This window comes from Rhodamnia argentea, chromosome 8 (assembly GCF_020921035.1).
Source record: "Rhodamnia argentea isolate NSW1041297 chromosome 8, ASM2092103v1, whole genome shotgun sequence".
Lineage (NCBI taxonomy): Eukaryota > Viridiplantae > Streptophyta > Magnoliopsida > Myrtales > Myrtaceae > Rhodamnia > Rhodamnia argentea.
In genome coordinates this window covers 10,612,169-10,892,867 of record NC_063157.1, presented here as the reverse complement: position 1 = coordinate 10,892,867, position 280,699 = coordinate 10,612,169, and the positions used below count along the sequence as shown (strand labels likewise).

Below are 280,699 nucleotides of genomic sequence, written 5' to 3'. Positions count from 1 at the left end.
AAAATCGATGTGGGGTAACCCCAACAGAGCTTGAGGCTGTCGATGGCATCATGATATAGCCTACAGAGAGAGATTTGATGGCACAAATGACGAGATGATTTCCAATTTCTTTTGCAGTTTCAATTCCACTTCGTGTTACGCCATCTCATTGCTTCTCTAAACCTACACAACAACGCTCCATTGGCGACTCTGATAAGCTTTCCTTACAGTGACATCAAGCTCACGTCATTATGAAGCGGCAGGTGTAAAAATCACCAAACTCCTCCTCAACGGCTTCACTGGAGCGACTCCGATTAGTTTGGAAATGAAGCTCACGTCTTTAGGTGTTGCGGGAATACCAATTTACTATTGGGAAAATTGTCAAAAAAGTCTAAAATTATTACACATTTGTCAATTAAATTCTAAACCTTTTACATTTGTGCCAATTCAGTCCAGAGCTTTTTTTGTTTAACCAATTTATTCTTAAACTTTTTACTTTTGTGTCAATTCAGTCCTTCCAACCAATTTTGATCGGCCAATGTTAACGTGTACAATTTTTGATAATATGTAGTATTATATAAAGTTATTTATTTTTTTTTTCCTTGGCCCGAGCACCAACGAGACTTGTCCTTGCCGGCCCCAGCCTGCGGCCGGTCGGCGGCGGCGATGACCTGCTGGAGGAAGAAGAAAGGAAAAGAAAAAGGGGAAAAAAAAAAAAAAAAAAATTCTATAAAAAACTAAAATATTATTAAAAATTATCCATATCAGTGCTGGCTGATCAAAGTTGGTTGGAAGAACTGAATTGGCACAAATGCAAAATGTTTAGGACTAAATTGATATAAATGTAAAATTTTTAAGACCGAATTGACAAAGTAAAAATGTTTAGAAATAAATTGGCAAAAGTATAATAGATTTATGAATTTTTTGAAAATTTTCCATTTCCCACCAAAGGTCCATGGACTTGTACGAGGAAGATTGCCTAAACCCTATCTTGATCGATTTGGCTAAGCTCGATTTCAACATAGTGCAATCGTTTCATAGAAAAGAAGTCAGCAAATTAGCCACGTGCTTAGTCTTGAAGCACGTGCACTTAGATGCCCGCAGTTTTTGGCCAACTCCAATTTCGATTTTCTTATAATAAATCAAGTCAAACTGACCCGATTTCTACGGCGGGTTAGCACAAATGACTCGATTTGTATAGCCCTAAAAACCCAATGGCAGACAAATTACGTAAAGGTGGGCCTTGTAAATGAAGATTTTACAGGTCTTCCTCAGTCTACGGAGCCCAACAGGTCCCTTTCAATCACAAAGGCAACCTTCAAGAAAATAACTTTAATTTCACCCAAGGTATTTCCATAAATTGCATCAAGCCCGTCCTTTGAGCAATCATGCATTAACAGCCTTAATAGTTAAAGTTAGCATGTCCTTATCATGTGATCTTCAAACTCTTCGGGTGGTGTGTGAATTTAGGGTCGAACAAGATGGATTTCTGCTGGGATAGACTAATAGAACATCGCTTATGGAATGCTCTAATGGTTTGTGAACTGCAATTTGGAGCTTTTAGAGAGATGAGCACCAAGGTCACAGCGAAATTCATTTTTAGGTTTTTGTGCGATATTATCCCTATTTTCTTGAGATTTTATGTATAAACAAGTAGCAAGTATTTCGAAGCCGCTTCTTGCAAAATTCAATTGAAGTTGAAAAGTATTTTGATAAAGAAGTCAGTTTGTTGTAGTTTGATAAAGAAGAAGGAGAAGACTTCAGTGTACGGCCGAAACATGTTTGGCATATGCGGTTGAAGAGACCGCTGTTGAGGTTTGCGAGACAACTTGGTTGCTGTTTAGGTTTCACTTTCAGGTTTTGCTTCTGATCATAAGCATTGATTTACTATCTTCATGTGCAAAAGGAATTAAGGGTTTTGCTGATTGATCCAATCACGGCAGAATGTGAAGACTCTGTTGAAACTTTCAATAGCGATGCCACGAATGAGATGAATGGAAAGGTAAACCTTTCTGGCTCCTTTTTTCTATACTGGTTTTACTTTAATGAGTTGATAGATCTGGGTCTTCTACTGGGTATTTGCCTGTGGTGGAGTTGTTGACATTCTTGAGTTTCGCCTCAAGAACAACAAGAAGAACAAAAATCGTGCATGGAAGATGAGTCTCAGCCATCTTGGGGCTACTGTAACATGGGCCAAGCAAGTGGCTGGACAAGGTGAATAATTTTGAAATTAGTCTTCTTTGTTTGCTTTCGGGCTATCCTCTTTGTAATAATACTTTCTTCTCTCTTTTTTTTTTTTTTTTCAATTCAAATAAGCATGGTGAACTCTAGGATTAATTCATATACTACCCTATGTTACGAAAACCCTATACGTCAACTTTGTCGGAAAAAATAATTGCCTTATGATTTTGCAGGACTTTTCTTGTGAAAGTTGTAACCCTAGCTAATTGTGCAGGCTTCCTAAGAGCCATTGAGGAGATTATCCCAACTTGTGTTGTTTGTGCAAGCGAGTTCCTTCTTGCATCAAAGAGGGTATTCTCGGGCCAAAAATGTCGGATCAAGAACAACTCAAATGTTCCTTTCATGTGTATTGCTAAAGATCATTGGCTTGGAACTGTGGGCAGCCGTTATTATGGCATTGCAAGGATAGGGATTCTCAATCATGAGTTAATGCCTGGAGATCATATTGACGTGCCAAGTATTCCTTACAAAAGCTTAGTATTCTATTCAAAGATCCTAATTTACCCGAGGATAGCTAGAGAGTATCCATTTGATATGTATGGATTTAGCGAACGCTAAATTGTCTATCCCAAGAGTTAAGGCTATGGATGTAGCAGGAACCATATACTATTCGAACTTGGGGCCATATGAGGTCTCACTTGTTGGAATGTGATTTTTTGCGTGCATGTATGACAAGAATGGGCTTTTGTGATCGCTGGGTCTTTTTGGTGAAACAATGTATTTCCACTATTACATTTAGTGTCAAAGTTAATGGGGAACCCCTTTAAGCATTCAAGCCCACTCGAGGTATCAGGCAAGGAGATCCTCTCTCTCCTTATTTATTTATTATTATGGCTAATGTGCTCTTCTCACTCATGCACAAGATGCTAGGGGACGGAAGTGTGAAAGGCATCAAACTAAATACATTCTGTCCGACGCTCTTGTATTTATTATTCGCCGATGATGCGATTTTCTTCCTAGATGGAACTATCATAGAATGCCAAAACTTGGCAAACCTCCTGAACCAATATCGCTTCGCATCAGGACAAGCTATTAACTTAAACAAGTCTAGAATTTATTTCAATAGTGGATGCCCACAGCAGTTGAGGAGCAACATGGCAGAAATGGTCAGAGTCCCGGTTATCGAAAAAATTGGGAAATATCTCGGAATCCTGTTGGATTGGGGACAATCAAAGAAAGAAATGTTCTCTTGGATCCTTGCGAGGGTGAATATGAAACTCAAGGGGTGGAAGGAGAACATCATGTCAAAGGAAGGAAAGGAAATTCTCATCAAAACAGTGCCACAATATGCAATGTCCATATTTAAGATTCCTGTTTCGATTTGTAGAACAATTGAGAGAAAGATTGCAAATTTATGGTAGAACCAAAGCAATGAAAAAACTGAAATTCACTGGAAGAAGTGGGAGCTACTTAAAACTAGGAAAGATAGTGGGGGCTTGGGATTCAAGGACCTTGTTAATTTCAATAAGGCAATGCTAGGGAAGTAGGCATGGAGACTCATACAAACCCCTTCAGCCCTTTGGGGCCAATTTTTAAGAGGTATATATTTCCCTACGGAGAATTTCTGGTGCGCTAAAAAAGGCTATAGACCATCCTGGGTTGGCAGAGCTTCCTGATGGGCAGGGAGATGTTAGACCAAGAAGTAAGGTGGTCAGTGGGAGATGGCATTAAGATTAGATTGAGAGAAGATAGGCGGCTTCATAGAGGAAGGATTGGAGGACCAACAAAACAAGGAGACCCTCTGTTTGTTGCTGATGTGATCAACCAAGATACTAAGCAATGGGATGTGCAAAAGCTGTCAATGCTTTTCGATGAGAATTTAGTGAATGAAATTCTTGTGGTCCCACTTAGCCCTATCATGGGAACTGACAAGGTCATTTGGACTGGGAATAAATCTGGTTCTTAGTCGGTCAAGAGTGGGCACAACAGAGTTCACACAGCAGACAAGCACAGCAACAACACCCAGCCATCATCATCATACCAGCCTCCCAAATCCTTATGGAACTTGATTTGGCAATGTTACACCCACCCCAAGATCAATTTTTTCTTATGGAATATATGTTCCAATGCGCTTCCCACAAAGGAAAATCTATATAGGAGGAAAATGCTACCTGATCCAATATGCCCGATATGTCATCAAGCGCCGGAAACACTGAAACATTTGTTTATACTATGTGGCTGGACAAAAGAGATTTGGTCGGCCCCTGAACTAAGCGTAGACCCATCTCCTCATAAGCTCACCAAAATCCACAAATGGTTTCTCGACATCCTAACCTCAAACAACACCGTGCCATTGTTGGAGCTGCTCGCCGGGACTCTGTGGCAGATCTGGAAAGAGCACAACTCCATCGTCTTCCAAGGCGGAAGATCAAGACTTCACAAAATCGTGGACCGAGTAGCTGCAGGACTTCAGATCCTCAATAAATGGAACCCAGGAGGAAGAAAGCGAGGAAAAAGGGAACCGATGCCACCTGCTCGCTGGGTTCCTCCGAAAAAAAGGGACTTGAAGTATAACATAGATGGCTCATGGACCGGCGAATCCTTGGTGGGAGCTGTCGCCAGAATTTGTAGAAACTCCGACGGAGTCATTACCGAAGGTTTCGCCTTGAAGATCCACGCTGATTCCGCTCTTAACATTGAAACCCTTGCTCTTCGGGAGGTTCTGTCGAGGTTGGTGAAGACAAAGGAACTGAAGACTTCAGTTTCATCTGATTTGTGCGTGAACGTGGAAGTGAAAACTGACTGCTTATCAGTAGTGGAATGCTTATCAGATCGTTCGGTAAGCCCATGGCCCGTGAAGGTAATTGTTGAAGATTATAAGACTGTGTTAGCCCAACTTAAAGGTGTTGCCGTATCCTACATGCCCCGAGAAGCCAACATGATTGCAGACTCGGTAAAAAAATGTTATGTACCAAAATACTATGCATAACTACTCTCAGAAAAAAAAAAATTGCACCATCATAGCCAATCCTCCCGTGAGTTATAAAAAAAGTATATTATCCTGCGTACTAATAGTTAGATTAGAAGTCCAAGGCTTGTCTCATCCTATATTGTTGCTAAAATATTATAATGTACAGAAGAGAACATAGTCATTTACATGACCGTTGTAACATATTTTATGTGCAAACATCCTCACTTGAGCATGTCATGAGAGCACTTTTACGAATTTTCTAATATTTGACCCTAAAAATTCAAGTTTACGAAGTATCTTTGTCACTCTTTAGGCTATGATTCTTCACTTGTCATTGTGAAATGTGCTATCACCATACATTGAAGTCTGCCACATAACTAGTGGTACATTAATATAATTATCAGTTCTTGAGTTCATTTAAGATTTTCAATTCCCTTTTGAAAATTGTGTATGGCATAGCACGGATGCTAAAATAAGGTTTGTTTTGCAGGCTGTCTTATTTGTCTTGTCGGGCATTGAGCCGTTTTTGTGAAAGGGTCACAGAAAATATTAAGGTTTACAATAAATCATCAAGAAGGGACATGTGGCAATGGGGCCCATCCTTTTGCGTCCTCGAACACCGAGACTCCCCTCTCTCTTCTGCAACTCCACCTCTTCCCCTTCCCCCAAAATTTCCTCCTCTCCTCTGTGCAAATCCGGCGCGATCTCGATTAACCCTTCCCCTCGGTCCTTACGTGCCATTCCACGAAGAAGCACTCGCAGTACTTTGCTTGAAGCGAGCCCACCATCGGCATGAGAAGAATCCCGCCCGAGCTCCAGGCTCTTTTCGCCGGCTCCTACCCTACTTTCTTCGGCTACGGCGGAGTCTTCCGGCTTCCAGACTCGTTGGGCCGCGCCGAGGCGGCGGAGGGAGAGCAGGGAGACGGCGGATGAAAATTCGCAGGAAGTAGAGGAGGATCAGGGCGTAGAAGGCGAAGGTGGTCGAGAACAGGGGGTGGGCGGAGAGCGCCGATGGAGAAGCTCGTGACGTCGGTGGTGGGTTTCATCGCCGTCCATGAATTTGGCGAAGAAGAGAGAAGGGCATTCGAGGGGTGAGAAAATCGTTGCAGGAACGGGAAGTCGCGGGGAGTTGCATAAGAGAGGGACAGGAGGAGGAGTCGGGGTTCGACGCAAAAGGATTGGCTCCATTGCCACGTGTCCTCACCGTAATGGTTTATTGCTGATCCTACGTGGCATGTTGATACCAGTGGTCAACGTAATTAATAGAACATTTATTTGCAAAGACACATATAAGACAAAAAGAAGAAGGCAATATATATATATAGACACACACATATTGAAAGCTCCAAATTGATCTTATGGATGATGGGATTCAAACTTCACAGATGATATATAAATACTAACTCAAAATCTTACATTTTGAGCGGTGCGAAATTGATGGCCATCATTAAAGGATATTAACTTTAGATTGGAAAGTAAATACTATTTATCCAGAAAACACGCTCACCGAACAAAAATGTACAAAATTGAAAGAAGCAAGCTCAAACAATTAGGGATATGCAACCGAACCAAGTTTACCAAGTATCCGGATCGGCGCATCCAAAAAACAGGGTCGGGAATACGTTCCCGACCCTATTTCCGTCGCCGGCCATGGCTATAGTCGGTGACTAGCCATAGGCGAGTGAGGCCAAGCCTCGCCGGCAACAAGCTACGTGAGGCTTCGCCGGCGAGCTTGAACTCTCATTTAAGCGGTTGCTGATGACCAACAAAAGAGGTGAAAAGAAAAATATATATTTTAAAAAATAAAATTTTGATTTTTTAAAAAATAAAAGATAAAATAAAAATAAAGAATTATTAAAATGAGTGCCCGGAGGAAAATCAAATCCCATTTTTCATACCAAACGGTGGAAAATATTTTATAGTTCATTTTCAAATTTTAGTCAAACACTGAAAAATATTGTTATTTTCCTGAAAAACAACTTGCTGGAAAACATTATTAAGAAATGCCACATTTCTAATGAGATCGCATACCACAATAAGATCCATTAATAAAGTCCCCGACTCAAAATGCCCCAAAATTATTCCAAAAATCAATGAGATAGACAGTCCACCTTGACATTCTTTCTCGCCAAGTAGGTGAAAATTCCTAGAAATTATAGAAATTGATTTGATTTTAGCAGCCCTATACTGTTCCATGATAAAAAGTCATGTTCCGTAATTGCACAAATTTTGCATAGGAGATCATTAGCCGATATTTGGCAAATAAATGGTATTAAAGGTTTATTTGAAAACTTAGGTATCGCTTCATGTGTAAATGAAAATTAATAATTCAACTAAATAAATTTAAGCAAATAAAAAAAAAACCCCATAATTACATAATTTTTATAAGGGAAAACAATTTCCCATATGATAGATGGAAAATTATAAATAACTCGGAACGAGAAGACTTTTTGATAAATATGTAAGATAATTACACATTAACAATCATGTAAAACAAAATTAAGGGTTCTTTACTCTAAATTTTGAAATATTCAGGGAAATAAATCACCAAAGACAATTTCTATTGTAATTCACAAAGATAACTCCTATTTTATATCTCATGATTAAACGTAGTCTTTATTTGTCCTTTGCCCAAGGCTGAGTTATCACCTCGCTTGTTGTGGAGAGAGTTGATCGCAACTTGAAGTAAACGATTCTGATATTTGTTTGACCTAATAAAATTGCAGCAAAATCCTATACTCTCTGCAGATGCTGATATTTTGGATCATATCATGAAAAAGTTTTCGCGGGGTCAAACTGCAAAGTTAAAAGTACGACAAACTTCAAAAGAGAAAGAGAGGAGAGAAAACCCACATGCAGTATGCTATAGTAACCAGTTCAAAAATTAAACTTATGATTGTAATTGCATTATATGATAATGATTCATTTTACCACTAGGAATTTCCATTCGTTTGTGCGGGGAATCAAACCGCTACACCCGGAGAAAAACCTCCCATTTGTTTATGTTAGATAATTAAACGCATAATCTATTTTCATGAAACCCTAGAAAGCTACCGGTGCTTGACTGTAAGTGCGACAAAAGTGCTAAAGAGAAATGTCGAAATTTTTATCTTCAACTCATTCTCAAATATCTCTAGATATAATTTTGACTTTAACAGTTTTGAAAAATTAATTAGAAATAACTACACTGAAATAGTCACGAAAGTATAATTAATTCTTAAAATTTATAAAAAGTGCAATTAATTTTTTTATTTGAAATACTGAAAAAAGGTAGAAGATGAAATGCAACCCGCGTTCGACCAACAAAAAAAAAAAAAATTTGCAACCTGCGCAGCCTCTCGGGTGCAAGCTGTCCCCGGCGAAAGGGAAAAAAAAAATGCTTTTTATTCTTGTTATTTTTGTCGTTATATGAAAGGATTGTCATGTTCGTGAAGACAAAAAAGAGAAGAAAGGGAACATGTTGCAGGAAAAGGACGTGTTCATGCAGCTGTAGCGTAGGTGAGGAGAGAGATTTCAGAATAAAGGACAAAAAAAATTAAAATTAAAATCTTCGTACCGATATTCTCCACCTGTCCACCTCCTTACAAACTATTTTTGCCTTCCCCTCCTTTCTTCGTTAAATAGAGGATTCTCCTCCAAGAAAAAACCCTGCGCCTCCTCCTCCTCTCCTTCCCTCGATGTCTACCATTTCGTCTGCCTTGGCTGAAAAGAAGGAGGTGGAGAAGAAACTTGAAGATCTGGAGACAGAGTTGGATGACCTTTGGATCCACTTTGCTCAATTGACAAGCATGTTCATCGCCGGGCACGCTCTCGTCCTGGCGCTCGACAAAACTTGGGAGCTTAGCTACAAGGTCGTCCGGTTTGCGAGCCTCCTAGTTGCTTTTGTGGCGGCAGGTCACTTTGTTAGCTTCCTGAGGTTGGTGTTGAACATCAAAGACAGTTACGTGAAGCTGTGGGAGTTGGAAGACCAGTTGAAGCAGGCGACAACGGGCCACCCGAGCAGTGGCCTCGCGAGGAAAATTTGGCAATTCCCTATTTACGTCATGGCAGCCCTTGTGTATTTGAAACTCTTCACTTTTGGGATGGCTTTTGTTCTTGCCCTACTCATGGGGTTTGATGCAAGGAAGCTTATGAGGAACAAAAGCCACCCCAAAAGTGAAGAGTATGAAATACACAAGGGCTGCCATGGCGTAAACAAGGAATGGCCAAATTTTCCTCGCAAGGCCACCGCCGGGCTGGCCCATCGTCACCTGCTTCAACCGGTCCTCCAGCTCCCACGGCTTCACGTAATCGTCTTTGATGTTCAACACCAACCTCGTGAAGCTAACAAAGTGACCTCGCGCCACAAAAGCAACTAGGGGGCTCGCAAAACTGACGACCTTGTAGCTAAGCTCCCAAGTTTTGTCGAGCGCCAGGACGAGAGCGAGCCCGGCGATGAACATGCTTGTCAACCGGGCAAAGTGGATCCAAAGGTCATCCAACTCCGTCTCCGGATCTTCAAGTTTCTTCTCCACCTCCTTCTTTTCAGCCAGGGCAGACGAAATGGTAGACATCGAGGGAAGGAGAGGAGGAGGAGGCGCAGGGTTTTTTCTTGGAGGAGAATCCTCTATTTAACGAAGAAAGGAGGGGAAGGCAAAAATAGTTGGGAAGGAGGTGGACAGGTGGAGGATATCGGTACGAAGATTTTAATTTTGATTTTTTTTGTCCTTTATTCTGAAATCTCTCTCCTCACCTACGCTACAGCTGCATGAACACGTCCTTTTCCCGCAACATGTTCCCTTTCTTTTCTTTTTTGTCTTCGCGAACATGACAATCCTTTCATATAACGACAAAAATAACAAGAATAAAAATCTTTTTTTTTTGCCTTTCGCCGGGGACAGCTTGCGCTCGAGAGGTTGCGCAGCCCTTGTGTATTTCATACTCTTCACTTTTGGGGTGGCTTTTGTTCCTCATAAGCTTCCTGTATCAAACCCCATGAATAGGGCAAACCCTAGCAACGTTTTTTATGTTTGGACTAGTGGGGTGGAACTTCTTTTCTTTTTTTATCCTTTTTTTCTTTCTGTCTGTCGGGGTGGGACTTGTTGTTGGGGTTCTTACGTATTCGCTTTTAATGAACTAGCTTTTGAAATTTTATCCTTCACATCATATGCTTGGGGCTCTTTTAGAGTATGATCTCTTTCTGATGAATGTTCCTGTTTTGCTTATGTTTGTGTTCCCGTGCTTTCTGTCTGCGAAAGTGGTCAACTTCTTTTTGTGAACCATTTTCTTGCCGACATTGGATACCTTGGGTTACATTTAGCATGTCATCTGATGCGGTATATCGTTGTCGTGACCCGGATCTCGTCGGCGGGAGATCGTGGGCTAATGGGTCGCCCTTCCGGCCCGGTTGCGTGTGGACCTTCGGACACGGGCCTCTCCTAAGGCCCATTACCCGAATTGCAACGGAAGATAAAATCGAGTCGACCTTTCGGTGCGGTATAGTGACATGTGCTACGTGTGCATGCCAAAGAGTCGCCACCAATCGTTTCGTGGAAGGTACGATTGGAAACCCTATCGAATAGTTGGGAGCTTCTATTCGATTCTACGAGAACTAGATAAATGGGATCGGAGACTTAGTTACGCCAACTATCAGAGTTGACGCCCTTTCAGCACCTAAGTTGACTGAATTTTCTAACCTCGGATTTAATGCGGATGAGTGGGGAATCCTAAATCTAGGAGTTCATGCAAATGGGAATGACTATCCTAGCAATCACAATCAATCAAAGTAAATGCGCAAATCAAGGAATCCATAACGTGCGGATAAATCGCATCAAATCGGCGTGGCATTCCTAGTATAGCCTTATCAGCTTAGGGAAGGGACATTCAAAGCATAAGAAGAGGTCTGTAGTGATTTGGAAATGATTCGCCCATGAGGGGTAAAATCGTAATTTTGAGAAAATTTGGGGACGATTTGCCAAAAAGGGCAAAATCTTCATTTCAGAAAAGATCCGGAGTGAAAAGTGTTGAAAATAGGATTGACCACCTAAACTGACCCATTTCCTAATTTTCGATATTTTTTAGAATTTTCCGAAATTTTCCGGAGACAAATTACCCCTAAAGGGTAAACATGGCATTTTGGAAAGATTGGGAAAAGAAATCTCAAAAATAGGATTGGCCAATTGATTGTGGCCATTCCTCAATTTTTGAGAATTTCTGGAATTTTTTAGGAATTTTCTACAATTTTTTCCTATTTTTTTGGATTTTCTATGATTTTTCCAATTTTTTTGGATTTTAAAAATCATTTTTCGAATTTTTTTTATTAAAAGAAAAAAAATATTTTCTGGGCCGGATCAGGTGACCCGGCCCACACCTCACGGACGGCCGGCCCGGCCCACGTGGGTTCGGATCTGCCTAACGGAAACGGCGCCACTTTTGGAATTTTTTTTTTTTTTTAAATTTCGGTATTTTTTATTCATTTTTTCAAAAATTCCCGCCGAAAAAATAAATGTGAGTCTTAGATTGCGCCACGTGGCAATTTTTGGACGCTCCGATCAGGGGAAGAATCTAAGGTCTCAAATGGGCCACATGGCTAATCCACGGCCCTCAGATCTAGAGATCAAATCTATGGTCAGGATCGGACGACGTGGCTAATCCACAACCGTCCGATCGGCGCTATTTTTTTTATTCCGAAAATGATTATTTTTTTATTTATTATCTGAAATTCAAAGATTGATCCAACGATTAGAATAGTGACACGCGGCCAAACCTGGACCGCGCGATCACAAAATCTTTTTTTTTTTTAGGAAATCAGAATATTTCGAAAAATTATTTTTATTTTCCGAAAAAATAGATCGCGACACGTGGCGCTATTTCAGCCGTCGGATCGATTTTGTTTTTTTGTTATTCGGTTATAACAAACCGCGCTGACGTGGCCGCCACGTGTGTACCACGTGGCGCCACGTCAGCGCCACGTAGTCGTTGACCAGGTCAACATGTATTGACTGGTCAACGTCTCATCGGGGAAGACGATCGGCACCGGCGATTCTCGCCGGAGCCCTGCCGGAAACCTGGTTCCGCCGTCGAAACAGCATGGAAAGGCCACGATTTTCACAGCAATCAACTCCTCATCCCTTCCTTGTCGACATATCTCAGCCATACGTCTAAAACTATCTTAGAGCTACCTGAATCCGAGCCAGCCGAACACCTACGTCCGGCGAACATCATTCAAGCCATTTATACTATAAACAAGCCATTTCATCCATCGATCAGCATATATGAAGAATAAGGAGACTTACCTGCACCTTCACCGGGTTAGGTTTAGCGCGAAATGAGCTCGGGAGCTCGAGATGCGTTTTCGGGTTCGTGGTGGATTCGATGGTTTTCATGCAAAAACGGCACAAATAAAGCATGGAAACAGGATCAGAAGTACGCTAGGAGTAATCTGGATTCAAAAACGCGAAGAACAATACTCGGTGTCTTGAGATGCCATTAACGAAGTTCAAGGCAAGCAGAGGCGGGGCTTACCTTCTTCGGCCGCGAGATGAGACGCCGCAAGGGAAGGGACGATCCTTGAGTTGACTCGGAGTTCCTGGACCCGCTTGAAGACTTGACGGCGCTGGGATCGTCCGAGAAGCCGATTCGAAGCTCTCGGCCTCCAGACCCTTCAATGGTGGACCCCTGTTGCAGAGAGCCCTCCCCTCCTTTTTTCTCTATCTGCTCTCTCGTTCTCTTTCTAACTCTCTGATCTCCCTCTCGTTGTGAGTTTTTCCCCCTTTTTTTTTTATTTGCGAGCCCCCTTTTTATCCCCTTTTCTGTTATGCCCTGGTCGTTGGAGTCCCTCCTTGTTCTGTTAACTCCACCCGAAGACCAATCTGTGTTCATCCGAGCGACGGCGACGATGATCCGTCCTCTTGATCTCTGTCTCGTATTTCCTTTCTCGATGAAGTTCTCGAGTGAAAGTCCGTGAAGGACCTCTGATGAATGTCCATGGTCTCCGTGCTCTCCTCGTGTGTCTCACCAAACGGAGTCTCCCCTCGAGCTCGATGAAGCTCTCCTTGAATCTTCTCCCCCAAGATCTTTTGATTTGAAGTTCCTCGCCTCAAATCTGTTACGAGAGCTCCAGTCCAGGGTGTCTTCACGTGCGCGCCATGTGCTCGCACCAGTTGGAACGTACCGGACGGAAATGGGCGATCCGCTAGAAAAAGATCGATGGATGGGCATGACTCAAAGGTCTTCAATTTGGTCTCTCCTTTGCATCTTCTCTGGACGTTGTGAAGCTTTCTGGGTGTGCATTGGAAGAACCTGCAGAATAGATTCTGTGCGTGCACTTTTCCTTGGATGATTTGGTCAACAAAGTCAATGGGTTGACCGGATTGGTCAACCCCACGTCATTTCAAGTTTTTGGTCTAATTCACTGTCCATTTGGCCAGTTCGCATGAAATTAATGTCAAAATTGAACCTTACAACATGGATACCATCTAGGAATGTCAACTTTGAATCAAATTGGTTCAATTGTGTGCAAAAGCCCCAAATTTCGAATTTATCCCCGAATGCAAAATGTGTTCCATTAGGGCTCTTCAGGATCGATTCGTGTCAATTTGACTTCACCAATGTGTTTAGAATGCTGAAAAACCTATGGGTCAAGGTTTACATGTGCATGAGTTCACTTTTAAAATGACCAATTTGACCCTAATTGAAAATCGCGGATTACACTGGAAATGCCAATAAGCACAATTTGCAATCTGCTCAAAAATTGAAATCGATTGGACTAAAATGCAATTAAAGGTGTAAGAATCAAATGTCATAACTGACTCAAAGTAAGAAAAACAAAAGAAAGACCTCAAATGATTTTTTTGCTCAATTTGGGTCCACATTTGCGAAGGCTCATGTGACCCCAAGTTGAATTTTCCAATATTTCAATGGCCAAAATGAAGAGGGAATTAAAATAAAAATATTGGATATTTTCCCACATTTTTTAGGCCAAAAATGCTATTTTTTGTAATTTTTTGGGTATTTTTCTAATATAGGAAAAATACTAAAAAATGTGAAAAAAATCGAAAAATATTTTTTGTTCAAAGATGGATCCTTAAGCTTGGCCAAGGCTTCCAAAATTGATTTTTTTGATTTTATGAATTTTTATGAATTTTTAAAGATTTTTTCAAAAGAAAAAGCGATCAAAAATCGGGTGTCAACAATCGTATGAAAATCCGTATGAAATTGACATGAACTATCGCTGGTTACAGGCCATCAACGTTTGCACAAGCTGCAAAGCTTAGAAAGATTGGCAACTGCTAAAGAGAAGGAACTGGCAAAAAGTATGTTATATAATGTGAGACTTAATATTGCGATTGTTCTGCTTTCCAGAGTTTTTCAAAAACTAGTTTTAGTCACCGGGGCTCCACATGGGGCAACCACGAAGCTTTGAGGATCCGATTTCCAAGGATTCATGACCGTCGAATAACGAAAGAGCAAATCTTAGTCGTTTGTTCATCGAGGATCTGATTTGTGGGCAACGCACTGATAGGAAAGTAGGGTTATACGTAGCTACATACAGGTCATTTCGTGAGACGTGGGTACTACCTGATGGGAGGAGATAACCAGCTTATTTGGTAACACTTGTTGTCCAATTTCTTACCAGGTCGTATGTAATATACTAAGTCACAGACAACAACACACGAGAGAGAGAGAGAGAGATGATAATGATGATAAGGATGTCACCTTCATTGCTACAACTGAAGATGAGAAATTGATATGTTCTCGCCGAGTGATTGCATTGCTCACCCGCCATTGTTGATGAGGAGGGCCATGCCAAGCTTTGGGTTTGGCACAGTATATAAAACTAAAATCTGGGTTGTGCCTATTGAATGCGATTGGGCCTAGTTGATTTGTTGAGGGTGGTGATTGGTAGGAGTGAGCAAAACGAACGATCGGAAGCCGCCCGGAGTCCTGAAATATCGTGGCCGGTTCCATCTAAATGCATTGTCAATATGCAGTTTTTTGTTTTTTTTTTTTTATGAATTCCAGGTTGCATGATCATAAGACAATTGTTTTCTACAACATTTGACATGTTGGCTTTTCAACATACGGTTGCAGATGAATGAAAGGGTAGACTGCAAAAGGAAAAAAAAAAAAAAGGAAAAATTGATGCAGTAAAAAGTGGTGGTAAAAACGACTTTTTGTTTTTTCATGCATCAATTACCAGGCTTATCTCAACCGATAGAAACATGAAAGAATTACAAAGAGGACAGTATGAAAAGCAAACAAATAAACTTACTCTTAAAAATTTGGAAAAAATTCAAATAAGAGTCCAAAATGTCCTCAAAAATAGACTTAAAGTAGATCTTATTTTAAAAAAGTGCATGAGGTGACCACATCGTTTCAAAAAAGTGTCTGACCAAAGATATTTTCGACATTTTTTTTTAAAATTTTTTTCCTTTTCTCCTTTTTTACCGTAGCTTCTCGTCGGCCACGCCTTGCCCTTGCCTAGGTGAGGCAAGGGCTGCCCTCACCGGTCAGATCTGGCAAGGGCGTGGGCTACCCTCGTCGCCCTTGCCCTCATCGGCCCGATCCGACAAGGGCGAGGGCAGCCCTCACCTTGCCCAAGCAAGGTTACGCTCGAGGCTTGCGAGGGCCTTGCCCGAGCCGGATCCGGCCCGCGAGGGCTGTCGCCGGCCTGGGCAGGGCAGCCCTCACCGGTGGCCGGTGCTAGGGCAAAAAAAAAGGAGAAAAGAAAAAAAGAAAGGGAATAAAGAAAAGAAAAAAAAAAGAGCAAAAAAAGGGAAAAAGGACACCATAAATCCGTCACCAGCGTAATGTTGGATTTGCTCGGGTGGGGGTGAAGCAGATTGTCAAATTTAAATGCCTTGCGACATTCAACAACGTAAGGCTTGACCTTTTTGACGAAAGTAATGTATGCATGCAACTGCTATTTTGATCCACTTTTTCGGCCACACCTTTGGGAGAGTTGCCACTTCAGAACTATACTTGAGGTGGGACTACATGTAAATCTCTCGAGTCGACTTTTCAATGAGAAGAAAAGACTACTTTGTCAAGACAAGTAAATCGAAATGTCATCTTCGATTATAACACTTACGATATTGGTGAACAAGATTCATTTTCATTGTTAAACATGTTTATAGCTCGACGCAAAACTCAGACAAAGAAACCAAAGACTAGTTATGCATGAACTAAGTTTTTAACTCCCTTTCAATGCAATTGTACGTGCTCTTTCATTTTCATAATCCGCTCTGGTATCTCTCTCTGCATACCTGGATCTACGGTCTGAATCACGCCTGTCCCGTTCTCGATCACGATCCCTCAATCTCCCCTTTACTTCTCTCTCTATCTCGATCCCGATATGTATCACTTGCAAGATCCCTGTCCCTACCTCTTTCTCGTTCTCGTGCCCTTTTCACGATCTCGATCACGGTCATGGTTGCGATCCCTCTCCCTTTCTCGATCGCGTTCACTACAGTGTTTCTCTCTATCGAGATCCCGATCTCGGTCCCTATCCAATTGTGCGTCCCTCTCCGGACACTCTCCAAGCGCCAAAGAGGTCGGCGACGGTGACATCACGAATGTCAGGCCGTGGCCACTCGTGGTGCCGGCGAGCGGGGTGAGCACGGCAAAGATAGAGGTGGTGGCGAAGGAGAGGACGATATTGGTGTTGCCGTTGGACATGCGAAAATAGAGTCTTGTAGCAGCCATCTTTTTGCTTCTGTTCCGTTTCTGGTTTGGAGCCCTGGGATTAACCACTAGTTTTCTTTGCTTCATGTTCTGTTGTACGCCTAAGGCCATATTTACACATCTTGAAGAATAAAAAGAAAAACTCCATTGAAACTTATCTTGCTTGCACATACTCGCCCATTATTGAGTCCCAACTGATAACCTTCCCTCTTGGGGACACCATCAGAAACCATTCTTTCTTCTCTCACTTTTTTCCCAGACTTCGTCAGTAAATTTACCAACGAACCCCCGCAACTTTTTCTTAATTATTCTTTTCCTCTGCATTAAAAATTTGAAATATGATTCCACATCTTGCGACTCTACTCTCTCCAATTGTATGGTCGGTCCCATTGTTAAGTCGAGTTAATCACATGAAGAAATTGGTTGGAAAATATAGAGCGAGGGCAAATAGATAAAAATTCAAAAAGTTTATACGTTAAAAGTTATGCAGAAAAGACACCAGCAATAGTCCTACCTAACCATAAATTAAAAAAAAAAAAATCCAAGTTTCACCCGGACAAAACCAAAAGAAAAAAAAAAGATCTCACCCCAATAATCGAAACATGTCCGGCGACGAACGCCCAGTAGGCACACTCTTTTTTCTATCTGAGGCCATGCCATTCTAACTACTTGTTTTTTTGGAGCTACTTTAAATTTTTTCGGCATGCCACACGTCTCTGTATACTTCTCCTTCAATTTATATACAAGCTTTGAAAAGCTCATGAAGTGGCTAATGGCCACAAAAGTTACAATCACGTCGCTGACCTAGAAGACTGAGCAGCTCACCTTGGATGGGCAGATGATGGAGAAAATCAGTGCCTTTATTCCTACGAACATAGTTACCTTGCTGAAGTGCATCCACATCGCATTAAGTTTTGATTCCGGCTTCAATCGCCTCTTTTTCAAAGAAATTCTTTCAGCCGTGGGGCCTGCCGGATCTTCCGCTTGAGTTGCTGCAGTAATCTCGTCAGTAGCCATCGGAGAGCAATAAATGGAACAGAGGTAGGAGGTGGAGATAATTTTGGCGATGGGACTTGTCCTTAAAGAAAAAAGGTTAGCGCCTTGGAAATGATTACCAAGCAAGGGAGCAGCGTACCCCAGCACGAGCCTCCAAGCGCCACCAAATACAGGATCAAGGCTTGGACAATGTGAAGCCATTCCTCATCGATCGAAGAACTCAAATTGGAAATCTAGTTTTCGAGCTCCCGTCTGCTCATGGCCATGAAGAGAGAGTAAGGGGAATGAGAAGAACTTTGATGAAGAAGAAGGTGAGGAGGACAATTTAAATACAAAGCACCGGGCATTGGCCAGGGACTAGTACTTATGTAATTTTCAGTACGTAAACAAAACGTGTGATTTAGTTCCATACGCCTGAAGAATAAGTATTATGGTTGTTAATCACGATCACAGAAATCACATATTCGCCTGCTCCTTCGTCCTCGTTCTTTCCTCCCAACCGCCGCCCCCAACGACCTCCATCGGCCGCCCTTACCCATCAACGGCTGTCACCAACCCCCGTTGCTACCTGTCGAAGCAACCACCGCTACCTGTTGCCGCTGCAACCACGGCTATAGCCAACATTGTCGGCTACCGCCACTCATCGTCATGACCACCATCGGCCACTTGCCAACCGCCGACCTCGCGCCGTCGCCAACCACCGCCCTCCATCAACCTCCGCGGCCTCTCGTCAGCTGTCGCCATCCACCGTTGCCAACCACGGCCCTCTGTCGTGACCACCACCAATCCAACCACCAATGACCACCACCCCCTGCCACACCACGGGTCGCCGCCACCCACCATCTGCGGCCGTTGTCCACCGACCACCGCCCACCGTAGGTCATCGCCACCCTCGGTGGGCACCTGCCCACGGCCACCCTCTATCGGCCACTGCCAACGTCGAAATAAAAAATAAATAATAATTTTTAAATATTAAACAATATTTTCTAATAATAAATTTATTTTTTTTAAACAAATGAAGTAGAAATTTTTTGTAGAAGATTTTGCATTAATAATATTCCAAAAATAGAAATTTTCAACCATCACCAAACGAACGTCTATTTTAGGAACAAAAATTTTATGTCGTTATCAAACGTACTTTTTTGCTCAAAAAATCATCCAAAAATTGATTCTAGAAATAGAATGGCTATCATGCGCGCCCTAACCCGTCCCTTCTCATAGAGTGACTGTGCCATTTTCTTTGCATTTCTCATTTGAAAAATTAACCTTGCCTTAATCACTTGTTCTAAACCTTAAAAGCAAGAAAAAAGAAGAAGAACATAACTAGCACGATAACAAGGATTGATTCACTCCATGATGCCATATACTTTAACGTTGATTTCTAGTTAGGTATGTACCTTAGTAAAATGGATCGGCCATTAACTGGTGGTCGGACGAGGGTATTATGATCCTGATAAGCAGCATGCTCTGCAGTGCTAGCTGTTCTTGTAGCTTCAGGTAAACGTATATCGTGCTTCTCCTTCTTAAGAAGTCATATTACAGTTATCTATTTGGTCACAACGACAAGTTGCACAGCAATCGATAGAATGCTCATGTTTTCACATTTCAAAGTGCTTTGCAAAATCCTACTTCATTGCGCTTGCACGTGCTAACAAAAATAAAGCTCCGTCATTGACCAATGCTATCCGAGTCTCCCAAGATTACCCTCCAACTTTCATTTTATATCTCGATTGTCTTCTTCACAAATACTTCAATTCCGCTGCCAAATAGGCTTATGATTGTGGAGGCCTAGACAATTGAAGAATGGAGGTAGTGGGAGAAAATTTCAGTCCCCATGGATCCCATGCTTTCAGTTATTTTGAAACAGTGGTCAAATTGAACGAGGAAAAAGGGCATTTCTTCGAAAAGGTGGTGGGTGATATCGTGGCTAAGCAAAAAGAAAAGAAAAATTGTTCCCTCCGACAGGAAAGAAATTGACTACAACAACAGTCCAATCGCTACGAGGAAGAAGAAACAAGGATGGTGTGGCCTGTCTCGCTCGGAATGTTCCTGTCAATACAGGAAAAATTAACAGGGGTGTACTTTCTCCTCTCAAACCAAAAAGAAGAAAATAAAATGTTGATCCCTCCTACCAAATTGTCTTCTAGAAACATTGTCTCAGCGCACCATAGTATGGACGAGATTTAATTAGATACGAAATCTAATTATTTTTAACGAAATCAAACTGCAAGCATTCCGTTTTAAGGAAGATCCAACACGTCACCCGATTTCGAAGAAAGATATGGAAAGAAGGAATCAAAACTTGGAAAGCGGAATAGACATTGTGTGGCAACATTTCAGTCAAAGTGGCAAGTCTGTACGTGGGCATGCTCGCCCTTGTGCCGTGGCTTGCGAAATCGTCTGAGCTAAACTGCTCGGCCGCGTGGGTTAGGGACGTCGCCAATTCACGCAACAGAACGGTCTAGTTCAGAAGGCTTGGCGAGTGATAGCACAAGCGCGAGCACACCCATATAGAAACTAGTGACATTTGTTGAATATTGTCCCAGACTATCTATTCTGCTTTCAAGTCTTGCATCTTTTGTGCCGGATCTTTCTTTATAGCCAAGAGGAGAAGAACGTGAAACTTGGCACGTGACGCCATTGAATCAGTCGTTGGATGGAGTGAATGACCAATTCAAGTTCAACACAAATTATTGGGAACTTCATGTTTCGAATATCATGGAGTCAAAATCTGAAAAAAGCAAGAAGCAAAAAAGGCTCCTGCGGATTTGTCTTTATCCTAAACGTCACCGGTCCGTCCCTCCAATTTCCCTCTTCGTGAAATCTGTGTCCCTTCCTGCTCTTTTACTCCCACCGCGCGGGGTTTCCCCTCCCTCTCTCTCTCTACTGCTTATCCAAAGTACTCCCTGCTCTTTACACTCTTTACTGCTATCTTTCTCTCTGACAGAGATTGCAGGACCCAAAGAAATGAATCGCTGTTGTCCTTTCCAGTTTCCACGCCGGAAAAGCAACTCCAGCAGTCCTCAGCTCCATTTAATTTTTACCCCGACAGAATTTAAATGCATTCTAAATGCCTGTCAAGATGCAGTTTTTTTGGCCAATACAAAAAAAAAAAAAAACTCAATTTTGACACTTATCCTAATTATATCCAAAAGAATTTATCTCATAAAAAATCTTCAATTTTTATTTTTGTCAAAATTCTATTGGTTTGACACAAAAAAAAAAAATCATCAACTTTTACTTTTATCTCAATTTTACTAACATAATACTTTACCTTTTGTTCCAATTATATTCAAAACTTTTTTTGTCTCATAAAAAATTTTCAACTTTTACTTTTGTTCCAATTGTACCATTGTTAACCTTCCACAATTACAGTCAGTTAATTCTACGTAGCATTTCCACATTGTTAATAAATTACATTTTAACAAAGTTGACATGAAAATACACCAAACTTCTATTTTGTTGTATGCTTTTCCCGCACATTATCGGGAGATCCAAAGCCACTCAAGATGGTACGTTTCGAATTTTCCCCGGCACTAAATGGCCCAAAGAACGGCTAGAGATGGAGATATGATTATTTAGATGAACGATCTCAAATCTCGTCGTCCATGAAACATATCAATTACCACCTAATATGTTGGATACTAAATTTTGCGCAAATGGAATTTGAATGATAAAGATATTATCTTAAAAGATTGATCGCGAGAGGCCAACGAGGTATCACCCGAGGTTGGTGAGGGCTGGCGACTTTCGCCGATCCTTATTATGTGTCAAATTTCAGTCAAAATAGTTTAGTTCATCCTTCAGTAATGTAAAAGTATATGGCATCATGGAGTGAATCGATCCTTGCTATGTGTTCATCTAGTTAGACTTCTTAATTAGAGTATCGTGTTAGTTATTTTCTTCTTCTTTTTTCTTCCTTTTGAGGTTTAGACCAATTGATTAAGGCAAGGTTAATTTTTCAAATGAGAAATGCGTAAGTATAGCCACTTTAAGAAAAGTTACTCTTGACTACAAAATCTTTCCTTAGGACGGTTTGCATTGAATGACCTTCTTTAAAGCACCATTGAGATTGTTATTTACCAAAGATTACGCATTATCAACACCCCCCCGCCCCCCAAAAAAAAAAACATTTGTCCTACCGTGAGTTAAAAAGAAAGAACTATCCTGCATACTATTAGTTTAGATTAGAATTGCAAGGCTTGTCTCGTATTATATTGTTGCTAAAACATCATAATATGTAGAAAACAACATAATCATTTACATGACTATTGTAACATATTTTATGTGCAAATATCCTCACTTGAGCCTGTCAAAAAGTGTGGGAACAAATTGGAAAATATGAAAAGGAGCGACGGTTTGATTCGCAAACCTCAAAAATGGCGTCCCTTGAACCGTAGAGGTCAAACATGTTGCTGACTAAACAATGGGCTAATCCTCGTGGTCGAGTCTCTTCTGCTTCTTCTCTTCCCCATATATCTTGTAGTGCCCTGAGAGAAACAGAAATATTTACAAGATATATCCGTTTTTTAACCTGGATCCAAGATAAGGTTGAGTACTGGAGACCTATTCCAATTTTGAAATTTTTTTGAAATTCGGTGTTTACAGGATACAGGCTAAATCCTACCCTGAAATCTCACGGCCTTTTCATTTAAGCGTTTTGATAAACAATCAATACTAAATTTGCAAAGTCTAAAACAGAAAAAGAAGATGCATGCCAAAAATGGTAATTATCTTTTTTGGTGAAGCAAAACCTAGACACGTTTTTTTTTTATAACTTTTTTGAAGTGATAATTAACTTTTTTCCCCCTTTTTTGATATATAAATTATGATTATCGACCAAAGTATATTTGATCGTGAGAATTATCTCAAGACTTATAGAGATCCATTGTACACCTAAGCACCTTAAAAAAAACTAAATCCAAAGACTATCATAATCCTTAATTTAAGTTTATCCTCACCAATTATAAAAGTAATAGGAATTATCTTTGTGAATAACGATAGAAATTATCTTCGTCGATTTATTTCCCTGAATATTTCAAAATCGAGTTAAAGGATACTTAATTTTGTTTTACATGATTGTGAACGAGCAATTTTCTCAAAATACATATTAAAAAGCTATCTCGTTCGGAGTTATCTACATTTATGCCTTTATCATATGCGAGGCTGTTTTCGTATTAGCTTAAATTTATTCCGAATGAGTTTTTAATATTCATTCACACGTAAAGCGAAACCTAACTTTTCAGATAATCCTTTAATGTCATTTGTCAGTCAAATATCGGCTAATAATCTTATATGCAAAATATGTGCAATTACGGAACATAACGCTCTATCATGGAAAAGCATAGGGCTTAAAATCAAACCCACTTCTATAATATTCAGGAATTTTCGCCTACATGGCAAGAAAGACTGCCAAGGTGGACTGTCTGTTTTGTTGACTTGTGGATTAGTTTTTGGAGATTTGAGTCGTCGACTTCATTATTGGATAATTCCCGTACTGTGGTATGCAATCTTATTAGATTGTTTTATGGTCAGAGATCTTATTGTATTTGATAAGGTCGAAGATCTTCCCCTACATTTGATAAGGGACCATTACTTCAAATTTTGAAATGTTCGGTGAAATAAATTATCTAAGATGATTGGTATCGTAGTTGCCAAAGATAATTGCTATTACCTATAATAATCTTTTGAATTAGCTCTTTAAGGAGTCTTCAGTGTAAAATGGATCTCTGTAAGTCTTGAAAAAATTATGACAATCAAGTATGCTACAGCCAATATTCATAATTTATATATATAGAAAAACAACAAAAAGGTAACTACCGTTTTAGGAAGAAGCAATGAAAGAAAAACAAGGGTCTAGGTTTTGCTTCATCAAAGAAAATGAGATATATAAGTATCTTATGGACACATAACGATTCCAAAAAGTCTTCTGGGCATGCATCTTTGTTTTCTCAGTTCGAAAGTCAGTATTGATTGTTAATCAAAACGCTTAATCAGAAAAGGCCGTGCATATCATGCGATCACCAAATTTGAATATTTCGAAAATTGGAACGGTTATCCTCCAGAAACCAACCTGATCTTGGATCGAGGTTCCAAATCCGATATATCTGGTAGATATTTAGATTTCTCTCAGGGCACTACAACTACAAGAGAAGAAGGAGAAGACGGCCAGCAAGAGCACAACAAGAAGAACGACAACAACAACGACAACAACTCTTCAAGGAAGAGGGTCATAATCGTCTTAGGGCTATTATAATGCAGGCCAAGCAAGGAAATGGTTTTTTGGGACCAGGTTTATTTGTTTTGCAATGTGTGATGTCCTCTTTGTTATTCTTTTTTTTTTTCCTCATTGTATCAGTTGAGATAAAGACAGTAATATTAATAGGTAATATGACAGCCGGTACCCTCCCCCCCTAGTAAACTGACGCTGGCAAAAGTATCGACAAAGCAAGTCTGCACCAAATATTTGGCACAGAGACAATAAGACAAAAGGAGAAGGGTGTAAAGAGAGGAAGTGAGATAGCTAAGAGAGAGCCTTGAAGGTGGAGGTGCACGGCACCTAAGGATTCTAATGCTCAAACTAAGGCTGCACCAAATATTTGGTACAGACGATGAGCGGTCAGGAGTGCTGGAATTGCTTTTCCTGGATGGAAAGGACAAGAGGCTTGAAACAATTTGTACGAGACCGCAGGCCAGTCCCTCGCGAGGGCGTGATGGCTCTCGCCCATGGCCGACAAGGCCTTATCTGTTCAATTGATCAAATATATTGAGAATAATTTTCTTATTCGTTCTCGAATTAATTGTAATAAGTAATACAGTTATGAGAATGGAAATTGGAGCATGCGCGTGAGGAGAAGCATCCGCAAATTCACAGCCACAGACCGATGGTGCAAACCTCGACTGCAGTCTCCTTGGTCCTCGATTTCTCTTTCCACCACACACAACACCACCCCCCCTCTCTCTCTCGCAATTCTCTCTCTTTGCACGAATTGTCTGTCAGTTACGAATTCTCTTTAATTTGTCGTTAGTGAGCCTTTCTTTATATGTACGCTCCTCTTAATCTATGTGCCTAGTCAATCTCTCTTCTCATTCTCACCGGTTACCTCAACCCTCTTTGCTCATCTCCTCCTCCTCCTCAGCCTCTTCTTCTCTCAGTTTTCACTCCATGTCGAGTCTGTTGACAGCAGCGACTGTAGCATCTCCTTCCGAAAGGGAGGAGCTCAAACTCTCAGTTTTCACTCCATGTCGAGTCTGTTGACAGCAGCGACTGTAGCACCTCCTTCCGAAAGGGAGGAGCTCAAACTGAAGGTCGGCGTTCTCAAGACGTCGATCGATAGGTACTGGCAATGGCTCGGTCGTCCTATCAGTTTCCACATATCAACAATTGCATGTGTCATTCTTGACTGTGGTGGCTGTGCTGAGTGTGTTTGACCAACGCTTGTCGATCCACCAACAAAACACACAAATAGAAATCGTGAACGCCAGAAAAAACAATAAGCCACCTGCAGCACATAAGAGCTGGAAGCCACCCCAGTCGACGAATAGAATAGGTTTTTATATGTTTTTTCTGTGTTTGTTTGAACCAAACGAGGCTCCTGAATCTTGCTTAAGATTTTTAGATTTTTTTTTCATGTTTGAATCAAACGGGGCTCCCGACCCATGTTTATGTTATATTTTGATTTTCAATGAAAGAGCGTTGCTTTATCCTCTCCCTCTTCTCTTCCTCTCTCTCATTAACGCCATGGCTGCGAGTCTCGAACTCGGCTAAAATGTGCCTTTGGAAATAATTCACATTAAATCCAAATTTTAGGGTTTATATGTGAATCCCAAATAATACAGCCGAAAAAGAGGATTCGTCGGTGGTGGTGCAATCGGTGTCCCGGTGGTGCACCCTTTCCTAGGCCATCGACACCTTCCGCTGCCGCTTTCACGACCTCGATGACCACCTCCGTTCCATTCGCCTCGCCATCTTCCCTCGTGATAACAAGCTGGGTGCGGCAATGATGAATGAATTTTAACCAATTGAAAAGAAGAAAAAGGTTAATATCTCTTACGGTTCCTGTTCACTTAACAGTCGAGCTAGGGCTAGCTATAGAAGCCCCAGCCCTGAAGACGACGCCGAGAGAGCGGAATTCAAGGGGGATGGCGAGAAAAGAAAAAAAAAAAAAACCAATAGTCCACCCTTTTTTCAGTATTTCAAATCAAAACTGAGAAAAGTTAAATTTAAATGAAATGATACTAAATCATAAGCGACATTCAAGCTAACATGTATTATAGATGAAACAGTTTTTTTTTATTATTTCTAAACAGTCAAAGCGCGTTATAAAATAATAAAATGGTTAATTCACACTAGATATGTTGTTATTCATCATGATTAATCTTATATCCATTTTAGCACGGGTAATGTACGTTTTGTCGTGGGGTTGTGTATGAAAGTACAAGTCCTGGATTAGGGTAAATGAGATTTATCTAAAAAAATATATGACAATCCTCATAATGCTCAAGTGAGGGCTGTTAGAGGTAAAGAATCAAAACATAATAGTTAAAGGATGAAATTGAACAAACAAATAAAGTTTAAAAGGTGTGTTTGGTTTTGCAGAAAACGAATAATTTGGAAAAGAATTTCCTAAAAACGATCATTTGTACCGAGTACAAAAATGAATGAACAAAAGATATTTTTATCTTTCACGAAAATCGATATACGTAAATTCTTATAATTGGAAAAAAAAATTCATTGGCTTATTATTTTAAGTGCAAATATTTTTCAAATTATTCATCTTTTTCGAAACAAACAGGGCCCAAAAAAGAATTTTGTGAAAATTTTAATGGAAGGACCATAGTGAAATTTTTTTAAGATCTTTAAGGACAGCATTGAACATAAAATAATTCGAGGGATAATATTGCATAATGAGCAAAAGTTAAACATTTGTTGTTGTTGTTAACCAAAAAGAATGCATTATATTGATGTATTGGTATCTATATAAAAGAAAAGCAATTGTCATATTATTTACAGAAAAAAAAAGCGGGTGCAACACAGACTTTTTTGCTAGCAATTACCTAGTCTCTTTCACGAAAAATGGATATTAAAAATTACAAACCTCCGCTCAAATGGGACTGACAATCCATGGAAAACCTCTGCGCACATTCCCATTCGAAGCCAGCCGTCCAGGAAATGTCGATTGACCAGGACCCCGTCGAAAGAAAAAATGAAGGAAAAAGAGCGCCAGTTTGAGCGTGCTGGTGCGACCAAAATTATCTGAATCCTTAACTGATTGCCACGTGGCGACGTACATGAGTTAATATTTTAGCTTAGATTGTAAAGATAAAATGTCTTGAGTTCTTCTTTTCATATAACACATGTTATTTTGAATGTAGCTTACGAGTTAGTATTATTTCATTTATATTGAAGTCTTCTCGTTCTTGATTCCAAATAACGTGTGTTATGTGAAAATGGTGGACGATGAAAGGCATAAGAAACTAAAAGAAGGGTGGAGTGTAGGTTAGAAGGATAATACAATGCCAAAGGTCTTAGCTCTATCTATCATTTACTTTTCACGTTATTACTGTCTAGGTTTTTTCTTAAAGAAATTAAACAGTAATGGAGCCTCCAATCCACCTTAGTGCTCTAAAAATGATGTACGTATTTTTCGATAGAGATTTATTTGATTGTAATTATATCGCCCTAGAATTCTCAGAAGGACTTATCATAAATATAATATATATTTGCAATATCTAATCTAACATATCTCAAATGGCCATTATGGGTGCCGCCAAATGATATGGGTTCATGCGATCAAAGGGTGATACTAAATTTTGCGCAAATGGATTTTGAATAATGAAGATATTATCTCATAAGATTCATCGTGTGGGGCCGACAAGGTCTCCCACGTGGTTGGTGAGGGCCGACGACGTCCGGCGATGGGCGCATCCGCGAGGCCCAGCCCTGCCCCTTTTTTTCAGTTTTAGCTTTAGAAATTAGATTTTAGCCTTTTTTTAGTATTTTAATATATTTTAAATAAGATTGGAAAAAATAAAAAAAAATGCCACTTATGAGAGAGAAATACAAAAATGCCGGGCATCATATTAATTTTTTGAAAATATATCTTGAGTTTGAGATCGAAACGAAAATTTGAAAGGTGCGCGCAATCTTCTTTTGGCTTTTGGAGTTGATCAAGAAAATTTAATATGGAAGTGGGTTGACCGAATTTAAATTCTACATTGGATAAGATTTGTTTTATATCACACGGAAATCTATCCTTGCTGGAATCGGTGTCCTATTTTTCATAGGTTTCCCAATCCTAGTTGGAGAAGGTTTTCCTATTTTGGATTCAACCATTGCCTATAAATTAGAAGCGGATCTTATGCTAATAGAATTCAGTCGAGTATTCAATTGTCAAAGCTTATTAAATCAAGTGGTAAGATTTTTATTAATTCCTCTGTGAGATTAAGAGATTATTTTTTGAGGAATTGTGGAGCTAAACACTTGTGAATTATTGGATGTACTTGGAGTGGGGAAACAGTGAGAATGTTTGAGTGACTCGAGTGTGATCTATAATCTCCATCGGATCACTTGTTCTATAGTGAAATTTGTTTCTGCTCTCCCCAAAACGTAGGTCTCTATAACCGAACCACGTAAATCGGGTATCTGATTTATTTTCATGTTCTGTCTATTTATTGTTCAATCTCTTGCTTCCGCGCAACAAAATTAATAGTGTTAATGAAAGCACTCGATTGCACAAATTTGACAAGTTTTGGGAATTCATTGCATTTTATAAAAATTTTATAACTCAGCTACACTTTTGTGACAAGTTTTAAGACTTCTAATGTTCTTATCCCTAATTATAATGAGGATTTAGAAATAATAGAAAAGGTCCCATTAAAATTGGATAGACATATCGACAAAAATCAAAGGGAATTTGAGCGAGACTTATACAGTCCTTAACCTTACGGGTCAATACACATAAATCGTACTACGGGCAAGCATGGATTAAATTCCGATTAAAATAGTTCAATTCATCCTTCGCTAATGTAAACTTATGTAGCATCATGGAATAAATTGATCCTTGTTATGTGTTCATCTAGTTAGACTCCTTAATTAGATTATCATGTTAGATAATTTCTTCTTTTTCTTATTTTTAAGGTTTGGATCAATTCGTTAGGGTGAGGTTAATTTTTCAAAAGAGAAAGAAAACGGTGCGGTTACTTTATGGAAAGTGACAGTTTACTCTTGACAACAAAATAGTTATCTGGGAAGGTTTCCATGGAATGGCAACCTGTAAAGCACCATTTCGAATGTTAGATACCAATTTACCAAATACTATGCATAACTACAACCCCCCACCAAAAAAAAAAAAAAAAACATTTGCTCTGTCATAGCCAATCCTCCCGTGAGTTAAAAAAATATATTATACTGCTTAGTATTAGTTAGTTTAGAATTCCAAGGCTTGTCTCATCTGATATAGTTGCTAAAACATAAAAGTATATAGAAGACAACATAATCATTTACATGACTACTGTAACATATTTTATCTGCAAATATCATCACTTGAGCCTATCCCCCGAGCCTTTCTATGAATTTTCTAATATTTGATCCTAAAAGTTCCAATTTACGAAATATCTTTGTCTCTCTTTAGGCTATGATTTTTTCATTTGTCATTGCGAGGTGTACTGTCACTATACATTTGAAGTCTGTCACATAACTAGTGATAACTCTATAAAAATAGAGTCATTTTACCTATTTTAGGCAACAAATAATATGACTTCTTTGAGAAAATATTTGTATTTGTTTCTATTTATTCAAATTTTCATTGTCTATGTAGGATAATGAGATATGGAGAAGATAAGGAAAAAAAATGAGGAAATCAAGGCGCCACCCACAGAATCGTTAGAAGATATAAACTAAATCGTTAGAAGATTGCATTGTTTTTAGGAAGTTATCTTTAGGGATTTATTTGTTTTTAGGAGTTTTGGATGTTATCTTATAAATAGGATAACATTGAGAGCTTGGAAGACAGCTTGATTTTTACTTTCACATTGTTCTTTTATTGTTTTGTTAGAGTTTCAAGTATTTTGAAGACATTCTCGTTCTTTGATTCAAGATGTTTGGTTTAATTCATATTTTCGTTTCTTCTTTATTATGTTCTAATTTCCTTTCGTTAGGGCTATGATGTAGCCTAATCACGATGATATGGATTTCGTGATGTTTATGTTCTGCAAGTGATATATATTATTGTGCTCAATGCTTTTAAGTGATTGGCCACCATTTGAATGATATGATGTGTATGTTTGAGACTGAGAAGTGGTAATATGTAACTGCTTCTTATAATAAATAACCATAAATTAAATGTGGATAGAAATATGACATGTCATTTGTGTGGCTTTTGATGATAAGGTGATCCAAAGGATTCATTGTAGACCAAAAATATTCACATATTTTATGCACTTATGTTTATTTAAATTCACATAGAGAGTGAATTGATAAACTAAGTAGGTTTCTATATCGTTCTTGTATGCATAAAGATCTGAAATTCATATGTAGTGGTGGTAGTGAAATTGGATGCTCTAAGTATTTATTCGATTGATTTATCGCATCTAGTTCCGAACTTTTACTTTTAAGATTGTCAATTTTATTTTATTTTCAATTCTATTTTGATCCGTTGTATAAATTTTAGAATTAGTCCATTTTTAGTATTTAATTAGTTTCTTAATCATCAATCTCTATGGAACGATATCTTTTATCATCATTATGTTACTTTTTCGACACTTTCGTTGACACGTTCATTCGCATTGAGAATTTTACGAACAACTAGCAATACACTAATATCATTATTAGTTCTTAATTCAATTAAGATTTTCAATTCCTTTTCGGAAATTGTGCATGACATTTTACCAATTAATCTGAGCACAAAGCACGAAACCTAAAATAAATGTGAAACATATGAAATGCGGGGTCTTACGTTATCTTCCAGTAGCCAAAATGAGTACAGCTAGCATAAACATCATTAATATGAGATTTGTGGCCACAAAAGCACCGTGACAAACTGTGATGCTCTCTGCACTCGTTTATTATTAACCACCTAGTTCTGGGCAAGTAATGCTTAGAACTGCATAAAAAACACTGAAAGCAGATCTTTCACAAATGGGAAATAGCTAGAATACTTGGAAAACAAAACCAAAACATCACCTAAGCAGCTGCTATGTTCCACTTGAATCTAAAATAGTGTCCGGAGAAACTGATATTTTACCAGGGTAAGGATCCCCACGCTCGTGCTCTCGCAACCGTATAAGTAGAACTGAGCAAAATTATCATGATCAAGAGAAATCCGTTGGACTCGTAGTACAAAAGAAGATAGTTTCGTCGAGAGATCGATCCTCAAATAACTAGAGATAACACCTCATTCGCTTTTGTAAGCATAACTTAGGAATTGATCTACATGTGCTAGACTAGAAGGCTGCATTCTTTTACTTTAACAATCCAGGATTTATCTGATGTTGGCATCTTTTTCCCACATGTTTACATTAGAAATAATAAAACTTATCATCAAAGTGCAATTGAATTCTAAAACTTGTCAAATTGATGCAATTGCACCCTTCCGTTAACTCTGTCTAACTTGGTTAACGGAAAATGCCGCTTTGACCTTTTCTAATAGTTTCTCTCTCCTATGTGGCTATGATGTGACTGAAATGACGTTGTTTCAGTCAATATCTTATTTTTAACACAAATAATAAAATTTTTAAATTTTGAAATAAGATAAATTAACACAAAAGAAGAAAAGGGTTGAGATGGGAGGTGAGGGCTTGCCCAGCTTAAGCCGCTCCCGCTGTCCCACCATCGCTAGTGGCCAGCGACCCTCCCCTACGGCAGACGAGGACTTGGAGGCCCTCCCCCAGGGTGGCCGAGGGCCACCACTGGTGGGGGTCTTAACCATCACCAAGGGCGGCCCTCAGTCAACTTGGGCGAGGGCCGAAAACCCTTGTCTGATCCGGGTGAACAGTTGAAATGCATATATTATAAACGCCAGTGCATGTAAATTCAGAAATTCCTTGTGACTCGACCAACAAGATAATGATTTTGAATCAAAGCAAGACCTTGCACTCTTTAAACGCCTGTGGAGGTAAATTCAGAAATTCCAAGTTGTAGATGATAGATCAGCGCAAGTGAAGGTTGAACATTTTATTTCGTGAAATGTTAATGGCTAACTTTTGGTCTACTTTACTGTTCAGTCCTCTTTCTTTTTTTTTTCTTTTTTTTCTCTACAGAACCAGCAAATGCTGCGATCATCGCTCAGAGTGGCGTGATCCCTCTCAATATTCAATATTCAATGTCTCTGCGAGGAATACGGTGCGTGGAGAACCTGCCTTTCTGTGAATGCTTTAACTCTTCAGCCACAATAGAGTAAATGTCATTACCAGTTACATGGAAATGCAACCCAAAACATTAACTGCCCTGAGGCCTCGTACAAATGGTTTACCATCTCAATGAGCAAGCCTCCTCTTTGTCCTTTCCACCAAGGAAAAGCAAGTCCAGCACTCCTGGCCGCTCATAGTGTGTACCAAACGTTTGGTGCAGGCTTACTTTGAGCATTAGAATCCTGGTTGCTATACACCTCAACCTTCCAGCCTGTTCATAAAAAAAAACGTAAGGAGGGAGAGGCTTTGAATGTCTCCATAAGGAGCTATCTGACTTCTTCTCTCTGCACTCTTCTTCTCTTGTCTTGTTCTCTTTTTCAGCTTATGCGATATTTGTTTTACGGTAAGGCTGTGCCAAATGTTCGGTGCACGCTTACTTTCCCGACGGGCACGGTTTTGCCAGCGTGGGTTTACTGAGGAGGGACGGTACCGGTTGTCATATTACCTAGTTTTGAAATGTACTAAGTAAATCCTAACTCGTTAGCAAACTAAATGCACCTATCCTCGTTGGAGGTGAGAGATAGAGTTAGACATGGCGAGAAAACAGGTAGAAAAGGACAAGCTGCAGGTTGAGTTAAAGATAGGAAACGTGAGGGAAAGAGAGAAAAAGAGTAACGGAGAGATCTGGGTTGATTTAGCATGGTGGAAGGCAAAAAACCGGCAGAAACTTCAAGAGACAGGCAAATCTTTATATGCCATTCCAATTATTATTGCATTGTGAAATGTAAAATATAGTCCTAGTTTACTATCAAAACGTCGCATCCATAATGATGTACAATAAAACTGCATCTTTATGCAAACAACGGGCTCTCTCCTCGTTAGATTAGAGGTGTTGGAAAATTTAGCGAAAATGGAATGAACAACAGAATCGGATTTTGAAGCGTGATAACACTCTCTTTAAGGATGCTAATGATTTTCGGCAAATATCCTTCTGGATATAATAAAGTCTCGATGAGAATAACATATAGCAATTATGATAATTCTTCAGGATCTCTAAAGGGAAACAATTGAAAACAGTAGCTGTATTTTTCGTTAAAAAAAAAAAAAGACAAATGGAAGAAGAAGTTGTAAATATTCAACAAAAATGTTGTATATAGACTAGTGAAAACCTTTGTGAACAAACACATTATTCTGAGAAGAACAGAACTCTTCGTATCTGAATCGATACGACCTTCTAAAGTTGCATCCCTTTGTAATAACCACTAAAGAGTAACCATCGAAGTGAGAGAAGACACCTCTTCGTTTGTTTTACAAACAAACTACCAATAATTTTCCAATTTATTTGTAAAACAAAATTTCAAAATAAAATTTCTCAAAAAATTCAGCCAAAATATGAGGTTAATATACATAAATGAAGGTCTCTTTCGGTTAAACCTTTATTTAGTGCAAGTATCTCAAAATGCTATAAAAATGACAAATAGCTGATGTCTTTAAATTTGCTACTCTATATAATAGAATTGGACAACCGCACATATACAAATCCCTTATTTCAATAAGAAGTTCATATTTATTTAGCATTATTATGGCTTTGTGCTTATACTTATTTCATAAGCTTTTTAGAAAACAATCCTAACTTTTGTAAGAAGCAATACCACTCCTAGACCCGTATAGCTGAAGTATTTACTACGTGTTTCTGTTACTAATAAACACTTGACTAAATAGTATTATATTTCATTAAGAATATAATTCAATTTATAAACATAACAGACAATATTGATTTCTCATGATCATACTAGTGTCAACATCAAATAATCACTTTCAGTAGCTTGTTTTTACCCATTAAACTTTATAACTAGTGATATGCTAGTATTAGATTTGATTACCATTACTGGTGATTTTAAATAAAGGGTTTCATGCCCATTTCTTTTTGGTCATTTTTACCATCTCTCTTGGTATAGTCTTTGTTAAGGGATTGGCCAGAATCTTGCTTGACCACATGCAAACAATTATTATGATACCATCTCGAATCAATTGTTTTACATACTCATACCTTATGCTAATATATCTAGATTTTCTATTGCAAGTGCAGTAGGTGACAAACATGTTGCAGATTTACCTCGAGTAATCCTCGTCGTCAATTGTCTTTTCCTACTCCTCTAAGTCCTCTTCCATATATCTCTCTTAGTGCCACTTATCCCGAGCTATCCTCGTCCTCGATTGTCTTTTCCTACTCCTCTCCCATATATCTCTTGTAGTGCCCTGAGAAAAATAGAAATATTTAGGGATATGTTTCGGTTCCGGAGGTCCTCGCTTCCTCAAGGTGGAACCAATATTTGGGCAGTTCGGTTTCTCGTTCTGAGGGGGAACGGGTCCGATGGACCGCCCATCCGGGCCAACAAATTTTTAATATTTCTTTAAATACACACTTTTCTGAATTTCTGATCACAAAAAAAAAAAAAAAAACCTAATATTCCAGAATTGAAGTGCTCGCTTTCTTGAGTCCTGAGCTAAATCTAATCCCAAAATTAGCGATTGCTGTCATCTTCGTTTTCAAATTAACATGACATCTTTATGCTATCACTTAAAAAGTTCTTCTCGTACCTGAACAGCATTCGTTTGATTTGTTGGGACAAGCCTTGCACTTATCCTCATGGATGAGAGGACAGCGGAACAAGTCAATTGGATTAATCAGTATGCTTTTCTTTTTTCTTTTTTTTTCATTTTATCAGTTTCATTGAATCGCTCAAGAACCACGGTCCGGTCCGGTCAGGTTTGATCTAGTTCTTGGGACATCCGATCCAATCCCCGATTTCGAAAATTGAAAACTAAGACCATATGTCTGGTCCCCGGTTCTTGAGGGATGATCAGTCCTAATCACGAGGCGTGGTCGAGGATGCCCGCCTAGATCTTGGCGAGGTCTCCTCTCCCGGGCCATGTCGGCCACAAGTGAAGGCAGCCATGGCCTCGCCCACTACGAATGGGGCCACCTTTACCCAGTGGCTGGCGAGCTCTGGCGACCCTTGCCGACCATATCTAGTGGGCCACAAGGAGAAAAAAACCAAAAGAACGAGAAAGAAAAAAAATAAAATAATAATTTTGAAATTTTATTTAAAAACTACCACCTCAATGCTCGGGAAGCTACCTTAGCGCCAGCCAGTCAAATGAACTAAATTGTTACAATTTTAAAATATTTAGAACTGACTTGACATAATTGCAATAGGTTTAGGACTTTTTTGGTAATTTTTTTTTCATTTTCACGGCCTTTTTGTCAGTTTGACATGAAGGAAGAAACCGTATGAACTTCTGGTCAGAAATAAATTTGAATTAAAAAAAATATGTGAGAGGTTTAAGGGATTTGCATCGTCAATTTATCCGTTATTACAAAGGGACAAATGATTGGGTATCAAATATAGTACGGTAATTTCGTCGAAACTATGGGACAATACATATCCAATCGAAAAGGGAAATCCAATGGGATCCAACAATGAAGTGGACGACACAAAATCCCCGTAAATTATTCTAACAATCAGCGAAACCAGACAGTTCACCTTGGCATTCTTTCTCGCCAAATTGGCCAAATTTCCTGCAGATTATAGAGATTGATTTCACTTTGGCCCCCTAATTTTTTTTTTCATGATAAAGAGTTTGATGAATTCATGATTATTAGCCGGTTTTGATGAATTCACGATACTAAAAGATTATTTGAAAAAATTAGGCATCGTTGTATGACTAAATGAATATAAAAAAACTCAATCAGAATAAATATTAGCAAATACAAAAGCCAATATCACATAATTTTATAAAGGAAAACAATTTCTCATTTTTCTTAAGCTTCATAAATAGATATAACTAAATACATAGTTGTTAGTAACTCATATGATAAACGCATAAGTATAGATAACTCTTGACGAGATAGCCTTTAATTTAATATTTTAGATAATCACTTGTTAACAACTATGTAAAACAAAATTAAGGGCCCGTTACTTTAAAAATATCCGGTGAAATAATTGCTATGACTTCGACCATTTTGAATTAGCTTTTTAAGGTGTTGACGAAAAAAAAAAGGCCTTTTAAGGAGTTTCAGTGTAAAATGGATCTCCATCAGTCTTCAAAACGTTATCACAATCAGGTATACTTTAGTCGACATTCATAATTTTATAAAATAAAACCAACAAAAAAGTAACTACCATTTCAAACGAGTTATATATATATATTGGCATACGTCTTCATTTTTTTAAGTTGGAAAGCTATAATTGATTGCTAATGAAAAGGATTAAACAAAAAGACCGTGCATATCCTATGAAATCAATTTTAAATTTTTGAAAATCGGAACAAGTCTCCTCCAATAATCAACCGGATCTTGGATTCAAGTTCCAAATCATAAATATTTGGGATATGTTTATTAGAAGTCCTAAAATTTATCGGGAAAATCCAGATGACTCATAGAACTTATAAAAAGTCTAATCGAATCATAAAAATTGTCAAATTGATGAAATCAAGCACTTCCGTTAATTATGTCTAGCTTGGCAATGATGTAGCTAAAGCGACAGTGGGTTTGGTCTAACTCTGATTTTTAATATAATTGTTATTTCAAATAATTTGAAAAATAAGGAAAAAAAATTAGAAGCATGGATGTATCTGTGTCTCTCTTCCTTAAATCTTTTATATTCTTGTTTGGGGGAAATCCAAACCCGAGCATTTCTTTATTGGATTAATACCACGAAAATCTTAGACTAATAAATAAACTTACCCCAAATTATTTTTTTTATCACAAAAAATCCTAAACTATTACATATATAATAGATTTACCATAAAATAATTTTTTGGCTACAGAAAATGCTAAAATTATACACTTATAACAAATTTACCCTCCGTTAAATTGGATTAATACCATGAAAAATTTCAAACCAATACATATGTGACAAATGGATGGTTTAAATTAAAATCGGTACACTCGTCAACTGTCAAGTGTCATCTAAATCAGTAATTTAACGGTTAGACTTAACGAAAACTAACGGAAAATAAATTTATCACAAATGTACCGGTTTGTGATAAATTTGTCATAAATATATCAATTTAGAGTTTTTTATGATCAAAAAAATAATTTAAAATAAATTCATATTAATTTAAAATTTTTCGTGGTATTAATCTTTCTTTGTTTCTTGTATGGTCATATCTTTCATAGAAACCATTGACATCCATGGTGCTGCACGGGCGCAGCTGATACTGTGCCTTCTTCGGGTTCACATGTGGTTTTCTGAAATGGAGCAAAATCAACTTGGTAGACCTTCATTAAAAAAAAAAAAAAACATGGTAGACCTTTGACCAAAAAAGGAAACTTGGTAGACCTATGTATGCCCAACAGTTAAGTCTAAGTTGGTAGACCCGTGATACCTAGGCGTTCACGATACTTTCCAGGTATGCAGTATCAGATTTGCTTTATTGGGGAACGTGGACTCGGGGAGTTGTCGCAGAGAATCATCATTATTGCCGGAACGATTCAGTATTCTGGATGGCTGATGGATATTCAGTGGAAGGGCCGCAATTGATGGGTAGAAAACGAAAAGTGCACCAGAAGCTTTGCCTGTTTTAACTTTTAACCTGTTGTGCCCCCGTGAATGTGAAGAAGTCAATATCTTCGTCTCGTCTGTCTCGCTTCTTTCCTTCTTGGTGCTTGAACAGTATGCGGCAAAAGAAAAGGAAGAAGTGATGAGACTGGGAAGAGGACGAGGTTCTGTTGGAAAAAAAAAAACATGCATTAGTTGGAAAAAGGGTAGCGTGCGGTTTCAAGAAGTGACGTCAGGATGTGTCGACTTTGAAGACTCTCTTTTGTAATGAGCAAATATAATAATAATAGTTGCGATGATACTGGAGTTTTCACCTTCTTCCAGTCAGATGATAATAAATTAAACTCGAATTGGTGAGTGTAAATTTACAACATTGAGTTAGCTGTATAATATGCAGAGCATTTGTATCGAAAATAATGACATGATATAAAGACAACGATTTTATAAAAGTGAACGAAGAAAAAATATTTTCGATGAAATATATTGTTTTTGATAATGAAAACGAGTCAACATGATATAAAGACAGCCACTCAGAAAAATAAATTCGAATCATTCGTTTTCTCAAAAATAAGTATGCCCAGGTTACATTGGACATTGGGGGCGATTACAGGGACTGGCCTGAGGCGAAACTGATGAAAAAGCACTCGCACGAAACGGGAAAAGATCGGAGACCGGGCAAAAACATTTGATTTCTCCGTATTCACGGGCATTGCAGAACAGGTTTAAAATAAGCCAAGCTTGTGGTGCAGCTTTTGTTCTGTCCCCCTATCAGTTGCTATTCTTCCGTTGAAATACAGAGCAGTATTGAATCGATTCAGCAAAGGCGATGCTCTGCAGCACCATGGACATCGATGGCTTTCATGAAAATAGATATACCATGCAAGTGCAGAAAGAAAAGCTCGGGTTTAGATATACCATTGCAAGCAACATTTACAGTGAGCACCAGAGTTAAAGAACAAGCTTTTTCTTTGTATATATATTGGTAACAATTAAGCAAATCATAAAAAGCACACGCAAAATAATACCTCGTGATATTTTAAATAGACAAGTCACGTTATCAGAAATCTCCACCTCCTCCGCTCCTTCAAGCATCTTCGTATTCTTCATCTCTTTCACTCATTTCTCCAATAGTTTGCCTTGTAGTAGCTTACTGGGCTTTTTTATGTTTCGATTAGTGGGATGGGACTTCTTTTTTTTTTTTTTTTTTTTTGTGTTCGGGTGGGACTTGAAGTTGCTGGGATCTTTTATGTATCGGCTTTTAGCTAATTGACTTTTGAATTTTTACAGTGAGCATCGGACTGGAAAAATCTTTTTCTTTACGTGTGTGTATATATATGTATATACCCAAGCTTATTCATATATACATATATATAATATATTTGGATTTTGAATGGTAACAAACTAACAATTGACAAATCATAAAAAGCAGACGCAAAAACTATTTTACCCGTATGTCTAGCAGGTCTGTTTCAGCTTTCCTGACTCCGAAATGATACCGTATCATGATATTTCCTCTTGTTTCGAAACCCTTCTTCACATTTGTTAATTTTAGCTCAGGCAAGTCCCAATAATCGACTCCAATGTCCAATTTAACCTGGATATAATTTGTTTTAGAGAAAACGTTGGCGCCCAACACCATTCGTTGAAGCTGCACGCCACTCTTTTTCTCCAATTAATATACCATAGACCGTCGGTGCACGAAACGGGGAAAGATGCAGACAGACAAAAGTACTTGATTTTTCATACATTCATGATCCCCAGAGCAGGTTAAAATTCTCCACCGCCGCCTCTCCTTGTCTGAACATCTCCACATTCTTCATCTTTTCACGATCTTTCTTCTCACGGCCCGGCGCACCACCCCTTCTTCATTCACAGCCAATCACCTTTTACTCCCTCAATCACTCACCTACACAGTACACACACATTACATTCGCAATACACAAGCCGCAATACATAGTCGCTCTCTCTCTTTCTTATTCTCTTCACCTATCTTGGACCCTCTTGATACACCTCTTCCTCCTTTCCTCCTCAGCTTATTCTACTGAAGCATTCTTCCGACAGACAAGAACTCCAAACGAAAATCGGCATTTTGGAGATTTTGATAGATCGTTTCTAGTAACGGTCGGCCGTCTAGTGAGTTTTCATATCGCCACGCTCGGATGCGTGCTTGCTTGAGACGATATGAAAAGTCATCAGACGGCCGAGCCGTTGCCAGGAACAGTCTATCGAAGTCTCTAAAATGTGAGTAATTTGAAGAAGGAGAAGAAGCTGAGGAGGAAATGAGGAGAGGGCCGGAGGTAGGTGGAGAATATAAGAAGAGAGAGTGACTTTGAGCAGGAGGACAAGAATAATGACATGGTCTGGTCTTTTCCTTTATTTTATTGAATATTTTGGTATAGAGTCTCGCTTTATTTGCGATCCATCAAATCATTTTCTTAGTGGTTGGCTTTCAGCTACATTGGCGGTCGTTGTGTTGCAGCATCTGTCGACGCTTTCAGTTGTTACAGGATAAAGTTTCGTTCGTGTGCCCCCTTTCGCTTTTCGCTTTGATCGATTGTTTCGTGCCTTGCTAATTGATTTTCTTCTTTGCAAGTCAACGAATGATGTCTCAGGCTATAACACACGTGCTGATCAGCAACTTGATTTATCATGCTTTTAACTTCTCCATCATTGCTTATTGGGTATTTTCCTACTCGCATCTCCTGCTTAGAAAGACTAGTTTCATGCTTTTAAACATTTATAACTTTTGAACTAGATCATTGATGTGACTACTAATGGGAGGGATCCCACCGTTCTGGGTAGGAAAGACCCAAAAAAAAAAAAATGTGAATCTAGAAAAAGTCGAACTTGAGTCAAATTCTGTCATTTGGCTAAAGTCAAGTCTAAGGTTTACACTTGATGGTCTAAGATACGGCTGACAAGAAGTCCTGATGAGAAGTCCTGACCCAGAACGATGGATTGAAGGCGGCCCGTGGCTTGGACACTTACATGATAATTCCCTACGGTTTATGCTAAATATCAATTCAATCTGTTACGTACTATGTATCTAAAATCTATATGCAATATTGAACTTATATTGATTGTTCCATATTCACATCCGTGATATACGGTCAAGAGCCATGACATCCCAGTATGCGTACCAGCAAAACATGAGTGCAAATCAGTGAATCCTTTTGAGATAATGCAATATGCTATTGAACCGGAGGGATGCTTCCGTGTAGCGCCATGGAAGGTAGCTAGAGACCGACAAGGTTGAACAAAACGGTCACTTCACACGTGCGGAGAATCATTAAGCAATGGTGACAATCTTAACAAGTTACTCCGATGCAACAAGGAACATAATCCTGCATCAGAAGATAATGATATATGAGGAAGTAGGAAGGAAGCTCATCTTGTTTACTTTAAACTTCCCAAGATTTGTTGCCACATCTTAGAACCATGGGTACAGGCACATAAGCATCAACATGGAAAATCCTTAAACCAGTAAGACATGGCATTCATGTTCTGTCTTGAGAGAACTGCAAAGAACCTGTTCAAGTGACCTCATAAAGTTGCAATGAACAGCCACAACATTCTCGAAGCAATGACCATAAAAAAGGCATGTCACGAAACTGTACAGCTCAATACTCAGAAAGATTATCAGAACCAAAGAACAGGTAATGCCCTTCCACCTTTCCCATCAGATATCTACTCCTTAGGATTTGATGCAAAGTCAAATGTCCCCGAGATGCAGATTTAAGACACTACTATGCAGTGTCTAAATGATATACTTTAATCCAATTGTCACAGCTTATAATCATAAATAACATAAACATAGCACTATGGAAATAATGTTTTAGGGTTTGTGACAAACAAAGCATAAACTAAACAAAGTGAAAAGCACACTCAGGTGAACTTCTGGCAATTTGTGATCCCTGTGGGGCTAAGAAAATCGTGCACACGTGTCTCAATGGCGTGTGTAAGCATTCTGACTATGCTCGTTTAATTTTCCTTCATCTTGGTAGCCATAGAGAGCAACCAGTTTCTTGGAAACAAAAAACAAAAAAATAACTAGAGATAACACATCATTGACTCTTGTAAGCATAACTTAGGAATTGATATGCATGTGCTGGACTAGAAGGCTGCAATTCTTTTACTTTGACAATCCAAGATTTATGTAATGTTGGCATCTTTTTTCGCACATGCTTACATTAAAGATATGACTCGAAATGGTTGCCAAAAATCTTAAGTCACGGTTATTTGGATGGCTTATTTAAATGTCTATCTAAATATGCCAAAGGAATTTCATTGTAGTGTGTCATTTGTCATTTAGGGTTCTATTGGTATTGCGAAAAATATTTTTATGATCGACAACAATTTATGTCTAATTATTCGATGGACCATATAAATATTTTTTATTTTGGTAAATGATACAAGTAATCATTTATACGATTTTTTTTTTGTTCGATCATTCATTTTTCAAAAAACGAAATCAAAACTGCATGGCTCCCGTCGCGGTAGACATGTTGTAAATCAGCACTAAATGTCCAGTGGGCCTTTCTAGACGGACAAGTGGCAAGCAGCAAGATGCTTAATTGACGGAGGTTATTTACGGGATAATTGCAGAAGCGCAAAAAAGAAAAAGAAAAAGAAAAAGAAAAACCCAGATAATTCTAGTATTTTGATATTGGTCATCTTCCTCCTCATTGTTTCGGTGGTGGTGGTGGTGTTATTCTTTGTCACGGTTATGATGATCATGATGATAGAGTTCAGCTATCTCCACGGCACAAAAGAACGTTAATAACCTGTCCGAATTGGCTTCCGGAAACATTGGCTTCCGGAGAAAGTTCCCTCAACCAAAAAGGAAGAAAACAAAAATGTTGATCCTTCCTACCAAATTGGCTTCCGGAAACATTGTCTCGTCCGAGCGCACAAATGAGATTTAATTAGATGTAAAATTTACATTATTTTTTAACGAAATCGAACAGTAAGCATTCCGTCCTAAGAAAGATCCAGCACGTCGCTGGATTTTAAAGAAAAGGTCTGGAGAGAAAGAGCAGGAACTAAGAAACTAAAATAGATCGGCTATGGAAGCACTTCAGCAAGGTGACAAGTTTCTGCATGGATGTGCTCACCGTCACTCACGAAGCCGTCCCCAACCCACACGGCGGATCAGCTTAGCTTGGAACGGGCTTGACGAGTGAGGGCACAAGCGTGAGCCAGTCACATAAAGACTTGTTACTTTGCTGAATGTTTCCACAGCGACGGTCTTTTCAAGTTTTCAAGTTTTCGCGTTCTTTCTCCAAATCTTTCTTTATAGCCAAAACGGCGTGCTGGATTTTGCTCGGGACGGAGTGCTCCGTCTCCTGCAGTAGCATCTGAAGAAACGCAGCGAAAAAACATAAGAAGAATATGAGGAAGCTCGGAAGGAGGAGAGGAGGAGGAGGAGGACGACGACGACGAGGCAGAGATTTTAGAGGATGGGAGTTGTCTATTTAACGGAGGTGAGGAGTGAGTTGTCATGCAAAGAAAACAATGAGGAGGGGCAGTGAGACAAAGAAGAGAACCAGATACTCTGGAATTACTTTCGAAAGATAATATCGCCAAATGGGCTAAAGTACGTTACAAGTATCAAAACTTATGTACGGCACTCACTTTAGTGCCAAAAATTTTAAAACGGTCACTTAAAAGTCACAATTTTTTTTAAAAACGCTCAATTTAGTACCAACTCCGATTTCAGCTAACATGGCTCACCGGAAATATGACATGACCTATTTTTTTATTAATATTTGAGCCGACGTGGCTCGTCGAACTTGGCACTGAAGTGAGCGTTTTTAAAAAAAACTTGACACTTAAATGATCGTTTCGAAAGTTTTGACATTGAAGTAATCGTTTTTCAAAAAAATTGATATTTAAATGATCGTTTTGAAAGTTTTGACACTAAAATGAGTGTCGTACATAAATTTTGACATTTATGGTGTATGTAAGCCTCACCAAATGGGAATGGTCGATCTTTTGCCTTTTTGTCCTTGTCCTGCTATCTCACTTCTCCTGCGTTGCTGCCCGTCTTTTGCCTGCTCCTCTTCTTCTTCTTCACAACAATAAATAGCCAAGGACAAAGTGCTCGGTACAATTACATTTTTAAGTTGAACTGTCCCGTCCTACTCCTCACATTTTCCTTCTTGAAGACTCCCTTTTGTATTAATATCGTGGTAATAACAACAGCGGTTGAGATCCTCTGCTTTTTTTTCTTTTGGTCCTTTTTTCCGAAATCTTTTGTTGTAATCTTGTCCTTTCCTCCTTTAATGCCTGCATAGCTACAGGGACACGCGTGGAAGTAGACATGGCCACAGACCGTGGACTGCATATTCTGATTCATGAATCGGCGGTTTCGATAAGTGGCCATGCTTAAATCGGAACCGGCCCTTGAATGGGCGGTGCCAGCTTCGATTTTGAATTCTAAATTTAATTTAAAATAATAAATTACAAAAATTAAAAAAATAATAAATTATTAATTATAAATTATAATTAAATTGTACATTGTAATCAAATTTAGGAGGAAAAAAGGAGAGAGAAAGGGCTTGAACTTAATAAATTATCACTAAGCGCCTACTTATCTTCTTGGGAATAGAAGAATCAAAGCCCATGTAGTTCTTTTACCTTTGATAACCCTAACTTACCTTATCGTCAATCGTCGCTATCTGTTGTGGTACCCGTGACGGTATTATATCTACTATTATCATTGAAGAATTCATTGTTTCGATCCAGCTCTTGTTGTCGAAATTTAACTTTTGTCCAATCATCGACACAAGCTTGAGCCTCCACAAGATCTGGATTTAATCTTAAACGGCGGTCTTTCAAAATTAATCCTACAGTGCTAAATGCTTGTTTAATCGCAACTGTTGAAGAATGAGTTACTAACATCCATCTTGCGATGAAAGCGAGAACCGAGAATTTGGTTGAATGAGTCTTTCATCACTCCAGAATTTTGAAATCTGTGCTATATTAGGAATCATGGAACTCAAAAGCAATGGTTAAATAGTTTTCTAATTTGAAAATATTACATGTTGCTCTTTTTTGTCTACTAATGAGCAGATTGTACTATCTACTAAGTCTACCACTCTCCTTCTTTTGTGAAGTACTAGGTTGAGAAGATCCACTATTACCTAAACTATATCTACTACAAAATTCATTATATAATTCTACTAGAGCGTCTTTAACCTTTGTTTGTATAGTTTTAATATCTACTATTTCATTCAAATATAAACAATCATAATAATAATATTTTAAATAATAGTACAAACCATCTAATTTAGTACGTGAATCGAAAACAATAGGAATGCATGCATAATAATGCAGCCATTTTGCTTTCATTGCAATAATAGTTGAAGCTAAATAAGTATCTTTTTCATATTCACAAAAAACACTAACAATGTTAACACGCTCTATTAAAAATAAATACGTAGTAGTAATAAACACCAGATAAAATATAAGTTGCATTATTAAAAACTTTCAAAAAAAATTGCAAACAACCCAATCTTACGGGAGTAAACTAATTTCGAAAACATTACTTGAAATAAACATACATAATAAATCTTTATAAGCAAAAGATTGATGAAACAACTCGTAGATAGAATTCCAACGAGTTGGAACATCTTTTGGAAATCTTTTTGATTTTTGTCCATGTGATTTACAAAATCTGCTTCATTCTTTCATAACCTGGGGACGACTTCATAAAAATTTAATTGCACTCTTTATTGGGGTGAAAAAAGCCTCAAGAGTTCGTAAACCATCTTGTACAAATAAATTTAAAATGTGGCAAGCACATCTAATGTAAACAAATTGTCCGCCAAAAGAGTGTTTACAAATATTTTCTAACTCGGGAATAGAAGCAGAATTTGACGCGGCATTATCAAAGCCAACTGAAAAAACTTTATTAATCAAATTATATTCTTCTAAAACTTGCCTAATTATTCTATAAATATTATTGGCCGTATTCTTTTCATCAAACACTCGAAATGCAAGTACTTTTTTTTAATGTTCAAATCGTCACTTATCTAATGACATGTGATACCCATATAAGAATAAATTTGCCAAGGGTCACACTAAATGTCGCTACCTATATGCACACGTCCATTGAAAACAGTAAAAAAATTTTGCAAAGCCTTTTTTTGTTTTTTATAAACCCTAAAAAGTTTGCGTTTAAGAGTAGTTCTCGGAGCAGATTTTGCTTGCAGAGTACATGCAGTGTTTATAAAAAAAAATTCAAACCAAAATTTTCACCGGTAGTAAACGGTAAGTATTCAATAACAACATATTGAGCTCATGTTTCTTTATAAAGTTCATCACCGAAATGAAATAAAGGAGAAGCGTTAGGATTAGCAGATTCAAAAATTTGTTGTCGGCTGATGTCAATCCCCCGTTGCTTTGCATGTTTTTGCGTCGGATGCCAACAGTATGTTCCATAATCGTTTCTTTTATTAAAATTTTATAATTTCGTATAATATTTATAGTTTATTTTGTACTTGTGTCCGCCTATATGTTCCTTGTCGAAGTGTTGCCATAAGTTGGATGTACTCTCCCGGGCTTGCCGTTCCGGCTCCTTTCTGCTGTCGATGTTTCTTCAACGCCGGTAGGATGATGAAAACTTTCTTGCTTTGAGACGTGCTCGACATGGGGAATATAGTTGATATTATCATTAGCGTCTATCCAATATGTAAGCTCACGAGGATCATATTAATCATGAGATTGAGGATAATCGAATTCCCCCATCCCCATTAGCATCGGACTTTTTCCCTTATCACTAGCTCTACTTCCATTTGCCATTTTTGTCAGAGAATTGAGCGGAAAGCTAATTCAGAAAATGAACAAAATTGAATCGGGATTGAGAGAATTTGAGAGAAAATATTTTAAAAAAATTGCGCTAGCATTTTTCCCGAGCCAAGTTGGACAGAGTTGATGAAAGGACTCGATTGTACTAATTTGATAAGTTTTAGAACTTTTAGTGCGCTTATCCCTTTTATTAACGTTGCAGTCAGGGTTATTTTTGTCATTCCTGCTTAAATATCAAGGAATGTGATAACCCGTGTTAATTTTTCTTGTAATTGACAGGAACATTACGAGTCAGGCAGGCAGGCCACATCATCCTCGTTTCTTCTTCCTTTTGTCTTTTATAAGTAAAAAATTTTCTGTTCTCTTTGCTTAGCCACGATCTCACCCACCACCTTTTCGTCGTTCAATTTCATCACCGTTTTACATTAGTGAAGGAATGGGATCCACAGGGACTGGAATTCTCTCTCCTTTTTTCTTTTTTGAAAATTTTCTCTCTCTTTTTTTTTTTTTTTTTTTGGCCTTCTTCCTCTGCAGGTTGCCGCTGACCATCGCCGATAATCGTGATCCCATCGGCCGAGGAAGTAGGAAAAAAAATAAAGCCAGGATTCGATGTTGCAGGTCCAGTTATCTGTGCACGCTATCTGCAATACTTTAACCGAGTCGTCTTTCTGGTGTCGCCCAACGCAGGAAGAGGGTTGGATAAAGGGCTTTTTGACAGTAAGGCGACAACGAGGAAGGAAGACAAAAGAAGGTCGATCTCTTTTTCGTTTCTCCTCATTTCGGTAGCGGACAAGGATCCAATGTGGGACCATGTAGCATTTGCGGCAAGGAACCGGGGATAAGGGAAAGCTCAAACGGCACTAGGTTCCGGTCACCTAATAGTCAGACCTACTTCCAGTCGACTTATTGGCGGGCACGCTCACGCTTCTTCCCGAGTCAATTTCAAAGAGCTCGAGGTTCCGCTCGGACTATTTCCATCGAGTCTAGCTCGAATTAACTGTTGTCTTAATTAGGATTCTCAAAGTCACTTCATTTTTTAATTTTAAATGTATTGTATACATAAGAAAAAAGATTCAATCTTTTCGAGCTTAAATGAGAATTTACTTGATGACTTGAATCTATGCAAGTCGAACTTGAGCTTACGGAACAATATATAAAGTTGGATTTAATGTTGAGGCTCTAGTCAAGTATTAGCCCGAAATACTTTGAGTCAAAAGTCTTATCATTTGGCTAATTGCTAAAGACAAGTCTCGGTGGAAGCATGATGACTTAAGATAGGGATGGCAAGAATTGCTAACATAGAATAATGATGGATTGAAGGCTTCCACAATTATATGATATGCAACATTGAACTTATGCCCTACCATCTATTTCAACTTATGACTCCAAAAGAATAATAATAAAATAAAAAATTTAATATATTATCTGTTTAAGAATCACAGAACTTGCTCAACAATCCTTCACTTTTGCAACTATTAATCATTATCTGTTTTATGGATCGAACATATTAAGAATACTCTTGTTATTCGTTCTCGAATTAATTTTAATAATTGATACAATTTTGAGAATCAAATTTGGAACAGGCGTCTGCCTCACATCTTTAGGACCTAATGGAAAGTCAAATGTCCCCGAGATGCAAATTTAAGACACTCATTCCTAATGATCTGTGCAGGGTCTACTGATTTTCTTTAACCCAATGGTCACAGCTTCTAATCATCAATGAAATAAACATAGCGACATAGAAATAATGTCTAGGATTTGTGATAAACAAAGTGAACAGCACACTCGGATAAACTTCTGGCAATGCGTGATCCCTATGGGGCAAAGAAAATTGTACATACATGTCTCAATTGGTGTGTGTAAGCATTCAAAAGCAGAAGAAAGTAGAGATAATCATTACTATGAATTCACATCTGTACGGAGTTATAAAATGCAACAAACCACATCTAACAGCACCAGATACAGATCAAGCTCCCAAACCTCATTTAAACATATACAAGTACATGCATAGCCATTAATCTCATTGCTGCCTCTGTATATATCATGAAAACAGAAGGGAAAGTGGCTCATCGCACCATAAAAGCCCCCCAGCAACATTACACGAGGAGATGCATCCAAAGTGGTTCTTCAATCCAAGATTTTACTGGCTCTCTGGTGGTGATGGGAATGCCGACCAGTAGAATATGCTGAGATGGCTGAACCAGTCACCCCGATAGTATGTTTTGCAAGGTCCACACTTTTCTTAGTTGCCAACCAGACAGTCCAAAGAAAACCTATCCAACCTGTGCCATGATGGAATTCACATCTCAGGTGTTTATAAACACAACATAAATCCATATGAGAATGTGCTCATGAATTTCAAAGCCAAAAACTTAAGTAGTGAAGCTAGTAACGAGTTCATAGATGGCAGATGCACGAAAGGTTCTGGGCAAGTAATAACCTCCGTATGCATCATCTGCTCCAGCACTATTGAGTATGCGGATCTAACTGAAGCTAAACTTGAATGAATAGAAATATAGGCACAATTTCTAGTATTGATTTGATAGTCAGGAAAGACAAACAATGTTGCAACAGTTACCAAAAGGAAAATACCCCACTACCTCCTTTCTTCAGTTGTCTAGACCTCCACAATGATCCTAATGCCAATTGGAGGCCTTTGGCAGCGGAATTGAAGTACTTGTGAAGAAGACAACTAGAAAAATAGAAGGAAACTTGAAGAGCAATCTTGGGAGACTAGGATAGTATTAGCCAATGGCAGAGCTAGTTCGTTTTTTATTGTTAGCAGGTGCAAGCGCAACAAAGTAGGATTTGCAAACCTCATGAAATGTGAATCCCATTTTTTGGTTTTCTGAAAAAATTTTGGATCCGTTAATTTGAAATATTTTATATTGAATATTCATAATTCATTCCAATAACAATTGTTCAGTCTATCTGATAGAGGGAATTTTTTTTTTTTATGATTTTCTATAAGTATTCTATCATTTCAAATAAAAGAATCTACAAAAGATTAAAACAAAGAAATAAGTATATTATAATTGAAGGTGAGAAATAAATGGTAGTGTAACTTGTGGATGTGACCAAATAGATAAACTGAAGTATGACTTCTTAACAAGGAGCAGCACAAGATATGTTTACCTGTAGCTACAACAACAGCTAGAACTGCAGAGCATGTTGCTGTAGAAATAACAAAAAAGGCGACAGCCAGAGCACCAACATATATAGCTGTCACACAGGCAAGAAAAAGAGCCAATACACTCCCTACTGCAGCCATAGACATCAGAAGAGAAATGACAATTGCGTTGATCGTGGCCGCAAGGAAAAAGAGCATGAACACAAGAAGTCCCGTCAAAGCAAGAAAAGCAATTGTTCCAATCTGCCAAGAATCAGAACAGTCAAAACAAACATTTAGGAAGTACTCAGAGAGCATCAATTATGGCACTTCTTAAAGTGACCCAATTCAGGCCAGACAATGCTCAAAAAACTAAAGGTTCTCCATTTTGCTTATCAAACAGAACATATGATACTGACTTATACAGCTGCAACTCAAAAAGTAGAGCAGTAAAAACAACCAGCAGATACTTTTCCTACCATGTGGACCTGCTCATGCTTATCAAGATCTTAATCCGACCACCAGATAGATAGTCTGTCACAATTTTTGGCACTTTTAAATGGCAAATGACCATAATGGCCGATCCATTTCACTAAGGTATGTACCTAACTAGAAATCAACATAAAATTCAGTAGCAATGAAAACAAATGCAGAATTACCTAGCTGGGAAATTCACATTTTAACTAGCTGATAGTAATTGTGGTTTTGACAATTGAGTATTAGTACATGCTAAAGAAATTTGCAGATTACCTGAAAAAGAATGTACAGAGTGGAGCAGTTTTATTAATACATCATAAAGTAAACAACCTTTAGAAAGGCTTGGAAATGAACTGTACTCCAACAACAGAGAGTAAACTTAACACACCTCCCAGGAACTGCATGTCCTACCTCTGTTCCTCTCTTCCGACAATAACCCACATTATACCATTATAGGGGAAACATGAATATGCTACATTGATCAAGTTACATTGTGCTCCAGTTCAACATGGAGTCTCCATAAGATCCTTACATTCAAGGCACTTAAAGATTTATAGCCACATTACTTGGATTTCGTTCCCTGTCTCTGCTGACTTTTTCCCCTATAGTTAAGACCAATCTGAAGCCTCTTGGTGTCCATTTGCGCAGATCAAATATCAAAACTCTCACAAGCGTAAGTTGTTCAATCCATGTGAGTTAAAAAAGTGGTTATTGTGTTTACATAACTTGTTACCAGGAATCAAACATAGATCTAATTTACTCATATATTTGGACGGTCAGACATTGCCGCCATCTCTATTTATATCTTTGCAAAGGTCAGGTGATTTATTCTGCGATAAACTGGTACTTTTGTGATTGCCCAACTTTTGTGCCAGGTACTTACATAGCCTACAGTGGGTGCTAATGCGACTTCTTTAACTTTCTGCCAAAGCAAATTAAGGGAAGCAAGCATGGTTGATGGAACAGTTTGAAGGCTTTCATGCCATGGAACCATAAATCATTGCTTCTAGTGTCAAAGCTTTGGTGTGCATCTATATACAATGAGAAATCGACATCTCATAGTTAATAAAAAACATAAAGAAAAAATTAAATTCAACGTCACCTGGCACTCGCCACCCTAAACACCTCCCATTCTCTTGCTCTTTTCTTTTTCACTTTCTTACCGTTGAAACATATTTGAGCATGGAGGCCCTACCCTTAGCACAACCATCATACCTGCCCTATGGGAATTTCGATTTCGGTCCAGGATACCTGACTGCTTAAGAGTAGATCGTATTACCATTCCACAGTTCTGATATTACATTTCAAAACGCCAGAATCTTGCACCGACCTTACTGCCCTACTCTATTTCCAAAACTGTGCCGCTTATCACAACTGGTTTCCAGATACTACTCCAGCTAACTTCAGTAAGACCAACTCTGTAAGGACTAAGGAGTGGCATTCAAGGCGCAAACTCGATAGAAACCATCCCGATCATACTTCGGAACCAAAAAAGCAACTCCAGAACCAACCTCGAGTAATCAACCCACAAATCAAGCACGAAAGAATCAAAGCCTCAGCAACTCACAGAGACGACGAGCAGCGCGCGGAGAGGAGAACCCCGGCGAGTCCAGTGGAGGATGTGGCGCCCGGTCTGCCAAGAAGCTTCCCGTAGGACGGGCCAGTCGTCGGCGAGGGAGATCTTGATCCGCCGCGCGAGCCGCTCGCCCGAAGCTCTGCTGGTGAAATCGGGAAACAGGACGGTGGATATCATGCGATAGAGGACGGCGTGGAGAGCCGGAGGCGGAGGTGGAGGCGGAGCCCGACCGTCGCGGCGACGCTCGAACTCGACCTCGACCTCGACCTTGTCCGCCGCCTCCCCGTGGACGCCGTTGGAGCGTTCGCTCTCGCCGGCTGACTCCGCCATTGCTTGCGCGGGTCGCTACTGCTCCGGGAGCGAGGACGGAGGCCTGTTGGCTGCGATGGAAGGTGCGGAAGGAAATCTCCGCGAGACCGACTTGCGGGAATCGAGCTCGAGTCGGGATTCCTGAAAGCTGTGCTCCGACTTGTAGGTTGGAATTGAATCCTGGTGGGGCCCGGAGAAGTTGCCCAACCCCCGCAACAGCGCCATGGCCAAGATGAACCCGGGCACGTGAGGTTCCTATCAGGTGGGCCTCATCTAATCTGCTAATGGGCTAATATGCGCGGGACCCACCCACCCCAGTGGAACAAGAAAATGGAAATTTCCCAAAGGGCTAAAAACAAAATAAAAATAAATTCCTTCCGAATTATTTACCTTAGTACTGCCCTTTACCTCCTATTTATCAATTATCAATTCAAAACTTTTTTTTTTTTAATTCAGTACAGTCTTCGGTTTTCTAAAAAACCAACTCCGTATAATTGTTTCCTTAAACAGCGTTACGGGAGATCGTTTCTCAAGATTAGGAAAATGGTTAGCGTCGCGCAAATAACAAACTCCAACAAAGCGAGATGAATTAGAGAGGACGTCAGAGCTGAGAGAAGGCAAATTTTCAGGTAGATCTAGATGCTAGTGACGTGTGAGAAATGCCGGCTTGAGAGTTTTCTCAAGGTTGTTGAAATAGAAATCGTTGTCTATTTTCATTAAGGCATTTATATACCCAAGAGTGCTTATCGAAAGATTTACTTATAAAAAAGAAATACATATAATGTAAAACTTTTCTACTTCTAGAATTACGATTCCATGACTTTCGAAATTGATAGCCCTATTTTTGGTTGATACACTTGCTCGAGTGGGATAGAGACCGCGAATCTCCAACTTGTCTCGTGAAAATTCAAAACATATGGTAGGAAGAGCTTTGGTGAGAGCACTAGCCAATTGGTCAGCCGTGGAGATCAACTACAAATTGAGTTGTTGTTTGACAACACAATCACGGATAAAGTGGAAGTCAATTTCAAGATCATGGAAAATCGGGTTTGTAGATAGATAGGTGCCATCACTATTATCGCACCAAAGGATGGGAGGACCTTGAAGAGGGAACCCAAGTTCTTGAAAGAGTGACTTGAGCCGGATGAGTTCAGCTGGTGCATCGACAAGGGCTTTATAGTCGAATTATGCGAAAGAGCGCACTACGCTTTGTTGCTTTTTGCATCTCCGCAAGCGAGCATCCTTGCACCCGAAAAGAAGCAAACCAAATGACCTTATATGTTTGAGATAGCGAAGATGCGTTTCACCATTTACCACTGGTCTTCAATCGATACATGCATGAATTAACAGGTTTTATTAACGGCAAAACAGATATTTGGTATTGTCAATGTCATATATTTGAGAGCACCAACTACACACCGATCTAGAGTAGCATCAGACATCATAACACCCCCTTTCTCAAATGGATTTGTAGTTGTGGCCATAGGAGTTTGGATGATACTTAGACATCCTACCCCAATGAAGAAGATCACAAATACAATGTCCTTGAGAGAGAAGTAGCCTTCAGAGTCAAGGATAGCCTCTCTACCAAGTAAGAAGTGCAGTGAGCCGAGATCTTTAATGGAGAACTCTAAGACAATTTCTTTAAGATTACTGATGCATTACTTGTAGTCAGAATGTCATCATCATAGATAAAAGAAAAACTAAATGACATCATTGCCTATTCGATAGACAAAAAAATGAGGGATTTGTTTGTGGCACCAAGAATCCTAGATAAAGCAAGGTGGAAATTATTGAAATTAGGCTCTCAAAGTTTGCTTGAGACCGTATAAAGAACAATACGACTTGCAATACTCAAACCCAGGGGGCTGCTCCATGTTCACTTCTTCATAAAAGAATTCCATGTAAGAAGGCATTATGTGCATTCAGTTGTTGCTCTTGCCACCCTTGAGAGACATCAAGGGATAAAATGGAGTGAATAGTGGTGAAAAATTAGACTAAAGGTTTTTGTATAATTCAAGCCTTGTTGTTAATAAAAACCCTTAGCAACCAGGCAAGCTTTATAGCGCTCAAGACAGCCATCCACTTTGCACTTAACTCTGTAAACCCACTTACACCCAACGAAATTCATGGAGGAAGTGCTTCATGGAGGAAGTGCAAAGGACCAAAGTCCATGGGCTATTTTTTAACAAGGCGTTAAATTCATTGTTCATGGCTATACACCACTCAAGAGGCTGATAAGGAGGTGGAATGATAAAAATTGTGGAGGGGCCTAACCGGGCAACTCTTGGTAGATCTAGATGCTGGTGATAGTGAGGAATGCGAGTTGGAGAGTTTTTTCAAGGTTTTTTTTTTTTTTTTGGTTGGAAGTTTTTTCAAGGTTAAGAAAGGGTTAATGTTGTGCACTGATAAACTCAAAATCGAGATGAATCAAAGAGGACGCGAGAGGTGGAGTTGGCAATTTTTAGTCAATCTAAATGCTAGTGATAGGTGAGGAATGCCGGTTAGAGTGTTTTCTCGAGGTTAAGAAACGGTTAGCGTCACACAGCAACAAATCGCAAATTGAGATGAATTAGAGAGGACATGAGAGGTGGAGTTGGCAATTTTTAGTAGATCTAGATGTTAGTGACAAGTGAATGCTGGTTGGAGATTTTTTTCAAGGTTAAGAAATGGGTAGTGTGGCGCAACAATATACCCCAAAGCGGGATGAATTGTTGAGAATAACAATATAACCTAGAAGGGGATGGATAAGTTATTTAAAAACTTTTACGGTTTATGCGGAAATAAACAAGTGAAAAGTAAAGATTAGGTTAAAGCGGATGTTTCGCAAGACGATATTTGATTGTGTGCAAAGACGTGAAAAAAAAAAAAGGTAAGAGAGAAGGTTTATAGTGGTTCAACTTATTGACAAAGCTTACATCCACTCCACGTATCTAACAGCCACGGCTTGAGCTATAATTCACGTCTAAATTGCTTTACAATATACAAACAATACGTGTTGATCCTTCAGATGATAGATCATACTTGACTTTAAGTAATCACTTGCTTCCGTTTCTTTTCTCGCCATTAAATTTTATAAGTTAGTTTCACTTTCTCTATTTGATGCCTGCCCTATATCCATAACTATTTGTTTTCTTTTGCTTATGCCTACCCTATATATTATAACTACTTGCTTTCTTTTGCTTTCTCCATTTGATGCCTACCCAATTTACATAACTACTCTTTTTCTTTCCGTTCATAGTTACCTAGCTTGAAGCGCATGTCTATAACCCTAATACTTACTTATTGACTCTATTAGAATTTATAACCAACTTATTGGATTATTTAAGACACGACTCAACTATAATTGCCTACCGCATCTTCCTACTCGGCAGCACGCCACCTAACTTACATTGCCCTTGATCGCTACGGCCTTAGATTGAGGTTGCCAATACGGGGACCCCAGCTCGAGATCGTCAGGGACCACGACAAGTTATCGCGGCCATCCTAATCTGTGTGCCCAAGAGAGATCGAACCCTTTTCCCATGAATTCCAATAATGTTAAGAGGACAACGGCAACTAAAGATCAGGCGCAATATTAGGTGCGTTTAGATTGATGTACAAAGAAATCGTTGTTAGGCTCCATTTATTTTGGAGCTAGTTAAAAAGGAATACCGCATCGAACGATAACTTACCACTATCCAGTGGTCTCATCTCAAGACAAGTCACGAGGCAAAAGGACCGGTTAGGTAAAGACTTTTTCATACACGAAACCCAAGAAAGGAGAAACGAGAGAAAAGCCCAGGAAAACACGAAGGAAATCTACAAAGCGAAGCCCTTGAGGTACTCCGGGTCGCGCTTGGCCCGCTCCTGGAACTTCTTGAACCACCGGTCCAGTATGTCCGTCGGCACCACCAGCTTGCTCCCGTCCAGGCCGCAGAACGACTGCATGAAGTTGAACAGGTTCTCCCCGACCCTCATCGCCATCCGCTCGATCCTCCTCTCCGCCGCCACGTCCAGCGACGCCAGCGCCCCCACGTCCTCCACCGACACCCCGATCTTCGCCGACAGCGGCGCCGCGTCCGGCGACGTCAGCTGCAGCGGCTGCCCCGCCCCCGCGTCCCCCGGCTCCGGCCACGGGAGGGGGAGGACGGCGGAGGGGCGGGACAGGGTCACGGCGCCGCAGTAGACGAAGGGGGACCCGGGGGACTGGACGTAGACGGCGAGGGCCTTGTTGGGCGGGAGGGTGAAGCCGTTGAGGAGGAAGATGCACATCTCTCGGACCTGGTCGTAGGCTTCGCCTGCGCGGGGGGAAAAAGAAGAGGGGTTTTGCGGAATCAGATCAGGGGTCGGGGCGAGGGACGAAAAAAATTGGAGAGGGAATCGGCGGGGGGAGCTTACCGACGAAGGTGTTCATGTCGAGGACCCAGTGGAAGGTGTCGATTTGGGCGAAGGTGGAGATGTCGATCGGGAAGCTCCGGTTGGGGAACACGACCCCGAACATCCTCGGGCGACGACGAGATTGACGATTGCTGCTCCTCTCTGCCGGAGAGTTTGAGACGACAGAGGAAGGAGGCCAACTGGGAGATGGCGGTATTTGGGGGAGGAGGCAGAGAGGAGGAGAAGAGTCCAGTAGAGTCTAGAATGAACCAGCGATCGAAAAGGAAAAGGGGGAGCAAAATGGAGCCTGCAATTCTTTCCGTAACATCACTTTCGCACATTGAGTTTTCGAACATTGTTGATTCTTTTTAATTTTTGTTAATCTTGTATAACTATTGGAAAATTCATTCTTGAGCACCAAGGGTGTGCTTAGAAGAGCTTTTGCGAATAAATATTTGCATAAATAGGTCAAAGGATTTTGATAAAAATACAATAAAACTGCCTTTGTCGGGGCATTTTTACCGGATAGAATAATGATGAGGATAGAATATAATAGAATTTTAAATATCACAACCTATGTTTGTTGACGTCCGGTTATAACATGAATTAATATAAACTATCCATCCTTCCACAATTTGTCGTCCGTGTCGGATACCCCTCTTCCCCGTGACTTTGAGAATGCCGATGAGGACACCCTTTCCTCCTTTTGCCTCCCTCGACCAACTTGACGGATTTTGCCTGCTCTACCTTTGACTTCACTGCTTAGAGACACCCCCGAGTGCAAGTTCTCCATCGATCCCGCCATCTTCGCCTTCCTCTTCTACGGTAAATCCTGATAATATATTGTCATAAAATTAATCTTCAGGATACTTTCCTCAACTTGATATTTTTGTATTTAAAATTCTTTCATCGATTTGAGAAATTATTCTTTTCTTGTTTTGATTGAATTCCTCAATATGAGGATTATTCTTTTCTTGATTTGAGGAATCACTTTTGTTCCCATTGTGTAACTATGTATCTATTTAAACTTGTTATGTACGTCAATAGAAAGATAAGGAAAATAAAAAATTCAAAGTTCTTTTACTTTGTTTATGGTATGGAGCTCTCTACGTAATAGCCTTTTTTATGATTCTTCTTTCGCCTCATGGCGCTTCCCAACGATATGAAATTACCAGTGCCGTCAATAGACACGGCCGGTTCGGTGGAACCGCCGGTTCCGGTTCGAGAACCCGCGGTTCGGTTCCACGAAAAGGTGGAACCGGAACCGGCCGTATATAATTCTGGTTCCGGTTCCGAACCGGAACCGGCGGTTCCGGGCCGGTTCCGGTTCATTCCGATTCCTTTTTAATAATAATTTTTAAAATAATAAATAATAAAATAAATATAATAAATTATAAATTATAAATTATAAAATATAATTAAATTGTACATTGTAATAAAATATGGGCAAAAAAAAAGAAGAAGGAATGGGCTTGAACTTAATGAATTATCATTAAGCGCCTACATATCTTCTTGGGGATAGAAGAATCAAAGCCCATGTAGTTCTTTTACCTTTGAGAACCCCAACTTACCTCATCGTCAATCGTCGCTACCCGTTGTGGTACCCGTGGCGGTGGTATCTCCAACATCATCGCTAAAAAATTCGTGTTCACGATCTAACTCTTGGTGTCGATATTTCGCCCTCGTCCAATCGCCGACACAAGCTTGAGCTTCCACAGAGTCCGGGCTTAATCTTGAACGACGAGCGTCCAAAATTAATCCTCCAGCACTAAATGCTTGTTCAACAGTAACCGTTGAAGAAGGGGTTGCTAATATTTGACGAGAGATGAGGGCGAGAACTGGATACTCGATTTGGTGACTCTTCCACCACTTCAGGATTTCAAAATCAGTACTATGTTCTGCATCACGAAACTCAAATTGAGTGGTTTCTAATTCAAAAATACTACCCGTTGCCCCTTTTTATTTTTTTTGCCTACTCTTAAGCATATTATACCCTCTACTAAGTGAACTACCACCTTCGCTACGTGAGGCGGTAGATTGTAAAGATCCGGAATCACTTAAACCATATCTATTACAAAATTTTCCATATAATGCTACTATAGATTCTTTAACATGTCCTAATATATTTGAAATATCTATTGAATCTTCCAAATGTAAACAATCATGATAATACACATTCAAATAATTTTGTAAACCTTCTAATTTAATACGTGGATCAAAAATAATACCAACTAAATAGACAAGAGGAATTTGCAAATAATAATGCAACCATTTTTCTCGCATTACTAAAATAGTTCGACCTAATTCGGTATCATTTTCATATTCAATAAAAACACTACCAATATTAACACACTCTATTAAAAATAAATGCGTTGTAGGATAATAAATACCAGATAAAGTCTTAGTAGCATCATTAAAAATTTTCAAAATATCTAAAATTTTCTTGCAAACGTCCAAATGTTGAGGAAGTAAAGTAATTTCGGGAATATTTTGTGAAATAAACATACATAATAAATCTTTATATTCAAAAGTTTGCCGAAGCAACTCGTACGTAGAATTCCAACGAGTCGAAATATCTTTTGAAAATATTCTTGGCCTTTTCCCATTTTGTTTACAAAATTTTCCCCATGATTTCATACATTGGGGACGACTCCATAAAAATTTAATTGCACTTTTTATTGGGGCGAGAAAAATGTCAAGAGTTCGTAAACCATCTTGTACACATAAATTTAAAACATGACAAGCACATCTAATGTGAAAAAATTGTCCGCCAAAAGTGGGTTTGCAAATATTTTCTAATTCGGGAATAGAAGCGGTATTTGCGGCGGCATTATCAAAACCAATTGAAAATACTTTATTTATTAAATTATATTCTTCTAAAACTTGTCTAATTATTCTATAAATATTATGAGCCGAATGGCTTTCATCAAAAACTCGGAATGCAATAAGTCTTTTTTAAATCATCCAATTCTCATCTATCCAATGACACGTGACACCCATATAAGAATGAATTTGCCAAGGATCACTCCAAATATCGCTACCTATATGCACACGTCCATTGAATTCATAAAAAAATTTTGCTAAAGATTTTTTTTTTTTTTATAAAGATGAAAAACTTCGCGTTTAAGAGTATTTTTTGGAATAGTTGGCGCTTGCGGAACCAACGCAGTATTTATCAAATATTTCATATTAAAATTTTCACCAGCATTAAACGGAGCATGATCAAGGACAACATATTCACCTAATGTTTGTTTATAAAGTGCTTCAGTGAAACGAAATAAAGGATAAGGATTAGAAGTGGCGTACTCGGAAATTTGTTGTTGCGTATTGTCGATCCCCGCTTGCGTTGGATGTTTTTTCGTCAAATGCCGACGGAATGTTCCGTAGCCGTCTCCTTTCGTAAATTTATATGTTTGCGAACAATATTTACATTTTACATTATACTTACCTTTGACTTCATCACATACCTTATCGAAGTGTAGCCACAAGTCGGATGTATTATCTCGGTCCTTCCGTTCCGGCTCATTTGCCGTTGACGTTTCTTCGACACCGGTGGGAGGATGGAGACTTTCTTGTGTTGGGATGTGCTCGACGTTCGGAATCGGGACATAGTTGATATTATCGTCGTTGTCTTCCCAACTTGCATACTCACGAGGATCATATTCAGGAATGGGATACTCGGAATCTCCCATAGTCATCTTGCCCTTGTCGGCATTTCTGCTTCCACTTGCCATTTTTGAGAGAATTGATCGGAAATCCGATTGAGAGAATTGAGTCGGGATTGAGAGAATTGGGAGAATTTGAGCGATTTGAGAGGATTTCAAAGAGATTGTTCGGAGAATTTGTGACAAAAATGAAAGGGGAAGCATATGTATTTATAGGCAAGAATTATTTTTAATTTTTTTTTTTTATTATAAAGCAACGGCTCTTTGGGCCGTTGCCAACGGCCCAAAGAAGAGGGGAGGGAGGGGGGGGAGGGGGGTAGTGGTGGTCCCGGGGAGGGGGGGGAGGGGGGGTAGTGGCGGTCCCGGGGAGGGGGGGGGGGTAGTGGCGGGCCCGGGAGGCAGAGAGCCCAACGGCTCTCTGCCCCCGGGGCCCTTTTTTTTTTTTTTTAAATTTTTCGCTGTTCCGAACCGGCCCGGAACCACCGGTTCCCACGATTCCGGAACCGTGGGCCCGGTCAATGGGCCGGTTCCGGGCCCACGGGCCCAAATGGCCCCCTCTAACTGTCAATACCCCGGTTTAGTCCCTACCGATTGTGATTTCAAACATTTCCAGCCTCATCCCAATTAAACCAAATGCCTCCAACTATCTTCTTTGGAAACTCTTGTTCACGCCTATTTTGCATGGTCATCGCTTGATACATCATGTTGATGTTTATTTCCTCCACCTTCACTTGATGATCTTACATATCCAACTTGGTTTGAAAAAAAAAAAAAAAACCAATTGTAGTTATCCTAGATCAATGCTATATTAAGTGACTTTGCTCTTTCATATGTCGTCGGACTCACATCTACCAAGCAAGCATGGAATCTGCTCAATAATAGATACGCCTCTACAGCACCCGCCCATGTGATGTCCCTTAAATAGATGCTTACTCAACTCAAGAAGGGCACTCAATAAATGGCCGATTATCTCCAACAATTTAAGGTCATTTCTGACCGACTAGCAGCTTGTGGCTCTCCCCTAAGTGAGGATGATTTGCTTATTCATATCCTCAATGGTCTACCACCATCATATCGTTAATTTTGTTCCTCGGTTCGCATTCACGCTCGGATGTCGACCTTGTCTATTGAAGAACTTTATGCATTGTTAATCCGTGAGGATCTCTCTTTGACTGAAGATACACCGCCCACGGTTTCAACTTAGTTTACTGCATTGGTGACTTCCAAGCCTTCCAAGCGCAACAACTCTCATCAACTCTCTCAAGGCCGCGGTCATACACCATCTCGAGGTACATTTCCTCCACCATCTTGTGGTACATTTCCTCTACGCCAGCAGTCTTCCACCTTCTCTAGATCGGCGCAACAACAACCATCGCCCCAAGGTCAACAAAATTTTCAAAATTTGGGTGTTCATTCACAATGCCATATTTGTGATCGTATGAGTCATACTACCATCGATTGTTATCACCGAATGGACTACACCTATCAAGGTCGCTATCCACCGGAAAAACTTGCAGCAGTAGTAGCCACTACCTCCACCCCACCCAACATTTGGTACATCAACACCGGAGCTACTCATTATCTCACTCCGGAGATCGAAAATCTCCAATTTTTAACTGCTTATGATGGTAATGACACCGTAGAGATAGGTAATAGCCATTATATGCCCATTGCACATATTGGTTGATGGAGGTTGTCTCCATTTATGCATTTGCCTTTCTTTGGTAGTGAATTGTGAGATATTCTTACAATATTGTTTGTGCATGTTCTATATGCGGTTTCTATCAAATAATTGACATTATAAGATATGAAAATATTTGACTTCCATACTGTGACTCACCAACTATCCAGCAAAATCTTGGACATAATTTCTCATCATATCTAGTCATATTCTAACTAGAAATCCAGACGACCAAATGCAATGGCAAATAAGAGTCAATCTATCATTGCATTGAACTTCACGTTAGTTTTTTCCTTCTACATATTTGAGTGATTAAGAATTGAATTTTACTTAATATCGAGCCCTTCAAATATTCAAAATCACATTAATGTCAATATTTAAAATCATTACAAAATTTATCACAATATAGAGTTTCATTTGGGCTACATAGTCATAAGCAATTTCTCAAGATCACCCTCTAAAGTTGTGGCCAGATCACCTAATATAATAATCGAGTCACTATTCAATTCATTTTAATGTCCTAAACGACTGGCCATGTAATTTTTAATGCAAGCCTAGCCATGATCTCAATATTTGAGGTTCTAGGGGTTCATTCACTTCCCTTCATCTCTCTCCATTGATTAATCTTGGAGTGAGCAAGACGGGAACAATCCGGACGGGATTAAAACCGGTGATCCGATTTTCGATTTTATAAGGCGACGGTCCAATTTCCAGTCCTTAAAATTAGAATCGGTGGTCAGGTAGTCCGGTTCTCAATTTGAGAAGCACAGGACTAGACCAATCGATTTTAATTTTTAATTTTTAAAATTTCTTAAGTATTCCTCCTCACATCTCACACTTCACACCTCCAACCCTCTTCTTCCCATCGCCTTGTTTCACTCTTTCCCTCTCTCACGCCTCGCCCTCTTTCGCCTCGGTGGCTCAAATCAAGAGCACCAAAATCGCTTGTGTGGGCTCTGCTTGCATCGACAATTGCTTTCTCTCTACAGTGGCGCCTCCACGCTTGGGGTTGCTAACAATCGTCGATCACCGAAACTCTTCCTACTACCACCGCCGAGCCCTATTTTACCTCCAATCGAGCCGTGTTGAAACCAAATCTAAAACTTGTGCTCGACCTAAGCCTTGGGTTCGGGGCTCATCACCACCCTCGTCTCATTAGTTCCTCTCACCTCTCATCGGTTCGCCTCGTCATTGATTCCTTCCGCTTCTCCCTCGCCTTCACCTGTTTAATGCCCATAGCTCGCTCCATGGCCATTCCTCGTCCTTTCATTGTGCGATTCGCCCCTATTTTTGATCGAGAGAGTAGTAGGTTCATATCTCACTTGACGTTCCATCGTCGATGCCTATCCTCACTAGTATCGAACCTAACGGCCAAACTCTTCCTTAACTAGGTAATGTTACTGTACCTAGGGCTGAGCTTGGTTCGGGTCCCTCGAAAACGGTGGATCGGACCCGTGGTACCGGTTCTCAATTTCGGAAATCGTGGACCGGACAGAATGTCCTTGAAATTGTGGACCGACCTGACCACCGATCGGGTCCGATTTCCGGGCGGTCCAATGGAACCGGTAAAATAAAAAATAAAATGAAAACAAAAATAGGAAATCCACGGAATAGTTCGGGCATGCAAGAAAACCTAGAAAGATACACGCGTGAAAATGAGATAAAGAAAACCAATGCTCAATAGAAGAATATTGTAACCAGGCCACACCAAGAACCTAAAAAATGACCGTTAGGTTTCCTTCTATCTTTTTTTTAGAGAATCAGAATTGAGTTATTTTTTTAATTAAATTTTCTATTTAAAAAATAAAAATAAAAATTTGTCGGTCTGGTTCCATTGTAGGACCGGGAACCGGGCCGCCTCAACGCTAGTTCTATTTTGAGGAACCTAGGACCGGACCGATGACCTCTAGAACCGGACCAAACCCATCGGTCCGGTCCGATCCTGGCGATTCCCGATTATGGCGGTCCACTTTGCTACCCCTAACCTTACCTATTTTGCCTTGCCCTGTTCTTAATAGGGCCGAATAATGCTCGTGATATATGATGATTTTGCTATATGTGTGCTGTTTATGTACAAAAAGCCACTTCAGTTACATGACTAGTCCAGTCCCTACGACGCATACAAACCTTTTGGTGAAATGCCTTATTGAAGCATTGAATTATAGTCGAGAAAGAGTTGATTTAATCCGTGATTGAATGTTTCATCATGTGTAGTGTTTCAAATGGTCCCTAATTATCGGTTCCATTGGACCGTCGAGGAACCGGGATCGATTGGTTTGATCCTTTGTTCCGAAAATTGGGAATCGGAGCTATCGGTCCGATTTTCGGTTCTTGAGGGAAATTGGACTGAACCGAAAATCGCTCACCCCTTCATTAACTAAGTCATCCGATTCATTTAGTACATGCTGAGTTTTCTTCCTCCCTCTTTGCACATTTATATGATAAAGAATTCACTCCTTTCTCGAACACGCTAGCCAAAATTCACTTATTGGTCTTGATAAAATTTGAGTAATTTGACAGATTTGCTGTTCTACACTCAAGGTGTAGGATGCTTTCATCGGCACGACAAATTTTTAAACTTCATTGTGTAGACCGATTTGGACTTTACTACTTTTACATTTGGAAAGACTTCGAAGTACTTCATGTGAAAATAGAGTTAAAAATTACGAATTGGAATTTCAAAAAAAATATATTTTTGAGAACTTTTGACGTCACGCATTCATCACTCCCGCGATCTCTACAGCCCTTCAAAAATCAAAATTTCCCCTTTGAGTAGTGAATTGATGGGGTACTCTTGTTGGCAGAATCGAAAGGATTATTGACAGGAACCACGTGGCAATCTTGACGTAGAAATCGAGGGCAAATCGACTATCACGAGTCGAGGAGACATAGGCCAATCATGGATTGCCACGTGTCGACACGAGACGACATCAAGCCCATGAGGACGGGTACTTTGGGCCCAGTAGAAAAGCCTTGGATCAACGACTAACTTCCAAAGCCCAATTCTGGTTTTTAGCAGAGTGCTTGGATTAAACCTTAGCAATTGAGTAATCTCGGTTAAGTGTTCCTCTCGTCTTCCTCCAAGTCGAAGAGCACGAATCATAATCTCGCTTCGTTGTCTCACTTTCCTCCGCGCGTTCTGTTTCCGAGTGCTAGAGCCCCCAGCGTTTGGTTGACGAGCTTCGTTGATGCGGTGAGCTTGTCTGCAGAACTTCTCGAGCTGTTCACTTCATGATTGTGCATTGTTGGCTCTCTCTCTCTCTCTCTCTCTTCGAGTTTCTGTAGCGCTTCCTGAATCCATTTGACATCAAGTTCTGTCCTCCCTTCCGGTGCTTCTTTGAGGTTAGCCCGAGGAAGGAGTGTTGGGCTTAGATATTTACTTCTGTAGACGATTGACGCCTCACAATTTCGTGGTTTCACTCGATCATTTCCAATTGCTGCAATTGCTGGGTTCAGTGTTTACTGGAACGGAGGTTCATTGACTCCAAGTCCCCGTCCAGGGGAATGTTGTAGTGAAGTTCTGGAATTTCGTAAATTTTGATATGGTGGTTGTGGTTGGCTTGTGCTGGAAATGCATTGAAAGAATCAAAATGAAGCCCATACCGGAAATTGCTTGAAGTTGTCTTGTGCTGATTTCTCTGGGCGGACCGAACCATTTGGAGGGTTTCGTTCCTTTGTTTATTTGCGGTTGTTGCTTGACTGACTTGGGAAGCATCCACGAGATAAAAAGAGGGCTTTTATGCCATCTCAGTGAGACTATTGTTCATCCATTTGGTTTGGCATCCGCTTAAAACAAATAGACGATGGGCTAAAGCTGTCTGTTTGAACATGTTAGTATCCTTCAATTTGAGGTCATTCAATGTCATTTTCGAAGGCTTGCATGCAGATCCATCTGTTGTTGGTGGGCATCCTAACGCAAAGCAGCATCGTACTAACCTATTGAACAATAAAACTGAAGAAATCAGAGACATGGTTAACTTTTTTGTGTAACTATTCTTGTTTTTCCTTTTGCCATGGAGTACTTTTGTGGAATTTAAATTTTGATGATCTGATCTTTCTTTCTTTTCTTTGCTTTCTGGGTCCTTTTTTCATATGTCACTTACTGCCTCTTTTATTCGGTTCTAGTCTCTCCTAAACATGTCACTGTCAAAGCTTAGTAGAAGATATCTTCTGTCGGCAAACCTTGTTAAGATACCGCATTCACCTCTTGGTTCTCAGTAAGAATATCCCTACTGCAGAACTTTTGAATCAGCATATTTTAGCCGCTTGTGTGATGAACATGTCAGAAAACTTTTCATAATTGCTGGATTACAAATTTCACAACCTTTCCATGAGCAAAAGGAAAAAGAGGACTAACTTCAAGACTCTGCTTAGCATCATCCTCATCATTATCATCCTCATTCTATTCCCTATTGATTGCAAATTGTGATTGTTGTATAGGTTCAAACATGGGATTCCTGGGCTAGGTTTCTGTCACGCACGATCTGTCTCTGGATATGGGCAACCTTCAGTTAGCGATATATGGTGCTTAGTACGAAGATGCAGATTTAGTACCTGTTCAACTAACAAGTCTTATGAGTTTCCAAATGGTTCTGTATATAGTAGGAAACCCAGTTCTATATTCAGTACCCATCGCTACTATGCCTCGCATGCTTCTTCCACAGAACAAAAATCTCGAAAAATGCTTCTATACCTGACAGCTCTGGTCCTCGCAATGGTGGGAAGTAGTTATGCGGCTGTACCTTTGTATAGGAGATTCTGTCAGGTTACTGGGTATGGTGGCACTATTCAACGACGTGAGGTCAGATTTGAGCTTTTCATTTGTTCATTGTATGATGTACTCTGTATTTTCAGTTTATATTTCTTTTGACAACTCTGGCTGATCATGAATTGACTCTGCTATGTTTAGACTGTCGAAGAAAAAATTGCCCGACATGCTAATGATGGGGCTGTCTCCACAAGGTATGGGTCTATTGTTGAGTGTTCTGCTTGGTGATTGCGAAAGTTGCTTCTACCTCAGGGTGGTTTCTCGTGATCTTTGTTGTGCCAGAGAGCCTGTTTATCATTTCGCATAGCATTTCAGTTTCTGATTCTTGCTGGTAGGATACTTGGCTGGGTTTCAGGAAATACTTTTTCTTGAAACAAGTTATATAAGGCATTGTGGTTTTTAAGATCATTTTATGGTCTCCAGGGTAGGCTTCCTCATCATTAGAGGAAGAAAAAGAAAGGGAGGGAGGTTTTTAAGGTGGTTTGTGTTTTTAAGATCATTTTATGGTTTCCGAGGTAGGCTTCCTCATCATCAGAGGAAGAAAAAGAGAGTGAGGGCGGGAGATATTGTCCTTCTGATCATTCTGTTGGCATAATGGATGAGAAATTACATACTAAGAGCTAGTTTACTTACTCCAATACTGTTTTTAGATGCACATAGAGGTTTTTATTATTTGTTTAATTTTTCAGTCTATTCTTAGTGTATTGCTTATTTTGGGAATACGGATTTTGCCACAGGGAGATTGCGGTGCAGTTTAATGCTGATGTGGCTGATGGGATGCCATGGAAGTTTACTCCCACCCAAAGAGAGGTTTTTCATTTCAAGATCATTGCCTAGGATGCTCTGTTCTCATAAGTTGTTTGCCTATATCAAAGGGACAGAGGCAACATTCTTGACTTATTTTTGCAGGTAAGGGTCAAGCCTGGAGAAAGTGCTCTTGCATTTTATACTGCTGAAAATCGCAGTTCAGTACCAATAACTGGCGTTTCCACATACAATGTTACTCCCATGAAGGTACTGCTGCCCAACATTCATTGCCCCAATAAAATGGACGCTTCATGTACTTTTTCGACTAATACGAGCCATCTGTGAATGTGCATCATTATCTCTAAATCTGTTAATACTTTGCTCATTGGGGTGATTCATCCAGCAGACAACTTAAGTGAGAGAGCATGTCCGTCAAGATTGCTTTACCCTTGACAATTGAGGTTTATTCTGACTAAATTCGTCTAACGTGTTGCAGGCAGCAGTTTATTTCAACAAAATACAGTGCTTTTGCTTTGAAGAGCAGCGGCTACTTCCAGGAGAACAAATTGATATGCCTGTAAGTTTGATGTTCCTGGTCTTCTGATACTTTGCTAAGATGGACTTTAGAGACAATACAAATTTTTAACAGTGGATGCGTTCTCATATATGCAGGTGTTTTTTTACATCGACCCTGAGTTTGAAACCGATCCTAGAATGGATGGCATCAATAACTTGGTTTTGTCATATACATTTTTCAAGGTATCTGAGGACTGATTGACTTGTGTTTACAGAAAAACTTGACGAAGTTTTGGACGGCAGTTACTTCGACAAAAGGCAGCTAGCTGATTTAGAGAATGCCAAGTAGACTGGCTTTAAGCTTGGACTGGCATAATCTATTGTAAAACATGAAAGTTTGCACCCCCACCGGCAATCTGTGGATTCACTGCGGAGTTAACGTGGAACCAACATTGTCTCCGGCATTCTTCTTACCAAAAGAGCTACAATAACAAGGTTGACTTTCATGTTTGGGAATGCGGTTTTAGTGTTATCGGACATGACATGCTGTCTCATATTGTTTTTCCAAGTGGTAGAAAAAGAGCTAGTGCTTGTACTTGACTTTCTGGACCATAGAACCCTATCCTCCAGCCTGAAGGTCAATTACGATTAACACAAAATCGGGGAATATGTATTGAAGATCTTGACAGTACAAATTCTCTACAGCAGCATTGTCCTAGGATACTATTGATAAATGAGTAGACTGCCAAAGAAGCAAATCCTTGACCACATGGTAGACCACTTTATAAAATTTTTAAGTGTTGGGATTGATGATCCTTGTAATTTTGCATGGTCTCAAAGCAAGGAACTTTCCTATTTCAATTAGCCGGATCCTTCTCAATCGACCTCCACAGTTTTGTTCCGCACTGTTCTATGCTAATCTCGAGTCATATGGCTATTCGACTATGTCTATACAAGCGCAGTTTTTGCGCAGTTTTTGCGATGGACTAACCGTAGTCTCTTGAGATGCTTCCAGGAGATTATGGATCTTTAAGATCATGAAAGAAAAACATAGTGCCAATCACGCTCGCACCATACATCCTTGTTCCTTGTTGGAAAAGCAACCTGCATAAAGCGATTTCCACAAACGGAAAACCTTGATAGAAGATTTCCCTCAATTTGACAAACAAGCGTGAGATCCAAGACAAAACATTGACAATTCTATTGTGAATGAAGAGAGTTGTCTTTGATCATCATTATCACATAAAAAACTACTTAAGCTTTCCCCATCTTGCATTAAAGGAAACTTGGGGGTCCCCAAACTTCAAAAGGAAGCATGCACGGCACTATATCAGTTGGTTAATTTTTCGATTCTCGACCTAACTAGAAATAGACACGCCTCTTCTTATCCCATTTCATAGTAAAAGCCAAAAAGGGACACTCCAGACCAGCCCTTCCCTCAGTCATCTTATGCGTTTCACGGTTGGATAACGGCTCCATCAAGAAAACTTCGAGAACCGGATGTGTAAACGACATGTGGTTCAAACTTTCGCTTCTTTGGACCAGTGTCTTGGCTGCAATTAGTGCAGATCGCAGTCGGCATAACTTGACTCGGATTTTTGTTCGTGCTCTACCGATTCGCGCGATTGTCATAAAACATCGTGGATGCGTAAAGCTAGAGATGCAGAACGGTCGCCATGGCCAGTATACGAAAGGTTACCCCGTCCCGTGAGCTTTTGTATTCCAATTGCAAACAAGTTCATGTTTGAGCCACTCACCCATGCTTCGGCTCGCATCTTATCTGGTCTGTGGGGTTAGTGAAGAGTCGTATCATCTAAGTGGAGTTTACCCATTGAAGGTAGAGTTCCTAGTCATCTAAAGTAGCATAAATAATTTGTTAACGAGTGCTTCTGGGGTACTTATTAAACAACTGTGCTGATTATCTCAATAGTATTTACTTCATAACTTGGTCTCACGCCTCACCCCTGCATAATCAACTTGAAAATAGTTCCAGATGCATTGTGAATACAATTTGTTATCGCGCATTTAGTACGTTGTTCAAATGGAAACTAAAAATTCAATGAGACGGAGTTCTGATTCGGGGAGCTAGCTGTGAAAACTTTAACTTCAAAAAGCAGAACAAAAAGACAAGTGGAGATCTGAAGCAACTGATAAGAAGAGTATATGTTGAGAGGGAGATTCAATCAGACAGGTTGGTGGAAATGAAAGGCACTGCAAATTCCTGAAGAATGCTGGTGATATGGCAACAGACATGAATGAGCTCCTCCAGGACAAGTACCAATCTCCAAACTTCCTCCAGGCCTCTCCTCTATATATTTCACTCTGATTCCCTCGCATCTCAGTCACATCCAAGCTAAGCACATGGAGAAACCACATGCCCAATCTGCACTTAAGGTTCTGGTTATTTGCTGTCATGTCCCTTTTCTTGTCCTGATTATTTAAACGCTCTATAGCCGATGCCAATACTGATTGGCTTTCCTCTTTGTTTTGGCGATACTAAGAAATTTGTGAAGGTAGGCTCGGAGTCTGTTCTTCCTTGGAGCTCCGCTGCCAGTGCCAGAGGAATGGTGAGTAAAAATGAATCTACACTTCTCAAAGGGCAAGTTCTGTCTTTCAGGGACATACTCGGGTAGCATCCACTGCCTGACTCCGCGCGAAAAGCGTGTGCGGCAGGGAAGCCTAGTTGCGTATAAACTATGACAGCACTACACACACGGTCTTCCAGTCTAAGTTGACCTTTCGATTAATTGCTTGATCATTTACTGCTTGCCGGAAGACACAGACGACGCTGCCACACTTATTATGTCAGGATGACATACCATATTGCAAGTCATATTTCTCCAATCTGTTCCAGATAATCGACATAAGAGATCTGCTTTACAATGCCAAGTAGTTTGCGAGCAGACATGAACAGTAAAAATTGAGTGCTCAATGCTCACTTTCTCTTTTTATGTTTATTGAGTCCGCCTCTTGATGTGCTTCGAGGATATTCTGAGCCTGTCCGGCGTCCACCTCCTTTAAGAAATTGATGTTTTGCTATATCTTAGAGTCATCATTCATCATAACTCTCTTTGCTAGCTTTCAGTCGCCCAGCTTACTGAAAGAAGAGAACAAACTGATCAAAGTATTACTTTATATCCACAGGCAAAGGATGAAGTCAAAGAGCAACTTTCTGCTGATAAATCAAAGGTAAAATCTCTTTTCTGCATTTCAACTCTCTCTATGTCTCTCAATCAACAAAGCTGCATGTTCCTCTTTAGGCTACTCAAAAGCCTTCCGCAAAAGAAAATACCAAGCCTGTAGATGTGAAACTCCACACACAACAGAGAGCTGCCAAACGTGCGATGTTCAATTACTCGGTGAGTCTTCATTGTTCATCCACCACGACATCAAGCGCATGTAGTGTGTGTATCAAGTGGAAGTCGATTAGGACTCTTGATCAATAGAATAAAGATTTCAATTGAGTAAGTCGTTCTCTTTAAGTTTTCTAATGGGGCACCACAAGCAGGTTGCGACCAAGCTGTATCTCATGGAGAAACAGAAGAAACACGAAGAGAAGTTGCAAAAGGTGTAGAAAGGAATTGAGATGGTATCTGACAAGTTCCAGATCTTCATGAAATGCACTTCCATTTCTAATGTGAATTTATCAATTAGCAGATGATCGAAGAGGAAGAGATACGGCTGCTGAGAAAAGAGATGATTCCCAGAGCCCAGTTAATGCCTTTGTTCGACAGGCCCTTCTACCCACAGAGGTAAAATTTCAGATCTTGCCCAAATCTGGATGCACGTTGTCATGCGAATGTGATCGGTCTCGAGAAGCACGAGCTTCAGAAAGAATAAATAGGATCGCTCTCTCTAAAACACGCAGAGCGGGCCTAGACACTAACAGTTACTTGGAGAGCAGTGACTAAATTCTTAACCGGGTTCTTGTCGTGGCAGATCGAGCAGGCCCCTTGACCATCCCTAGAGAGCCGGCATTCCGGATGTTGAGCAGCAAATGCTGGACCTGCATGTATTGCACCCATCAGCTCTACAGCTTCCATCAGCATTGTCACCCTTCAAGCCCATCAAGTGACAGACAACGTGTGCGGCATCTTTTTTCATTAAGCTAGTCATTAGAGAGGCAGCCTCAGGTTTCCACCACCCACCTTTTGTTTCTTCCTCTTGAGTGCAAATAAGCCATTTGCTCCCCCTGCGTCGCGGGTTTTCCCCGGAGGGTTTTCGAGAGCTTAGTTTATATGGTTTGCAAGTGTACCATAGAAGCATTTTGGTGAGAAAGAGTCAGAGAGAGAGAGATGACTCGTTACAGTCAAAATAAGTCTGTATCATATGGGATTTGCTTCATAAATGACATCCTTCAGACCAAGGATCAAACAGCAGCAGATTAGGACACTGAGGTGGACGGTACTGCGATTGCTGTTAGTTATATTCATCTCCATGACCAAAACGAAAATAGGTTTCAAGAGAAATAAATCGGGCAAAGTAGGAAATAAGACTGCTCATTTCTTGAATAAATTCTTTGAATGAATATGCCGAATCAATAATGTAAGCGTAGATTACAGCAAAGAATAGAATGGATATCGAATTTGGAATTGGCATTGGAATGACGAAAGCCATTTTATCTCCGTAACATCGTATTGTGCTCATAACGAATTGCCATTTTCGTTTCGTATCCGAATGAACTGGAACTTTATTCATATATTAGAAAGCAATTTGCTTTTTTTTCTTTTTTAACTCTTCCATACTAATTGGAATTTTTTATTCTTGACCACCGGTGACTATCAAATTCTAAAGTGAAATCTTTGAAATGACCTTTTTTTTTTAATAACTTTGCTAATATAACAGTCTTTTGATTAAAATTTGATTTTTATTAAAGGACTTTGCTAGCATAACGGTGCTTAAGATTTGATTTTTTTTCTTGATGCTTAGCACCTAAAATATTCAAAGTCACATTAATGTTAAAATTAAAGTCGTTTAAATTTAAGCCTTATTTGGTTCAAGATTGAAAATAAGCATTATGGCTCTAAAATCCCTTGGCCAAATGCAAATGGTATTTGGTTCATTTTTTGGCTCACTTTGAGGAGATGTAATTGTATCTCAAATGCTCTCCAAAGTCCTTTAACCCAAAGTACCTATAGAGGTACTTTGGGCTAAAGGCCTTTTGGAAAATGCAATTAATTTTTTTTATTATTTTAATTTTGTCACCTTCGCTTGCCGCCACCACCCATTGCCATCGCCCATTGGCCGCCGCCGCCACTAGTTGCCGACCGGTTGCCGCAATAGGTCGTAGGTCGCCACAGCTTTTTTTTTTCAAAAAGAAAAAATATTTTTCAAAGTTCATTTTTCACCAAACAACATTTACATCAAAGTTACTTTCCAAATGTGTCTTTAAAATACACTTTACCAAACACTACTTGCATTTTAAAAAAAGGCCTTTAGCCCAAAGGTATTTGCATTTTCTCAAACACCTTTGGCCAAATGCTGAACCAAACATGGCTTTATTCCATTTCACTCCTACCTTTTCTTAAAATATAGGTTATTTATTTTTTTGTCGATAGTTATAAGCAACTTCCAAAACTTACTCTCCAAATTTGTCGCTGGACGATCAGGTTTGATAATTGTGTTACTTCCCGATTAGCTCCGATGTATTAGGAAACTAGCCAGAAAAATTCTAACGCAAGCATGAGCACGAGCTCGAAATAGGAGTTCCTAGTGTTTCATTGACTTAAAATATCATATTAATGTTAACATTCAAAGTCAATTTCTTTGAATTCATTCACAAACTTTTTTATATGGGCTAGATAGTCCTGGGGCTGTCAAAAAAGCCCACGCCGAGTTTAGGGTATTTTAGGGTTGGGCCATGGTTGTCTTCGAGGAAGGGTCGAATGCTGGGTTTTCTGACCATTAGGGTCGAATGTTGTTGAAATTCTTTCGATTTGAAAAATACGATCCTTAACCTCCATCGATCACACCCTCCTCTCTCTAATTTGAAAAGCACGAGCCCCGACTCTAACTTCCGCAATCGATGCCCCAACTCTCCTCTTTGAACCAGGTCAAGTCGGACTCCACAATCTCCACCGATGACAACTCCAACTCGGCGGTTGTCATCGGTGGAGATCGTGGATTGTTGGGATAGAGGATGCGAGGGCAAAAAAAAAAAAAAAACCACAAAAACCTGAAATCGTGGAGTTGTCATCGGTGGAGATTGTGGAGTCCGGCATCGTGGTGAAGCCCTACGGTGATATGAAATGTCGGAGAACGATGGCAGGGTCGATTTGAGCTTCGAGGATGAGTATGGGTTGATTCCGCACAATAACAAGAATAATGACATTTTGAGCAACCTCTTTTTTGGATGTTTTGAACTTGGAGGACGATGAAGAGGTTCATGATGATTGTGATCAGGAAGAAGTGGATGGTCACGCCAATAAGAAAGAGAGACTTTGAGCTTGTTTGTCCAGGCCAATGTAAGTGTTAGGTCCAACTCAAACTTGACCCCAATAGTTGCGGCTGTGGATGGTAGTGTTAGGTCCAATTCAAATTGGGAGATTTAAAAAAAAAAAAAAACGTAACCCGATCGGTCCGACCTGAAGATTTCAGACATATATAATTCGATATTGGAACGAGTTAGAGCTCGGTGTCATTTAGTTCTGGGTTGTATCAAGTATCGTGTATATACCCAACCCCGATCCGCGCATTAACACTCCCGGATAGTCATAAGCAATTTCTCATACTCATCCTTGAAATTGTGGCTGGGCAGCTTGGATTGATAATTGAGTCACTGTCCGGCTTGCTCTAATGTCTCGAAAGACTAGCTAAAGAATAATTTCTTTATTTGGGCTGAACAGTAATAAAAAAAGAAAGTTTCCCTAAATACTCTTTAAAATTTACGGCCGAATCATTCGGTTCGATAACCGAGTCACTGTCCGGTCCGCTTTAAGGTCCCGAAAGACCAATTTAAAAATAATTTCTTTATTTGGGCTGAATAGTCTAAAAAAAGTTTCCCTAAATACTTTTTGAAATTTAAGGCCGAATCATTCGATTTGATAACCGAGTCATTGTCCAATTCGCTTTAGTGTCCTGAAAGACTTTAAAATTTCTAGTGTTTCATTTACTCCCAAAACATTAATGTTAATATTCAAGATCGTTTTAATTTGTTTGCACCCATTCATAAATTTTATTAAGATTCAGAATAATTTCTTCTTGTGCTGGTTGGGCCGGATAGTGGTAGGTACGATCCTAAACTAAAGTCATCCAAGACCGGACCGGTCGGTTTATAAGGCTCATCGTGCGGTTCGCTCCAAACTTGCAAAGATAAATTCTAATGCAGTGCGAGCTCATTTCTAGGGTTTTGTATACTTCTCTTCCTGCGTATCTCTCAATCGATCGAGCGTTTCATTTGATTCTAATCGGTATGTACTCGCTGCTCTTCCTCTCTCTTTGCGCATTAGTTTCACCCGTTTCTCCAACCCGCCTGTGGAAGTCCGCTTGATTGGTCGTAATTTGAGTAGTTTGACGAATTTTGCTGTTTTCCACTCAAGTTTTGGAATGCCCTCATGGGCATGATAGATTCTTCATATGTTGTTCTTCTGATATACCTTTTCCCTAGAACAATTGGAGCTCGCTCTTCGTAATACTTTTTGGGGGGAAGATGGAGCTTCGTACTTGCTTGGTGTTTCCTTTTCGTGGTCGAGAAAATTGATTTGAAGGTAATTTGAAATATGCTGCTTGCTTCAAATTGTTGGTTTTTCTTTCCGTCGTTTTTAATGAAAGGCTCAATTGGGCGGATTCTAAAATCGATGTTATGTTCGTCCAGCGGATCTTGGTTTTCCGAGTTTCACTGTTTTATTGAAAAAAACATATTTTTTTTTTGGGCGTAGTTGTAGGAATTCCTTAGTTTCCTGTCTCCTTTTTGCTTGTGTTGTAGAATTCTTTTTTGACTACATTTGTTATGGTGCATGCCCTTTCTTGTTTACGCTTTCTTTGCCCAGTAATTGTATCCCACATTGATACTAGTTGGGTTCATCCTATATTGCAGTATGGACTTGTGATTCCGCGTAACACCGTGTTGCAGAAAAGTAGACATTTGTGTAAGTTGAGGCACATATTAGATAAAAAAGAATTATGGAGGTACAAACCCTTTGATATTGCATAAATGTCTCTTTGATATCTTACTATGCCATTACATGCCCCCCCATGTTACATGCCATCCACGGAGGTTCATTGACTCCTAGTCCCCGTCCAGGGGAATGTTGTAGTGAAGTTCTGGAATTTCGTCAATTTTGATATGGTGGTTGTGGTTGGCTTGTGCTGGAAATGCATTGAAAGAATCAAAATGAAGCCCATACCGGAAATTGCTTGAAGTTGTCTTGTGCTGATTTCTCTGGGCGGACTGAACCTTTTGGAGGGTTTCGTTCCTTTGTTTATTTGCGGTTGTTGCTTGAGTTTGGGAAGCATCCACGAGATAAAAAGAGGGCTTTTATGCCATCTCAGTGAGACTATTGTTCATCCATTTGGTTTGGCATCCGCTTAAAACAAATAGACGATGGGCTAAAGCTGTCTGTTTGAACGTGTTAGTATCCTTCAATTTGAGGTCATTCAATGTCAGTTTCGAAGGCTTGCGTTCAGATCCGTCCATTGTGGGTGGGCTTTCTAACGCAAAGTGGTGTCGTACTAACCTACCGAACAATGAAACTGAAGAAATCAGAGACATGGTTAACTTTTTTGTGCAACTATTCTTGTTTTTCCTTTTGCCATGGAGTACTTTAATGGAATTTAAATTTTGATGATCTTTCTTTCTTTTCTTTCCTTTCTGAGTCCTTTTTTCATATGTCACTTACTGCCTCTTTTATTCGGTTCTAGTCTCTCCTAAACATGTCATTGTCAAAGCTTAGTAGAAGATATCTTCTGTCCGCAAACCTTGTTAAGATACCGCATTCACCTCTTGGTTCTCAGTAAGTATACCCCTACTGCAGAACTTTTGAATCAGCATATTTTAGCCACTTGTGTGATGAACATGTCAGAAAACTTTTCATAATTGCTGAATTACAAATTTGCCAACCTTTCCATGAGCAAAAGGAAAAAGAGGACTAACTTCAAGACTCTGCTTATCATCATCATCATCATCATTATCATTCCATTCCCTATTGATTGCAAATTGCGATTGTTGTATAGGTTCAAACATGGGATTCCTGGGCTAGGTTTCTGTCATGCACGATCTGTCTCTGGATGTGGGCGACCTTCTGTTAGCGATGTACGGTGCTTAGTACGAAGATGCAGATTTAGTACCTGGTCAACTAACAAGTCTTATGAGTTTCCAAATGGTTCTGTATATAGTAGGAAATCCAGTTCTATATTCAGTACCCATCGCTACTATGCCTCGCATGCTTCTTCCACAGAACAAAAATCTCGAAAAATGCTTCTATACCTGACAGCTCTGGTCCTCGCAATGGTGGGAGGTAGTTATGCGGCTGTACCTTTGTATAGGAGATTCTGTCAGGCTACTGGGTATGGTGGCACTATTCAACGACGTGAGGTCAGATTTGAGCTTTTCATTTGTTCATTGCATGATGTACTCTGTATTTTTAGTTTATATTTCTTTTGACAACTCTGGCTGATCATGAATTGACTCTGCTATGTTTAGACTGTCGAAGAAAAAATTGCCCGACATGCTAATGATGGGACTGTCACCACAAGGTATGGGTCTATTGTTGAGTGTTCTGCTTGGTGATTGCGAAAGTTGCTTCTACCTCAGGGTGGTTTCTAGTGATCTTTGTTGTGCCAGAGAGCCTGTTTATCATTTCGCATAGCATTTCAGTTTCTGATTCTTGCTGGTAGGATACTTGGCTGGGTTTCAGGAAATACTTTTTCTTGAAACAAGTTATATAAGGCATTGTGGTTTTTAAGATCATTTTATGGTCTCCGGGGTAGGCTTCCTCATCATTGGAGGAAGAAAAAGAAAGGGAGGGAGGTTTTTAGGGCGGTTTGTGTTTTTAAGATCATTTTATGGTTTCCGAGGTAGGCTTCCTCATCATCAGAGGAAGAAAAAGGGAGTGAGGGCGGGAGATATTGTCCTTCTGATCATTCTGTCGGCATAATGGATGAGAAATTACATACCAATAGCTAGTTTACTTACTCCAATACTGTTTTTAGATGCACATAGAGGTTTTTATTATTTATTTAATTTTTCAGTCTATTCTTAGTGTATTGCTTATTTTGAGAATACGGATTTTGCCACAGGGAGATTGCGGTGCAGTTTAATGCTGATGTGGCTGATGGGATGCCATGGAAGTTTACTCCCACCCAAAGAGAGGTTTTTCATTTCAAGATCATTGCCTAGGATGCTCTGTTCTCATAAGTTGTTTGCCCATATCAAAGGGACAGAGGCAACATTCTTGACTTATTTTTGCAGGTAAGGGTCAAGCCTGGAGAAAGTGCTCTTGCATTTTATACTGCTGAAAATCGCAGTTCAGCACCAATAACTGGCGTTTCCACATACAATGTTACTCCCATGAAGGTACTGCTGGCCAACATTCATTGCCCCAATAAAATGGACGCTTCATGTACTTTTTCGACTAATACGAGCCATCTGTGAATGTGCATCATTATCTCTAAATCTGTTAATACTTTGCTCATTGGGGTGATTCATCCAGCAGACAACTTAAGTGTGAGAGCATGTCCATCAAGGTTGCTTTACCCTTGACAATTGAGGTTTGTTCTGGCTAAATTTGTCTAATGTGTTGCAGGCGGCAGTTTATTTCAACAAAATACAGTGCTTTTGCTTTGAAGAGCAGCGGCTACTTCCGGGAGAACAAATTGATATGCCTGTAAGTATGATATTCCTGGTCTTCTGATACTTTTCTAAGATGGACTTTAGAGACAATACAAATTTTTAACAGTGGATGCGTTCTCATATATGCAGGTGTTTTTTTACATCGACCCTGAGTTTGAAACCGATCCTAGAATGGATGGCATCAATAACTTGGTTTTGTCATATACATTTTTCAAGGTATCTGAGGACTGATTGACTTGTGTTTACAGCAAAACTTGACAAAGTTTTGGACGGCAGTTACTTCGACAAAAGGCAGCTAGCTGATTTAGAGAATGCCAAGTAGACTGGCTTTAAGCTTGGACTGGCATAATCTATTGTAAAACATGAATGTTGTACCCCCACCGGCAATCTGTGGATTCACTGCGGAGTTAACGTGGAACCAACATTGTCGCTGGCATTCTTCTTACCAAAAGAGCTACAATAACAAGGTTGACTTTCATGTTTCGGAATGCGATTTTAGTGTTATCGGACATGACATGCCGTCTCATATTGTTTTTCCAAGTGGTAGAAAAAGAGCTAGTGCTTGTACTTGACTTTCTGGAACATAGAACCCTATCCTCCAGCCTGAAGGTCAATTACGATTGACACAAAATTTGGGAATATGTATTGAAGATATTGACAACACAAATTCTCTACAGCAGCATTGTCCTTGGATACTATTGATAAATGAGTAGACTGCGAAAGAAGCAAATCCATGACCACATGGTAGACCACTTTATAAAATTTTTTAGTGTTGGGATTGATGATCCTCGTAATTTTGCATGGTCTCAAAACAAGGAATTTTCCTATTTCAATTAGCTGGATCCTTCTCAATCGACCTCCACAGTTTTGTTCTGCATTGTTCTATGCTAATCTCGAGTCGTGTGACTATTCGACTATGTCTATACAAGCGCAGTTTTTGCGATGGACTAATCTTGGTCTCTTGAGATGCTTCCAGGAGATTATGGATCTTTAAGATCATGAAAGAAAAATATGGTGCCAACCCAGCCTGGTCGCCCAGGAAGTTAAATGAGTGTTACATCCATACGTCCTTGTTCCTTGTTGGAAAAGCAACCTGCATAAAGCGATTTCCACAAACGGAAAACCTTGATAGAAGATTTCCCTCAATTTGACAAACAGTCGTGAGATCCAAGACAAAACATTGACAATTCTATTGTGAATGAAGAGAGTTGTCTTTGATCATCATTATCACATAAAAAACTACTTAAGCTTTCCCCATCTTGCATTAAAGGAAACTTGGGAGTCCCCAAACTTCAAAAGGAAGCATACACGGCACTATATCAGTTGGTTAATTTTTCGATTCTCGACCTAACTAGAAATAGACACGCCTCTTCTTATCCCATTTCATAGTAAAAGCCAAAAAGGGACACTCCAGACCAGCCCTTCCCTCAGTCATCTTATGCGTTTCACGGTTGGATAACGGCTCCATCAAGAAATCTTTGAGAACCGGATATGTAAACGACATGTGGTTCAAACTTTCGCTTCTTTGGACCAGTGTCATGGCTGCAATTAGTGCAGATCGCAGTCGGCATAACTTGACTCGGATTTTTGTTCGTGCTCTACCGATTCGCGCGATTGTCATAAAACATCGTGGATGCGTAAAGCTAGAGATGCAGAACGGTCGCCATGGCCAGTATACGAAAGGTTACCCCGTCCCGTGAGCTTTTGTATTCCAATTGCAAACAAGTTCATGTTTGAGCCACTCGCCCATGCTTCGGCTCGCATCTTATCTGGTCTGTGGGGTTAGTGAAGAGTCGTATCATCTAACTGGAGTTTACCCATTGAAGGTAGAGTTCCTAGTCATCTAAAGTAGCATAAATAATTTGTTAACGAGTGCTTCAGGGGTACTTATTAAACAACTGTACTGATTATCTCAATAGTATTTACTACATAACTTGGTCTCACGCCTCACCCCTGCATAATCAACTTGAAAATAGTTCCAGATGCATTGCGAATACAATTTGTTATCGCGCATTTAGTACGTTGTTCAAATGGAAAGTAAAAATTCAATGAGACGGAGTTCTGATTCGGGGAGCTAGCTGTGAAAACTTTAACTTCAAAAAGCAGAACAAAAAGACAAGTGGAGATCTGAAGCAACTGATAAGAAGAGTATATGTTGAGAGGGAGATTCAATCAGACAGGTTGGTGGAAATGAAAGGCACTGCAAATTCCTGAAGAATGCTGGTGATATGGCAACAGACATGAATGAGCTCCTCCAGGACAAGTACCAATCTCCAAACTTCCTCCAGGCCTCTCCTCTATATATTTCACTCTGATTCCCTCGCATCTCAGTCACATCCAAGCTAAGCACATGGAGAAACCACATGCCCAATCTGCACTTAAGGTTGTGGTTATTTGCTGTCATGTCCCTTTTCTTGTCCTGATTATTTAAACGCTCTATAGCCGATGCCAATACTGATTGGCTTTCCTCTTTGTTTTGGCGATACTAAGAAATTTGTGAAGGTAGGCTCGGAGTCTGCTCTTCCTTGGAGCTCCGCTGCCAGTGCCAGAGGAATGGTGAGTAAAAATGAATCTACACTTCTCAAAGGGCAAGTTCTGTCTTTCAGGGACATACTCGGGTAGCATCCACTGCCTGACTCCGCGCGAAAAGCGTGTGCGGCAGGGAAGCCTAGTTGCGTATAAACTATGACAGCACTACACACACGGTCTTCCAGTCTAAGTTGACCTTTCGATTAATTGTTTGATCATTTACTGCTTGCCGGAAGACACAGACGACACTGCCACACTTATTATGTCAGGATGACATACCATATTGCAAGTCATATTTCTCCAATCTGTTCCAGATAATCGACATAAGAGATCTGCTTTACAATGCCAAGTAGTTTGCGAGCAGACATGAACAGTAAAAATTGAGTGCTCAATGCTCACTTTCTCTTTTTATGTTTATTGAGTCCGCCTCTTGATGTGCTTCGAGGATATTCTGAGCCTGTCCGGTGTCCACCTCCTTTAAGAAATTGATGTTTTGCTATATCTTAGAGTCATCATTCATCATAACTCTCTTTGCTAGCTTTCAGTCGCCCAGCTTACTGAAAGAAGAGAACAAACTGATCAAAGTATTACTTTATATCCACAGGCAAAGGATGAAGTCAAAGAGCAACTTTCTGCTGATAAATCAAAGGTAAAATCTCTTTTCTGCATTTCAACTCTCTCTATGTCTCTCAATCAACAAAGCTGCATGTTCCTCTTTAGGCTACTCAAAAGCCTTCCGCAAAAGAAAATACCAAGCCTGTAGATGTGAAACTCCACACACAACAGAGAGCTGCCAAACGTGCGATGTTCAATTACTCGGTGAGTCTTCATTGTTCATCCACCACGACATCAAGCGCATGTAGTGTGTGTATCAAGTGGAAGTCGATTAGGACTCTTGATCAATAGAATAAAGATTTCAATTGAGTAAGTCGTTCTCTTTAAGTTTTCTAATGGGGCACCACAAGCAGGTTGCGACCAAGCTGTATCTCATGGAGAAACAGAAGAAACACGAAGAGAAGTTGCAAAAGGTGTAGAAAGGAATTGAGATGGTATCTGACAAGCTCCAGATCTTCATGAAATGCACTTCCATTTCTAATGTGAATTTATCAATTAGCAGATGATCGAAGAGGAAGAGATACGGCTGCTGAGAAAAGAGATGATTCCCAGAGCCCAGTTAATGCCTTTGTTCGACAGGCCCTTCTACCCACAGAGGTAAAATTTCAGATCTTGCCCAAATCTGGATTCACGTTGTCATGCGAATGTGATCGGTCTCGAGAAGCACGAGCTTCAGAAAGAATAAATAGGATCGCTCTCTCTAAAACACGCAGAGCGGGCCTAGACACTAACAGTTACTTGGAGAGCAGTGACTAAATTCTTAACCGGGTTCTTGTCGTGGCAGATCGAGCAGGCCCCTTGACCATCCCTAGAGAGCCGGCATTCCGGATGTTGAGCAGCAAATGCTGGACCTGCATGTATTGCACCCATCAGCTCTACAGCTTCCATCAGCATTGTCACCCTTCAAGCCCATCAAGTGACAGACAACGTGTGCGGCATCTTTTTTCATTAAGCTAGTCATTAGAGAGACAGCCTCAGGTTTCCACCACCCACCTTTTGTTTCTTCCTCTTGAGTGCAAATAAGCCATTTGCTCCCCCTGCGTCGCGGGTTTTCCCCGGAGGGTTTTCAAGAGCTTAGTTTATATGGTTTGCAAGTGTACCATAGAAGCATTTTGGTGAGAAAGAGTCAGAGAGAGAGAGATGACTCGTTACAGTCAAAATAAGTCTGTATCATATGGGATTTGCTTCATAAATGTCATCCTTCAGACCAAGGATCAAACAGCAGCAGATTAGGACACTGAGGTGGACGGTACCGTGATTGCTGTTAGTTATATTCATCTCCTTGACCAAAACGAAAATAGGTTTCAAGAGAAATAAATTGGGCAAAGTAGGAAATAAGACTGCTCATTTCTTGAATAAATTCTTTGAATGAATATGCCGAATCAATAATGTAAGCGTAGATTATAGCAAAGAATAGAATGGATATCGAATTTGGAATTGGCATTGGAATGACGAAAGCCATTTTATCTTCGTAACATCGTATTGTGCTCATAACGAATTGCCATTTTCGTTTCGTATCCGAATGAACTGGAACTTTATTCATAGATTAGAAAGCAATTTGCTTTTTTTTCTTTTTTAACTCTTCCATACTAATTGGAATTTTTTATTCTTGACCACCGGTGACTATCAAATTCTAAAGTGAAATCTTTGAAATGACCTGTTTTTTTAAAATAACTTTGCTAATATAACAGTTTTTTGATTAAAATTTGATTTTTATTAAAGGACTTTGCTAGCATAACGGTGCTTAAGATTTGATTTTTTTCTTGATGCTTAGCACCTAAAATATTCAAAGTCACATTAATGTTAAAATTAAAGTCGTTTAAATTTAAGCCTTATTTGGTTCAAGATTGAAAATAAGCATTAGGGCTCTAAAATCCCTTGGCCAAATGCAAATGGTATTTGGTTCATTTTTTGGCTCACTTTGAGGAGATGTAATTGTATCTCAAATGCTCTCCAAAGTCCTTTAACCCAAAGTACCTCTAACCTATAGAGGTACTTTGGGCTAAAGGCCTTTTGGAAAATGCAATTAATTTTTTTTATTATTTTAATTTTGTCACCTTCGCTTGCCGCCACCACCCATTGCCATCGCCCATTGGCCGCCGCCGCCATTGGTTGCCGACCGGTTGCTGCAACAGGTCATAGGTCGCCACAGCCTTTTTTTTTCAAAAAGAAAAAATATTTTACAAAGTTCATTTTTCACCAAACAACATTTACATCAAAGTTACTTTCCAAATGTGTCTTTAAAATACACTTTACCAAACACTACTTGCATTTTAAAAAAAGACCTTTAACCCAAAGGTATTTGCATTTTCTCAAACACCTTTGGCCAAATGCTGAACCAAACATGGCTTTATTCCATTTCACTCCTACCTTTTCTTAAAATATAGGTTATTTATTTTTTTGTCGATAGTTATAAGCAACTTCCAAAACTTACTCTCCAAATTTGTCGCTGGACGATCAGGTTTGATAATTGTGTTACTTCCCGATTAGCTCCGATGTATTAGGAAACTAGCCAGAAAAATTCTAATGCAAGCATGAGCACGAGCTCGAAATAGGAGTTCCTAGTGTTTCATTGACTTAAAATATCATATTAATGTTAACATTCAAAGTCAATTTCTTTGAATTCAGTCACAAACTTTTTTATATGGGCTAGATAGTCCCGGGGCTGTCAAAAAAGCCCACGCCGAGTTTAGGGTATTTTAGGGTTGGGCCATGGTCGTCTTCGAGGAAGGGTCGAATGCTGGGTTTTCCGACCATTAGGGTAGAGTTGGGAACTTTTTTTTTTTTCCCTTTTTCGTTGTTGAAATTCTTTCGATTTGAAAAATACGATCCTTAACCTCCATCGATCACACCCTCCTCTCTCTAATTTGAAAAGCACGAGCCCCGACTCTAACTTCCACAATCGATGCCCCAACTCTCCTCTTTGAACCAGGTCAAGTCGGACTCCACAATCTCCACCGATGACAACTCCAACTCGGCGGTTGTCATCGGTGGAGATCATGGATTGTTGGGATAGAGGATGCGAGGGCAAAAAAAAAAAAAAAAAAACCACAAAAACCTGAAATCGTGGAGTTGTCATCGGTGGAGATTGTGGAGTCCGGCATCGTGGTGAAGCCCTACAGTGATATGAAATGTCGGAGAACGATGGCGGGGTCGATTTGAGCTTCGAGGATGAGTATGGGTTGATTCCGCACAATAACAAGAATAATGACATTTTGAGCAACCTCTTTTTTGGATGTTTTGAACTTGGAGGACGATGAAGAGGTTCATGATGATTGTGATCAGGAAGAAGTGGATGGTCACGCCAATAAGAAAGAGAGACTTTGAGCTTGTTTGTCCAGGCCAATGTTAGTGTTAGGTCCAACTCAAACTTGACCCCAATAGTTGCGGCTGTGGATGGTAGTGTTAGGTCCAATTCAAATTGGGAGATTTAAAAAAAAAAAAAAACGTAACCCGATCGGTCCGACCTGAAGATTTCAGACATATATAATTCGATATTGGAACGAGTTAGAGCTCAGTGTCATTTAGTTCTGGGTTGTATCAAGTATTGTGTATATACCCAACCCCGATCCGCGCATTAACACTCCCGGATAGTCATAAGCAATTTCTCAAACTCATCCTTGAAATTGTGGCTGGGCAGCTTGGATTGATAATTGAGTCACTGTCCGGCTTGCTCTAATGTCTCGAAAGACTAGCTAAAAAATAATTTCTTTATTTGGGGTGAACAATAATAAAAAAAGAAAGTTTCCCTAAATACTCTTTAAAATTTACGGCCGAATCATTCGGTTCGATAACCGAGTCACTGTCCGGTCCGCTTTAAGGTCCCGAAAGACCAGTTTAAAAATAATTTCTTTATTTGGGCTGAATAGTCTAAAAAAAGTTTCCCTAAATACTTTTTGAAATTTAAGGCCGAATCATTCGATTTGATAACCGAGTCATTGTCCAATTCGCTTTAGTGTCCTGAAAGACTTTAAAATTTCTAGTGTTTCATTTACTCCCAAAACATTAATGTTAATATTCAAGATCGTTTTAATTTGTTTGCACCCATTCATAAATTTTATTAAGATTCAGAATAATTTCTTTTTGTGCTGGTTGGGCCGGATAGTGGTAGGTACGATCCTAAACTAAAGTCATCCAAGACCGGACCGGTCGGTTTATAAGGCTCATCGTGCGGTTCGCTCCAAACTTGCAAAGATAAATTCTAATGCAGTGCGAGCTCATTTCTAGGGTTTTGTATACTTCTCTTCCTGCGTATCTCTCAATCGATCGAGCGTTTCATTTGATTCTAATCGGTATGTACTCGCTGCTCTTCCTCTCTCTTTGCGCATTAGTTTCACCCGTTTCTCCAACCCGCCTGTGGAAGTCCGCTTGATTGGTCGTAATTTGAGTAGTTTGACGAATTTTGCTGTTTTCCACTCAAGTTTTGGAATGCCCTCATCGGCATGATAGATTCTTCATATGTTGTTCTTCTGATATACCTTTTCCCTAGAACAATTGGAGCTCGCTCTTCGTAATACTTTTTGGGGGGAAGATAGAGCTTCGTACTTGCTTGGTGTTTCCTTTTCGTGGTCGAGAAAATTGATTTGAAGGTAATTTGAAATATGCTGCTTGCTTCAAATTGTTGGTTTTTCTTTCCGTCGTTTTTAATGAAAGGCTCAATTGGGCGGATTCTAGAATCGATGTTATGTTCGTCTAGCGGATCTTGCTTTTCCGAGTTTCATTGTTTTATTGAAAAAAACATATTTTTTTTTTGGGTGTAGTTGTAGGAATTCCTTACTTTCCTGTCTCCTTTTTGCTTGTGTTGTAGAATTCTTTTGTGACTACATTTGTTATGGTGCATGCCCTTTCTTGTTTACGCTTTCTTTGCCCAGTAATTGTATCCCACATTGATACTAGTTGGGTTCATCCTATATTGCAGTATGGACTTGTGATTCCGCGTAACACCGTGTTGCAGAAAAGTAGACATTTGTGTAAGTTGAGGCACATATTAGATAAAAAAGAATTATGGAGGTACAAACCCTTTGATATTGCATAAATGTCCCTTTGATATCTTACTATGCCATGCATTACATGCCCCCCCATGTTACATGCCATCCACGGAGGTTCATTGACTCCTAGTCCCCGTCCAGGGGAATGTTGTAGTGAAGTTCTGGAATTTCGTCAATTTTGATATGGTGGTTGTGGTTGGCTTGTGCTGGAAATGCATCGAAAGAATCAAAATGAAGCCCATACCGGAAATTGCTTGAAGTTGTCTTGTGCTGATTTCTTTGGGCGGACTGAACCTTTTGGAGGGTTTCGTTCCTTTGTTTATTTGCGGTTGTTGCTTGAGTTTGGGAAGCATCCACGAGATAAAAAGAGGGCTTTTATGCCATCTTAGTGAGACTATTGTTCATCCATTTGGTTTGGCATCCGCTTAAAACAAATAGACGATGGGCTAGAGCTGTCTGTTTGAACGTGTTAGTATCCTTCAATTTGAGGTCATTCAATGTCAGTTTCGTAGGCTTGCGTTCAGATCCGTCCATTGTGGGTGGGCTTTCTAACGCAAAGTGGTGTCGTACTAACCTACCGAACAATGAAACTGAAGAAATCAGAGACATGGTTAACTTTTTTGTGCAACTATTCTTGTTTTTCCTTTTGCCATGGAGTACTTTAGTGGAATTTAAATTTTGATGATCTTTCTTTCTTTTCTTTCCTTTCTGAGTCCTTTTTTCATATGTCACTTACTGCCTCTTTTATTCGGTTCTAGTCTCTCCTAAACATGTCATTGTCAAAGCTTAGTAGAAGATATCTTCTGTCAGCAAACCTTGTTAAGATACCACATTCACCTCTTGGTTCTCAGTAAGTATACCCCTACTGCAGAACTTTTGAATCAGCATATTTTAGCCACTTGTGTGATGAACATGTCAGAAAACTTTTCATAATTGCTGAATTACAAATTTGCCAACCTTTCCATGAGCAAAAGGAAAAAGAGGACTAACTTCAAGACTCTGCTTATCATCATCATCATCATCATCATCATCATCATCATCATCATTCCATTCCCTATTGATTGCAAATTGTGATTGTTGTATAGGTTCAAACATGGGATTCCTGGGCTAGGTTTCTGTCATGCACGATCTGTCTCTGGATGTGGGCGACCTTCTGTTAGCGATGTATGGTGCTTAGTACGAAGATGCAGATTTAGTACCTGGTCAACTAACAAGTCTTATGAGTTTCCAAATGGTTCTGTATATAGTAGGAAATCCAGTTCTATATTCAGTACCCATCGCTACTATGCCTCGCATGCTTCTTCCACAGAACAAAAATCTCGAAAAATGCTTCTATACCTGACAGCTCTGGTCCTCGCAATGGTGGGAAGTAGTTATGCGGCTGTACCTTTGTATAGGAGATTCTGTCAGGCTACTGGGTATGGTGGCACTATTCAACGACGTGAGGTCAGATTTGAGCTTTTCATTTGTTCATTGCATGATGTACTCTGTATTTTTAGTTTATATTTCTTTTGACAACTCTGGCTGATCATGAATTGACTCTGCTATGTTTAGACTGTCGAAGAAAAAATTGCCCGACATGCTAATGATGGGACTGTCACCACAAGGTATGGGTCTATTGTTGAGTGTTCTGCTTGGTGATTGCGAAAGTTGCTTCTACCTCAGGGTGGTTTCTAGTGATCTTTGTTGTGCCAGAGAGCCTGTTTATCATTTTGCATAGCATTTCAGTTTCTGATTCTTGCTGGTAGGATACTTGGCTGGGTTTCAGGAAATACTTTTTCTTGAAACAAGTTATATAAGGCATTGTGGTTTTTAAGATCATTTTATGGTCTCCGGGGGTAGGCTTCCTCATCATTGGAGGAAGAAAAAGAAAGGGAGGGAGGTTTTTAGGGCGGTTTGTGTTTTTAAGATCATTTTATGGTTTCCGAGGTAGGCTTCCTCATCATCAGAGGAAGAAAAAGGAAGTGAGGGCGGGAGATATTGTCCTTCTGATCATTCTGTCGGCATAATGGATGAGAAATTACATACCAATAGCTAGTTTACTTACTCCAATACTGTTTTTAGATGCACATAGAGGTTTTTATTATTTATTTAATTTTTCAGTCTATTCTTAGTGTATTGCTTATTTTGAGAATATGGATTTTGCCACAGGGAGATTGCGGTGCAGTTTAATGCTGATGTGGCTGATGGGATGCCATGGAAGTTTACTCCCACCCAAAGAGAGGTTTTTCATTTCAAGATCATTGCCTAGGATGCTCTGTTCTCATAAGTTGTTTGCCCATATCAAAGGGACAGAGGCAACATTCTTGACTTATTTTTGCAGGTAAGGGTCAAGCCTGGAGAAAGTGCTCTTGCATTTTATACTGCTGAAAATCGCAGTTCAGCACCAATAACTGGCGTTTCCACATACAATGTTACTCCCATGAAGGTACTGCTGGCTAACATTCATTGCCCCAATAAAATGGACGCTTCATGTACTTTTTCGACTAATACCAGCCATCTGTGAATGTGCATCATTATCTCTAAATCTGTTAATACTTTGCTCATTGGGGTGATTCATCCAGCAGACAACTTAAGTGTGAGAGCATGTCCATCAAGGTTGCTTTACCCTTGACAATTGAGGTTTGTTCTGGCTAAATTTGTCTAACGTGTTGCAGGCGGCAGTTTATTTCAACAAAATACAGTGCTTTTGCTTTGAAGAGCAGCGGCTACTTCCGGGAGAACAAATTGATATGCCTGTAAGTATGATATTCCTGGTCTTCTGATACTTTTCTAAGATGGACTTTAGAGACAATACAAATTTTTAACAGTGGATGCGTTCTCATATATGCAGGTGTTTTTTTACATCGACCCTGAGTTCGAAACCGATCCTAGAATGGATGGCATCAATAACTTGGTTTTGTCATATACATTTTTCAAGGTATCTGAGGACTGATTGACTTGTGTTTACAGCAAAACTTGACAAAGTTTTGGACGGCAGTTACTTCGACAAAAGGCAGCTAGCTGATTTAGAGAATGCCAAGTAGACTGGCTTTAAGCTTGGACTGGCATAATCTATTGTAAAACATGAATGTTGTACCCCCACCGGCAATCTGTGGATTCACTGCGGAGTTAACGTGGAACCAACATTGTCGCTGGCATTCTTCTTACCAAAAGAGCTACAATAACAAGGTTGACTTTCATGTTTCGGAATGCGATTTTAGTGTTATCGGACATGACATGCCGTCTCATATTGTTTTTCCAAGTGGTAGAAAAAGAGCTCGTGCTTGTACTTGACTTTCTGGACCATAGAACCCTATCCTCCAGCCTGAAGGTCAATTACGATTAACACAAAATTGGGGAATATGTATTGAAGATATTGACAACACAAATTCTCTACAGCAGCATTGTCCTTGGATACTATTGATAAATGAGTAGACTGCGAAAGAAGCAAATCCATGACCACATGGTAGACCACTTTATAAAATTTTTTAGTGTTGGGATTGATGATCCTCATAATTTTGCAAGGTCTCAAAGCAAGGAATTTTCCTATTTCAATTAGTCGGATCCTTCTCAATCGACCTCCACAGTTTTGTTCCGTATTGTTCTATGCTAATCTCGAGTCGTGTGACTATTCGACTACGCCTATACAAGCGCAGTTTTTGCGATGGACTAACCGTAATCTCTTGAGATGCTTCCAGGAGATTATGGATCTTTAAGATCATGAAAGAAAAATATGGTGCCAACCCAGCCTGGTCGCCCAGGATGTTAAATGAGTGTTACATCCATACGTCCTTGTTCCTTGTTGGAAAAGCAACCTGCATAAAGCGATTTCCACAAACGGAAAACCTTGATAGAAGATTTCCCTCAATTTGACAAACAAGCATGAGATCCAAGACAAAACATTGACAATTCTATTGTGAATGAAGAGAGTTGTCTTTGATCATCATTATCACATAAAAAACTACTTAAGCTTTCCCCATCTTGCATTAAAGGAAACTTGGGGGTCCCCAAACTTCAAAAGGAAGCATGCGCGGCACTATATCAGTTGGTTAATTTTTCGATTCTCGACCTAACTAGAAATAGACACGCCTCTTCTTATCCCATTTCATAGTAAAAGCCAAAAAGGGACACTCCAGACCAGCCCTTCCCTCAGTCATCTTATGCGTTTCACGGTTGGATAACGGCTCCATCAAGAAAACTTTGAGAACCGGATATGTAAACGACATGTGGTTCAAACTTTCGCTTCTTTGGACCAGTGTCATGGCTGCAATTAGTGCAGATCGCAGTCGGCATAACTTGACTCGGATTTTTGTTCGTGCTCTACCGATTCGCGCGATTGTCATAAAACATCGTGGATGCGTAAAGCTAGAGATGCAGAACGGTCGCCATGGCCAGTATACGAAAGGTTACCCCGTCCCGTGAGCTTTTGTATTCCAATTGCAAACAAGTTCATGTTTGAGCCACTCACCCATGCTTCGGCTCGCATCTTATCTGGTCTGTGGGGTTAGTGAAGAGTCGTATCATCTAACTGGAGTTTACCCATTGAAGGTAGAGTTCCTAGTCATCTAAAGTAGCATAAATAATTTGTTAACGAGTGCTTCAGGGGTACTTATTAAACAACTGTACTGATTATCTCAATAGTATTTACTACATAACTTGGTCTCACGCCTCACCCCTGCATAATCAACTTGAAAATACTTCCAGATGCATTGCGAATACAATTTGTTATCACTCATTTAGTACGTTGTTCAAATGGAAAGTAAAAATTCAATGAGACGGAGTTCTGATTCGGGGAGCGAGCTGTGAAAACTTTAACTTCAAAAAGCAGAACAAAACGACTAGTGGAGATCTGAAGCAACTGATAAGAAGAGTATATGTTGAGAGGGAGATTCAATCAGACAGGTTGGTGGAAATGAAAGGCACTGCAAATTCCTGAAGAATGCTGGTGATATGGCAACAGACATGAATGAGCTCCTCCAGGACAAGTACCAATCTCCAAACTTCCTCCAGGCCTCTCCTCTATATATTTCACTCCGATTCCCTGGCATCTCAGTCACATCCAAGCCAAGCACATGGAGAAACCACATGCCCAATCTGCACTTAAGGTTGTTGGTTATTTGCTGTCATGTCCCTTTTCTTGTCCTGATTATTTTAACGCTCTATAGCCGATGCCGATACTGATTGGCTTTCCTCTTTGTTTTGGCGATACTAAGAAATTTGTGAAGGTAGGCTCGGAGTCTGCTCTTCCTTGGAGTTCCGCTGCCAGTGCCAGAGGAATGGTGAGTAAAAATGAATCTACACTTCTGGAAGAGCAAGTTCTGTCTTTCAGGGACATACTCTGGTAGTATCCACTGCCTGACTCCGCGCGAAAAGCGTGTGCAGCAGAGAAGCCTAGTTGCGTATAAACTATGACGACACTACACACATGGTCTTCCAGTCTAAGTTGACCTTTCGGTTAATTGCTTGATCATTTACTGCTTGCCGGAAGACATAGACGACACTGCCACACTTATGATGTCAGGACGACATACCATATTGCAAGTCATTTCTCCAATCTGTTCCAGATAATCGACATAAGAGATCTGCTTTACAATGCCGAGTAGTTTGCGAGCAGACATGAACAGGAAAAATTGAGCGCTCGATGCTTACTTTCGCTTTTTATGTTTATTGAGTCTGCCTCTCGATGTGCTCCATGATATTCTGAGCATGTCCAGTGTCCACCTCCTTCTAGAAATTGATGTTTTGCTGTATCTTAGAGTCATCCTTCATCATAACTCTCTTTGCTAGCTGTCAATCACCCAGCTTACTGAAAGAAGAGAACAAACTGATCAAAGTATTACTTTATATCCACAGGCAAAGGATGAAGTCAAAGAGCAACTTTCTGCTGATAAATCGAAGGTAAAATCTCTTTTCTGCATTTCAACTCTCTCTAGGTCTCTCAATCAACAAGGCTGCATGTTCCTCTTTAGGCTACTCAAAAGCCTTCTGCAAAAGAAAATACCAAGCCTGTAGATGTGAAACTCCACACACAACAGAGAGCTGCCAAACGTGCGATGTTCAATTACTCGGTGAGTCTTCATCGTTCATCCATCATGACATCATGCGCATGTAGTGTGTGTATCAAGTGGAAGTCGATTAGTGCTCTTGATCAATAGAATAAAGATTTCAATTGAGTAAGTCGTTCTCTTTAAGTTTTCTAATGGGGCACCACAAGCAGGTTGCGACCAAGCTGTACCTCATGGAGAAACAGAAGAAACACGAAGAGAAGTTGCAAAAGGTGTAGAAAGGAATTGAGATGGTATCTGACAAGTTCCAGATCTTCATGAAATGCACTTCCACTTCTAATATGAATTTATCAATTAGCAGATGATCGAAGAGGAAGAGATACGGCTGCTGAGAAAAGAGATGATTCCCAGAGCCCAGTTAATGCCCTTGTTCGACAGGCCCTTCTACCCACAGAGGTAAAATTTCAGATCTTGCCCAAATCTGGATTCACATTGTCATACGAGTGTGATCGGTCTCGAGAAGCACGAGCTTCAGAAAGAATAAATAGGATCGCTCTCTCTAGAAAACGCAGAACAGGGCCTAGACAATGACAGCTACTTGGGGAGCAGGGACTAAATTCTTAACCAGGTTCTTGTTGTGGCAGATCGAGCAGGCCCTTGACCATCCCTAGAGAGCCGGCATTCCGGATGTTGAGCAGCAAATGCTGGACCTGCATGTATTGCACCCATCAGCTCTACAGCTTCCATCAGCATTGTCACCCCTTGAAGCCCATCAAGTGACAGACAACGTGTGCGGCATCTTTTTTCATTGCACTAGCCATTATAGAAACAGCCTCAGGTTTCCACCCCCCCACCTTTTGGTTCTTCCTCTTGAGTGCAAATAAGCCATTTGCTCCGCCTGCGTCGCGGGTTTTCCCCAGAGGGTTTTCGAGAGCATAGTTTATATGGTTTTGCAAGTGTACCATAGAAGCATTTTGGTGAGAGAGAGAGAGAGAGATGACTCGTTACAGTCAAAATAAGTCTGTATCATATGGGATTTGCTTCATAAATGTCATCCTTCAGATCAAGGATCAAACAGCAGCAGATTAGGACACTGAGGTGGACGGTACCGTGATTGCTGTTAGTTATATTCATCTCCTTAACCAAAACGAAAATAGGTTTCAAGAGAAATAAATTGGGCAAAGTAGGAAATAAGACTGCTCATTTCTTGAATAAATTCTTTGAATGAATATGCCGAATCAATAATGTAAGCGTAGATTATAGCAAAGAATAGAATGGATATCGAATTTGGAATTGGCATTGGAATGACGAAAGCCATTTTATCTTCGTAACATCGTATTGTGCTCATAACGAATTGCCATTTTCGTTTCGTATCCGAATGAACTGGAACTTTATTCATAGATTAGAAAGCAATTTGCTTTTTTTTTTTTTTAACTCTTCCATACTAATTGGAATTCTTTTATTCTTGACCACCAGCGACTATCAAATTTTGAAGTGAAATCTTTGAATGACATGCTTTTTTTAAAGGACTTTGCTAACATAACGGTCTTTTAATTAAAATTTGATTTTTATTAAAGGATTTTGCTAGCATAACGGTGCTTAAGATTTGATTTTTTTTCTTGATGTTTAGCACCTAAAATATTCAAAGTCACATTAATGTTAAAATTATAGTCGTTTAAATTTATTCAATTTCACTCCTAACTTTTCTTAAAATTTAGGTTATTTATTTTTTTGTTGATAGTTATAAGCAACTTCCAAAACTTACTCTCCAAATTTGTCGCTGGATGATCAGGTTTGATAATTGTGTTACTGCCCGATTAGCTCCGATGTATTAGGAAACTAGCTAGAAAAATTCTAACGCAAGCATGAGCACGAGCTCAAAATAGGAGTTCCTAGTGTTTCATTGACTTAAAATATCATATTAATGTTAACATTCAAAGTCAATTTCTTTGAATTCATTCATAAACTTTTTTATATGGGCTAGATAGTCATAGGGCTGTCAAAAAAGCCCATGCCGAGTTTAGGGTATTTTAGGGTTGGGCCATGGTCTTCTTCGAGGAAGGGTCAAGTGCTGGGTTTTTCGACCATTCGGGTAGAGTCGGGAACCTTTATTTTCCTTTTTTTGTTGTTGAAATTCTTCCGATTTGAAAAGTACGAGCCTTAATCTCCATTGATCACACCTTCCTCTCTACAATTTGAAAACCACGAGCCCCGACTCTAACTTCCGCAATCGACGGCCCAAGCTCTCCTCTTTGAACCAGGTCAAGTCGGACTCCACAATCTCCACTGATGACAACTCCAACTCGGCGGTTGTCATCGGTGGAGATCGTGGATTGCTGGGATAGAGGATGCGAGGGCCAAAAAAAAAAAAAAAACCACAAAAACTAGAAATCGTGGAGTTGTCATCGGTGGAGATCGTGGAGTGCGGTATCGTGGTAAAGCCCTACAGTGATATGAAATGTCGAAGAACGATGGCAAGGTCGATTTGCGCTTTCGAGGATGAGTATGGGTTGATTGCGTACAATAATAAGAATAATGACATTTTGAGCAACCCTCTTTTTGGATTTTTTTTTAACTTGGAGGACGATGAAGAGGTTCATGAATCATGATGATTGTGATCAGGAAGAAGTGGATGGTCACGCCAATAAGAAAGAGGGACTTTGAGCTTGTTTGTCTAGGCCATTGTTAGTGTTAGGTCCAATTCAAACTTGACCCCAATAGCTGCGGCCGTGGATGGTAGTGTTAGGTCCAATTCAAATTGGGAGATTAAAAAAAAAAAAAAAGTGTAACCCGACCGGCCCGACCTGAAGATTTCAGACATATATAATTCGATATTGGAACGAGTTAGAGCTCGGCGTCATTTAGTTTTGGGTCGCGTCGGGTATCGTGTATACCCAATCCGATTCGCGCATTGACACCCCCAAATAGTCATAAGCAATTTCTCAAACTCATCCTTGAAATTGTGGCCGGGCAGCTTGGATTGATAATTGAGTCACTGTCCGGCTAGCTCTAATGTCTCGAAAGACTAGCTAAAGAATAATTTCTTTATTTGGGCCGAATAGTCATTAAAAAAAAAAAGTTTTCCTTAATACTCTTTAAAATTTGCAGCCGAATCATTTGGTTCGATAACCGAGTCACTATCCGGTTGGCTTTAATGTCCCGAAAGACCAGTTTAAAAATAATTTCTTTATTTGGGCCGAATAGTCTAAAAAAAGTTTCCCTAAATACTTATTGAAATTTAAGGCCGAATCATTTAATTTGATAACCGAGTCATTGTCCGGTTCGCTTTAATGTCCTGAAAGACATTAAAATTTCTAGTTTTTCATTTACTCCCAAAACATTAATGTTAATATTCAAGATCGTTTCAATTTGTTTGCACCCATTCATAAATTTTATTAAGATTCAGAATAATTTCTTTTTGTACTGGTTGGGCCGGATAGCGGTACGATCCTAAAGTCATCCAAGACCGGACCGGTCGGTTTATAAGGCTCATTGTGCGGTTCGCTCCAAACTAGCAGAGTTAAATTCTAATGCAGTGCGAGCTCATTTCTAGGGTTTTGCATACTTCTCTTCGTGCGTATCTCTCAATCGATCGAGCGTTTCATTTGATTCTAATCGGTATGTACTCGCTGCTCTTCCTCTCTCTTTGCGCATTAGTTTCACCCGTTTCTCCAACCCGCCTGTGGAAGTTCGCTTGATTGGTCGTAATTTGAGTAGTTTGACGAATTTTGCTGTTTTCCACTCAAGTTTTGGAATGCCCTCATCGGCATGATAGATTCTTCATATGTTGTTCTTCTGATTTACCTTTTCCCTAGAATAATTGGAGCTCGCTCTTCGTAATACTTTTTGGGGGGAAGATGGAGCTTCTTACTTGCTTGGTGTTTCCTTTTCGTGGTCGAGAAAATTGATTTGAAGGTAATTTGAAATATGCTGCTTGCTTCAAATTGTTGGTTTTTCTTTCCGTCGTTTTTAATGAAAGGCTCAATTGGGCGGATTCTAGAATCGATGTTATGTTCGTCTAGCGGATCTTGCTTTTCCGAGTTTCATTGTTTTATTGAAAAAAACATATTTTTTTTTTGGGTGTAGTTGTAGGAATTCCTTACTTTCCTGTCTCCTTTTTGCTTGTGTTGTAGAATTCTTTTGTGAGTACATTTGTTATGGTGCATACCCTTTCTTTTTTACGCTTTCTTTGCCCAGTAATTCTATCCCACATTGATACTAGTTTGGTTCATGGTATTTTGCAGTATGGACTTGTGATTCCGCGTAACACCGTGTTGCAGAAAAGTAAACATTTGTGTAAGTTGAGGCACATATTAGATAAAAAAGAATTATGGAGGTACAAACGAGTGGTAGACCAATTGATTCATTGCTAGAGAAGGTCCTGTGTATGAATATCCTCTCTTCAGATTACTTCAAGGAGCTGTATCGTTTGAAGACTTACCATGAAGTGATTGATGAAATCTACAATCAAGTTGATCACGTGGAGCCATGGATGACCGGAAACTGCCGTGGTCCTTCAACAGCATTTTGTCTTCTGTACAAGTTCTTCACCATGAAACTCACTGTCAAACAAATGCATGGTCTCTTAAAGCACACAGATTCTCCTTATATAAGGGCGGTAAGTGCAGTCTTGCCTTGCTTCCGTTTTATATCTACTTGCTGAATTGTTTCTGGATCAGCACTATGGAATATTGAACCATGAGCTATTTGGATTCTGATGGTTCAGAGATCTTGAAGATTCTTCACACATGTTTTTATTTGCTGCATATTTTTCCAATACCCATTGTCCATATCTTGGGCTGTTTTCTTTTAGTTAAGTAGGCAGAATTTACAGTAAAGTTTCAATAAGATGCTTTTGAAGGGACAATCACCATTACAGAGAAGAGCCTTGTGGAGGATGATGTCAGTACAAGTTCATAAAAAGATTCATCATAAGATCTCCAAATTAGGCCAACTGCTTAAATATTCGGTACCAGTTAATGCTTTTACTAACACATACCACGTGCGAACCTTCAGTTTTTAGTGGGTACTACTTGTGAAAATGACGCCTTCTTTGAAAATTCTTATGGTCTAACAAGAACATGATTGCTAGAAGCATAGCAAACTCCAAACCACTAGATGAATGGGCATTTTCATGTCTACCTTCTGCTTAATTATGAAAAAAGATGTCTGATTCTTCACCTTTATGTCCATGCAGCTTGACTTGGCCATATTTTGCAGAAATCAGCTTGTGTGAATCCCAATTCCCTTTGTTCTTAAATTGTGCATAAGATAACCCAAATTGCTTGATGAACTATTCAGCGATAAATTTCGCTTTTACCCCTGAAAATCTTCGCACATTCTGATTCTCATGGACTCCCTGTAGCTATTGAAAATGACAACTCAAAGATGCAGAATCATTCCTACCAAATTTTGAAAATTCCTCATGAATGTGGGAAACTGAAGCAGAAGGTCTCTTTTACTGGGGAAGTAATTAGAGCGTAAGCTTCCGTCATCCTTAGAAACTCTCTATTTGGTTAGAAATGTAACTAACATGTTGTTTCAATGTGGAAAGGTAATGCCTAAATTGGCTCCTCTCTCTCTCTCTCTCATATGGTATTCTGGAAGTGCATATAAGAAAAGATGATGTATTAGAATCAGGAAAGACAAGAACACATGAGGGATATTTAACTTTGGAAGGGATATTAGGTCTTCCATGTATTTACGTATTGGGCCTTTTAGCTTTGGTGAATGGGACCCTTACAAAATTTTCCCAGTTTTTTCTTGCTGTAAGTTCTTCCGTTTGCTTGGAGGAAGGGCTTACATAAAAAAAATGCATATGCATAATTGTGGCTTTCCAAGAAGCCCTCTCAATTTTAATGCCCTCACTCTATAGTCCGCCACAGCTCTTCATTTTACGTTAAAGTAGACTAGCCTGCATTTCACATCTAGGTTAGCTAACAACATGAGAAATTCGTACACGTCGTCACAATGCTCTTTCTTCTGCAATCCTATTTTATGTTGCTGTTAGCCTTTTGTTATGCATATGCTGGTGCTCACATTTCCAGAAACTTTGCAGATTGGATTTCTGTACTTGAGATATGCTGCGGATCCTAAGACCTTATGGAGTTGGTGTGAGCCATATGTTAAAGATGATGAGGTACCTGCAACTTTGCCTTGACTGTTTATGGTTGTTTTGTATAGTATGCTGAAGCACTTCTTCGTGTTAGGATGTTATGTTTAGTAAATGCAGAATGTAAACATGGGCAACTTAAGCCAACTTAACTATTGGAAAGAGTGTTATTACAAGATGTCATAGTTTTATGCTAAACAGCTTGAGGAGCTTTTGGTTCTGTTGGGATGAATTAGATACTGCAGCATGTGGCTCTGCGCTGTCGTCTGAAGCGGACAGACTGGTTTTCTGTGTATTGATAGTTCATTGCTCACAAGATACTGAAAATTTTGATGTTAAGTTCATTCCATTCTATTGGATAACTAGTTGGGTTCCTAAAGTCTGACTCGCCTATCTGAGGCTCTTACATAATTACAAATATCCGTTGTCTTCAACTTTCCTTATTTGTGGTGAACCCCTAATGTTATGAAGTTGTTTGCACCAATCAAATTTTCCTGTAACAAAACAAATGACTTGCACTATTCTTAAATTTATTTTTCAGTCTATCTGCTTCCTGAGAATGTTTTGGGAAACGTTATTATGATGGTCACATGTTGCAATTAAGGTTTATCGCATTACTTTTGCATTTCTTTATATTGTTCTCTTTTATCTTTTCCCTTCTCTTTAGTGTTGGTGCATCTGATGAGAGCAGTCTCTCAATTTATTTTTGCTATATCTAGAGCTAAGATCTGTGCCTTTTCTATCTTTGTGTGATCTCTTTCCTTTGGAGGATCAATGATCTGTGTTACACTTTTTTTTCTTTTTTTCACTTGGTTCATTACTTAGTGAGAAGTACTTTTGGTTTGAAAATGTCTGAAACAGTCATCAGAAAGCAGCTAGCCGAGCATTGATTTTGGTGTGGGTGGGTATGATGCCCAACCATTGATGGATCCAATCTGGAACTGGGAAATGTAATATGAGGCGAGTACATATTTGAAATCTGAAGTCCCCTTGCTCAAATTCTCTCTTGCAGGTGCTATGACTCATGTGAATTTGGTAGTATTTTCTCCGTTGCTGTTTGACATGAAATAACTTTTTTGAAAAGAAGACTTATATGTAGTCTGAGAATGCTATTCTGGATGTAGTTCTCCGATTAACTTTTGTTAGGACTAAATCTATTATTACCGCTTTGTGTTCTTAGGAACTGTATGGTTTGTGGTTTTCACTAGGAAGAATTATTTTCTGGATGGTCATGTGGACTTTATGGTTTTGATATAATTACATACTGTTGACTGGGGATTGTTTTTAGGAATTTTCTCCAGGATCAAATGGGCGAATGACCACAATGGGTGTGTATGTGCGCGATTTGCTTCTTGGACAGGTAAGCTGTCCCAATCTCTAGTTTGCTTTCTGATCATGAGTGTGTGCTGTTTTCTATGGGGACCCTCATTCTGTAACTCTTGATTGATGGAAAGTCATATCTATAATAGATTCCGAATGAGCCAAAGTTGTTTTTTCGCTGACCTGAGTGTGATAGAAGGTATATAGTTGTTCTTTTTACATAGATTGATAGTACTTTTTGCCAGTCAGCACATGTAATCTTGCAGTTATCCACTCTACTTATTTGTTTGGTGTTCACCTTTGTGATCTGTTTGGCTGAGCAATGTTACTGGTAATGATTTGTACACTGACCATTGGATCAGGATAGCGCATGCTTTAACTCTGTCTTGGTCTCTTTCTCATATTTTGATATTTTCGTTGAGTCTCTAAAGCAATATCATGACAAATGCATTGTTTCTGCTGCAGTACTATTTTGATACTCTCTTTCCTAGAATTCCCGTCCCAGTTCTGCGGCAGATTGTTGCTAATCTTGAAAAGATGAAGCTTCCTTCCAAGCATTCTGGTGTGACAGGGGATACGACTCGTCATGGGTCTGAGGAGACTGCTCGACGACCACCTTCTGTGAAAGCTTCTCTTTCTGTGTCTTTCGGTCAGAGGGCTCCTCATCGAGCATCGACTAGAGATTCCTCCCCTGTTCGTCGCACCTTACCAGTACCTCCTTATGAAAAAGGTGGTGGCGATGATCTGCGAAGATCTCCTAGCCGTCGCAGCCAGAGCCGTGATGATCGAGAATATCCAGAGAGGGACACACAATTGGATAGAGACCGAGATAGGGATCGCGATAGAGAGAGACATCGCAGTGAACGTGATCGAGAAAGGGAGAGGGATCGCGACTATGGCCGTGATCGAGATCGTGAAAGGGAACGAGACCGAGAAAGAGATAGGGACAGGGATCGTGCACGTGATACATATCGGGATCGAGATAGAGAGAGATTGAGGGATCGCGATCGAGAACGGGACAGGCGTGATTCGGACCGTAGATCCAGGTATGCAGAGAGAGAAACCAGAGCGGATTATGAGAAGCGCAGCAGGGATTCTCGGAGGAGCAGGAGCCGGAGTCGAAGTCGGAGCAGAAGCCTGAGTCAGAGTTTGCGAGATGGCAGCGCACATCTTGACCGTAATCATCACAGTCCACAGAAAGACGGAGTCAAGGAGAAGACCACTGCATCTCTGAATCTAGCCAAGCTGAGGGATCTGTACGGCGACGCAAGCGATCAGAAAGGAGGTTCTACTATGGAAAGGATTCCAAGAGGGAATAGTGAAGGTGAAGAAGTTATTAGACTTGGTGGATCGACTTGGAAGTAGATTCAATGCACTTGGACCCTCGGCAAGGGTAATCTCGCCGACTCATCTCGAGCAAACAGTTCCTATTGATTTATTCTGTTCTCTCTTGCACTCTTTCCAGATGCATTGAAAGAGCACTTGCAGTTGCATTGAAAGAGTTAAAAATTGCATTTATGTATAACTAGTCTTTGCTTTCTTTGGCTGAGTTTTCCGTTGAGCTATATAAACTTTATAACAATGAAAATGAATCATGGTCGTCAATATCTTAGTGTTATCATTGAAGATGATATTTCGATTTACTTGCCTCGAGTAAGTAGCCCTTTCTTTTAATCGAAAACTCGACTACGAAAGTCCTAAAGCCGCAACTTCCGCGGCCGTGTGGGCAAAGAAGGGGCTCGAAATGTATGGTTCACCGATAGCCACTGCATACATTTTTTCCCTCGACGTCTGAACAAGCTAAGCACCGAGAAATCCCAGCAATAATAGCACACGGGGAGGTGACAAAGGACAGTCCGGCGAGAGTGGCACATGCGATGCGGCTCCTGCAGCCTCTCCTTGCGGCGCGATTCTTCCCGGCCACAAACCGTGCGGTGGTGCTCAGTATGCTCCAGCTGGGCCTTCGCATCCTCGTGCTCTGCATGCGTCTGCATGAGGCGCAGCACCAGCATGATGAAGCTGATGGGAGTGGGCGCTGGCGACCATAAGCAAGAGCAGCAGCACAACCATCCAAACGTCAGAGCACTGCAGCTTGGATGGAGGAGCAATCCCCAGCACGCATCCAAGTGCGATGATATGTAGAATGATGATTTGGCCGAGCCGGCGCCACAGACGATTCACGGAAGTCTTCGAGTTCTCAATAGGTGCTTTCTTGGTCGCCATCGACGGTGAAAATAAGAACAAGAAGAGGCTGAGGAGTAAAGGAGGGGGCGGAATGTACTGGAGTAATCAATCTTTAGTATCTTGTCTTTTTTACAAGCGTTTTCATAAAAACCACTGTTTATTTTGTCAGCATAATGAACCGGATAATACCTTTATTATTCAAAACCCATTTGCGCAATAATTACAAATTTACAACAAATGAAAAAAAAAAAATCGCGATTAAGTTGTGGAAAAATGCAGACACTTTGATAAACATAAAAAGATACTAATTCCTCTGCTTAATTGTCTGATCTCGTACGAATCGATATTATTTGGCACCCAAAATAGCTATTTGACGAATCTTCGATTAGATATTGCAAATATATGTTACATTCACGCCTTCACGGTAAGTTGTTTTGATAATTCTTGGGCGATATAATTACTATCAAGCTAATGTCTATCGAAATAATCCGGACATCATTTTTAGAACACTAACGTGGGTGGGAGACACACACTCCATTAACGTGAAAAGCAAATGTTAAATAGAGCAAGACCTTGTGCATCGCATTGGCATTCTAATTCTTTCATTTCTTACACATTTTAACTTCTACCATTTTTTTTCCCAAATCAAAACAGAGAAAAGTGAAATCAAATGAAATAACACTAACTCATAAGATAACATTCAAATTAACATGTGTCATACGAAAAAAAAAAAAGCTCAAGAATTTTTATCTTTCGAATATAAAACCCAAAAATCGAAATTATAATAAAAATTCCGAAAATTTTGGTCGTGTCAGCACACTTTGGCTCCATTTGTTTCCCAAAAAATAACTTTCGGGAAAACGGTTTTCGGATTTTTCGGTGCTTGGTTCGTGGAAAATTAACTAGTATAGGAAAAAAATTTCCACCCATGAAAAACCTCCTTCAAAAGTGGGAAAAATATATTTTTCTCTTTTTGAGAAAAGGAAAACATTTTCCCTCATCTTTGCTCCCTTAATTCCTTTACATTTATTTGCTTTTATACTATTTTTTTTTTTTTTTCTTATCTTGTTTTCTTTTTCTTTCTCCTTCTTCCTCCTTCCTCCACCGCCGCAAACCTTAGAGACGGCCGAAAGCTCGACGATAGGCCATGACGCGAGCCGGCGAGCTCGAGGTTCAATCGGTGGGCGAGACCGGCAAGCCTCAAGCTTGCTAGCTACTCGACAGTCGTCACTGTGGCTAGTGAAAAAAATAAAAAAAAGGAGAAAAGCAAAAAGATAAATAATTATGAAAGATTGATTTTATTTTTAAAATTAAAAAAATGAAAATGAGAAATAAAAAATACTAAAAGTAGTGCATGTGGGAAAATTAAATCCGATTTCACGTACCAAAGACAGAAAATATTTTCCCGATCTTTTTTATATCTTAGCCAAAGAACGAAATGCATTGTCATTTTTCCGAAAAATAATTTTCGAAACATAATTTTCGAATATTTCGCATTTTCTGTGAAACAAACGGAGCCTTAAAATCTCTCACACACACACACACACACACATATATATATATATATATATATATATTTGATTCTCTGAATTTGTTCCCCCTCATTTTCCCTCGACGGTTGTCCTTCTTGGACAGCTGGCTTTCGTGAAGTGGTTTGCACGGATTGTAACTCCATGAGAATTTGGGCAGAGGTTTGAAATTTTGAATGTCCATTTTCGTGAAAGAGACTTTGTTAATATTAATGATCCATAATTATCGAAAATATATTTGCAACTTTAATGAGACCACCTGTCTCATGTAAAGACAAAAAAGGACAACAAAAAGCATTTTTTTTTCCTTTTAAGTGAATCTAGGTATTTTTAACAACCTAATTAATTAATTAATTAAAAGTTCCAAATCTGTTCCATCGACGATGGAACTCAGACTCCACCCAACAGTGTACGCCGTGATAACGCAAAATTTAGTATCTAAAATTCTGAGCTAACCGTATGAAACGATGGCCACCGTTAAAAGATATTAGTCGGCAATCCACACTGTTCATTCGGGAAAAAAAAATTGCACGCATGGTATGTTACCAATTAGAAATGTACGGACTGTCAAAAATATAGTATTGAAAGAATTAAGATCGGCAATCATAATAATCTGAGATCTAAAATTTGGAAGTAGGTGTAAAATGGGCGGACGATTTGAAAGACGTTAACTTCGGCTTCTTAAACACGACTATTTAATTCGGAGTCCGTTGCATCGGAAATCTCCAATTAGAAAAATGGGATAGGTGTACCTAGTTTGCTAACGAGTGAAGGCTCCAAACATTCGTGTGCCGAGTAGGATTCATTGAATATGAAAAGGAAACAGGAAGATATACAAAGTCATTGAGTTATGATCCCGCAGGCAAATATAATAAAGCATTTTAATGAATCGTGTCGCCTAATTTCGTGTTCAGAGTGTTATTTGGTAATAAACCGTTTTAATGAACTGCATTAGTCTTGAAAAGTTGGAGATTCGGAATTGCCTGTGCTTCAAAAATTTTTTTTTTTTTTTTTTGCAAATTGGCATATCGCAGTCTTGTTTTATGGGGAATATTGTTTGTCCTATGCAAATTTTTTTGGTCGAATTGTCCTATGCATTTTCCCGGAGTGGTTTTGGTCAGGGATTGGCTTTTAAGGTACATCGGTTGGTTTGTTGCAGCTTTTATCGACGCTTTTCGTAATTACAGGATACGGTTTCATTCATGTTTTAGACGAAAAAACATCATTAAATCAAATATCTTGACGATGATTTACTACAAAGATTACTAAATATAGTGACATCCATCATCATGTCCATTTATTCGTCTGTATTGAACCAATCACAAATGGAGGAGAGTGGTAGACTTAGTAGATGGTATAATCTGCTAATTAATAAATAAAAAAGATAAAAAGGAGCAACAAGTAATATTTCTGAATTAGAAAATTATTTAACCATTGTTTTTTAGTTCCGTGATTCCGAATACAGCACAGATTTCAAAATTTTGAAGTGGTGGAAGATTCATTCAACCCAATTCTCGGTCCTTGCCTCATCGCAAGACAGATGTTAGCAATTCCTTCTTCAATAGTTGCGATTGAACAAGTATTTAGCTTTGGAGGATTAATTTGGACGATCGCCGGTCAAGATTAAATTCGGATGCGGTGGAGGCTCAAGCTTGTGTTCATGATTGGACAAATGCTAAATTTCAACAACAAGAGCTGGATTGAGACGATGAATTCTTCAATGATGATAGTGGAGATACCACCACCACAGGTACCACAACAAGTAGCGACGATTGATGATGAGGTAAGTTGAGGTTATCAAAGGGAAAAGAACTACATAGGCTTCGATTCTTCTATTCCCAAAAAGATATGTAGGCGCTTAATGATAATTTATTAAGTTCAAGTCCATTCCCTCTCCCTTTTTCCCCCCTAAATTTAATTATAATGTACAATTTGACTATAATTTACAATTGATAATTTTTTAATTTTTAATTTCAAATTAAATTTTAAATTCGGAATCGGAACCGGGCCATGAACTAGCCCGGAACCGGCGGTTCCGAACCAGACCGGAACCGCTCCTTCAAGGGCCGGTTTCGGTTTCATCGTGGCCACAAACCGGAACCGGTGGTTCACAGCCCGTGGCCACATCTACGTACATGTGACATGTAAAGCACGCACATGTTATGAATTTGAGGGGATGTAAAAATGGACATGAAGAATGATAACTTGAAGGGCCAAATTCAAGTTACGAAGAATGACAGCGGAAACACTAGAGAACTTTTACCATATAAGTTCAGAGTATTTTACAGACAATTGTTTATCGACTTTTATTCCTTTTCTTTTTAATTAACAAGTTTCTTATTTTCGATAAAAACAAGCTTCTCTTATCATTCTATGAACTTTTATTTACATTCCTTACTAACACCTCAATTTGCTGACTATATCTTTAAATGACCAACCATCATTTAATTAACTAATCACTACTAGTTTTGGGAAAAATTGTCTAAAAAGTACAAAACCTATTATACTTTTTTCAATTCAGCCTTAAACCTTTTAATTTTGTCAATTGAATACTAAACATCTTCATGTTTTGCCAATTGAGTCTATTCGGCCAATTTTAGCTAAAAATGCTAACGTGGATTCTAGCCGTCCTACGTGACATGGGTAGCACTATCATGGATAATTTTTAATAATATTTTAGTATTTTTTTCAACATTTTTTTTTCTTTTTCTTTATAATATTCCTTGTTGTGCCCGGGATACCCCTTTGTCTTGCCTCAACCAAACCATCACGGCCATAGGCGAGGCAGCTTGGCTGAGATTTGGGCGTTCCTTAAACTTATTTTCTTTGTTTTTTTCCTATGGTCGGATGGACTCAATTAGCATAATATGAAATAGTTTAGGACTTAATCTGCAAAATTAAAAGATTTGTGATTGAATTGGCAGTACTATATTTGTGACTTTTTGGATAATGTTCCCTTCATTTTGAGTCACCACAATCCATCTATATTGCTTATACTAACGTTTATTTGATTATTTTCTAATTTGCCAAGTTTTTAATTGAGTTTCCATTTTAATTTGCTTCATTTGACAATTTTTTTTGTATATTTACCAACTCTATTGCCGACCTCAATTAGAGTGATCGCCCAATTATTTTTCGAGTAAGTGAACAACTAATTGTGCATTACCAATCGGTGAGTCAATCTTGATATCCATCTTCTTTATGAAAAATCACTTATAAAATGAATAGCTAGCCAACCTTGCTAATATTCTTCAAATCCAAACAATAGACAGGCTACACTTGGATTGAGCCGTCTTTGCTTATTCGCACGAGTGAGAAAGCAGCCCTAATTAGCATGTACTTTTTTTTTTTTTTGGACACAATTAGCATGTACTTTTTTTTGGGTCCAAATTAGCATGTACTTTATTTGGCCCCTTTATATTGTGGAATTGACTACAAATCCAATCTCGCGAATATTCGTAAGACATAATCTGGCAAAGAAAGTCCAAAGTTTAAGGTACAAATGTATTAATTAGCCCAAAAGAAGAGGATTAAAACATTGATGAGTTATTCAAATTGCGAGTATAGCCAACTTCTTTGTTCGACCTATGTATCCAAATCGTTATTCTTGAGCCTTTTTTTGGAGTTGCCCTAACGAGAACAAATCTCAAAACCTAAAATCGGCAATCATTCACTGCTAAAGAGAGATGCCATGATGATGGATTAGATTCTTATGACGGGTTTTTGGTCATTTCTTTCAACATGCCAAAGCTAGATCTCTTAATTGACTCTTGTTCCGAATGACCCATTTCTAGCCCATTTCACCGTAAAAATCATTAAAAAAAAGGCTATAAACCTATTATAATTGTGTTAATTCAGTCATAAATAATTTCTTTTTTAATTTAGTTTTAAAATTGTTATATTTGTGCCATTTCGGTCCGTTCGGCCAATTTTGACTGGCCGACGCTAACATAGCATTGCCGGCATTGACGTGAATATTTTTTAATTGTATTTTTTAATTATTTGCTTAGGTTAAAGATATTGAGTTCATCCACTATTTACGTAATGCATACATATATTCCCCATTTCTGACCTAAGATCACGAAGCGACGAATCATTGAACATCAAGTATAAGTCAGTAATTTCGGCGAAACTACAGGACAATAGCTCTAACAAAAATGGGCAGGAATTCTACCTTATCAAACCCAATAAGATCGTTAAAAAAAAATCCAATAAGATGCAATAATGAAGTGGACGACTCAAAAACCCCAACAATTATTCCTGAAATCAAGGAAACGGAGAGTCCACCTTGGCATTCTTTCTCGCCGAGTAGGCGAAAATTACTGGAAATTTAGATTATCAGCCAATATTTTACTAATAAATTGTGTTAAAGGATTATTCGAAAAGTTAGATGTCGCTTTCATGAGTAAATGAATATTAGAGAACAAATCTAAGCAAATACAGAAAAAATAGTTACATTAGTTTTATAAAGGAAAATAATTTCCCATATGACAAACACATAATTATAGATTACTCTGAACGAGATAACTTGTTAATATATACGTCGGATAATTACACCACAATCATGTAAAATAAATAAATTAAGTCCCTGTTACTTTAAATTTTGAAATATTCAGTCAAATAAATTATCAACGATAATTGCTGTTGTAATTGACAAAGATAATTCCTATTAATTTATGATTGGTGAGAATAGACTTAAATAGGTCTCCCATAACCAACCTGATCTTAGATCCAAATCCCATATATCTTGTAAATATTTCTGTTTCTCTCAGGGTACGGCCAAATGCAAAGAGGGGGAGGAGGGGGAGGAGGCTGACGAGGATGCAAAGCTGATCGGCAAGGCGGTAAGGTGGAGAGGGCGGAGGAGCCATGTACGAGGCGTTCAAACACATGGAAATCAATACGAGCATGTGAGTAAACGAACAACACCGTCCAAGGTAGAATCACCGATGAAAAAGCAAATACTCACTGTATTGATTTCCCTTGTGTTTGAATGCAATGTAATGGCTCGTCCGCCCCCTCTCGTTGCCAGAAAACTGAACTGGCTCGCCGATCCGCTTCGCATCCTCGTTGGCCTCCTCCTCCTCCTTCTTCCTCTTCTTCGCACTCTTCTCCTCTCGCCCACCCTCCTGATCTTAGAAGGAGAAGACACTCGACGACGATAGCTTAGTGTACATCCGCAATATGTTTGGCATCTCCAGTTTGAGAGACGCAGCTTTAAGGTTTGCGTACCAATTTGGTTATTATTTATGTCGCAGGTCGTGTTAATGAACAAAGCCGTTGATTATTATGTCCATGTGCAAAAAAACAACATGGTTTTGCAGATTTGTTTGCTTTTTGTACCATCTTCTTTGTATTTTTTTTTCGTTTGTATCAATTGAACTATGGTAATAGATGCATGAGAAAAGAAAAAGTTATATCTACCAATTCTTCTCACTGCAAGATTTTTTAATGCAGCTTACCGATTTATTCATATACAACCCTAAGGCAAGTTTGTCCTAGAAAACAATTGTCTTATGATTATGTAGAACTTCTCATGAGAAGTTTCTTATCTTAGCTATTTGTGCAAGCTTCTTAGGAGCCATCAAGGCGATTGTTTCAACTTGTATCGTTTAGGCCAACGTGTTTTCCCTTGTAGCAAAAAGGGTATTCTCCACATATGTTGAATCAATAACACCTGAAATGTTTCTTTCAGGTGTATTGCAAAAAATCACATGCACGAATACGTTCTGCTTGACTGGAAGTTAATGACTGGAGATCATGTTGACAGCCCTAGTGCTTATTTTATAGGCACATCGATACTACTTGGAGATCCAATTTTACTCGAGGATAGTTGGAGAGTATCCTTTTGATGTTTTTGGATACAAGGAACATGAAATCGTCTATCCCTATAGAGTTAAGGCTTCGGATGTGGCAAGATCCATCCACTATGTGGACTTTGGAAGAGTGCTATGATTTGTCACTCATTTCTAACGGAATGGTGAGAATATGAGTAGTTTGGTTGAGGATTTTTTCTCTTAGGAAGCCGCAACTATCTTTTGGTGGGATATGAAATTCGACTTCCTTTTCATCATAGTCAAATCATATGAGCTTTTGTCCTCTGCTCAATGCTGAGTTATCACCTCGCTAATTATGGAGAATTGATCACAAATTGAAGTAAATGATTCTTATCTTTGTTTTACCTAATAATATTGTATTTAGAAGTCTATATTCTGTGCAAATGCTGATATCCTGGATAATATCATAGTATAAAGCTAAATTGGAAAATAATTTTCTTAAGAGCCTAGTTTCGGAAAAAGTCCAGATACGATATCTACTTTAGACGAAAAAACATCATTAAATCAAATATCTTGACAACGATTTACTACAAAGATTACTAAATATAGTGACATCCATCATCATGTCCATCCATTTATTCGTCTGTATTGAACCAATCCCATTTTTTCTTATGGTAGCGAATTGCCAAGTTGTTGCATGTGATTAAATAAACTTCCACATAGGGAAAGAAACCTAAAATTATCCCTAAAACACATTTTAATTCCATAAGCATCTATCCCTCGCTCTTTTGGAAACCGTAAAACACTTCGCTTCCCGAAAACACGAATGCTTAGTTCTCGAGTTAGATAATTCAATTTTGATAAGCGTTTTTGAATTACACACATCATATTAAAAATTGTCCATGACAAAACCGACCGTGTCACATAGAATGATTGGTGTCCACGTTAGCATTTTCAGGCAAAAATTAGCTGGATGGACTTAATTAGCAAAATCTATAAAGGTTTAGGACTGAACCGACAAAAGTCTAACAGATTTCGAACTTTTTGGACAATATTCCCAATTTGAATGGGATATAGTTTGGAAGACATTAAATTCAATTTTTCAAACACAACTATTTAATACGAAATCCATTACTTCGCAAAATCTCCGATTAGAAAATGGGAATAGTGCATTTACGATGCTGACTAGTGAAAGCTCCAAACATTCACGTGTCGAGAAGAATTCAGTGAATATAAAAGGGAAAGTGGAGATATACGATGTCATTGAGTTATGATCCCGAGCAATCACAGGCATGTATAATAAACCATTTTAATGAACCGTGTCACCTAATTTCGTGTTCAGAGTGTTATTTAGTAATAAACCATTTGAATGAACTGACTGCATTGCTCTTGAAAAGTTGGAGATTCAGAATTGTCTGTCACAGTGCTTCACTTTTTTTTTTTCCTTAAAAAAATTGGCATATCACAGTCTTGTTTTATGCGGGATATTGTTTGTCCTATGCATTTTGCCGGAGTGCTTTTTTGTTCAGGGATTGTTGACTTTAAGGTGTATTGGCGGTCGGTTTGTTGGGGCTTTTATCAACGCTTTTCCTAATTACAGGATAAGGTTTCATTCATGTTTAACTGGACTATCTTTGTACTATTTGCTCTTTGATTTATTCTTTCCTGCCTTGGTAGTTGATATATATATATATATATATATATATATATATATATATATATATATATATATATATATATTTTGTCTTTGCCCGTCGACCGATGATGCCTTAGCCAGAGAAAATTATGTAAAAAATTATAAATTTATTACATTTTTGCTAATTCAATTCTAAATCTTTACACTTTTTGTTGATTAAGTCCATTCTAATTTTAGCCAGAAATTATTGACGTGGACGCCGGCTGTTCTACGTGATACGACTAGCGCTAACGTAAATAATTTTTATTAACATTATAATATTTCTTTTGAAATTTTTTAACAACTTTTTTTAAAAAAATTTCCTTCTTTTTTTTTCCTTGTTTTCCATCTTTATTTTTTTCCTTCCTCTGCCAGGACTCATCAATGGCTGGCGCAGGTTGCCGGGCTCAAATGAGGGCCGCCTTCACCGACCTTGGGCGAGGGTCGCCCTTGCTGGCCCGGTGAGTGTTGCCCACTCCCGCCTAGGTAAGGGCGACCCCAGCGGGCCGACAACCTCCGCCGGCCATTGACGAGGCTCAACGGAGGGAAAAAGAAATATTAAAAGGAAAAAAAAATTCATTAAGAAAACTATCTAGAAATATTAAAATATTATTTAAAAAATATCCAAATTAGTGCTAGTCGTGCCTTTATGATGGCCGGCATCTACGTCAGCAATTTCCTACCAATGGACTCTATATAAATGTTTATGACTTAATTTGTAAAACTAAAAGGTTTAAGACTGAACCGACAAACGTGAAATAAAGTTTAGAGCTCTTTGAACAATTTTCCCTGCCTTTTGCCAGCCTCTTGTCCTTCCAAGGGGATAACAGATGTGCTGATCAAGACTTCAATACAAAGATTTATCATGCATCTAAGTTCCCATCAATACTAATTGGGTATTTCTACTCGTATCTCCCGTCATAAACTCTTGCTTAGAAGACGTCGTCTAGTTTCATGCTTTTAAACATTTATAACTTTTGAACTAAGGTCATTCATAGTAATTTTACTAACCAGTAAATGCAGATAAACACTTGCTCTCTATAGATAAATCTTTTCTTTCGGTTTTGGCTAATGATGCTCTGTATATTTTGTACATTTCAGAACGAGGCAGTATTACAACTTGAGAAAATATTGCGTGAGTGAGATACTCCACGCTGGATTAATAGAAAACAATTCTCCGATCGACACGTGGTACGTCGGGTCCCAGCCGTCAGAATTTTGAATAACGCAGGAGGTGATCTCCCGTTATCCCCCTCCGTTATCTCTCTCCCACACCCACCCAAGTTCACGATTCTGTTTCTCTCTCCGAGTTCACGACTTGGCCTCCCCCTCTCTCTCCAAGTTGGCTCCCCGGACCCGAGCTTCACTTGACGACCACGCCGGCCCCTCGATCAAAAGCACGAGGGCTTCCTCCGCTGTCCCAGGGCCCCCCTCCGCCACCACCTCATCCCTCTCCAAGTCCTATCTCCCTTCTTTGATTGTGCCCGCGATTTCAAAGCGAAAGCTTCGCTTACCCCGTCGCCTCCTGTTAGGGTTTTCCTTCCTCTACGTTGGATGAGTTCGGGTTAGGGGAAGTCGCCGCCTCGTATTAGGTTTTTCGTCCTCTGGCCCGACAACCTTCAAGTTAGGGTTTTTTTTCCCTCTTTCACCGAGTTGAGATTGTTTGGAAGAAATTTCAATGGGCGCGTTTAGTTGATAAATTTCATCTTATAGAACTGCGTCCGTTTAATTGGCATATTTGCAAAAAAAAATTGGCGTCTGATTAGGTATTTTCAATGGGCGGCATTTAGTTGATAAATTTCAGCTTATAGAACTACGTCCGTTTAATTGGCATATTTGCAAAAAAAAAAAAAAAAATTGGCGTCTGATTAGGTATTTTTTTAGGGGATTGAGATTTTTGCTTGCTGGTGGTTTATTTGTTTTTGGTCACCATATGCTGTTTTGGTGCTTCATGTTTTCTTTGAATGTGTGCTGTATGCATCTGATTTCTCCGGTAGCGGCAGAGATTTTAGAACCCCCTTCAATATGAATAATATTTTGGAACTTACTGCTGGCTTTTTTTTTATTTTATTCAATCGCTGCTCGGGCTTGGCGGTTTTATCAGCTTGGTTGAGTGAAAAATTATCACTTGTTTTGGCAATTTGGTAGTCCCTTTCTCTTGACCAAGAGCAGGATTCAATGGGCGTTTTTTAGCAATGATTTATCTAGCTGAGGAATCTTGGTTGAGATTTCTGGTAGGATTATTCCACGGTCCTACCCAAAATTTCTTCTTCACTTTTACAGATAAAAAAGTAAAGACATGCATACTAAAATTGAATAATGTCAAGCAAGCAGACCATGTGAGCCCCAAACGTATCTCATGGCAAAAATGGGAGGAACATAGTCATTAGAAAACAAGTCACGTTTGGATTCAACGTTCCTCATTAGTACACTTGGCTTGTCACATTGTGCAAGTTATGACTGGACCTTCAAGTTCATATAATAGTCAACTGTTGGCAATTGCATAAGACCAACGGTCTCGTTAAAAATAATGCCATTCATGAAAGTCGGAAATTGAATATCAAAAGTCATAGTTGTGCAGCCACTTGAGCCCTAAATTTTGGAAGCTTCAGAAGCTTTATAGTACCAAAAACTGGCCACTTGCTCAAAGTTACAAATCGATGACCAAGAAAGGGCGAATAAAAGCAAAAATAAAGTGATGAAAACTAAAATCCTAGTTTTAGGCTAAAACTGCAGGCCTTGTCATCCGGATCCCACATGGATCATCAAAGCGATTGCAATTGGCATGCCCAGAAATCCAAGTAAAATGCTGACAAACCACTGTTGCAAGCTTAGAGGATGTGTTTGCAAATGTTTCTAGTTTTTCACTGATTATGATTTGGACGACAACAGTGCAAGTGAGCACGGCCACGAAGACGTCACTTTTCAGTATACCGTTGAAGAAGTTTATCTTCTCCATCTCCCTGGAGCTGATTTGATTGAAAACCCGTGATCAATGCAATGTATGTAGTGTAAACCCATGGGATTGGAGAAGTTGGAAGCAACCGTTAAAGAATCATATACAGGAACCGTTCATGTCAATAAACACAACTGCCACCACCTGATTACCTAGCGGGAAATAGCTCAAATGACCACATTCTTTTATGACTACCAACTAAAGTTCGCTGCAGCCACTTCTAACATATTCTTTTGTTTTTGAATTTTCCAGATGCACAGGCGTGTCTTCACTCGAAGTCAGAAGTTTGATTGTTGAGTTAAAAGATCACTTCTAATGCATTGTAAAAATAAAGAGAAGGAAAAAGCATGCTAATGTAGGAGTGTCGATGCATAGTTAGCTTGGTGACTTTGAACTTCACATGACAAAAGGCAAAAGAGTTAAAGACGATGTTCAATAGGGTGAAATCAATGTACCTTCGGAATCACTTGGTTCATTCATCCCAGGATGCTGAAAAGAGTTTGATGGCCACCCCTGTACAAAGAAAAAAAAATATTTACCTTTCACTAATCAACATGCCTAGATATATATGTCTCAAATAATCCCTCACCAACAAAAGGCAAGTCATACCCGACTCAAGATGGTTCCATGAGATCTGTTATGATACTCCAACATCTATCCAAGAGAAACCATTGACAATATATATATTACAATAGCAATAAGAAGATGAATAACACCCGGACCTAAAATGATTTTCATAATAAACACCTGACTAGTGAATGGAGAAAATCCATTCATAATCCCCGGCGGCATGATGTAGGGTGATTGCATCTACACAAAAGAAGGACCCCATTAGCAGAATGTAACTAAATTAAGCGCTTCTTATGTCGATAGAAGCAGTGTAGATAAGACACAAGTTAATACACCAAACAAATAATACCGTGCTTGGGAATGGGCAAAACCCATTCGTAATCCCCGGCGGCATAACGTATGGTGGTTGCACCTACATAAAATTTGACCAAATTAGTAAAATGTTAATAAAAAATGGAGGGCCAAAAGAGACACCTGATTATGAAAATTTAGATTTACTGTAGGACCACCGATGTTGCTAGGATAAAAGGCACTTCGTATCTGATCTGAATTATTCGAATAATCTTGAAAATGAGTTTCATCATGTGTTGCATGGACAACCAACTCTACAATACAAAATAATAAATATGATATATGGCATCATGTAATATTAGCAAAATATTTAACTAATTATATTAACTAGAAAAATATGTCACTCACCTCGACTTTCTATTGGCATTGGAGGTGCTCCTTTCTTAGATGTTTTTTTTTTCCTCACTTGAGCTTTTAAGCTTTCCATAACTTGTTCCCTTTCCTTTCCTTCGAAGGGGATCCAATACTGAAATCTCATACAAAGAGGGCGTATTATCACAATCATCGATATCATCATCATTCAAAACCACACTTGACTTGTAAGATAAAATTTCATCCTTCGTTTTTTGCAAGTTCTTCCTCGTTATTCCCATGGTATTTACATCTTCGGAGCCCAAACTCATCACTTCAAAAGCTTCATGCATTAACATGGAAAAACAATTGAATTTAGATAGACTCGGTGACATTTGATTGGATTCATCATCCACACTCCCTTGTTTAGCACCCTTCGTCCATCTTTTCAAATTATAGGAAGATAGAATACCCATGCCGGATGTGTTCGCAATCAATACATGCAATGCATGGCGACACAACCACTCTTTTGATTCAAATAATCTGCATTCACAAGAAATTGAAAATTCTGCAGCATTAAATGTGACAACATTTTCACGTTGACTCTCCACACACTTGAGAGTATATACATAAACCAATCCATCGAATGTAGTGCTTAAAATCTGTACCGACAGACTTTGCAAAAATTCTTTATTGAACCTTTCAAAAATGGTACGAGTATACAATGAAGCAACTTGTGTCAAGATCCCATGGTTAACCCGCAATTTGGGCTTCCCACGAGAACTATAATCATCTTGACTTTCAATTTCTCTCATATGTTTTAGCTATTCTTCATAGTGGTGGACAAATTCTACAAGAGTCAATGTCTTTGTTGACATACATTGGAAGACATCATTAGTGCTCTCACTCCTTTGACTTGAGCGAATACCACATGTAAAAATATCACGACCAAAAGCTGAACTCCACTTATGTCTAAGCTCATATAATCTCCGAAGCCAACTGTTATTCCCGGTATCCCACTCCTTTTCCATTTCCCTCCAAGTAAATTCAAATTCGTTCTCTGATCTACATCTATACATAAGCGATAAGAAATACTTATACTTAAAATCAGGCTGATGGTAAAGTTGTGAAATATTTTGATTGGCATTTTTCCCAAAGTGCCAAGTGCACAGACGATGTTGTGTATTCGGGAACACCGTTCTAATGGCTTTTTCCATGGCATGGTCTTGATCTGTGAGTACTGTTTTCGGAGCCTTATTTTCGATAGATTTCAAAAACACTTCAAATAATCAAATAAATGATTCAGCAATCTCATCCAACAAAAATGCACAGCCGAATAGAGTATTATTCCAGTGGTGATTAACCCCAACAAAAGGTGCACATATTAAGTTATATTTGTTGGTATGATATGTAGTATCAAACACCAACACATCACCAAAATAGTCATAATCAAATTTGGACAAGCTATCTCTCTAAAATAAGTTCGTCAATCTGCCTTCTTGATCTACCTGTATAGCATAGAAAAACATTGGGTTTTGCATTTGTATGCAATGAAAATGATTCAAAAGACTTTGACAATCTCCCCCACTTATATCATTGGCTTTATTTCTCTGCATATAGTTTTGAGAATCACGCAGAATGAATCCCATGTTTTTGCTTCCTCATGTGTTGTTTGATAGGTACTTATATGTATTAGTTCCTTCAATGCCTGCTTTAATCATATCAACTATCACACCCTTGCAAGGATTAGATATAATTCTTCTGCATCTAATTAAATGCTTCTGATCTTCCGGTATAAATGCATGATTATGTTCGGAAACATACTCTATCACCTCACAAACACCATTATCAACCTTAAATTTGATGTGAGCAAGACATCCAGATCTGACTTCACATCTCTCATACTTTTTTTTTTTTATCGGATGAGCAGATAGAATGCCCCTCACAATTACACATAAAAGTCCGTCCAGTTATTTCTCCTTTTCTATTTTTAACCGTATTACCCTTCCTCACTCCAAATCCTTTGTCAACTGCATAGGCCACATACTTATGATATGCTTCAAGTTCATTTGAAATAACCATCCCTAGTGCAAACTCAAAACCTTTTTTCAAATCACGCATTACATGTGCAAGATGAGAAGTTTCATGCTACAACCAAATGGACAAAAAGTAATTAACGTAGTGCTTTTACAAGATAAATAATATTTCATCCATTATTTAAGAAAGCAAATTATGTTTCACATAGTATAAGTGAAGAATTACCTTCGATTCAGCCATCCAATAACTTTACACGTGCAAGTTAATTGATGGGATATATGACTTTGAAAGAGATAATTCTGTAGGTCCCTCCCGATCAAATACAAAACAAACTCTTTTGGAACACAATCATGAGAAATCAAAAGTAGCATGATACTGGGAAGTGTCTCTCTAGCATGAGAAATCAAACGCAACACACTTGTACACCACACATTCAAGAAAATATGCAGTACCTAAAATACATACGGTGATATGCAGTACCGAAAACACATATGGTGAACAAATGCAGCACGAAAAGTAAATAAACCACAAGCAACAAAAAAAAAATCTCACTCTTGTAAAAAAAATACAATCGGATGCCAATTTGAGAAACCAACAGATAAGTTTTCCTGTATTCATTTTAATGGCATGAGAAAAGATCTCCAAATAAGCCTTTAGAGTATATGAAATTTCAATCCCCTAAAAAAATACCTAATTAGACGCCAATTTTTTCTTTCGCAAATATGCCAATTAAACGGACGCAGTTCTATAAGATGAAACTTATCAACCGAATGCCGCCCATTGAAATTTCTTCCAAACAGTCTCAACTCGGTGAAAGAGGGGAAAAAATCTTAACTTGAAGGTCGTCGGGCCAAAGGACGAAAAACCTAACCCGAGGCGGCGACTTCCCGTAACCCGAACTCGTTCGACACGGAGGAAGGAAAACCCTAACGAGAGGTGACAGGGTTAGCGAAGCTTTCGCCTCGAAATCACAGGCAAAATCGCGAGCACAATCAAAGAAGGGAGATAGGACTTGGAGAGAGATGAGGTGGTGGCAAAGGGGGGCTCCAAGATGGCGGAGGAAGCGCTCGTGCTTTTGATCGAGAGGCCGGCGTGGTCGTCGACCGAAGCTCGGGTCTAGGAAGCCAACTTGGAGAGAGAGAGAGGGAGGCCAAGTCGTGAACTTGGAGAGAGAAACAGAATCATGAACTTAGGTGGGTATGGGAGAGAGATAACAAAGGGAGATAACAGGAGATCACCTCCTGCGTTTTTCAAAATTCTGATCGGTTGGACCCGACGTGCCACACGTCGATTAGTTAATGATTTTTTATTAATCTAGCGTAGAGTATCTCACTCATGCAATATTTTCTCTATTTGGAGATCTTTTCTCATGCCATTAAAATGAATACAGGAAAACTTATCTGTTGGTTTCTCAAATTGGCATCCGATTGTATTTTTTTTACATGAGTGAGATTTTTTTTTTTTGCTTGTGGTTTATTTACTTTTCGTGCTGCATTTGTTCACCGTATGTGTTTTCGGTACTGCATATCACCATATGTATTTTAGGTACTGCATATTTTCTTGAATGTGTGGTGTACAAGTGTGTTGCGTTTGATTTCTCATGCTAGAGAGACACTTCCCAGTATCATGCTACTTTTGATTTCTCATGATTGTGTTCCAAAAGAGTTTGTTTTGTATTTGATCGGGAGGGACCTACAGAATTATCTCTTTCAAAGTCATATATCCCATCAATTAACTTGCACGTGTAAAGTTATTGGATGGCTGAATCAGAGGTAATTCTTCACTTATACTATGTGAAACATAATTTGCTTTCTTAAATAATGGATGAAATATTATTTATCTTGTAAAAGCACTACGTTAATTACTTTTTGTCCATTTGGTTGTAGCATGAAACTTCCCATCTTGCACATGTAATGCGTGATTTGAAAAAAGGTTTTGAGTTTGCACTAGGGATGGTTTTTTCAAATGAACTTGAAGCATATCATAAGTATGTGGCCTATGCAGTTGACAAAGGATTTGGAGTGAGGAAGGGTAATACGGTTAAAAATAGAAAAGGAGAAATAACTCGACGGACTTTTATGTGTAATTGTGAGGGGCATTCTGTCTGCTCATCCGATCAAAAAAAAAGTATGAGAGATGTGAAGTCAGATCTGGATGTCTTGCTCACATCAAATTTAAGGTTGATAATGGTGTCTGTGAGGTGATAGAGTATGTTTCCGAACATAATCATGCATTTATACCGGAAGATCAGAAGCATTTAATTAGATGCAGAAGAATTATATCTAATCCTTGCAAGGGTGTGATAGTTGATATGATTAAAGCAGGCATGTATATATATGATAGGATTGAGTATTGTAAATGTACAAAAAAAAATATTCATTGAATGAAAGGAGAGTTTTTCTCTTCGGAAATCACCACTTATCTCTCTCTAGATCCTTCTTGGTTAGCCGTATCTATTCGTGTTTTTCGATGTTTAGTTAATGTGACTATTCGTGTTTCGTATTTTGTCATTTCCCAGGATTCTATTTCCTTGGAATGCTAGGTAGATTTATGAGTCGTTTATGAGGCAAGTCAAGAGTAATGTATTATGCTTATATAAAGGCAAACCTTATAGTAGTTGTGTAGTGCAATAAGAAATAAAATAGCATATTCATCACATTCCTTGAGTGTTCTCCTTGTGTTGAGAGTTACCGACACCCGAACCTCACCGATGCTGCTAAGGCCTAGCCGACACTTTTGAAGCCTAATCGGCACTTCTGAAGGCTAGCCGATGCTTCCTAAGTTCAATATGGAGTATCAGAGCCTAGGTTATTTGGGACCATTGTTCGTGTGCAAGCGGTCGGGATCGGAGAATGCCAAAATTCTGCCAATACACAGTCGGGGACTATGATCGATTGGTTTGGAACCAAGCTTAATTGGTGTAGTACCATGCATTATATCTAAGTCAGATGGCATATATTTCAAGTTCGAAGAACAGTGTCAAGAAACTCAACAACTTCAATTATAATAATTGGAGTACCCACATGCAGTTTTACTTGCGGGGACAAGACTTGTGGGATATCATTAGCGGCGACAACATCACACCACCCATGAATGATGACGAGTTAAGGAAATGGAACATTAAAGCGGCTAAATCTCCTTATGCTCTTGCAAGGACTGTTGAAGATGACCTAATGCAACACATCAAGAGCGCGCAAACTACAAAGGAGGCATGGGATAACTTGGTAGCACTTTTTGCGAGGTCAAAAGATGCCCAAGTGGCAAAGGTTGGAGAATGAGCTACTTTTGATGTCGCCACAAAATATGACGTTCAGTCAATATTTCTCCAAAGTTAAATCTATTTGTAATGAAATTTCAAAGTTGGATCCTAAGAATGCCATCTTTGAGCCAAGAATGAGAGGAATTATCATTCATGGGTTAAGATCGCAGTATAATGGTATTGTTATGGCAACCCGTGGATGGGCAAATGTGCCAACTCTGACTGAGTTAGAGAATTTATTGGCCAACCAAGAGACTTTAGATAAACAAATGTCTAAGGTCTTGGTCAAGGAAGACGAAAGTGTCCTCTTCAGTAATAAAAGAGGGTTCAAGAGTAAGAGGAGGACTAATGCAGGTAATAGAGATGGTAAACAAAAGAAAAGTTATAGAAAACGGCAAAAGCGACCGGAAGGGGCAAGCCATCGGCTAGGGGGAGCTTGGCAAAATTGCGACAAAGATAGCAATGAAGATAAAAGCAACAGAAGACGAAAGGAATGATGTTTCATCTGCGGCAAAGTCGGTCATGTTGCCACAGATTGTTAAGTTAAAAGAGTTTAAGGCAATGTTGCCGCATCTAAGAAGAATGATAGCAAAGAGGAGTGGGATTTCCAAGCCTCTATTGCCGTCGAGGAACAAGAAGAGCTCGTGGCCATTTCTGCTACCAAATTAAAAAGATGCGATGTGTAACGGCACGGGAACCACGCGCTTCCGCTGCGCCACTTTGTAAGATATTGTCCACTTTGGACATACAGTCCTCACGGTTTTGTTCCTCCAAACGTCGCCCATACAATACTCGGAAAAGGCCTCTTGCAAGTCTAAGGGCACCCCACGGCTTATAAGGCCTTCCCAAGACCTCCTCCTAGGCAATATGGGACTAGGGAGGAGTTGTGACACGACGGCTCTCATCACGATAAGTCATAAATCGATCAATCATGATGTTGATTTGATAATTTATTTAGGGTGTTCAAATCATATGGTCGGAGATCAAGGCAAACTTAAAAATATGTCTGAGTACATCAATGGTCGAGTAGTTGTCACCGCTGATAACTCAAGATTGCTGATTAATCATGTCGGCCAAATGGTGATAACACCCCAATCCAACTCACATCAAATTGAGCTGAAAAATGCATATCATGTACCCAGGATGAAGAAAAATCTATTATCCATGTCAGAATTCACAGACTCGGGAAACTATGTGGTGATTGGCCCACAAGACGTTGTACCGCAATGTGAAACCCATTGGTATACCAATCATAGAGGGGTGTCATTTTAGAGTATTCAGATGCGTTTTCTATGCATTTGTGCCATATCATCTATGCAGCAAATTTGATAAGAAGGTAATTCACTGCATATTTGTGGGCTACAATGATGATGGAAGTGTTGTGATCCTACAACCGGGAGTTGTTCCACTTTTAGAAATGTGGTATTCGACAAACTATCATCGTGGTGGTCATCACAAGCTGCTGAATTACCAAATTCAAAGCAAGTGGAAGAAGAGGTTCATGAAAAAAATGAAATAATTTGATGAGAACCAATCAATTGCAGAAGAAAATAAATCGGCAGCTGAAAGAGAAAAAGTAGGAGCATTGTCACCAGAGAAGTCAAAAAGCCAACTGAGGGAGAGTGTTCCCTAGCCGAGTGAGAGGCCCTAACCCTGACCGAGGGAGAGCCGCCAACCCAGACCCCGACCCCGATCGAGGGAGAGTGGTCACTGATCCGGCCTCCTCTTCGTGGCTGTAATTTTGGCCCTCGAACGCTTGAGCTGAACCACGATCTTCGAGAAGCTGAGGTAGAAAGGCATGGCAACCAGCACGGTCTCAACAGCACATGAGCAACGCCAAGGACGTAAGGGTTTTTCTGGTTTTTTTTAGAAATACATATCATACGAAGGAAGAAAGAAAATTTCGGGTTTAGATTTCTCTCAAACAAGTGAGAGAGAGAGATTCAACTATTACTGAATGTGGGGCAAATGCAAAATTATGTACTACAGTTTCAAATACTTGTTGAGAGGCGCTTTCCCAACATCGTGAAGATGATGACGTGGAACACTGCCACCATAATAATAAGCACCACGGGAATCGAGGCTTCCTTACAGTTCAGCTTGGATGGAGGTGCAACAAAGAGCACACATCCGAGCGCCGCGATATGGAAGCTGACGAGGTGACTGAGCCACATTGCAAGAAACAATTAATCGACGTCTTGAGAATGTCGAGAACGCCGACTTCATTTTGGGTTCCCAATCGATGTAGAAATGATTAGCGAAGACTCTTTAAAACCTTTCTAAGATTTTAATCAAAGTAGCCCACCCCAATTTAGAAAAAGGGAAGACTCTCTAGGCAGTGAATTTTTCCAAAATTTCATTTTTCTTTTTCAATTTCGACGTATTTTATATTCGATTTCGAAAGCATGCTCCTTTTATCGGAATGTCTGGAACGATCCCGAAGCCGCGATGTGGGCGAATGGAGCCGAGGCGCTGCGGGGCTGGGGAGAGTCCCCTGGGATTGGTTTAGAAGAAACACCTAGGAAGGATTCAGGGCATCTGCTCCGGGTATGGACAAGACCCGAATAAAGTGCCCCAAAAAGATCAGAATGGGCATGAGAATGATCCTCTAGATTAGGACTGCAAAATTCATTCTATCAACACCAGCAGTTTGATATTCCCACGTAGCTGTCTGGTCTTGAACTCTCCTTTTTTCCATCACCTTCTTGCTCCTGATGGCAAAAGGTGCAGAAACAAGATCAAGCACCGTCAATCTGAAATCTCAAAGATTCCCACCATGATTGATGGGCGGCTTCAATGAGACAAGCCAAGAAAAGGGCCTGCCGTTGATGTCTCTCTACCCTCTTGTTCTTTCTTACTGTCACGATAAGAAAAGAATGATGCTCATGATCACATGTGGGAGATGGGCAGCCCAAATAAGCCATCCCGCCTTTTTTGGACAACGTATCTTTCTCAGATGAGATTTGTGAGATTCTTTTCTTTTTCTCTTCTCTCACTTTAAGGAAGATGTTCTTTTGATGTGGGAGAATTCTAAAATGTATTAGGACTGGTTAACCGATGAGCCACGCCCATGCCTCGGCGGTTCTATAAAATGGCAAGGAACGTTGTGAGGATGAATAACATAGACTTGTGAGAATTGTGAGTCTTTCATAAACCAATGGAATCGAGCCCCTCCTTGAAGAAGACGGAGCCGGTCGCCAACAGCATGCCCGAGGCGCTCAGCCAGAGCCGATACCACATGAAGAGGTGCTTCGCGAAGTACATGGAAAAGGGGAGGAGGACAATGAAACTCCACCACTTGATGGATGAAATGGAAAGCGTCGTAGATGCCAAGACGGAGAGGGACCGCATCCTGGGCAGCGATCTCGGGTACATCCTCTCTTACACTCAGGTTCGTTCATCCCCACCTAAGACGCTCTCTCTCTCTCTCTCTCTTTCCTAATGGTCTCCGTCGATATGATTATTGACTCTTTCATCCCAACTGAGGCATCGCAACACGAACATTTTTCCCAGGAAGCCCTTGTTGTGCCCCCGCACGTTGTTTTCGCTGTCAGACGGAGTCCTGGAAGCTGGGAATTTGTCAAAGTCCGTGCCGACTCTCTGTCGGTGGAGGGCATCAGCACTGCTGATTATTTGAAGTTCAAGGAAATGATATACGATGAAGAATGGTTTGCAGTCTCCTTGGTTTTAGACATCGTCCACTCATCTTATGCTGTTTGGAACCATAGTACATGACCTACTCTTGTGTTTTACTGGCTCAAGAGCAATTTTTTCCTCTCTTGGCAGGGCAAAAGATGAGAATGCGCTGGAAGTGGACTTAGGAGCCTACGAAATTACCATTCCGCACCTGACCTTATCTTCATCTATCGGAAAAGGAGTCGATTTCATCTCAAAGTACCTCTCCTCAAAGCTGAGCGGAACGCCGGACAGTGCACAACCCCTTGTGGATTTCCTAGCATCCCTCAATTATCAAGGAGAAGTATGCAAAACTGATTCACACTACGCGAAAACTATAAGTGCAGATGTAATTCCTAACCCGTTTAATGTTCTTCATTTTCAGAATCTCATGATAAATGAAACACTTGACACTGCACCCAAGCTTCAGATGGCCCTGATTGTAGCTGAGGCATCCCTTGCATCACTTCCAAAAGACACCCCATTCCAAAACTTTGAGATGAGGTAGTTTCTCACTTTTCCTTGGATAAATCCAGTAGGTCGCTCACCAACATTCGATGCCACGCACATTTTCACTGTTTATAACAATCATTAATGATAGGTTCAAGGAGTGGGGCCTCGAGAAAGGTTGGGGCGCTACGGCGGAGAGAGCCAAGGACACGATCAGATCGCTCTCGGAAGTACTGCAAGCACCAGATCCAACGAACATGGAGAAATTCTTTAGTAGGCTTCCAGTGATATTCAATGTTGTGATATTTTCCCCCCATGGTTATTTTGGCCAGGCGGATGTGCTCGGCTTGCCAGATACCGGTGGGCAGGTAAATATCCTCGTCAATCCTCCTATCCACCCATGTTCTCTGTTACATAGCCTGCTAAACATTTAGCGACAACAACAGGTAGTTTACATTTTAGATCAAGTGAGGGCCCTGGAAGAGGAGTTGCTCCTCAGGATTAAGGAGCAAGGGATTAATGCGAAGCCGCAGATACTCGTGGTCAGTTTCGGAACATGGCGAGCAACCACTTTCCTGTGAATATATGCCAGTTTAAGGAGTCGCTTTTCATATTGTCTCTTCAACGTAACAGGTCACACGACTTATCCCCGATGCTCGTGGTACAAAATGCAACCAGGAAGTGGAACCGATCATTGGGACCAAGCACTGCAACATTCTTCGGGTGCCCTTTAGGACTGAGAAGGGGGTCCTTCGTCAGTGGGTTTCTCGTTTCGACATATATCCGTACCTTGAGAGATTTACCCAGGCAGGGATTCAAAATTCAAAATCAACCATTATCCCTGATCAACTTCTTTCTTGCATAACGGTTTCCTTCCTTCTGTCGTCGCTCACCAGGATGCGACTGTTAAGATACTAGATCACATGGAAGGGAAACCGGATCTTATAATCGGAAACTACACTGATGGGAATTTGGTAGCGTCGCTTATGGCTAGTAAACTCGGGATAACTCAGGTGCCTTACTGCTTCTTCTGTTCACGAGCTAAGTGCTAATTCCGATTATTGACTACTCTAGAGTGCTGAAAACCCAGGGAACAATCGCGCATGCACTGGAGAAGACTAAGTATGAAGAGTCCGATGTCAAGTGGAAGGAGCTAGACCCAAAGTATCACTTCTCATGCCAATTCATTGCCGATACGATAGCGATGAACGCAACGGATTTCGTCATAACAAGTACATTCCAGGAGATTGCTGGAAGGTCAGAGGAACATCCTAATAACGTAACCTTCGGTTTTTCAGCTTAAACATATAATCTTCCATGTCGTTACTGCAAAAAAACCACTTTCAAAGTTAGTCAAATGAACAACAAAAATGAAGTATATTCCTAATATGCATCATCAAAGAGTTCTCAAGATTAGGTGCTACTATTTGCAGCAAAGATAGACTTGGGCAATACGAGAGTCACGCAGCCTTCACACTCCCAGGGCTCTGCAGAGTTGTTTCGGGCATCAATGTCTTTGATCCTAAATTCAATATTGTTGCTCCGGGGGCTGATCAATCTGTTTATTTTCCTTACTCGGAGAAACAGAGAAGAGTCACATCATTCCATCCTGCAATCGAGGAGCTACTGTACAGCCGTGTGGACAATGACGAGCACATGTAAGTATTGCTATTCCAGGCCGTGTCCGGAGCTCCAAAACGTGTGTGTCAATTTATCTTATTACACTTTAATCACCATCGTATTTGACCGTTGTCGCAATAGTGGGTATCTCGCGGACAAGAAGAAACCTATCATCTTCTCTATGGCAAGACTCGACACAGTGAAAAACATAACTGGTCTAGTAGAGTGGTATGGGAAGAATGCAAGGCTCAGGAATTTGGTTAACCTTGTCATTGTTGGGGGCTTCTTTGATCCTTCCAAGTCCAAAGATAGGGAAGAAATGGCTGAAATAAGAAAGATGCACGGGTTGATAGAGAAGTACCAACTCAAGGGTCAGATCCGATGGATAGCAGCGCAGACAGATCGGTACCGAAATGGAGAACTCTACCGATGTATTGCAGATACAAGGGGAGCTTTCGTGCAGCCTGCTCTCTATGAAGCATTCGGTCTGACCGTAATCGAGGCAATGAACTGTGGGTTGCCCACGTTCGCCACCAATCAAGGCGGCCCTGCTGAGATCATTGTCGATGGAGTGTCTGGATTCCACATTGACCCCAATCATGGGGAAGAGTCCAGCAACAAAATTGCCGATTTCTTCGAGAAGTGTAAGGTGGACAGTGAGCATTGGAACAAGATATCTGCAGAGGGCTTGAAACGCATTAATGAGTGGTAAGTGTAATCTTCGCGAAAATCCCGCACACTTCCATGGAATTGACTTGACCAAAACTCATTTGCTTTGCAGCTACACCTGGAAAATATATGCAGACAAGATGTTGAACATGGGAAGCATCTATACCTTTTGGAAGCAACTGAACAAAGAACAGAAGCAAGCAAAGCAGAGATATATCCAGATGTTCTATAGCCTTCAACTCAGGAACACGGTAACTCCTCTGCTCACTTCCCCCTTTTACTCTACGAGCATGCCACAGAACTTCATGCCCTTCAGAAAAATAAAGGTCTGGAATTCATTTTTGATGTAACAGATGAAGACTGTTCCCATTAAAATCGATGAACCCGAACAACCCGCACCAAAGCCACTGCCAAAACCTCAGCCCACAATGAGGTAATTTCCTGAGATGATTGCTGCAGCTCTTGACGCATTTCAAGTCTCGATTGAATGATAGGATCAGATTCCTTCTACCACATGCCTTATCGGGATTTCCTGTGGAAAGCTGAGGCATTTTGCTTTGTTGTTTTGCAGCACAAAGAGGTCGCAGTCGCGGTTGCAAAAGTAAGGATCCAGTGGCCCTACGGCTACCATTTTAAATAAAATTCACTCTCAGCGATGCGAGCGACAGCATTCTGAAACCTGATTGCGCTTGACTTTTCAGACTGCTGGGATCCTAGAGGAATGGAATAAGCGATGAAGACATCGATTCAAACTGCAGGCAATCCTCTGCAATTTAGAGCCTTCCCGGTCATTGTCTGGCTGCTGAGAGTATAATCCTATATGCATTGAGCACCAAAATGTCATAATATGAAACTAAAGAATGGAATAATAAGACGTGCATTCTTGACTACCTCTTGCTTCTTTACGCGCATTCAGTTGCATCAATGAACTCGAATCACGTATCTAAATACAACACATTCACGTTGGGAACACTAGCAAAACCTTCTGCCACAGAGTATTCGGCAGGCTTGTTCTAGTAGCAACCACGATAAGAACTACGCACTGTACAGACGACATGGAGAGAATCTACTAATGCGTTAATGTTGACTTCATGCAACATTGGGCTCCCCCCTGCAATCAAACTGAATCACTTACCCATTTTGACACCCTTTCCCATTTGAATATTTGATTAACCTTTCTGTTTCTTTGGTCATGTTCAAGCATTTCCGGTTATATAAACGATAACAGAGCTCAAATGCTATGCAACCCAGAACATGACTCGACCAGAGGAAAACCTTTTCCTGGAATGTCCTGGACAAAGACGACGTAGTTTTGTAATAATCTTATTTTCTTAAAACTACGTAAAAAGCTTTCGTAGTCTTAGGTAACTCAGCATGGACCATAGGTGGTCACTAACAAATTTGTGTGGCCCACGTTGTTGCATGTTGTAGCAGCGTATATATAACAAAAGCCCGATTTCTCCCGAACCCGTTCAGTCTTCGAGCTCAGCTTTGTCATTCGTATATTCTTTTGGGCGACACTATTTCCACCTTCATTTTAGTTAAGACACTCCTTTTTTATTTAAATGACCGAAACCCTCCTTTTTCTCGTCAATTTATTGTTTGTTTTTATATCAAGCTAACCAAATACCTATATTATTTCTATCATCTTTCTCGTTATTTTTCCAATATAAATGCTTCATATACTCAACAAGAGACAATTTTATCTTGCATCCTGCTATCACTTTGCCTAGTGAAATTTGTTAAATCTAATTTATGGTTTCGTATTTTTAATCGCAAAAGCAACATAGGATATTATAATTTCCTATATAAGACTTCTTATAAGCACACAATGAATTACCTATTTTTTATCAATATTTTGATACTATATTTCAAAGTTGAAGATTAAAATTCAATCTAATTATCTAGCCAATCGTAATCAACAATGGAAAAGAAAAATTGAACAAAATATTGAAATGGCTAATTTGTTGGAAACATAATCAAATGTCAAGTATGTTTATGTTTAGAGCGTATCGATCATATGAACAAAACATCAACACAAAAAGGAAAAAACAAGAACTTCTTGTTGTTCTATTATCGATTATAGAATCAACCTTAGAGCAAGTATATCAAAACTTTAAAATATGCTTAAAACTTTCTTTTGAAATAATTTAATGTTGGCTTGATAGTGAAGAATCTATAACAAAATTCTCAATCTCCATCTTGCAATTCGGATTAAAATTCAAAAAGCTCAATAGAAAGCACAAAATAAAAAATACTTAACTTTAAAAATCCATAATTTTTTTTTTACAAAAAACACCGACAAGGTCAAGATTGGCTAGATATATATATATATATATATATATATATATATATATATATATATATATGTTGGATTTTAATTTCCAACTTTGAAATAAAGTTTCTCTCAAATCATTTGATAAAAAATAGACAATTAATTGTGTATTGATGAGCCTTATAGCCATCATTAATATAAAATTGTAATAATCTATGTAGGTTATATGATTGAAAATATGAGATATATAATAAAATTAACCACCTTCTCGAGGGAAAGCGATAAGTTAATGCAAGATAAGATGAGATTTTGTTGAATATATTGGAGTATTTATATTGTGAAACTGACAACATGGACGATAGAAATAAAGACAATTTTGTCAAATAGTTTAATAGAAAAAGAAACAATTACTTGAAGAGAGTGAGAGATGACGGCGTTTTGGTCGTTTAACTAAAACAATGAGTGCTTTAGTCAAAATAGGAGTCAAAATAGCGCCGCCCATCCTTTTCCCCAATACATCAATTTGAAACTGAGTTTCCAAAACCCAATAATAGTGACCCAACTGAATGAAATCAAAATTCAGAAGCCACAAAATGAATGACCAGAAAAAGCTATTTATTCCAGGGACCATGTATCAAAAGAATATATATATATATATATATATATATATATATATATATATATATATATATGTGGCTATGAATGTTTCCGGCTTGAAAAGAATTTTCACTGGAAATGTTCTCTAAGAAGTGGCCACCACGATATTGCTCATCTGATGCTCGGATTACTCATAGAGGAATTCTGACTCCCCAGGGCTTCCGTCTAAAGAATCTCAAACACAACCTAGAAAGTGATTGACTGCACCGGCCATCGGAGAGCTGCCCCTAACATATATTCAAAGTCATAGTTGAGTAGACCACAATGAAGAGACAACAAAAGAAAGCAAAACAGTAAGTGAAGAGAGTCTTCTATACCGAGACCCCCGTATTTATATCGTGACTTTCTGTACAGTTTCTTTACAGCAAATGAATTCTAGAAATTTCTCATTCTAAGAGATCAAGGATATAACGACTAGAACGGGAAAAACAAGTATAAGACCCATAGTCATCGAGGATTTGCCTGTGCAAGTTTAATAAACACACAAATGTGAAGAAAATGTTCAGGGTGCATTAAGTTGTTCACAACCCAAGAGAAAGGTATCTCCAATTTTGGCTCAATGCCGTGGATTCTTAAAAGCTTTAATTCAGCAGTGTTTGATGAAAAATGAGGCTTGATAGCTGCACAAATTTCTTCTGTCCTCTCTTCGGCACTTCCACTCGCATCTTGGTTGTCCTCTTGAGAAACACAAGGAGCGTTCTTGTCATCCTCAACTTCTGTTTTAGACAAATCCTCATTGATGACTGATTTGTCCGTAAAAATCTCTGGTAAAAGAGTCTTCACTGCATCACCTAGTGTGAAGCATTTCCCTACATTCCACGAGCTAAATTAACAATTTTATAAAAGGAATCTCAAAATTGTTGAGATAGCTTGTCAAGATATACATCTATCCTGACAGAGTTAAAGGAATGAAGAGGTCAACATATTAAACAGGACTGCAAATGGACACAACATAAGAGGCATTCATCACACAAAATGAGGCGTACATAACATGAAGTCGCTCTTGGTATGGGAAGGCCTTAGAGTGAGAACCATTTACTTGTGTTTTTCCTTTAAGTCAAACACCAGGTAAAACACAGGCGAAATGCTGTCAGAACCATTTTACTTATCTCTGGCATTCTATGAGTCAAACACCTGAACCTGAACTTTGAAGCATTATCCCATCCATTTTGACTGTCAGAAGTTTAAACATCCTTCATTTGACAGTCCTTTGGACTTGGGCAATAGAATCTAGACAAGCATCAAGTCCCTGGCTGCATCTACAGGTGTCAAGGGTTCCGATTGGAGCAGACATTAGTGGAAAACCGAGCCTGCCCAAAGATTCCATACATGAACAGGTTAACCTCAACCGATTAGCCGAAATAAATATTTCAGGATGAATCGGGTTTCTGGTTCCCCATTAGTTTTAGGCACTTCACTTTTTTTCATTTTCAAAAGTTTTAGAGGTTTTACTTTTAAATTGAAAAAGTATGGCAAAAATTAATCGGTACAGTAGTAACACTCAATAAAAAATACAGAATTAGATCAGCTAGATTTTAGATGAGAGGTGGTCTTCATCTTCTTCATTCTTTGTTAATGCCTGCGAGGAGAACACAAACAGACAGCAATTTGATATTTTGTTGTTCATCAGAGCAATGTGATTACTGATCAACCGGAAGCGCCTGAATACAGGTTATGCCTTGGAAATAAACAGTCTGGGAGTAGAGAGAGGAGTCGCTGATCTGCTTCTCATTTCATCACTGAGAGAGAGAAAGAGAGAGAGAGAGAAGGAACAAGGTTGTGAAGATCTCATCGAAAATTGCCAGACAAGTTGTCGGACATTGTCAATCTTTCTGGCAAAGTCCACGATTGCTTGCTTTCTCATCAAGCAATTTGCTCAATCGCCAATCCTTTTTTTGCCAATTTTTTTTCCTTTTGCAGATCTAGGGCAGAATCTCTTGCTATTCATCTTCTTTTTTCGACTGGATATGTTCCCTAGATTTGTTTTGGTTGTCTGATCTGTTGGGTTTTTCGCGTTTTTCTTTTTTCCTATTTTTTGGGTCGTTCAGCTATTTCAATTACCAACCAGATACACAAACTGAGCCTTACCAGTAGGCTGTTTGGAGTAGCCCGAACATAAAATTATGTTATCTGACCAACGGAAAAAAAAAAATTCATAATAGGGAAATGACTGACAAGGAATGCTGTTATCATGGAGGGGGAAATAAAATGACAGGGCAAACCACCAGGTATAACACAAGGGTAATGCTGCCAATTAGGTAAAATCAAGCCTGTCATGGTTTACCTTCTTCTTTGAGAACCTCAACAGCACGATTTATGTAAGAGATCTTGTCCCAGCTATCAATTTGGGGTGCATCCTCTAACTCATCAAAATCTTCAGTAGCACTGCAAATATACAGTCGGACTGGAATTCTGCCTGAACGGATAAAATGGCATATCATTTAAAGACAAGCGTAACAGAGAAAACAAAAGCCATGGGGCAGAGATCATTCTTTTAGAGGGAATGTTTACCGGCAATACCGGCCTGAGTTCAAAAGCACATACATGGATATATAACTCAATAATTCTTCACAAATAGGATATGCCTTAATATTTCTTATACAGTGAGGATTCTGCAAACCTGTCTTAACTTGTCCAGCCACATCTGTGTCAGCATTGCTTTCTTTGGATCTTAATGAAATAGAATTTTTCTTTACAGTGTACTCATCCTCAAGTACACCAAGTTTAAGCTTCAGCGATACCTGCTGGTAGGCTTCCAGATCACCTGAATAAGATGCAATACAGCCTTGATCACGAGATGCCTAATTGTTCAGTAATTTCAAACCACTAAGGCTGAAAAAAGTCCCATGTAGATAATCTGAAGACATATTTCTTGCTTTCTGACGTGCTTATCTGATTATCACCATACTAAGCCGCTCCTGCTATTGCTCCATATATATGGAAGGAGCATGAAGAAGCCTCAAGGAAATATGTTAGATTTTATGGAACCACAGCCAACTGCTCTAAAAGCTTAAGCTTATAGAAGAAGGCATGGTTTAATATTTATATATTCCAACACTCCCCCTCACGCTTAGTCTGGTCTTTTTACCTAGTACTAAGTGTGGAAATATTTATTGGGAAGGCAAATATGGGCCTGGAAAGATTTGAACTCGGGACCTCATGCTCTGATACCATGTTAGATTTTATGGGACCACAGCCAACTGCTCTAAAAGCTTAAGCTTATAGAAGAAGGCGTGGTTTAATATTTATATATTCCAACAAAATATAATTCACGGGTATCTCAATATAAGAAAGCAAAACGTGAATGCTCATCATAAGGTTGCTCCTTCCTAAACAAACTGCGGAGGTCAGGGAAAAATTGACACTGCAGTGGATTGAAAAGGCTGCACAAATTTATTTGACAATTCACCCCAGGTCCCATAATGTGGGAGGCTGGTGCAGTGATGTGCACACTTGACATATATAGGACACCTAAATTCATCTAGGTGGCCCTTCAATAATCCTAATGGAAAATTAACAGCTAGAAAAAGCCATAAAATAAATAAATAATAAGGACCCTTTTGTTGCAACTTCTGATGAGGAAAAAGCTATCTATTTTCCCACCAAAATTTAAAAATTTTTCCAAATATTTTAAAAAAAAAATACTGAAAAATTACATGCCATTCTACATATTCATCTTTGTATGTTTCAAAAGGCTTTGGCCGTTTTGTGTTAAATAACAGTCAAAGTATGCGCCACAAGATTTGCACAACACCAAAAGTTAAAAGCCAAAGTCACTCCAAACAGACCCTAAACTATTTAATTACAAAACAAACGAACAAAAGATGTACCAGTAAATCAAAGTACTGTCATGGCATGATAGACATAAATTTTTAAATGGATTGTACTAGACAAAATTGCAATAATGGAACTCCTCTGTTAATACAAGTCAAAGCTACTCTTCAAGTGCTCTTCAGGATTTACAAATTAAGTTCCAAATAAAAAGTTGCAGAGATGTATCAAATATGAAACAAAATCATAGGAGATGTCCTTTCATTTGAAAATACTTCACATAATTTTTACTCAAAGTGATAGAAACTAATGACAATAATGACAAAATTCTCCTGCCAATGGGGAAAATCTCACAAGAAATCTTTCCATAGAACTTCTCAAAATTCTAATACAAACTGCATGGTGGGAAATCAATACAAAGTAATGAAAGCACTAACCAGATATAGATTTCTAATCAATAAAGATCAAAGTCATATCAAAAGAAGCAATTAAAGGAAGAAACTTATCATTACCAAAAAGATAAGGAAAATGCTAATATACAAAACATTCTGGATACATGTTCTCCAATAAATACTTCAGGAGAAAGAAAATATCCATGCTAACAGAAAATTAGGAAACTTTGGACTTTTGGATGGAGACATCAAAGACACCCTATAGAAATTAAGGTACCGATGAGTCAATTTTCATTTGCTCTCATAACGAGATTAACCTAAAGCCGAATCATAGGTTGGAAAAGGATTACCCCGTGATTTTTTTTCCACTCAGGGCTACAAAGATCATCATTATACTCAAATTCATCTGACCTCCAGCTGCAGAGTTTATAAGATTAACACCAGTTTACAATAACTGAACGTTTGTAGCGAAAAGGCTTTTGGCTCTTGAAATAGGATGCATACCATTCATCACACTTTGCCAAAGCTCCGATTGATCAGACTGGGACATATTCATGACATTTTTGCAGTTCCCCGTGATAATATAAGCAGCCTGCAATATAATGGAGTGTATCATTTGTTAAGGACAACATACATACTCTCCTTCACAAGTATTTCACTTACAAAACTAAACAAATAACTGCCTCCGGTATCATTTCTAATATTCCCTACTATGACCAAGTAGTCTTAAACTAGCCAATGAAACTTGCATGACTTGCCATGACAAATTATCTCACATGTTTCTAAAGAGAACAGGCCCATCCACAGGCTAAAGTTGAAACATAAACCGAGCCACACGTGAACTAAAAAAGAACACTCCAAGCCCCAAGGTCATGCCAAATAATAAAAGTCATTTTAAGTTGATCTTCAATCTAAATCAAGGGCTGCAAGCCACCAGCAAAAATATTTTCCAAGCAAGACAAAATACCCCTCAGACTTTACATGGAGAAGAGCATCAATTTTTCCCCTACAAATAACTGAAAAGGAGTACCAATAGTATAAAATGCAATTTCCAAGCTATCCGCAATGGAGTTCTCTTCTATTCTATCCAACATCCTAAGCGAACAGGCCAATTACAAACATAAACAGACCTAAACAAACAGGCAGCAAGAATTAAGAATCACAAACAAAAACATATAGATCTTTTACAATTTACAAATACTTTAGAAATTTCGAAATTGTCCATAAAACTCTCATTCAGTAACAACCACTAATTAATACTATTTAAAGTTGTACAGTCCCACAATTCCTCTTGCAAAGAGCACAAAAATATGTAAGCCAACCTCCTTAAGAGAATTGATAAAACTCCATTTTACACTATCTTCACCTTCGCAGGGGACCAATACATTGCTTGGATATCCTCTGAAATGTACCTGCAGACAATTGATGTTTCAAGAGATGGACATGACAAGATCTACAAATTGCATTTACGAGTCCCTACCCAATTCTACCATTAAGTCCACTGCTTGGCCATAGTGCCATTATTCTAGAGTACCTTAATAGCAAAAAACCTAACATGTAAAGAATGATGGTTAATTCGTAATACACTAGCTTTGACTAGCAATTAATGTTGAGGACCGTGGTGAAAACAGTATACATAAGAGGCACACATGCAAATTAACATTGTGAAAGATGAAAAAGCACCGACATAGTACAGAGAAGAAGAACACACTAAATAACAAGGCGCACCATGTAGTTTTTGTTTCTTTTGACAAAGAAGAATTCTCGCCAACTAGCTTTGTTTTATTTGACAAAATCGAACCATCTGATCTAGTGGTTTTTCAACCCATTTTAGTGAGAGGACATTAAAGAATTAGAAAAATTAGTCAACCAAATGCAAGAAAATAATGCACAAACAAAGAAGAAGAAGAAGAAGGCGATGATGATGAAAGAAGATGTATTCACATAATGATGACAGATATGGCATCACCCGTAGAGCGCTCGGGCATGAAGAAGGAGAGAAGATGAAATGGAGATACCATCGCTGACCAGTAGAGAAGCATGTAGACCAACAAAAAGGAAAAAAGAAAGAACGAGAAAATGGAGATGGATCTATTCCAGAAAAGGATTCATAAGTTGAACTTGTAAATGGCGACTGAATTATTATCTCTCTCTCTCTCTCTCGCTGACCAGTAGAGAAGCATGTAGACCAACAAAAAGGAAAAAAGAAAGAACGAGAAAATGGAGATGGATCTATTCCAGAAAAGGATTCATAAGTTGAACTTGTAAATGGCGACTGAATTACTCTCTCTCTCTCTCTCTCTCTCTCTCTCCCTCCCTCCCTCCCTCCCTCCCTCCCTCCCTCTCTCTCTCTCCCTCTCCCTCCCTCCCTCCCTCCCTCTCCCTCTCCCTCTCCCTCTCCCTCCCTCCCTCCCTCTCTCCCTCTCCCTCTCTCTCCCTCCCTCCCTCTCTCTCTCTCTCTCTCTCTCTCCCTATCTCTCCCTCTCTCCCTCTCCCTCTCCCTCTCCCTCTCCCTCTCCCTCTCTCCCTCCCCCTCCCTCCCTCCCTCTCCCTCTCCCTCTCCCTCTCCCTCTCTCTCTCTCCCTCCCTCCCTCCCTCCCTCCCTCTCTCCCTCCCTCCCTCCCTCCCTCCCTCTCTCGCTCTCCCTCTCCCTCTCCCTCTCTCCCTCTCTCTCCCTCTCTCTCTCTCTCTCTCTCTCTCTCTCTCTCTCTCCCTCCCTCCCTCCCTCCCTCTCTCCCTCTCTCTCCCTCTCCCTCTCCCTCTCCCTCTCCCTCTCCCTCTCCCTCTCTCTCTCTCTCTCTCTCTCTCTCTCTCTCTCTCTCTATATATATATATATATATATATATATATATATATATATATATATCCCCTTTCAACAGATCACTTCCCACAAATGATGCCATGGGGCAACAATGACAGGGACATCATGCCTTTCCAGCACTGCCGGCATAAAACACTTCCTTGCACTGGTGGTGGATGGGGCAAAGCCCAAGAAATCACTATATCAAAATTCAAATCGATATCTCCGTTTCTTTCCACATGTATGAATTGAAATTCCGTTTCAAACACATGGCATGCAATTACCCTGTATACATCTCTTGATCCAACGTAACATGCCATACATTGTCCATTGAATCATTGGTGCAAACCGCAAACCCCAATAACTGAATAATAATAACCCTGTTCCTAGTTACTGAAGGCAAGCAATGAGAAGAAATTCCATACCGTCAAATTCCAAGGTCTCTGCGGTTCGGGGCATAAAAGATCAAAAAGAACTCCCGTCGGAATGAACCTGCGAAGCAATGCACACAATTCGATCAGTTCAACCAACGATCCACAGATACACGGACAAACTCGATGTCCACCCAGTCAAACCATCACGCTGCAACAACACAGAATCAGCAAAACAGGCAACAATCCGGCGACGGCCGAAAGGAAGAGCCGTTACCATTTCAAGGGCAAGCCATTGTAGTCGAACCAAACCGTGTCCGCGCCGGGCGGGAGGGCGCCGCCGAAGTGGGGCTTAAGGTGGGGGATCAGCAGCGGGAGATACCCAACCCGAGAAGCCAGAACCTGAGACGCACGAACGTTTGGGAATTAGGGTTTCCCGAAGGCGAAGGCGAAGCAGAAGCAGCGAAAGAGAGAAGAGGGACTGATGCGATACGAGGAGAGGCGGCGGAGGAGGGAGGGTGGTGACTTCGGACTCGTGGAGATGGATCTGCAGCGGGATCGCCCCTTTCCAAACGTACTCTCGCGCCTCCATCGTCGTCCCCGTTCGAGGTCGACGGACGAAGGAACAGCGAGCTCCGATCTGAGCCCCGAGCTGACCAAGCTACTACTGCTCGGCGGAGACCAGGCCTCCCAGCAAATCAATTTCCTTCTTATTTTCAAAAAGTCCCTGAGCTTTTCTTATTGCTATTTAGTACCACCTTTGAACTTTTTTCATTCAATTAAGCCCTTGTGCTATTAATTTGATTCGTTTTTGGTCCTTCCATTGAATGGATGATGGAAAGGTTGACGGGAAATGCGCGGCCAGTTCCAAAAAAAAAAACACAGCGAGAGCGCCTAATGACCTCACTCCAGTCAAGTGAGAAGCATTCGAAAGCTAATTACAATCGAAAGTGCTTCAATAAAACAAGTAATGTGTCTTTAATGGAGAATTATAAATAGAGAATGAATATTGAATTGTGTGACTAAAAGCAGTTTTTGTGTCATGAAGTTATGCATTAACTAAGGGATAATACGGAAAATTAAAATTTCAAGTTAGATTCATCGCGATTCTATTGATGTGGACGAAATATTCCATTTTAGCTTCCAACTCGTTTTGTCAAAATTTTAGTTTCTGATTTATTTTGTTCAATGCCGGCTTCATATTTTTATTTATTTGCGACGTGTCGAATTTAGATTGAATTATAACGCACGATGTTCCGTAAATTTATGTCATGAATTCAAACATGACATGTTAATTAATTGAATTACTCAATACAAACACATTTACAAGATCCACCCATGGGTGGCTCAGTTGGTTATGGTGCACTTGGGATTGTGTGATTATGCGCACCGGTCTCGGGTTCAATTAATTAACATATATTAGTCTCCTCCGAGGAGTAGTCGAGGTGCACGCAAACTAGCTCGGACACCTCGGTTATAAAAAAAAAAACGCATTTATAAGATATGAATGTTTACTCGTGTCTATATGATGTGAGATTTTTTTAAATGTAACTAAATATGTCATGTAACGTGATAATCATTTCAAATTACTTGATTAAACGAGGTAAAAGGGTTAATTCATCCTTGCACATGTTTATTGTTCATTAAGATTATATGGTTACATTAGTATGCGTAACGTATGTTTTGTCTATGGATTGTATCAAAAATCACTAGTCCTCGATTATGGGGACAAAATCAAACAAACAAATAAAATTCAAGAACGAAATATTGATCACGAATGACAAATCAATAGCTTTAACGGCCATGTCAGCAATTCTCGTTGGATCTTTAACATTAAAAACGTTCGGGAATGACGTTAAGTTATGAACAAGCTCATAGATGATATTAAATAATGAACAAAAGTTCGAAGGCGTCGGTGCTATTACTCAAAAAGAAATCTTAATAATGGTCAGTGTTTCTATATAACGAAGTATTGTCGAAGAATGATGCACACATTAATTGCATTTAAATACAAAATATTTCTATAACATTTCAATTATGGAGATATTGTGAAGGGGAAAATATACTTTTAGCTTCTTTTTATTACTACCCAAATATGGAATCGATAATAAAAGTACAATAGAAGTTACCTCACTTTTTGCGTTATTTGCTAGCGAATCGATAGGTTCGCTATAGATGGTCCATCTTAAATCACAGTCAAGAATAGACCCAAGGTTTACGCAGAGGATTCGAAGTCGGAAGAAAGGAACTGGGCAATGTTCACGAACGATCGGAGGCAAGAGGAGCGAACGGGAAGATATGGAACCCCCAGGTTGCAGTACCTCCAGGTTCAGTCCTCATAAAGATCACACCTTTTCCCCCTTTTTGTTCTGTTTTCGTCTTCTTCGGTTCCTGGGATTTTGGCAATCTGTCGGCCCGACATGGATTTTGGGGTTTGATCCTGACTAGTCCTACGAAACTGACTGTGATTTTGGGACCTTGAAATGGTACTCCTTCCCCCGAAAATGGTGTTCACGCCTGCCTCACTCAAGCTGCCAAGAGGATAGGATCAGTTTCTTCCTCTTTGTTTCGTTCCTTGAATATGAAATGCAGGCGACCCACTTCCTCGTGCGAGCTACTGTACCTGTTTCTCATTCTCTGGTGGAGGTTAGGGTCCAACTTTTTTGTGCTTAATGTCTTTTTCCTTGTTTTGTTCCAGGATTTGGTGAGCCAGTTCCAGAATGCTACGACTGAAGGTAATAGTGGATCTTTGGGGCGTGCATCATCTGTTTCGGTGAATTCGATTCGTTCTCACCCAGTGATTGCATTGTTCACCCGCTATTATGGATGAGGAAGGTCATGCCAAGCTGGGGTTTTGCCCAGTAGATAAAACTAAAATCTGGGTTCTAGCTATTGAATGTACATTCGCATTGATGATTTGTCGAGGGGTGGTGACTAGGGAAATATGGCACAGGATTATGTGTTTAATGAAGAACCCCTGGTTCTCTGGATGAATTGCAGCTTATAATTGGACCGTGTTTTCGAGTCTCCTGTGGTTAAGTTAATCGGTTTCTTGATCTGGTTTCCCTTCCTGTAGTCATGAAACATTGTAATTGGTTTTGTGTAAACGTTTTGTGGCGATGCAGCTTTTTGCATTTATTGATGGACAAAACCTTTAATGTGAATGATTTCATCGTGACTTGTTGTTTCCTTGTTTCCAGAAACGAAAGAAAAAATCGCTGCCAATTTGGCGAATTTTGCTTATGATCCCTACAATTATACGTTCTTGCGCCAGGTCTAGAATCTTCATGTTCGGATTGCTTGAAAGGATAACACCTTGATCTGGTGAATTATATTCAACTAATTCGACCTTTACTCTGAAACAGCTCAATATTTTGGAGCTTTTTCTGGACTGCATGACTGAATCAAATGAGAAACTCGTTGAATTTGGAATTGGAGGAATATGCAATTCATGCGCAGGTAATTTCAGCAATTCCAAGTTGTAGATGATAGATCCATCACGCAAGTTGTGGTTGAACATTTTATCTCGAAAAATGTTAATGGCTAGTCTTTGGTCTACTTAATCGGTCCTTTTTTCTCTACAGAGCCAGCAAATGCTGCAATCATCACTCAGAGTGGTGGGATCCCCCTCATCATTCAATGTCTGTCAAGCCCTGTTAGGAATACTGTGAGTGGATTACCTGCCTTTTTTGTGAATGCCTCAACTCTTCAGCCTTTCGACCAAAAAAAAAAAACTCTTCAGCCACAAAAGAGTAAATGTCAGTTTCAAATTGAGCTTGAGATCGAGTCCTTAAGTACGTGCCTACTACAGCACAATGTAGTGACAAGCTTTAGTATATTCTGCAAACAGAGTAAAGTCACAGGCATCTTTTTCAGTTGTGCTGAAGTGAAAATGTGATGCTTTGAACTGCTTCGTTTACATTTGCCCCCACACCGTGCCCGCCCCAAAAATGAAAAAAAAAAAAAGGCTGCTTCACTTAGATGGAGATGGATTGCTAACAGTAATTGGAGATAACGAAGTATGTAGTTGGTTTGTTGGTATGAGTGTGCTTTTTAAGTTTACCTAATGATTTACAGGTAATGTATGCCCTCGGATCTCTTTACTACTTATGCAGTGCACCCAACAAAGAAGAAATTTTGAAGCCAGAAGTGATTGATTTGATCAAGAGGTATGCTGCCGCTGGGGACGTTAGCATCAACTTCAGCAATCTGGCTAATGCATTCCTGGAGAAGCATGTCTCAGGAAACAAATGAAAATGGTCATGGCTACTGTCATGTTAATTACGCAAGATCACATATCGAACATGCCTACTTTTTCTCGTGTCCTTGCCAGTAATTGCATAACTCCTGCCAATGGTCATAACTTCCATTCACTTTGCTGCTGTGACAAGATTTTGGTACAAAGTACTAGCTGGTAAAGCTTTATAGGGTCAGGCAAGTCATGTTGCCTTCTGAAGCAACAGGATCTCTTGGTACAAATGTAACTTGAAAAGGTTCGATACTTCATTTACCTTTCTGACATTTTGAAGATATAACTTCTGTAACGTATTGCTGAACTGCCGTATCCCCATCTTCTAATGAATCTGTTGTAGATTATCAAAACGTCATTTGATTGGTTTCTCGTCCCCTTCTGGTGATGTTTAGAACCTGTTCCCGTTGCATGTAAGATGACTTAATCGGACTAATTAGTGGATTGGACAGATAATCGATATAAGCTGAGGTCTGAAGTTTGTGCTGGCCCTTCACAGTGGAGCACAGTCACAACTTTTCGACGCATTCATGGGATTTTGGATAGATGCGACCATCATCTCTCTTGATAAGTACATGGTATATACAAGTTTGCAAGCTAAGACGGCTTGGAATAGTGTCTCTTGTAGGTAAAGTATCTTATTACTCTGTACTCTCTCGCGTACTTGGAGGAAGTTGGTAATTTTTTCCCTGTATCTCGGACAGAATTGCCACATAAACCATTGTAATAACGAAACAGGGGTGACATGATGACGTCTTTATAAATTGATCGTTCCATTTTAAAGTGAACAAATTCGTAGAGTTCACAATCCCTATAGAAGGTATCCTCCATTTCTGCAAAATCATCTATGCGCAACTATTGCCAAAACTGTGAAGTTACAGCTGAATTCAAGTGTCTGGATATTTACCATACAATGAGAGATCATTTGCTTAGAACTTCAGCCAAAATCCCCTGCCCATGTGCATCCCTGCTTCATCCTTAGAGTGCAATTTAATGACACCCTGCCCTTAACCCTTCTCTCATGCAAGGGTCGATTGCCTTTGCTTGCATTCCTATCGTCTAGGCGAGTCTACTTTTTTTCATTATTTTTGGTATGGATCTTCCGGTTTTGTTGGCGCGTAGAACTAATCAAAGCTTGTTTTCCTTTTCGTAATCGCAAGGGAGGGTGGGGTTTGAACCCACTGCCTTGGCAGAGTAGAATTGACTGAAGTTAGATGAAATTGTGTTACTAGCTGCCTAAATACTTTCAGTTTGTAGGCGGGGCACTACAAGGAGAGAGAGAGAGAAGGCAGCGACGAAAGTTACCTTCATTGCATATGTCTCGAAATTTTAAGCTGACTAATGCAACAAGATCTACAATCAGGAAGTTAAATAGAGTCCTCTAACAAACTGCCCTGCGGTCACGTACAGAAGGTTTACAATCTCAAATAGCAACCGCCTTGTCCTTTCCATCCAGGAAAGTAACTCCAGCACTCCTGAATCCAGAAAATAAAAAGAAATTGAAGTATGAGGACATATTTTTGTTTGAGTTTACCCTTTAAAACAAATTGCCAGTAAAATAATGCATACCAAGGGCAGCTCTCAATTGAAGGTAATTCAGGCTTCTCCTGAGTTTGGAGAAGAATCCTGCAGCCGCAGAACCTGAAAAGCTAGAAACATACTATTAGACAGTGTCTTCTTCACAAATGGAGGACGACAATGCAACAAAACAATGCACCCAAGATTTCATGCTCCAAGTAATCGCTCAATTAAGAACCATACAGCTCGGCCCTCCTGCCTGCTGATACAAATCACAAGCCGCTTGACAATACTATGATCTTAGTCCTTCCTCATTACTTCCTCCTTCCCTCTCTCTACCCGACAACCCCTTGCCATTCTGGCCTGCATCCGTGAATGTGCACACTTGGTTATGCGCACAAGGGGCACTGCTGCTCAATGTATGCTTACTACATGCAGAAGCTCATGGAGCCCATTTCCAGGAACTCCACCATGTGGACCTCACCTCGTCGGATAGTTTTGCACCATTGCTATCAATTTGTCTAATGTAAAAAAAGAATGCGGAATTTGATCAATATCCTGGACCTGTCTCTTATAGGATGAAACTATTCTAGGCCATATAGACTTACTTGCAAAGCAACAGCAATAACACAAGCTCCAAATTTCACTCAAAACCCAATTCAAGAGCTGATCACATCAACGAGGAGTAAGTTATGGCACAATGCAAGTAGTTTTACCAGACTGAGTAGTTCGCTCTTGGAAAAGACCATATAGTGCGAATCTTGCATAAGTTAACAGCCTCACTCGTTGAGAAGCACGTAACTTGCGAATGGTGGCCCTTAGTAGCCCACTGGAATAGGGAACCAAAATAATAAGACTAAGAAATGTAGAAACTCGCCTCACATGGTAAAAATAGTTTTAGTTCTTTTTCGTACTCTGCACGGATGACTATTAGGAAGTCGGAAGGCAGAGCTTCCATAAATGATGACACATCCTCCATTCGTAAGGATTTGAGATCTTTCTTTAACTTCCTTTTCTCCTCAACTGACATAGCCTCCCCAAGAGCTGATTTACTGTCCATAGCATTGTACAGTTAATATTCTCTCTGTTTTGGAATGAAAAAGATAGGCTGTTTCATTGAGGAGAAAGTTAACATCAATAACCAAAAAGTATTGCTACAGATACAATTATAAACGCAGGGAACTCCTTCAAAAACTAACTTGAATGAAAAATACCAGAAATCTACATGATAATTTTTGGATTGGTGGCCATTCCAGATTTTATATTCTTCAGGTAGACCACATATCAATGCGCATATAACCAAACATTAAAAGATTAGCATAGGAAATCTACAGTACTCTAGCCCTTCAGGGTATTCAAGAACTAAGAGGACATCCGTAGGAAGTTTCTTGGTTTTACAGTGTGCAAAGCCTTCTGGCAGTTCACGAGCCTTGACAACTTGCCCCTACCATTTGGGATTATTAGATTAGAGAACTGTCACATGTTTACTTCAAAAGCAGTGTTAAAAACTCAAGTTCACTATTGTGTGACTCTCAAAAATTGGACACAAAATAAGGATTTAACATACAAAGAATGCCATTGGGAAAATGTGGAACACTTGGAAAGCCTCCTCCTCTCGTCTGCCAATACTTTTTCTATGAGAAAACCTTGGAAAATTTCCAACAGTGAGATTTCCTTCCTTGTTATATAATGTGTTATAATCTCGCATCTGAGTGGAATTATCTCCCTATGTGTAAATTGTATGGGATCTAACCCAAAATGAACACTCATCAATAAGCACTATGTCTCGTAAAAGATTATCAAACTATTGCCACAATGAGAATCCATATGTAGCTTGTCGTCTCCTTATCTCACTCTTTGACACCTACATGTACGAATGATTGGGGAATTTGTACTCATGGTCCAGGCATGTGTCTGTGCTCATTGCATAGTCAATGTGCCACAAATTGGACCAAATAGCAAAAGAATTTTGTCATGGGTGTTCTAAGGGCAATCAGTGAGTCAATATGCACAATGTTCAATTCATGAAAGTGAAAATGAAAAAAGATGAACAAACCTTAGATATCCAAGGAAAATAAACACCGAAATCAACAAGTTCGCATTTCCAAAGTGTACTTATTGTACCTCAATCAATGTGGACACCACTGAACAAAATCTATAGGAAAAAATAGAGCCTGAGGGTACACCTGATGAAAGACTTGCCAGTTGCCCTACTAAACAAAAAGAAATTGTCTCCTGAAAGATGGGTAACAACTTGACAGGAGTCAAAGGTTTGGCAAAGCTCTACTTGGGATAGGTATACTGCAAGAAAAGTTACTGTGAAGTAGATATTGTAACTGGCCAAAAACAAAAGGTAGGTATTGATACGATTGGCAACAGCTGGCTAGGTAGACCATTCAAAGGTTTTTGCTCATCTATACCATTATTATGCAACATAGCAGCCAGTGTTACATAATATCGTTGAAAAAGTTCCTCTGGGAATTTGCTATTAATTACCTACTAAGTCCTCCGCAAGTGTTGCTCGTAAATAGCATAAGCTATTGGAAGCACTTTAATTTTTCTGATGAAAAGTTCCTCTGGGGATATGCTATTTATAACCTACTAAGTCCTGGGCAAAAGTTATTGGAAGCACTCTAATTTCTCTAATGATAAGAAATTGAACCACTATATAACTCATAGTACAAAATGAATCTTTCACAAGAGTGTAGGATTAGAAAAAAATAATCACCTGTCGATGGTTCTTCCAGTTAAAATGAGGGGGAAATATCTAGAATACTTGCCAACACCAAACCGTTCACTAAGCTGCTGTACTCTAGCCGAATCGGAAAAAATCAGAGCTTTCCAGAGCTCACAATAGTCCATTCTAAATTGCTCATCCAGTTGTTTGTAAATCCCATGATCAAGAATAACTGTGTAGGAGAAAGTACTTGAGCAGCTTCATGTATTGAAAGACTCACTGGCGAAAACTTCAATTGAAAATGTACTAGGAGATAAATATATATTAGGCCTCACCTAAACAAAATCCAGATTTGCCCTCTGGAGAAACTAATATATTACCAGGGTGAGGATCTCCATGCACGAACCCATGAACAAATATCATTTCAGCAAAGACTTCCACCAGCGCTCTTGCAACCTTAAAGGCATAACCAGGAAATTTATCATAACCAAGAGAAAACCATTGGATTCACATTAAGAGAGGGTGCTGTCAAGTGATTTACAGCTAATTTGATATAAAACGATTCTCTATTATGAGCAAACTTAGACATTAATATACAAGTGCAAGACTAGCAGATTGCACTTCTTTTATATCAACAATTTCGAGTTCATCTGATGTTGGGATCAGTTTCATAGATGTTGATATTAAAGGTTTAACTCGATATCGTTGATAAAAAAGTTAACTCATGATCGTTGTTATGGCTTTAGTTGAGAACAACTAGTTTCCCTCGGTTGCATTTTAGTCTCTACATTTCTAGAATGTTCTTTTTCGCAGCAAATTTTAGAAACAAATTCTTTTTGTATTTTAAGTTCTTGTCTCTTTCTCTGTCTCTCTTTTGCATTAAATCAATTCTGCAAATTTTGAACTACTAAAATTAATAAAGGTCACACCTATATGTTATTGAAAGATTGAACCCTCAGCACTATGCTTTCAGATCAGTTGAAATCTCAAACAAAATTGACATTATTCCTGGGTGTCCTCGACTTTACGCATTTGGAGACAAATGCGAGTTATCATAACTATAACTGGTTGCTGATAAGGGAAGACAACAAACCTTTGTTGGATCTATTCCCATCTTTGCCAGATATTCTGAATCATCGACCTACACATTCAGGAAACTTATTGTTAACAACACACACACACATATATAGCTGCAGCATGTAAGACAAGGTAACCATTCTCCTAGGTGCTTGTACAAAGCAAGATTACACAGGTTGTTGTCCCTGACCAGTCAAGGGGATTTAATTTAGTAATACAACTGCTATTTGCAGTGAGGACATAGGACTAAAGCACCAGAACAGCAACTGCTGCCTGCTATCATACAACAAATATTTTGGTGGCACAAATTTATCAGGTGCATGTCCATGTACCAGCAACCAAGAGGCTCAATGTTCAATGATAGACAAGAAACAAAACCATGACACATATAAATTGTAATAAGAACTGTGATATAATGCACGGTCATTTTCACAAAAAAAAAATTATCTATGCCAATTTTTGCATTTTCAAAGTAACCCAATTATATTTCATAAGCATTAACACAAGTCAGACCTCAACGCATATGATTCTGACACCCAACCCAGCCAAAATATCTGTCAGACATTTGATGGTAATTACAACCCAAGTAGGCAAGTACAAGATTTCATTTGGCCCAGACCACTTGTTCCAAGTCCAAACTTTTATACAGGCCTGATGCTAATATTGCAGTAATCCAGGTACAATAAAAACATGTCATACCTTGTTTCCCCTGCAAAATTCCATCGTCAGAACCTGGCTTGTTGTCAACTCCTGCAAATTTATCATGAATTCAATAACAGCTAAAAACTCAGATACGTACATGAAACTGTTCAAAGATTGCAACTGAAAATTGAGAATCTGAAAAATCATACCCACACTACTTTAGGGACCTTGACCTTGTCATTGGAGATAAAGTTCTTGGCAGTTCTCTCTGCATTTTTTCCCTCCTGGATAAAATCTTTATAGACAATGTCAATGGCGGCTGGTACAATCCTCAATCAAGCCACTTATTGGAGATAAGTGGATTGTTATTACGGGTACAATTATCATATCTTCACAAAATGAACCAGCCAAAATGCCTATTATGATATACAACATTTAGGTTGACTGATGCCTACTTTTGCTACTTGAAATATAGAATTGGGCAAACTGGTAACTACCATCAAAGAAAGAACTATAATAATACTTCCATTTTTTCTCCAGTTCCGTTAGAAGAAATTAGATGTATAATATTATAGTAAAGTCAAAACCTGGACCAATTCGGCTGAGTCTCATTTATTGTATACTCCGATTCTAACTTTGTCATGGCCGGAACAGAAATAATATCAGCTCTATAGAGTTAGTGAAAAATATTCGAAATATCTATAGCAGCAGCAAATTCAGCAAACATATGGTATCATAAATCCAAATATTGCTATGTGGTCCAGAACCACACAGGTTTATGAAGCAGGATCTTCATGATGATGTCAATGAGTATGTAGAAAAACCAATCGAGAGAAAAGGACACAAGTGTCATAACTTTAGTACAGCGCATGCCACAACTTATGTACAATGCTCATTTGAATGCCATAACTTTTTTTCCGATCACTTGAGCGCTACATAACTTTTTAGTCGATCACTTAGCACTTGAGTGAACATTTTTAAAAGTTATAGCACTCAAATGATTAACTGAAGGTTACTACACTCAAGTGAATGTTCTTCAGAAGTTATGGTACTCAAGTGGTCGGAAAAAAAAAATTGTGGCCCTCAAATGAGGGCTGCACGAAAGTTATGACATTTGTGGTGTCCTTATCCCGAACAATCGATGTTCATGGAACTTAATTAAAACAACTTTATCGTGAAAATTGATATGAACTTCAACTACTCCACCGTATTGACCAAAAAAGTGAGTGATGTCATCATGCGCAAGCAAGATTTGAACCTAAACTTTAAGACATTGCTAACAATCTTGTAAGATTATAGCATTCCATGATTCTATGGCATACAATCTAGCACCAATTCATCTGTATGTAAGCAGATAATAGCATTTCGACAAAAAGAACTTTGGCTAGAGCAAACGAGACAGAATACACAACAAGATGCAACTCTAGAAAACTTTACTAATAGTAACCACTTTAACATGAATTTACAGTTGAATTCAATGTAGTTATGCAGAAACATCACACAACCCATGAAACCACTAGGGTGTGCTTGGTGACCCCAGAATCCCAACAAAAGCATTAAGTATACTTCACTTTCTTTAGGGCTCTTGAACGTTAAAAAAGGAATCCACAAACCGAGGTTCTTAACTTGAACTCATTCCGTGAAAATGGGTGTCCGATGTCTATTGGCAAGTGTGGTGGATCAAAGGCACTCTTTAATGAAAACTAAAAATTCTCCCCCATTGTTAAACCTTAAGGTATTATATCACTTTCAACACAGATACTACACTGATGCTTACCAAGTTCTAAGGAGATAGCTTTGACAAATTCTCCTACCAGCCAATCAAATCGGTACTCTGGAAAGAGCTGTGAAAGAAGAGAAAGGATCATTTTTCTCAACTAAGAAAATAGGCGAATATACTGAAGAAATCCACAGCACAAACGAGCACTCTAAATAACCAGCTCATTTAAATATCATATTTGTGCCCTCAAACCAAATGGCATAAAAAGTGGTGGCTACTTCGGATGATCATTCTGATTAACTTAAGACAACCAAACATGACAAGGGGATTCCTTAGCAGTCTAAATTTAAATTGACCAAAACTGCACAAGAAAAACCACATAATAGATGATGATGAAGCCCTCAGCTATTTCCACAGCACAAATGAAAGTGGACACAGCTTTTACATTAAAAAAGCAGAAGTATACTAACTGGTACATTAATGCAGAATCCATGAACCCTTTTTCTGTTTTCCTCAGATTCCAGAATCTGAACCATTATTTGGTTTTTATATCCATCTTCACATACATCGATTTTAGTTGTTCCAGCTTATACATATTCTGGGTCCTGCAGAACCGGGTTAAAACAACTAAACAAGCATGGGGTTCACTTCTCTTCCCTTGAACAAGACACCCATAGAGACTGCAGTATCAATTGCTTCAGCAGTCCAACGTCACTGTGACAACTAAGCATTGTACAGACATCATTTCAGAGCAAATAATCCTCTTTCTGACATTGATTAATCTATGCCAAACCTCCTCGCTCCTCATAAAAGGAAATCTGCAATCATAAGCTAGAAAAGTGTCATGGATGCCTAAGGTATCTACGGATCAATTTATGTCACAAGCTAAATTAAAGCTACCACACGTCCATAGTTCTAACATGTTGATATCACTCCAGTTCATAGCAGGGCACGAGTTCCTCGAGAAGTTTCAGATAAGGCACAGTCACAACTGTGCATGTGCAGCATTAAGGATGCCGATGGTTTTCATGGAAAATCTCACATAAGGGAGAAAGTAAAGGTCGAGTTTAGATTTCGGAATCTGTAAAAGTAGGATAAGCAAAGGCACTGATACATATGACAGATGTAATGTTAGTGATCTCAAAGGGCATTTCAGTCATAATAGCTTGCTGTTTAAACAACTGAGACCTAATACTCATAAATATCACATAACCAAGAGAAAAATTGATAAGAGCATAAGATGAGCATAAGATGAGTCACATGTTACCTTTTGCTCAGAATACAGTATCATATCATTGCTAAAATGAAATGCAGATATGCTGCCCCACGTTAAATATCAAAAGAAAAGGAAAATGCACGATGTTAATCAGACCACATGAGAAACTAAATGCTTCTCCAGATACTACAGAAGCCAAAGTAATGGACCTAGGTATCTCACAGGACCAGATAATAGATATTACACTAACAATTCAACAAGGGGTAGGAAAATAGTACTAACCCACGTGATGGACTTTGAGAGGAAAGACATGATCATCGTGTCTAGTTTCATCTGGCGGTCTAACCCTGGGTATTGTACCTGTCATCAAAATAACAGCATGAAAGAATCAATTTGCTATGCCCTGAGCAAATAAAAATTCTAGAAACAAACTATTGTGCACCATCATTATAAGAAATATTCTACTGTGAGCACATGGACAGATGGCATCAAGCTTTTTCTTCGCTTATATCTTTTGGTTTTAATAACACTAAGCAAATCACAAAAGTGCACACAAAAATATTGATTTTGCAAGTACAAATTTACCTTGTTTATTTCTTTTCCATGATCAACATTCTCAAATACCAGCAAGAACTGATAGTTCACTGCTCATAAGCAGGAAACCAGTCATAGTTTTCCAGCAGAAATTAAATTCCGATCCATAGCTTTGGAAGGAAACGTAGATAGAAATGCCAGTTACACAGGTCAGGTTTCAGATGTAGATTAAATCGTTTCAATTAAAAAACAGTCTGTTTCGGAAATGCTTGGGCCATGTTGGCCAAACACAAACTTGGATAAATCCTTTTTCTCAGACATGTACTGTTAAGGCTCTTCATATTTTTTTCTTGCGTTCACAATTTGTGATTGTTTAGAGAAACTTTAAATGAGTTCATTTACAGTTGCCCCATATAGAAACAATTTTAGCTTCTAAAAGACAATGAGAAAATTCTAAATGAGTTTGAAAGCTAATATGTGTAAAAATTTCAAGATATGAGGTGATCAATATCCAATAAGAGTCTTTACCAAAAAAAATATCCAGTAAAAGTCAAATCCAAATGTTAAGTAAAATGAAACAGCAAAAGGAAAAGAATAAAAGCCATCCCAAACACATAATAAGCATTTTCTGAATCAACTGTGCTCTTTCTATTACCAAAAGAGTACATTGATGTGAGATAAAAGCAGATAACAATCCTAACAAGTCACATTCAGATCCTTTCCTAAGATCGCTCAATATCTGTCATATATATACACAATAACGAGTGTAAAGCAAACAATCATGTCTTAGGCTTTCTATTGTGTCCACAATCATACCCCGGATATGCCCCTTGCAAGACAATTTCCACTAATTTTGACAAATAAACATGCTCGATAAAAATGTGAACAAAAACCATTTGTACCAAATAAACTAATGTCCTAAAAAATACATACATGGTGAGAACATGTCACGTTGACGAGTGCCCTGAGGATCGTAATTGGAAACTTTCAATTTCAAAACACTAATTATGTGCGGTAAAGCAAAAGTTAGCACTGTAGAATTGAAGTCTCTTTTTTAGTTACTTAACTAGTGCCCTCAGGCACTTATTAACAAAATCAATAAAAAAAATCGTACCTATCTCATGGGGGATTTATATCTCACTAAACAACGACACTCCACCATCATTAGGTATTAGATTGGATGAAATGACTCGATATGCAACTCCAAAGGCCACAAACTACCATGATAGCCATAACCAAGGGCAACCTAGAGGGCTGGTGTATGGCGTCGTCCCCTGGTAGCTAGGTGCTTGTGAATTTTTTGGTGAATATATGAGCTTTGTGCACCTGGCTGCCACTTTATATACCCTACTACCTAAAATTTGAGACGAAATTTCTTTGTCTCACCCATCTTCAGATAGGATTTCATAAAAATTCTTATCTTGTTGCCCTCAACTTGAACCTCTGTGTGCATTCATTGGTCTGCAACTGTTCAAAGCACCAACTTGCTAGACAAGGATGAAAAAATGTCTAATAGATCGCATGCCCTTAATTTATAACAACCTGCCAGGAAGCATGTGGATTTTATTCCACAAAGATGTGGCTGAGGTGTGGATCGTGCAATGGGTTTTCACTTGCATATTATCCCACAATTAGTTCCAAAAACTTTGATCTCAAAAGAAATTTTAATTATAATGTACGCATGTGTCTTTCGAAGTGAACAAATGTGTGCAAGGCAGGGAAGGGGAGAAGGAGAGACAAGGGACAAGCAAGTAAGAACCTAAACAAGAATCATAATCTATGAAAATAAGTTCTCAACAAAGAAATTCAGCAACAAAATGGAGACAAACGACGATAAGAAATTCAGTAACAAGAACCATAGCGACCAACCTTAACTGCTACTTCATGACTGTCTTTTAGCACTGCATGATGAACCTGAGCTATAGATGCAGCAGCTATTGGCACTTCATCAAATGAACAGAATCTGAAATTGCAAGGTAATGTGATCCTTACGTTTCAGAAAATATATCACTGTGAAAACACTAAAATTTCCAGGGAAATTCAAGTTATTAACCAACGAAATGATTTCCTTTCTTCTAGGAAGCCATGCTGAAAGGGGGGAAGCCTATGTCGCATCAGAACAAGAACAGAAACAATAAAAAAAAAAAGTCGTACGTTTTTTTTTTTCACTTTGTGTGTGTGGGGTGGGTTCGGGGGGTTGTGTTGTTGTGCACAACACAGTCTAAGTTTAGTAATCCAAAGATAGCATTTCCTATTCAATCATCATGATACATAATTGTGTCACCCTGTACCTTTGAAGTCTAAAGCCAGAGCAGTCACCCAACAGCCAAATCTTTCAGTAGGAGAATCTAGGGTATAGCCAGCTTACTTATATGCTCTTCAATAGATAGATCAGTTGAAAAGACACTCTTTACAAATGTTGCAACTACCACTAACATCATTTTTAAACTACTCAGACTATATCAAGTGGAAGATTAAAATTCAATCTACCAGGCAACCTTAACCAAGCCAAAAGCGAAGATAAGTTTCATAATCCACTAAAGTGCAATCAAAAGGACACAACTTGCAAAACTTTGGAAGTTCGATATATGCTTAAGAGTTTGTTAAGGTACAGTAACAGCTGTTCGAACTATCTATTTCTGAAGTGTAATAAATACAGACCTTAGCGAATATATATTTAAAGAGAACGTGCATTCATTATCTGCATTTACTAGTTAGTAGTCGTATGAATGAGAGAACCCACAGATTGAAAGACCTAAACTTGAAGGATCTTGCAACCAACGAAATAACACCTTATTGGGCCTATGCATATACCCACAAAGAAAAGGATATCTTCAAAGAAGCAGAAAGAAGCCTCCTAGTAAATTTAACTATCCAATTGTATAGGACCACCTTTTCCTCAGTTAAATGTCCATAGTGAGAAAAAAAGAGGGGTAGGGGTCTTATTAAAAGTCCATGCGATGAAAGTCTAGGAAAGATTCCCTTATAAACTTTCAACTCACCGAGCACAAGAATTTCCATCTTAAAAAGTTATTAATGTTGAAAGGATCAAACCAAACGATATGTTCAAAGCAAAATTATAACAGAGAAGTGAGAAGAAATACCAGATACGTATTGATGGAGAACTTACTTGCATGATAAATCTTGTCCAAAGTTGTTGATTAGTACATCTCTTATTGCCTTGAAAGAACAAGGGACTGCCTAAGGCATCATCATTCGCGTGTAAAGAAGAAAATCAATTACCGAGGCTGTAAATAATAAATCAAAGTGAAGAAGAAAAGGACAATCCAATCAAAGAAGAACGAAACCTTATCCTGTAATGAGGAAAGCTTTGATATATATTCCTCAGGAACCTGCCTAATGGCTGCAACAAATTGACCAGCTTTGACGTAGAAGCCTTTGTTGGCTTCGCATAACCTCAAAATTCTCTTAGCTGACCGTGAATGTACCTGAAAGCCAACCCTGAGCAAACTTCAGTGCACAAACACACTCTGGCAAAATGCACAGGACAACCGCGTGAAACAAATCTGTACTATGCCAATTTGTTGCCACGCAAATGAAGTAGTGAGACGGGCAATTCCAATTTGCAACTTTAGAAAACTAATGCAGTTCATTGAGATGGATTGTTGCTATATAACACTGTGAACTCAAAATTGAAATATTTAACGAAGTACTTAGGGACAAAGCTTGGCTATTATATGCCTGTTGCTCAGATCATATGCCATGAGCATGGAAAAGTAAGAGGTAGCTAAGTGTGCGCACTTGCACGACGTCTTGTCAACTCAATAACTTCTTCTGCCTCTCTTTCCCTTTTCATATTCACTAAATGCTACTCGACACACAAACATTTTAGAGCTTTCACTCGTTAGCAAACTAAATGCACCGATTCCCAACTCAATAAATACTGAAATACACCAACCGTCTTCGGAACTCACTGTTGCAAGCGACAAAAAACTAACCTCAGATAATTTGCGAAAATAATCCTCGGAGTCCCGCGAAAGCCCGCGCAAGGAGAGCTCGTAGTCCACAACAGTGATCGCGATCTGTGGAGCAAAGTCCGTCAATGGCGGCGCCAACAGCAAACAAACCAGTAGAATAAGGAAGAGAGAGAGAGGCGAAGAGAAATCGAGGACCGTGGAGACGGCACGAGAGGAGCGCACGACGCCATCGATCAATGCCCCGACCTCGCTGTCGAAATTCGAAGGAGGAGAGGCGAGGGAAGGATGGCGAGCGAACGAGAGAAGGTCGGAGGCGGAAGCTGCTTGGAAGGTGAGGCCAGTGGCGGTGAGCAGTAGAAGCGAGGCCTTGGCCTTGGCGGGAAGCTTGGGAATCCGCGGAGGCTTCATCGCTCGAAGAAGATCCTCCAATGGCGGCATCGCTCCCTCTCGCGCCTGTCGAGAGAAACCGAGGGCACAAACCGGACGACCTCTCTGTCCAATTCCGACCGCCTCGGCCTTTTTGAATTTTTCCCCCTTAAAAATTGCCAACGTAAGCGGTGGATTTTGCGAAATCAAAACACTTTCGGAGATGTTTTTTGCGAAATTAAAACACTTTCGAAATTAATCTTTTATATTAAAAAAGTTAATTTAACAGTAATCCTCGGAATGATTTCAGTCATATACATGAAACCGTGTCAATAACAAAAATTTCACCATATATATGTAATACGGTTACGCAATCTTTCTATCTATCGATTGCGCATGATATCGCATAAAAAAAATGTGATTTAGTGAACAAGTTATATAGGCAAATAACTTTACAATGTAATCGTCTTTGTTACTTTCCGACTTATTACCTCATGACCTCGTTTACTTAGCTCTTTTCCTCACCTATCATTTTCATTTCACTGTTATGCTTACTAATCTTAGTATTCACTTTCGGGAATCTAGATGAACATAGATTTGTATAGTTTTCGTGATTTTTTTGGTATGGATAGTTAAGACAAGAATACACAAAAAAAAAAAAATGCATTCGTGCAATTTAATCCATCTTTCCAATATTGGCCAAAAATCGCTAACATAGCCCGATTGGTGTAATAATTTTTAATAATGTTTTGGGTCGGCAATCAACTGGAGGAAGATGGAAAGAAAGAAAAAAAAAAAAGAGAGCAAAGAAAAAAAAGGAAAATAATAAATAAAATTTGTCCAAGTCAACTCTTTCGATTTTCAGCCAAAATTGATCGGATAGATTGAATTGTCACAAATATAAAAAAGTTTAGAATTTGATTGGCAAAAAAAATTTCCTTCTGAATTATTATAATAGCAATAAGTTTATGACTCTTTTTTTTTGTAATTTTCCATTATTTAGAACATCAATGCAAAACTATCATAAATAAGCACTCGATAATCATAGGCATAATCTATACTTATTTTCAGGTTATAACATTCCTTTTACGGATATTAAGTATAAGGAAAAAAATTTATTAGAAACTGGATATATCTACAATATAAAATAGGGCAATTCCGAAATCCAGTGAGAAGAAAGTGAAAACCTCTCAGACATTTTTCCTCGTCTAACATCAGCTCCGCCTCCCTCTCCTCCCAAGTCTCTCTCGCCTTCTCTTTCCTCTTCTCTCGCCCGCACGGCGCCGTCGCACTCTCGAGCCGCCGCGACCGCCGTCATCGGACCTCTCTCGATCTCTGACCTCCGCCCGCGCCCGCGCAACTCAGCCGCCACGCCTCGCTGGCCGATTGGCCGGCGAAACCTGGGTGAGTCTCGTCCCCCCACTTTGTGTGCGCGCTTGTCAGATCGCCGGGAGCGGTGCCCCGCCCGCAGCGATTAGAACCGCCAGTGTGCACGAGGCACATGGCGGGGGCGGGGCAGATTTTCTGCGTGAGCGCGATCCCCATGCGCATCCCGTTCTGTTTCCAACCCTAATTGAAGGGACCGACTATGGCATGTTTTAGTACTCGTCCCTCTGCATAGTGTCACTATCTCCTGTGCACTTCTTTTCAAAATAGCACTCGTCTCTCTTTTCTTTTTTTACTGTGAATATTGCCTCCTCTCTGACATTCAGATCATATTCACTTAATATTAGCTGATGGTCTTCTCTATCAAGACTCTGTATGCGTGTTAGGCGCACTTGAAGATGGGTGTTTCTCGATATGTGGAAAGGATTTGATTTTGTTGAGGATTCCAGTTGTGAAAAGGGAGGCCAAGGCCATTGGATTTATTCATTCTTGGTTCCTCAGGGCATAACCGTGAATGTTTGTGCATCTATTACAGGGGAGCTTTCCCAATATTCTGCAGCTGAAACTTCTGAAAGATCACAGAGAACCTTGCAGGGATTAGGCGTCTGGGTATTGCATCTGAGAAATGGATCCTAATCGCTACGGGCATCAGCAAGGATGGGAAAATAACAGCGTAATTGTGGTTTCCTCCTTAATAAACACCTATATGGGATCATTACACAAGAAAATTCTAGGGCTCATGTGCTTGTCCACATTTTTGGGCCTTAAAGAAAAATGATAACGGAGTGGACCTGCGTGGAAATGAAGTGGAGTTTGCCTAACCTCATTTCATGTTGATTATTTGTTGCTGACTAGCTTATTCTCTTCAATCCACAGGCTTTGGAGGGTTATAGTTCTGCACATGAGCCTAATTTTAGGTGAGTACTGACTAACTTTCTTGGCTCATTGGTAAAGCATTATTGATTCTAATATTAGTGGTACCTGGATCTTTTCACCTGTGTTGTGCTTTGCACACATGCTCCACCTTTTCTCTTGCTAGTACTTCGAGTTCAACCGATATTTCGTTTCTTAGTCAAATTACATTTTGCTGCCTTCATTTCATCACTTCCTTTTCTTCCAGGGTTGGTTCGTATGATGAGAGAAGGTTTTTAGATGACAGATATGCGTACCCTTTGGAGAGGGACGCATATCCACCTCCACCGTCTACTGGTGGGTTTTGGGCCCAATCAAGAAGGAGGAATTATGAAGATGAATATCCACTTGAAAGAGAGTCTAGGAGACATGAGAAGCCATATATTGATGCATACAATGAGATGGATACATTTCATGATCGCGATTCATCATTTCAAGATTACGACAAATTGCGAGATGGCTATCATGGAATTGACAATTTTCGTGATCGTGATCTCGATCGGCCTGCTAGGTTTGGAGGACGGGATCGTGATGACTATCCATATGATGACTATGGCCATAGGTCACGTACTTCACAGCATAGAGAGGATAGCCGTGAAAAGGATTCTAGCCATGGTCGACATAGTTATGACTCTGATTATGACCGAAGCAATAGGAGAGATGTGAACTTTAGGAGGCGTGATTACCGTGACCGTGAACATGACAAAAGAAGTTCTAATCGAGAAAGGGATTACAGCCCATATGGAAGATATGAACCATCTCGGTCTCGTTCACGATCCCGATCACCATCTCGATCTAGGTCCCATGGACGTGATGATCATCTAAAGTCTAGGTCTCCCAGAAGTAGAAGCCGTGGTCGCAGTCATCGCGAGGACAGCTATGATGATGATCGATATGATAGGGCTGAGAGACGGAGGGACCGTGAGGACAAGCGCCAACGTGAACATTACGGTGTGGTACGTGAATTGTGTATTTCCCTTCTTTTTCACTTGTTCTTTTACATTAGTGGATTGGACTTCATGATGACTCTGCCTTTCCTAGGCCCCATCTGCTACTGTTGTGGTGAAAGGTCTCTCGCAGAAGACAACCGAGGAGGATCTATATCAGATTCTTGTATTGCCCCTCTTAACCCTTGCTGATTTCTCTTCAGTTCTTACGTCATTTAAATTTGCTAATTCCAACTTTATTATTTCTGAAATCAGGCTGAGTGGGGACCTCTCCGTCATGTACGTGTGATTAAAGAACGAAATTCTGGCCTGTCTCGTGGGTTTGCTTTTATTGATTTCCCTTCCGTGGTATGTATCCTTGCCATGTATGATCCCTGGATTTATGATTTGAAGCAAATAGATGCAGGCAACTAGAGATATCTTTTGCACTTATTTTGCCTAGTCCTTAATCTAGTATTAAGCCTTTATTCTGTTCATTCTTTGGAATTTGGATCCCTTCCCCACTCTTAGGATTTAAGTTATGAAAAGTGGATGCTGATGCCAATTATTTTTTGTGTGTAGGGGGCAGCAGAAGCAATGATGGAGAAAGTTGGGGATGATGGCCTTGTTGTTGATGGCAGGAAACTTTTTTTTGAGTACAGGTATACCGTCTTATCTGGAGATTCAGTAGATTAGTTTGTTTCCTTTGTAAACACGGTGCTAGTTCTATCGAATAAGTTTCAGTTCTGATTGTTTTATACGAGCAGTTCAAAGAAATAGAGCACATTCTAAAGCACAAAATGTTATTCAGCATCATCCCTGCTGTTGGCTCTCACATTGTCTGACAGATATTTGGACTTGCAACTTGTATTACTTTGCAATTATATTTCTTTGTTTTGGCCAGTTTAGTTACAGTCAGTTTCAAATGTCTTGCTGCAGTAGTAAGCCAACTGGAGTTTCAGGAGGCTTTGGTCAAGAGAGTACTGTCAAATCAGGCCATGGTAGCTATAGGAGTATGATGGTGCCTTCTGATTGGATGTGCACGATCTGTGGTTGCGTTAATTTTGCAAGGCGAACATCTTGCTTCCAGGTTCGTGTCTTCCTTTAATGCTTTATAGTGATCCTTGAATTGTGATGGGTTAAGTCTCCTCTCGGTCAGTTAATGGATGGACGCCATCCTAGTTTAGTTTTTACTGCTTCAATGGGGAAGTGGAATGGTGGTGCCTGCTCTAGTTTACGTTTTTCGATAATCAGTGCAAACAGTGATTTTTCTCCTTAATTCACATTTGTAACAGTTACTCCAACTGTATATTGTTTTCTGATTATTCGACTTTCAGTGTCATATTTATTTTTGCATCAGTAGGTGTGCCTCTAAGTCAATGCCTTTCTTTTCTGGTTTGGTGATAGCCTGTATTTAAAAATATATATGGAAAGAGAAATATTATCGCTTTTCTGGTTTGTGTATTGTCTCTTTTGCTAAATCTGCTCATTCCTTTTCTGGGATATCAGTGTAATGAGCCACGAACAGATGATGCTCCGTCAGCAGATATGATATCGAGTCAATCAACATTAGCGAAGAAGGGACTGGAGGCAGGTATGTCCATGTTGCCTGATCGATATGCAATATACCTTGAAACATTTTTGGGTATGCTAAGTCAGTTGAGTGATCAGGGCCAACACATGTTTTGGTGGTGCGCGGGTTGGATGAAAATGCCGATGAAGAAATGATTCGATATGAATTCTCCAAACACGCTCCAATTAAAGTAATATTCATTGTCATCTTTTTTTGGGCCTTTACCTAAGATACTAATACCTGCGGCTGTTTTTACTCATCTAGAAAAAGCTAATTTTATTTTTTGCAGGATCTTCGTCTTGTGAGAGACAAATTTACTCACGTATCAAGGGGATTTGCGTTTGTACACTTTTACTCGGTGTGTTTATTCTGATGCATTTCTCCATTGTATTATTTCCTGTCAACAATTTGTCTTGCTTCCATATGTTGTGTTTGTATCTTCTTTCTTCATAAAAATACCTGTTCTCAAGTCTGTAAGGAATAAAAGTCAGGGTCTAGGGCTGCTAAGTTGTTAAGGCGACTCCAATATTCAACTGCATATACTATCAAAATTTAGTGCATGGCTGTCTTTGGGAATTTTTATTACTGTGAAGCTTTAGGAGGACCTGTTTATGTGCTTAATCTGGCCTATGCATGAAAAAGGAGCCAACTAATCAGGGATAGGGGGGAAGATGTTTAATCGAGTTCTCACTAGATACCAGAAGTGGGGGTAAATCTAGAAGCATGTCTTTGTACAAAAAAGATCATTCCCTGTTCGTAGTTTTTCTAGTCAACAATGATTTGCTTCGGCTTACCTCCTCCGGGCCATTCTCTCCATGCAATTCTTTAAAAATTGGAAATGGAGCATACAACTCAGATTTGTATCTGATAGCCTGTATGCACTTATTGGCTACCTCTCGCTTCTAGTTATGACTTTCCACTAAAAAATTGAAGTTAAAATCGAATCCAAACGTGGAAAGTTATGAGTAAAGTTAAAGAATTCACGTATTTTAGATTAAATAAAAGTCAAATGTGAGTTCTGGAAAATTTGCAAATTGTCAAAAGTTAAAAGGAAAGTGGAATTCACTTCATACAGGTCTTAGAATGAGAGTAAGAAAAGAGAGTCTATACATGGGATACTATGAGTAAGGTTTTTCTCCACCCGCAGAGGGAGTTGAAGCTTATTTGTACGGCAAGAGGTAAAATTATGAGTGAGTCGTACTGTTCATCTAAAAATACAGGTTCCCGCATTCAGGGTTTGTTTACCTACTGTTGCGGTCCAAGTTTGTTCGCTTGCTCACAAAACAGGCTGAGTGTTCTATCCTCTTGCTCGAATTGTGTGGCCCTATTCCATCCCACCATGTAGGCTTAGTTTAATCAGAGCATGTAATGGACTGTGATTTATTTTATTTTATTTTATTTTATTTTTTTGGGGGGGGTGTTGGTGGGGGGATAACATGTTAAGCGATAGGCCTAACGTCACACTTTCAACCACTCATTTTCAAACACGAGCTTGCACTTTGAATTTGTCAACCTTCCTTGGTTTTCTTCATTCTGCTATCTATTACCATGTGATGTGACAAATCCAGTTCAATGGTTTTTCAATATTTGAATCTACTTTTTCTTCATCATGAGGAGCCAGTTGGCAATGTGATGGTTGTTTCATTGGATATATCTGAAGCCATGTGGTTTTGCCTTTTGTAGGTTGATGATGCAACTAAAGCTCTTGAAGCTACAAATGGGACAACACTTGAGAAGAATGGGCAGATACTTCGAGTAGCATATGCAAAAAGTGTTCTTGGTCCAGGATCAGGGCCGTCAGCATCGTCTCAGTCGAGCAGCCTAGCTGCGGCAGCAATTGAGGCAGCGACATTTGCTCAGCAAGTAATCTATTTATTTCTGTTTTGTTTTTTTCCTTGTTTTCTTGCTCTATAATTTTTGGTTTATGCTCTTTTTAGGATGTTATTGATCAATCAACTAGTTGACTTATTTCCTGTATCCATGCATGCAAATGGATGTGGAACGCCCTTAGTTTGAGATTTGTCATTCACATGATAAGTTTAAATACAAGTGGGATAATAATCTGATTGCTTCACTCTCTCATTCAAGTATGATGCTGTTGGATGGGCGCCAAAGGAATATAACCCGGAAGACAAACAATCCTCTGGTGGACAGGAACATGGGAGTGGAGACATCTCTGCTAAAAAAGATGGTTCAGCTCCACAATCTGGCTTCGTGTGGGATGAAGCGTCTGGTTACTATTACGATGCTGGCTCCGGGTTCTACTATGATGGAACTTCAGGTTTTGTTTTTTTTTTCCCCCTTTTCTCCCTTGATTCTCTGATAAATCCAGGTTTCTTTTTGCTCTTGGGCCTGCTATCTATCAGGAAGTGGATTGTTGCTTCTTGCATAGGGAATTGAATAGTTGTTAAACAAATAGTTGCTCTCTCTTGTGTGAACTTCCTGATGAGCTTCTGGTTCTTGACAATTTCGTGATCTTTAGTGGTATCATAGGTTCAGTTCTTTCATTGCAGAGAAGCTTTTTGTTTTCTGTGTGGAGGATTCAGTGAGCGAGAAAATGTTTTCTAGTTTATATGCTTTTTATCTTCCAGAAATTATTTTTCACAGTCCTCTTTTCTAAGGAGGTTGTGGAGTGGGTTAGTTTGAAGTTATTTGGCTTACTTAAGCTTGGCATGGATTGCATATATACGTATCAGAGACAGTATGCAGTATAGATTTCCCCGTTCCTCATTATTTTAGTGCTTACTGCTTAGCTATCTTTCTTATGGAAACTGGTTATGTGTTGTTTGTACCTAACCCTATGTCTTGACCGCAGTGTAAGGATCTTGTTAGGATTCTACCGCAGGCAAAATATCCAGATTTATCCAAGAAGATGATAGTTTTTTAGTTAAAGTCATGGTACCTTTTAGATGAATATACATAATAGCTAGCCGTTGATAGTATTGATTTTTTGTTGTCGGAGGAGGAGTTACATAAGTGGATATGATGCATCACTTCTTACTGTTGGTTACCTGATTCCATAAGAACCTTAGGCTTCTAATAAGGATCACCAGAGTGTTTTTCATAATCAACCGCTCTGCCTTTCCGGTGGAAGAAAGAGACAAGGGAGGATATTTTTAGTTTCGGTGGAATGGACTAATTCTTGATTCCATTTTGGTTGGGTGGATCTGCAGGTCTTTATTACGATGGTAATAATGGCGTCTGGTATACATTTGATCACCAAACTCAGCAATATATTCCTTGCACCGACCAAAATGCCAGCTCCACATCTAATAAGATATCTGAGCTGACTAAAGGATCAGATAGTTCCAGTACTAGGAAGGTTGTGATCTCTGCGCCAGCTGCAACGATAAGCTCAGCTGAGAAAGCTGCTTCCCTACCGGATGCAGTCCAGGCTGCTGCAGCAGCTGCAATAGCTGCAGAGAAGAAAGAGAAGGAGAAGCTGAAGGAGATCAAACTTGCTTCCAAAAGTAGTATCATGGCCAGCAAAAAGAAGATGAGCAATGTGTTGACAATGTGGAAACAGAGGAGTCATGAAGGACAAGCTACTCGTGTGGCCCTGAATGACAACCCGCTGTCTGCTTCTGCTGACGACAAATCATTTGGTGTTGGACAATCTGTCAAGGGGAAGGTTAAACCCGACTTGAATACCATAAGGAATGGTACCACATCAAATGCAGGAGTTAGCACTGCTATACCTGCGGTCCAGAATGTTACTTCGGAGGCTCAGGGAAAACCGTGGCCTGTTAGCAATAGCTCAGGCGGGGCTTTGATGGGTGTTATTAGGGGCTCCGGAAGAGGTTTATTGAAATCAGATGTTTTTTCAGGGTCATGTGGTGGAGTTTCAATGTCTTCAACTTTTGCTTCTGCTGCAGGTTCATCTTCTTTGGCAAATACTGATGCATCAACCGGCATCACTCCATTCAAAACAGATGTATCTGCTTTGGGTTCTTATACACCACCTTCGGCTGCTGGAAGTGGCAAGAGGAGATTCTCTGAAATGCCTTTGAGTTCTGCTTCTATTAACAAGGAACAACCTCAATCGAGCTATAGGGATCGAGCTGCTGAGAGGAGGAGCTTATATGGTTCTTCTGTTGGAGATGATATGTTGGACCATGACACCATGGATTTGAGTAAGCTTGCATAACTTTGTCATTGGTGTTAATCCCTTCCTGCCGTCCTTCCTTTCCTTCTCCTCCTTCACTTCCTTTTCCTCGTTTCTTCATAGTCCAGTCTTGTTTCATAAGTGCAATAATGAGAATTTTAATGTTCATAAGGGCACTATCCTTTTTACCCCTTCCGAAGAAAGAAACTAGGCTTCGTTAGTCCGTTGCTTGCATGTAATGTTGATAATGTATTAACTTGTGAGAAATTCTGCCCATCATTTCTTCATCTCTTGGAGATCGAGATCTGGCCTTCAAAAAGAGTTCTTTGGATTCAATGCCATTTCCCCCTGGAGTAGGGGGCTCACGTGGGGCTGGAGATGCGAGTGTCGCTGCTCAGAGCTATGAGGTGATTACAGCAGAAAAAGCAATTGATGAGAACAATGTAGGGAACCGGATGCTCCGCAGCATGGGCTGGCATGAAGGCTTGGTACTGTTTCCCACTTTTATTTTATATTATTAATATATTTTTGCTTTTATGATGCCACTGGTAAATACTATTGGCATAGCCCCCCACCCCAAGTAACATCTTTAATAACATCAAAGCGGGTATTTTTTCTTGTAGGCTGACATTTCACCCTAGTTTTATGTCAATAAGTTAGACCTTTTTACTCAAGAATCGTAATGGCCTTGGTGGTGGATTTCTTTTAGGCAGAAGCGACCCTGCATATGACTCCAAGAGAATTTTATAATCAACAAAATCAATTATTGGCCACAGTGAACTATGGAATACAGCCTTCATTTTTGGGTCAAAGAAAGCATAGCCTTTAGAGCGCTTAAATTTTGGAAAAAGATAGTTCTTTTTCCCACTGAAGCATGGGGATTTCAGGCTAGTTTACGTGCAGACTATTGATTTGACCAATGTGCTTGAAAGAATGGGCACCATGTTTTCTGAAGCCCCTTCTTTCGCAAAGGACTATTAGCCTGTGCATAGAGTGCTTGATTTTTGGGACCAACAGGCAAACCTGAAATGGGATGTTGTAATGCTTGTCAGTACTTGCCGCTGATGTGTTCAGTGTGTTCGTGTCCTCTTGTATTTGATATGATGCCCAGGGACTGGGGAAGGATGGCAGTGGCATGATAGAGCCTGTCCAAGCACAAGCGATGGATAGGAGAGCAGGTCTTGGTAGTCAGCAAAAGAAGCTTGATCCTAGCCTAGAGGTGCAAGCTGGGGATAGCTACAAGACTCTTATTCAAAAGAAGGCCCTTGCTAGGTTCCGAGAAATGTCTTAGACTGAAATTTGCTGATAAACAATAGCTGATCTTAGTTGTTGTCAATGTATTTATTGGAAGCAAGCACATTGGTGTTGGGTCTCGGACGGTTGGTGTATGGAAGGAAAGGTAAGGAGAGCATTACATTTGCTTGTCATTCCCCTTTGAGAGTTAAATTCCCGAAATATGTTCTTTTTTGAGAATCACTGGTCGAAATGTAGCTTACAATTATTTTATGTATTTGTTTGAACCATCTTTGATCAGTTGAATTTTGAACCTCTCTGTAAATTTTTTGGATTAGTGAATGGCCCAATCAAGCAAGCTCGATGTGTTGGTCTTTAGATGGATTGGTGTTTGGAAAGTTAAGGAAAGCATTTACTTGTGATCCCCCTTCGAGAGTTAAAATACGAGAAAGATGTTCTCTTCTGAAATTTTTTTATCGTAATGTATTCAGTGTTTTTGTTGGACCATGCTAATCGTTGGAGTCCTGAAACTTCACCTGTAATTTATGTTATTGCACGCTATTATCTCTATCAAAGGTTTGAAGTACATCAGATGACCAGGATGAAGGTTGCGCAATGTAGAGTTTCCATTATTTAGCTATTTTCACCCCAATGAGGATTGTGCGATACTGCAATGTCAGAGTTTCCGATACGATGATTTAATGCATTTGTTTGAACCTCTTTCATGGCAAAGATGGTGACTGAGTAATATATCAAATGAAAGTAATGAATGTCAGCAAGTCCAAGTGGATTTTCTAAATAATGCTCACTGAAACTACAAGAGTGCACGATGGGCGTCAGAAGTCACAGTTGATAAATCTATCTTTGATTTCCACTCGTCACCACATTACATGCAACACGTTGTGGCTCCCAAGATAGGAACCAAATCAATCGAAGCCCTTATCTTGAATTTTGCTGTCCTTATTTGCAAGCAGTCATTGGCATAGCACGGATCACATTTGACACCATAACATAAGAGCAAGGATTGGTTCGGGACAAGCCCTTTGATAAAGCAGCTAATTTTATGCAAATATGTATGTGAAAAGATGAAATGGAAACACTTGAATCTCAGTAGCGAATCGAGCAAATGGAGTTTTGAGGAAAAGCTTGTCTAGAATGGAAGTTTCAAAAGAAGAAGCACCAGGAAAAGAGAATGACCACAAAAAGAAATACTAGGTAGGACCAGAAGACCATGAGGAAAAATATGACTGCGGATTAGAAGGGGCGACATCTTTAAAAGATGTGCAAGAAGACTATCATGAGATGATAAGCTCTTGGAGTTTACAAAAGAATTAATGTAACACCGAACATAATAGCACAGACCAACTCCGTCTAGTCAGAAAAGATTAGATTGGTGTTCATTATAACTGAGAGAGAGAGAGATTCCAGTCTTCACTGATTAACGAGGAATTTACTAGGTTTGTATGAACTAACTCCCTAACTTCAATTGGTTTTGCAGTTTCACAAGTGGTGTTTCAGTCTAATTCGTTTTTATACATAGGCATCAAGAACTAAAAGATCAAGGAACTCGAGTGGAAGACAACTATACAACGTGAGGAGAAAAAGGAAAGGAATGAACAGAGAGTTGATAAGAATTCATGAACAACAGGATGCAGATCGGGTTTCTTCAAAGCTTCTATCCACTAGAACCATCCCCGCCGGCGCTGAATTCTGCATAGCCTGAACTCTGGGCAACCTCTTAGCTGTTTTCAGCACAATAGCAATAGCAGTTAAAAGACTGTCCAGAATATACGATTGCTACTAAGACCGCAAGAAACCCCAACATTATATCATGACATAACCCCAAAAAAGAACAATGAAGGCAACAAAATCACAAAACCACCTTTGCTCATACAAATGCAGTTTTCTCAATTTCTGCTAGATTTGAGTTTACATTTTTTTGTCAACCACGCACAATGCCCACCCCTAGGGCTTCTTAGACATTGGGTGGGTTTGGTTCAACATTTGAAATGAGCTTTGAGGAAATGCAAATGCCTTCAACCTAAAGGGGTTTAGGAAAATGCTAATTGCGTTTGGTAAAATCTCATTTGAAAATGGGCTTTGGGTTGAATGGTGTTTCACAAAAACAACATTCCAAAGGGGCTTTCAATGCAATTTTTTAATTTTTAATTACAAAAATTATCCATTGCCAGACCAGCGAAAAAGATAAATAATAAAAAAGGGGGCAAAAAAGAAAAAATAAGGAATTGATGAGGTTAGTTTTGGAAGGAAAAAAATCTCTTAGCATTTGGCCAAATGCTGAAAGCCCAATGCTGGTAGGGACCAGGATTGGGCTTGCAACTTTCCCAAGGCCAAAATTTAGTCAAATGCTATCTCAAAGCTTAACCAAATGCTTCAGCATTCTCCCAATGGGCTTTGGAGGCTGAAAATCCCTTGGGAATACTGAACCAAACCCACCCATTGACTTGGTCACCTTATATTATGAGAAGGAAGGGGAACAAATGCTAAAACACATTATTCGTTTCTTTATTTAATGCTTCCATTGAAGAATAGAGGCTTACCTATTTCATAGAACAGTTTGCTGACATTAGTGGCAGTCTTAGCAGATGTTTCTATGAACACGAGTTGCCTTTCTTCTGCATACATGCGTCCGTCCTGCAACATCATAGTATATTATGAACACGCAGAGGTTTGTAGAGCTGCAATGCAGATACTAAGATGTAGACCGACTGAAAATAATTCGGCAATAAGACCAATTCTGGGTAGAGCACCAATTTCCAAACTCAATAGAAAACAAACAAGCTGGAAAATTTCTTTGAGTATGTAAAGTCGTCAAAACCCAAAAATTTAGAAAAGAGTGACAGTATAACCTGACTTTCATCCTTGATGGTAGATAAAACTAACTCTACAGTAACCAAGAGTTCTTGCTCTTTGCATACATGATCAATCCCATTTCAGAGAAAATGATTTATCAAATGCCTTTACAGAACTATTAGGAATCGGAAAGATTATGACACTGCAAAAAACAAATAGGAAAAGATTTATAAGAGCCTTACACATTTTGGGTAAAAAATGCTAAAAAGACCAGGCCAAGCACCTAAAAAAATGTGCTAGGTGGCAAGAGATTTACCTTCCATTGCACCCGGAATCCCTTCAAATCAATCAAACTAGTCAAAATCTACAAGACTTATTGAAGTGGCTGCTGACAACTCGTCATTGAAATAATGAGGACAAACAATGGAACAGCCAAGAAAATGGACTCCCATTTTCTTGATGGGGTGACAACCCACTTCTTTCTTTAACAAGCTAAATGAGACAGAGGACCACAAGAATTACCGAACAATGAACCAAAATGAATGGCCCATCAAAATCATCAGAACAATTTAAAGAAATATCAGTGTTTACCGCAGCTGCCACTTTTCTTCTGTCCTCCAGATCTGTCTTATTCCCAGCGAGCGTTATTATCAAATTGGGATTTCCTGCAATAACTCAAAATTCACAGTAAGCAACACATTTAAAGTCTAAAACAATCACAAAATCATCTCTCATCAAAAACAGTAGAAAATTGTAGAATAATGACGGTATTGTTACCCAAATCACATCATAAAAATAGGAGTTGAATGATGAGTAGTGAAAAACGAGGTTCTGTACCACAGTGCAATAGGTGAATTGGTAGAAGCACATATGCATCAGCTAGAAGTAGCTGCCTGCTTTTCTAAAAAGGGAAAGAAAGCTGACTAAAAAAATTCTAAAGGAAAACTAGCTTTTTACAAGATAGTGCAGAAGGCTGCTTAATGGTTTGGTTCACAAACATTGTAAAAAGAACAAAAAAAAAGAAAAGTACATTGAGTCATTCTTGTAACCTTCAACAATCAACATCAACTCTCCAAGACTCAAGGACTTAATTGCACTTCAAAATCTTTCAAGTTCACATTGACATCCTTGCATCATTTCCAATAGATTCTAGAATAGTTAGAAAAAAAAAAAATAGCAATGCATTTTGCGAAATGATGATATTTTTCATATGCAGTTACTAGAAGTATCAATTACCAAAAGATTGGAAAGACATTTGGATACCACAATAAGGTATTGCAGAATAAGATACAAGCACTGTAAATTTTCTCTTTACAAGGTAAACAAGTTTGATGGTAAGCGAGGCACCTTGCTTGTGAAGTTCCTCCACCCACTTCTTAGCCCGTTCAAATGATTCCTACAATCCACGAGAACATTAGCAGAATGAAATTAAAGAGACCAATGCTATACCATGCTATGTCGGTGTCCTGTTTGAACTTTCCATAATTACTTTTGTACTCGTTCTGTTCTAAGTCATTCATTTAACATTACTTCCTCATTTCCTTTTACCATGCTTCTATCCTAAGGTTCAAAACTTCTAAGCTACTCCTAACAGGAGAGGTAATTAACCTTCCTAATTGATTGACACAAGCACAAAAATTACAAAAGATGAACAAAGACAGAAAGGGAAGATTTCATACAGTGCTAGTGATGTCATAGACAATAATAGCTGCGGCAGCACCTCTGTAGTACATAGGAGCCAAGCTGTGGTACCTTTCCTGACCTGCAGTATCCCATATCTCAAACTTCACCGATGCATCATTGACACCCACTGTCCGCGAGAAGAATGCTGCTCCTATAGTTGATTCCTACCATCATGAGTCAGTAACGACAGAAATAAAATCACTGAGAGCAGGAAGAGCAGACATTCCAGCAGCTTTGCCAACTGTTGACTTCTCAAAATTAAGCCCTAATATATTTCTCAGCCAAGACGGTTGGATTGATGTAATAAGACCCAAAAGGTGCCCCGCCATGGTACCGCCCCCTCCCGCTCTAAAACAAACATCTGTGGTTCCGTCACAAGCAGAATAGGAATGGGATATAGCAACCCAGAGAGTTATAATGGGAAGAAGTAAAGTGAATGCCCTCCAAACCACTTGAAAACATGCAAAATCTTTTCGTGACTTTAGCATAAGATGGAATCGGAGGCTTGTGAAGTTATTACCTAGGAAAAGAACAACTAGCTTGGTCATTTCCAAGCATGCACACTTCCACTGGATAGCTCTCTTTCCACCCCTATCACCATTTAAGAAGAAAATTGCTATGTCAAGAATTCTACACTTACTTAATCTAATGAGCTATCATCCTTCACATGTTAAGAGTTTTACCACACTTAAAAGTGCAATCTTTATAGTACTTAATTTGGTGGATCTATCTATAGATGATAAAGTGATCTGAGATTATATATATATTTTTTTTCTTGAGTGCATTTCTAAGAATTAAAAGTGGGTGTTTATTCAGTGTTCCTTCTTATTACCCTTGAAGGGAGAAGTGGGCGTTTGGAGTTTTGTGTCAATTTCCAAAACTATCCGAACATAGACATGCATAGTGAAGTGGAAAAGTCTGCAATGAACATATGGTAGTTTCTATCATTTCACTCTATTAAACATACCAAATTTCATCACTTTCTCCAGTGGAGTTCTGATCTAGATTGGCAAGGGAACTTGCCATATATTATTTGTTTGGAATACTTCATTGTGTGGACGCTTCTTGCTATATATGCAGAAGACGGAGATAAGGAGTCTTATCTCCAAGGATTACTTCAGGAGTCTCTCTCCACGCATGAAGTAAATACTAATAAGTTCTTCAGAAACCTAACAATATTGCATCCTTGTTTACATTCTTCAGACAAAAACCATGACAAATTACAGGTATCAGACAAAACAGTCGGGCAGGATGAACCATAAGTGATTACAGTTGCCCAGAATTGGATCAACCTAATTTTTAGTACATGTAATTTGATCTCTCAAACCTCCTCCCCGCCACCGCCATCACCAACCAAACCCACCCTACCCCCCAACTCAAACAAAAGCTCACAAGTTTCAGGTTTCATCATCAATATACAGAAGAAGCAACAGAACATGCCGAGAATGACCCATAAAATCAGATTGCGAACTCAAACAAGAAGAAGGACGAGAAATGGGGAAGTGAAAGAAAAAGACCTGAAAATCAAAGAACTGGTTCTTGACGAAGCGCAAGACCAGGCTGGATTTGCCGGAACCCATGTCTCCCAGCAATACCTGAACAATAAGAAGAAGAAGTCGTCAACGAGTCATTCACCTTCTACGCGAAATCGATGGGAAACACAGAAAAAAAAAAAAAAAAAAAAAGAAGAAGAAAAGAAAAGGGTGTCTTCGAGAAATCACGAGCTTCGCGTTGATGGCGTTGCTGTTATGTCCAAGGATCGCCGGTTTGGCAGGCGAATTCGAAGAGACAGCTTCTCCTCCGGCCATGAGAATCAAAATCAAAGCTCTCAGCGTAACCGCCGAAGAGAGATACTTTAGCACGCAAACCCTCCTCCGTTTCTTCGCTTCCAGCACAAGATGCACATGGGCAGCTCGCAAGTCGCAACGCAGGAGAGAGGAGAGAAAGACGACGACGACGACGACGGAGAGGACGGAGAGAATATTATTTGGATTATCCAAGGGATGAAATTTGGCCGTTGATTTCCTTGAAGTACGCCAAATTGACGAGAAACCGCGTTGCTTGTCCTTCGTCTGGATACCTTGTACCATCTTAAAACGTGTCGTAACATTAAAAAGCTGTTCATTTTCCTTTTGATGCTTAATTTTTTACACGTCCCACCCAATATTCAAAAATATTTTTGTTAAACAAATTCATTTACCTCCGGGCTAATATTCGGATTATATATTGACCATATATATATATATTCGGATTATATGCCATTTTGATACCATTTGTCCGTTATACGTTAATGAGATATTATTCTATCAACTAATAACGTGCGAGCGGAATTTGTTTTATTTATGGATAAGCGTATTAAAAGTTCTAAAACTTATCTTGAAATGGTAACTAATTCTTAAAGCTTTCAAAAAATGCAATTAAATCTTAATACTTATCAAATTGATGTAATGAAATCCTTTTGTTAACATTGTCAATTTGTCTAACGAAAAATGCTTATTTGACATTGTTAAATAAATTTCTCTCTCCTACGTGGCATTTTCATTATTTTCTTCGACAAATCTCATTTAAATTAGATTGAAAACTAAAAAAAAAGGTTAAAATTCAATTCGAAAAAGAAATATTCTAAATCATTAGAGTTTCGCTTACGAGTGAGCATGGTTGAAGGATAAAACTGGGAATCGAAGAACCAAACCAATGGAAATAAGGCGGGTTCTAAGTTCCAAGATATGTATAGTAGATTTCGGATTCCAAAAATTAGGAAACTAGCTCTGACGGGTAACTTCCAAGTTCCAAGAGGTGGAACGAGGAACTTAGAACAATTCTTTATGTTTTTCTTGTTCTATATCTTTCCGCAATCCCGCAGTATTCTATAACGTTCAATAATGAGTGAGTAATCTAGAACCATTAGTCCGAGCTTCCAAGACTTTTGTTTTGTTAATGTTTCATATTCTTTGTGTTTCTAAATATGAGTTATGGTCAGTAGATTGTAACGACAAATATTGGTCATTAAAGATTATAATTCTCAAATAAAAATACATGTGAAACCCGGTAGACCTTAGAACCGACTACGGAACATGTGACCGGGTAGGTTTTAGATTCTAAAAAAATGAAGAACTGATTTTGACGAGTAGGTTTCAGGCTGAAACCGCTCACCCTTAAGTTCACGTAAGAAATTAATTCAAATTGATGCTTTATTTGGTGTTTGTTTTATCAACTAGGAAAAATTGTACAAAAAGTTCTAATTTTATTGCACATTTGTCAATTCAGTTATAAACCTTTTAATTTTGCCAATTGAATCTTAAACCTTTTCAAGTTTTATCAATCGAGTCCATCTAGCCAATTTTGACTAAAAATCACCGACGTGGATGTCGGTCATCCTATGTGGCACGATCGGCAATTACTTGGACAAATTTTAATTTATTTTAATGTTTTTTGAATTTTACTTAATTTTTTCTTTTTCTTTCCTTTATTCTACTTTTCTTTTCTTTACTTTGATTTTTTTTCCTCCTTAGCAAGGGTCGTCGGGCCACGCTGGCCTCTAAGTGAGGCCATCATGGGTGTGGCCAAGTGCCCTCACTTATTTTAATATTTTTTGAATTTTACTTAATTTTTTCTTTTTCTTTCCTTTATTCTACTTTTCTTTTCTTTCTTTGAAATACAAATACTGTTTGATAAACTGTAATTGAAAATTGCATTAGGATGCAACTTTGAAGAAAATACTATTTGGTAAACTTACATTTGTAAAGTCCTTTGGTGTGCCAATTTAAGTTTTTTTAACTTCAATTTGTTTAAAATTAGGAAAAAAAGCAATGACCGCAACTTTTATATTTTCGCATTGAGAGCAAAGTAAAAGATATATATTAACAAATTTATATTTTCACAGAGATTGTTTTCTCATCCTCAAGGTACATAGGGAGGAGGAGTCTTCCTGACTGTGTCAACTCGATATCGATGGTTTGGAACCGAACCAAATAGATAAAATTCGATTTTGTGATCTCTATAGTTGCCAATTCTTGTTTGGATGGACAGACTTTTTATTAGAGAAGAAAATGAAACATGTTCAATCCTGGTTTTGAAGTTTTACTTCAACAATGAACTGTTTCTCCTATTACTATTCCTTAGTCCGTCTTCCTTCGTTTTTCCTGCCGCGTCAGCTGATGTCTTCTTCCTGACTTGGAGCTCCATTCGCTCTTTGATGCTGATTGGTAACGGCCGCACGTTCTACTGATGCGCTGAACAAGTTTCCTCTATTCACAGAGTTTGCAAATTGTAACTGGATTGATGTGAATTGGCACAAGAAACTTGATCCTTATTTTGAGGAACTAAACCGCGTTCTGACGTAAATTTTCCATTGCTCAAACCTCATGGACAGAGAGGACAGCATCGAGATAAACATTCCGTTCTCAGATCAGATTAGGGGCTACTTTAGTTTATCCATCTTTGCCGGACTTTCTGGGCCAATTCTGATGACAATCAGAAGGCATATGTGATGCCGAAATCCGGAAAAGAAGTGGTTCAAAATCTACCAGAAATATGATGGTACCTACTTCGCATACCCCTCATCAATGCAACAACCGTCCACCACATGCAAACTTTCCAACATCATCATCCCGTCAAAAGGAATTATGTCAAGCATGTTCGGTGGTTGCTGCAACTCCCATACTTAGATAGGTCAAAAATTAAAGCTCTGGAAACAACTCCTAGAATCCTTGAATTAGATATAGAACCCACCTAAATTATTCCCTTGGAGTCGGCTGAGACCTGATACGCGCAAGCTGGCTGTATCTCCGTCATTGTCTTCTGCATAAATAGATGCTCTGGTTAGTTGCTGAACACAGACCACACCATCCACACTTGAATCTGCAGGACCCACTATGGCTTTCATTCGTCTCCTCTGCCTCATTGTTTTGTTTTCCAGTGTCAAGTTCTCTCTCGCCAATGACCGCGACTCAATCACATTTCGGCAACAACAAAGCACTTGGTCATTGGTGGTAAAGACCGTGACTCAATCACATTTCGGTAACAGTAAAGCACTCGGCCATTGGTGGTACAGCACTCAGTCATTGGCGAGAGAACTTGACACCGGAAACCGAGGCCGAGTGCTTTATTGCTACCGAAATGTGATTGACTGATTTCGCCGCCAGGCTGCCTGTGGATGAAGTCACTTTGATGCAGGACAAGCCGGGTTTCGTGGTGGCTCATCCAGAGCAGGTATCTCTTGTTGGTTCCTCCGATCCATTTGATATGGACGACATCACCATAGCCACTTTTGCAGCCATGCAGAGAGGAATCTTTGTCAGCTGCTCCGCTGGGAATGATGGCCCTGACTCAGGCTCATTATCCTATGTGGCACCCTGTGCTCCCTGTCGGAGTGAGCAGCATTGATGGGAACATTGTAAAACTCGAAAACGGAGAGGAATATGAAGGTGAGGCGATCAAATCCACCATCATGACTTCGGCTAAACAGCTGAACATCGTGCAAAACCTTGTCCTCGACAAAAGGCTGCAACCTGCAGATGTCTTCGCCATCGGCGCGGGTCATGTGGATCCTGGAAAGGCCGTTGATCCTGGATTGGTCTACGATATTCAGCTGAACGATTATATTCCATATCTCTGTGGTCTCGGATACACGAACAAGCAGGTGGCTGTAATTGCTCACAAAAGAGTAAAATGCTCGCGTCGCGTTCCTGAGGGAGAGCTCAACTACCCTTCATTTTCATTCACGCTTGGACCTGCATAGACATTTGCCAGTACTGTGACTAATGTTGGCACAGACCATTCGTCTTATGTTGTCACGGTTGTTCCCCCTCAATGCGTCCACGTCAGCGTGAAGCCCATTCAAATTCTCCAAGTTGCATCAGAAAAGGAGGTATTCAGTCACATTCAGCCGTGCCAATTCCACCCACATGGCCGCTGCCGGTTTCGCCCAAGGATACTTGAGGCGGGATTCCTCGAAGCACTCTGTTAGGAGGGCAATTTCGGTTAAGTTCAAGTAAGAGGTGTCTGCGAGCAGAAATAAAGAAATTCATTGGCTTGTTGGATTGTTTTTTCTGTCTTACCACGATTCCCTAACGAAAGAAAGCATAAACCACAGCATCTAAATCTCCCTGTCCGCATGAAAATTGAAGGAAAACCATTTCCCAGATTACTTCTGATCAGCATACTATAAACCATGCATAAATTTGTCTTCATTCTGGACCTGACAACAGAGATGTACCAGCTAGTTTGGAGTTGATGATCTTGAGGCAGAGACGTTGGACAAAAGAGTATTCCGAATATGCATGACACGGTAACGTTGAGCATGTGGTGGACGGATCCCAAATCCAATCGCTTGGTGTAATCGAATGGGCCGGTTTTGGGCGGTTCTCGATTGTAGGTGCCCAACCGAACTGGACAGACATTTTTTTTTTATAAAAAAAAATTCTTTTCTTTTAAAGAGTAAAGACTAAATAGAATGAAATTATCAAAACCCTAAATCGGACTAGTCCAACCCAAGAACCGGATTGGGACCGACAAGTCTGGTTCCCAGTTTTAGGGTGGAATCTGCCTAACCCGAGAACCAACCGGTCACCCATAACGTGTTATGTGCAAAATATAAATAACCATTACGATACTTTGCTTAATGTTAGCACCTAGCTTTTAAAAACTAAATTTAAGGGAAATGAGGTTATCTGAGATGAATGCCGGTACTTCTATTAGAAAGTGTGAGTGTGAATATTGTAAAAGCCAATCTCGAGTTGAAGAGAAGAACACTACCACTAACCCTCTCCCAGAAAACTTTCGTTTTTTCATTGTATTTTCATCTCTTTTGCCCGTTTCGATTCCTTGTATTTTTCCTTACATATCATTTCAATTCCATGTGTTTCGGTTTCTAGTGATCTCAATTCCAATGCGTGATGCAATTTCGTTGCACTTACATAAATACACTTCTCCATCAGAACCACTGTCGCGCGCTTTGTGCTCGAGCATGGAACCGTGAAACAATCTCGATTGCTCTCCAATCGTTTGAAGCACATATTGCCTCACCGAGAGCGGACATTTGGTTAATGTTTTCTCCTTGCTTATCTTGAATGACTTGTATTGCGCAAGACGAATATTTATGTGTATTTTTCTTGTACAAGTATTATTCCTTCGCCAAATCTTCCTTTTTATCCTACACAAGATGAAATTTCGTTAATGTCATATCTTTGGATTAACCCACTCGAGTTATTATCAGCTTTGGCTCGTTCTATATCGAGTTTTACGATTTTGTCATTCCAAAGCGCGTGCTCAAGAGGGAGCACTCTCAGGATGTGTGATCTCTTGGAAAAGAGCTCACTTGTACACTTGAGGATAAATCCATGAGACTCCATATGAGACGAGTGAAAGCGAACAATACCTCAAGTGAGTTAATCCAAAGATTTCACAATTGAATTTAGTACGAGATATGAAACAATACACAATATAATTGCTTTAGCGCTTAATGTAAGTCTTCTGTGTTTTTCTCCTTGGTATCTCAAATGGACTATTCTCAATCAAGATCCATAATTTATAATCACTTTCATTGAACAAACACTTTCACAAGACAGAAAATTAAAACAGCCACTTATCCAAAGTCAAGGAACCAATAAGCATATTAATTTCCATCAAATTTTGGCGGTCTACTACTAGATTGACCGTCTTCTATGCTCTTTATACCATCTTCTCTATGAAGTAAAACGCTTTAAAAAAATCTTGAGCACACGACCACACTTTAAAACACTTGAAATGGATTGAATATAAGAACCAAGTAGGAGGGTGAATTGGTTATCATAAGTACTTTCTGAACTTTTTCACGTTTAAGTGCAAAAACTGTAAAGGGTGAAACAGTGTTTCTTGCAGAAATATGCAATGCAATGAAATGCAAAGCAACATCTACGAACAGAAATGTAAAGAAAGAAAGAGATGGAAGATTCTGCAAAGCAATTTAGTGGTTCGGCCTTTTCACTCGGCTTACTCGGCTATCCAGCTCTAACAGCCCAATAAAAGACTGGAATCCACTAGGCGAATCCGGATATCATCTTTTGCATTAGATTTCTGCTGTGGGCGACGCATGCTAACAAATCAAAACAATAGGAGAAAGAGGTAAGAAATCAAACTTCTTAACGCACATCACTGGTTGAATCTTCAAATTATCCTTGTCCGAGAGGATTTATTTAGTAAATGTAAATAAATTTTATGGGTGGCACGCCAATGCTTCACATCCTTGAGATTTGAAGAGGAGATGAAGCTTGAAGGCCCTCCACCTGAAAAGAAGCCAGCTCTGCATTATGCATCAGCCCAGCACGGTTTGATAGCAACCTCTGACAATTTTCAGCTGCCATCACTCCGGCCGAGTAAGCCCCGTGCACTGATCCCTGGTGGTCCATGCTCACGGCTTCCCCTCCAAAGAAAAGATTGCCAATCGGCGCTCTCAACCTTTCATACAAGTCCATCGGAATTCCCACTAGATCATAAGAGTAGCAGCCGAGAGAGTCGAGGTCTTTACCCCAATGGGACACGAGATACTTAACCTGCGTCGGATGGAGAAAAAGATTGTAGCACAATGACTGAGTACTATTCCAATTCAGAACCAGATCAGATAATGGTAAACAAGGAATCTTTGAAATATGAAAGTGTCTAGATCCAACTCGTAAAAAGCAATCATAAGTATTATGGTGGTGATTATGCAATTAAAAATGATGATATGATGGTGATTATGCGATTAAAAAATGATGACAGAAACTGAATTAAATTGACATTTGCTACGATTTTCTCATCACTTCAATTAAGAAACAGTCATTCTCAAGCAAGTTTCCAACTGCAATACACCACATTTATGTTGAAAACAGGGTTACTCCACAGCCAAAAATGTGAACGCCACTCTCAGGATAAAAAGGAAAGTTGCCATCACGATCATCTTCCCTTGAACAAACAAGGAAGTCTAAACAATAACCAGCTATCGCAAAGATCAGAATAAAGAAAACAAGCACATATTGGGCAAGCGAAAACCTCCAAAGCCAAAGGTAGTCCCACGTCAGAGTTCCCCCTGTTCTTAGTTTCGCAACTCCTAAGATTTGTCGAAAGCTGTGTTAGGTGTTTTGATCTCCAGTGTCTATTGGTATGTTATGCGGTAAAACAGAAATTCATTTCATATGATGACAGCAAAATTCAGCCGAGTAACCCAGAAAGAATTGTCATTGTCAATGCTCCAAATGTCCGTCTATTGAAGTTTTGCCCATGCAATTTATTTACCTTCAAGGCAGATAAAATTATTTTGGACACCACAATATGATTGAGAAGTGAACAATTCAATGAGATGGACTTACTGGCTTAGTTGCAAGAGGGAACATTTTCTTGAGCAGCGACATGACAAAACTGGCAGCAGACTCATCAGATAGACTCTCGAGATAGCAAGCAGACCTCCCCGCAGCCATAAAGACAAGAACAGGATGACCAGTTGCCTTGTGAAGATTGAGAAAATAACCACAAGCATAAGAAGAGGAGGCGACAACACCAAACAACTCCATGTTTGGCCAAAAAACGTCATCAAATAGTAAGGCTATCTTATTTTCATTGCCCACTCCAAGATCTGTGATAGCTGAAACTTTCCACTCTGGCAACCTAGGCTCAAACTCAATTAAATTTGCTTTGAGAACACCCAGAGGAACTGTAACTATAGCTGCATCAGCAACAAATTTCTTTCCGCCCTCAACCACAACCTTGACCTTATTGCGTCCATAATATATATTTGAAACCCTAATCATCACAACGTAGAAGAAAGAGAAAAACGTTACAAATCATGAGTCCTTTGCATTGTGTCTGGATCTTTTTATAGATATACTCAAAGCAACTTTCCCAAAGACAATGCTTGAACTAGCAATATTACCTGTGGTTCAAACGAATATCAATGTCCTTGGCAAGAGCCTTTACTACAGGATCATAGCCTTGCACCATAAGCCCATGACCACCAGAAAGAACCTGTTCCTGCAGATCAACAGCAACATCCAACTCTTTAATAATATATGGGCAAAATAGTACCAAGTTCCGTTCGACCAGCCACACATGTTTTCATAGAGATCCAGAAAGGAGCAACGGATATTGAGTGATCTCCAATAACAGAAACCCAAGACAGTTTTGACTAGACATATGCCCTTATGTGGCCCAAAAACTAGCGAGTCAAAGGAAAGTGCTACAGATTAGCAGCACTCTTGCCTCATTGTTTAGATTATCGTCTTCTGTCAAAAGTGGACATTCATTTTGGCATTCTTCATTCAAGAATAAGGTATTTCTTCTGCAAATGAAGCAAGATTTTCACATGCTCCGAGACTAAATGTTAGTTCCAACACCACACAATTCATTCAGAGAAGACCGATATAGTTTATCACTTAAGAGTAAATAGAGCAATAAAAATTTTGAACTCCATCTATCTTCAGTCGCTAATGTCATATGGAATGAGAAATATTAAGAAGCAGCCATGCAACAACCAAAGTAACGAAATAGTAGAAGGTCATCTGATACACAACTTGCCTGATCCCAGCTTTTTAATGATATTTTATCCACATCTGCTGCAAACCAAGCCTCCATTCGACAGATAAACCATTGTAAAACTTCATTTGCAAGCCCTTCTTGTCTGCAAAACCAACAAAACAATTAAGAACAGAACAATATATCAGATATCTAACAGAAAAGACCAGTGATTTGCACGACTGAGTCCTTTTCTCCTACCTCAGCTTTGGATGTCTGTCTAACACAATCAATATAGCTTGACGAACAGACATATCATCAGCATGTTCGTTCCTTACTTTATCTGTCTAAAGAAGCGCAAAAATACCAAATCAAATACAGTAACACTGCAGTGCATCATGAATAGTCTAAGAGAAGTTTAAAACTGCACCTCTTTGAGAATTATCTCGAACATTTCACCTACTTCACTGACCACGCTCTGGGGAACTTGCTGACCCTTAGTATCAAAAAGTATACAACTGAGACAATGAAAAACAACCATCAATACAAGCACAGGCTGACAATACAAGACCTCATAGAACTCAGAATGATCAATAACTGAAAGTGCCTTCGTCCCATCTGATATATGATTACACTGAGCCACTGAAGAAATTCCCTGAAGCGACTCAAACTAAGGAGGAAGCGACAAAGAAAGTGTACACCACAAGCTAAGAGATAACACCTTTTCAAATCATGGTCATAGAGGACAGAGTTGTCCCCACTAGTACGGTATAAAGTGAGCCCTAACCGGCGTATTAGAGGTGCCACAGGATTCTCATTGCAAACACCATGTAGCCTGCATAGAGTACAAAGCAGAACTGCCTCATATATACAATCATTCTTCATATAAAGCAGAAAGAGGCCTCCTGGATAGAGCACAGGGGAGGGACCATAATAAAAGTTAAAAACCTAGTAATTCCGTACATTTGAAGCACAAACTTAGAAACAGACAGAGGTGCATGACGAACATACAAGAGACATGTAATCAAAACGATAGGAAAGTGCTTGTTTACCATGAGGCCCCCATATCCACAGGGAACCCAAATGAGTAGTCAGTATGAATGCGACCACCAAGTCTATCCCGAGATTCCAGTAAGATCACCTGAAAAAATGTCAGAGGATCATCACCTGAAGTGGGACAGAGTCATTCTACTCGCTAGAAGTAAGCTGATAACTTCTCAAATATCAGTACCTTAACAGATGCATCATGAAGAACACGGGCCGCTGCTATCCCAGATATTCCACCACCAATCACGATGACTGAAGGGGGCGAAGTTCGTTCTCTCTCAAAATGAGAAAATATGGTGCCTGCTCACCAGAAGAATAACTACTGATCGATATATTATCTAATGAATTATTAACAAACTGCTGAATTCAGTGCCTTCATATTATGTTTCTTGAAGGATTTTATGGTGCCATAAAAAGAATGAAATATCTCCCAGGACTATGCTATATTTCTTTGAGGATTGCCATCAGAAATAACACCAAGGAATAAGTCTGTAACTAGAAGAAGATTATCAACAAGTGTATATCGACGAAATTTAAGGTGGTAATGCAAGTGACTATGCAGATATATTTTTTTGGTCGAAACTATGCAGATTTAAAATTGCTATGTTTTATGTAATGGCTACAGATTCCACAGCACTAGACTGGTTTCAAAATTTGGTTGTTCTTCCGACCCAATTGAATAAATATATGTTTGTGTGGTAATCCTATGATTCCACATTCACAAGTTCTATAGTAAACTATTCGTCTTTTTAGGGGCCACAGGCTATATAGTTAAATGGAGAAAAATCACACAAGCCAGAGAGAAAGGAAGAGGACTAAATTCTGATTTGCAACTATTGCTAAATCAGAAAGAAAGATCAAATTGCTCATGGTCATTTCAAAGAGTATGCTTAATTTGACTACACAATCAATCAAGCAAAAAGAATCCTTTTTGTTTTTGTGGGAAAATTAGAAACAGACTAATAAATCGACAAAAACAAAAATGTTTCAATGGAGAACAAATTCAAAGGACCCACCGTCCAGCAAAGGGATTGATGACAATGATTCCTTGGGATCCATAGGAAAAGATTGTCCGAATCAGAAGCACCGGCAACAACGAGGAACAAACAAATTTCGTCTCGTTCCTTTTCCCTCTCTCTCTCTCTCTTTTCTCTCTCGAATTCAACGTAGGGACGGAGCGATGAAAACAAAGGAATCCGCGGTTTCTTCGATTAAGGGTGTATAGGAATTGGAAAATTGGAGACTAATTGGAAGGAATGGTAAAGAATGAAGAGGAGAAGGCCCGCGACGAAGCGGCTGAGATTGGAGGAACACCGAAGCTTGTCAAACCAGCTCATAAGGAAGAAGATGGACCCAAAACCGCCTTCGATTCTGGCACCGGGATTTCACCGAGGATCAATGGTGGGTCGTGAAGCGCCGGTCGCATGGATCAATGGCGCGAGGAGCTGGGATCTGTTCTTCGCCTCTCCGCCTCTTTCCTGGGTGGGTTCCGGGAGATTGCAACTGGGCGTCCGTCCGTCCGCTGCGCGCGTGTATTTATAGGCGATTGATGGGCGCCTGTGCGTGAGCTGTTCTGATGCTCGCAAGTTGCATGGATTGAACGAAGGAACGAAGGAACGAAGGAGAAGGAGAAGACGACAAGAAACGCCAGAAAGAGAAAAAGATCGCCGACAAGCCCCTGTACCTTTTCCCTCCGATTTATGACGTTCCTGAATAAAGAAATCGCGTAATTTTCGGCATTCACAATAATTCTTCAAAAAAAAAAAAAAAAGAGCCATTCTCAAATTACTTTACAAATCGATATTAGTATTTTCCCTTTTTTTCTTGTGAGATTATATTTAATTTACCTTCCTAAAATGTAATTTTTGTTCAAACAATTATAGACTGTGATAATTAGGCACCTTAAAAGGTGGAGTTATTCTATATTTATGATGGTAATTTTTCTATGGCCGCGTTTGGTGGATTCGAATCCCTTAAAACTGGGGATCCATGTTAGAGGTAACATAACCACTAGTTGGGCCGTCCATTTCCCATCGAACGGTCAACAATCAATCATGTCAATCAAAAAAAAAATTTCCACCCTAAATTTTTCCCCTCTCAAAATTTGAATTGACTGATTATTGATCATCCAATGAGAAATGGACGGTCCGATGAGGAGTTATGTTACCCCTAACATGGATCCCCAATGTTAGGGGATCCATTTCCAGTTTTGGTACTATTTCGATAGAAACAATTTTGATTATACAATTCAATTGATACCTCAAATTTTTTTTTTTTATCTTGTCTTATCTCTGACATTCTCTTTTTATCCGATTTTTGCTCTGCCTTTCTATAAAACGCGAGAATCGAACCTCACGCCTATGATAATGGTGGCACCACCTCTAATCTCCTTATCAGCACTGCCGCACGCATATTAGCAACGTCTCGAAATTAATAAAAAAAAAATTCATGACCCGGAAATATTTTTGGTCCGAAAAGGAAAACAGCTTGAGAATTTCATCTTTCTTTTTTTTGTTCCTTCGTTTTCTTTTCCCATTCTTTCTTGTACACTGTCGGGATTCTAAATCCCGGCATCCTGTCCCCACGGGCCCCACCCTCAAATCCCCCAGTCACTAGCCGGCTTCATTATTATTACAAAAGATAATTAAATTAAATTAAATTTCTTTTACTTTTTGTGATAAAGAAAGTCGAGGAAGGAAGACAGTCACGAAAAAGTAGCGCCACCGCTGGCTCGGCTTTGACCGACCCGGGAAGGAAGGAGCGGACGATCGGAGCGGGACGTGACGTGGAGGTTTGGGACTCTCGGCGCAACTACGTCGTAATTGCTCCAATGTCCTTTCCGGTAGATCTTGTCTTTTTGCTCGGTCGGGTACTCATTTTTCAAACCCTATCAATGTCAGAAAGCGCTTTTTTTTGTTTGTTTGTAAATGACCAGAAAACTTGCTTATCAAAAAAAGGACTATCATTAGACGTTAAAGAAAAAAAAAAAAAAAAGAACTATCGTTATTTACGATTTTAATATTTAGTTTTTTTTTCTTTTTTTTTTTTAATGCTCGAGAAGTTACTTCGAATTTCAAAGGAGTAACCGACGAGCCGACCTGGTAGGGCAGCATTGGACGCCACCAACCGACTGAATTATTATAGAATATTCGATTGAGTCTCCAAATTTTTCCAATTAAATCTCTAAATTATATATTCTTCTATTCTAGCTAGTCCTTAGATTCCCAAATAGGTGGTGATGGGGACTGCCACGTCGTCGTTGCATCAGCACCGACTGGGCTTGTTAACGATGACATTGATTTGTCTTGGTTCGATTTGATAGAAATTACAAACAAAAGATTAAAGTAGAAAGCAATTTGATTTGAGGGGGGAGGATTGTGGCGGCGACCGCAGCCACCTGCGTTGAAGGCGACAACCCGGCCATGCAGCGGCAGCCCAACCATGGAGCCGACGCCTCGGCCGTCTCTAATTCTCGGACGAGACAAGCACAAGCGCACAGAGAGAGGCAAAAAGAGTGTTTGTCGTCGATGGCGGAAGAATAAAGGCTAATCTCAAGGAGTTTGGTTCGAGATGCACCAAGCCATGGTGATCATCACCAGAATGTGATGGTGGCTACGGCCGCTGCGCCGACCGCCGAGGGGCGATGGCTGCAGCTCGGCGGTGAATTATTTCTATAGTCATCCTTTGGTCAGAATTATTTGTCTTTGTCTGAAAGGATAAGAAAAGAAAAAAAAAAGCAGTGTGGGCTCGTGATATGCCTCCTCCCAATTGCAGCATGTACCTTCTTCTTCATAAAGTTCCAAGCTTTTTGGTTCTCTTTTGTATTTCGTGTCTGCTAAACCATTTCTCTTGTAGATGTAACCTCTGCTTGCCCGGCGAGGGGCGAGGAGGCGGCCGACCAGGTCCGCTTGCGGCGGGGGCCACGACCTTGCCTGTGGAGCTACCCCTCCCTTTCTCTGTCTTTTCACCGCTGTTGCTTCCTTCCTTGTTTGATTTTTCTTTTTCTTCCTCCTATCATTTTTATATTGTTAATTTTCACCTCGTAGACCTAAAAGCCACATTAGCTTTTTCGTTGATATTTCAATGAAGGGACTAGATCGAACAAAATTTTTTTATAAAATCTAAGGATTTGATTGCACAAACTGAAAATTGAGGAACTTGATTGAACATTTTGCAACAGTTTAAGTACTTCCAGTACCTTTAATTTCATAAAAATAATTCAAGTCACATCAATATGATTTCCTTCTCAATAAGTCCTGGCCAAGAAGTGATCGAGGGTGCACGAATTGCTTCGAATTTCAATCTTGATTTTTCACCGGTTGACATCGAACCAATAAGCAAAAAAGAATTTTAATTTTTGTAGTGGGCGATCTAGGACTAGGGATTCGAATCCTAATGCTACTTCTAATCACCAGTGTGATATATTTAATAGGGTTAATACTACAAAAACCCCAAACTAGTACACAAGTGACAAACTGGAACACATGTGATAAATTTGCTCTAAAAAAATCACAAAAATCTCAAACCGGTACACCCGTGACAAATTTACCCCAAACTAATACACATGTGATAAATTTACCATCCATTAATTTTCGTTAAATTTTAACGTCAAATCACTAAGTTAGATAACGCGTGGCAATTAACGGGTTTTTCATTTTGGGATTTTTACTCTCAATTTGTCATAGGTGTACCAATTGAGAGTTTTTTGTGGTATTAAATTAATTTTATGGAAACTAATGGAGGGTAAATTTGTCACATGTGTATCGGTTTGAGGTAAATTTATCACAAGTGTACCAGTTTAGGTTTTTTGTGATTAAAAAATTAGTTTGGGGTAAATTTATCACAAATGTACAAGTTTGAGATTTTTTGTGGTCAAAAAATTAGTTTGGAGTAATTTTATGATAGATGTAATAATTTGGGATTTTTTGTGATCAAAAAATTAATTTATGATAAATTCATCATAGGTGTACCAGTTTAAGATTTTTCACGGCATTAATCCTATTTAATAAGAGGACAGTTCTACTGTTCATTAGGAGAAAAATGGAGACCCTATTCCATGCTGGTAAAAAATGGAAAGCATTGGTAATTGTCAAAACCTTGGGGGCAAAATTTGACTTGCAATCTGTTTGGCGGGTAGCATATTTGTAAATTACCAGCATTGTCGAAATTGCCAACTATTACAGGATCTTTTTAAATTACCAACTATTTTAATAACTTGCCAATACTTATGTAGCTTAACACTATGCTAAAGTTACTAGCTCCATCGAAAAATACCAATTCTTATTTAAGTTGAATTGCCAAAGTTTAGCTTGTTGTTTATTAAAGTTGCCAATGCATTACAATTGCTAGTTGTTAGAAAAAATTACCAGCATTAATTTGAGCGATTTCTCAACTTTTTACGGGTTGAGTTACCAACTAATTCTAACTTTATTTATTCTTGTTTTGAGTGCGCTGCTCACGTTTATTCGTGGGTTTGCGAAGGTTTTAAATATACAAAATCATATAGGAAACTACTAACTTTTATTTGCGTCCTCTTACCAATTTTTATTTGATTTTTAGCAATTGCAAATCATTCCAATTAACAAATTACCGAGATGTTAAATTTACTACCTTTTATAAGAAATTATCAACTTTTATTCAGTCACCACCCAAGTTTATTGTATTGATTTGAAATTACCAAATGTTCTAATAATTTACGAACATTAATTTGTACAGTTTACCAACTTGTTTAAGTAACTAGCTCCTCTAATAATTATCAACTGCTATTTTTAAGTCCACTTGCTAATGTTTAATGGGTAGTTTTGGAAATCACCAACTGCTTTTATAACTTACCAATAGTTATTTGTTAACTTACTAACATATTAAAGTTCCGGACTTTTCTATGACATTACCAATCGAAGATTATTTACTTGTCCAATGACATTTTTTTTGCTCAAAACTACTCCAATAATTTACCATCCTAATTATCAACTAGTTGTCAATATTTATTTGATTATCGCAAAAGTGCCGATGTTTTAATAATCCATCAATATTAATTGGGAGAGCTTACCAACATGTTCAAGTAACAACTCTTATACAAAATTACTGGATTTTCCAAAATTAACAACTAGATCGCAGCAATTTACCAAATCTTTTTTGTGGAGCTTAAATTACCTTACTTGAAATTATCAGTTTTTATTTGAGTTACTTACCAACTTTTATTGAAGTGTTTCCAAAACACCAACTATTCGAATAATCCGCTCATTTATACTTGAGGAGCTTTTCCAACGTGTTAAATTTATAACAAATTAATATTGGAAAATGAACTCAAATAATAGTTGAAAATTTCACATAAGAGCTAGTGTTGATAACACCCACAAATGAATATTGGTAAATTATCGAAACATATAGTGGTTCGAAACAATAAAGTAAATGTTGGTAACTCGAGCAAATAAGAGTCAGTATAGCTAAAATTAAATGGTAATTTGATTCGTATTGAGTTGATAAATCGCTCAAACAAATATCCATACTTTGTCTATAAAAGTCAGTAACTTTAATAGAACACTAACTTTCACAACTAAGTATTGATAGATTCCTGAAAAAATTGACAATTATGATACAATCAAATAAAACTTGGTAAATGGATTTAAATAAGAGGTGCTTTGTTATATGAAAGTTAGTAACTTTAGTTCATAAGTAAGCTACACAAGTAACTATTGGTAATTTATTAAAATAGTAGTAAGTCTAGGATAATATGTTGGCAACTTACTGACATGTTACATCTAATTAACTCCTACTACTTTTGAAAAACTATTGGTAAGAAACAAACGTTACGAACCAAATAGATTATGAGTAAAAATTTAGTCGAGGGCAGACCGTGAAATTTACCGACTCGTTCGCGAAATTACCGGCACGGTATAGTGTTCTGTGTTTTTTTTTTTCCGAGCTTGGAATGCTAGAAATCGACTGTTAAAGATGTGATAATCAATTATCAAATTGCTTGCACCCAATCTTTCACTGGGAAAACATCTAACATGGTCTTATCCAAACCCCACTCTGTGGTGGCTACAATTTGGTGCAGTTGCCATCAACTCTGTCGACCGTTATAGGTAGGAAGGGGTCGCCCCTACTAAGGTCGTCAGTATACTTCAATTTTCAGTCTTTTTTCTTTAACCTTTCAACCTATTCTTTGAAACTCCGGCTTATCTTTAACACAGACCAGATTGTTTTATGATCGAACGACCCCGTTTTGGGTTTCAATGGATTCCATCAGTCATATGGACGGGAAAAAAAAAATTAATGCAAAGGGATAATAACATAAATGGTCCATGAATTTTGGCTCATTATGCAATATGATCCATGAATTTTTAATTTGTCTAATGTGGTCCATGAACTTTAGTCCTATGTGCAATGTGTTCATTGAACTTTTAGTTCGCTTAATGTGGTCCATGAACTTTGATACATGTTCAACTTAGTTCATAAATTATATGAAAATGTTCAATATTGTCTTTCGATTAATTCAAGTTCAAGAGTAATATTGAACATTTTCATATAGTTCATGGACTAAATTAAACATAAACAAAAAGTCCAGGGACCTCATTGACAAATTAAAAATTTGGAGACCACATTGAACGTATGAATTTTTTTTTTTTTTTTGTAGGCACAAATTAAAAGTATATGGGCCACATTGGATTACAGCTTAGAGACTACATCGATCAAATTAAAAAATTCATGGAGCACGCTGAGCATCGAACCAAAATTTAGAAGCTATATTGTGTCATTTTCCTTACAACAAAAAGGCCAGCTTGGATTCCTCCGTCCCCTAAAACTTAAACGTAAAGTCGGATTCCGAGACGTCTCGTGACTCCTAGCCCTAGCAATCGTATTAACTACGTTGTTATTTTTTCTGTTAGTATATAAGGTCGACAGGCCTATATGAAAGTGCATGCAATAGCTAGCCATTACCGGTGCACTAGATAGACATAAAAGATTAGGACATTACTGACATTCTAGAATTATAAAAACACAGAGATTCGTAGCGGGTCCACGTTCACGGGGGCAAAGGGAGGCGAATGATTGCACGCGATTGGTGTTCCCAGTCATCATCAGACGGGATCGAACAACCTAATTTCTTGGCCCTCTTGCCGACCCTTTTTTGATACGGGATCCAATAATTGACGTCCTTCTTTCCACAGGACTCGAATAATTTAGAATTCTCAGCCTTTTTCGTCCCTAGTTGAAGCCTTAGATTCCGCCTAGGGAAATTGTCACGTCTTTATCGAACATAGAAAATGGGGAATGCATCTTTCCAGCCGTCTCCTGGACCGCATGACGTGCTAGGCAAAGCTCGGGTGGATAGTCCGAACCCGACATTGTTTGAATTGATCGGTCAAGAGCTCTGATTTAACCTCCCAAGGTTAGCGCAGCTGGTTGAGACGTTATGGAATTTTCAGCTAACAATCTAGAGATCACTTATTGAAATCTTGCAAAATTCGTACAAACTGCTCTGCATCAAGGTCTCCTGTGCGGGGGTGGACTTAATTTGTTCACGGGACTTATATGAGTTTTCTATAATCCTCTAAGTAGCTGAGCTTTGGTACTCGTGCCCCTAAATTGCCAACTAAAATATCACAAATGAGAAAAATGGTGGATTCCATATCACTTTTTTAAAAATGAAATCTATGTGCCTATGTACCTATTAAAACCGTTCACGTTAGCGCCAACCAAACTACGTAAGATAACCGGCGTCCACGTTAGCGATTTTCGATTAAAATTAGTCGAGTATACTCAATTGATAAAACAAGAAAATATTTAAAACTCAATTGGCACAATTAAAAGGTTTAGAACTAAATTAATAACAGTGCAATTAGTTTTAGGATTTTTTGGATAATTTTTCATTACACGATTGGTTAATTTCCTAAGTGTTAACTTTTTCAAGTTACGAACTTTATAGTCAAAGCTACCCCTCATAAGGTAAATTACTAATAATTAGTGGAAATAAGTTACGGAAAATAAAGATAAATTAAGACCCATAAAATTAAACTAATACAAACATTATGATAGTTTTCGGAGATCGGTCTCCTTTTCTCTTCCTACGGGACCCTAGAAGGACCGCACTCCGAATGCAGCCGGTCAACCTACCGTTTCCCATGTGTTCATTTGTTGTCTGAAACGTTTCTCTTCCTACGGAGAAAACCCTAGAAGGCCCCAGTCCGAATGCAGCCAGTCAAACTACTGGTCTCCCACGTGTTCGTTTGTCGTCTGAAAGGTGCAATCATCATTGATCAATCTACTCTTGAGGGGGAGAGAGAGAGAGAGAGATCTCTCCACCTCCCTCTCCCTCAGTCTCCCTCTTTGTTTCCATACCTTCATATCTTGCTTTTTTTTAAGTTTTCTTCCCTGAATTTGTGGACAACCCCGTCTAATTTTTTCCACCTGGAGAGCCTTGTTCAGTAAGCTTGGAAATTCGAAGCGCGGGCATCGCAGAAAAATTTGCTATTCCAAATCTGCTCGTTCGCTCCGACTCGGTGCTTGCTCCGTATAGTCAAGCGCGACTCCACTACTGCTTTGCAATCGGTCAACCTACTGTCTCCCACGTGTTCGTTTGTTGTTGGAAAGGTGCAATCACCGTCGATCAATCTACCAAATTAAGTTATTTAGGAACTCGTGATACATCAATAAATAAGGACATGGCGATGACAATTCCACGAGCTGGACGAGAACAACACCGTCTCCACCTGCTTTTGTTGACCAACCAACCACTACTGAAAACTCGTCTACCAACTTAAGTTGTTTTTCTACCCAAATATGTCGTAATTAATCTCGCCTGTGAGGCTTTTTGGGTCATTACAAATTGCCCCTTAAGGGTTTGGAAGTTCCTTTCATCTTTTTGAATACGTGGTAGTGTTTCCCTTGACATTCAATGTAGAAGCGAAAAAAAAAATCGATTACGTGTAAGCAAAAAAGTTTCAAAAGACGAAACGAATACACAAAAGAAATGAAATGGACGACAAAATTATGGTTGCCAGCGGCCGGAAGAACGCGAGTTGCAGGAGCATTGGCTAAGTTGATTCGTCCTACGGGATGAATATAAAAAAAAATCATATTTTTACTTCTTTTTTTCTCATATTCTCCTTTTTTTTTTAAATATGTTTCTCGATTTTTTATGTTTTATTTTTTTTACACTTTTAAAGATAGAAAATGCACATTATCGCCAAATCGTAACAGATTGTGTTAGTTAATGGTAGAAGGACTCGATTGTACGCATCATGTAAGTTAAAGAACTTCATTTAAATTAAATAGAGGACTTAATTGCACAAAGGGCATAACTCGAAGTACCAAAAAGTTAATCCTCCTTTAATATAAGTCTAGGAAAAATTGTCCAAAAAGTCACAAACCTATTGCAGTTTTGCGAATTTAGTTTTAAACCTTTTTAATTTTGTCAATTAAGTCCTAATCTTTTCATGGTTTGTCAATTGAGTCAATCCAGCTTAATTTTAGCGGAAATTACCGACGTGGATACTAACCGTCCTACACAACACGATCGGCGCTAACATTGACTTTTTTAATAATATTTTAATGTTTTTGAACTTTTTTCATTTTTGTTTTCCTTCTTTAATTTTTACTTTTTTTTCTTTTTCCTTTTCTTTTTCTCCCTTTTTCCCCTCCGACGGCCATCGACGAGGCCCGCCGATGGCCGATGAAGGGAAAAAAGGAATAAGAAAAATTAAAAGGAAAAAAACATAAAAATTGTCCAAGTTAATGCTAGCGTTCACGTCGGTGATTTATAGCAAAAATTGATCGGATGGACTCAATTGACAAAACGTGAAGAGATTTAGGACTAAATTGGTAAAATTAAAAGATTTAGGAGTAAAATTGATAAAAGATGAATATATTTAGAACTTCTTGGATACTTTTACTTATACGTTGACCTAGATTTGGTGAGTTTTCGTTTCGCTTTTTTGGAAATGTCTAGTAGTATGAATAATAGTTCTTTATTATGTCGGATATCCTAGTTTTTCGATAACATATGGCTACTAGTGTACTTGCCCATGCTTGGCATAAGTTTTATATTCCATTTATTGAAAAATCTATATTTACTAAAACTCCTCATCTACTTTTTCACATTCACGTTATCAGAAAATTTATTTTCCTTCGAAGTCATATCTGTGAATAACCATAAAATTTAAATGATCAAGGAGTATCACGCAAAAATAATATCGTCTGTGAAATGATTGAATGGTATAAGATCACGTGCTTTATACATAAATTCGCCAAAAACTCATCAAGTATTTGTATGTCCTATTTTACTGAAATTGAATTTCAGATAGACTATTTTTCTTTAATTTTAACTTGATACAATTGTTTTGTCACTTCTAATCAATCATCATTTTTTAAGCAAGATTGACTTAACTTGTATTTTATTACGTTACGTATTGGATTGAGCCTAAATACTCTACGATCTACGTTATAGCATTGGTACATGTTAGTAAATATCTGCTATTTCTCTAATATAATATACCAGGAAAAACTGCCATAAAAATCATAAACTTATTACATTTGTATTAATTTAGCCCTAAATCTTTTAATTGTACCAGTTTAGTCTTAAACCTTTTGACCCGTAGCATATGTCTTTTTGGCTAGTTTTGGCTAGATATTGCTGACATGGATGCCGGATGATCCGTGCGGCACGGCCGGTGCCGACATGCATATTTTGTAATAATATTTTAATATATTCACATCAACGCCGGTCGTGCCACGTAGGGTGACCGGCATCCACGTCAGCAATATCCAGCCAATATATTGTGTATGGTATAGTGACTTCACTGTCGTTATGTTTTTTCTAATCATGATATCTGTTTTGCATAGGTAATCTATACTATTATAAATTTTACTTTAAGCTAGGGGTGAGCGGTTTCGGTTTCTTACGGGTTCCACCTAGAACCCGGAACCTACCCATTGGAATAGGTTCCTCATTTTTTGGAACCCGAAACCTACCCATCATACCTTGGAACTTGGAACATACATTGTCATAGGTTCTAGGGTCGGTTCCAGGGTACTCAAGAACCTATCAATTTCTTTTATTTTTTTCATTTTTAGTTAAACAAAAGGAGAGTGAATGCTACAACATCTAAGAAAAAATAGAGGTGAATGGTTTTAGGTTCCGTACATGTTACATTTAGAACCCGAAACCAATCTATTGGAACACGTTTATCATTTTTTTGAACCCGAAGCCTAAAAATTTGTTTGGCTCCAGATTATACACTCATCATCGGATGCCATAAAACATTGTAAGATCATGCAAAAACATATACCAAGAAAAATATAAAAAATTATTTCAGGATCTAGGGTCCAGATTCCAAGTAGTGGAACCCGGAACCTACCCGTTGGAACAGGTTCCTTAATTTTTGGAACCCGGAACCTACCCCGCATACCTTGGAACCCGGAATCAGATCGGATCCTACAGGTTCCGGTTCCAGATTCTCGGTTCTACCCTAGAACTATGCTCACCTCTACTTTAAGCGACAAAGTCAATTTCTCTCTCTATACTATTGTATAGATATATTTGTACTTGTTTTTTTTTTTCTCCCCATAATATGTGTCGTGCCTAATAGAGTCATTCTTACTTATATTTGTAAGCTTAAATATCTTCTCATTCTCGTAGAGTTACTGTTACTACCTATTACGTAAACTGTTATTAGATAATCCGATATCTATGACTATGTTGATTGTCTAAAATATTCTTCTCTCAATATTTTCGTTGAAGGAAAAAAAAATCACTCTACCGCATATTTGCGGTACATAGTGCAGAAGTCAGTTTTGACATACGATTTTGTCTTTGTTTCAAGCGATGCAACACTATTCATCAAAGAAAGAAAGGGTAAAAATCAGACAAGGAAATGTTTTTTTTTCAATTGTCTCGACTTAGATTGACACTTTAACGTTGAGAAAAAGGCATTAAAAATCAAAACTATACCCACTGTGACAAATTGACCTTATATATTTTCTATGTGACATAAAAAATTACAAATTATGTCTACTGTGATTCATTTATCCTAAAATTTTTCTTGTGACATAAAAAAACCCCAAACTTATATTTATGTGACACATTTGCCCTTCGTTAAGGTTCCGTTAGATGATTTTTCAGCTAAATCAATGTCCTTTTTATTTCACTTAAGTCACATGTGCGTTATGTCAATATCGTTTGCTTTCTGACATCTTTGTAGATAGATTTTTAACGGTGCTCATTGACGAGAACTCAACGGAGGATAAATGTGTCATACGTTTATAACTTTTGATTGGTGTCACTAAAAAAATTTAGGATAAATGTACCACAATTGACATATTTTGAAGTTTTGGGTGGCTTTTGCCTTTTTTGAAAGGAAATCTTAAAATTGTATTAGGACAAGAAGAGAATCTTTTTACTTATTTGAATGCATTTAATGTTCAAGAGTAACTTTTACTATGTTCTAGTGTTCTTTCCCATGTTTCACATGGTTTTTATCGTTAATTATTTTTTAAAATACTTGTTAATTACTAAGTGGGCTTTACGTTTTGATGTTTTAAAATATGATTTACTTCCTAAACACTCAAATTACACTTTTACTCATTCCAATAGGAAAAGGGATTCTATGGTGATCGGTGAATCCCAATATTTTGAATATGTACATGATATAACTAGATATGTTAAATATTTCCCTCTTAAATGTATCATATTTTGTTTGTCTAGTCAAACTAATATAAAATTACGTATACACAAATAACGATTAGTTCGACATTATGTATTATTTGTCTCTACTTCATACTTGTTGTATATAGTCAACTTTATTGCATATATAAAACAATAGTATTGCTAAATCTTTGCACGTGAATTGAGATTTCAAAATATCTTCCTTTAATTTCCAGCTTTTTTGTAAAGACCCCTAAAACTTTTTTTGAAAAGGAAAAGAGTCATCCCGTTTAGTTTTCCAAAAGTCTATTTCATAATATACATACCTCTATACTTATATATATATATATATATATATATATATATATATATTCATATATTTGAAAAAGAGAAGCCTTATTCTTTTAGGTTTAGTGCGTATAATGTTCAATGGTCAATTTTCCTATTTATAGATTAGATTAGCATTTAAAATCGCCAAAATTTGCCTAACTTTTCAGAAGCCACCCACTGGTAAATGCTGTCTCTGATTAATAGTTCTATCTTTTCCCTCTAATCCCATATCGAAGATTCATAAGTGCAGTGCTAATATAAAGCTCCGGGAGTTTGGCCTTCCTATAGGAGCCTTTCATTCGAGTACTGAAAGGAAAAATTTAGCGACAACGGCATGACTACAATAGATAGAAAGACTTGTTTGCCAATTAAACTCAGAAAGACAGACCCTTTTGTGCATGGGCTCTCCCCTGATTTTTAGGTCTGAGAAAAGGCCTTCAAGCTTATAATTTTCCCCCTACCTCATCCACGTCCAAAGAGCTTTTGTTCAAGCTGTGAAGAAGCCACTTGCCCACTCTAATTAGCCACCTTTTCCATCAAACTCAGTATATTATAATATTTTCTTGAAAATTGAAAAAAAAAATACCATGAAATATTACTATTTAGACTTATTAAGAATTTGAAGCACTTTTTTTGGTTGAAAAGAAATTGAAGTAATTTTTTTTGTACATTTAATTTTAAGTAATTAGTGTCACGGTAAATTTGCGATTTTGAAGCAATTAATTTTTTTAATGTCAAAAGTTTAAGATGAGTAAAAGCTCCACCGAACACCGGTGAGATTTAATTTTTAGCTTGTTTGGGGCAGGCTAAGTTTAGGTTTTTTTTTTTTGTGTCACGGCTTATTTTTGTTAATTACTCACTTAATGAGTCATTTTTGCATTTCTACAAAAAATTATAAAAGCAATAAAAAAATTGGTGCTACCCCGAATGCTAATTTACAATTCTTCTGGAAATATTTTGGGCAGAAGCCAAAATGAAGAAAATAAATAAATAAATAACGTAGCGAAGCCAAGCGTCTAAAGTCAGCATGTGAAAAATGAATCTAGGAAAAGCTGTCGCACTTTATTTTATGTCTTTTTGGGCTGGCCAATAAAGAATAAGGAGGAATTGAGGAAATGTTTGGAATCCAGAAGTAGCCGTTCTGATACCGACATAAAGTATCATCTTTCATTTTCTTTTGGGGGGTTGGGGGATTTGGGAATTAAATTAAATTCAAAAAGAAATAGAAAAAGGAAATGATTTTGTTTTTTTGAAATTCTGAAACGACATTTGATTGGATTTGAATTTAAAAAAAAAGAAAAGAAGAAAAGGTGCCTCAATATTAAACTCAAAAGCACCTGTAACGGCTCTCTTACCCGCTCGTTCGTCAAAATTTGAAATCTCTCTCTCTCTCTCTCTCTCTCTTTCTAAGCTCTCTGCGTCAGCTTCTCGGTTCACGTGCCCCCCGCAACATCTCCTCCAGCGACTTCGGTCATCTTCTTCACGACCTGGTCAGCTCGTTTTCTCCAGATTTCTCTCTCTCTCTCTGCCAAGAAACCATCAATGGGTAATTGTTTCAGCAAGAAAAGCCCTTCAACGGTTGTTGCCTACGGCAGCTCTTCGGCCGTAAAGCCACCTCCCGATTCGAACCCTCCTTGCAGAATTGATGTCACGAAAGCGGAGCGCGAGCCCAGCAGCAAGACGTCGCCGCCGCGAAATCACCAGCGGAAGGAAGCCGAACAGGAGGGCTTCGTCAAAAAGGAGGTCTTCATCATCAAGCACCGGAAGAGCCAAGACAGGCGCACTTCTCCTGAAGAAAAGCTGGCCGTCCACGGCGTGGCTCCTGTTGTGGATGCCGGGAAATCCGGCGAAGATGCGGCTCAGGCGGTCAGCCCTCTGGCCACTTCGAGCAATGGCGGCGAGAGCTTGCCCGTAAATGGGGCGAGCGCTGTTGGCGTGAGTGCGGGCGTGAGGACGTCCAGCTGTACCAAGGAAGAGGTCGATGCCATTCTCATCCAGTGCGGCCGGCTCAGCCGCAGCTCCTCAGGGAGAGCCGGCGCTGCTTCCGGTGGCAGAGTCTATTCAGGATCCAAGAGGAGCTATGATTTCGATAACCAAAACGATGATGGTGCCGCCGCTCGGGCTGCCGATGCTGTGGGAAGAGAGCAACCCGAGATGAATGAGGATGAGCTTGGGGAGAAACGCCAGCACCGGCAGCGCCACCGCCAGTCGACGCCTTCCCGGTCTCACAGCCAGGGGAGTGGGTCGAGGAGGAGGACCCCGAGCAGGGAAAGAGAGCAGCGCTCCTCAAGTAGAGAAAGGAGGGTGAGCCGCTCGCCCGCTAGACGTTCCGAGAACACCTCTCTCTCGAATTCGAACGCGAGTGCCACTGCCGGGGGCTCTGGCAACAACAGTAGGCCCGGGAAGATGGTGTCGGTCCCTGCTTCTTTGGTGGAAAAGAGCAACTGTGGCGGCGATCCTCCGGAATCTCAAGCCACCGTCAAGAGAATATCTGTGAAGAGGAACGTAGGGGAAGCGCAAACAGTGTCGAGAAGCGCTGCGTCGCCTCGTTCCCGGTCACCTGCAAGGCAAATGTCTGGCGGCGTTGGAAAGCAGCAGAACAGTGAGAACCAACCTTCCCTCAGTCGCAACTCATCCAGGAAGGCGGAACAATCTCCGCACAGAAGAAATCCGCTCAGCGAGATCGATACCAATGCCCGTCAACAGCAACCTCAGCCACCATCCAACAAGAGCACGCATAAAGCTACGGAAGACGGCACAGTAAAGGAAGTCGAGGTACTTCTTACTGACATTGGGCTAAATTCTTTGAGAAATTATTCCTATTTCTTACCACATTCCTTACTGAAATTGGTTAGTGCTACCTTATCAATTCCAGGCTCGAGTGACGAAACCGACTGTGGATAGTAACAACAGCAGATTCGCTCATGGGGCTTGCGACAAAACTGGAGGCAAAGTGACAGAGGACAACAAGGGCCGAGGCTGTGATTCTGCAGAAAAGGAGCAACAAGCTGTCATGGAAGTTCTAAAGAGGCAAGCACCAATGTCCGGGCTTGAAAGAGAGAAACCACAGGGATTGGCACGAAGCCGATCCTCAAGGCTGTCTGAGCTCGAACTGAATCCTCAGATTGTGCCTGAACCCGCGTCCTACACGTCCTTGCTGCTTGAAGACATCCAGAATTTTCACCAAAAGCAAACTACCACTTTCTCGGTCCCGGCTTGTGTGACAAAGGCCTGCTCAATCTACGAAGCAGTCGCCGACCTCAACTCCAATAAGAGCTCCAATGCAACCTGCGCCTTGTCCGAGTTAAGAAAAGTTGCGTCCAATCAATGCAGCCACAACGGCTACAATTCCTCCTACTCAGGTAATGATCTCGTTAGGAAATCAGAGGGCAGGGACCCATTTGTGGAATCGGAGTTAGCAGTCGACGATGATCTAATGGAGCCGAGCATTCACAAGTATGTGACGGTGAAGAGGGGTGGCTTGCTGAAAGGGGATGACAAGGAGGAGATAGAATCCTCAGGGAGCAACAGCTTCGTCGGTTCTGGAACACAGCAATGGGGAGTGTCTTCTTCGTGGGAGCCTTGTTCGGCAGATTCATCCGATTGCTGGACTTCCACTTCCAATTCCAAAGCTGTTGTGGACGACTTCAACGCGTTAGCCTTCCAGAGGATTGCTGTATCTGAATCGGGTCGCCAAGCGAGCGAGTCCAGAAGGGACTTGAATGTTAAGAGGAGGGACTCCGGAGCTCGACAAAATGGGATCGGGAGAAGCAGGACATAGTCCATGGTTGGTAATCTTTATCTTATGGCGGATATCAGTGACTACTGCATTTGTAGAGCCTCAACAAGAAGCGAGACAGATTTGTTTCTATTTTAAGGGTTCGGTGTACGTTTATCAGCAGTTGCATACTTGCAGCATTCCAGTCTTTTCATTAGGCAACATTGCAGCTTTCATTATTTTTGCACCATAGATTGTGCATAAGTTACTCATTTATGTGCTTTCTTTCGGGAGAACTTGCCATGTGGTTGATTTTCCTCATCAGTTACTGTGATGTAGAGTTTTTAAAGTTTGTAAGGATTTTATCCCATCTACATAGGTCCATGACTCACTATGGCATTACCACCTTAATCACTGCACCAGCCAAAACTGAAAACAGCATTTCATTGTGGATAGATCGAACTGCAAGAATAGAGCAGAGCATTCGTTCGGCAGTGGTTTTAATTTTGCTGGGGAAGAAAGACATCTCAAGTGATAATATTTGTGTAAAGCGTTCACTTTGATGTCAAATTTTTTTTTTCGGATCACTTAAGTGTTAATTTTTTTGAAAAACGCTTATGTCAATGCCAACTCCGGTGAGTCCGGCCAAAAATCGTACGTGGCAATTTTTTATTAATTAACTAATCCTACGTAGCTTGCCGGATATCCTAACTAGCTTCCAAAGCACAAACGACATCGTTTAGCCAATTTTGCAGAGTGACTTCTAGTGCCATAAGTTGTAAATTATGATCGTTTGAGTATCAAGTTTTTCCGAAAGTGATTATTTAAGTGCCCTAAGTTATAAAATGCGATCACTTAAGTGCTATAAATTTAAGATATCCCAACCTCGTCAACCGAGCGATGTCGTTCTCTTTGCACACGTGGAATTGATTTTTTTTATTTAACAAAGCCAATGTCATTAAATTGTTTGAATTAAAAATGACATATCACTAAATTGTTTTAAATGAAAATTGGCATTTAAGATCGCTTTTTCTTTAATTTGGCATTTAAGTGAGCCGGCGAACAATTTTAATACTAAAGTGAGCACCATACATAAATATTGTCATTTGAGATGCCCTTTTGTCCTTTTTTTTTTTTTTTGGGTCGAAAACCCCTTCTGTCCTTTATCTGGTTAAAATACCATAGACACCGCATTCATCCGTAGACAATCCAGCGCTGTGGCATTATTATGCTATTACCAGATTTTGTAGTACCAACAAGTGACAGTTCACTTTCAAACCAGACCGGTGTCTGTCTGTCTACCTTTGCGCAATTCGATTGCTAAGGGAAAAGCACATCCTTTTCACTTGGGCAACACACAGCTCGAGTACCTATCGCTTAAACCCTCCAAGCAAACTCTCCTATGATCTGGCAGATCACTGCACTATTGTTTCAAGCAGAGGCTTAAAATTGACAGCGCCGTGACGAGGTGGGAACCACTTACTGATTAGTGAAGGAGCTTGGCCAACCGGCGCGGACAAGGCCTTCACTCATAGAAAGTTCCTCTAATGTGCACGACACCATTGAACTTGATCCTCTTCTCCAAGGTTCCCAGATGAGGAAACCCTAAGAGAGCCGCTGGCTTTTTGTGGTTTTCACATTCTTAAACAGGTAATGAGGCTTTAGGCAAGCCAAAGAGTCTAGGGCTGTAATACACTGCATAGATAAGCAAAGTCCATATGGATATCACAGAACAAGAAAAAAGTACCATTTTGCTTACACCATACAAAATCTATTGGTTTCAGTCATGTGGCTTCCCATCAATACCTTCATCAACCATAATTTCCAAAGTCACCTTGATGAGCTCATGCTAAATGGACATTAATAAAACCAGAGAGTTCAAAGAGGGAGATGATTGACACCCTGCCATAGACAACTTGCTGGAGTAACCAATTGCAGAATATGTCAACCAAAAATGCCACAACTGCGCAAACAAAAGTATATGTATCTGCAGAGCATTCTATTCTATCCTCCTATACATAGCATTGAGATGAGTGCTCCAACAGCTCAAGCCACTTCCAGTTGAGAAAAGAATAATTAACTTACCCTGTCATTTACAATATATCTCACCTCCTACTCTTTCCACTACCTTAATGGATGTATGCATGATCTAGCAACAATGAGTTCCAACTACAGAGGTAGAGCCGAGAGTGAAGCACCTGCTAGGCGATGAACACAGGTTTCACATACTTTGCATGTTGGGCATGCCATACTCAGCATAAGGATCATTCCAAGCTGTTCTGGTTATTGATCATGTATATGGCAAGCAAAGTAATAAAAGCACCACCCAGCTGTAGAGGCGAGAAGGTTTCATGGAGAAATATGTACCTGCGGGTACAGTTTTCGTTATGGCATAAACACGAGGCATGCAAAAATAAATTGCAGACAATAAAAGGCTTAGGTAGGGTGGACTGTACCCGAAAATTGAAGCAAACATAGGAGTAAGAAATGTGAGCGAGCTCAGTTTCGTCAAACTTCCTGCACGCAATAGCAAAACAGAGTAAACTGAAGTTGGGAGGAGATAAGAATACTTATCACACTTTCATCATGTGTAACAAGAAAAATAATCCACAATCTGAGGATAAAATATAAGACTAAAAACAACCTTTTGTAGCATTGTAGTAGAATACACCATAACTGATGGCACTTCCACAAATTGAGGTATAAAGTAGCGCTGATATATCAGTCATGGAAAGCTCTGATAGACCACTGGTAAAGATAGGATCATGATTGAGAATTGAGATTATTGCAAGAGGAAGACCGCCAATAACCATATGCTACAGGAAAAACAATCAAATTGAAGACGTCAGTTAATCTTCTAATTCTTCAACTCTTTTTACCGAGAGGGCTGATCTTGACAAGAAGAAGACCACAGCAATGGTCAGCTCTACTAAATAACCAAAATTAGAAGTCAAGAGTTAATCATGTGCTGTGAAGTTTTATAATTGAAATTCACAACTAAAATATGATATATTTGGGCTAAGCTTAAATGGAACGAAATTTCCTAAGTATGGATAGTTAATAATGTCTGAGCAGTGCAAAATCTACGCACTTATGTGCAAGGCAATTTAATGTTAAGCCCATATGACAGATCAATTATGAAGGTATCATGCAGTCTCCCCAGTGAATAGAGAACCAATAAGCTTCAAGGTGGTACACCAAAAAGTTATCATTTGGAACAGTAAAGAGATATAAAATCATTACAGCTAAAAAAACACCCCAAAAAATTGTGAAATCGAAACACACACAAGTAGCAAAACAAACCAACAATGGGCCTCTACCTAAATACAAAAAGTAAATTTAAGCAAATTCAATATCCTCCGGGCTACGTGGAACCTACCCATCCAGTAGCCATAACTGGATCAGAATACTTGGAGACCCAACGAACCATAACAGTTCCAATGGCCATGCTCTGAGCTGCAAGAAGCATCCACCACTCACCACTTCCCCACAGTGAAAAATTATTGTCGTCAATAGCAACTGCCGGTACCTACAACTCGAAACTCACCATCGAATAGTGCAAGAGCCATGTGAAATAGAGATTGCTTATCAGTAACGATCCTTATGCAACTCTAATATGACCGTAAAAAGAAAGAGAGACAGATATCATTGGAAAAATGTATTAGGCAGTGCGAACACGTAAAACTCACAGATGCTCACATCAAGCTATAGATCCATGACCAAAACATAAGTCATATGCTTCCTTCTGAAAGAATCTTTACATGAGATAAAGGTGAAAGTAATGCAGCTTCTACCAAGAATCAGCCAACTAACATTCAGCATGACAATGGAAATTACTTGATAGATTTAGGTTAGAGGTTAAAAACAACTGTAGGGAGTGGAGAGAAAGTTCGGTCAGCGGTCACTCTTTGAAAATAGTTAACGAGGATCTAAGGCTTGAATCAAACAATTGTAGCTGGGAAATTTACAGCACAGTCATCAAAATCATAAAAAATGTGATCAAAAGTGGCAATTATTTTCACATATGCTTTGGCTTATAAATGTAAGGAATAGGAATTTGAAGTTTAGTAAAGTAAACTGCAAGTTAGAATGTATATGATAAGGAGAACAAGTGGCAGATGTTCTGGGCATGGAGTGCAAGGTGGAGCAAGATTCTATCTGAAGCAATTATAACCATGAAACCGCATCCTATGAGAGACCATCATATGCACATCTCACGCAGACAAGTCACAAAACCATCAAAGAGTGGTCCAATGACGAGATAAAGAATGTTGCATCGCATCCCCGAAGCACAACATAACCCATTTAGTTTCTAAATATTAGAATCAAGCCAATGCATATTCACTAACTCAACACCCAGCGTAATCAAAATACAACTGGGGACACAAGAATTACCTCAAGAAGAAGAAGTCCCACAACACCAAGTATCAGCCCTGCACCTCCAATTAACCCAATGGATTCACCGAACAACAGGGCTGCAAGTATAGCCACTGTTAAAGGCTGAGAGTCAATGATCACCTGTAATAAATCCAGCTCCAGTAAGCCAAGCATAATAGCTCCTTCACTATCAACTGCCAAATCTACTATAACAGACAGGGAAGAAATATCAAGACAGCAGACTCCATTGTGACTAATCCCACTAAAAGACCAGTCTACCTTTCTATTACATATACTCATTCATCCATTAGTGGTGTGGAAAAGAATAAAGGCAAGATTTTTCAGGTAACAGTACAGGATTCAGCGCAAGCGACATCAGTCTTCTGACATGAGCCATTTCATGAAGAGCACATGTCCAAAGCAATATGCAAGAATTTCTGTTACTCAGTAGCCATATTCAACATCAAAGAACCTTATTGTTCACCTATAAAGTTGAAATTTTTGTTCCCTCTTCTTCTCATGGAGGCATTTAAACTGAGATAGAGAATACAGTGAGTTCAACATACGCTTCCGAGACCCGCCGACGTCCTCTGCAACCCTTGGGCGAGAAATCCCTGCCCCAAAGAACCCATCAGCAGGGGAAAATAGATTATCAATCAAACATGTCGATCTCACTTTATTCACAAGAAGGAAAAGCAAAAAATGGCACACAAAGAGAGAGAGAGAGAGAGAGGACCGACCTGAAAACAAAAGGCGTCCACAAGGGCAAAAAGAGTGATGGAGAGCCAAGCATTAAGGCCGGAGGGAGGCTTGCGGCCGCGGGAGGCCGCGAAGGCGATGAGGAGGAACCCTGCGGGGATGAGGCGGAAAGAGGACACGAAGAAAGGGCCGGCCTTGGGAAGGACCTCCTTCATGGCCACCATGGCCGTGCCCCAGAAGAAGAAGGGCGACACCAGCACGCCCCACTCCCACAGAGACTCCTCCACTGAGGATGTCGATGTCGACAACGACGACGACGTGGCCGCAGACCCTTTGTCGTCCACATCATCCATTGCTGTGCCCACACCGTCCAAGGACGTTTCCCGTTCGAATTCCACCTTCTCGCTGGTGCAATAGATTTGGGAGCCGCGTTTCTTCTTTCTCTTCCTCATGACCATGAAGAGAGAAGGAGGGGTCGCATTCTGGGTTGATCTTCGGAAGGGATGTTTGTGGGGGTTTCGCACGGGAAGTGAGGAAAATGAGCTTCGAATTGTGAGGGACTCCATTGCACTTGCAGCTGGTTTATGCCAGCAGTTGAGAGTCCATACCATCTCTCTCTCTCTCTCTCTCTCTTTTTCCCGCCGCTCTCCGCTCTATATAGCCCGAGACAAAATACCCAGTGAGCCAGAAAGAGAGAGAGCGAGAGCAACTAAGCATAGCAAGATTTTTTCTGTTTCCATGGTTGCTGCAACTGGTGAGGCGGGGACAGCCACAAGTTCATTTTTTTGAGAAGATTAAGAAAAGGAAAAAGACAAAAACAAGATGAAAAGCCAATTTTTAATGATTTTTCAGTTGAGTAATAATTTCTTCTACAGTCCGAGAATAATAATAATAATAATTTCTTATTATTGCCAAGTTCGCATAACTCCACATATATCAAGTGTTAAGTTTTGTAAAAACCACAATTTTAAAGACTGAAATGTGCAACAACAAAAAAAATTGAAAAGTTGATGATAAAAAGAGACTCATCGGATGGGAAAAACCTCGTCTGAATTTCAAACGTAGAATTTCAAGACTTCGATTATGCTTTTTCTCTTCTTTCTTTCTACAAAGATTCAAAAGTAAGAATTTCAACTTTGGTTATTCTTTGATGTCAAGTAAGAATTTCAACTTTGGTTATTCTTTGATGTCATCTGGTCTTTGATGTTATAACCGGATCATTTCTAGTTTTGCAAAAAGGATTGCAATGAACAACGAATGTAAGAATTTGAAGGTGTGTGACATCAAAAATGGATCATTTCACTTGGGAAATTTTGGGCATTGCTATGAAGATTAGTCATGGATGAGACTGTCGAACTAGGTTATCCCCATTCCCCACCTTTCGCATGAAACTGCAGTCATACTTTTAGAACATGTCTGGATTTGTTGTTACTTTTATATTTGACATGATCTAGATTAACTAAAATAAGTAATTTTTTCCGTTCGAATGAATTTCACCTATGGCTTCCCAAACTTTGGTACATCTTGCCATAAGAATTTTAAGCTTTTATTTTATGAAAAATTACACAAAACTCACTCGAATTTTGGGGTAGTATACATTTGTTCTTAAACTTTCATTATGTTACGGCCGTTCAACCTTAGTTATAAATATGCCGTTCAACCTTAGTTATAAATATGCGTTAGCATGTGCAATGCACGTAACTTTTAATGGTAAAAGTGTATTTCATCTTTTTTCTAAGGAAATATTTCTTTTACCCTGATTTCTATGAAGAAAAATGAAAGAATAAAATAACTAAAATTTCAATATCGCAAAAAAATTGACCAAAAGAAATACTGGAAAAATGAGTATCTACTTATCAACATATAGAAACTGTCAAAACTTGATGGATAAATTAATATAAATAATAAAGAAACACAATTAATTTAAATGGGAAAAGACCCCAACAACAAAAAGTTCAAATTACAAAAATTGAATATTCATTATCTCCTCTTTATCGATTAATTAATGCAAGAATGATTTAATCAATAAAAAATACTTAAGAATTTCACATGTGATTTCAATTAACCATATACTTTTACAAGTTAAGTACATCATTTCCTTCTATAAAGTTTAAGACTTTTTATTAATCAATAATCCCCTTAAATATACGTAATGAGTACCAATTTCGTCATTTCACCTTTATTGTTGAGGCCTTTTCCAATTTCTGTTTACTATGTTTTCAAAATATCTTATTTAGGTGTATTAAAGTGGCCATGTTTGTCAAATTTTAATAAATTTTATTGCTTAATAATGTTGTTGGTATTTATTTTTCCTATTAGTGGTATTTTAGTTAATTTAGTTTTCTCCAACTTTCTATATTATCCTTTTTATACAGCAAATAAGGGGAAGAGAGGAATTTCCTTAAAAGAATGAGATGAAAATATACTTTTACGCCTTAAAAGTCATGTTCGCACACTTAAAAAAAAAAATGGAAAATCGATGGCTATAACGAAATGAGAGTTCATGGAGTTAGTACGGCTCCGTTCATTTAGTGAAAAACACTTTTCACGAAAAATGTTTTTCGAACTTTTTGGCATTCGGTTTATGAAAAATGAACGAGTTAAAAGAAACATTTTTCATTCATGAAAAAAAATACCTTCAAAAGTGGAGAAAATGGCTTCCTCTTTTTGAGAAGAGAAAAATATGTTCTCTCATCCTTCCTTCCTCCACTCTTTCAAAACACTTTTTCTTTTTAATTATTTTTATTTTTAAAAATTAAAAATTTCTATTTTTTAATGTTACTTTTTTCTTATTAATTTTTTTTTTTATGTTTTCCCTTCTTCTTCGCCCGGTCGTCGGGCATGGCCACGGTCTGCGAGCCAAGTGTCGCTGGCTTGTGGCGAGGCTCGAGCTCCCGCAATCGGCATCCAACCGAAGAAGAGGGGAAAAGAAAAAAAAACAAAAAAGAGAAAAAAGAAAAGTAATAAAATGAGAAAATAAAACAAATTAAAATTTTTAAAAAATAAAAATAAAGTCAAAAGAAAAAATAAAAATAAAAATAGAATTTATTAAAAGTAGTGAATGGAGGAAAATGAAATTCGATTTTCCATAAGCGAATGATAGAAAATATTTTTCAGGTTTATGCCGAACACGAGAAAATATAATTATTTTTCTAAAAAATGACTTTTTGAAAAATTCGAGGATAAACGCGTCCCACCCCAAAGATACGGTGGATTTTGAGTAGATTTCCCCTTTATTTAAACGACTTGGAGCTCTAAATTTCTCTCTTTGGTAATTGCAGTTTGACCAGGATCCCATCAACTATCAAGCTGAATGCCAGACGTGGCAGCTATTTGGCTTTCAGATCAAACTAAACAAGCTGGGGGCAAAAGATAAATTTTGAGTTCGCGCGCCTTGCAATGCATCCCGAGCTTTAGATAGAACCTACAAAGCTCTCTCGGGCAGAGGGATTCTTTTATCAGGGTACTTTCAGAGTATGACCATCTTGATAGGTTCACCATTTTTATATGGCTGAACTCGGTTCCCAGATCACGGAAGTTATGGCAGAGTAGACTTAATTCAAGATGCTACTGCACATGGCCACGAAGTCGGTGTCGTGACAAGGTATAGCGCGCCTTCGGAACATGCGAGCACATGAAGCAAAGACACGAAGAGCGCCGGCGATTCTTCTGCTCCGAGTTCCCGATCTCTCGCTTGGAATTCCAATGCAGACAACAGCATAGCAAAAAGGAATCTCAGTACTATTCCTTTATGAGGCTTTGACTTTGTCAAGTCGATTTTCTAGGAACTTCAGATTAGATTTTAGATCCAGCTCTCGTTATAAATAATGTACCTAGAGACTTGGGTTCTTTGCGATCACCTCAAGAAAGAGCAAGTGATAACGCAGAAATTAGTTTGTTACTGTAGGTCTCTGGGAGGGCTTGTGAAACACTCATCATGGGCACTCTCAGTTTCTACTTTGTCATGATCTTCTCCTTGTTGCTCGTTGAGGGCGGCCAGGCCGACCTCTATGGATCTGCGCCGCCGCCGCCGGAGGCCGTTTCAGGCAAGGACTTTCCTCAGTCGGTGTTCTGCAATGACCCGAAGAGTAAATGCTTCGGGGCTCAGATCTCCTGCCCCCGCCAGTGCCCCAGCATCAAGCCGTCCAATTCCAAGGACAAAGCTTGCTTTGTGGACTGTAACTCCAAGAACTGTGAAGCTCTATGCAAGAGTACGTACTGAGCTTAGACAATAGTGTGCGGGTTTCTAGCTCGTTTCTTAAATTTCCCATTGTATGGCGCTGTTCAAAGAGTACTAAATGTTTCCATTTCGAATCTCAGAGCGAAGGCCGAACTGTAACGGGATTGGAGCAGCATGCTATGACCCGAGGTTCGTTGGGGGCGACGGTGTCATGTTCTACTTTCACGGCAAGACGAATGAGCAATTCAGCTTGGTGTCCGACGTCGATTTCCACATAAATGCCCGGTTCATCGGCCGCCGCCCCAATGGGAGGACGCGCGACAACACGTGGATCCAAGCTCTCGGCCTGATGTTTGGTCCCCACGCCTTCACACTGGCCGTCAACAAGGTCGCCCGTTGGGACAACGAAGCGGATCAACTCGTCCTAACCTATGACGGCAAGCCGCTGCTCCTCCCTCTGGGCCAGCTTTCTGCTTGGACCACTCCGGACAGCAGGCTCTCTGTCGAAAGGACGGCAAAGTCCAACAGCGTCACGATGCTGCTGCACGGCTTCGTCGAGATCTCGGTCAATGTTGTCCCCGTGACAAAGGAGGACGACCGCATCCACAAGTACCAGATACCGGACGATGATTGCTTTGCCCACCTGGAAGCGCAGTTCAAGTTCCTCCGCCTCTCCGACCACGTGGAGGGTGTCTTGGGCCAGACGTACCGCCCAGGCTACCGGAGTCCCGTGAAGAGAGGCGTCCCAATGCCGATCATGGGTGGAGAAGATAAGTACAAGACGTCGTCGCTCCTCTCTGCAGATTGCAAGTACTGCATTTTCTCGGCGCCCGATTCGCGGACCGGGGCGACCGAATCGATAGTGTTGGATCCTACTATGGCAGTGGTCGATTGCACAAGCAAGATTAGTCCCGGAGATGGAGTTGTTTGTCGTCGCTAGATCCTAGATATGTTCTTCACATTATATTTGGTACGATGGAAAGGGACGAGGGTGAAATAGAATAAAGAAAGGAGCAGAGTGGAGAAATTAAGATAGTTGTTGTGTTTTATAGCTGTGTATGAAAGAGATGGAAAAGCATATGGTGATTCCCTTTTCCTTGTATTTGGAAACTTTGGAATGGAAAAGAATAGTCTTGGATTGTCTAAAATGTCCTAAAAAATAAGCTGTGAGAGGCAAAATTAAGAGGTGCCTTTGAAATAATTTCACTTTTATAGGCAAAATGCCATAAAACATGTTTGAGTTTTTATTACCTCCAAAAGAAAATGCTTTCTTGATAGTGTTGTCATGGGCGATACAATCTCGACCGTAGATCCACATACCACATCGCGTGTTTTGCATAAAGCACTCATTAATTTAAAAATTGTATGGTCAGAAATAACCGACAAGATTGTTAAATGGTCAGAAATAACCGATAGTGCCTATTCATTTTCAAAATTACAAGTATCATGCTCCAACCTAACTAGATAACTCAAGTCTGAAGCACAGGCTTAGTTCCTAGGCTTACGCCACCCGAACACCCAAACTAACAACCTGACTGTGCCACCATATTCCCTCGCCGCCGCCGCCACCTTCGTCGTCTTGCTGCTCGACCCTCACCGCTCATCATCGTCTTAGACCCAGCTGATTATCTCTCCTCTTCCTAAGGTCAGGTCCCCCCCCTCTCTCTCTCTCTCTTCGTCCTCTGCGACTCCTCTCTCTCTCTCTAGCGCAACATGAAGGTCGTGGCGTCTATGGTGGAGAAACGAGGTTGCCGATACAAGGAATTTCTCCCTCTCCCTCTCCCTCTCCCACACACACACACACATTCCGGCATTCTGGCACGTGGCCGAAGGACAACCTTGGTCTAACTAATAGAACGAACGATGAACACAACAATTTGGCCATTTAACGCAAAAATCTAATAATTCTGATTAATACCAAGAGTAGTAGCACAGCCATCAGAATCTCAGAGAACTGTTAGGATGATTGGAGTCCCCTCGTGATGCTTTTATCTCTTTCTTCACCCCCGGTACTCCTTCATTCATTTCTCTACCAGACTTCCTCTAGAGATGGAAGGCATTCTTGGGCTTCTTTATTCCAAACCCACGAGCTCACTCAATCTCAAAACTCTACGCCTTTACCAGGTCTCAGGGGTTCTCAAACTCGTCGATCGTCCCATGTTTTCTTCATCAATTCATTAGAGAGACAGCAATAAAAATTTTAACTCGCTCAAATGGGAGCGCTGAATCTGACTATCCAGGTTCAGAATGTCGATCCAACTGTGACTGCTGCGGAGCTGGAGACATATTTCTCATACTGCGGGACTGTGGATAAAATCCAGCTCCAGAGGCAAGGAAAAGAACTTCACATTACAGACCAGGATTTTCGAGTTTTCGCCCAGAATAGACATTATACCCTTTTGGATGATACCAATGGTCCAACTAATTGGTTGTTGATGATGGCGCAGGAACAAGGACGAGTCCCAATCGGCGCAGGTGACTTTCAGGGCGCCGTTTGCGTTCCAGACCGCTCTTCTTCTCGATGTAAGGAAATAAATGAGTTTGAGTGTTTGATTCAACTTACATGCTCTCATGCGCTTCAGGTTTGTTTTCCTGAAATTGGTATTCGTTTGTGTTGCTTATTTAGACGACGAGATGGCATTGAACTTCTCTATCGTTTAATCTCTCTTTTAGGCCAAATTATATACTCCGACGTGTTCTAAAGCAGTTTTCCTCATCTGCAGAATGCTATGGTTGCCAGGCAACCAATTCGGGTGTCGCCATCAGATGATTCAACAATGCATGTTCGTTCAATTATGTTGGAGGGTGACACCGAGGTTTCTTGCTCTCTTTTCGCCCTCGTTCTCGCTCGTGTGGCATCATGTACATCCTCTGCATATAAGCATTTCTAAGCTTTATCCCTTCCTGTCTGTGCTCTTCTTCAATGAATTCAATCGGTAGTTCATTCCTGGTTACTCCTCTTTGAACCCAGAAATTGAGGTCCATAAAGACTGCCCTCGATTTTTCATGAATTGGGATCTAGGCTCCAGATCGATGCCATCTTTCTCGAGATGAATTCCTGCTACAGTTTTTCGAACCCGTGACTCGCTTGGCATACTGATTACTTTTTCAGTTGCAATTCCCCAATCATCCTTAAAATTCCGTTGTGTTACAGGACGACCTCCGTCCCAATGAAGCCGTGATCGCAGGAGGCACCACCAACATATTGGACAGGACCGGGGACAAGTTGGAGGGGAAGTACAAGTTGTCCGAGAAAGGACGAGTGCTGATTGATCAGACACGCGCAGCAATTCGCACCGCGGAAAAGGCGGCAGAAAGGTTCGGATCTTTGCTCAGGAAGAATCCATACGTCGCCCCCGGTCTGATGTTCTTGTCCGGAGCGCTTTATAAGGCTGCAATGTACGCATCTCAAATGAGGGCTAGGAAAAGAAATTGACCCTTAAAACTCCGAGACCCAGAAATTCACACCCTCATGGCATAATGCTAGAACATATGACCTTCTATAGCACTAGTGAGATTGTTGAAACTGTTGAGAATAGAGGGGTCGAGCGAATCGATTGAATGGTCGAAATGAAGGAAACGAAATTGGACACCAATTTTACATTGTTTGATGCGAATGTCGGAACCTATGGCAGCATGAAATTCCACTATAGAAACAAGCGATATTACGAGATTACAATCACTCGAGTACTCAAACACATTCTTTGTGTCTCCCGGCCCCCAATAACACTCAATAACTCACACAGTGTTTAGCCCCTCATAATTCCGAGCGAAATCTCACTCGAAGAATCATATAAATTCTACTCACAAGAATTTAACTTGCTAAATTACTAATGGGCATAATTATAATAAGTAAATCCTCACGAGAAGAACTCTCTCTTCTCTCGGCCACCGAATTCGGCGCAATTGTTGTTGGACAATTCTCTTTCCCCTTTATAATGCAAAAGAGAGTCTCCATCAAAGAGGCTCCCTTCATGGAATGCAGCTTGTATGAACATGAAGAAATTCAACAGAAGAAGACAAGCATGCGTTCCCTTCATGCATTAAACGAAAAAGACAAAGAGAACTCTTATTCTCCTTTAATGCATAGCCAAGAAAAATCAATAAAAGAATGCTCATTATCCTCTTGCGACAGAGAGTCAACAAAGGACATGCGCGGCCAAAAGGAAAATTCCAAATAAAAACCCGAAATTTTCTCATTTTCTTAATTAAAGATCCTAAATAAATTTTATTTCAAATAAGAGTCTGAAGTAACATAATATGTTTTGAATAAGAGCTTAAAATAGCCATAAAGTTTCAAGGCTAAAGGGCATTTTCATCATTTATCATTTTGATTTTTTGTTTATTTTTTCTCTAGTTTTTCATTTTCTTTTTTTTTTTTAATAGCTACATACAGGTAGCACCCCTCCCGCCTGTGGCTGCTAGCCCACCTCTAGTGGGGGGCCGGCGGGGGTGGCCTTTGGCCTTGGCCAAAATCAAGATAGGGTCGGGCCCTCTCTCGGATCCGGGCGAGGGTCGCCGGCCCTCGCCTTAACTAGGGCAGGGGTCGCCCAACCCTCTCTCGATTTTGGCAAGGGCCTGCTGGCTCTCGCCTCTGGTCGATAGGGTCACCGGCCCTCGTCGAGGCACCGACGAACCCACCGGCCTTCACCGCCCCCCTTCGGCGTGCGGTGGTGGCCACGGGGGGGAGGGCTACATTGTCTTTTTTTTAATATATAAATTTATTGTTAATTTTTTAGGAAACAAAAAAAAAAGACAAGTCTAATAAAAAATAAAAAATAAATAAGGGAAAAGACGAAAATGCCCTTGAAATCGGGCCCCTTTTTTGAGATTTTATAGTCACTTCAGGCCCTTAGTTGAAACACTGTTCGCTTCAAACCCTTGTTTGAGAAAATAAGAGCAGTTCAAGCCCTTATTTAAAACAAAGTTCACTTGGAGCCTTTATTTGAGAAAATGATATGACTTCGGGCTCTTCTTTTGAATTTTCCCAGCCCAAACAATCCACACATGCTCAATCAGAAATGAAACCCATGTACAATCTTCTTCTTCTCACAATTGTGGCTGAAAATATTTTCAGCATGCAAAGCATTTAATGTAGAGTTTGGCCTCCCTACAAAATCGTTGGCGATCACAAAAGCCCAATGTGGACTTTATTTATCGAGATGGACTCGCACGCGTTAATTTTGATATTTGTTCAATGAGCTCAAATTCGAAACATATTTTAACATAAACATCCGATGAATGATGAGTGTAGACTTTTCCGATTCAATATAGCATCTAAGATCGATTAATGATCTAGTTCGGAGATAAGGCTTCTAGCGGATCATGGCAATGCCATGTGTGGACTCAACTAGATTTATTCGGCCGACACAATTTGCTAGGGCGATTCTCTTCTTATTCAATGGGTGGCTTCCTCTAATTCTATCCTCCTCAATCATTCTAGAGATCCGTCAAGACGAGAGCTGTAACTTATTTAAAGCCTCTTCCCTCGGCGATCACTCCATGCCCTCGTCAGACGGGACGTGGGCTTAGTTCGTCTACATACCCCGCACCTATTGAAGTCGATCCTGCTCTAATATCATCTATAATGACTCAACACGTGAGCCAAGCCCTGAAAAGGAGTATTCCGAGTAATCAATTCAATATGGTAACAATTTCGGGGTAAGTGTTGATTTATGAAATTAATGCGAGACTCGAAACTTGGCAACCGGTCAAGAAAATTCTAATTCTTTCCTTTACTGTCCTGGCCACTCTTCCTTTCCTCGTCAAAAACTTCCTCACGTGCACAACCCGAATGGCCAACCAAACACGGCAATCTAGAATCCACTAATTTTAGTCATGACCCATGGATAAGATTGAGACGTATACTGGAGTCGTAATTATGACTGAGCTAATTAGCTGGCAGTGTTTAATTTAGTTTCTCATTTTTCTTTTTATTCATTTGGAATAGCACTGGAGATATACTCCTTTTTTCGAAAAAAGGATCCTATAAATCATACCAAATAGAAAAAAAAAAAGATTTTCATTTCTAAAGAAAAATAACATTTTGAAAACGATAAAGTTTCATTTTTCGTATGTTTATCTAGTGCGGTCGATGCACTCGTTAACGAAATTTTTAGGTAAAATGTCATGTCATTTTTTGAAATAAAGGTAGAATTTTTTTTTGGGTCTAAGAAATGCAATCGAATTAACGAGCCATAAAAAAAGGATTAAAAAAATTGCTTACTTAAAGGTGTAATTAACTCCCATATGAGGTCAAATACCAAATAAAAAATAAATGTCATCTCTTTGTTTTTAAGGACAGGTCCAATGACTCCAATCTCTCTCTCTCTCTCTCTCTAAGGGACTCGTTCTGTCCACAGTCTCACCCTGTAAGTCTCTCTCTCTCTCTCTCTCTCTCTCTGATGCAGTCTTGCAATCGTTCTCGCTCTCCAGTTTGATTTGTCTCGGAGCTACTTTCTGAAGCTTAATGTCATCTTCGTGAATTCGAGGGACTTGAGTTTTTAAGCAGATTTTTTTTTGGTCGAGCGTTTACTGTTTGGTGAAGTGTAGCTCGCCTGGAGAGACGGCAATGGCGACGGAATTTCGTTGGGTGTTCGTCTTTGGACGGAGAAAATCAATCTGAAAGTTGCGTCGGTGGAATTGGGTTCTGCGTAAAAACATGAATAGGGTTGGTCAATTTGAGCTGGTGTTTTGAACCTTCCGTCTTTTGGGGATCTCAGTCAACCTTTGAAGCTTGGTTCAAATTCCTAATCCTCTCTCTCTCTGAACAAACGATAAAGCTTGAAAACTGGAGAGAGGTCAAGTGTTCTTGACTTGGGTCATTTTCTGAACACGTTGTCTGAGACTCCGCCGTTGGCTTTTCTCGGTTTGAAGTCCGAAATGGCCTCTCTCTTACCCGTCGCCATCAATTTGTCCGCTCTCTTGTCTGTTTCAATAGCTGTACATCGAAGTGCTACTATTGCGTTCCGATCTCCACTTGTTACAACCATGCAGCAAAGAGAATTCAACCTTCATTCCAGGGTTCGATTTCTTCTACAGATCAAGAAATTGAATTCATTACGGGATTTCATTAACCATTCCCAGTCCAGCGATTCAAGAATGCCCTTAAAATGCATGTTCTTCAAGATCCAAGCTATTGAGATCCTTCAAAATATTATCTTTGTGATGTGGCACATCTTTTTTCTGTTCACTGCATTTTCCATTTTCAACATTTGATTTGTTTTTGTTATGCCTTGTTTTTTATGTCAAATTCTAACAAATTGTGAGTTTGTTGAGAGTGTTATGTTACCAGGAACAAAATTTGGCAGTGTAGAACTTGCGTGTTAGGGCTGTACAATGTCACTGTAGTTATGTCACAGTTCAAGCACAACTGCATTTTCCATTTTGAACATTTGATTTTTTTTTGTTGTGCCTTGTTTTTGATGTCGAATTCCAACAAATCGTGAGTTTGTTGAGAGTTTTCTGTTACCAGGAACAAAATCTGGCAGTGTAGAACTTGCGTACTAGGGCTGTACAATGTCACTGTAGTTATGTCACAGTTCAAGCACAACTTGACTGCTAGTTCTGTGGAATCATACAGCAAATTTTTTTTTTTTTTTTAACTTGTTAATGTCATGGTTTTTAATTTGTTTCGGCAGATTGGACTTGATGATTCTCGCCATTTCTATCAGGTAACTGCCCTCTAACTTAAAACAGTCTTGCAGATACACCCACAAAAGGAGTGAGAGGGTCCCGGTTTGAGCCTCAACTTGTTAAGGAAGAAGCCAGAGAAAGCTGAAGAAAATGGAAGCCACTCAGAGTCCGCACCCTTATGTCCCCAGAGATCTAAAACTCCCTGGTTATGTGCCAGTTTTACTTCCACAATTAACTATCCTTGGTGTCTACGGCATTGCTTCGGTGCTTGTTGTCACCTTCATTTGGTTTATATCTGGTATGCTCATTCCTCTTCTAGATAATTATTCTATCAAAATGTTGCTTGAGCTCACAATTATTGATGCACCTCAAATAAGGTGAAGTTGAGGAATTAGGAAGAAGAGAAACTTACTAGGATTTGCTTCACTTAGATCCTTCTCCCTCTGTGCTACATGAGAAACTGCAATGCCTAGTCTATGTAGTTGTCTGAAACCCTTGTTCCCCATTAATTGAACCTTTTGCTTAGCAGTTCAGTTTTTACTCTCTTGAAGAAATTTTGTCACTTAACCGTCGTGTTCTAATTTCTTATTCCCCTCACATTCTTTTTATTTCTTCTTATGACAATTAAAACCTGACATATGTATCAGAATATGTGCTCCCCCTCCAGATAAACTAAATTAGCTGGTCTCGAGGACTTTTTCACCCTTTGTTTTAAAGCTTGGGAAGCAACATAATCTCTGGCTCGAGTGAATCTCGTTGTTAATTTGTGTCCATGCTAGACTTGGAGTTTTGCATTTGCATCACTGGCAATTCGAGTTTACCATTGCATAGGTGCACAATGCCTCTACTAATTTTCCCCACTCTTCCTCATTTGTTTGAGAAAAGCTGAAAACATTTCATCATTTTGGTATTTCCATTTGTTGCAGGGCGATCACCCAAAAGGTCAACGGTCGATAGAGTGCTCATGTGCTGGTGGGCATTCACAGGGCTTACTCACATGATTCTTGAGGGTTATTTTGTTTTCTCACCAGAATTTTACAAGGATAAATCTGCCTTTTACCTGTCTGAAGTTTGTAAGTGATTTTCTGCCCCTCTTTTTTGCTATTTATTTTGGCATTTTTGTTTCCTTCCTTGGTTGGCTCGTCCAGCTTTTGGTGGACAGCAGCTGAAAGATACAATTGACAGGGAAAGAATATAGCAAAGGTGACTCAAGATACGTAGGAAGGGATTCAGCGATTTTGGCCGTTGAAGGACTAACTGCTGTTTTGGAGGGTCCAGCGTCCCTCCTTGCAGTGTGAGAATTCTTCACTTTATTGAAAACCAATTTCTTGTTGTACGACCATGTTAGAGTAGTTGTAGTTCCCATTCATTGCCTAAAATCTCTGTATTCCGATGCCTAACAGTTATGCCATTGCAAAAGGAAAGTCGTATAGCTACATTCTCCAGTTCGCCATATCCTTGGGTCAGCTCTATGGAACTGCTGTGTATTTCATAACAGCTTTGCTGGAAGGTGATAACTTTGCTGCTAGCCCGCTATATTACTATGCGTACTATGTCGTCTTGAATTCCTTCTGGATCGTGATACCCACAGCCATTTCCGTTAGATGCTGGAAGAAAATGTGCGCGGCATTCAATAGCCAGGGCCAGAAAAAAGTAAAAAGCCGCTGAGGCAGATGTTACTGCTTGTTACAAGATTAATGCAACATTGATCTGTGGATTTCGTCCTGCTTGATAGCTTAATTAAACTTTGCCATTGACTGATTTTTAGCAATAACAGGCATCTTTTGCGTTTCTCAACTTTTGGAAGGCGCTGTAGTTAATTCGTTGAGGTAAAGCTTTTCCAAGTGACCATGGGGTTGAACTATTGATGAAATATGCATTTTGATGTGGAATCATTTGAGCTGCTGGAAGCTTTTATCCCCTGTTATTTCTCAAGATGATGGAACTCATGGATAGCAAAAAGATAATGAATTGATGCTATATATAGTACTGCAATGAAAATTATCCCTGACCTTCCTAAACCGGGAAGATGAGGGTTCTCTGTGATTTTAAGCTGTTCTGGGTAGACTGTTCTATCTTTCTTCATCGAATTATTTTGACGGTCACTGGGCGGTGTTATCTTAGTTGAGAGAAGCCATTTCCCTCTGGATCAGACTTGACAAGTGAGAACCAGATCTAGCTATGCCTAGCAACCTCAGCAATCTGGAAACTGTTCTTCCCAGTTGTCTTATTTTCGCGATTATCTTCGTTGCCTCGCGTTGATTGGATTGGATAGATGGATTTAGTCCTGGGGCGAAAACTGGTTCTGACCGCTATGTCCAAGAAGAAAAAAACGAGTGTGCTCAATTTTTGGGCCCATGTTTTGCCAATGACTTCTTAATCCTTCTATACTGTCAACTGCTCTGTTCGCTAAAATTAAGCCGCCTTTTAGATTGGTGGTCTCAGATCTCACAAGATACTTAATACGAATAGTATCCCAGTGGCACGAGCATTCATAACGACCCCACAGACATATTTGCTCTAGAAGTGTTAAATAGGTGGATCGAATATGGTCTGATCTATATTTATCCGTCTAACGCATTTTGACCCATATTCAATGACCCATACCCGACCGGCAATCGACCCTTATTCGACCCGACTCGTGTTGACCCATATTATCAAATCACACTTATATTCTAAGAAAATTTATATAATTTATTTAAGCTATTTTAAGTTCTTCACATATATATGTTACTAGATAAAAACTTCACATCAAATAAAAAAATTAAATAATAAAAAATTAATAAATAAAATAAAAAATGATGTTACTTAAATATTTTTATTCAATAAAAAATCTAGTGAATTCGAGGGGCAGCGGGCGGTTGGAGGTCGGCCAATAGTTTTTATATTTTTTAATTATATTTTTCTTTTTTATTTCTTTCATTCACTTATAAATATAGAAAATAAAAAAAAATAATAATCAAGTTGAGCCTTTGAGGCCCTGGACCCATTTGCAACTTGTGGGAGCTGCCCTCATGTGCCGAAAATGGGTCCAATATGGGTCGAAAATGGTTTAAGTATGTGACCCATTTTTGAACCATCTAATTTTTTTTGGTTGAAAGTGACTCATCTAATTCAACTTAAATAGTTTAGATCCATTTTCATTGAGCCGTTTAAAAATTTATAATCTATATACAACCCGATTGTACAAAATATGGGTAAAAAATGGGTCATTGACCATATTAACGGCTCTTTGCTCGAACGCACAGATGAAAATCTTTTCTCGCAACGGCGGGAAGAATTTCCGGTGCATTTTCATGAGGCTACTGATTTAATTAATCGAGTCTCTTAGCATATATCATGCATGTCTATTTGTTGTCAGCAAGGGGTCGCCATTAGCAAATCTTAGAGATGTGGAAGTCCTGAGTAGAATTGGTGCATTCCTTTTCTTCTTCTTCTTCTTCAAGAGCTCAGATTAGGCCGAAAGATCAACAGTCCAGGCTCTATCTGTCCGTCCCTTTCATATAATCTTCCAGAGCCGCTTATGCTTCTTATTTTATTCACTTCAGAAAGAGTTTGCAATTGGAGGAACCACACACCTACTCTGTAGAAAAAAAATGGAGATGCCAAAGCTTGGTTGACAAGTCGATCCAGGGGCGTCGCATGGACGAAGACGCTTTCCCGTCGCTTCCTGGAAATGAGGCCACTGATAGTTATGCTATACGACACGACTTCGTAAGTATGTATAAGTTATGCTATACGACATGACACACCTGGTTACGTTTCAGATAACTGGCTGTTGTTCTTTCTTCAGTTGCCCGTTGGTGGTTGTTCTTCTTTTTCTTGTTTGTTCGCATTTCGGATTCCCTGGTTTGGGAAGTCAAGTCCATGGATCAAGAAGGGGGACCCTGCCCTTTTGACTTCCTCCTCCACACTGTTTTCCGGAATAGTAATTACGGGGTGCATCATCGCTATCAGGGGTGTCAAAAAGGCCCGCGCAAAATGAGCCAGCCCGGCCCGGTTCGGCCCGCCGCCTGACTTTTTTTAACACCAATATTTTCTTTTTAATTTAATTTATTTTTATTTTTTCTTTTTATATTTTTCATTTGATGGGTTTGTTAATTGATTTTGATTCCGAAAAAAGAAGAAAAAAAAGAATCGGACCAGAATCCGGCCCGACCCGACCCGTGCCTAATACCCTTAAAAAAATTCAATATTTTAACTAAATTCTCGATTCTATTGTAAAAAATTTTTGCTCATGAAAAACTCTCAACTTTTGGTTCAATCTCAATTCTATTATAAAATTTTCTTTTGTCTCATTAAAAAAAACCACCAAATTTAGGTTTAGTCTCAATGCTACGCTGAACTTTTTTTTGTCTTATAAAAAATGACAAACTTTTACTTGAGTCTCCTATTTGCCTCTATTAAGCTTCCGTCCAAAATCGTCCTTAGTGATGCAACGTTTCTACATCATTGGTCTTGTTTTTTCCTAAATTTCATATCTAAGAAGACGTCTTTTGGAGTTGAATTTCATGTCAGCCCAAAGATGTCTTCTTGGATCTAAAATTTGGGTGGAAAATAGAGCACTTGATGTTGGCTTTCTTCAATTGCTCTTTTTAAGAGAGTCTTCCTCCGTCTCGCTTGATGATCTTCGATTTTGTGCTAAGTCTTCAATCTCTCGTGATTGGAAGTCTTCTCATAGAGCTCGTGCTCAAGACACACAGCTTGGGACACTTGAATCGCTTGCACTTGAGAGTCTTCCATATCTCTTTTGTCAAGAGAATTTTTTAACATAAGGTTAATGAGGACAGATATGAGACTCAAGTAAAAATAAAACAAAAAATTTAGGGTAGATGGGACTAGGCCTAAAAAAAAAAATTTTTTTTTGTCGACTAGACCTAAGTTGGAAGGCTTTTATTGGACAAAAAGAAGTTTAGAATAGAATTGGAAATAAACCTAATGTGGGGGGGTCTTGGGTGTTAGGCTTCCGCTCTCGTGTACAAGTCGAATTAAGAACAACAAGTATAATTTGACTAATGGGGATTACATACGCAAAATAAGCCGGAGCACAACCTGATTATAATACCATTTAGAATATTCGATCCAGAAGCTTGTATTATTATATGTATCTAAAGAACAATATGTAGACAAGCAATGTCAAATACGTTAATATAGGAGATCCTCCTCCGCATGTCTAAGATTTGGAGAATATCCAAATTTCCTAAAATTTATATAAATCCTGCGACTGGTGTTATTGCAAAGCTCAATATTCTGCAGTTTCGCATGTACACGTGCTCTGTTGGGCCACTCTTAATTGTTTCATAGAATTTTAAATAAGGTCTTGAAATGGAGTCATTTTCTAAAATAAAAAAAAAAATGATCAGTCGATAAATGTTGGGATTTTTAAATTTAGCTTTTATTTCGTTAACTTTTTTGACAAAAGTGTCCTTGTTTTGGTTGCCAAAAAAGCCACTTGCCTGCCGGTCGGTGAGCATTTGACTGATAAGTTCGGACCTTTATTTGAATCCGATTTGGGTACTTCACGTTGTTATTCGAAATACCGTCCATTGAACATTTTTTTTTTTTGTGAGAAAATGATCATATTTCATGTTCTTATTTGGAATATTTCAATTTATTTTATCCAACCAATTGGGTTTTGCCTTCTCTTATATCTCTACAATTTTTTTTTTTTTTTTTTGGTGTTCCTTTTGACAATCTGCGACGCCAAGCCAAAACCGCGAAGAGATGAAGCAAGAGCATGCAAGCCTTGAACCGCAGGTGATCTCATGTAGGCATTTAACTTCTTCCAGAAGCTCTCGATCTTCGTGACGGTGACCATTGTCGCCGGCAATGACCTGAAGAAGCTGCTTCAGCCGGCCCTCCAGCAGCGCCAGAGGACGCCGACAAGCAAGGATGGCCACCGCATCCCCGGGTGGAACCATGCCGTGGGGTTCATCCTCTCGAACGATCGAGACATACGATGAAGTCCCGGTGGAATTGACCAAAATTTAACATGTAGTCGTAATTATGACTCAGCAAATTACTAGTAATGTTTAATTTATTTTCTCATTTTCTTTTTACTGGAACAACACGAGAGATATACTTCCTTTGTGAAAATGTACGCGCCATAAAAAAAAAGGCAAAAATCACAAAATAAAACTCAAATTATGTTCGTTGACCTATTTACCATATCAAACTTTGAAGGGAGCAGATCACTTCACATGGAAAGAGCACCAACTTATCACTGAGGCCAAGTTAAAGTTGCTAGGCTTTGTTAATCTTTCTCTGGAGCACTGTAGCTAGAAGCAAGTAGAGCCACAGATTGGTTGGCGAAGGCCCAACGTAACAAATGCTTAGCCCAAAATTGGCTTGCCTCTCCCCCGAATCACTTTGGAATTTAATTTGTGCTGAGTCTCACCCTGTAAGTCTCTCTCTCTCTCTCTCTCTCTTGCCAGTCTTGCAGTTGTTCTCGCTTTCCAGTTTGATTTGTCTCGGAGCTACTTTCGGAAGCTTAATGTCATCTTCGTGAATTCGAGGGACTTGAGCTTTTAAGCAGATTTTTTGTCGAGCTTGTACTGTTTGGTGAAGTGTAGATCGCCTCGAGAGACGGCAACGGCGACGGAATTTCATTGGGTGTTCATCTTTTGACGGAGAAAATCAATCTGAAAGTTGCGTCCGTGGAATTGGGTTCTGCGTAAAAACATGAGTAGGGTTGGTCAATTTGAGCTGGTATTTTGAACCTTCCGTCTCTTCGGATCTCAGTCAACCGTTGAGTTGAATCTTGCTTCAAGTTTCTAATTCTCTCTCTCTCTCTCTCTCTCTCTCTCTCTCTCTCTGTGAACAAACGTTAAAGCTTGAATACTGGAGAGATGTCAAGTGTTCTGGACTCGGGTCATTTTCTGGACACACTCTCTGAAACTTCGCCATTGACTTCTCTCGGTTTGAAGTCCGAAATGGCCTCTCTATTACCTGTCGCCATCAATTTTTCCACTCTCTTCTCTGCTTCAATAGCTGTACAATTGAAGTGTTACTTAAATGCAATGTAGACAGATTAAGAATGACCATTTATCCAAAACTTAGTGCAACCCTTTACGGGTCCGATCTCCGATTGTTATAATCATGCAGCAAAGAGAATTCAACCTTCATTCCAAGGTTCGATTTCTTTGACGCACCAAGAAATTGAATTTATTACAGGATTTCGTTTCCCACTCACGCTCCAATGGTTCGAGCATGCCCTTAATTTGTTCTTCAAGATCCAAGCAATTGAGATCCTTCAAAATAGTATCTTTGCGATGTGGCACATATCTTTTTCTGTTCGCTGCCTTTTCCTTTGTCAGCTTTTTTTAGTTAGCATCAAGTTTTTTATGTCGAAGTCTAACAAATCGTGAATTTGCTACCCTCACGCAAGGTATCAAATTGTAACCTCGGAGTGGTTTGTTGCCAGCAACAAATTTTGGCAGTGTAGAAAAAAAACTTGCGTTTTAGAGCTGTACAATGTCACAGTTCAAGCACAACTTGGCCATTAGTTCTGCAGAACCCTACAGCAGTTTCTTTTCAAACTTGTCAATGTTTTGGTTTTTCAAGAAGTTTGGGAAGACTGGATTTATTAAAATACTTGGCATTTCTGTCAGGCAAACTACCCCCTAACTTACGCAGTCTTGCGGAGACCCTCACAAAAGGAGCAGGAGGCTTCCGGTTTGAGTGTCAACTCGTTAAGGCAAAGGCGGAAGAGAGCTGAAGAAAATGGAAGCCACTCGGAGTCCTCACCCTTATGTCCCCAGAGATCTAAAGCTCCCTGGTTATGTGCCAAATTTACTTTCACAATTGAGCATCCTCGGTATCTATGGCATTGCTTCGGTGCTTGTTGCCGCCTTCATTTGGTTTATTTCCGGTATGCCTTTTCCTCTTCTAGACAAGTATTCTATCTAAATGTTGCTTGAGCTCACAATAATTGATGCACCTAAAATAAGGTGAAGTTAAGGAACTAGGAAGAAGAGAAACTCACTAGGATTTGCTTCACTTAGATCCCTCTTTCCTCTGTGCCATGTGAGAAAAACCATAACCATGCCTAGTCTAGGTAGTTGCCTGAAACCCTTGTTCCTCATCAATCAAGCCTTTCTGAAAAATATTAGATATTAGCAGTTCGGGGTTTGCTCTCTAAAAATAAATTTTGGTCACTGAAGCACCGTCTTTTATTTGGTTATGCCCCTCACATTCTTTTTATTTCTTCTTAAGACTATTAAAAGCTGACATATTTATTAGGAAATATGCCCCCCTCCTGATAAACTATAATAGCCGGTCTCAAGGCCTATTTTTTGAAGTTTGGGAAGCAACACAATCTCTGGCTTAAGTGAATGCCGTTTTCAATTTGACCATGCTAGATATAGAGGTCTTGCCTTACTGGCAATTCGAGTTTTCCATTGCATGGTGCACAACATCTACTTAGCCATCTTCCTCATTTGTTTGGGAAAGGCTATAAACATTTCATCATTTTGATACTTCCATTTGTCGCAGCACGATCACCCAAAAAGTCAACTGTTGATAGAGTGCTCATGTGCTGGTGGGCATTCACAGGCCTTACTCACATGATTCTCGAGAGTTATTATCTTTTCTCGCCAGAATTTTACAAGGATGAATCTGCCTTTTACCTGTCTGAAGTTTGTAAGTGATTTTTTGCCACTCTGGTTTTTCTAGTTAGCATTTTTCCCTTTCCTTCCTTGGTTGGCTCGCCCAGCTTTTGGTGGACAGGAGCTGAAAAGATACAATCGACAGGGAAAGAATATAGCAAAGGCGACTCGAGATATGCAGGAAGGGATTCAGTAATTGTGACCCTTGAAATACTTGCTGTTGTTTTAGTGGGTCCAGCGAGCCTCCTCGCAGTGTGAGAATTTCCACTTTGAAAATCAACTCTGTGAAATTCGACCGTCTTAGAGTAGTTGGTTTCTGTTTGCTGCCTAAAGTCTCTGAATTCCGATGCCTCACAGGTATGCAATAGCAAAAGGAAAGTTGTATAGCTACATTCTCCAGTTCGCAGTATCCTTGATTCATCTCTGTGGAACTGCTGTGTATTTCATAACAGCTTTGCTGGAAGGTGATGACTTCGCTGCCAGCCCGTTCTATTACTATTTTTACTTTGTTGTCATAAATTCCTTCTGGATCGTGATACCCACAGCCATATGCATTAGATGCTGGAAGAAAATATGCGCAGCATTCAATAACCAGGGCCAGAAAAAAGTGAAAAGCCGCTGAGGCAGATGTTACTGCTTGTTACGAGATCAATGTAGCATTGATCTGTGGATTTCGTCCTGCTCGATAAGCTTATTTAAACTTTCCCATTGACTGATCTTTAGCAATAACATTGAATATGCATTTTGATGTGGAATCATTCGATTTGTTTGGAGCTTTTGTCCCCTGTTATTTCCTTTACTAAGATGACGGAACTCATGGATAGCAAAAAGATGATGGAGTCATGCTGCTCTGGGCAGACTGTTCTATGTGCTTTAAATTATTCCGACCGCCACTTGCAGGGTTATCCTAGACGAGAGAAGCCGTTTCCCTCTGGATCAAACTTGAGAAGCAAGAGGCTAAGAGCCACATCTAGCTATGCGTAGCTACTTCGTCAATCTGGAAAATTCAATCGTTAGATGGCTCTTATTTTCGCGAATATCTTCCTCGCCTCGCTTTGATTGGGTTGGATATATGATTTAGTCTGGTGGGCGGAAACTGGTTCGGACCGCTATGTCCCGGAAGGGGGCAAAAATGGAATGAACATTCTCATTTTCGCGTCAGCATTTTGCCAATGATAATTTAATCCTTCTACGAAGTCAACTGCTCTGTAGCTTAACACTTAGCCTCCCGCTGGATTGGTGATTTCAGATATCTCCCAAAGATGCTTGATACGAATTGTATCCTCCTGACATGTTTACTATGCATGTACACGAAAATCATATGCTGCAAACGCCCGGAAGAACTCTCGGTGATTGTTTGCAATGACCGGCGATTTCTCTTCTCATAAGATGGCTGATTGATTAATTGAGTCCTTCAGTATATTAACGTGCCATTAGTTGCGCCCTCGACCAAATCTGAGAATATCATGACTTTTGTAATATTGTCGGGGTTGACTAATCAGCTGCAATCTAGCGGTGTGGAAGTCAAGAGTAGAACTGTCAACCGTGCACTCTTCTCCTTAGTCAAGAGCCCAGAACGGGGCCGAAAGGTCAAGACTTCAGGCTCTATCGGTCTTGCCCTTTTTATACAAAGCCTTCAACATCCCCCTGTACTCGTTATTTTATTTGCTTTAGAAAGTGTTTGCAATTGGAGGAATTTCACACCTGCTCTGTAGAAAAAAACTTGTGGAGTTGCCAAAGCTTGGTCGACTAGTCAATCCGGTGGCATTTACATGCACGAGGGCGCTTTCCCGTTGCTTCCCGGAAACGAGGCCCCTGATGGTTACATCCACTTGCTCTTGGCCGGTCCATTCACAGGATAGAATATTTTTACAGCAAGCAAACTTAAGATAGCGATCGCGACATCGATTCGTACAATAATGTCACGAATTGTCGGGTGATTCGAGTAGGACGCGTCTGCTTATATCTGCACTCGAAGCGTGCCGTATCGCTTCACGAGTGCTGCCCAAGTTACACTTACGACATGATGCACGCGCTGACGTTGCGGATTACCGGTTGTTCTGTTCTGTTTTGTTTTGTTTTTTGTTTTTTGTTTTTCGTTTTTTTTTTTCGATTGCTCGTTGGTTGTTGTTGTTCTTCTTGTTTGTCCGCGTTTTGGATTTCTTCGGGAAGTCAAAAAGATGACAGAGAGAGAGAGAGAGAGAGAGAGAGAGAGTTCAGGAATCAAGATGGGAGACCCTACCCTTTTGGACTTATTCCTTCCTTTTCACACTGTTTTAAGGCGGCCTAATACCAAAAAAAAAAAAAAAAATCTCGACTTTAGGTTTAGTATTAAATTTACCCTTGAAATTTTGTGTCTTAAATGCATAGGAGTCCTAAAACTTGTCGCGAAAGTGTAATTGAGTTCTAAAGCTTTCAAAAAGTACAATCAAATTTCAAAATTTATCAAATCGGTATAATTGAGTCCTTCCGTTAACATCATCAACTTGGCTAATGAAAAATGATTACGCGGCATTTTTATATTAATTTCTTTTATGACTTAATTGCATTTTTTTAAAATTTTGGGACTCAAATGCACTTTCGTGACAAGTTTTAGGACTTCTACTACACTTATCTTTAGGAAAAACCTTCAATTTTAATTCCAGTCCCAAATCTGTCTTGAATTTTGTTTTGTAAAAAAGGAAATCACAAAATTTCAATTTATTTTCAAATCTACCCCGTGATTCAATCCCAACTTGATATGGCATTTTCACGTTCATAAAAAAAATCCACATAAGTAAAGTAATGGGGTGATGTATACGGACCGATGTGGATAACAATCCACCTTGAAAAAAATTGCTGAAATTCTTCACAGTGAAATTTTTCTAGGATATCAAAACTAGTAATGATTAATTATGATTTTTGAATAGAAGGCTAATAAGGGTAGAGATTAGAGAAAAAATTGGTGATTTTTCTCTTGGACAAAATAAAAAAGTTCGGGACTGATTTTGGAGTGGACCTAAATTTTAGGTTTTTTTTAGAGAAAAAACTTTTTGGATAAATTTGACACTAAACTTAAAATTTGAGGTTTTTTTTTAAGAGAATTACGCCTTTTTAAGGTATGATAATTATGGTATCCATTGCTGGTATAAAAGGAATTTTTTTTTTCATAGAATACTCAAAGAATAATATTGTGGACAAGCAACGCGAACACGTTAATACAGGAGATCCTCTTCCCCATGTCTAAGATTTGGAGAATATCCAAAGTGTCCTAGTATTTATATAAATCTTTTTTTTTTTTTTGGGTCGGAAAATTTATATAAATCTTAGGACTGGCGTCATTGCTAAGCTCACTATTCCGAGGTTTCACACGTACGCGCCCCGCTGCTGGGCCCCCTCTCGGGAAAATATTGTTTTATCCACGCAACCGCGTTTCTGCCTTCCCTTATATCTCTCTCTGCAAATTCTCTTTCTCTCTCGCTCCAAAACCAGCCCCAGAAGCGAAGCTTCTCAGCTCCCCCTCCGATCCTCGAACGTTCCTTCGTCCGACCTTCTGCGAAGCCTAGCCGAAACCGGCGAAGAGGGACGGCAATGGAGTATACAAGCCTTGAGCTGCAGGTGATCTCATGCAAGGACCTCAGGGCCTTCAACTTCTTCCAGAAGCTCTCGGCCTTCGTGACCGTGTCCATCGTCCCCGGCGACGAAGACCCCAAGAAGCAGCAGCTCCACCCGGCCCTCCAGCAGCGCCACAGGACGCCCACCAGCAAGGGCGGCAACCCGCAGTGGAATCACGACGTCGGGTTCGACCTCTCCGCCGTCTCGCCGCGGGAATACGCGGGCCTCTCCCTCAGGTTCGACGTGCGGCTCCCCAGCGTCGTCGGCAGCCGCTCGATCGGGGAAGTCCGCGCCTCGCTCCGGGAGTTGGTCGACGACTTCATCGGGCCTGTCCAGTTCCGACGCTACCAGGTGAAGAACGACGACGGGAAAGGCATCGGGGTCTTGAATTTCACGTACAAGTTGTGTGGGAAGAAGAGCGACAAAGGCGACGGCAACGAATTGGCTCGGGTCGAGCCTTCGCCCGCAGCTCCGGTCCCGGGTCATAATGCTACAAACTTGGAGTGGCCGTACTTGCCGCCCAAAGCGCTGATCCGGGGTATATTGAACTCCCAAACGTATTCTCCGTCGTTGTCGCTACAAACAACCAACAAGGACGTGAACAAAGCTTCGACGGGCTACGGCTATCGCAATTCGTGGTACTCAATGGTCGGAACAGCGGAGCGGTCATGCTAATCTTATGGCCGGCCGTCGCTACTGACTCATAGGCACGACCCCGCAAGCCATCAAACTCGCCCCCTCATCTACAGCTGCAAAATTGCATTTCATGCTCACCTTAGAGCTTGGACTAGTAGTAAGAATTGGCATTGTTATGTGATGTTTCGTCAGTATAGACCACTTTAGAGCACTGGGTTTGGTAAATAAATGGCTCTGGGCAGTGGGTACTTTCCATCTGTTCCCTTTGTGACCATGTTTCTCCATCATCTCAGTTTGTGTTCCACCTTGCTGTACATATTGGTCATATTACAGTACAGAAGATTTTCGTAAAGATTCAATCTTTGTCATGAACTTTGCAAAGCACACGAGCCATGGCTCCATCACATGTATCTGGAATTCATTTGTCAAGCCAATTTGAGCAAGCATTCAACCATTTGTTGACTAGTCCAACCTTAGTCAACAACGGTGGTATCTTTCTCCCACCTGCTCAGACTGTGGTGGGGTTGGGGTGGGCCGGGGCGTCAGCTTATCTCCTCACTCGGCACTCCTCCGTCGTCATGATTGAAGCAGAGTCAATCTTTCTGAAATCTGGAATAAACAGGGTTCGGGGTAGCTTCCTTTTGAAAATTACGTGCCTCCAGCAGGTGCTTTCCTCATTAGTTTAGTTGATTGTGCTGATGTTAGGATGCCAAGATGGCAAGTTTAATGTTGAAAATTGGGAGAGAGAGAGAAAGAGATCGATCTGGGGTTGCACGTGGCCAACGACCTCCATGGCCAGGCTCGCGCGTGTTTGAGAGAGAGAGAGATAGAACTGCAGGGAGAAAGGGCAGGGGAAGGGGCGGCTTCGATGGGCGCTTCGACGAAGACCAATGATCGTGGCGGCGGGGCTACAGTTGTGGAAAGGTGGGGCCAGGGAAAGGGGTAAGACACGAGAGAGAAAATGGTTGCTATCGGTTCGCAAAATGAAGAGCGTTTTGGTAAAATCGCCTTTTCTTAATGCTTTTCTCTAATTCCTTGTAATTTAGAAGTTGTTTTCGCCAACTCGTGTCTATTTCTTTCTTTCAAAAATTTGACCGTTTCGACATTTGGAATTTCCACGTCAGCATACCACAACAGATAATCAACTTCATTAACGAGGAAAAGATTCTGATCGCACAATTCATGTAGCATACGGGGTAAGCTTGCACAAATTGAAAGTTTGAGAGCTCAATTACTCAGAATGATTTTAAGTTTTCAAGATCGAAAATAAAATCGTCCCACTTTGAAGAGGGGGTCGTGTTCTTCACTTTCCATGGCATTTCAAAATTTGAGATCCTCACTTTGAATTTTGGTCAAGCTAGTGCTCATAATGTGCTCATAAACATTCGTAATGCATGAGACACCTGGGGACGGAGGGAGATATAACCCAAACAAGCTAAAAAGATACTAAACAAACAAGCTCTTCAATACAAGCAATAACCATAATTGGGCAGCGACAATCATAATCGGACAGCTAACGGTAAATTTACCATTTCGTTCCACTCAAAGTGAATCGAGAGTCGCTCGTGCATCCCTCCATACTAAGGGTGAGCAAAAGAAACCAACCGAATCAGAAGCCGTCTGAACCTGACCGAGGTGCCCATCCAATTTCTTATGAAACCGGTGATTTTCAATCCGGCTAAACCTCCCACCTAAATCGGCTAAACCACTTTTTTAATATTTTATTTTATTTCTTAAGAATCTTTGAAAAGAATCTTCTAAAGTTACGCAATCGCATGTCTTGGCATTATAACGACCCCTCTTATGGTCTCTGCGTGCCCATCCGATGTGGGACTCTCAAAAGAGTTTTAATCGTTGTGAATAAAAGCTTCCGGGGGTGCATGGCCAAAGCCAAGAGTCCCACATTGAAGGGGCCTCCTGTAGAAAAGAGCATGACCAAAGCCAAGAGTACCATGTCGATTAGGCCTCCCGTAGAAAAATGATGGTTGCGGATAAAAGCTTTGGGTAGGTGCATGGCCAAAGGCAAGAGTTCCACATCGAACGGGCGCATAGAGACCGCAAGAAGGGTTGTAAATAAAATTCAAACCGTGCTATGCACTTGCTCAAAGCATGCATTTCTCGGCTTTTTGGCTAACATCATGTGTAATTTATTAAGTGCGGTCTTGCTCATACAACGTTGTGATGTAGAATAGTGAAAATATGTGAATGTATGTGTTTCATGAACATGCACATGCGACTCCAGTTCCAAGCACCTCTAGTCCGGTTGGTTTTGGGATGGGAACTAGCCTCGAGAACCGATCACCCATACTCTATACTTGTTTTCTCTTGACGGCATAGAAAGGTCTAAGTCTGAATGTTTTGTGAGATGAGGACTGGAAGAGATATTGATATAGGATCATAATCTTTTTGATTTATTGTGATTGTGTGATTGATTGTGTAATTATTAGTTACCTTAGATAACACTCTAGGACAGCCTATACATAGGCCCTTTGTATCATCATTTTGTGATATTAAAAATATATAGAAAATTACGTTCTGTTCTATTCATAATATGGTATCAGAGCTTTTGTTGTCCGAGAAAGCGGCGATATAAAGACGCTATTATAGCAGTTGCTTCTATCTAGTCGATTCCTCGAGTTGCAAAAAACCCCAATGACAATTGTCTTATTCTCATCATTTGGGGCATTCCTTTTGCTGATCACATCACTGTTCTTTGCTACTCTTCAATTTTCAATGTTATTTAAAAAAAAAAAAATACCACCATGACGATAGCTGCTCTCGGACGAGTGCAATAGTGAAATTTTGTCACCAATAGACCTGGTCATCAACCGCACGCGCCACCACGCTCCGCCATAACACAAGACCACCGACGCCGACCTCTATAAGTCCCCGTTTCAAAGCCATCGACCGAATTTTATCCATCATCGCCGCCATAGACAGGTTCATTGTCCTCTGCCGAGTTCGACCAACCAAACGTCGTCCCCGGAAAAGGCTTTACGCGCCCTCACACTCTAGTAAAGCTCTCTGCGAGTGAGATCCACTCGCTCATGCATCTTACGTGACCAGTCGGAGTCCTTGCCACATGTCCGCCACGTGTCACCCACGTGTTTGCCACGTGTCACCCACGTGTCCGCCACGTATACAAACCTCGCCACATGTTTGCCACGTGCCTACCACGTGTACTTCCGTTGAACCCGCGTTGACCGGTTGTTAATTGGCGCCGACTTCTATTGACCCAGCATTGACCCGACGTTGACCGGACTAGTTGGTTCATTGTTTTGATCAGCTCGACCATTTTTCGACCGGTTCTTGCTGTTTTCAAACCGGTTCCTAAGGTATTTCGACATCCCGAACCTATTTTTGGCATTATTTTCTTCATATCAGCTCTGGAAGTGTCGGTTTGATTGAAATCAACATAGAAGTCTACTGAAATTATACTGTTTACTTGTCATGGATAAAGTAGAAGTGTCAATACCTATTCAGACAATCTTGAATGGATCAAATTATATTTTATGGAGTCAAGAAATATCGAGTTTCCTAAGAGGACGTAGGCTTTGGCTTTATGTTATTAGAGATATTCGCGAGCCTACACAGATTGTTGGTGAAGGCGATGATAAGTTTGCTGAATGTTTAGAAGAGTGGGACGGTAAGAATCATCGGATACTTACATGGATTCGAAATACTTCGATTCCATCTATCAGACTTCGGTTTGGGTGCTTAAATAGAGTTAAGGAAGCTTGGGATCTTCTTGCTAGTCATTATTCCACATTAGACATTGCTCATCAATATCAACTGTTAGGAAATTTACATTGTATGTATCAAGAAACAAGTTAGTCTATCAATGAATTTTTGTCATGCATGCATGCTATATGGGACCAGTTGGCTTTATCCGAACCGAAATGGAGTTCGAATACCGATGTTAGTAAGTTTGTTGAATATCCCGATCGTATGCGTATTATGCAATTTTTTTATGGCACTCAACGATGAGTTTGAACCGGTGCGAGCTTCACTTCTGCATAAAGATCCTTTACCTCATCTTGAGGCTGTTGTATCTTAATTGTTAATTGAGGAGACTCGACTTGCTACTTCAAAGGTGCAACGTGCCTCTCCATCGGTCTCCACGCCCGCAGATGCGGTACTCGCTACTCCAAGATCCTCCTCATAGTGCAAGCCTTATTGCACTCGTTGTCGACAACTTGGTCATCGTGCTTCCAATTGTTATCAGCTACATCCTAATCAACCTCTAGAGGCAAACAACCGATCTCACTTCAGAGGTCCACATGCACGCCCACCCATTGCCATTGCTGCCATTGAGGATTCCTCTAAAAGTTTGTTTGTTACTCTATTGTTAGATGATCCTTGATCAACATTCCGTTCCATAATTCAAGAATCCGGTACTTGTAGTTCTTCCGCTTAGTCGGTAACTCCAAGTACTCCCGATTTGTGGTTCTTTGATTCGACTTGCTGTAATCACATGACCTCCAATTCCAATTTATTTAAGTCAAAATCATTCAATTCACAAGCACCTATCATTCATACGGATGATAACTCTTAGATGATAGTTGGTCATACGGGAAACATTTTGACGTCCAAATTATCCTTACCTGAGACATTTATGGTTCGCAAACTCTCCTTAAACTAGATATCCGTGGGACAGCTATGTGACCTTGGCTTTGACATTCATTTTTCTTCAAATGGTTGTTATGTGCGGGATCCCCGGACGGGACAAACAATTGGGATAGGCCGTAAAGTGGGACGTTTGTTTGAGCTTTTATCGTTGAAGCTTCCAAATTCCTTCACTGGATGTGCTGCCACGATATCATTTGAAACTTAGCATTCTCGATTGAGTCATCTTCACTATCTAAATTACGTCCTTTGATTTTAAGTGGTCATTTAGGTTCCGTTGACAATAAACATTTGATTACTTGTCTTGCAAATTGGGAAAACATCATGTTTTACCATTCAATATTAGTGAATCTATTTCTTCTACTCCTTTTGATCCGATTCACTCTGATATCTCAAGACCATCTCCTACCCCTATTATGGGGGGATCTCGTTACTTTGTGATTTTCGTAGATGATCATTCTTGTTATACATAGCTTTATCTTATGAAAAATCGATCCGGACTTATTGATATTATTAATAAATCTGTTGCCATGATCAAAACACAATTTTCCCGGAACATCAAGATCTTTCGATCTGATAATGCCATGGAATATAGGGAAAAGGAGTTCCTTCAAATTCTTCCTCAAAATGGTACTATTGTTCATCGTTCTTGTCCAGGAACTTCCCAACAAAATGGTCACGCAGAGCGCAAACACGTACATATCTTAGTTATTGTACGTATTGTTCTTATATAATCATCATGTCCAGAACAATTATGGGGAGAAGCCCGTCATACTCCCGTATATACTATCAATCGCATTCTGACACCTCTTGTAGGTATCATTTCTCCTTATCATCACTTGTATAACAGTGTTCCAAATTACAATCTGCTTCGAGTCTTTGGTAGTGCATGTTTTGTACATCTCCTTCCTCATGAACGCACGAAGTTAGAACCTCATGCTCATTTATGTCACTTTCTTGGATATGGCATTGAGCATAAGGGATATAAATGCTGGGATCCTGTTTCTAATCGACTTCGTGTATCTCACCATGTTACCTTCCGGGAACATAAGATGTTTTCATCTCTCCATCCTTTTACATCCTCCCCAACTGTTCGCTTCTTGACCAATCCTTCCGTCGATCTATTTCTAGAAGATGACACACATGATCTTCCCATTTGAAATTGTCCATTCCCAATCTTGATGCAGGTATCTTTGATAATCCCACTTCGGCAGCTCCCGACATGTCTGTGCCATCCACGGATTCTCCATCATTGGATGTTCCTTCCTCTTCCAATTGTTGTTCCACACGTGCAAGCCAACCCTCTGTTGGGTTTCGCGATTTTCATTGTTATTCTACTATTGCTTCTTTCACGAGCCTCGCACATATAGAGAAGCTCGTACTAATCCTCTTGGGACTTGGTTGATTTACCTCCCGAAAAGTCTGCTATGGGTTGTAAATGGGTCTACAAAATCAAAACAAAAGCACATGGTAGGGTGGAAGGTTACAAAGCTAGAATAGATACTAAAGGCTTTACTTAGGAGTATGGCATTGACTATGATGAGATGTTTGCTCCAGTTGCACGTCTTACTTCTATTAGTAGCCTCCTTGCTGTTATTGCTATTAAGAGATGGTCTATATTCCATATGGGTGTTAAAAATGCATTCCTCAACGGCGATATCATTGAAAAAGTTTATATGGAGCGTCCCCTTGGATATACTCACACTTCTAAAGTATATCGACTACGCCGAGCATTATATGATTTGAAGCGGGCTCTTCGTGCATGGTATTCCAAGTTTAGTTCCACTATGGAATGTCTTGGATTTACCTCTAGTCCCTACGACAATGCTCTCTTCGTTCAACGAACATCTCGTGGAAATATTCTATTACTCTTATATGTGGATGACATGGTTATTACTGGTGATGATTGAGTTGACATTTTGAAATGAAAGATCTTGGACAACTTTGTTATTTTCTAGGTTTGGAAGTTGCTTCAGATTCTTCTAGATATTACCTTTCTCAAGCAAAATATGATACTAATCTTATTTCTTAGGCGGGACTTACTAATAACAATATTGCTTCAACTCCTATTGAGACTAATGTCAAATTTGATGACAAAGATGGTACTCCTCTTCCGAATCCTACTCTTTATCGACAGCTGGTTGGCGGTCTTACTTACCTTACGCTTACCCGTCTTGACATCACTTATACTGTTCATGTTGTAAGTCAATCCATGGCCATGCCGTGAACGACTCACTTTGCTGCTTTTCTTCGCATTCTTCGCTATGTCAAGGGTACCTTATTTCATGGTCTTCACTTTTCTACCGACTCAACCTTAGAGTTGACGGTTTATTCGGATGTTGATTGGACTGGTGACCCTCTTAATCGTCACTTTACTACTAGCTACTGTCTGTTCCTAGGAAAATCCCTTATTTCTTGGCGTAGTAAGAAACAAATTGTTGTTGCTCGATCTAGTACAAAAGCAGAATATCAAGCTCTTGCTGATACGACATCCGAACTATTATGGTTGCGATGGTTATTGGAAGACATGGCAGTCCGTCATCATGGTCGAACGATCATTTATTGCAATAACTGGAGTGCTATCTAGATAGCCCATAATGATGTCTTTCATGAGCGTACCAAGCATATTGAGATAGATTGTCATTTCGTACGATCTCACATGCTTCGTGATACTATTTGTCTTGTTGCCACTTCATCGACTGATTAGATGGCTGATATCTTCACTAAGGCACATTCACCTAGACATTTCCAAGGGCTATTCTCCAAACTCCAGTTGACATCTTCAATGTCACCTAGAGTTTGAGGAGGGATGTCAGAGATATTGATATAGGATTATAATCTTCTTGATTTATTGTGATTGTGTGATTGATTGTGTAATTATTAGTTACCTTAGATAACACTCTAGAACATCCTATACATAGGCCCTTTGTATCATCATTTTGTGATATTGAAAATATACAGAAAATTACGTTCCGTTCTATTCGTAATAGAAGACCATAACGAGGCTTGATTTTCATGGCTAACGATATCAATAAAGAGTCAAGGAAATTACAAGCGTGTCTCAATCTTTATACTCCAAACCCTCGATTAGGTGTTTAGATCTACGAAATAGATTTTCTCAACAACTCCCAAAGAAATTGATAAAAGACTTCAAATTGGTCTTTAAACTATGTGTATTTGACTTGATTGATTGACTACTCCATCCAACCTTGTTTTGGCTAAGAAAATTTTGGTGGAAAGTCCATTCCACCTATAAAATGTTCGTAGTAGGGTTTAATTGAAGGAAGAAGAATACTAGAAGTGCCAAAAATTGTGTATGACACTCACCAAAAATTTTCACCGACTCACTTAAGTGTCAAATTGGAGAAAAAAACAATGACATAATTGCCTTTCACGAGAATTTTCAGCCAAAATGATTACGTGGCATTTATAATTAAAATCTTCATCAGATTGGCAAAAAAATATGTTACGTGGCATAGTATTAAAAAGCTCAAGTTAAAAAATAATAATTCAAACTCATGCAAAAAATAATTAAAAAAAAAAAAGCAAACAAACTTCGGCTTAGCCGCGCCCTCGCAAGTGGCTGCCACCACGGCCGCAAGTAGTCACAATCGGTTTGGTGGAACCGCCGGTTCCGGTTCAGGAACCGGCCGTGAAAAATGGCGGTTCCGGTTCCGATTCATTCCGATTCATTTTTAATAATAATTTTTAAAATAATAAATAATAAAATAAATATAATAAATTATAAATTATAAAATACAATTAAATTGTACATTGTAATAAAATATGGGAAAAAAAAAAGAAGGAATGGGCTTGAACTTAATGAATTATCATTAAGCGGCCTACATATCTTCTTGGGGATAGAAGAATCAAAGCCCATGTAGTTCTTTTTACCTTTGAGAACCCCAACTTACCTCATCGTCAATCGTCGCTACCCGTTGTGGTACCCGTGGCGGTGGTATCTCCAACATCATTGCTAAAAAATTCGTGTTCACGATCTAACTCTTGGTGTCGATATTTCGCCCTCGTCCAATCGCCGACACAAGCTTGAGCTTCCACAGAGTCCGGGCTTAATCTTGAACGGCGAGAGTCCAAAATTAATCCTCCGAACTAAATGCTTGTTCAACTGCAACCGTTGAAGAAGGGGTTGCTAATATTTGACGAGCGATGAGGGCGAGAACTGGATACTCGATTTGGTGACTCTTCCACCACTTCAGGATTTCGAAATCTGTACTATGTTCTGCATCACGAAACTCAAATTGAGTGGTTAAATATTTTTCTAATTCAGAAATATTACCTGTTGCCCCTTTTTATTTTTTTTTTGCCTACTCTTAAGCATATTATACCCTCTACTAAATGAACTACCACCTTCGCTACGTGAGGCGGTAGATTGTAAAGATCCAGAATCACTTAAACCATATCTACTACAAAATTCTCCATATAATGCTACTATAGATTCTTTAACATGTCCTAATATATTTGAAATATCTATTGAATCTTCCAAATGTAAATAATCATGATAATACACATTCAAATAATCTTGTAAACCGTCTAATTTAATACGTGGATCAAAAACAATACCAACTAAATAGACAAGAGGAATTTGCAAATAATAATGCAACCATTTTTCTCGCATTACTAAAATAGTTTGACCTAATTCGGTATCTTTTCATATTCACTAAAAATACTACTAATATTAACACACTCTATTAAAAATAAATGCGTTGTAGGATAATAAATACCAGATAAAGTCTTAGTAGCATCATTAAAAATTTTCAAAATATCTAAAATTTTCTTGCAAACGTCCCAATGTTGAGGAAGTAAAGTAATTTCGGGAATATTTTGTGAAATAAACATACATAATAAATCTTTATATTCAAAAGTTTGCCGAAGCAACTCGTACGTAGAATTCCAACGAGTCGGAATATCTTTTGGAAATCTTCTTGGCCTTCTCCCATTTTGTTTACAAAATTTTCCCCATGATTTCATACATTGGAGACGACTCCATAAAAATTTAATTGCACTTTTTATTGGGGCGAGAGAAATGTCAAGAGTTCGTAAACCATTTTATACACATAAATTTAAAACATGACAAGCACATCTAATGTGAAAAAATTGTCCGCCAAAAGTGGGTTTGCAAATATTTTCTAATTCGGGAATAGAAGCGGTATTTGCGGCGGCATTATCAAAACCAATTGAAAATACTTTATTTATTAAATTATATTCTTCTAAAACTTGCCTAATTATTCTATAAATATTATGAGCCGAATGGCTTTCATCAAAAACTCGGAATGCAATAAGTCTTTTTTGAATCATCTAATTGTCATCTATCCAATGACACGTGACACCCATATAAGAATGAATTTGCCAAGGATTACTCCAAATATCGCTACCTATATGCACACGTCCATTGAATTCCGCAAAAAATTTTCCTAAAGATTTTTTTTCCTTTTTTATAAAGATGAAAAACTTCGCGTTTAAGAGTATTTTTTGGAATAGTTGGCGCTTGCGGAACCAACGCAGTATTTATCAAATATTTCATATTAAAATTTTCACCAAGTATTAAACGGAGCATGATCAATGGCAACATATTCACCTAATGTTTGTTTATAAAGTGCTTCAAAGAAACGAAATAAAGGATGAGGCTTAGAAGTGGCGTACCCGGAAATTTGTTGTTGCGTATTGTCGATCCCCGCTTGCGTTGGATGTTTTTTCGTCAAATGCCGACGGAATGTTCCGTAGCCGTCTTCTTTCGTGAATTTATAAGTTTGCGAACAATATTTACATTTTACATTATACTTACCTTCGACTTCATCACGTACCTTGTCGAAGTGTAGCCACAAGTCCGATGTATTATCTCGGCCCTTCCGTTTCGGCTCATTTGCCGTTGACGTTTCTTCGACACCAGTGGGAGGATGAAGACTTTCTTGTGTTAGGATGTGCTCGACGTTCGGAATCGGGACATAGTTGATATTATCGTCGTCGTCTTCCCAACTTGCATACTCACGAAGATCGTATTCATGAATGGGATACTCGGAATCTCCCATAGCCATCTTGCCCTTGTCGGCATTTCTGCTTCCACTTGCCATTTTTGAGAGAATTGATCGGAAATCCGATTGAGAGAATTGAGTCGGGATTAAGAGAATTGGGAGAATTTGAGCGATTTGAGAGGATTTCGGAGAGAATTCGAGAGATTGTTCGGAGAATTTGTGACAAAAATGAAAGGGGAAGCATATGCATTTATAGGCAAGAATCATTTATTATTATTATTATTATTTTTTTAAAAATGTAAAGCAACGGCCCAAAGCCGGGGAAGGGGGAGAGGGGGGGCCGGGCGAGAGCCCAACGGCTCTCGCGCCCCGGGGCCCACTTTTATTTTTTATTTTTATTTTTTTTTGGCGGTTCGGAACCGGCCCGGAACCGCCGGTTCCGAGCCGGTTCCCACGTTTCCGGAACCGTGGGCCCGGTCAACGGGCCGGTTCCGGGCCCACGGGCCCAAATGGCCCCCTCTAGCCGCAAGGAAGGGCCGGTTGCCTAAGCCTCCTGGATGCCCGGTAATCTTCGCTGAACCCCAAAGAGCGCTTGATTGCCTAGATTTCATTCAAGCAAAAAATAGAACTTGTTCTATGCATTTAGGATGTGAGCTTCAGATTCGAGTTTTTCGGTGATGTTTCAACTTAAACCTTACATATAAAGCTCTAACTAGAAACTACTCATCATGAATCGACCTTAGTTCAATAAAATTTGTGCATAAATTCATCCACTAATTTAGTGCTTCATACTCAGCAAAAACATGGTGTACGTAAGAGCTCACCCGGTTCGAACGGCGAGAAGTCGCTTGAAGTCGGCGATGGCGGGAAACCTTGGGTGAGGCCTCATCAGCAACCTTTGCTTAGATCTAGGGTGTAGGCTACGCCCGGCCCCGGATCTAGGCCATCAAGCCCACATTGGGGGCCACCAAGGCTCATGCAACTTTGGGGAGGCTCAAGCAACCTTCGTCGGCCTCTCCCAATAGTAGTGGCGATGCCCACCAAGAAGGGCCAGGCTACCGCATTAGTGAGTTTTTTTTTCAACTTTTTCCTTTTTTATTTTTTTAATCTAATTAACTTTTTTTTTAACTTTTAACTTTTTTATTGCTAACTCGGTCTCCACGAGCCACATAGACTTAAGATATTAATAAAAAAGGCAACGTCGAATTTCCGGCCAAACAGATTGGAATTGGCACTAAAAAGAACGTTTTTTTTTTTAAATTGACACTTAAGTTATCCAAAAGAAACTTTTAGCGCTAAAGTGAGCGCTGTATAAAACTTTTAGTACTTCTAAGTCAACCTTACTACGACTTCATCAGGAGTCAACCGAAACTACAGTGACTTCATTAGGAGTTAACCTCGCAACAAAGCCGGTCGATGCGTATCCGTAATAGTAAAGCAAGCGCCTCTAGTTCTCCGAAGCGGAAGAGCTTATGGGCAAAAACGAGTGGTAATAGGATTCAAGATCTTCCAACCGACAAATGTTGTGGTTGTCGGGGAGCGTCATGTGGACTATGTAGGTTTGAAAGTAGGAGGGAGTCGGAAGGACTTGCCATTGGGAAACAAAGCAATTAGATATATGAGATGAAGGAAAGCCATTGGTGTCTTTAAGTCTAGGAGATGGAGGGCTTGTATTTAGAATCTAATGGGAGCGGCTGTTTATATAGAAGCCGGATAGAAATACGCTTGTCTCATGTTTATAGTCTTGGCTATGTATTCCTTATCTTAGAGGTTGGTCTAGAATCCGTTGCAATCCATTTCATGATGCTAGAGTAGGTCATTTTATCTACTGAATGCGAATTTCGCCTTGTGTTTGTCTTGTAAAACGATTCTTTACAAGGACATTGAAGCAAATTGTGTGCATTGGCCAACACCCGGTTCCCATGAAAAGTTAAATTGAAGTAAATTACGTCAAGTTTATAGGGTAAGGTTCATAAAAATCCCCATGAACAGTGCCACAAAATTAGATAAGAGCTGCAATACATGTAATGAATATATACCTAAGTAAAGCTCTGTCCAAAAACCCTAAACGCACGATATGGAAATATTCTGACTAGGAATGTCAGAGTCAGAGCCACACATGAACCGTGAAAAAAGATTAAACCTTCATTGCTTTACTTTGTAATCTATAAATTCTTCTTAGAAGAAGCTAGTGAGAGAGGCGATCATATGAATTAGACATGTATGGAATTTTGTAGTTTAATAAGGGGGGGAGGAATCACAGGTGGTGTTTTTTAATTTTGGAACCATTTGTTTATTACACATTGCTGTATGAGTAATATACCTAACGAACACGGTTCCAAAATGAGCTTATTTTCAAGTTGACTAGGTGGAGCCCTAGTGGGTACTGAAGAGGTACAGATACATTTATATGGGCATGAGAGAAAAGAAAATAGGAAGATAGGCTTTATGTTGGAAAACAGAATTAGGCTCGACCTATCCCAGCTCGTACCTTCCTCTTTTGTCATTTTCTGCTAAGGATCGATTCATTTGTAGGTTCACAACCTATACTGCGTCCATAAAAGAAATGCAAGTTGGTTCCTATTGACACCTAATTTTTGATCATTTTTAATTTTAGAAAATGAACTAAAAATAAATAAAAATTCTAAAAATTACAAAATCAACTTTGGAAGCCTTGGCCCAGCCTTAGGAACCAATTTTGAACAAAAAAATATTTTTCATAATTTTTAATATTTTTTGGATTTATTTTTTTTAAAATAGCAAAAAAAAAAATCAGAAAATGGGCAGAAAAATGCCCAAACATATTAAATTTTTTTTTAATTCCCTCTTCATGTTGGTACTTTAAAGTTCAAAAATTCGATTTGGGTCACTATGCTCCTTCATAAACATGAATCTGAATCGAACTAAAAAATTCCATTTCTAGTCTTTTAAATTTCAATTTTTACTTTTTATAAGATGTGATATTGGTGTCTGCGCCTTGAATTGCAATTGGGTCCATTTTCTTAACAATTTGTTCAATTTTAACCAAAAGGACTTATTTGCACATTTTATTTTCAATTTAGTCCCCGATTTCATTCCAAATGAAAATTAAATTTTTCCTAAGGGGACCCACGAAGATCTAGACCTCATAGCCTATTGTTATCGCCCCTCCAAATCCAATGGTGGCCTTGGTTTGAATTAATTCGATCAATTAGGCTTTGAACAATTCAAAAATCATTTTCGGACCAAACTCAAAATTTGGGCTTTTTATTGAAAATCAAGCTCTAAATTCATAAAAATACCCATTTTGCATGAAAATATATGGGGAAACTCAATTTTAAGTTTTTAACCTTAATTTCATGAAAAATAGTCGATTTGGGGCTCTAATTTCATCTAAAGATTGAAGCCGGATCTGCCGGTCGGAGCCGACCCAACCCGGCTGATCCGGGTCTGCGACTCACCACCCGCAGCCTCAAACGCGCACGTTCTTGTCCTTTTTGCTCACAACCATGCGACCTCACTGCCTGGACGTCGCAGAATCTTGGTTTTGTCGCGTTGTGCACGTGACGACCCGTACGGAGAGCAGCTGGCGTAACCCTTTCATCGGGATGGGGAGAGAGAAACGGCCAAAAAAATTTAGAGAGAGGGTGTTGCCGAGCGGGTACAAGCAAGGAGAGAGAGGACCGTTGAGGGGGAGGATGGCATTTTTTTGGCAAACATTCGCACAGAGAGAGAGAGAGAGAGAGAGAGAGAGCTTGAGCGGAGAAGGAGCTCGGCCATGGCATTTTGGAAAAAAAAAAAAAAGAGCAAGAGAGGTCCGAGAGTTACAGAGCACGAGAGAGAGTTTAGAGCGGCGCCGACGCTCGAATGAGCGTCTACAAGCTTCAAGGCACCTGAAGCACCGTCGCCAAAGCTCCAGTCATTGCCGGCACGGTCAAAAAGGTTGGTATAGCCCCGGCCTATGCGTCCCCTGTTTTTGTTACAGCCGGTACCACGTCGAGTTTGGCTCGGCTTCAATTTTTTATCAAACAGAGCCAAACCGACTGCATGCCAACGTTGCTTATGATTCCCTTAGTCGCGTATGGATAGCCACTCGCTCCGGTTTCACTCGCGGGGTCTTTATTCTCAGCTCGAACGTCGTCTTTTTGCATGCATGCCAACTGTTCGACAAAATGTCTGCCCAATCTTTTTACCTATTCTAGCTCTCGGCCATGTCGCTCTCGACCTTTATTTGCATTTCCTTTGCCTTGAATCTGTCCTAATACCAACGCTAAGCTCCCTATGATCTTGGTTTTGCATCGGTTTATACTAAAAATGATGGTTCGAACCTCCATGGTTTTCGGCCTGGACCGAGAGCTAATCGGAGTTGTTCGTGCGGTCGTCAGGCTTCAATGGAGCTCAAGTAAGTCTCCTCACACCTGTTGGATGTTGTTTGAACATTTGCAATTGAGGTAGAACGTAAAATTTTTCTGCGAAAATTCTCGCCGGAACCGCCCCTGTGACGGCCTGTTTGGCTAGGTTCAAGGCGTTGTTTGGTCTCGAGAATGGCTGTATGTTGATGTGGCAACGCTTAGGTTTCGTTTGGGGTAAAAATCGAGGAGTTTCCGTAAGTTTTCGATGTCAGAATCATGGTTCTGGCGAGGCGCTGGCGATATCTTCTCCGGCGAGACAGTTAACTGGTCAACTTTCGTTAACCAATCAACGCTGACGTATCGCGCCACATTAGCTCGACTGCTTCTCTTTAAAAAAAAAAAAGCCGGATTGGATGGCCGTGGATTAGCCATGTGTCACGATCTGGTGGTTTTAGAAGATAAAAAAAATGATTTTTAGATTTTCAAAATGATTTTCGAAAATTATAAAAAGTTGGATCTGACAGCCATGATTGTGCCAAGTGGTATTCTGTGGACCGTCAGATCATTTCTTTTAAATTAGAAAATTTAAATCAAGACAGACGCACCAGGGGAAGCCACGTGGCACGTCCTAGAGCGTCTGATAGGGAGAATTTCGGGTAATTAGAAAATCATTTTAAAAAAAGGTTAAACTTTCAAAAATCCAAAACTATGTCGTTTAGTACCGACTGGGACCCGTATGGTCTGGGCCGGGCGCCCGAGAGGCGCGGACCGGGTTGACCCAGTCCGGAAAATATTTTTTTAATAATTAAAAACTCAAAAAATAATAAAAAATCAGAAAATTCGAAAAAAATCATAAAAAATGTATAAAAATCATAAAAAATTTCCCAAAAAAAGGAAAAATTCAGAAAAATTCCAAAAAAAAAAAAAAAAACCAAAAAATAGAAGATGGTTATAATCAACTGGCCAAGACCTATTTTAGATATTTTGACCCCTGATCCCTCCAAAAATAACGATTATGCCCTTTTGGTAAATAGTCTCCAAATTTCCCCAGATTACCCTTGGACCATAATCACACATTCTCTAAGCCATTAGGCCTATATTAGGGAAGCCTTGATCCGTATTGATGTGCTTATTCGTGTACTTGATTGCGCATTTATTTTATTGATCGTGGTTGGTCGGATTAGTTTTTCAATTTGCGTGAAAACCCAATTCGAATTCACCTCATTCGGAATTGGAGTCTGCATGAAATCTTAGTTAGGATAATCACTTATCGTTAGATACCGAAACGGCATTGGTAGCGATACCAACGTAACCAAGTCCCCGAACCCCGAATTTTTGGTTCCGCAGAACCGAATAATCTCTCCCAATCGCTCGGTGAGGTTTCCCGTCTACCTTCTAAGAAAGACCAGTGGCGACTCCAATTGCATGAACACAATGCACATGTCACCCTACCACACTAAGGTTGAATACAATCGATTGTTATCGTTGAAAATCCTAAAAAATACTCCCATCACAATTTGGTATGGGCCTAGAAGGGCCCGTGCCGAGAAAAGCCCGCCACCTTCCGAGGTGGGTCTATTGGCAATCCATTAGCCCGGACAATGACCGAGAGCCGACGGGTCGCGACGGTTCCTACGATAGATGATGTTTGCATAAAGTATGTCTTGCACTTCTTTGCTTTAAAAATGATGATTGAAAACTGCGGGAGCTATGAATTAATGGAAGAGATGCTTAAAGAATACGTTTACAAGGAGGGACAAAAATCAATTGTACATCAACCGGTGCTCAAAGGGTATACGCTTCTTCGGGATGGTTTATGAAGCTACTGGAAGCAAACACAAAATTTGTTACTAAGGATGCTAGAAAGTCCCGCCGATTTTACTTGCCATTTAGCTCTCGAATGCTCGAGAAATCTTGTATGACACTCGTGTCGCGACCTAAAAATTAATTTAGGTTAATGGATTATTAGGTTAATTAGATGAATTAACTAACCTAATACGGACTCTCCCAAGCCCTACTAATTCGCAACTTAGGTTTGATTTTTTTTTTCTTTTGTAGGAGCCGCCACCAATCTTTTTTGGTAGGTAGATTAGATATCTAAATAAAGTACGGGAGAATACTTTATTTTCTGCTAACCAGAGATTTAGGGTTCGGGAACTTGATTATGTTAATTTTTAATTAACACTCTTTTGGTTCCAGATTTCATGAAAATGCCTTTTCTTGATTGATGATGCGAATTGAATATTTTTTTTTTCGTTTTCCCTTTCTTTTTGTTCTATTTTTTCAATTTTTTTAAATGAATTTGAACAGAATTAAACAAAAATGCCCATAATATACCTTTAATTCCGAATTTTCCGATAAATCTTCTCATTCCCGAATATCCGGGCCGGAGCAAGATTTTATCTGTTTTATCCTCGAGGATTCGAGTCGGTATGCGGATAAATATATGGAAATACAACCCCTTCTCGCCAAAGGGCAGAATACGAATTTCTATATTTAAATCGCCATCCCATCCCATAAGATCATGAGCGTGGCATGTGATTTAATTTTCCGACGGGACTAGGCACCAGGGAGCATACATTATAGGCGCTTTTGTTTAAAGATGTGCAAATATTTATTGAATTTTTGAAAATCCTTAGGGGATTCCGGAATTTTCAAGGAGATAGGCTCTTATCCACAAAGGATCGATATCTTTTAAAAAATTGGAAAGATTATCTTTTGAAATTTTTCAAAGCATATTAGATAACTTTCTGAATTTTAAAGATGCATTCAATATCTCTAAAAAAAAATCTGATTGAATCTTGAGTTATTTGAATATTCTGAAAATCAATATTCTGCAAGATATGATTGCCTCAAAATTTAGTGTGATCTTATCCTTTAGTATTTTATTTTTTGAATTTTCCAAATCAGATTAGGGATGAATCCGAAAACAAGAGATATACTTCAATTCGGCATCTATCAATCCAAACAGACATATATCCGAAAATTCACTTCATCCACAAACATTCAAATCAAACGAACAATTTCCAGCCCAAGCATGGCAATTTGCATGAATTTGATGAACAATTTCAAAGCAATCGGACTGAATCTATGCATAATAACATAACAAAACGTTCGAGCTCCGTCTAGAGGACATGGAACATGCAAAACAACTAAAAAAACGTGCAAACAATGCATGACAACGACACAAAGCAGCAATTTCGATTCCATTTAAAACGTGACAGATTAGTGATCATGAAAACAACGAACGCAGGCGCGTTTTTTTTTTTTTTGTCTTGGATCAAACGTGCACATGGAAACAACATCAAAAACAGCATGAATCACGTGTAGAACAGAAGCTAAAAACAATCAAAGACTCGCCTTTTAGCTCCCGTAAATTCCTGCATGAATTAGTTATCATAAAACATGCGAAAACGAATATTTTCAGACCAAATAGCATGCCCATAGTAACAGAAACAGCATTGAAATAGCAAACAAATCATCCAGAAAACATGCTTATTTCAACCCTAAAAGTGCACGAGAGTTACCTTGATTCGCCGGGCAAAAATTGAGTCGATTCATGACGAGAAGCAAGCTAGGCAGCAGCTCCACAATAGATTGGAATATAGGCGGCGTGTTGGCAATTTTCGGGACTTAGATGGATGGCCTCGGTGAACCTCTCTAGCTCTCTATTTTATGTGAATAAGATGTTTGAGCAGAAAAATTTTGCCGACCCCCCACTAAACCCTAGGCATAATTGTGTATTTACGGAACAAAGGGTTGAACGCAAGCGTAGGGTTTACCGACGACCGTTCGATTCAGAAACTCTTATTAGATATCGATCGTCGGATTGAAAATTCTGACTTTTGAAGAGTCCTATTTATTAAAAATAGCTAGAATTTTCGTCCAAATGAGGATTCCCACAAGTTGGACCAAAATCCTAGGCTTTTGTGGGCTCATTTTGTCATTTCAAACCCAATTGGACCTTAATTAATCAAATGAATAATTAATTTAGGCCTTTTTGCAATTTTAAGAGCTCAAACGGGCTGTTTTAAGTCCAAAATTATGATGAAAAACTCGGCATCCCCTCTGGGCCTCATTCGAAATTTTCAAACTAGTCCGGTCCAGCCACCTATCAAATTAACTTAATTGACCCGGCATCCGACCCTAAATGCCATAACATGCTTTTGACTGACAGAAAATAAATGTGCTATGTATGATAAAATTATTTTTGTGAGAACCATTACTAATTCTCATTTTTATGAAATGATAAATGAAAATTAAAATTTAAGTGTCAACAACTCGAGCATGTTGTCAAGGATTGTGGAAGGTCTAGCTGAAACTTTCACGTGCCGTGCAAGTGCCGTGCATATAGTTTGGATAATATGGACAAGGTTTCCAATGACCTCGGCACCACTTTTGTGTTTCCTCGTGGGCAAAAATGAGTGGTAATAGGGTTCAAGATCTTCCAACAGAGAGAAGTTGTGGCCGTTAGGGGAGTCACATAGACATGTAGGTTTGAAAGTGGAAGGGAGTCGGAAGGATTGACCATTGGAAAACAAAGCAATTAGACACATGAGCTGAAGGAAAGCCATTGGTGTCTCAAGTACATGAGATGGGGGAGGTTTGTGTTTAGAACCCAACGAGAGCGACCATTTATACAGAAGCCGGATAGAAATTCGATGGTCCCCTGTTTATAGTCTTGGCTATGTATTGCATATCTTGTGACCAAGTTGGTGATCCAACCAGTGATTATTAGTGTTCAATTGCGATTTCATGTAAACAATACTCGTGAAGCTTCCGACAGAATTACATGTGCAATCGATATCCGTGCTTGTCATGATCGACTCTACTGCAACTTTTGGTTATCATATAATTATTATAAGAGCTTAGTGTGCCATCACTTGATTAAGATTTCCATACGGGTTATCGAGAAGTTTTTAACCGTGCCCATTTCTCCCTTTGTTATTAAAAATAGCTAGAATTTTCGTCCAAATGAGGACTCCCACAAATTGGACCAAAATCCTAGGCTTTTGTGGGCTCATTTTGTCATTCCGGACCCAATTGGACATTACCTAATCAAATAGATAATTAATTTAGGCCTTTTTGCAATTTTAAGAGCTCAAACGGGCTGTTTTAAGTTCAAAATTATGATGAAAAATTCGGCATCCCCTCTGGGCCTCATTCGAAATTTTCAAACTAGTCTGGTCCAGCCGCCTATCAAATTAAGCTTAATTGACCCGGCATCCGACCCTAAATGCCATAACATGCTTTTGACTGACAGAAAATAAATGTGCTATGCATGATAAAATTATTTTTGTGAGAACCATTACTAATTCTCATTTTTATGAAATGATAAATTAAAATTAAAATTTAGGTGTCAACAACTCGAGCATATTGTCAAGGATTGTGGAAGGTCTAGCTGAAACTTTCACGTGCCGTGCAAGTGCCGTGCATATAGTTTGGATAATATGGACAAGGTTTCCAATGACCTCGGCACCACTTTTGTGTTTCCTCGTGGGCAAAAATGAGTGGTAATAGGGTGCAAGATCTTCCAACAGAGAGAAGTTGTGGCCGTTAGGGGAGTCACATAGACATGTAGGTTTGAAAGTGGAAGGGAGTCGGAAGGATTGACCATTGGAAAACAAAGCAATTAGACACATGAGATGAAGGAAAGCCATTGGTGTCTCAAGTACAAGAGATGTGGGTGGTTTGTGTTTAGAACCCAACGGGAGCGACCATTTATACAGAAGCCGGATAGAAATTCGATGGTCCCCTGTTTATAGTCTTGGCTATGTATTGCATATCTTGTGACCAAGTTGGTGATCCAACCAGTGATTACTAGTGTTCAATTGTGATTTCATGTAAACAATACTCGTGAAGCTTCCGACAGAATTACATGTGCAATCGATATCCGTGCTTGTCATGATCGACTCTACTGCAACTTTTGGTTATCATATAATTATTATAAGAGCTTAGTGTGCCATCACTTGATTAAGATTTCCATATGAGTTACGAGAAGTTTTTAACCGTGCCCATTTCTCCCTTTGTTATTAAAAATAGCTAGAATTTTCGTCCAAATGAGGACTCCCACAAGTTGGACCAAAATCCTAGGCTTTTGTGGGCTCATTTTGTCATTCCGGACCCAATTGGACCTTAACTAATCAAATGGATAATTAATTTAGGCCTTTTTTCAATTTTAAGAGCTCAAACGGGCTGTTTTAAGTTCAAAATTATGATGAAAAATTCGGCATCCCCTCCGGGCCTCATTCGAAATTTTCAAACTAGTCCGGTCCAGCCGCCTATCAAATTAAGCTTAATTGACCCGGCATCCGACCCTAAATGCCATAACATGCTTTTGACTGACGGAAAATAAATGTGCTATGCATGATAAAATTATTTTTGTGAGAACCATTACTAATTCTCATTTTTATGAAATGATAAATTAAAATTAAAATTTAGGTGTCAACAACTCGAGCATGTTGTCAAGGATTGTGGAAGGTCTTGCTGAAACTTTCACGTGCCGTGCATATAGTTTGGATAATATGGACAAGGTTTCCAATGACCTCGGCACCACTTTTGTGTTTCCTCGTGGGCAAAAATGAGTGGTAATAGGGTTCAAGATCTTCCAACAGAGAGACGTTGTGGCCGTTAGGAGAGTCACATAGACATGTAGGTTTGAAAGTGGAAGGGAGTCGGAAGGATTGACCATTGGAAAACTGTCGCGACCTAAAAAAAATAAACGAGTTAATTTTCGGGCTAATGGATTATCAGGTTAATTAATTAACTAACCTAACTCGGACTCTCCTAAGTCCATACCAAATCGCAACTTAAGGTTCAAATAATTAACATGCAATATGATTTGAATTTGGAGTCGCCACTAATCATTTTCGGTAGGTTGATTAGAAACCTAAATAAAATAGTGGGAGAAAACTATCTTATTTCCGCGAACCGGAGATTTTGAATTCGGGGATTTGGTTACGTCAGATTTCTCTAACGCCCTTTCGGTACCATTTTCATGAAAAATATTTGATTTGGCAATTTTGATGGATTTTACTTGAAATTCAAAGATGCAATTTTTTGATTTTTTATCTTCTTTTTTGTGAGAATGTAAAACATTGAACTTTGTGCGATATACACCATGGATGATTTAGAAAGAAAGAAAACGCAGCCAAGCACGAGTATTTACAGAAATAAATTAACATGTAATAATGCTAAAATTTGGAACACGTGGCATGTCTAAAATAAACAAACAAATGTTCAAACCCAACGATTACATTTTTGTAGATCGAGATGGAAATGATTACCTTCTATTACACAAAATCTTACTTACATACACGTTATAGTTCCCTTCAAGATCTCGGAGCTGGAAGAATGCGGCTGTCGTCGAAAATGGCAAGCAATGGCGTTGTTGGGTTGCGAGGGGCGAAATATGTGTCGGGACTTGTCGAAGATGATGCTCGACTAAAACTCTTTTCTTCACTCTCGAATTTTCTCTTCTGATTTTTCTCAAGAACTCTCTTTTTCCTCTCTAAAAATTCCTCTCAAAAACTCTCTCAAAACTCTCTTAATTCTCTTCCACTCCCCCCCTCTAAAACTCTTCTCAAGAGCTCTCTACCTTCTCTATCACCAAAATTCTCCTCCTCAATTCTCAAGAACTCTCCCTCTTTTATAGCCAAATTTCTCCACCCTTCATTCTTCATCTTCATTTCTTCACCTTCCATTTTCATCTTCCCTTCTTCATCTTCATTTCTTCACCTTCCATTTTCATCTTCCCTTCATCACCTTCCCTTCATCATCTTCCCTTCTTCATCTTCCCTTCTTCATCTTCTTTTGGTATTTGCAATACGGTCCCCGAAGTTCCAAGTATTTGCAATGCGGTCCCCGAAATTTTAAGTATTTGCAATACAGTCCCTGAAGTTTCAAATCTTCTCGGTGTATTTTTCCATCCCGTGCCTAGTCTAGACGCATGCTAAATTAAGTGTTCCGCTTGCCCAATTATATGCCAATGCAATGTACGCTAAAAATAAATATGTGAGATGATTTTTATTTAGAACTAAAATTAGTTCTAATTTTTATGCAAAAAAATAGATTAGTCAAAATTTAGGCGTCAACAGCTGCCCCTCTTTGAGTGGAGGCTCGTAGAGGTTCCGCTCAAAGACAAAATTGAACCCTAAATTTTGACAGTGCAAATGATGAATGAACTTTTTGGCGGGAGTTTTAATCCCATTTTTATGAAATGATGCATGATATGCAAGACTGTAAATAACATGTGCTAAAACTTCTCCTCCTCTTTTTTTGTTAAAGAAACCTGCACATGGATCGCATACGAGAATACATGTTTTATCAAATACCTCGTAAGGTGACGGTTCTCTTAATTTCCAAGCTTCTTTTTGCGGATGTAAGGATTTTAAGGTATTTGGCCTATCTGTTATCAAAGACTTCTCCCTAATGCAAGACAGCGCAAGATATGTGTGTCGTTTGAGATCACAAGAGCTACGTCGTTGTGAGTCGAAAGAAGTGGGATCAAGTTCACAAGAGCTACGTCGTTGTGAGTTGATTAAATGTCGAAATCGCCAGTGCATATGTCTTCACGATTCGAAAAGGGGGAACCAAAATCATAAGAGCTACGTCGTTATGATTTGGTTTGGATCAAAATCATGGGTGCTTATGTCTTCATGATTTGATAGAGGAGCCGAAAATCATAAGAGCTATGTCATTATGAGCCGACTAAAGGTCAAGATCACCAGGGCATACGTCTTCGTGATCTAAGACCGAAATCATAAGAGTTACATCGTTATGATTTGATAAGATGTCAAGATCGCCGGTGCATATGTCTACACGACCTGACAGGAGAGGCATATTGCCTGATTTGAACAATATTTTAGAGGAGTACCACCGAATGGAATCGATAAGTACAAAAGGGGCATATTGCACGAATTGAATCATAACAACTATCATCGGATGAGTTGTTAATTTGAAAAGGGGTTCAGAAAACTTACCCGGGTTCTCCAAACGATTAATCAAGGAACGAAACAGATTGCTCGTATCGTACCTGGTAGGCATTTGCCAAAGAAACTTGCTCATTCAATAATCATTGGATGAATTTCGAGACCTTGGGAGGGAACTCGAACATAGGGAATGTATTACCTATCATAGAATGTCAGAGGTAACACACACAAACATATTCAACAATGAGTATAATGCAATCACTCATACTATGGCTCATGCATAACCATTCTGTCAAGTTTGCATTACCAATTTTGTCCAGGGAGGTTCTCACATTACGAATACCTCGAATGTAAGCTGAATGGGGGGACTTTAGTCCGAAAGGGCTTTCTCTCACTCTCGAGAAAAGCTATTTATCCCGTCTGCAGGATTCAAGAGAAATCACTCAATCTTTCCATCATCGCGTTCGATAAGGATCCAAGTAATCTCGCAATTGATACGACCGAGCCGATCCGGAGGTCTTGATTAGGACCGTAATGAGAGCTAGGTCAAAGGTTTACAAAGGGGACTCTAGTTGAGTCAAGGCTGCTGAAATGAATTTCTTCATCATCTGCTCCAGATTTACAAGTCAAGAATCCCGCAAAAATGAGAGAGAAATAATCTTGCTCGAACTTTTTCGAGTGATGCTTAAAATCATTTAACTCTACGTTAACTCAAGTGCCATAATCAGAAGAGACTTTGGAGGGTTATAACGTAGGCTAGGATTGGGGACCGAGGAACGAAAAGGCTCGTTTTGGCTCACAAATTAAATGAGAAGGGGCTTGACGTTGGTGATCATCGCCGACTAGTCACCGATCTTGGTCTTCCGGAAATGTCTTGAGAAAGAATACCATCATTGAATGAGGGATGGTAGTTTTCTACTGAAAATTGCACTTTGCAAACCGATTTCTTGGGGAGTCTTCTTCACAACAAGTGTTTGTCAAGGATTTGCAAGAGACACAATGCAAACATGTACATGGAATTTACAACTTAACATGCAAAAATGTACATTCAAAATTCAGAAGTACTTTACAAATGAATGTGCATTGGCCTTACTTTTGGTAGGCACTTTGCTTTTCCTATGCTCGAAATTTTCATATGAGATCGGCCTTTGCTTTTCTTACTCCCGACTCTCATTTTCCTTTTTTTTTTCTTCTTTTTTTCAAGAAGAGATTTCTTTTCCTTTTTCTTTGAGAGCTCTTCGACATCTCTTTATTTTGCTTTTTTTTTTTTTTTTTTTTTTTTTGAGAGCGGGCCCTTCTCCTTTAAGCTGAGTTTGCCTCCCTTTTTTTTTACAATCCCATGATTTTGAACCAGGAATTACAACAAACATAAACATTTACAAAGAAAAATTATGTAAACATAAAAAAATCTAGCATACAAGAAATGAGTCCATTCGGGAATTCTCTGTTGACCCGACCATCTCCAATTCTAATCCTTGAGAAAATGCTATCTTCGTATTTGGAATGAGCAAATGATCACCAACAGGGGTTTAAGAAATGAATTTGCAGGCTCAAGTGGGCTATGCAAAGAATGAAGTGTATAGGATAGAGAAATGAATGCTCTTCATCATCCTAAGGCACTTGAATTAAAATTCGAGTATAAATGCAAAGAAACACCCGAAGATTAATGTTAGTCCGAGCAAGAATATTTATAACTATTTACCTCGTGTTGCTGCTAGAATTAACCCGTCTGGATCCCGATGTGGGGTGGTTCTTGACGGGGGTAAAGAAATGAAACCACCGCTCAAAAGGGGTAATCAATGGATCACCCGTAGTGTTTGAGATAGAGAACTGAATGCCTCTGTCATTTCGGCTATCGTACCTTTTGCAAGAAAACCTTTTACCTTGTGAAATGCGGAACTTAGCCACCGTTCAACTCGCTTGAAAAAATGGGACGTGTTTGGAAAAAGATTGTCTTTCATCATCCCGCCCTGCCCCATTCCATACATTCGATGTATCTTATGTAGTTCATGTTCCTTATTCAGAGTTGGTAAATTAAACATGAGGAACAGTCATGCGCAAACGATGCAATGTATGAAAGTTTTTGAGCATATAAAATGCAACAACTTTTTATCTTGGTGGACAGAATTCGCAAGCACATAAGAAACTTCTTAGGGGCGTGAATTGGGAGTTGCCCCTGCTCATGCAAATGAGTTGCAAAACTTCATTATCCGGTTCGAGACATGAGATTGTCAAAGGCTCCGGGAATTTCTTATTTCATTAATTTTTCGGGAAGAATGGATACTTCCCTATCCGGAAAGGCGGTGATCCCCGTAAAAATCAAAAGGGAAAGCGTCAATGTACGTTCTCATGTTCTAAACAAGTTGAAACGATACCGCTTTACCCTTGTACGTATTTCTTGTGAACTTTGAATTGAAAAGATCAACTCATCTGGATCGGATTGTATGTCCGGGATGTTATCTCTCCAGGTCCCGTAACCATCCGGGCCAAAACTTCAACTGGTACTTGATCGCCAAGCAAAAAAAAATTTTATTAGTCTTTGTACATTGATGCCAAATCCCGAGATCGAACTCGGGACGCCTCGGACCACTGTCATTTCCCAACCACTAGGCCGTGGTGATGTTGGCGTCCACGGTTGGTTCGCTTTTTGCTATATTATTTTCAAAACAGTTGGCAATCCCACGTCGAGAATAAAATAAGCATAATTTAGAGTTTGAAATGATCGAGAGCCAATTGGGACGATACGTAGTTACCCATCTTTGAGCCTGCTCGGTCTTTTATTCTTATTCTCCCGTGTAAGGCTATTCAGAACCTCTCTTTGCGGGCATTCCGGGGCGTCGTCCACAAATTGATTTGCTACTGGCCTAGCTTAACAGGGAACTTACGCATTTGATAAGAGAGGAGGAAATTCGCCATTTAACTCTGGATTAATTCTAGACACCTCTTCTACTGGCCACTCCAATGATTGACTGATTTTGTCTTGGATCAGACTCCAACGATTGTTGTTTGAGGACCCGGAATCACTAGCTTCGGATCACGGCTCCGGAGGTCCTTCGGTTCCGAGCAAGCTCATCAAGGTGGCGAGCTCGTCATCAAAGTAATCCTTCGATGTTTCGAGCAATTGATGCTCGAATTGGGTATTGTTGTTTGCTAACATCGGTGACAGATTTCCCACTTTGTTTTCGCCGTGAACAGTCTGACTCCTTGAGCTTGAGCTTTCACCGTTGCCCACCATTATCTTAGCCACTATAAGAGAAGTGGTTGACATTTCGGGAACCGGCAAAGGACTTTCCGGTGATACATGGATGGTGTGTACTATCTCAAAAGTATGGTAGGAATCTTCTTCATCATGAGCCGGCTCGATGTAAGGGATGGCCGTTTCATTAAAAATCTGGTGATCTTCCTTTCCATGGACAATCACCAACTTCCGAAAGAGAATGTCAAACAAAGAAGGCCCGATCTGAATCTCCAAGTTGATCCGCCCAAAGACATCCTTCTTTACGCCATTGAATGAGCGAACGAAAGTCTTGGCCGTCAGCAACCTGAGCCGGTGACTTCCGCAATCGGTCGACAATGCTATATACACTCGCCTTAATTACAACCAAGAATTCCTTAGCATCTTTCTTAGTGACTTACTTAGTCGGTTGGTCATTATTATAAGCGCGTCCCGATCTTGTTATCGGGGCAAGATTGTAGGACCAAGGAACGGCCTTGTGACTAACGTACGGAAAAGGCCGGGGTGAGACAATGACTATTCCAAGTTCATCGTCCGCTGCATCTTCCAAGGCGGGCATGTCCGCTAACTCTGGGTCATTCTTGATCAAGTTAGTCACATTGGCATCTTCCACTTGAGATTCTTGAAAGGTCTCGGGTTAGGTCAAATCTGCGAACTCCCGATCCCGACCAATGATAATCCGGGATATAGTGGCCACTGTTCCGATTTGACTTGCTCGGACTATGAATCCGTCCTTCGGGAGAGCGGAGAACTTTTCCTTCAACCGATCGAGTGATATCGGTTCACCGACCTCATAATATCCCGCCTGAAATGATCCGGCAACATTCGGCGAGAATGCCTTAGAATCGAAAAGATCTTGAATCCGATACTTCAGTACGAAACAGCCGTCGGTGTCATGTCCGAGCTCCCCGCAGTGGTACTCACATTTCTTCGATGGATCATTTCTCGGCGAGCTTGTGTTCTTGGGTCGTAGAGGCTCGGAAGTCGATAAACCTCTCTTACGTAGAACCGCGAGTACTTGCGACGGGGTTCCTAGTAGAGGAGTAAACTGCCGAGGGGGCCGTTGATTCCCTCTTTGTCGTTGCGCGCCGAAATTAGCCTGCTGCTGATTAGGAATCTGTACGACCGGCATCCGGGTCGTGGGTTTTTGGCTGTAGGTCATGTTAACCTGTGGGGCCGATTCCTTGTCTTTCCTTACCGCAAACCTCTTAGTTGTTGTGGTGACATCATCGTACCAACTTTTCTTCATACCGTTCTCGATTTCTTCAGCCATTACGATGAGATGGCTGAATGACATAGTAGCAGATCCCAAAATTCGAGTTCTCATAACCGGCGGGAGGGTGGAAACAAACAATTTCATGAGTTCCCTTTCAGAAGGGACTGGTTTTAGCTCGGATGACACGTTCCTCCACCTGGTGTCATACTGCTTGATTGTTTCTCCCTTTTTCATCTCAAGCTGCTCAAGGTCTTCTCTGGTGGTGAGCACATCCAAGTTAAAGCTAAAATGTTTGATGAAAACATTAGCTGCCTTCTCCCAATCATCCATCCGGTAGATCTCGTAGTCTGTATACTATCTCATGACAGCTTCTTTTAAACTTGCCTGGAAAGTCCGAACCATTAAAGGGCCGTTGGTCGCATGCTTATTCATTCTTGTCTGGTACATCCGGACGTGCTGAACCGGGTTGGAAGTTCCATCATACTTCTCAAAGTCGGGCATCTTGAATTTCTCCCGCACCGTAACCTTTGAAAAGACAGACAGGTCAATCTGGGGTATGTTGTGAGTTCTCTCAACCTCTCGGATCCTCTGTTCCATTTGGGCCAACAGCTTGGCCGCATCACCATTCAATCCGGGGGCCACAGGATCGGCTTGAGGGATTGGGACTACGGGTGGCGTGCTCGAGCTCACGCCCGTGATGATCACATCATCTAGTAGCATTGTCGGATAGGGAGTAGCTTCCGGGGCTTTACCGAAGTTGTCCGTAGGGGGAACTAGAGCGGGAAGCGGCGGGCTGGCGGCGGATGATTGAAGTTTGGCGGTGAAGGCGGCCATCATTTCTTCCATCTTTCGGGACATCATCCCTTCGAAGCGCTCGGTCAAGGAGCCAAGTTTCTCGTCTAGGGCAGCACCGACGGTGGCGTTGATGTCGGCCATCTTCCTCGCGATCGATCGAGTAATATGTGGAGGATCCGTGATAAATTACCTGTATGCATTAACACACACAAAATGAGTACGGGGAGCAAGAATAGCGAGCCGGTCCATGGCATCCCTCTAGACTCAAATGAACAAAGTGATTATGACCAAAGGATTGAAACATGTAATTTTCAGTTTGTCCGCTTTTACGAAAAAATTCGTATTAATTCGTACGTTGATCAAAACATGTCCAAATTTTACGAGCTTGTAGTTGAGAAGATGATGAACAACTTTTATGTTGGCCAATCAGACTAGAAATGCACGGATCAAATCAGTTTAATGTGTCTTTCCAAAAAAATCACGTTCAGAAAACTGTTATAACCGCATGTTGTTGAAAAAACGAAGGGCCATCTTAAATTATGAATTTAATTCTGAAATTTTGCAAGATATTAGTTGAAACATAGGTCTACAACTTTCGTGTTTGACACTTACTCAAAGCTCGATCGTAGAATTTAGTAAAAATCGCACAGCAGGAATAAGCCAAATCAGAATTGAGGACAACCGATGAAATTGTAAAAGCTACGGAAGCAAAGTGCGAAATTGGAAATAAGACAATGAAACTTCTAATCAATCAACCTAAACCATGGACCGGCCCAAAATAAAAATGAGATAACAGGGTACAAGAGACAAGAAATTACCTCTCATACGAAGAAAATGCCAATCACAAAGACATGCGCATGAATTGTGAGTTTAAATCTTATTCTATCTATCCAAAAGGCTTTTGCAAAGTGAAATGATGAACGAAATGACATGTCGCAGCCTCGCGCGCAATCATCATGACTAGTCGCAACATCGCGTACAATAGTCATGACTAGTCGGGTCCAATCACTTCGGCTTGGTTCGGTCGACAAGGGCAATTCTCATGCATCGTAGCCTCACGTGTATGAGAACGACCCTTGAGCCATTTTTTGGAAAAATTTTCGGGATCCAGATGGGATAACCTTTAGCGAAACCTTACCGCCAAGATTAAAGAACCATCTAAATATCATCTTAAAACTATTAGTGTGACCCGGATCCGGTCACGGGTTGTGTGCGATGTAGTGTAGTGCAAATACGATAAATCATGCACAACAATTAAAGGCAAACACTGCTTCAATGATTCAAAAGTTAAATCACAATTCCAATTCACCAAACCCGCAAAACAAAGGGTTAGCCGATCACTCCTCCCCTTATAACTCCCAATCTGCAAAAACATTTACCACCTAAGAATGAGAATTCAACCAAAGTTTACCAAATCAAGTGATTTCTTTTTCATGAAATTATCCGGCCTAAGTCCTTTTTGGATCCCCAAATGAGTCGCCAAGTCATCGCGACCTAAAAAAAATAAACGAGTTAATTTTCGGGCTAATGGATTATCGGGTTAATTAATTAACTAACCTAACTCGGACTCTCCCAAGTCCATACCAAATCGCAACTTAAGGTTCAAATAATTAACATGCAATATGATTTGAATTTGGAGTCGCCACTAATCATTTTCGGTAGGTTGATTAGAAACCTAAATAAAATAGTGGGAGAAAACTATCTTATTTCCGCGAACCGGAGATTTTGAATTCGGGGATTTGGTTACGTCAGATTTCTCTAACGCCCTTTCGGTACCATTTTCATGAAAAATATTTGATTTGGCAATTTTGATGGATTTTACTTGAAATTCAAAGATGCAATTTTTTGATTTTTTATCTTCTTTTTTGTGAGAATGTAAAACATTGAACTTTGTGCGATATACACCATGGATGATTTAGAAAGAAAGAAAACGCAGCCAAGCACGAGTATTTACAGAAATAAATTAACATGTAATAATGCTAAAATTTGGAACACGTGGCATGTCTAAAATAAACAAACAAATGTTCAAACCCAACGATTACATTTTTGTAGATCGAGATGGAAATGATTACCTTCTATTACACAAAATCTTACTTACATACACGTTATAGTTCCCTTCAAGATCTCGGAGTCGGAAGAATGCGGCTGTCGTCGAAAATGGCAAGCAATGGCGTTGTTGGGTTGCGAGGGGCGAAATATGTGTCGGGACTTGTCGAAGATGATGCTCGACTAAAACTCTTTTCTTCACTCTCGAATTTTCTCTTCGATTTTTCTCAAGAACTCTCTTTTTCCTCTCTAAAAATTCCTCTCAAAAACTCTCTCAAAACTCTCTTAATTCTCTTCCACTCCCCCCTCTAAAACTCTTCTCAAGAGCTCTCTACCTTCTCTATCACCAAAATTCTCCTCCTCAATTCTCAAGAACTCTCCCTCTTTTATAGCCAAATTTCTCCACCCTTCATTCTTCATCTTCATTTCTTCACCTTCCATTTTCATCTTCCCTTCTTCATCTTCATTTCTTCACCTTCCATTTTCATCTTCCCTTCATCACCTTCCCTTCATCATCTTCCCTTCTTCATCTTCCCTTCTTCATCTTCTTTTGGTATTTGCAATACAGGTCCCCAAGTTCCAAGTATTTGCAATGCGGTCCCCGAAATTTTAAGTATTTGCAATACAGTCCCTGAAGTTTCAAATCTTCTTGGTGTATTTTTCCATCCCGTGCCTAGTCTAGACGCATGCTAAATTAAGTGTTCTGCTTGCCCAATTATATGCCAATGCAATGTACGCTAAAAATAAATATGTGAGATGATTTTTATTTAGAACTAAAATTAGTTCTAATTTTTATGCACAAAAATAGATTAGTCGAAATTTAGGCGTCAACAAAAACAAAGCAATTAGACACATGAGATGAAGGAAAGCCATTGGTGTCTCAAGTACTGGAGATGGGGGAGGTTTGTGTTTAGAACCCAACGGGAGCGACCATTTATACAGAAGCCGGATAGAAATTCGATGGTCCCCTGTTTATAGTCTTGGCTATGTATTGCATATCTTGTGACCAAGTTGGTGATCCAACCAGTGATTATTAGTGTTCAATTGCGATTTCATGTAAACAATACTCGCGAAGCTTTCGACAGAATTACATGTGCAATCGATATCCGTGCTTGTCATGATCGACTCTAATGCAACTTTTGGTTATCATATAATTATTATAAGAGCTTAGTGTACCATCACTTGATTAAGATTTCCATACGGGTTATCGAGAAGTTTTTAACCGTACCCATTTCTCCCTTTGTTCGGGAAGTGAGTGAGCCTTTGGCATTTTAAAAAGAATTGGAAGATTCTAACTGATTTGTTAATATGTCTCTTTTACATTACTCTCAAAGTGAACATATAAAAATAAGGGCTATTGTTTATTTTTAAATTTTAAACAAGTAAAATTAATTTTACTTAAGAAACTTAAATTGGTCGCACCAAAAAACTTTTCAAATATATATTTACTGAACAGCATTTTTTCAAAACTGTTTCCAAGGCAATTTTCTAGAGGCCTGTGCATTTCTCCAAAAGCCAAACCAAGCCACCCTAAGTTTTCTACTGGAATGTCATTCCCAATAAATAAGACCACCATTTCAATGAAAACTGGGTATTATTTGAGTCTTCAATTGTAATGAAAAAGTGACGCCTTCTTCTTAGCAGCTTATTCATTGTCCGGTCTCTACGGGTCATTGTTCATTCCTTCTCACCATGATATACTAAGCGGGGGAAAGCAAGATGACTACTGCTGAATCAATCATACGTTGGTACTGATATGTACTATCTAGCTAAAGTTTGCACTTCAAATTGGCAATTTTTATCATCATTAAATCTGTTCTTGCTAGCAACTTTTCATGATCAAACTAGAGATATCAAAATACACTGCAAATGTCAGATTCTGTCGTGATAGCTGAACTTAACCAGAGCAGTAAACAGTTCAAATTAAGGTTCCAAAGCAACTGAAATCCAACATCACTAAAAGGTTTCTGCCGGATCACACGGCATCGAATGAACACACTTCTTAGAACATTTAATCAACCAAAACCGGGAGGCAGTTCAGGATCGTCCTCAGTGTCATTAAAGAGCTTTCGGTTTTCACCATCGGCAGAAAAACCTGGTGGGATACCCACATCAACATTGTTTGGAGTCAAAACTTTATGTGAAGGGTTCTGCTCATTCCTCAAACCTTCAGAAAACCCTCTTTCATGAGAAACTGTTACTTGCACCCTCTCATTGTTTTGTTCTCCATCATTCTGATTATTACTGGTCAGACAGAAACCCAGTGGTTTCTTCCGTTCATTATTGGAAACTGCACTGGTCTCACCGGATGGTACCGCATAGGATCTGCTGTAGTCCATCCTCTGCATCGGTGTCTGCATGTCTTTACCAGAAGGGTTCAATAGCTTACTACACATATATTGTACTGTATCTTCAATTTCACTTTTCATGCCATCAGCTGATCTGATTATCTCCCATAGACTTTCAGAAATCTGGCCCATAACTTTGCTTCTAAAATGAAAAGAAAAAAAGAACTGCATAATCAAGCTCAGAAGAGTTTCAACTATTGTCCATATATAAGCAAAAGTTGCCTAGTACTTGGTAGGAAAGTTCCCTAACTAAGGTTCATGCAGCTCTCAGAACCTGCAAAAACATTGCCCTTCTTGAAGCCAGCAAGTAACAAGTACACTCTTTGATGATTGATCAGAGAAACAAATGCACGATAATATATGTTACTTCCAAATATCTATATATGTTACTTCCAAATATCTCAGTCATAGTGAATCATATGTCCATATAAGATACAACAGAAGTACCATCGCGTTTAACAATAGGCACCACACATTAAGAAAATCTACAAAACAGGATAAGCATTTCCAACCAATTCGAAGGATTTCAAAAGATACAAGCATCCAATGGAAATCCAAGAGATTAATTACTTACCCAACCTCTTCATATATAGCATCAGAAAGCTGCCTGGGCTTCAAATTCTCAGCACCAGAACGATTAAGTGCAGCTGACTGCTTCACCGTTGCGATGATCTTGGAACGCAGTTCCTCCTGCGTTACATTTCATAGTCAACATTATAAGAATAGTACTTTATTGGAGAATACTTATCTGAAGATGGAAACAAATCCACAAAAGGGCTAATAGCTCAATTTTTTGGCAAAGGTTAGACCAGATGTCGCTTGAAAAGATTCCCATCTGAACAAAGAAGATATTTGAGGAACATAATGAAGCATCTTCTAGTAGGATATAATGAGAATAACTTGTTTGAAGGGTAGGTACCTAGAATGAAGTTAGGTGTGGAGACAGCTTACTGAAACTTGCGTAGGGTACTGGTACACGCATTCTACATGTGCTACATGCAGGGTAAGCTTAGTTTGCATGAAATCAAATGTCTAATTTGCGTCATTTACAACTGGTAAGATAAAAAAGTAATATCTTTAGTAGCTCGCTGATGTCGCATTTAGCGGATAACATGGACATTGTGGTGTGGACTGTGGACTAACCAACGAACTGACTTTGATTCTAACTCAAAAGTCATAATACAAGATTTCGATAGCTTATATCAAGGTTGAGGTTTCCACAATATCTACACTCGTCAGTCTTCTTCTTCTTCGACTTCTTTCTGTTGCATGCATATGAATTGTGGTGATTTAGTCACCAATCGCAGCCCCTCCAAGACAAAATGCAAGTTATGCAATCAAATATAGCCAGAAGATACCCGATCACAAATAAAAGTCATACCACATTCTACCTTACTATGATTCAAAGACTTATAGTTCACATTCACGAATTTCTTCAACAACAGGCTAAATATCTGGTCCCCATAGACCCTCTTATGAAAACCTATTCAATTTACAGCCATCAGCTTGTGCTTCTTGTATAAAATAAAATCCAAAATTCTTGCAAATAGACAGACAAACCATTCCTGTCTGAATTGATATCCCCCTATTGAAGTGCTTTCATCTCAGGAAGGCTTATCCAAGACAACATTATCATAGTGCATGAGGCTTTCCATTAGTTGAGGCTTAGGAAGAGTGGGACAAAAAGAAGAATGTGCTCTACAATTAGGCATGAACAAAGCTTACGATAGGCTATCCTCTCAGAAATTTTATTTGCAGATGATTCACTCTTTCTCTTCGCAGCAACTAAAGCAAACTCCCAAAAAACACTTCCTTTGGAGACTCTTCACGAATGCCATAGTCACAAGGAGAAAACAATTATAGAAAAATATGCCTGACAGTCAGAACCTTGCCTCAGGGAATTCATGGCAAAGAGAGCGAATGGGGGGTATGGGGAGGCACGGGTGAACGAAATGCCCTTCTGAGAACAAAAAACTCCTGATCATATGTTTTGGCCACATAACTGCGTTCCATGTATACGATTCGCAATAATGGTGTTGAAAATATATCCAGCTACAGTCTCGTCGAATGATAGATGAGTGGCCCAACCTTTACAAAGGAACCAATTTACGAGGAAAGCAAGAGAGGAGTTCTCGAGAAAGCTGGTTTATATAATGTAATTTATATGGAATGGAAGAAGTGGAGCTACTTTTAGACAGCAACAACCTGTATCTGATGGAATGTTAAGGAGAATTTAGCAAGCACTGGAGGAGTTATGAGGCTCCAGATGTAGTTGTTGAGAATGAACAAGGATGCTCAGTCGGTGGAACTAGAATCACTGTCCACTGAATAAGTCAAAGTTGGATTGCGATGAGGCAGTGGAAGTGAAGTCGAGTGGAATAGGGCGACAGATAGTAATGGACCTTGGGCTATAGATAGGAGGAAGGAACGAGGTTGGCAAACCGAATTGTCCCGAGGAGGTAGAGACAATGGCATTAGAAGCTCTAGAGTTAGTTATTGAGAGAGAAAAATGTCCACAGATTGTGGTTGAGATGGATTCCTCACTCTTCTTGAAGGGCTTGGATGATAATGACGAAGGCAACAACGGGAAAGCCAAACCAGTATTGCAGAAGATTCAGTATCTAAGGCACAATTTTGAAGACCTCCTGCAGCAATTCCTGAGAAGATCCGCAGATGAAACAGCGAATTGCATTGCAACCCACACCGAAAGGGGTTTGTGTCCATTGAATTGGGATGTGAATCCCCAACCCTACCCCTTTATTTCTGTGCCGAGCGGAATGCTAAACCTCCATGACCATGTACTCTTTCTTTATGCCATTGATCTGTTTTACTAGCCCGTTAGAGAGCACAAGCAGGAAAATCCCAGATGAAACTAATTCCCGATTTCCCATTCCCATTACTTGACGGAAACAAAACTCAAACATACACCTGTAATTCCAGGCCCACATCATTAAATTAACCTTTTTAAGCTAATTACATCCTTGAATTAACAGAACAACATAGCGCGAGACCAAATATTCATCATGGAAAGAATCACAACAATAGCTAGGAACAATACTTCGTGCCCGAAATAGCTTCATTCCCAATACTACGAAGCTCGTAAACCTCGACATTCGGCAACCCGAAAACTGTCTCATTCCTCCGTAATTTCAGGTGAACTCTGATTAAAATACAACCGCTTGAAGCGAACACCTAGCTAGATTCAAAACAGAGAGAGAGAGAGAGAGAGAGAGAGAGAGAGAGAGAGATACGTTATCCTTGAGATTGCGGATGAGCTTGAGGCGAAGGCGATCGAAATCACCATCGTCCTTGAGCCTGGCAATCACGTCGTCTTTGTTGAGCTTCGTGGCGTCGTCCATTGATGACTCCTCCCTTCCTTCACCGTTGAGTGGAGTCCTTCAGTTCAGGACTCCTCTGCAAGGCGAATCTCCGACTTACTCTATTCCCTTTTGGCCAGACATCTCCACAAGTTCGTACCTAATTTGACTGAAAAAAGACAAATAGATTAGCTAAGCTGCATTTAATCATCCGAATTTCTAGTTAAGATAGAATTGAATATGATAGAATAAGAAATTAAAGGATTTTTTTCATATCGTTTCTATTTGGTAAACTATGGATTTAGAGTCGAATAAGTATATACAAAATGCGGCTAAGGTCAACTCTATTTTGCGAAAATATCAAAATGCATTAGAAATTATTCAATGATAAATTTTGATGAGTGAGTTGTTATTGAGTAGAGATTTTGTGCCATTTGAATTTGGGCACAACATCGACGCAAAACCATAGAATGAAGGGTCTTTACTTAGAGTCAAATCCTTTGAAAATTACCCACTAGCCTTACTCATTATCTTATCAAGCGAGTAAACAAGTACTTGAACAATTTAATTACGAACAAGATTGTGGAGATACCCAGCTTTGCGGCTAGATACTTTAGTATGGTGTCGTCATAGAAGCGTCTACACTTGACTGCCGCCGTTGTCAGAGAGGCGACCCGGCACGGAAGAGAGGCGGTAGTTATGGGAAAAACCCAATTCTCATGCTTGTTCTCTTGAAAAATCCTATCATCATCTATCCCAGCCCTCTCTTGAGATTTTTTTATTCTTGCTATATCCCTCTTTATCCTATCCTAAATACCTACCAAACATAGGATCATATCATATCCCGATTTATATCCCGACTATCAAACGCAGTTTTAATTCTCAGATTATAATATTAAATGTCCTTCTACATAGATTTGAAATTAAGACAAAAAAAAAATTGCCCTTAGAAGTTGTTAAAATAAAATGTGATTCGACATTTATCTTTATGTCAAAGAAAACTTCAAATAAATGAAAAGCCAAATTATGACAGGGACCGAAAAAAATAGATAAAATATAGGGTTAAAATTAAAATCACAACTGGCCTTCGAACTTTTTAGCGAATTGAATCCCTAAATCATGCTTTTGTGCTATTTATTTATGTCGATCCTTGAGATTAGAATAAGTATTGTGGTGTTGGACATTTGAAAGCCAAATTATGAGAGGGATCGAAAAAAAAAATAGATAAAAGATAGAGTTAAAATCACAACTGGCCTTCGAAATTTTTAGTGAATTGTGTCCCTAAATTTATGTTTTTGCATCATTTATGTCGATCCTTGAGATTAAAATACGTATTTGTAGTGTTGTCACGGAGAAAGCGAAAAGAAGACAATAATCGAGCGAGGAAAAATAAGGCAAAAGATATCCCCCGTGGATTTTAGGCAAATGGGTAAGAAGTAAGGGTAAGCAAAAAAAGCTAGATCTACCCGAACCGGACCGAATTGTACCCAATCAGCTCATTTTGGATGGTTCTCATTGAGTACCGGTACTCGCCGATTCCAGAGGGAACCAACCATCAAGACAAATCGGACCAAACCTATTTGTATGATATAAATATATGTATCGTTTTATTCAAGCTATCTCCCCGAAATTCTCAATCACGTGACTCCTAGGCCCAGCTTACCTCAAAGCTTGAAAAGTTGGTTTATTTTCGTGGTTCATGAGCAGTCATTTGCTTGCTAACTCCTGCGAATTTGTGGCAAACTTACTTTCATGTGTGATATGTGATGTAAGACTATGGACGAAGCTTTGGAACCTTGTGGCAAACTCAATTTTCGTTAAAGGACATTTTGTAATCTTTCTTGGTGGTGCACTTGCTGATTTTTTCTATGAATTTGTTAAAGAAATCATCAAATGTGCCACCAACACTCATGTCTGGCTCTTTATCTCATGAAAAATTGGAAATGGCTTCATTGATTTACTCATGTACGATTTTTTTAATTGATGTTGGTGCTCGATAGGACAGGTTTTATGAATCCTCCCCTAGAACCGAACCACGTGGGTCCATGGAACGAGCAGATGATTCATGATTCTCATTTAGCGAAACTAATCTTTAGTAGATGATTCTTTGTTTTAGGGTGGGAACCATACATTTTGAAACCGATCACCACTGGTAGGAAGTGTGGAGAGTATTGATGTTATGCAACATCCCATGATCTGAATCTCTCGCCCTCTCTTTTCAATTTGGATGATCGGAACCTAACTTGAAGAACTGATCAAACCCGCAGGACAAGACGATGAATTGGCCCCATGAGTAGAAGTCTCGGCTTGTTTTGTTGTAACTTGGGCCAGGCCCTATTCCGCCCTTCGGCTCATGTGATGTGGAATTCACAATCGGTGCCCAATCCAATCCAAACAATTGGTCCACACGAATAAGGGTAATTGTGGAAATTTACAATAAAGGTGAGAGTATAGCCTATCGTAAGCTCTGTTCATGTCTAAATTGTAGAGCACAATTCTTCTTCTTTACCTCTCTTCCTAAGCCTCATACACTATGATGATGTTGTCTTGGATAAGCCTTCCTGGGATGAATGCACTTCGATAAGGGGATATCAATTCAGACGGGAATGGTTTGTCTGTCTTGAAAGGAGAAGCAGGTCCAAGTCCTTGCACCAAAACGAGAATCCAAAGAGACCTACCAATCCCTATCCTTATTCAAATGTTACAATCTGTGTCTCGTTACACAAATCAGGAAGGAAAAAACCAAGCTGCCGGTAAACTACCCAGAGAATATTACTTCCAACAAAATCGCACCAACCTTTCCGATGCCCTGCATCCTTCACTTGGAAGATCAAATCTTTGTACGACCCAAGAAAGATGTTGTCCCTTCATGACACGCCTTGCCTAAACGCGCAAGTATAAAGCATGTGTTTCACATTAGGAATGGAACTGGATTTTGCGGCTTTAATTGTCTCGGAGAGAAACAAGTCAAGGCATTTTCCACCATGAACTTCCTTGGGCATAACTTTACCAATAAGCGGCCATGTTCCCCCGGTGTTCTCCCTGGGTTTAGACTCACCAGGAGTTGATGATAGCATTTTCTGAGACTCTTTGGGAGTACCTGCAGCAGATTGTGCCTGTAGCTCATTAACGCCCCAAAGACCAACAGTTTCAGCACAAAGAATAAGCGGCTAATAGATGCTTACTACTAGGAGATTGTGCCTGCTTCCACCATGTATGTTAGTATGAGGAAGATCGGAATGCCCATTAACTTTTCGTTCATCATACCTTCGTTGACTGATATATAATCTCACCATCATAACTCCATCACGGCGTTCATCGTAGTCTAGTCTTTGAGGCTGAGTAGAACCGGTATGCTCCAGAATTCGGTTTAAGTTTTCAAATTCTTCATCTTCGACTGCGGCAACTTCTCCAACAAGCAACAACCTCAGGCTCTCAAACCTCCACTACACGACTTAGTCTACCGAATTCATTTCCTGAAGGTTATATTTTTCTCAGATCTCTGGCAGCTTCTGCCACAGCTTTAATCACAGTCACCATGAACAGAAATAACTGCATCTAAATGTAATGAAGAATGTTAGACAAGAATCCAATAGGTATGTTAATTAAATGAAAAGTTCCAATTCATAAAAGTTTCTATACTATTTATATATTTTAGAAGTGTAGATTTCACTAAGAAGGCATAAAGGGGTGCCAATGTGCATAGGAAAAGAAATTCAGCCCCTGAGTACAATGCTAATCTAAATTACAATCAATAAAACAGTCCTTCAAAAAACTGTTGGAAGAAAGCAAACGAGAGGAAATCAGAGCATGGCGTACAAAGTGGAAATGTATGTATAAAATTGCAATTGTATCACAGAATCATGCACATCATTTCAGTTCCTTCATCTCTCAAGTCAAGAAAGATAGCAGAGATGATAAAAAGAAAAGCAGAAAACCAAAAACATCAGAAGTAGGGGCAAGACACGCTGTTTGAGGGTTACCATGGTTCCAAGAGACAAACACCACTAACTTTGTGATTTTCCACTACTCAGACTTAGTGTCGACGAAAAAAAATCCTCAAATTAGCTCCATGCGTATATAAAAATTGATTTCATAAGGCGAACTAAATGGAATTTTGCAACAACAGTCATGACTTTGATATTGTTGTTCATGAGTAGGTTATGCAAGTTATGGAAATAAGCTACCTTCAGCTACAGACATTAATAGGCACACCCTACGTGCCAGTTCATCCATATAATTAGTTCAAGAAAAGCAGGCAAGAGCCAAGACAGACGCTTTAAAAGCAAGATAAGCAATTCCATAACTAAATTTTAACTCCACTGGCTATGTGATTAGAAAATTTTGATGAGCTTTGCAGTTTTTTACACATGCCTAACAGGGAGTAGCTTCAATAATGTTGCCAAGCAGCAAATCAAAGACTTACAACAGCACAGCATTTAGAAGGGCATGTGAAGCAGCATTTAAGCCCACAGGGAAAGAGAAACATTTCATCTCAACACCTTCTTTGACTGTTTGCCGAACTGATATCGAAACCACCTGCTTGCATGTGCAAGCCTAAACTTACATACCTATAGAGGGAAGGAGTTGGAGAAAACAGCAATTGTTCCAGAAGAAACCAAACAAGTGAAACTGATATCACAAGAGCACCTGTGACTCGTAGGAATACTTGGGAAGAGAAAGGTCGACTCTATCCAAGGCTTGACCACTCCTTCTTAGTAAGATAAAGTCTTATGGACCTGCATAAAGTCGGCACACATGAATAAATGCCTACACTTGACAGCATCTGAAAGCTTTTTCTCCAAACGATGACTCAAGTGGACACAAAGAGAGCACAGAGCTTTTGTTTTCAGTTGAGAGGTCAGAGTTGCATCTCCGAGAATACAACTTCTTCTTGTGCCCAAAAAATGAATTTTGGATAGTCATTGGCTGAAAAAATCAAAGGGTTTCCATTTTCTATCTGAAGAATCACGAGATAGATCAGAACTAAGGCATCCTCTGTTCTTGACAGTTGTTATGGCACTGCTCAGACCATTACCAAAACACATCCCATCATGGTGCAGTCTTATCCCACTTCAAATATCCTCGGGTGAATTTGGCGACCTTGTGAGTGCAATTGGCAGGGCTGCTCCGGATGTGATTGGATACGTGGCTTTCGGGTTTAATTTGGAGAAAGCTAAGTATTTAATCACATCGGGAGCGGTCGCCAGAGTTTGTCGCGACTCATCGAGGAGGTTGATCGGAGGTTTTACTCGGAAGGTGAGAAACCAAACAGGATCTCAAGCAGAAACCCTAGGCATCCTCGAAAAGTCTTCGGTTTGCACTTGCTCGGCCAGACCTGAAGTGATGTTTAGAGTCTGACAATTTCTTTCTTGCCCGGAAGCTACTCAATGCAGAACAAGTTACGTGGGATGAACAAGTACTTCTCAATTGGACCAAAAGTTCGACCAAAAAAAAAAAAAAAAACAAGTACTTCTCAAAGAGTGCTCAGACTTGCTTATCTGTCTTCCCAGTCTCACTTGGCCGATTGCTCTCGAGTCCAAAATGAAGTTGCGGATTGGGTTGCGAAAGCCCAACTACGAAACACTCTTCCTCGGAGTTAGATTTCATCCCCTCCTTTACTTCGTCTTTTGGATGTGTTATGTTCTGAAGCTCAATTTTTGTTCTCTCTTTTGAGACCATTTGAATGAAATGAGTTTCTTATCGACCAAAAAAAAAATCACACTCACCTGTGCCAATTGCACTCACAAGTTCATCGAAATCGCCGGAGCAGGCCTTGTTGATCCTGTGAAGACCATTGACCCTGGATTCGTTTACGGCATTTAGCCCGACAATTACATTCCTTCTCTGTGGCTTGGGATGCAGTGACGAGCCGGATGAAATATGAATGCCCTTTGTTATAGCCACCAGAGACTGGTCCGGATGAGCGCCTTTAATTAAAGCCGCGCTACCGCTGAGGTGAGGGCAAGACATGAAAGTTCCAAAAAGGATGTCGAAGTATTTATATATATATATATATATATATATATATATATATATATATATATATATATATATATATATCATTTCTGACGGGAAACGGCCATGCTGCCAACATGTCCACGCGGGGGACCTATGATGTCCGGCTTCAGAATTCCCGGGCCAGCAAAGCTCAGACCTCTCCAAACACGATCCTTTGAAGATCAGGGTGGCAGTGGGACTTTTGGTCGCATTGATATTGTTAAAATATGTCTCGAGTTTGAGCCTGAAGCGAAATTGTGAATATTTCGAATCCAATATTTTACGGACATTCGAAATCGAGCAAAATACAATAAGCGTGCCTTGGACATGTTTTGGCAAGAGGATAAGATTTTGAAGGATTAGTTATATTCTTTCTTGGTTATATTTCTTGTTTAGAGTCCACATTGACGTTGGATTCTTGCTTCAAGATAACAACAAGAAAAGAAAGGAAAAAAAAAAAAAACGAAAGGAAATCTACTGCACGCTGGAGAGAGGGGCTGATTTGGGTAGTCAACCGTGGACTTTGAGTTGGACCAATTATTTGGCGCATATAAATATATGTATTCTCTGTTTCGTGGGCGCCTTTTGATCAGAGTAGTTGAAGCGCCGTTGTTGATGTGCAGAGACTCCAGCGAGAATGTCGGACGTGAAACAAAGTTCTGTGGAGCTAGATGGCCAGGTGAGCACATGGAGCCATGCCTTGTGCCGTGCCTTCGGCCATCCCGTGCGTATGGGCTAGCTGCACAGCTGCGCCAGCTACCGCGCTGGCCGTGTTAGGGTCGCCAAGGTAAAACTTGGGAATGGAGTGGTATACGAAGGTTGGACCAACCTTCGCTCTCTTCAACTTTACAGCCCCTTGTGTATCTAATGTCAATATACTGTGTCCCGGGACATTTAAGAATGAATTGAGCAGATTGCAACACACTGCTCTCGCTGATTGAGTCAGAGATGACTGGCCATTAGCAAGGGAGAACTTGACAATGGAAAGCAAATCAACTAGACTTAGACAGAGGAGGTGAATGAAAGCCATCGGTCTCAAGTAATGGAAATGGAGGGTGGTTAGGGTTTAGCAACTAAGGCGAGCGTCCATTTGTATAGAAGCTGGATAGAGATATGGCGCTAGCTGCATGCTGACCTCAAAAGAGAAAAGCTGTCTGTCTCTCCTCTCTTCATGCCCATCACCAGATTCACCACCCATCATTCTTTCTTCCCATTTGTTCCATTTCAGTAATAGAGATCGTTTTCCTACTTGTAGCTTCTGAGCCTCTCTCATAAGCAGTTCACCATCACATACGCCTGAAATGGAGATATATGGCCAGCTTGGTGCATTTAGATGCCTCCAAGATTTATAGCAAATTTTGGCTAGCTTCCAAGATTCCTTGCGGAAAATTTAAAAAAGTTTCAATGTTCCGGGAATGGGCCCGTGAACGGATTCAGTGTAAGAAGTAAAACGAAGGGAAAGAATAGAGAATAGGAAGATAGGCTTTATATTGGAAAATAGAAGTAGGCTCGGTCTCGCTCGAGGCTTGCCGGCCAGTGCGAGCTCGAGCTCGTCAGCCGACGCCGTGGCCAATGCTCGTCCGAGAAGAAGAAGAAAAAATTAAAAAAGAAAAATTTGTAAAAAATTTTGGATTTGTTTCTGAAAAAATGATTGAAAAAGAAAAGTAACATGAATGAGTGGAGGGAGGAAAGAAGAAGGAAAATGTTAGTTGAAAATTCGGATACAGAGTTAAGTTAATCCAAGACGGACAAAGTTTTAAGTCCACTGATTTTGTCTGTTTGCTTGCTGTTCTCTCCTTAAATGTCGAAACAACGATTAAATTAGCAACAGGAACCCTAACGGGGACCAAGTTACAAGATGCTTGTGAGAGATCCCCTTCACAAGCAGTTGGCGTTAGGCAGACTCCAATTTGTTGAGCTTTATGTGCATGTGTGCGTGCCTGAGAATTTAACGTACGCATTTCACCATCGCATTCCACCTGAAATGGAGATATGGCCAGCTTGATGGTATGGTGGTACTGGTATGGAATGGCAGTGCCCAGATCTGCAATGCACCCACACATGCACTACATCAGTCACATGCACGCACGTTATCCCTTTCATCTTCCCAACTACCATGCTCAATGGTTGGATATGCAACGACTCATAAATCTCAGACCTCTTCGCCCTAGAAGACAGCACCGAAACAAATAATTGCAGGACAAGAGGACAAAGACGAAGAAAGCGATTCACGAGAGAGATGGCAGGACCAGGGGCACCACCACTCTGGTGCCAGCTATCCTTACTACCTTTGGGGGATTCAGCTACGGATGTGGGCAACCCCACAACCTCCCAACGACCTGCCAATACGTTAAAACCGAGAATTGAATGCCTCCAGGGTTAAAGAAAGTGATGGCATTACCATGCAGGAGTCCCATTCATGCTCTCTCTCGTCAATCATTGTCCATCATGTGAAACCCTGAACCCCACACGGTCGTTGTGATGGCAAAGTTCTCCTATTGCCGGAGAGGTGGGACCTTAGGGAATGATGCCCTTTTCCCTAGATTTTGAGTCTGAATCGTGTAGCGTAGCCCGTCAAAAGTGAGCTTTTTTTTGGGCTCGCATCCATTAGTTTCCCGATGCATGGAGTTTTTTATCTGATGCGGGCGAGTGACACAAGTTTCATGTCTTTGTTAACGTTCGGTTGGATTGAAAGTTCGTCTTAGAAGCGAAAAGCAACTAAACTATAAAGTTCGAGCGGCCGATTTGTGTACGACACACCCCATGTCCGGTGACGAATGGACATTATTGACTGTAGGGTAGGGGTATATTCAGGTTCGAAGGTTTTTTGTCCATTGAAGTTTTAAATGCCTTCAAGATGTTTAATGTAATGTCCGGCGAGGGGCACCCTCATTGGCCATCCTTCGCCTGCGCGGCTGACAATGGCTTGTAGGCTCTCGCCTAGTGACGGGTGAGGGTGGTTGAGCCCTCACCAAGCACAATTAATAAACAAATAAATACTAAATTAAAAAAAGTTATAACAAAAATTATAAAAATTGTCTACATCGGCGGCGTGATTTCTAAATAAAATTGAACGAAATGACTATATTAGTAAATTGTAAAAAATTTATATTTACAATAGTTGAGACTATTCTAAGCTTGATTACGCAGTTCTTTTTTTCTTTTCATTTTAGAAGCAAAGTTGTGGGCCAGATTTCTGAAAGCCTATGGGAGATAATAAGATCATGATCAGCTGATGGCACGAAAAGTGAAATTGAACGGAAGGAAACACTGGGTCTCTGTCCACCAAGTAATAATAATAAGCAGAATGATGGATAACAATACAATGAGAGAGTGCAGGTAAAAGCTTCTCATGAAAAAGGACTTTCTGAAGGTTTGAGGAATAAGCAGAACCCTTCACACGAAGTTTTGACTCCGGAGGATGTTGATGTGGGTATCCCACTAGGTTTTTCTGCTGATGTAGAAAATCGGAAGCTCTCTATTGATACTGAGGACAATCCTGAACTGCCTCCTAGTTGTGGTTGACCAAATCTTCCAGAGTACAATTCGTTGCCGCGGGATTAGAGGCGTAAATCGTCTAGTGATGTTGGATTTCAATTGCTTTGGAACCTTCATTTGAACTGCTTGCTGCTCTGGTTGAATTCAGCTATCAGGATGGAATCTGGAATTTACAGACTGCTCTGTCCACTGCTTGTTCCGTGCTTTGCTCTGGGTCTGTTCAACGGTTTTCTCATATCTCGTGGATTTGGTCGCATGAATGGCATCAACCAAGCCGACACAAGACTGCAATAAACCAATCCCTGCAATACGAAATCTGACGACAAAGATAACATTACATTGAAAGGCATCAGCATCAGAAGAATCTTAACAAAAGATAACTTCACTGCCATGCTTCTAGACATGATCGAAGAAAGAGTTCCAAGCCCTCTTGCTCATTTTCTTTGTGAGTTGTCTGCCTTTGGGTTGGTTCAACCATATAAGCTCGTCACATGCTGACATTGCACTGTAAATTAAACTATAATCCTTTTGAAAATACATATTTCACTCATAAATGACATCGTGACGCCTTATAACCTTTTGACAAAAGACACAAACACTGGTCATCATCGATCAACATTTTCAGTTGGAAGACCTTCAATCCTATTATCACTTGTTTTTACCCACAAGCTCTTCCGCCTCAGAGAACCATAGCGCTTGCTTTACTGTTATAGATACATGCTGACCAGCTTTGCCACGAGGTTGACTCCTAATGAAGTCGCTGCAATGCAAAATAAACCCGGATTTGTGGCGGCTAACCCGAAACAAATATATAGGCTCCAAACCTTCATAGTCCTCTTCCTCCTTCGTGCAAAACTCTGAGTCCTCTGGCAGTCCTCGACCTCCACCTCGAACAAAGTGCAACATGTAACATACCGGCAATCCTGAATAAGGCATTAAATTCCTCTCCTCCACTTTCATCTTATATGATCTCGGGAAAATCCTCACAACATCCCCTATATTCCCGACCTCCGCCCTAACCACTGATCCCAATTCTTCCCTCATGGCCCTGATCACCGCCATCTCGGGCATATCGCTTGGCTTCATCTTCTCCAACAAGGGCATGCACCGATGGCAGATGCTGCCGTCAGATAATTCCCGGCGCTACTTGATGAGAACCCTGCCATTGGCTCCACCGACACAGACTAAGACAACATGTAGCGGTGGCAGCAGTGGAGGAGGAGGAAGAGGACCGAGAGGGCAGTGAAGAGGAGGTCAGGGAAGGTGGCGGTGTGTTGGTGGAGGAGGAATGGAAGGTGGTGGCGGCGGCTTTTGGTGATGGGTTGTGGCGGCTGTGCCATTATCAATGATGGCGGCGATGATGATTATTGCTTTTCCATGACAACAATGATAATTCATTTTCCCAAAGTTAAACCATCAAAAGATCTATGAGGCAGTGGTAAGCCCAAAAACTCCGGGCTGTGCGTTATTTGGATTCTATATATTTGTTTCGGGTTAGCGCCACAAATCCGGGGTTATTCTACATCGCAGCGACTTCTTCAGAGTCAATCTCGCGGCAAACCCAGTTAGTACGTATCTGTAATAATAAAGCAAGCGCCTCTGGTTCTCTAAGGCGGAAGAGCTCATGGGCAAGAACGAGTGGTAATAGGATTCAAGATCTTCCAACGGAGAAATGTTGTGGCTGTCAAGGTGAGTGATGTGGACTATGTAGGTTTGAAAGTGAGAGGAGTTGGAGAGGATTGGCAATTGGAGAAGAAAGCAAATAGACACGGGAGATGAAGGAAAACCATTGGTGTCTCAAGTCCAGAAGATGGGAGGGTGGTTTGTGTTTGGAAGCTGATGGGAGCGCCAATTGGCAAGAGAGAACTTGACACTGGGAAATGGGGTCTTTTGTGTTTTGCGACCAACGGTAGCGTCCATTTATACAGAAGCAAAGCTGGATTGAGATGAGATACAGAGCAATGATTTCGCATATGCATTTGCATAGAAGCATAGGTGGTAGCGTCCATTTATGTTGCTAGCTCGTGCAGACCTTAGAAGGAAAAAAACAGCTCTCTCTTCCCTTATCTCTCTTCATGCCCATCACCATCGGTCGTTCTTTCTTTCCATTTGTTCCCTTTCGGTACCTTCAGGAAAAAATGCTTTAATGGAGGATCGTTTTCCTACTTTTCATAGGCTACAAAAGTTGCATATGGAGAAGGGGAGTTGGGCCATGGAGCATCATCCTACGTGTAGCTTTTTAGCCTGTCACACAAGCGTTTCACCATCCCATTACACCTGAAACGGAGATATGGCCAGCTTGATGCATGTGTCGTCGCTGTTAAAGCTGATAATTTAATGCCACCAGTGGTTAAAGAAAGTGACGGCAGGACCACGTTGGTATTTAAGTTAGGAGTCCCATCCATGTGGTGCTCATGTGAAACCCTGAACCCCACAAGGTGGTGGTGATGGCAAGTATATATTCCAATTGCGGGAGGTGGGAACTTACGGAATGATACCTTTCTCGCCAATGTCATCTCTTAGAGGTTTTGTGGAGAGCTCGACTCGGATGCCCTAGATTTTGCCTCGGAATCTCGTCGTCTAGTCCGACAAAAGTAAACTTTTTTGGGGCTCGCAACCATTAGTTTACGGAAGCATGGAGTTTTTATCCGATGTGGGTGAGTGGAATAACTTGCATGCATCCGTTAACGTTCGGTTGGATTGAAAGCTTAAAGACAGTAGACGGGATATATATATATATATAAAGTAGACGGGACACGAATAATGTAAGCTTAGAAAAAGAGGCGATCTAAAGGTAAATAAAAATCACTTAGAATGTTGCGCTCATATTCGGGATGTAATGTTTAAGTGGAAGGTGGTACTTAGGTTTGTTTGTGCCTCTAGATTAAAAAAAAAAAATACTATCTAGAAGGTTGTAGGAAAGAATACTTTTTCTAACACCGTCTTAGAAGCGAAAAGCTACTAACCTTATAAAGTTCGAGCAATGGATTTGTATTCAACACATCTCGTGTCCGGTGATGAATGGACATTGTTGACTGTAGGGTAGGGGTATATTTAGGTTCGAAGGTTTTTTGTCCATTGAAGTTTTAGATGCCTTCAAGATTTTTAATGTAACGCCTAGTGAGTGGCCACAAATAATGCCTAGTGAGGGCCGCCCTCGCTAGCCACCCTTGGCCCGCAGCTAGAGAGGCTGGTGAGGCGGCCCTCACCCAAATCTGGTGAGGGTTGCGGTCGGCAACGGCTGGCCCTTGCCTAGTGGCCGGTGAGGGTCGCCGGGCCCTCACCGACCACAATTAATATATAAATAAATAATTCACAAAATTATAAAAAAAAATTATAATAACTGTTCACATCAACGCCTACTGTTCACTTCGACGATTTTTGGGTAAAATTGGTTTAAAGGACTAAATTTACGCAACTGAAAGGTTTATAACTAAATTGATATATGTATAATAAGCTTATGATTTTTTGGTAATTTTCTCTAATATGACGTGAACTCACAATAAGCCTCATATAAAAAGCGAATATCTTGCAAAAGCAAGGTACAAAAATATAAGGACATTTAAGAAGATTCTATTACTGATTCGTACAAAAGGACATGAATTGATCATGTGATTGTCTTCTAATTGAAAAAACGGGAAAAAAAAAAAGATCTTTTTCCCAATAGGATGTGTGGAACGTAGGTTGGTATGTTGTCGTTGCGAGCCCCACCAATGCCCCGAGACGCTTCGGCTGGTTCACCATCCTTGGCTGTTATCCGTGAGCCACAAGCACCCGCGCTGTGAGCATCGCTGGCCGGTCGAGTCTCCTGTCCGCCACGAACAGTGAGTCATCGAATTTTCGATCTTTGATTTGTTCTTTTTTTGAAAGAATAATGATTTCATTCATTGTGACTGTGATCCCTAACTAGATGGCGTTTCAACATTTGGAAAAGTATTCTCTCGCTAAAGCCTTAACACACCCATGTCGTATTCTTTAATTGGGGAAAGGAGGAATCACGGGTGGAAAGAAGTACTTTTTGAGTTTTCTATCTTTCAATTGTTCTTTTCTTGAGAAGCCATGTATTTCATTGAATGTGAATCCTGGCCCTTAACTAGGTAAAGTGATGGTACTTCACCATTTGGGGAGATATTCTCTCGCTAAAGTCTGAACACACTCATGTGGTGTTCTTCCATTAGGGTATGAGAAATCACGAGTGGAAAAGAAGTTTGTTTCGAATTTTCGATCTTTGATTTGTTCTTTTCTTGAGCATGTTGCAATTTAACAAAAGTAGACGTGTGACGTGCTAGGCTTGATAATAGAAATAAGTTGTCTTGTGGTAGTTGAGAAAGAAAAGTTATCTATTTGAATTGAAGGGCGTTCCAAACTGATGGATATCATTGCGATAGGTAGCAGAAATAGTAAAAGATTGTGTCCACATTGTATATGCCAGAAAAATTGAGGGGTATGTCCGTCATTTTGCTCGTTTTACATGCAATCCTTTTGATATTTATGAAAAAAGAGCGATGTGCCGAAAATGCCTAAATAGTTATTACAAAATTCTGCGAACCATGAGTTAACCAAAAACTAGAAATTCGCTAACCCCTTTGAATCGTTCTCCATGTGCATTAAGAGTAAAAATTGAGGATTACTCCAATGTTTGATAATTTGGGAGATTCCTATTCAATAAAGCTCGGTAAGGGAATATTCTTTAGAAACGGCATCCGGATATTCGAGAACAGGATCGGGTGACTCTAATGATTACTTATCAATGAACTGATGCAGATGTCATTAATAGTGCATTTCTGGATCGATTGGATCGACAAAAATCCAATCGGAAGGCAAAATGGTGTTGCGGCTAGAACCGGCAGATCGGGTCGTCGACGTCGAATTGAGCTCAAATTCGACTGTCTGAAGCGAAACGGCGTCTTGATCAATGCTCATCGTCTTTGGCCGTGACTAACAATGGATTTTGGTGATTCAGGAATGTCTAGATGGGTTTTCCTATTTTTTTTTAGTATTTTTTGGGCTTAATTTTATTTCAAAGGCACTTTTGTAATTTTTCATTTTTTTTATATTTCGAATCCTAGTTGGACTAGGTTAGGATAACACCCTATAAAAGGTATTTATCACGTTTTTGGGAGCAGATCATTAATAATATTCGCAAACTTTTAAGATTTCTCTCCTTTTAGCAAGGATTTATTTGCGATCTTCGCTAAACGCAGCTTCATGAACTACGGTAGGATTTTATCTAAATCTCACAACAAAGTATTATACTCGTAATAAGAAACTCGAATAGTCTGACACTTGGCCTTTTCGATATTGCCAGCATTTTGTTCGAGATCTAACATATGAAAAGGCCGAGAATCATTTCAATCGTACACTCGATCCCACGATGATCTAACTGAAGTATGTTATCAACATATGTTCTCTCCAACATTTCACATGTAAGTTTCACCTGCTAAGAAAGATCTTGAGCATCATTGTTGAAGCAATGCACGAGTATCTAT

The 280,699-nt window shown here is 39.7% G+C and overlaps 24 protein-coding genes and 2 long non-coding RNA genes across 49 annotated transcripts; 17 read left to right on the top strand and 9 right to left on the bottom strand.

Moving 5' to 3' along the window:
- Positions 1-48,390: 48,390 nt before the first annotated feature.
- Positions 48,391-52,143, bottom strand: LOC115745405. Its single transcript, XM_030680930.2, has 3 exons — positions 51,672-52,143; positions 49,654-49,891; positions 48,391-48,800 (listed from the first exon to the last, which is right to left on the bottom strand). Exons 1-3 carry the CDS (start codon positions 52,008-52,010, stop codon positions 48,646-48,648), a joined length of 732 nt encoding a protein of 243 aa, XP_030536790.1. The 5' UTR covers positions 52,011-52,143; the 3' UTR covers positions 48,391-48,645.
- A 3,550-nt stretch (positions 52,144-55,693) lies between these two features.
- Positions 55,694-56,504, bottom strand: LOC115745406 (protein Hikeshi). The gene is made up of 2 exons (XM_030680932.2): positions 56,370-56,504; positions 55,694-56,269 (listed from the first exon to the last, which is right to left on the bottom strand). Exons 1-2 carry the CDS (start codon positions 56,470-56,472, stop codon positions 55,791-55,793), a joined length of 582 nt encoding a protein of 193 aa, XP_030536792.1. The 5' UTR covers positions 56,473-56,504; the 3' UTR covers positions 55,694-55,790.
- Positions 56,505-64,721: 8,217 nt separating this feature from the next.
- LOC125316133 (cytochrome c oxidase assembly protein COX11, mitochondrial-like) lies at positions 64,722-68,117 on the top strand. The gene is made up of 8 exons (XM_048283476.1): positions 64,722-64,885; positions 65,819-65,911; positions 66,135-66,495; positions 66,604-66,656; positions 67,200-67,272; positions 67,372-67,476; positions 67,706-67,786; positions 67,882-68,117. Exons 2-8 carry the CDS (start codon positions 65,832-65,834, stop codon positions 67,981-67,983), a joined length of 855 nt encoding a protein of 284 aa, XP_048139433.1. The 5' UTR covers positions 64,722-64,885; positions 65,819-65,831; the 3' UTR covers positions 67,984-68,117.
- A 1,749-nt stretch (positions 68,118-69,866) lies between these two features.
- On the top strand, positions 69,867-72,073 carry LOC125316135 (protein TPX2-like). 2 transcript variants are annotated; one of them, XM_048283485.1, is made up of 7 exons: positions 69,867-70,119; positions 70,227-70,292; positions 70,870-70,914; positions 70,995-71,084; positions 71,234-71,293; positions 71,383-71,477; positions 71,665-72,073. In XM_048283485.1, exons 1-7 carry the CDS (start codon positions 70,087-70,089, stop codon positions 71,690-71,692), a joined length of 417 nt encoding a protein of 138 aa, XP_048139442.1. In that variant the 5' UTR covers positions 69,867-70,086; the 3' UTR covers positions 71,693-72,073. The 2 variants fall into 2 exon arrangements, with proteins under 2 accessions (XP_048139442.1, XP_048139441.1); XM_048283484.1 differs by having other exon boundaries at positions 69,877-70,119; positions 70,986-71,084.
- Positions 72,074-75,022: 2,949 nt separating this feature from the next.
- LOC115731689 lies at positions 75,023-75,834 on the top strand. The gene is made up of 3 exons (XR_004014270.2): positions 75,023-75,134; positions 75,332-75,431; positions 75,761-75,834. It is a non-coding gene; the product is annotated as an uncharacterized LOC115731689 (long non-coding RNA).
- A 128-nt stretch (positions 75,835-75,962) lies between these two features.
- On the top strand, positions 75,963-79,007 carry LOC125316132 (cytochrome c oxidase assembly protein COX11, mitochondrial-like). The gene is made up of 7 exons (XM_048283475.1): positions 75,963-76,676; positions 76,897-77,257; positions 77,366-77,418; positions 77,962-78,034; positions 78,134-78,238; positions 78,468-78,548; positions 78,644-79,007. Exons 1-7 carry the CDS (start codon positions 76,597-76,599, stop codon positions 78,743-78,745), a joined length of 855 nt encoding a protein of 284 aa, XP_048139432.1. The 5' UTR covers positions 75,963-76,596; the 3' UTR covers positions 78,746-79,007.
- A 1,646-nt stretch (positions 79,008-80,653) lies between these two features.
- LOC125316134 (protein TPX2-like) lies at positions 80,654-82,557 on the top strand. Of its 2 annotated transcripts, none has more exons than XM_048283483.1 (7): positions 80,654-80,897; positions 81,005-81,070; positions 81,648-81,692; positions 81,773-81,862; positions 82,012-82,071; positions 82,161-82,255; positions 82,443-82,557. In XM_048283483.1, the coding sequence occupies exons 1-7, from the start codon at positions 80,865-80,867 to the stop codon at positions 82,468-82,470; spliced, it is 417 nt and encodes a 138-aa protein (XP_048139440.1). In that variant the 5' UTR covers positions 80,654-80,864; the 3' UTR covers positions 82,471-82,557. The 2 variants fall into 2 exon arrangements, with proteins under 2 accessions (XP_048139440.1, XP_048139439.1); XM_048283482.1 differs by having other exon boundaries at positions 80,676-80,897; positions 81,764-81,862; positions 82,443-82,549.
- Positions 82,558-85,835: 3,278 nt separating this feature from the next.
- Positions 85,836-101,431, top strand: LOC115745393 (pre-mRNA splicing factor SR-like 1). 8 transcript variants are annotated; one of them, XM_048283470.1, is made up of 6 exons: positions 85,836-85,950; positions 96,449-96,548; positions 96,878-97,251; positions 98,692-98,772; positions 100,034-100,105; positions 100,531-101,431. In XM_048283470.1, the coding sequence occupies exons 3-6, from the start codon at positions 96,964-96,966 to the stop codon at positions 101,428-101,430; spliced, it is 1,341 nt and encodes a 446-aa protein (XP_048139427.1). In that variant the 5' UTR covers positions 85,836-85,950; positions 96,449-96,548; positions 96,878-96,963; the 3' UTR covers position 101,431. The 8 variants fall into 8 exon arrangements, 6 of the variants coding, with proteins under 6 accessions (XP_048139427.1, XP_048139426.1, XP_048139430.1 ...); XR_007199453.1 differs by lacking the exons at positions 85,836-85,950; positions 100,531-101,431 and adding exons at positions 96,140-96,251; positions 99,607-99,705; XR_007199454.1 differs by lacking the exons at positions 85,836-85,950; positions 100,034-100,105; positions 100,531-101,431 and adding exons at positions 96,140-96,251; positions 97,999-98,113; positions 99,607-100,027.
- Positions 87,137-89,843, top strand: LOC115731687 (cytochrome c oxidase assembly protein COX11, mitochondrial-like). The gene is made up of 7 exons (XM_030662368.2): positions 87,137-87,496; positions 87,732-88,092; positions 88,201-88,253; positions 88,798-88,870; positions 88,970-89,074; positions 89,304-89,384; positions 89,480-89,843. The coding sequence occupies exons 1-7, from the start codon at positions 87,417-87,419 to the stop codon at positions 89,579-89,581; spliced, it is 855 nt and encodes a 284-aa protein (XP_030518228.2). The 5' UTR covers positions 87,137-87,416; the 3' UTR covers positions 89,582-89,843.
- On the top strand, positions 91,671-93,687 carry LOC115731686 (protein TPX2). Of its 2 annotated transcripts, none has more exons than XM_048283481.1 (7): positions 91,671-91,733; positions 91,842-91,907; positions 92,482-92,526; positions 92,607-92,696; positions 92,846-92,905; positions 92,995-93,089; positions 93,278-93,687. In XM_048283481.1, the coding sequence occupies exons 1-7, from the start codon at positions 91,701-91,703 to the stop codon at positions 93,411-93,413; spliced, it is 525 nt and encodes a 174-aa protein (XP_048139438.1). In that variant the 5' UTR covers positions 91,671-91,700; the 3' UTR covers positions 93,414-93,687. The 2 variants fall into 2 exon arrangements, with proteins under 2 accessions (XP_048139438.1, XP_048139437.1); XM_048283480.1 differs by having other exon boundaries at positions 91,673-91,733; positions 92,598-92,696.
- Positions 101,432-120,383: 18,952 nt separating the features above from the next.
- On the top strand, positions 120,384-121,380 carry LOC125316273. Its single transcript, XM_048284281.1, has 3 exons — positions 120,384-120,701; positions 120,796-121,048; positions 121,253-121,380. The coding sequence occupies exons 1-3, from the start codon at positions 120,384-120,386 to the stop codon at positions 121,378-121,380; spliced, it is 699 nt and encodes a 232-aa protein (XP_048140238.1).
- A 1,956-nt stretch (positions 121,381-123,336) lies between these two features.
- On the top strand, positions 123,337-127,998 carry LOC115745359 (sucrose synthase 5). The gene is made up of 15 exons (XM_030680884.2): positions 123,337-124,085; positions 124,208-124,362; positions 124,481-124,673; positions 124,755-124,873; positions 124,971-125,187; positions 125,266-125,361; positions 125,453-125,626; positions 125,716-125,832; positions 125,910-126,076; positions 126,253-126,477; positions 126,581-127,147; positions 127,221-127,359; positions 127,462-127,541; positions 127,680-127,709; positions 127,810-127,998. Exons 1-15 carry the CDS (start codon positions 123,852-123,854, stop codon positions 127,823-127,825), a joined length of 2,529 nt encoding a protein of 842 aa, XP_030536744.1. The 5' UTR covers positions 123,337-123,851; the 3' UTR covers positions 127,826-127,998.
- A 2,354-nt stretch (positions 127,999-130,352) lies between these two features.
- LOC115745360 (autophagy protein 5) lies at positions 130,353-138,076 on the bottom strand. Of its 2 annotated transcripts, none has more exons than XM_048283474.1 (8): positions 137,869-138,076; positions 137,653-137,777; positions 137,430-137,496; positions 135,526-135,615; positions 134,708-134,795; positions 132,670-132,804; positions 132,325-132,456; positions 130,353-130,849 (listed from the first exon to the last, which is right to left on the bottom strand). In XM_048283474.1, exons 1-8 carry the CDS (start codon positions 137,965-137,967, stop codon positions 130,488-130,490), a joined length of 1,098 nt encoding a protein of 365 aa, XP_048139431.1. In that variant the 5' UTR covers positions 137,968-138,076; the 3' UTR covers positions 130,353-130,487. The 2 variants fall into 2 exon arrangements, with proteins under 2 accessions (XP_048139431.1, XP_030536745.1); XM_030680885.2 differs by having other exon boundaries at positions 132,661-132,804; positions 137,869-138,073.
- Positions 138,077-139,577: 1,501 nt separating this feature from the next.
- On the top strand, positions 139,578-141,989 carry LOC115745448 (armadillo repeat-containing protein 7). Of its 3 annotated transcripts, none has more exons than XM_030681000.2 (6): positions 139,578-139,702; positions 140,074-140,110; positions 140,576-140,649; positions 140,741-140,834; positions 140,960-141,042; positions 141,453-141,989. In XM_030681000.2, exons 1-6 carry the CDS (start codon positions 139,631-139,633, stop codon positions 141,627-141,629), a joined length of 537 nt encoding a protein of 178 aa, XP_030536860.1. In that variant the 5' UTR covers positions 139,578-139,630; the 3' UTR covers positions 141,630-141,989. The 3 variants fall into 3 exon arrangements, with proteins under 3 accessions (XP_030536860.1, XP_048139436.1, XP_048139435.1); XM_048283479.1 differs by having other exon boundaries at positions 139,599-139,702; positions 141,545-141,989; XM_048283478.1 differs by lacking the exon at positions 139,578-139,702 and adding an exon at positions 139,720-139,982.
- A 959-nt stretch (positions 141,990-142,948) lies between these two features.
- Positions 142,949-155,487, bottom strand: LOC115745447 (aarF domain-containing protein kinase 1). Of its 4 annotated transcripts, XM_030680994.2 has the most exons (16): positions 155,142-155,486; positions 154,968-155,051; positions 154,317-154,457; positions 154,139-154,209; positions 152,878-152,971; positions 150,757-150,834; positions 149,316-149,382; positions 147,748-147,833; positions 147,596-147,646; positions 146,913-146,960; positions 146,155-146,275; positions 145,871-146,051; positions 144,057-144,194; positions 143,859-143,971; positions 143,194-143,265; positions 142,949-143,099 (listed from the first exon to the last, which is right to left on the bottom strand). In XM_030680994.2, the coding sequence occupies exons 1-16, from the start codon at positions 155,382-155,384 to the stop codon at positions 142,984-142,986; spliced, it is 1,704 nt and encodes a 567-aa protein (XP_030536854.1). In that variant the 5' UTR covers positions 155,385-155,486; the 3' UTR covers positions 142,949-142,983. The 4 variants fall into 4 exon arrangements, 3 of the variants coding, with proteins under 3 accessions (XP_030536854.1, XP_048139425.1, XP_030536856.1); XM_048283468.1 differs by lacking the exons at positions 142,949-143,099; positions 143,194-143,265 and adding an exon at positions 143,329-143,505; XM_030680996.2 differs by lacking the exons at positions 142,949-143,099; positions 143,194-143,265 and adding an exon at positions 143,519-143,663.
- A 993-nt stretch (positions 155,488-156,480) lies between these two features.
- On the top strand, positions 156,481-165,730 carry LOC115745446 (SUPPRESSOR OF ABI3-5). 4 transcript variants are annotated; one of them, XM_030680991.2, is made up of 16 exons: positions 156,481-156,716; positions 157,234-157,371; positions 157,575-157,615; positions 157,819-158,566; positions 158,652-158,723; positions 158,813-158,905; positions 159,119-159,198; positions 159,479-159,626; positions 160,046-160,130; positions 160,208-160,299; positions 160,399-160,467; positions 161,793-161,972; positions 162,198-162,390; positions 163,283-164,242; positions 164,512-164,702; positions 165,326-165,730. In XM_030680991.2, the coding sequence occupies exons 2-16, from the start codon at positions 157,324-157,326 to the stop codon at positions 165,503-165,505; spliced, it is 3,180 nt and encodes a 1,059-aa protein (XP_030536851.1). In that variant the 5' UTR covers positions 156,481-156,716; positions 157,234-157,323; the 3' UTR covers positions 165,506-165,730. The 4 variants fall into 4 exon arrangements, with proteins under 4 accessions (XP_030536851.1, XP_030536849.1, XP_030536850.1 ...); XM_030680989.2 differs by having other exon boundaries at positions 159,476-159,626; XM_030680990.2 differs by having other exon boundaries at positions 156,481-156,840; positions 159,476-159,626.
- A 1,180-nt stretch (positions 165,731-166,910) lies between these two features.
- LOC115745358 (ras-related protein RHN1-like) lies at positions 166,911-171,916 on the bottom strand. Of its 2 annotated transcripts, none has more exons than XM_030680882.2 (7): positions 171,666-171,916; positions 171,462-171,539; positions 169,941-170,108; positions 169,609-169,657; positions 168,853-168,926; positions 168,009-168,102; positions 166,911-167,189 (listed from the first exon to the last, which is right to left on the bottom strand). In XM_030680882.2, the coding sequence occupies exons 1-7, from the start codon at positions 171,750-171,752 to the stop codon at positions 167,083-167,085; spliced, it is 657 nt and encodes a 218-aa protein (XP_030536742.1). In that variant the 5' UTR covers positions 171,753-171,916; the 3' UTR covers positions 166,911-167,082. The 2 variants fall into 2 exon arrangements, with proteins under 2 accessions (XP_030536742.1, XP_048140119.1); XM_048284162.1 differs by having other exon boundaries at positions 168,013-168,102.
- Positions 171,917-177,969: 6,053 nt separating this feature from the next.
- LOC115745357 (polyamine oxidase 5-like) lies at positions 177,970-183,141 on the bottom strand. The gene is made up of 10 exons (XM_030680881.2): positions 182,472-183,141; positions 181,640-181,755; positions 181,461-181,549; positions 181,130-181,243; positions 180,839-180,926; positions 180,670-180,755; positions 180,472-180,574; positions 179,831-179,928; positions 179,271-179,700; positions 177,970-178,475 (listed from the first exon to the last, which is right to left on the bottom strand). The coding sequence occupies exons 1-10, from the start codon at positions 182,512-182,514 to the stop codon at positions 178,161-178,163; spliced, it is 1,482 nt and encodes a 493-aa protein (XP_030536741.1). The 5' UTR covers positions 182,515-183,141; the 3' UTR covers positions 177,970-178,160.
- A 13,646-nt stretch (positions 183,142-196,787) lies between these two features.
- Positions 196,788-199,525, top strand: LOC115745433 (uncharacterized protein At1g65710-like). Of its 2 annotated transcripts, XM_030680968.2 has the most exons (3): positions 196,788-198,208; positions 198,309-198,334; positions 198,365-199,525. In XM_030680968.2, the coding sequence occupies exons 1-3, from the start codon at positions 196,976-196,978 to the stop codon at positions 199,212-199,214; spliced, it is 2,109 nt and encodes a 702-aa protein (XP_030536828.1). In that variant the 5' UTR covers positions 196,788-196,975; the 3' UTR covers positions 199,215-199,525. The 2 variants fall into 2 exon arrangements, with proteins under 2 accessions (XP_030536828.1, XP_030536827.1); XM_030680967.2 differs by having other exon boundaries at positions 198,309-199,525.
- A 1,520-nt stretch (positions 199,526-201,045) lies between these two features.
- LOC115745430 (WAT1-related protein At3g02690, chloroplastic) lies at positions 201,046-204,942 on the bottom strand. Its single transcript, XM_030680963.2, has 7 exons — positions 204,269-204,942; positions 204,095-204,142; positions 203,547-203,669; positions 202,531-202,680; positions 201,796-201,967; positions 201,608-201,668; positions 201,046-201,518 (listed from the first exon to the last, which is right to left on the bottom strand). The coding sequence occupies exons 1-7, from the start codon at positions 204,836-204,838 to the stop codon at positions 201,416-201,418; spliced, it is 1,227 nt and encodes a 408-aa protein (XP_030536823.1). The 5' UTR covers positions 204,839-204,942; the 3' UTR covers positions 201,046-201,415.
- A 3,166-nt stretch (positions 204,943-208,108) lies between these two features.
- Positions 208,109-209,473, top strand: LOC115745425. The gene is made up of 2 exons (XM_030680959.1): positions 208,109-208,438; positions 208,548-209,473. The coding sequence occupies exons 1-2, from the start codon at positions 208,165-208,167 to the stop codon at positions 209,345-209,347; spliced, it is 1,074 nt and encodes a 357-aa protein (XP_030536819.1). The 5' UTR covers positions 208,109-208,164; the 3' UTR covers positions 209,348-209,473.
- Positions 209,474-210,501: 1,028 nt separating this feature from the next.
- LOC115745371 lies at positions 210,502-211,843 on the top strand. Its single transcript, XM_030680896.2, has 4 exons — positions 210,502-210,736; positions 210,855-210,930; positions 211,131-211,223; positions 211,562-211,843. Exons 1-4 carry the CDS (start codon positions 210,621-210,623, stop codon positions 211,841-211,843), a joined length of 567 nt encoding a protein of 188 aa, XP_030536756.1. The 5' UTR covers positions 210,502-210,620.
- A 2,878-nt stretch (positions 211,844-214,721) lies between these two features.
- LOC125316139 lies at positions 214,722-229,100 on the bottom strand. The gene is made up of 3 exons (XR_007199458.1): positions 228,974-229,100; positions 223,659-223,664; positions 214,722-214,737 (listed from the first exon to the last, which is right to left on the bottom strand). It is a non-coding gene; the product is annotated as an uncharacterized LOC125316139 (long non-coding RNA).
- On the top strand, positions 214,732-217,952 carry LOC115745355 (probable 3-beta-hydroxysteroid-Delta(8),Delta(7)-isomerase). The gene is made up of 5 exons (XM_030680878.1): positions 214,732-214,778; positions 216,114-216,340; positions 216,969-217,115; positions 217,228-217,336; positions 217,446-217,952. Exons 2-5 carry the CDS (start codon positions 216,193-216,195, stop codon positions 217,708-217,710), a joined length of 669 nt encoding a protein of 222 aa, XP_030536738.1. The 5' UTR covers positions 214,732-214,778; positions 216,114-216,192; the 3' UTR covers positions 217,711-217,952.
- Positions 223,675-240,983, top strand: LOC115745370 (probable 3-beta-hydroxysteroid-Delta(8),Delta(7)-isomerase). Of its 2 annotated transcripts, XM_048283520.1 has the most exons (5): positions 223,675-223,937; positions 224,567-224,682; positions 224,794-224,902; positions 225,006-225,277; positions 240,956-240,983. In XM_048283520.1, exons 1-4 carry the CDS (start codon positions 223,765-223,767, stop codon positions 225,268-225,270), a joined length of 663 nt encoding a protein of 220 aa, XP_048139477.1. In that variant the 5' UTR covers positions 223,675-223,764; the 3' UTR covers positions 225,271-225,277; positions 240,956-240,983. The 2 variants fall into 2 exon arrangements, with proteins under 2 accessions (XP_048139477.1, XP_048139476.1); XM_048283519.1 differs by lacking the exon at positions 240,956-240,983 and having other exon boundaries at positions 225,006-225,395.
- A 20,938-nt stretch (positions 240,984-261,921) lies between these two features.
- Positions 261,922-265,879, bottom strand: LOC115745353. 2 transcript variants are annotated; one of them, XM_030680876.2, is made up of 3 exons: positions 265,647-265,879; positions 262,970-263,085; positions 261,922-262,534 (listed from the first exon to the last, which is right to left on the bottom strand). In XM_030680876.2, exons 1-3 carry the CDS (start codon positions 265,752-265,754, stop codon positions 262,063-262,065), a joined length of 696 nt encoding a protein of 231 aa, XP_030536736.1. In that variant the 5' UTR covers positions 265,755-265,879; the 3' UTR covers positions 261,922-262,062. The 2 variants fall into 2 exon arrangements, with proteins under 2 accessions (XP_030536736.1, XP_030536735.1); XM_030680875.2 differs by having other exon boundaries at positions 261,922-262,537; positions 265,647-265,876.
- Positions 265,880-280,699: the final 14,820 nt, after the last annotated feature.

What these genes read in the sequence shown, in the direction of transcription:
- LOC115745405 (XM_030680930.2), bottom strand. Translation starts at nt 52,010, where the DNA reads ATGGCGGAGTCAGCCGGCGAGAGCGAACGCTCCAACGGCGTCCACGGG. An exon ending in GCGCGCTGCTCGTCGTCTCT is followed by an intron (nt 49,892 to 51,671) that starts GTGAGTTGCTGA and finishes GATTCTTGGCAG; the next exon opens with ATTGGAACAATTGCTTTTCT. An exon ending in AGCTGTTGTTGTAGCTACAG is followed by an intron (nt 48,801 to 49,653) that starts GTAAACATATCT and finishes ATCATGGCACAG; the next exon opens with GTTGGATAGGTTTTCTTTGG.
- LOC115745406 (XM_030680932.2), bottom strand. Translation starts at nt 56,472, where the DNA reads ATGTTCGGGGTCGTGTTCCCCAACCGGAGCTTCCCGATCGACATCTCC. An exon ending in CGACATGAACACCTTCGTCG is followed by an intron (nt 56,270 to 56,369) that starts GTAAGCTCCCCC and finishes CCCCCCGCGCAG; the next exon opens with GCGAAGCCTACGACCAGGTC.
- LOC125316133 (XM_048283476.1), top strand. Translation starts at nt 65,832, where the DNA reads ATGTCACTGTCAAAGCTTAGTAGAAGATATCTTCTGTCGGCAAACCTT. An exon ending in GCACTATTCAACGACGTGAG is followed by an intron (nt 66,496 to 66,603) that starts GTCAGATTTGAG and finishes TGCTATGTTTAG; the next exon opens with ACTGTCGAAGAAAAAATTGC. An exon ending in GATGGGGCTGTCTCCACAAG is followed by an intron (nt 66,657 to 67,199) that starts GTATGGGTCTAT and finishes ATTTTGCCACAG; the next exon opens with GGAGATTGCGGTGCAGTTTA.
- LOC125316135 (XM_048283484.1), top strand. Translation starts at nt 70,087, where the DNA reads ATGGAGAAACCACATGCCCAATCTGCACTTAAG. An exon ending in CTGCCAGTGCCAGAGGAATG is followed by an intron (nt 70,293 to 70,869) that starts GTGAGTAAAAAT and finishes TTATATCCACAG; the next exon opens with GCAAAGGATGAAGTCAAAGA. An exon ending in GTGCGATGTTCAATTACTCG is followed by an intron (nt 71,085 to 71,233) that starts GTGAGTCTTCAT and finishes CACCACAAGCAG; the next exon opens with GTTGCGACCAAGCTGTATCT.
- LOC125316132 (XM_048283475.1), top strand. Translation starts at nt 76,597, where the DNA reads ATGTCATTGTCAAAGCTTAGTAGAAGATATCTTCTGTCCGCAAACCTT. An exon ending in CATTCACCTCTTGGTTCTCA is followed by an intron (nt 76,677 to 76,896) that starts GTAAGTATACCC and finishes ATTGTTGTATAG; the next exon opens with GTTCAAACATGGGATTCCTG. An exon ending in TTACTCCCACCCAAAGAGAG is followed by an intron (nt 78,035 to 78,133) that starts GTTTTTCATTTC and finishes TTATTTTTGCAG; the next exon opens with GTAAGGGTCAAGCCTGGAGA.
- LOC125316134 (XM_048283482.1), top strand. Translation starts at nt 80,865, where the DNA reads ATGGAGAAACCACATGCCCAATCTGCACTTAAG. An exon ending in ATGCCCAATCTGCACTTAAG is followed by an intron (nt 80,898 to 81,004) that starts GTTGTGGTTATT and finishes GGCGATACTAAG; the next exon opens with AAATTTGTGAAGGTAGGCTC. An exon ending in CTGCCAGTGCCAGAGGAATG is followed by an intron (nt 81,071 to 81,647) that starts GTGAGTAAAAAT and finishes TTATATCCACAG; the next exon opens with GCAAAGGATGAAGTCAAAGA.
- LOC115731687 (XM_030662368.2), top strand. Translation starts at nt 87,417, where the DNA reads ATGTCATTGTCAAAGCTTAGTAGAAGATATCTTCTGTCAGCAAACCTT. An exon ending in CATTCACCTCTTGGTTCTCA is followed by an intron (nt 87,497 to 87,731) that starts GTAAGTATACCC and finishes ATTGTTGTATAG; the next exon opens with GTTCAAACATGGGATTCCTG. An exon ending in TTACTCCCACCCAAAGAGAG is followed by an intron (nt 88,871 to 88,969) that starts GTTTTTCATTTC and finishes TTATTTTTGCAG; the next exon opens with GTAAGGGTCAAGCCTGGAGA.
- LOC115731686 (XM_048283480.1), top strand. Translation starts at nt 91,701, where the DNA reads ATGGAGAAACCACATGCCCAATCTGCACTTAAG. An exon ending in TTTCTGCTGATAAATCGAAG is followed by an intron (nt 92,527 to 92,597) that starts GTAAAATCTCTT and finishes GTTCCTCTTTAG; the next exon opens with GCTACTCAAAAGCCTTCTGC. An exon ending in AGGCCCTTCTACCCACAGAG is followed by an intron (nt 93,090 to 93,277) that starts GTAAAATTTCAG and finishes TTGTTGTGGCAG; the next exon opens with ATCGAGCAGGCCCTTGACCA.
- LOC115745393 (XM_048283470.1), top strand. Translation starts at nt 96,964, where the DNA reads ATGGAGGTACAAACGAGTGGTAGACCAATTGATTCATTGCTAGAGAAG. An exon ending in CATATGTTAAAGATGATGAG is followed by an intron (nt 98,773 to 100,033) that starts GTACCTGCAACT and finishes GATTGTTTTTAG; the next exon opens with GAATTTTCTCCAGGATCAAA. An exon ending in GCGATTTGCTTCTTGGACAG is followed by an intron (nt 100,106 to 100,530) that starts GTAAGCTGTCCC and finishes TTTCTGCTGCAG; the next exon opens with TACTATTTTGATACTCTCTT.
- LOC125316273 (XM_048284281.1), top strand. Translation starts at nt 120,384, where the DNA reads ATGGCATATATTTCAAGTTCGAAGAACAGTGTCAAGAAACTCAACAAC. An exon ending in AAGATGCCCAAGTGGCAAAG is followed by an intron (nt 120,702 to 120,795) that starts GTTGGAGAATGA and finishes GAAATTTCAAAG; the next exon opens with TTGGATCCTAAGAATGCCAT. An exon ending in TAAGAGGAGGACTAATGCAG is followed by an intron (nt 121,049 to 121,252) that starts GTAATAGAGATG and finishes AAAGAGTTTAAG; the next exon opens with GCAATGTTGCCGCATCTAAG.
- LOC115745359 (XM_030680884.2), top strand. Translation starts at nt 123,852, where the DNA reads ATGGAATCGAGCCCCTCCTTGAAGAAGACGGAGCCGGTCGCCAACAGC. An exon ending in TGCCAGATACCGGTGGGCAG is followed by an intron (nt 125,188 to 125,265) that starts GTAAATATCCTC and finishes CGACAACAACAG; the next exon opens with GTAGTTTACATTTTAGATCA. An exon ending in ACCTTGAGAGATTTACCCAG is followed by an intron (nt 125,627 to 125,715) that starts GCAGGGATTCAA and finishes GTCGCTCACCAG; the next exon opens with GATGCGACTGTTAAGATACT.
- LOC115745360 (XM_030680885.2), bottom strand. Translation starts at nt 137,967, where the DNA reads ATGGAGGCGCGAGAGTACGTTTGGAAAGGGGCGATCCCGCTGCAGATC. An exon ending in TTATCAATTCTCTTAAGGAG is followed by an intron (nt 134,796 to 135,525) that starts GTTGGCTTACAT and finishes ATTATATTGCAG; the next exon opens with GCTGCTTATATTATCACGGG. An exon ending in TTGGCAAAGTGTGATGAATG is followed by an intron (nt 132,805 to 134,707) that starts GTATGCATCCTA and finishes CATCTTATTCAG; the next exon opens with GTGATCTGGAAGCCTACCAG.
- LOC115745448 (XM_030681000.2), top strand. Translation starts at nt 139,631, where the DNA reads ATGTTCACGAACGATCGGAGGCAAGAGGAGCGAACGGGAAGATATGGA. An exon ending in CCAGGTTGCAGTACCTCCAG is followed by an intron (nt 139,703 to 140,073) that starts GTTCAGTCCTCA and finishes GTTTTGTTCCAG; the next exon opens with GATTTGGTGAGCCAGTTCCA. An exon ending in CCAGAATGCTACGACTGAAG is followed by an intron (nt 140,111 to 140,575) that starts GTAATAGTGGAT and finishes CCTTGTTTCCAG; the next exon opens with AAACGAAAGAAAAAATCGCT.
- LOC115745447 (XM_030680994.2), bottom strand. Translation starts at nt 155,384, where the DNA reads ATGCCGCCATTGGAGGATCTTCTTCGAGCGATGAAGCCTCCGCGGATT. An exon ending in CCTCTCGTGCCGTCTCCACG is followed by an intron (nt 155,052 to 155,141) that starts GTCCTCGATTTC and finishes TTTGCTCCACAG; the next exon opens with ATCGCGATCACTGTTGTGGA. An exon ending in ATTTTCGCAAATTATCTGAG is followed by an intron (nt 154,458 to 154,967) that starts GTTAGTTTTTTG and finishes GTTGGCTTTCAG; the next exon opens with GTACATTCACGGTCAGCTAA.
- LOC115745446 (XM_030680989.2), top strand. Translation starts at nt 157,324, where the DNA reads ATGGATCCTAATCGCTACGGGCATCAGCAAGGATGGGAAAATAACAGC. An exon ending in AAGGATGGGAAAATAACAGC is followed by an intron (nt 157,372 to 157,574) that starts GTAATTGTGGTT and finishes TTCAATCCACAG; the next exon opens with GCTTTGGAGGGTTATAGTTC. An exon ending in GGCGAACATCTTGCTTCCAG is followed by an intron (nt 159,627 to 160,045) that starts GTTCGTGTCTTC and finishes CTGGGATATCAG; the next exon opens with TGTAATGAGCCACGAACAGA.
- LOC115745358 (XM_030680882.2), bottom strand. Translation starts at nt 171,752, where the DNA reads ATGGCCGGAGGAGAAGCTGTCTCTTCGAATTCGCCTGCCAAACCGGCG. An exon ending in ACGCCATCAACGCGAAGCTC is followed by an intron (nt 171,540 to 171,665) that starts GTGATTTCTCGA and finishes CTTATTGTTCAG; the next exon opens with GTATTGCTGGGAGACATGGG. An exon ending in ACCAGTTCTTTGATTTTCAG is followed by an intron (nt 170,109 to 171,461) that starts GTCTTTTTCTTT and finishes TCATGATGGTAG; the next exon opens with GAATCAACTATAGGAGCAGC.
- LOC115745357 (XM_030680881.2), bottom strand. Translation starts at nt 182,514, where the DNA reads ATGGATCCCAAGGAATCATTGTCATCAATCCCTTTGCTGGACG. An exon ending in GTGGATATGGGGGCCTCATG is followed by an intron (nt 181,244 to 181,460) that starts GTAAACAAGCAC and finishes TACTCTATGCAG; the next exon opens with GCTACATGGTGTTTGCAATG. An exon ending in GACAGACATCCAAAGCTGAG is followed by an intron (nt 180,575 to 180,669) that starts GTAGGAGAAAAG and finishes TTGGTTTTGCAG; the next exon opens with ACAAGAAGGGCTTGCAAATG.
- LOC115745433 (XM_030680967.2), top strand. Translation starts at nt 196,976, where the DNA reads ATGGGTAATTGTTTCAGCAAGAAAAGCCCTTCAACGGTTGTTGCCTAC. An exon ending in GCACAGTAAAGGAAGTCGAG is followed by an intron (nt 198,209 to 198,308) that starts GTACTTCTTACT and finishes TATCAATTCCAG; the next exon opens with GCTCGAGTGACGAAACCGAC.
- LOC115745430 (XM_030680963.2), bottom strand. Translation starts at nt 204,838, where the DNA reads ATGGTATGGACTCTCAACTGCTGGCATAAACCAGCTGCAAGTGCAATG. An exon ending in TGGGACTTCTTCTTCTTGAG is followed by an intron (nt 202,681 to 203,546) that starts GTAATTCTTGTG and finishes TTCGAGTTGTAG; the next exon opens with GTACCGGCAGTTGCTATTGA. An exon ending in CAGTTATGGCTACTGGATGG is followed by an intron (nt 201,968 to 202,530) that starts GTAGGTTCCACG and finishes TTTTTCCTGTAG; the next exon opens with CATATGGTTATTGGCGGTCT.
- LOC115745425 (XM_030680959.1), top strand. Translation starts at nt 208,165, where the DNA reads ATGGGCACTCTCAGTTTCTACTTTGTCATGATCTTCTCCTTGTTGCTC. An exon ending in CTGTGAAGCTCTATGCAAGA is followed by an intron (nt 208,439 to 208,547) that starts GTACGTACTGAG and finishes TTCGAATCTCAG; the next exon opens with AGCGAAGGCCGAACTGTAAC.
- LOC115745371 (XM_030680896.2), top strand. Translation starts at nt 210,621, where the DNA reads ATGGGAGCGCTGAATCTGACTATCCAGGTTCAGAATGTCGATCCAACT. An exon ending in GATAAAATCCAGCTCCAGAG is followed by an intron (nt 210,737 to 210,854) that starts GCAAGGAAAAGA and finishes ATGATGGCGCAG; the next exon opens with GAACAAGGACGAGTCCCAAT. An exon ending in TGTTGGAGGGTGACACCGAG is followed by an intron (nt 211,224 to 211,561) that starts GTTTCTTGCTCT and finishes GTTGTGTTACAG; the next exon opens with GACGACCTCCGTCCCAATGA.
- LOC115745355 (XM_030680878.1), top strand. Translation starts at nt 216,193, where the DNA reads ATGGAAGCCACTCAGAGTCCGCACCCTTATGTCCCCAGAGATCTAAAA. An exon ending in CTTCATTTGGTTTATATCTG is followed by an intron (nt 216,341 to 216,968) that starts GTATGCTCATTC and finishes CATTTGTTGCAG; the next exon opens with GGCGATCACCCAAAAGGTCA. An exon ending in CTTTTACCTGTCTGAAGTTT is followed by an intron (nt 217,116 to 217,227) that starts GTAAGTGATTTT and finishes TACAATTGACAG; the next exon opens with GGAAAGAATATAGCAAAGGT.
- LOC115745370 (XM_048283520.1), top strand. Translation starts at nt 223,765, where the DNA reads ATGGAAGCCACTCGGAGTCCTCACCCTTATGTCCCCAGAGATCTAAAG. An exon ending in CCTTTTCCTCTTCTAGACAA is followed by an intron (nt 223,938 to 224,566) that starts GTATTCTATCTA and finishes AACTGTTGATAG; the next exon opens with AGTGCTCATGTGCTGGTGGG. An exon ending in CTTTTACCTGTCTGAAGTTT is followed by an intron (nt 224,683 to 224,793) that starts GTAAGTGATTTT and finishes TACAATCGACAG; the next exon opens with GGAAAGAATATAGCAAAGGC.
- LOC115745353 (XM_030680875.2), bottom strand. Translation starts at nt 265,754, where the DNA reads ATGGACGACGCCACGAAGCTCAACAAAGACGACGTGATTGCCAGGCTC. An exon ending in TCCGCAATCTCAAGGATAAC is followed by an intron (nt 263,086 to 265,646) that starts GTATCTCTCTCT and finishes AATGTAACGCAG; the next exon opens with GAGGAACTGCGTTCCAAGAT. An exon ending in GCTATATATGAAGAGGTTGG is followed by an intron (nt 262,538 to 262,969) that starts GTAAGTAATTAA and finishes TTTTCATTTTAG; the next exon opens with AAGCAAAGTTATGGGCCAGA.